Source organism: Hesperophylax consimilis, chromosome 4, assembly GCF_061612785.1.
Source record: "Hesperophylax consimilis isolate HC1 chromosome 4, BYU_Hcon_1.0, whole genome shotgun sequence".
Taxonomy (NCBI): domain Eukaryota; kingdom Metazoa; phylum Arthropoda; class Insecta; order Trichoptera; family Limnephilidae; genus Hesperophylax; species Hesperophylax consimilis.
The window spans coordinates 42,069,428-42,336,613 of record NC_142839.1 but is presented as its reverse complement, the minus strand read 5'-3'; the positions used below and the strand labels follow the sequence as shown (position 1 = coordinate 42,336,613).

The following is a 267,186-nucleotide window of genomic DNA, read 5'->3' as shown; positions in this document are numbered from 1 at the left end:
TCTATACAGCTTCTCGTTCCAGTAGAGGTAATGACACATATTTATCATATGTACAATACAGAACATACTTCAAGTCTTTCGTCCACACTCAAAATAGTCATGTCAATATTTAATTTGGATGAGGGCGTCCATCCGACATAACGAATGTTCCCTAGACGGGAGATTTTACCCCACTTCAAAGTCATGGTCATTCGCTCTATCGTTTGTCACCCTCCGTTCGCTTCAAATATCAAAGAATGGTAGAAATTGATATCCTCGACTTCCGGCGCTAAGGATCAGGGATACTGGAATCATCAGGTCGTGAATCTGAAATCATCCGATCTCCGTCAGCTCAAACGGTTTCAGTCGGAGTCAATTTCCAACCTAATTCTGGATGACTTCTCCTCCTATAGTGGGGTAAGTACTTATTGAATTTGACAGGAAGGACGTCAGAAAGCGCCGAAACAACTTCATATTCGTCACGATCCCTTCGTTCTGTCAGCGAGAAAATCCTCCTCACACGCCAGCCAAGAATAGCATAGCCCTTATCCGCTTTGTTCCTTCGTCTACCAGCTAACTCAAGTAGGAAAGCCCATTAGCAATTTTCGTTCCCTTCGATCTGAACTCAGTGAAAGCGTCCTCTCACCAGCTGAAAATACTCGAAACAGGGGTCTATTCCGGGTGACTATCTAAGGCTGGTCCGCCAACACCTTCGACAGAAACCGGTGTTTTTACGGGAATAACTCAACCACACCAATAGCAGGGGAAAAAGCCGGCGCTGCTATACTAAAATAGACGTTATCTCGGTATCCAGGGTTATCGACTTTGCTAACACAAAAGTCCCTATTAGGCAAGCCAAATTACAAATTTCGTTCCCTTCGCTTTTGTCGCTTTGGTAAGATAGGACAGCCTACGGAAAATTCGTACACTCCGTCCCCGCCAAACTTATGAAAAATGAAAATCTCACTTCATAGAATAGGAATGCCAGACAGATGAATTCTCCCGGCGGCTAGCTGTAACCCGCTGCGTTATCCCGATTCAAAATGAATGAAAAGAGTGATGTTTGAATAAGTTATATTTAATTAAATATATTTTATGAATTCCGTATAACCTAATCGTTAAATATTATTACTGGAGAATTATTAAATCATTTTAAGTTGCAGAAAAAAATTGTCTAGCTCATAAACAATGTCTATTGTTGGATGATCTAAAGCGGTTTCAGGGTAACCGTTCTTCGTCCCTTTTTTAATGGCCAGGTCTCGTAATTTATGGCCTCCTTCGCTAACGGGTACCTATAGTGCTCAAGTTAAATACCCTTACTTCAAAATACAATTGGATTATTTGGTTTACATTAAGGAAATAAGTGTTAATAATTAGATTATAATAGACTTACCGATACATCTTAGTGTCAACAATCCAAATAATTATAAAAAAACAAACACAGTCACATGCAGAAAAACTCATGCTGTTAGAGAACCGCACCTTCTACACTAAATGATTTTAGCCGTGTTCGCGTCCCGACGATTAATTCTTGTTGACGCGCTTCCTAGTTTTTACTAACTCGACTATCTTAAAACGCTGACCGACCCTGATTATTCCTGACCGTCTCCCAGACCTTGAAACTCTCACCCCCCTTGACTGTATTTGATCGTCTCCCAACGTTTTCAAAACCTGACTATCTTGAACCGCTCTTTCTAACCACGACTATCGACTTTCTTCCCCCGTTCTTCAACGCTAACCGTCTTGAACCGCTTTTTCTAACCACCGACTATCGACTTCCTTCTTCCGTTCTTCAACGCTAACTGTCTCGACCGTCTCCCCGCACTTTCAAATCCAGACTCCCAAAAACTGACTACCCGCCCGCGCTCCTTAACCACGACTATCGACTTGCTTCTTCCGACCTTCAACGCTGACTGTCTTGAACCGATTTTTCTAACCACGACTATCGACTTCCTCCTGCCGATCTTCAACGCTAACTCCCTATCCGCCCGCGCTCCCTAATCACGACTCCCTTCTCCCGTTCTTCCACGTTAACTGTCTCGACCGTCTCCCCGCGCTTTCAAATCCAGACTCCCTCTCCCCAAACCAACCCCCCAAATCACCATATGCGATTTCTAATTTATGTTCTTTTGAGTTCTGAATGCTTTTTGTTTTCAAAAGACAGAAATGCACTAAAGGAACACATCAATTATGGCCCTAGAACCTGTCACATTAATTTTAAATCGTTTCAAAACCAATAAATTGTTACTCCTCCAGTAAAATGTCTAACTCTTTGTTCAAAGGATGAAACTTGACTGCCCCCAGTCCAGTGGCGTGTTGGCCCACCAGCATTTTAGCTCGGCTTACTATTATCAACCACCATCACGGAGGTCTCTGCCGATACAGTGCATGTTCCTATTTTTTTTTCTCTACCCTAATAAATCTAAACACTTGTTTTAAAATCAGTTGTCCAACATCTGGTAATCTCCTATGTCGTGAGACCAACTGAAAATTTCTTTCCCACCATAATAAATCAACAATAAAAAAAATTTATCGCAGGGCGAGTCCATCACAGCTCCCTTCTGGAAAAATAATAGTGGGAGTAGATACAGAGATAAGCTATTGTCAGCTATTATTGTTCCATCACCCTTAGCAGCAGAACACGTTTGAACTCGCCAATAATACTTTTTTTTTCCCAAACCTTCCTAGGTTTCACTTGCTCCCCACTGCTCTGTTCTTGTTGTTAAAATTGTTAAAAACTCCTAATCCCTTTTACCTTTTATGTTATTTATTTTTTTTTTTATATATTTTTTTTTTTCTACGAAAGATTTCCCAATCCGCCCCTGTCTCACTTGACGTTATATCTTATCTTTCTCCCTAGGCCGAACGCTATCAGTTAAACCTCTGGTTTGTCCGTTATGGGGCCCTTTTGTTAACTTTTTGTGTGTTCCTGCCGTTGTTAATTGTTTTATGACTGAGCATACAGTAACCGAGATCTTGAGAGTTATTTCGCATTTTTAAGCGTTGGGTAATTTGTTTAGATTTTTTTAATCCATGTGAATAGGACTCCTTCTATATGATCAATCTATTAGTGTACCTATATGTTTTGCGGTAATTCAGTTCCGTCTAATTAGAGTGGATAATCTCTTTACCAATTTAATTGATAAATTATTTCTCGTAAAACCGTGTGCCTTATTTCCTATTCCTCCTTACAGGACGCCTGATAATAATAATAATTATTATTGAATAATTTATATAGCGCCGTTTTCGTGAAAAGCTAACTCAAGGAACCTAATATTGTAGTAGCTACTAATATTTTGATAAGAGTTTTGTTGAACAACTATGTCGTATTATAGGAAAAAGAAGTGTGGAGGGGGAGGGGAAGGAAAAAGGGGTAAACTATACAAATGAAATCTCTTTCAAACTACGCTGTCTTACATTAGCCAAACAATAACGGTGAATGGTGATCAGAACTCAAACATTGACCTCAGCGTGTCTTAGGCTATACTCTAATAGCTGGCGACCCACTTCTTAAAGGTACCGTGACCTACCAGAACCCACCACGCCTGAAGGAAAACGAATTGAGACTTCCCAACACTTCCAGATACTGTTCCAGCGTATTCACTTCTGTGAACCTACTTTACTGTCTCTAAATGGGGAAAATAATTGCATCCCATATCACGATGCTGACGCGAAAATGTGTCATGTAAGTTTCGTCTGATGAAGCCCTCCTTCCACGTGCTGTCAGACCTACACTTCACCTCTTAGAATCTGTTGTAATTAAGCCAAGATTGCGTTGGCTTACATCAGGTTCCAGGTCGACGCCATTGGAGTATTTGATAGAACTTTAACGGGTTTATCCCTACGGAATATCGCGCGAACATCTCTTCCACATAACCTTGCAGGAACCTCGCAGGTTACCTTCAGCTAGACGCCTTCAACAGCGAATTACGCTCTTTTCATCCCATAGTCACTCATGTCTTCTCACCCTGTCTATCATTCCTTTTTACATTGCATAAAACCGCGAAAGGGTGAAGCCTTCAGTATGCCGCGCTGATCCGCTCAGTTCACGTTGGCGTCTCCGTCTACGCGATGGCGCAGGAAAAAAACCCATTTCGGCTTGCTAATATTTGTGTGATATTATTTTGACAGCGAAACTATCTAATTCTCCAATTATGAAGTTTAATCGTCGATCGAATATCGGGACAAAGGAAGGTTTAGTAATGTTGACAACACTACCGAGGTAATTAATGTTGATTCGATGGGGAGTCTGAAAATTATCTTTGAAACCATAGGTATAAATATGTTTATATGTATACATATTTTTTTTTTCACGAACCCTTTATTCATAATACGCAACTTTTATTAGAATGTTAACACTCGTGCTTCTATTACGTTTCAGGAATCCTATTATTATTCAATCGTTTTGAATTGAAGGCCCCTATCGACTCTTGATTTTACATTCGAACTGTGCTTAAGATGAGTTAGATTATTTTTTTTATTATTAAATTATGTTGATCCCTCCGTTTATTATTTATTGTAGTACATATTTTTTGTTTAATTTGAAAAGAATTTAATTGTTTTAATCACAAAACTTAATCACTGATTCACGCCGTAATGTCCTCATCATCACTTTATTCAATTAGCAAGTTAGGTTATATCAAAATTGAATCAATTTATTGTAGATATTCACTGCACAAGGACACGGCCTTCTTCTCACGGAAGAATACCCGTTAGGTAACGAAACATAAATACTCTACCAGTGCCCACTTTTATTGTTCACTGAATCTTTTCTAACATTTCAAGATAATATAAATCTGTTCCGTCGACCCACTTATAAATGGTCAAGTTCATAGTAAGTGACGTAATAAGCTATTATTTGGTTTTGTCCCCGGGAGGGTCCGGTCTAGTAGTACAATACATCTTTGTTCAGATTTTACAACCGTCTTAACTTTCTCACCGTACGTCTATTATTGACTTTAAAATGTTTTGTTTAAATTGCACTCTCCCTTCCGTCTCATTTCAAAGTTGAACTTCAAAAAAACTGTTATCATAAGTGATTTTTTTTTTGTTGTCCCTGGTTTTCTACCCCCAAAGTAACACGGGCATGTGCCTGGCATGGTGGTCGAAAAAAAATCCTAAATGCATGTACTAAATAATTTCAATGAATAAAGAAACATAAAAAAAAGTTTTATCTGTTAATTCAGTCCTTATCGGAGGTTGGACATCAGCCTCTAGAATGAACTGGGTTTGTGTCTACTACTTGAAGAAACTATTTTCTCCCTCCACAATGTAATACCTTTAATAGCTATGTCTTATCGGAGGTTGGATGACAATACAAAATTTTGTTTTACAATTTTATTTAAAATTTAAATAATCTAATTTATTCCCTACTGATAAATTCACGGATATTTTTATTACGGATACAATTTTATTTGAAGTTTAAATAACCTAATTTATTCTCGGCTTATAATTCACGGATATTTTTATTTCGGATATTTAGCATTTAAAGCAAATAAACTAATGCGCTGGTGTTAGGTCTACTACTGAAGGAACTATTTTCTCCCTCCACAATGTAATACCTTTACTCACTATGTCCTATCGGAGGTTGGATAACATCATTAAATTTCGGTCGTATATTTTTATTTGGAATTTAAATAAACTGATTTTTACCCTACTGATAAATTCACGTATAGCTCAACTATTATTGTAGAAATTCACTACTTTTCGCAGTTTTGTATTTAAAATACTGAACTGTTAGCCCTAGCTTTTTATATATTTTTTTCATTGTCTTGAACCAAACAGAATGTAAAACATTTTAAAACCTCACCTCCTGGTCCAACGGCATCACTGTAATGTTTTCCCCGTCTTACCTCAGTTCTTATTAACGGATTCCTTTGTTAACGAATTAATATGTCACGTTGTGTCAATTTTTTGTTTCGACAGGGATTAATTCATTGAAGGATCCTTTTAATTGGTTGTGGTAACTTTGGTTCTTTTTAGATGAGGCGTGTTACACTCTGTATGGTTTGAAAATAAGACAATGACCGACTACCCTGATTTTAACTACCTTTTCCTACCTTGTTTGCTCGCCCAAACGTTTCCGGTTGCTGCAGTTGATAATGTGCTAATATAATGAGATAATTAATTACAAATTAAGTACATGAAATTCACTATAGACAATTCAATTCAAGATGCACAAGATTCTAAGTTAATGATTTGACTATGGATTGTTAGTTTTGTGAGTTATTTCTATGAGTAGGTATTTTCGGGAATAGCTAGAGACAAAACATGTGTTGCTTTCGATTGGTCTCCGTCCAAATCCCATCCATCAACGTGACCAGCTCGAGAGCAGCCAAGTTGATGGTCCAATCCCAACACCTCCAGAAATGAATTGAATATCGCTCAGCGACAGATGAGATAATGACATGTTTTGCCTCCTGCCGGAGGGTGATGAAGGTGGAATGTGGGTCCTTGGTGGTAACTGTTGATGTTGATGTTGATGATGAATGATGAAGATTCATCTTATACCGTTAGGTACAAGGAGCTGCTCTGGTCCGGTGGCATGATAGCCTGGTGTCAGGAACCATTTGGGTCACGTGGGTAGCGCGAGGTTTAGGTCGCGTCAACCTCCCCCAAATCGATGATGAGTTGAGCTTCGCCAGCATGCCGAAAATTAGGAGTCCACTCTACTAACCTCAAACATAAACATATACTGAAGTGGTTTGCATCAGCAACGTCAGGAGTTCGGGAGTCCCGTGAACACCCCTCTGGTTTACGCTCGTAAGGATAATGATGAATTCGGCTTCAGTTTGTTCGACTTCGCCTCTGCAGTCACGCTACTCCAAATAGCTCCTGGCTCCAGTCTATACAGCTTCTCGTTCCAGTAGAGGTAATGACACATATTTATCATATGTACAATACAGAACATACTTCAAGTCTTTCGTCCACACTCAAAATAGTCATGTCAATATTTAATTTGGATGAGGGCGTCCATCCGACATAACGAATGTTCCCTAGACGGGAGATTTTACCCCACTTCAAAGTCATGGTCATTCGCTCTATCGTTTGTCACCCTCCGTTCGCTTCAAATATCAAAGAATGGTAGAAATTGATATCCTCGACTTCCGGCGCTAAGGATCAGGGATACTGGAATCATCAGGTCGTGAATCTGAAATCATCCGATCTCCGTCAGCTCAAACGGTTTCAGTCGGAGTCAATTTCCAACCTAATTCTGGATGACTTCTCCTCCTATAGTGGGGTAAGTACTTATTGAATTTGACAGGAAGGACGTCAGAAAGCGCCGAAACAACTTCATATTCGTCACGATCCCTTCGTTCTGTCAGCGAGAAAATCCTCCTCACACGCCAGCCAAGAATAGCATAGCCCTTATCCGCTTTGTTCCTTCGTCTACCAGCTAACTCAAGTAGGAAAGCCCATTAGCAATTTTCGTTCCCTTCGATCTGAACTCAGTGAAAGCGTCCTCTCACCAGCTGAAAATACTCGAAACAGGGGTCTATTCCGGGTGACTATCTAAGGCTGGTCCGCCAACACCTTCGACAGAAACCGGTGTTTTTACGGGAATAACTCAACCACACCAATAGCAGGGGAAAAAGCCGGCGCTGCTATACTAAAATAGACGTTATCTCGGTATCCAGGGTTATCGACTTTGCTAACACAAAAGTCCCTATTAGGCAAGCCAAATTACAAATTTCGTTCCCTTCGCTTTTGTCGCTTTGGTAAGATAGGACAGCCTACGGAAAATTCGTACACTCCGTCCCCGCCAAACTTATGAAAAATGAAAATCTCACTTCATAGAATAGGAATGCCAGACAGATGAATTCTCCCGGCGGCTAGCTGTAACCCGCTGCGTTATCCCGATTCAAAATGAATGAAAAGAGTGATGTTTGAATAAGTTATATTTAATTAAATATATTTTATGAATTCCGTATAACCTAATCGTTAAATATTATTACTGGAGAATTATTAAATCATTTTAAGTTGCAGAAAAAAATTGTCTAGCTCATAAACAATGTCTATTGTTGGATGATCTAAAGCGGTTTCAGGGTAACCGTTCTTCGTCCCTTTTTTAATGGCCAGGTCTCGTAATTTATGGCCTCCTTCGCTAACGGGTACCTATAGTGCTCAAGTTAAATACCCTTACTTCAAAATACAATTGGATTATTTGGTTTACATTAAGGAAATAAGTGTTAATAATTAGATTATAATAGACTTACCGATACATCTTAGTGTCAACAATCCAAATAATTATAAAAAAACAAACACAGTCACATGCAGAAAAACTCATGCTGTTAGAGAACCGCACCTTCTACACTAAATGATTTTAGCCGTGTTCGCGTCCCGACGATTAATTCTTGTTGACGCGCTTCCTAGTTTTTACTAACTCGACTATCTTAAAACGCTGACCGACCCTGATTATTCCTGACCGTCTCCCAGACCTTGAAACTCTCACCCCCCTTGACTGTATTTGATCGTCTCCCAACGTTTTCAAAACCTGACTATCTTGAACCGCTCTTTCTAACCACGACTATCGACTTTCTTCCCCCGTTCTTCAACGCTAACCGTCTTGAACCGCTTTTTCTAACCACCGACTATCGACTTCCTTCTTCCGTTCTTCAACGCTAACTGTCTCGACCGTCTCCCCGCACTTTCAAATCCAGACTCCCAAAAACTGACTACCCGCCCGCGCTCCTTAACCACGACTATCGACTTGCTTCTTCCGACCTTCAACGCTGACTGTCTTGAACCGATTTTTCTAACCACGACTATCGACTTCCTCCTGCCGATCTTCAACGCTAACTCCCTATCCGCCCGCGCTCCCTAATCACGACTCCCTTCTCCCGTTCTTCCACGTTAACTGTCTCGACCGTCTCCCCGCGCTTTCAAATCCAGACTCCCTCTCCCCAAACCAACCCCCCAAATCACCATATGCGATTTCTAATTTATGTTCTTTTGAGTTCTGAATGCTTTTTGTTTTCAAAAGACAGAAATGCACTAAAGGAACACATCAATTATGGCCCTAGAACCTGTCACATTAATTTTAAATCGTTTCAAAACCAATAAATTGTTACTCCTCCAGTAAAATGTCTAACTCTTTGTTCAAAGGATGAAACTTGACTGCCCCCAGTCCAGTGGCGTGTTGGCCCACCAGCATTTTAGCTCGGCTTACTATTATCAACCACCATCACGGAGGTCTCTGCCGATACAGTGCATGTTCCTATTTTTTTTTCTCTACCCTAATAAATCTAAACACTTGTTTTAAAATCAGTTGTCCAACATCTGGTAATCTCCTATGTCGTGAGACCAACTGAAAATTTCTTTCCCACCATAATAAATCAACAATAAAAAAAATTTATCCCAGGGCGAGTCCATCACAAGGTATTTGCATATTCCTTTTTTGGGCATGATATTATTATTTTTTCGTCTTTTGTTTTTCTCAAACCATTTATTCCAATCTTTATGTTACTTAAATTTATTTCTTTTTTATTATCTTTTCAATTTCTTCTGCTTTAGCATTATTTTTGGTCGACGAAATGATGATTGAGAATCTCTCTTCTTCTCGAGGAGTGACTTTGGTTGTTGATAATACCTGTGCATAGGATGGTGTTGTTGCGCTTTTCATTATTTTTTCAACGTTTCCCACCAGTTGGTCGTTTTTTTCGATAAGTTTGTCTTGTCGCTGAATTATTTGTTGTTGCATTTTTAATATTTCAGATTTCACTTCATTGTCAAGATCAATGATAATTTTTTTGATATTAGTTTTGGTTTTCGAGTCTTTAACGGTTTGTATTTTTTGAACTTCATTTTTTAGCGTACTTAACAACTCTTCTACCGTCATGAAAGTGTTACGTTGCGGTGTAAAAGCCCGAACAAACCGCCGCGATCAAAGCGCGTCCGCGATCCCGTGCACGGTGGCGATCAGATGTTGTATATGAACTTGTAGCAACGTGTTCACATCGAAGTGTTCTCTGATTGGCCACGGCGTCCTGTGCAGCGTCTGGACGCGGCGATCGCTTGCGTCCGCGATCAGTTGCTGCTTGCAGGATCTGCACGCTGCACGCAACGTAATTATCTCTGAGTTTGTGGTATTTCTCATGATGTCGCATACAAATACAGAGAAAATGATCAACGAAATTAGCAAGCATCGTTTACTTTATGACACTACACATCCAGAATATAAAAATAATAGAAAGAAGTATCAAGTTTGGAAAGAAATAGGAGAATTATTGGGATTAAGTGGTAGTTTTAGAAAAATATATTTATTTTTATAGGACATACATTTTTATGAATTAATATTTTCACGAATTAACATCTTCTGTTTTCACCTAGCGGTATTTGTTTATAATTGAGTAAATATCAATATTATAATAACTGGAAGAGGAAGAAGGAATGAAAATGACAAACCATTTCCAAGAAAACATTAAGTTGTTTTGGAAAGAAGTCAAAAGGTCCCGGAGTGGCCCAGAAAACGGAAGCATGAAAGTGATAAAATCAAAAGATGGAAAAATGTTGACGAATGAGGAAAAAATAAAAGAGAGATGGATGAATTATTTCGAGGAAGTCTTCGAAAGCGAAGTGAGTGACAGTGATTCCAGCGGCGAATCAGATATGAATGACGATGGAGTGAATGTTACCGAAATTAGCATGGATGAGATAGAAAGTTCGATTAAATGTATGAAGAATGGTAAGGCTGTTGGGTTTGACAATATTGCTGCTGAATATTTTAAAGGGGGTAGCCGTGTAATTCTCACATGGTTGTGCAATCTTTTTAACCAATGTTTAAAGGAAGGTTACACGCCTTTAGATTGGAGAAGGGCTGTGATCATGCCATTATACAAAGGTAAAGGGTCACGTATGGAATGTGGGAATCATAGGGCTATTAGCCTGCTTAGTTCAGTTGGCAAGCTTTGTGGTAGAATTTTGATTGAAAGAGTAAGAAAGGAAACAAAGGATAAAATATGGGATGTGCAAGGTGCTTTTATGAGTGGAAGGGGGTGCATGGATCAGATCTTCTCATTGCGTATGCTCACTGAGAAGTTTCTGGCAAAAAACCAGAAACTTTTCTGTGCCTTTGTAGATTTACAAAAAGCATACGACCGAGTCGACAGGAAAAAGCTATGGAAGGTGTTGTCCAAGTATGGAGTGAATACGAATCTGACTCAGGCAATTGCGTCTCTGTATGAGGGAAGCGTTGCATGTGTTAGGGTAAACGGTGGTTTTACGGGGTGGTTTGATATCACAAAAGGTGTTAAACAAGGCTGCGTAATGTCACCGTGGTTATTCAATCTATACATGGATAATTGTATGCAAGAATTGAAAGAGGTGGGATTGGGCGCGAATTTGAATAATTTGAAAGTATGTTGCCTGTTGTATGCTGATGATGCGGTGCTGATTGCTAATAGTATAGATGATCTACAGTCTCTCGTGTCTAGGATGAACGAAGTATGCATGAAAAATGAGTTAATGATGAATGTAAGTAAGTCTAAAGTAATGGTGTTTGAAAGAGAGAGTACGAAAACAGTGTGCAATATAATTGTGAATGGGGAATACTTGGAGCAGGTGGGTGAGTTTGTGTATTTAGGAAGTATGTTTACGAGAGATGGGAAGGCTGACAGAGATATCGAAAGAAGGGTAAATGCAGGTAATTCCGTTAATGGAGGACTAAACGCCGTAGGCGCTAACATAAAATTGTCCAAAGAAGCGAAGTTAGCAGTCCACAACGGAGTGCTGGTACCTACCTTGATGTATGGAAGTGAGGCATGGAACTGGCAAAGAAAGGATGAAAGTAGATTAAATGCTGTTGAAATGAGATCCCTGAGGCGTATGTGTGGTAAAACCATGTTTGATCGTGTGAGGAATGTGGAGATCCGCAAAGAGTGCAAGGCTGATGTAAGCGTAATGAGTAAGATTAAGAAAGGTATGCTTAGATGGTTTGGGCATGTAGAGCGAATGAGCGAAGATAGGAGTGTAAGGAGGATATATGATGCAAATGTGAATGGTAGCAGAAGTCGGGGACGCCCGAGGAAGACATGGCACGATCAAGTGAATCAGATACTCGAGTCGGGCCATGTCAAGAGTCAGAATAATAGAAGAGTATGTATGAGACGATGTATAATGTGAATGAGGCAAGTAGTGTGTGCCAAGACCGAGTTGTTTGGCGGTCCGTCCTCTCTGCCTACCCCTGCTGGGAAACGGCGTGATGGTTAGTTAGTTAGTTAGTAACAAAACTACAAAAAACATTAAAAACACGCCTCTTTTAGAAATTATTTTAAAAATTATTAAACAATAGGATGAACGGTATGGCCGCGCATAACATACGAACAAACAAACATTAATTTTTATATATTAGATTTAATTTTCAGTTTTATTATACAAATACAGAAAAAAAACTCTATTTTTTACGAATTAAAGTAATTAACAAAGTGTTCACGTACACTGAATGCATAGTTTGTACTTCTACGATTATTGTTTTCCATGTTGAGAAAACCGTTTGCGCTCTCATCCAACGGTGGTAGTAAATTATCGTAATGCACATTTCTGCTATTCGACCTCAAAAAATTATGTAACACACATGAAGCTTTTACTATCGAAGTAATAGTAGATGGTTTTGCCTCCGAGGGTCTAAAAAAATCGCCATTTTTGAGCCAATATGCCGAAAGCATTTTCCACCACACGCCTTGCTTTACATAATCTATAATTGTGATTAGATAATCTCGGGTTATCTTTTGATTGCCTGTATGGAAATGGACGCATCAGACTTGAGCTTAATCCAAAAACTTCATCTCCAATAAGTACACATGGTATACGTGTGTGATCTCCCGGCAGTGGCCTATTTTCTGGAACATTTATAGTTCCTTCTTCTAAGCGTCGTCCGATAGCAGATTCCTCAAAAATACGACCGTCACTATTTTTACCATATGCTCCAACATCTATAGCAATAAATTTATAATTTGCATCCACAATGGCTAACAAAACGATTGAAAAATATTTCAAATAACAAAAGTAATCTGATCCACTATTTTTAGGGCATTTTATCGTTACGTGTTTTCCATCAATAGCACCCATGCAATTTGGAAAATCCCATTGAGAATTAAAATTATCCACAGATGCTTCCCAGCATTCTTTTGTTGGTTCAGGCATATATTATATGGGTTGAAGTTTTACCCATATCTTGTTACGTAATACAGTCACCGTACATTAAAAAAGGTTGGTCACTCTAACCCCACTCTACTCATGCCAGATGGTCACGGCGTGTTCAGTACACGTGACAGACCACCCACACAGTCACCGCTAGCCCGAGCTCATAACGAACCGTCGCGCGGCAGTCCAAATTCGACCCCGGTTGCATCAACAGTGTCCCTAGCGAGCAAACTGCAACGCTAGCAAAACATGGCGCGCAAATTACGTGATATTAGAAACGATCTCCTTCTTGGATATAACTAAATGTTTCGCGAAGCCAATTCACAAAACATGTTTCGACACGGCAACTCAAACCTTACGCAATGGAGTCTCGCTTCCGGTAAATTCCTCGTGCGTGACGATGCCAAATTAACCGCTGCTTTTGGGAGCGCGGGCTATCTCCAGCTCGACACGTCAGGCCAACCCCTCATCAGAACTCTGGAAACCCGTAAGCTTCTTCGGCATACCCTTTCTTGTGTTCAAATCCATTAACTTCGTGTAAAATCCCCGTTTCACCCGGTCGTCTTAGAGAGAGAAGAGAGTAGAGATTCTATTTCAACCCTGTGTTTCTTTAGATGATTAATACACCATGTCCCCTTTTACTCATGTGTTATTATTTTGTGTTGGCCTTTCCAAACTCCTGACCGATGGACGAAGTAATGAATAAAGAAGTTCCTCACCCCTGATCGTATCCGAGTTTCATCTGCTTACCCTTTTACTGAGCTAGTCAATTTATAACCCTGGTTCGACTCCAGGTGTTGGGTATAACCTTTTATAGCAATCTCTTTGCAAACTTCTTTTATGATTGCACTAACGGTAGAATATCCTACTCTGTTGCTATGCCCAATTGTTTTATAAGTATCTCCTGTAGCTAGATACCTGTAACAAGTTAATATACAGGGTGTCCGGAAACTCGTAGTACAAGCGGGAAACTGGTGAATCTACATCACATTTGGAGTCGATTTTGTAGTATATTTTTTTTTATTTGAGCTTTCGTTATCGAGTAAATCGAGTTTGAAGTTGATTTTTTTTATTTTTTTAATCAAATTCTTATAAATTATTACTGAAGATCAAAGTACCCAACTAATTAAAACTATTTGAAAGTAAAACAAATGAAGAAACTCAGATTTGAAGCATTATTTTGAAATCACCCTTCATTTAACCCGGTGTAATCATAAAATATTTCTGCTCTGCAGGGTTAAAACATCTGTTATTCAACCCTAAACACCAGAAAAAACTTTAACCCTAAAATAGCCGAAAAATATTTTTTTTTGGTTTTTTTTTTTTTTTGAAAATGCTCAAATCAAAAAACTTTATGTTTTTTTGGGTTCCCCATGTGGTGTAGATTCTCCAGTTTCCCGCTTGTACTACGAGTTTCCGGACACCGTGTATATATTAATATACAGCGCCCTTGAAGTGTTTTTGCACAAAAACGGCGCTATACAAGTCATCCAAGTATTATTATTATTATTATATATATATTTTTTGTTTTAGGCGATAATGTAAAAAGTAGGTGGAAGAGTCTCAAAGACTGCTACACTAAACATTAAAGGTCAGAAAAAACACATACAGGACAAAAAGCATCATCTGCAATAGCCGCTAGAAGTAATAATTCTTCTTCAGATTCGTCTCCAAACGTGATTGTGATTATTTAAATGGTTCCCGCTCCAAGCTATACCTACCACATAACCGACACGAACGTACGAGTGCCACGGACGCCAGCTGATCGCTAGTTGATCGCTAGTTTGGTTTGAACGATTCTGCACGCACACAGGACGCTCACCGTGCACGCCATCGCGGACGCAAAATGATCGCGGCGGTTTGGTCTTGCCTTAACGAGAGCGCGAAGACGCGTGGGACGGGCTGCCGTTACGAGCGTAAGGTTATAACCTTCTTTAGCATATATTCAAAATTTGCTGTGAAAGTGAGTTTTGAACCAAGTATTATACCTAGGTACTTAATTTAATTTACTTTTTCAATTTTTTCATCATTAATTGTCAAATTAAGTCTGTGTTATGCGTTTTGTTGCTTATTTCCATATATTTTGTTATGTTTATATTTAATTTTAATTTGTTGATTGCATCTATGTACTCTTCACGTGATATATAGATTAATGTATCGTCTACAAATAATCTCATTTTGCAATGTTTTATGGTTTTAATTATATCATTTATGTAAATAATTAATAAAATTGGACTTAATACCGTTGATCAAATAGCATTTGTCAGAAAAAGACCGATAGCGCTCCATGAGATATAAAAATGATTTATTGACCCATGTTGACTTTGACTGTTCTGGGGATATGTTTTCTTCTAACATTTTAACATTTTTTGATATTTTGAATTTTTCTTGTTTTTCTTGTTTTGTTTTAGATTACAATGAATGCATTTTCATACACTGAAAACATACATTTTAGGTGAAACTGAATACACACAGGAAGCTCTTCAGAAAATAATTTTGCTTATGGCCTATGTCATTATTGAGGATGCAGTGTGGAGGAAATTTTTAAGAATATGGAGGAGACAAAATTATGGGAAGGAAGAAGGTATGAGAGGTGAGTAGGAATCTGAGGGTCAGTGTGTCCAGAAGTGACGGACGTATGAATCTATCCCTTCCATCATGGTGCAAGGTGGTCCAATGATATAAGAGAGCTTGGCTGGAGATCAAAGGGTCTTCCTCAACCGGCCTCCCCTGATCCCAATCCGACACTCATTTGGTTGGCACATCCGCCGTCAAGATCTTTACAAACCTCACCCATGAGCTCGGGCACCCCTGCTAAGTGACCAAACGTAGCTTGGCTCTTGGAGTGACCTATGGCAGGGGTATTGGTTATCCAATGAATGGTACCCATACTTGCTATCCAAAAAAATGCTAAGAACGATTCAGATGGTCCGCCATTTTTGCACTGGAAATTAAATTAGATAAGGCATACTGGCTTATACAGTGTAATACCTTCAAATTGATATTCAGGTAGGAGGTATCCAACTGCTTCTCCCAGATACCAAAAAGTTCTCTTAGTTTATCTAAAATAGAAGGAGAGGCAAAGCTTATATTTATTTATGTATAATTTATTGTTTGAAACATTTACAGAGTGTTAAAAATATTATAATAATGATATTGCCATTGGAATGTGCATAGATATTAACACTCCAATTAAAAATGTACACAACATGGATAAATTTTAAATTATGTTTGCTTTAAAATTTGAGTATTTATTAACGTTCAATAATAACAAGCATCGCAATACGAAGAAGTGAAAAATTCGTCGCTCTGGTAAATAACTTTTCAGAAAGTATCTAACTTGCACGTAAATATGGAATCAGAAATGTAGTTTACAAAGAACAAACCATAGAACGACTTAATGCAGTTTGTTTACAACTTTGAACTGTTGGAATAATAGTATGATAAGGTGAATGATAAAACATGAGCCGGATAAAGTATTTTCATTATTCTCCAAAACACACAGTGGGGCGATACGAAGCCTTAAACTTAACAAGAGGGTGGATTAAGTCTGAGGGAAAGTTTGTTGGCCTATTTGGTGCAGTTGTTTTAAAACTTCTCCCCTTCCTCTGCAGCTAAGCTGAAAGGTAGTTCCCCGTACATGCTCCCGTCAGCCTTGTTTCGTGACCTAAGTAAACTGCCCTTAACAAGAGCTGCAAGTTAATTATTTTGAATGGCTTAATTACTTCCTGGAGAACTATTCACAAGACATCAGAGTTCGCATGAAGAACACAAATTTACAAAAGATCCACGAGTAGGTGGATTTGCATAATTGGCTGTTGCTCGAGTTTACTTTATTCGGATGTACTTACTGCATAAAATAATACTTTCATGTTAGGATTTCCATACTTCCCCGCCGGAATGAAAGCGAGCTACTGATTTATCAGGCGGGTAGTATATTATAAGGCGTTATTTCACCATTAAAATTAAATCGTGTTAGGTTAGCGGGAATTACCATAAGAATGACATAACTCACAGATATAACACATTAATTGATCGCGATACGAATTGCATGACGTAATTATGATTAAAAGTTTGGTGGCGGTGTTAGATTTTCTTATAATTACACTTTTTATCATAATGGCATAACATTTTGGCGTAATGGCACCTGAGTTATGTGTTGACCCCAGAGGCTTGCGGGAATGAGTGGGGTGGTGAGGGGGTTTTAGGAGGTCGTCGATTAAAAATGATTAAGGTAGAAATGGCGTGCCGCCTTCCACTACCGTTTAGGAAATTGTTCCGTGACGGAACAGAAAGTACCTCTTGAACATTGAATACCCCACCCTAATTGTTTTCCTCTAATGAAAAGCCGGCTTAACATTTCCGGGCTTCTTTTTATTGAAAATGATTTCGAATAGGAAATCTTTTTGCAATATTCATTTCTTAGATGACATCGCAAGGTAGAAAATATCTTATTTAAATAAATGTTATAAGTCAAAATGATTGCCTGATCTAAAAAGGTACATACACTCTTCCAACAAAATTAAATTATTTAAATAATAAAAATAACACACACATACTACTCCAAACGTCGAAAAATTGTAGGGAATGCGACGTTTTGATAACACAATCTTTTATTTAGGGAATCTGCAAGATACTTGATAATATAATACTTGAACTTAATATAATAAATTATAATATTCATAAGCAGGTTCAACAGCTCAACAACAGCTCAACAACAATAATAATACAACAGAGTGATATCCTGTTTTGCTCATCTCCCGAAATAATTATAAAAAATATTTGTTAAAAAGTGTTCTGTGAACCCAGAACGGATTAAAGTGGTGACTGTGCTTCATCCTACGTATAATCATCCAGCCGTCCCTACTCAAAAATACACGAATCTGTTCTAAATGATCTATTTAAAAACATCATTCAAACTGTGATAATACAACAAAGTGATATCGTGTTTTGCTCATCTCCCGAAATAATTATAAAAAATATTTGTTAAAAAGTGTTCTGTGAACCCAGAACGGATTAAAGTGGCGACTGTGCTTCATCCTACGTATAATCATCCAGCCGTCCCTAATCAAAAATACACGAATCTGTTCTAAATGATCTATTTAAAAACATCATTCAAACTGTGACATTTGACATTTATTTTATAAAGTGTAACAAAATCAACCCACATAAAAATATTTCCAAATAGATATTTAAATCAAGACAGTGAAAATTAAAATATATAAATAAAATAAATTAAATTGTTATGTCCAGTGCATACCAGATCAGTTAAATAAGTTAAAAAAGCAAATTTCACTATAACCTTTATTTATTTATTTTCGTTTTAATTTAACGCCATCTGTATCTGCGAGCAATAACAAGAACATTATTACAAACATTACAAATCTATTAGCTCGATCACCACACAGAGGCCGCACTAACCACCGAATCCTACTCTATTCCGAATATTTATTTTAAAAAAATTTTAAAAAAGCGAACCAACAATGAATTGCGAAGCCTGCCTAAACCTTATCACCAAAAATGACCATGCGCTCACCAGACGCGGCCCGTGACTGTAATTACCAGCAGTGCATTTCACTTTTAAAATGTACCTAGTCTGTAATTTAGGTGGAGCAAATTAATGAATGGGAACACCTACTGCAATTAATTCTATCTTCTAAGTTATATTTGTAAAATAACTGATTGAACAATACAAAATTATCTCGAAAATAAAGGACACTCAATTCATCGTTGAAAATATAGCGAAACCGTTTGATTTCACCGCGAACGAGTTCAAATGTTAACATTGAACATTAGTATTTCTAAGCGAATCCATTCCAAACGCATTGGATTACACATGTAAAAAGTAATGCAAAATTCACTCGCCGTCAAAGCACTTCGATAATGCACGGAATGGGTTATGTATCTGCACTGCTCTAACACGTAATTTGACGTTCAGAGTGTAATCTGTCTCACTCATGTCACCGTTTCGGCTACTTCGGGCTGTCTCGATACCGCCCGATGCTGTTTTAGTAGTATGGTAAAAGTTGGTTCTGTGCATATCGGGGTATGCACGACCGCTTGTTCTTGCGTGGGATTTTTTTACTAGAAGATAGCTCAAATAGGTAATGACCTGACGGGAATTACGAATTTCTTACATAGATCACTGGGGCAGAGATGTCGTTGTAATTTGTTATGTGGAGATTGAAGACAAGCAGTGCAATGCACAAATGCACGTACCAAGGAACCGCCTCTGGCGCTCACGTGTGCCACTTGCAACATCGGTTTCCATAACAATTGCTTAAATATCACAGACATCAATTTCAAAAAAATGTCATTAAAAAATAAACAAATTTGGAAATGCCCAAAATGCAAAAGCAGACCGAACTCACCTGCTACGTCGGCCGCGACCTTCGGATCAGAAGCCGACTCCTTATATAATCGTCTCACTAAACATTTTGATGACAAAATTTTTGAAATAAAACAAATGTTTAAGGAGGAAATTAATGACCTCAAAAGAAGCAGTGAATTCATCTGTAAACAATATGAAGACCTGCTATTAAACCTCAAACAAGTACAGGACATTCATAAAGAAGCAAAATTCCTACGTGAGGAAAACGAAAAAAAAAACAACAGAATCTCTTCCCTGGAAAGTCGACTCGCGGATTTAGAACAAGTCAAACTCTCCGACAGCGTGGAAATAGCGGGTGTGGACTTACGGACGGGAGAACAACCCGCGGAGGCCGTTCTTCGGGTAGCTGGCTCGCTGAGACTGCCCCTGCAACTACAAGACATCCGCACGGTGACCAGGACCCAAGATCGCAGGCGGAACACCCCGGTCAAACTACACATTGCCTTGTACAGCCAAAAAACAAGGGAATCGTTGCTCTCGCTAAAGAAAGAGGCCAAAACCTTAAACCCAACCTCTCCTATCTTCATCAATGAAGTACTCTCTCCTTACTTCAAGGAACTGATGTGGAAAACGAAGCAAAGGGCCAAAGAAACCCTTTATCAATTTGTATGGTTCAAATCTAATAAATTGCTTGTCCGCAAAGCAACTGGGGAAAAAATAATTGAAATAAAACATGAAAATGATTTGAAAAAAATGGGGATTCAACTGTAGATAACTGATCATTCTATTATAAACTTCCTGTATTGCAATAAATCATAATGGCAGAATTATTTAACAAATTGCAATCATTGCAACTATATTATTCCCCTACAAGTCCCATTTCATTAATTATTTCTACCGATTTTGTTTACAAAAATCTTTCTAATTCTTTTTATTATCCAAATTATTTTAACACCAAATTTTACTGCTCTAAATGTTTTTATTACCAAAACCATTTTAATTATTTTAACATCAAACCTTATCATTCTAAATGTTTTTTTTACCCAAATTATTTAAGTAATCTTATCATAAAATTTGATTGTTTTGAATGTTTTTATTACCCAAATTATTTTAATTATTTTTCCATCAATTATTATTTTTTTGATAAATTAATGTTTTTAAAGACAAGATTTTATTTATGCATAGCACAAAGGATAACAATTATTTTTATAAGCAATAATTGTTCGCCTGAAACACTCATCCACATTGAAAAAATCTCCTGATAAAAAATACATGACGCCAACGGGACTCGAACCCGTGTCCATTCGATTTCCGGTCGAAAGCTCTGACCACTGAGCTATGGGGGCTTATTTCTTACCCGAGAAAATATTCAATATATGCTAGTGTTTCATTCAACAATTACTGCTTTTTACATTTTTTCACCTGAGAACAACCAACTTTATTTTTATATGAGAAAGGCATTGTAAGTGCTAAATCTCTCACTAGATGGCGTTGATACAAATTGTATACATTTTTTAGGTGAAATACTTGGACTTGTCAAATATTAATTATTATTTTTTTGATAAATTAATGTTTTTAAAGACAAGATTTTATTTATGCATAGCACAAAGGATAACAATTATTTTTATAAGCAATAATTGTTCGCCTGAAACACTCATCCACATTGAAAAAATCTCCTGATAAAAAATACATGACGCCAACGGGACTCGAACCCGTGTCCATTCGATTTCCGGTCGAAAGCTCTGACCACTGAGCTATGGGGGCTTATTTCTTACCCGAGAAAATATTCAATATATGCTAGTGTTTCATTCAACAATTACTGCTTTTTACATTTTTTCACCTGAGAACAACCAACTTTATTTTTATATGAGAAAGGCATTGTAAGTGCTAAATCTCTCACTAGATGGCGTTGATACAAATTGTATACATTTTTTAGGTGAAATACTTGGACTTGTCAAATATTAATTATTATTTTTTTGATAAATTAATGTTTTTAAAGACAAGATTTTATTTATGCATAGCACAAAGGATAACAATTATTTTTATAAGCAATAATTGTTCGCCTGAAACACTCATCCACATTGAAAAAATCTCCTGATAAAAAATACATGACGCCAACGGGACTCGAACCCGTGTCCATTCGATTTCCGGTCGAAAGCTCTGACCACTGAGCTATGGGGGCTTATTTCTTACCCGAGAAAATATTCAATATATGCTAGTGTTTCATTCAACAATTACTGCTTTTTACATTTTTTCACCTGAGAACAACCAACTTTATTTTTATATGAGAAAGGCATTGTAAGTGCTAAATCTCTCACTAGATGGCGTTGATACAAATTGTATACATTTTTTAGGTGAAATACTTGGACTTGTCAAATATTAATTATTATTTTTTTTGATAAATTAATGTTTTTAAAGACAAGATTTTATTTATGCATAGCACAAAGGATAACAATTATTTTTATAAGCAATAATTGTTCGCCTGAAACACTCATCCACATTGAAAAAATCTCCTGATAAAAAATACATGACGCCAACGGGACTCGAACCCGTGTCCATTCGATTTCCGGTCGAAAGCTCTGACCACTGAGCTATGGGGGCTTATTTCTTACCCGAGAAAATATTCAATATATGCTAGTGTTTCATTCAACAATTACTGCTTTTTACATTTTTTCACCTGAGAACAACCAACTTTATTTTTATATGAGAAAGGCATTGTAAGTGCTAAATCTCTCACTAGATGGCGTTGATACAAATTGTATACATTTTTTAGGTGAAATACTTGGACTTGTCAAATATTAATTATTTTTTTTGATAAATTAATGTTTTTAAAGACAAGATTTTATTTATGCATAGCACAAAGGATAACAATTATTTTTATAAGCAATAATTGTTCGCCTGAAACACTCATCCACATTGAAAAAATCTCCTGATAAAAAATACATGACGCCAACGGGACTCGAACCCGTGTCCATTCGATTTCCGGTCGAAAGCTCTGACCACTGAGCTATGGGGGCTTATTTCTTACCCGAGAAAATATTCAATATATGCTAGTGTTTCATTCAACAATTACTGCTTTTTACATTTTTTCACCTGAGAACAACCAACTTTATTTTTATATGAGAAAGGCATTGTAAGTGCTAAATCTCTCACTAGATGGCGTTGATACAAATTGTATACATTTTTTAGGTGAAATACTTGGACTTGTCAAATATTAATTATAATTTTTTTGATAAATTAATGTTTTTAAAGACAAGATTTTATTTATGCATAGCACAAAGGATAACAATTATTTTTATAAGCAATAATTGTTCGCCTGAAACACTCATCCACATTGAAAAAATCTCCTGATAAAAAATACATGACGCCAACGGGACTCGAACCCGTGTCCATTCGATTTCCGGTCGAAAGCTCTGACCACTGAGCTATGGGGGCTTATTTCTTACCCGAGAAAATATTCAATATATGCTAGTGTTTCATTCAACAATTACTGCTTTTTACATTTGTAATTGTTGAATGAAACACTAGCATATATTGAATATTTTCTCGGGTAAGAAATAAGCCCCCATAGTTCAGTGGTCAGAGCTTTCGACCGGAAATCGAATGGACACGGGTTCGAGTCCCGTTGGCGTCATGTATTTTTTATCAGGAGATTTTTTCAATGTGGATGAGTGTTTCAGGCGAACAATTATTGCTTATAAAAATAATTGTTATCCTTTGTGCTATGCATAAATAAAATCTTGTCTTTAAAAACATTAATTTATCAAAAAAATAATAATTAATATTTGACAAGTCCAAGTATTTCACCTAAAAAATGTATACAATTTGTATCAACGCCATCTAGTGAGAGATTTAGCACTTATAATGCCTTTCTCATATAAAAATAAAGTTGGTTGTTCTCAGGTGAAAAAATGTAAAAAGCAGTAATTGTTGAATGAAACACTAGCATATATTGAATATTTTCTCGGGTAAGAAATAAGCCCCCATAGCTCAGTGGTCAGAGCTTTCGACCGGAAATCGAATGGACACGGGTTCGAGTCCCGTTGGCGTCATGTATTTTTTATCAGGAGATTTTTTCAATGTGGATGAGTGTTTCAGGCGAACAATTATTGCTTATAAAAATAATTGTTATCCTTTGTGCTATGCATAAATAAAATCTTGTCTTTAAAAACATTAATTTATCAAAAAAATAATAATTAATATTTGACAAGTCCAAGTATTTCACCTAAAAAATGTATACAATTTGTATCAACGCCATCTAGTGAGAGATTTAGCACTTACAATGCCTTTCTCATATAAAAATAAAGTTGGTTGTTCTCAGGTGAAAAAATGTAAAAAGCAGTAATTGTTGAATGAAACACTAGCATATATTGAATATTTTCTCGGGTAAGAAATAAGCCCCCATAGCTCAGTGGTCAGAGCTTTCGACCGGAAATCGAATGGACACGGGTTCGAGTCCCGTTGGCGTCATGTATTTTTTATCAGGAGATTTTTTCAATGTGGATGAGTGTTTCAGGCGAACAATTATTGCTTATAAAAATAATTGTTATCCTTTGTGCTATGCATAAATAAAATCTTGTCTTTAAAAACATTAATTTATCAAAAAAAAATAATTAATATTTGACAAGTCCAAGTATTTCACCTAAAAAATGTATACAATTTGTATCAACGCCATCTAGTGAGAGATTTAGCACTTACAATGCCTTTCTCATATAAAAATAAAGTTGGTTGTTCTCAGGTGAAAAAATGTAAAAAGCAGTAATTGTTGAATGAAACACTAGCATATATTGAATATTTTCTCGGGTAAGAAATAAGCCCCCATAGCTCAGTGGTCAGAGCTTTCGACCGGAAATCGAATGGACACGGGTTCGAGTCCCGTTGGCGTCATGTATTTTTTATCAGGAGATTTTTTCAATGTGGATGAGTGTTTCAGGCGAACAATTATTGCTTATAAAAATAATTGTTATCCTTTGTGCTATGCATAAATAAAATCTTGTCTTTAAAAACATTAATTTATCAAAAAAATAATAATTAATATTTGACAAGTCCAAGTATTTCACCTAAAAAATGTATACAATTTGTATCAACGCCATCTAGTGAGAGATTTAGCACTTACAATGCCTTTCTCATATAAAAATAAAGTTGGTTGTTCTCAGGTGAAAAAATGTAAAAAGCAGTAATTGTTGAATGAAACACTAGCATATATTGAATATTTTCTCGGGTAAGAAATAAGCCCCCATAGCTCAGTGGTCAGAGCTTTCGACCGGAAATCGAATGGACACGGGTTCGAGTCCCGTTGGCGTCATGTATTTTTTATCAGGAGATTTTTTCAATGTGGATGAGTGTTTCAGGCGAACAATTATTGCTTATAAAAATAATTGTTATCCTTTGTGCTATGCATAAATAAAATCTTGTCTTTAAAAACATTAATTTATCAAAAAAATAATAATCAATATTTGACAAGTCCAAGTATTTCACCTAAAAAATGTATACAATTTGTATCAACGCCATCTAGTGAGAGATTTAGCACTTACAATGCCTTTCTCATATAAAAATAAAGTTGGTTGTTCTCAGGTGAAAAAATGTAAAAAGCAGTAATTGTTGAATGAAACACTAGCATATATTGAATATTTTCTCGGGTAAGAAATAAGCCCCCATAGCTCAGTGGTCAGAGCTTTCGACCGGAAATCGAATGGACACGGGTTCGAGTCCCGTTGGCGTCATGTATTTTTTATCAGGAGATTTTTTCAATGTGGATGAGTGTTTCAGGCGAACAATTATTGCTTATAAAAATAATTATTTTTCCATCATTTTTTGTTATAACCCAAATTATTTTAATTATTTTTCCATCATTTTTTGTTATAACCCAAATTATTTTAATTATTTTTCCATCATTTTCTATTATAACCCAAATTATTTTAATTATTTTTCCGTCATTTTCTATTATAACCCTAATTATTTTAATTATTTTTCCATCATTTTCTATTATAACCCAAATTATTTTAATTATTTTACCATCATTTTCTATTATAACCCAAATTATCTTTACATTTTTACCTTCAAATTTTATTGTTTTAAAGGTCTTTCAAAGTATTTTAATTATTTTTACTTCAATTTCTATTTTTCCAATGGTTTTTATTACCCAAAGTATTTTAACTATTTTACCATAAAATTTTATTATTTTAAATGTCTTTACTACCCAAACTATTCTGATTATTTTATCATCAAATTATATTATTCTAAATGTTTTTATTACTCTAATTATGTTAATCACTTTACCATAAAATATTATTGCTCTAAAGGTTTTTATTATCTAAAGTTTTTAAAGTATTTTACCATAAAATTTTATACCTTTAAAGGTTTTTATTATCCAAAGTATTTTAATTATTTTACCAGCAAATTTATACCTTTAAAGGTTTTTATTATCCAAAGTATTTTAAATTATTTTACCATCAAATTTTATGGTTTAAAAGGATTTTATTATCCAAAGTATTCTTATTATTTTAGCATGAAATTTTATGTTTCAAAAGGTTCTTATTATCCAATGTATTGTTATTATTATACCATCAAATGCTATTGTTTTAAATGTTCTAATTATCCAAAGTATTTGAATTATTTTAACATCAATTTTTATTGCTCTAAAAGTTTTTATTACCCAAATTATTCAATTTATTTTTCCATCAAATTATATTGTACCAAAGGTTTTTATTATCCAAAATATTTGAATAATTTTACTGTCAAACTTTATTGTTTTAAAGGTTTTTATTATTCAAAGTACTTAAATTATTTTCCTTAAAAATTTTATGCTTTTCAAGGTTTTTATTATCCAAAGTATTTTCATTATTTTACCATCAAATTTTATGTTTTTAAAGGTTTCTATTATCCAAAGTACTGTTATTATTTTACCATCAAATTTTACTGTTATAAATATTTTTTATTTTACAAAGTTTTTGAATTATTCTACCATCAAACTTTAAGGTTTAAAGGGATTCTATTTTACTATCCACAGTATTCTAATTATTTTACCATGAAATTTTATGTTTTTAAAGGTTTTCATTATCCAATGTTTTTTTATTATTATACCATCAAATGCTATTGCTTAAAATGTTTTAATTATTCTAAGTATTTGAATTATTTTACCATCATTATTACCATATTACTTTATTGTTCTAAAAGTTTTTATTATCCAAATTATTCAACTTATTTTTCCATCAAATTATATTGTACCAAAGGTTTTTATTATCCAAAGTATTTGAATAATTTTACTGTCAAATTTCGTTGTTTTAAAGGTTTTTATTATTCAAAGTACTTAAATTATTTCCCTTTAAAATTTTATGCTTTTCAAGGTTTTTATTATCCAAAGTATTTTCATTATTTTACCATCCAATTTTATGTTTTTAAAGGTTTCTATTATCCAAAATTCTGCTATTATTTTACCATCAAATGTAACTGTTTTAAATATTTTTTATTATCCAAACTCTTTGAATTATTTTACAATCAAATTTTATGGTTTAAAAAGATTTTATTTTATTATCCAAAGTATTCTAATTATTCCACCATGAAATTTTATGTTTTTAAAAGTTTTTATTATCCAAAATATTTGAATAATTTTACTCTGAATTTTTACTCCTATATTACTCATTATTTACCACCACTAGCAAAATGTGTGAACTTTGTATGGATCAACTTATGTATCTTCGCAACCGCAACATGATCACTCAACTTAATATTGATACAGAAACATTTAACAACTCAGAACACACTTTTGAAAAAGCGACAGAATGTAATTCTCTGTTCACAGAAAAACACAACTTAAACATAATTTCCCAAAACATTAGAAGTATTCGAAAGAACTTCGATAATTTCTCGATCCTCTTAAACGAAATAAACATAAGCTTCGACATTATTATCTTGACTGAATGCTGGTTAGATGATTCGTACACAAACCTAAACTTAAAAGACTATACAACTCTCCATACCACTAAACATCTAAATCAAAACGACGGTATAGTAATCTTTGCCAAAGATTCACTAAACCCATCAATAACAGAAATCAACCTAACCGAAGCAAACTGTACCCAAATCTCCCTCGGAACAGACATCTCCATATTTGCCGTCTACAGACCCCCATGCTATAACAATCTCTCACCTTTTTTCAACTCCTTAAATAAACTTCTCGAAAAAAATAAAAAAAACACAACAGTTAATTATTGCAGGGGATATGAATATTAACTTACTAAACGGGCAACCAATAACAACAGAATACTTAAGTCTACTTACTCAATATGGATTAAATTCGACAATCAACTCACCAACAAGAATTACGTCAAACTCTGAATCCTGTATTGACCATATATTTGTTAAAACTAGGAAAAAAACATCTTCATCCATTATTCGATCAACGGTCACAGATCATTTCACTACTACACTAAGCATACATCATAACAAGAAACAAAAAGATGAAAAAAACAACTCCGTACAAGACAAAATTAATTTTAAGTGCCTAATAGAGGACATACATAAGGAATCTTGGTCAAATGTAATAAATGAACCCGATCCAAACAACGCGCTGAACACATTTATGAACACAGTTGGAACCTACATTGCTAAACATACAACAAAAAATACCCCGAAAAACTACTCACATAAAGAAAAAAAAATAACACCCTGGATCACGAAAGGATTAGTAAACAGCATTAATAAAAGAGACACAATGCACATGCAAGTGCGCAAAAACCCATATGATGACAAACTAAAAAATAATTACCTGCTATATAGAAACCTTTGTAATAAATTAATCAAACAAGCCAAATACAAGTACTACAAAAAAGAAATAAAATCCGCCAAAAATGATACCAAAAAAATCTGGAAAATCGTCAAAGATATTACTTTCTCCAATCCGAAAAAAGACTCGAAGATCAAAGTACTGTTAATAAATGGAAACAAAACCCTTACAAAAAATGAACCTGGTAAAATAGCTAATTTTATTAACTCCCAATTTGCAAAAATCGGATCTAACTTGGCTGAAAAAATTCTTCTAAAAAACGGCACAACAGAAGACTCTTTAACCAAACTATCCTCTACCATACAACCAAATCATTCGTTTTATGCTCACAAAATAAGTACAAAGGAAATCTCGGATTTAATTATTTCTCTCAAAACAAATTGCGCTGTGGGCCCAGATAACCTCTCTAATCATATACTGGTTAGTCTCCGAGAACATATACTTATACCACTTCAACATATTTTCAACCAAAGTTTCAGCCTCGGCATTGTCCCCGATCACCTAAAAATAGGTTGTATTACTCCAATACATAAATCGGGAGACAAAACGCTGATCTTAAATTACAGACCAATCACTCTGCTAAATTCGCTATCGAAACTACTAGAAAAAACTATGAAAAAAAGACTGCTCGCATACCTTGATAAACACAAACTGATCTCCACCCGTCAATTCGGGTTTCGAGCGAAAATGGGAACAGAAGACGCCTTATCGGAACTAACCACCTACATAGTGAAAAACCTAGATGGCGGTTCAAAGGTGTTAGGAGTGTTCTTAGACCTAGCAAAAGCTTTCGACACCATCTCACACAAATTACTCCAACAAAAACTCAAAAACATTGCCATAACAGGTCCACCACTAAAATGGTTCATTAGCTACATTGAAAATAGACAACAAATTGTAAAAATAAATAATCAAGAAAGTGACAAAGTAGGCAACAGGTATGGAGTACCCCAAGGCAGCGTCTTGGGTCCCATACTGTTTCTCATCTACATTAACAGTCTAACTGAGATAAGCCTAGGGAACATAGAGTACAAAGTAATCAGTTATGCAGATGACACTGTAATTTTATTCAAAGCCCAATCATGGGAAAACGTCTTCAAACACACGGAAACAGGGATGACTGAAGTAAATAGATGGCTAATAAATAATCTACTGACACTAAATATTTCAAAAACTAAATACTTAACTTTCAGTAAAACATTAGCTGGTCAGCCAGATAGTCGCCCACAACTCCATCTTCACCCCTGCACAGTTACCTCATTAACTAACTCACGCTGTGTTTGTGACAAAATTGATTATGCGCAAAATATTAAATATCTCGGTTTGACTGTTGACAATAACTTAAAATGGGATCTCCAAATCAACCTAATAACAAAAAAATACGGAAACTCTCTTACATCTTCAAAACAATTCGAAACATTATGTCACTACCTCAGCTAAAAAATATATATTTTGCACTCTGTCAAAGTATTCTTATGTATGGTATTTCAGTATGGGGAGCAGCAGCAGAGACTCATCTCAAATCACTTAAAATTAATCATAAAACAATAATCAGAATTATGTTTAGAAAGCCTTATCTACATCCGACAGAACAGCTAATGATCAACAATAACCTATTAGACATAAATAAACTATTCATAAAGAAGATCATCTACAAAAACTGCATAAAAATATCACCACACTTCATAACTCACTCGCAAAACACAAGAGCAAACACACACAATCAATTACAAGTACCATATATCAAATCAAATTTTGCAAAAAAACACGAATCTTACTTGGCACCACATATATTCAATAAGTTTGTAGCCCAAACAAAGACCTACTTCGCATCTAATAATTTGAATTGGGTATTCAAAAGATTTTTAAACTGGTTGAATGTCAAAGAAAGAAGAGAGATAAGTAATATTCTTAATATCTAAAATTATATATTTTCTTTTTTCTACTCTGTTTTTAAATTCTGATTTTCCTCTTATTTTATTATTATTATTTTTACTATAATATATATAAATTTTTTTTTTACCACTTATTTGTTTTTATGTAATTAGAAATTGTTAGTTACCAGCCTCAGAACAGACTTTGTCTAGTGAGGAGGGTAAGGAGAAAAATCATGTTTGTACATAACTAATAATAAATAAACGCCTGGGTTGCCGGCACTGAAAATTGAATTGAAATTGAATTGATCACTGAATATTAATTGAACAACAAAACATGAGATATAGATTTTGTTTTTACGGGAATATAAAAGTTGAGTTCTATAATTTATATTTACTTGCACATGTATAAGGGATTGATATTTTTAAAAAACACCACTTCGTAGAAGTCTTATCAAATCCACGAGGAGACGGACAAATAAAATAAAATAAACTGAAATAACCTCACTTTTTCAAGACGGGAATTTCGCTTGTCAGTCTGCTGAAATGCGACGTTGCAAGTTCTTTCGGAGCCGAGTTAAAGATATTTTTTATCAGTCCCAACTCGAATCTAAAATTTTAGTGTCTTCATTCAATGTGTAACTAAAACACCGTTAAACGGTTGTGTAGTAGTTTTTATTTAGTAAGGATGTAATAATATAGTGGGTAATGGTTCGACGTTCTGAAAACTTTTTCTCTGTATGGAAATTGAATGAAATCGGATTCAATTGACCTAGTTAAGAGTTGATCTTTCAATACATGAATAAGGATGAAATGTAACCCTCTTGTTCTGAATTAACATGTTTCGAAGGGAAATAAAGAAAACGTTAATTTTCATACATTTAAAATTTTTTTTTAGAAATTTTTTAATTCTTGTATTCGTACGTAGGTACCAAATACATATTTTTAAATAAGATTATATCATCTTACATTGGGAAATAATACAATATTCCACAAAATTGTATATTACGAAACTGTTGTTCATGTTATGTAACAAAATTACTATTAATAGAGAAAAAAAATGGCGCAGACTCGATAAAACACGGGATAGTCATGATGGTGTTATTATGTACTAATATATCTAGTCGAAAAGTGTTCCACAGCAGTGCGCGGGGACTGGTTGTTCGTTGTTAAATTGGACTTAAAAAGTGAAATCATTATATTTCTCATCTCAATGGGATAGGCCCTATCCGATAGGGCGAACTCTAAACAAATCAGTTCCAATTTCGGAAACTAAGTGACTTAGGTTTTAGACAAAACTCAAGACATAACACATCTGAAGATGGATAGTGAGATGTGTCTGAAACGTCAGAAGTTAAAAACTCATTTTGAAGACTACGTTACGCGGTTAAACCGTGAAAATTAATCTACATATAAATATAAATGTTTTGTTTGTTTGTTTGTCCCCGATAGACTCGCTTAAAATTTGATGGTTCTTACTATTGCCAGGAGTGTTTAGAAAGTGGTTTGTTTGGTCGAAGAAGTGGTGGACACCCCGAGAAGGCTTTGCACTATCTCTGCACTGAAAAGAGATACGGATTCGAATAAACGTTGATATAATGTAGTATTTTTTAGTATTACCGACGTGGTATACAGTTGTAAATTGTGGAAGTCGGCCACGCCCGAAGAAAACGTGTCACGATCAAGTGAAATAAAAACTTAAAAAATGTTGATTTTTCAATTATTTAGAATAATATTATATCCACATTAAAAATAGAGCCAGTTTTCAGGTACACTAAAATTCACAACCTCAAAAATTTGTCCAAACGGATGCAAAAAAAGCTGGGTACACGTAAGCTTTAATATTTAAAAAAAAACTTTAAAAAAAATATTTAATTTGTAACTATGTTTATTTAATTTTATCTAAAACTGGCTGACATGTACCCGGCGTTGTTCGGAGTTGTGAATGGTTTGGAGAAAGGTTTCTTAGAAAGACTTATTCTACCATTTACTTCCACGTCGTACATTCTCCTTACACTTCTTTCTTCATTCATAACGTACGCCATACTATATCACACATAAGTATTTCATTAATTTCATCAGCCATTTCTTCCTCGGCCATCCCAGACTTTTTATACCATTCCCTTTTTAAATCCACATTGTTTTGCAGTATTTTCAAATCCACATTTTAACTTTTGAAAAATAACATTTCGACTTTAATTCTCTAATAACCTCATTCCAGTTCAGCGATAATACGTTAAGTCTTGCTCTGTCGTCCCCAAAGATATTAGAAGAACGAGATGTGCTATGAGCAGTTCGTACTGAGTGGAATTGTTTTGCCGAGTGTCGCCGGTTTTGTTCACTAATACTACTGCACACCTTCGCTTGCGCTAAGGTATCCGCACTAATACATAGAACAGATTTCTGTGCGTACACGTCCCGATACCGTTCAAAGTACCCTAATTAGGTAGTACTCCGGCTACGGTCCGGCGGCCAACATAGCATATCTCGTTCTTCTAATATCTTTGGTCGTCCCCGACATTTTTTACATTCAAACCACTCTCTAAGCACTAGCACTAATAAGAACAACATTTAAATTTTCAGCTAAATTGCTTCAGTAGTTTCGAGTCTTTAGGGTACAGAGAATGAAAATTTAATTTTAATATAAATATAAATATAGATAATAATTTTACCTATAAGAAAGAAACATTCATTTTAGTATTGATACCTATAGATAATGATTTACCCTTAAATATATTTTTTTTTCATATAAATATAGATAATGATTTCACCTCCAAAAAAGAAACATTATTTTTTTAATACAAATATAGATGATTATTTCAATAACACAAAAAACTAGTTTTGTTTTTTAGGTTAGTTAGTAACTTTGTGGCTAAGTATTGATTTACCCAGAAATAATTTGACTTGACTTACCAGAAAACGCACAAGAGTACAAACTAGTCCCAACCGTTGGGAGACAGTGAGACTATGGCGTCTCCAATTGGGGTATGTGTGAGGCAGAGGGCAATGGAAAGCGAAAGAAGATAGGGAAGAGAATGTTGGGGAAGTACCCGTCTATTCAGATCTGGTAACCAAACACGGCCAAAGCCATTTTAAGCAACGTTTCAATTCTGAATGGTGGTCTTACATCACGGCAATACTGAGATTGTCTTCTACTCTGGAACGTAGCGTAAATATACTATTTGTAAAATTTAATTGACCATGGAGGCTATCGAACGAAACAGAATTAAGCTAACTTACTAACTGGAACCAAATAAATAATCAAAATGATTTATAGTATTGAATTGAAATAAAATCATTTTACGATTGGTTTTAGATAGATCTATTCCGAATCACGACACAAACCTATATTATCTGATTCAATAAACCACGCGTCAAAAATGGAAACAACTCTGGGTGGTTCAATTTTGCCCCAGGACTAGTAGTGACCTACTGGGGGTACATTTCTACACCGCCCTGTTTTATCGTGTGCCAACTTTCACAAAATAAAAATTGAATAACTTCTAACCCATCTCAAGTCGTTATCACAACTGCACGGAGATATCTATGATAGCTTTCTTAATATAAAATGACCTGCTATTGGCACATATTTAATAATATTACAAGTAAACAAAAAAAAAGTATAAATGACCTGCTGTAGGTACACGTTTATATAATATTATACTTAAAATACCCTGCAGTAGGTACATGCTTAGATAATATTATATCTGAAATGATCTGGTGTAGGTACATGTTTAAATAATATTATACCTAAAATGCCCTGCTGTAGGTAAATGTTTAGATAATATTATATCTAAAGTGACCTGCTGTAGGTACATGTTTATGTAATATTATATCTAAAATGACTTTTTGTAGGTACATGTGGAGATAATATTATATCTGAATTGAACTGCTGTCGCTACATGTTAAAATAATATTAAATCTGTGTATAAAATAAAATACGTGCAATTACGATAATGTACAATTACGATAAGAAATTCACTTTTACATATTTTTTTATTTATAAAAAAGATAAAAAATACACTTTAACATTTTTTTAAATATAAAAAAGATAAGAAATTCACTTTTACATATTTTTTATTTACAAAAAAAATATTTTTTAATTTCACGCCAATTAGCTTCTACACTTTTCGTATCATCATCAGATTATCTTTGTGGTATAGAACATATTAATGTCAAGTTTATTAATCGACAATGGCTTTATAGTGATTTATTTTTTGGGAATTATGCCGTGTTGCGCTTTCCCATTCTTTAGCCAATGTTTCGGAAAGCATTTTATTTATTTTTATTTTTTTCTTTATTCATAAAAATATATTTGACAGTTTTTTTACATGCTTTTCAACTACCACACTAGACACATGTCCATATTGTCCATATTATCCATCATCAATAATACCCTAAAAATAAATAACCATACTACTTTTGGTCGTAAACATCCCAAATCTATCTGAAATTTATTCTAATTAGTTCATATTTATTCTAACTAGAAAACAATTTTCTTACAAAACTGAACTTTAAAAATAGTTTACATATATATTTTTTTATTCTTTGTGCCCTAGTGATGAACGCGGATATTGACGTAAATAGTCATAGTATGTAAAGAATAAGTTCGATGACTTAGAGTTATTAATAACATTTTATCTCCATACATCATAATATTGAGAAATAGGAAATTGAACGTTTGAAAACCACGGAAGATTTTACGTTTTAAAAATTATTTTCCAGATCCATATTAGAGTATCCATATTTAAAGTAAATACAATATTTTGACATGGACTTTTATTTGAATAAAGAAAATATTATTATCAAGGAGATGCAATAAATGTGCGCATACAACCATTGCGCGGACGATTTAAAATATATTTTAATATGTTTATATCTTTGGGGCGGTAGGTTTGGGAGATGAAATATTTAAATATAAAAAAAACATCAGTGCTTAAACAATTTTCGAGCAAAATTGTTGTTTTTATACTACTAAAATAATAATAATAATGACAAATAATATATTTTTATAATAAACAATAATACGGTGAGTTTCGCAAATTGCAGAGATTTTCCTAGAATTTATGAGAAAATGTAATAATTGTATAAAATATTTAATTGTTTCTTTGCCTAAACAAAAATTCAACAGTCACGCAATAGGTTCATTGCAAAGATAATATAATACAAGACTATCTTTGATTGATTTGATTTTCCTAAAATTTTTTGGAAAATAAAATAGATTTATTTAAAATTTTACCATACGAAAATTATTGTATTTTAAATATTTTTTACCAGAAAAATATGAATTCGAGCAAAGCCAGGAATTAAATACAAGTACTCGAATGTTATAAAAATAGAGATGTATTTAATGAACCGTTTTGAACAGATAATCAAAATTTGCATTTACAGTACACAGTTGTTGCTTGTGGTAAAATTCGGATACAATTAAATTATTTTCAAATGTATACGTAGGCTCCAATGAACCATTTCATTTACACATGACGCAGTGTTTTTTTATGGTATAAATATTATAATTTCATAATATATTTTATAATTATTTTTTTATTTCTATATTGTCTTTATGTTTTCAAATGAAACTCAGTCAATCTTATACAGATTCCCTAATACGCCGCTGCAGCGTTGGTATAGCTAAACGAGGAAGAGGGCCGTATACTGCTCGAGTTAAAGTAGGTACTGATAATAATATTCATGCCAATTTTTTTTAAACCAGCATCACCTTATTCCAAACCTCAAAAACACGGTCATTTTTGAATTTCACGTTTTGTTGCTAGCTTTGTTATGACATAGAACTGGTCTGTTTTTATTTACATCAAAATCCAGTCAATTCTATTATGCGTTCTGTATTTGCTTCGGTAAATCGATATTTCGATTTAAAATATCCCCGATTGTGCTGCAAATGGGTATTACTGCTTTTTGACATTTTAATAGTGCGACAGATCGATATATGTCATATAACCCTATACTAAGGGGCCAGCCGATGTAAATCTGAGAGTTACTGATAGGGCTGGTTTACGCATTCGCATTGATTACGAGTAACGTTTTCCACGAGTAACGTTTAAACATCCGCAGTGATTAAGAGTAACGTTTTCCACTATCCCGACATAATGTACTATAATATTTAAACCGCAATTATGAGTAAAACGGTAATAGTTGGGTGAGTTAAGTATTGTAATATTCATTTTAAATTCCTACAAGAATCTCATTGGAAAAACCATCTAACAAATATGTATTATAATACTTTCAGTACAGGCTGAACCGTGTTCTTACACACACGTGACTTTATTTAACACATAAATATTTAATTTACTACTCCTATAATCAGGAACAATTTTCTATGGAAACGAATGAATAAATACTACGATACTTCTAGGAAAGTCGACCACTACCCGTCCAAACTATCGACATGTTAAGTTCCGCCAGGTCCATAGCTGTAAAATTTCCAGGAAATTATGCATCGGAAATTGTAGCCCTTAATAATGAAAGGTCCATTAGTTGTTGATTGTAATACAGGGCCTTTGATTGAAAGATTGTAGCATTAATGTATAAATAAGTTAGTTTACTGAGAAAAATACTTCCTTCCATAACAGTGTATTATTTTGTTATATCTTTATTAATTTCGTAATAGTTGACGTATTTTCCAGTAAAAAGATTTCCCCGTATTCGGATCGGTTTCATGATAACTTAACACAATGAAAATTCAACACACCTTTAAAAAGTGACACGAAGTCAATAAAAGCGATGAATAAGTTTGTTTTGTAAAGACTTTAAAAATAATCATTATTCTATTCATTTCTTCAAAATTATTCTTTCAGATGTATTTATTTGCTTGAACGTTGTTACTTTTTACATATACATATATTATCGTATATGTTTCCTATCATTAATATTATTATTTTATAATCAATAATTATTAGCCTGAAACACTCATCCACATTGAAAAATCTCCTGATAAAAGATACATGACGCCAACAGGACTTGAACCCATGTCCTTTCGATTGCCGGTCGACAGCTCTGACCACTGAGCTATGGCGGCTTATCTCTTATCCGCGAAATAATTCAATATATACTAGTGTTTCATTCAACAATTACTGCTTATTACATTTTTTCACCTGAAAACAACGAACTTTATTTTATATGAGAAAGGCATTGTGCAAGTGCTAACTCTCTCACTAGATGGCGTCGAGACAAATTGTCTACATTTTTTGGTGAAAATTACTAGAACTTGTCAAATATTAATTATTATTTTTTTGGTAAACTAATGTTTAAGACAAGATTTTTATGCATAGCACAAAGGGTAACAATTATTTTATAATCTGATATTATTAATACTCTAGCGTCTGGACGGTGTAGGCCCTCTCATTGGTCAAATTTAAATTGTCTGTTTCAGTTAAATTCCGCTAACTTGAAAATTAAGGCACGATTTGAAAATGACACGATGCTCATATAATTTTTGGATAATATCGAAGAAAATATGTTTTAGAAAGTTGACAATCCATTGGATTCATTACATTACAGTAAAAATTATCCACAATTACGTATTAAAATTTGACGTTTATCATTATTCACGCGAAAGACAGATTGTTCAGTGTTGCCAGCGTATATGGAAAAAATGTAAAAAACTTTTATAGCCAGTTAGTGTCAAGCAATGTACAATGTCAGTGTGATTATTTAATGTGAGATATATTATAATTATAAATAATTATAAATAATAAATATAATTTATAATTATAAATCCACCATCATAAATTAAATAAAAAATAACCAGTTCCACTCGATACTTAAATACGTAATTAATTATTTTTTTGATATTACAACACCGACCCCATTCGCTGTCATCAGCTGTCATGTTTAATATGTGATAATTACAGAATTATTATTGACGTGATAACCGTAGATATTTCTTTTAAAAACTATCGCTGTGAATCGCTAAAAAGAAATGTTTGTTTTCAGATTATTATTTCAATTTAATTACTATGGCTAAAAGGTATGTGGGCAATATTTTACCAGAATTGGTCAAATTTCGGAATGTTCGAATGAGAGGGAAATTTACCAAGCGATTGAAGTGCCATATACTACAAATTTTAGCTTATCCTCCAGCACGAATGATTGACAGGAGATTGTAGTCAATCTAAAAACTTTAGGAATTTTGTTTGTCAATACAAATGCTACTTGATGTATACAGTGTTAATAGATTTGCCTCATTTGGAGCGCAAATAGCTAATATCCCAGGTAATGGTCCATATTGTTTTAAAAAAATTGGTTAGGTTTATCATCTGACTTCCAGAAGTATACAAGTTGCAGGTAAAATACCTTCCTATGCTCAGCTTTATCTATATGATCCTGATGAGGCTGTTAGAGTGCGTATGAGTCATCCATGTTATGCCGATTGCTATAAAAATATAATGCAAATAATTGATGATTGAACTAAAAGAAGCTGTCGAGGAAGAAGAAATACGCATTGCGGCTGAGGGTGGGCAGGTGAGAGATATACGTCTATTATTTACACGTTCATCAGAGGTACAATGCTCCAACCAGTTCTCACGATATCGCTATGGTTTACGTAGCAGACAGACGGGAATTTGTCATCGGGTATAGATATCGCTGTTTAACCTAAAAATGTTGAAGGACCTCAAAGGATGGCAACTTTATCAAAGCATTTAGATCCCATGGTTTTCCCACTACTATTTCCATCAGGTAAATGTGGTTGGACTCCAGGCTTTCAGCATCATGCTGATTTCTGTACTGCTCAATGTCATACTGTAACTGCTATGTAGTTTTATGCAAGTAAATTAGCAGTGCGAAGAAACATATTTAATCCAATCCATTATGCGGGTAAACTTTTTCAACAGTATTTAATTCATGCTTACATTATTTACCAATCTGGTCGCCTAGATTACATTAGGAAAAACCAACGACACCTCAGAGTGGAATGCTATCAAGGTTTGCAAAACCATGTAAGAAATTTAGCCACTGATAGAGGAGTATGTGCAGGTAATACAGTCATTCTTCCATCTTCATTTACTGGTGGACCACGCCATGTGAATAAACTTTATCAAGTTTCAATGGCAATGGTACGTAAATTTGGTCGTCCTGTCGTCGTCATAACTTTTACATGCAATCCCAAATGGACAGAAATACCAACCGAATTGGAACATTATCAATCGGCCGCGGACAGGCCTGATATAGTAGCCAAGGTTTTCCATCTAAAAGTCAAGGAATTTATTCATGATATGACTGAGAAACATGTTTTTGGAAAGGTAATTTGTTGGGTGTATACTTCTGTAATTGATCAGCAAAAAAGAGGACTCCCTCATCTACATGGTGTGTTTACACTTTGCAGCCAAGATAAGTTTATTACAGCTTCTGATATTGATAATGCCGTATCTGCAGAACTACCCCATCCGAAGAACGGCTTTGTACCATATTATTTAAAAAAATAACATTCATGGACCATGTGGCGTACTTAATCCAAGGTCAGTCTGCATGGTATACGGTAAGTGCTCTAAAAAATTCCCCAAATCATTTAAAGATGCTACTGATAATAATTCCGCAGGTTACCCAGAGTACAGGATACGTGATAATTTTTCTGAAAATCACGTTGTTCGGGATATACGTATCGACAATCGATTTGTTGTTCCATATAATGCATTCCTTAGCAAAAAATATGATGCTCATATTAATGTTGAAATTTGTTCCTCTTTGGATAGTATTTATTTATTTATACTGGGTTTTTAGAGATTTTCTCACTTATCTATACATGATCAATCTCACTCAATTTTACTTCTGGCTTTACATTTACCCGACAGCCAATCTGTTTATTTTGTAGAGGGGCGGGAGGAACAGGCTCTTAGGGAAGCATCTACAAGGAACACCTCTTTAACAGCGTGGTTACAATTAAATCTTAAAGATATTGAGGGACGCTCTATTCTGTATCAAGATGTACCAAATAACTATGTCTTTTCAGCTGGTAAAAAGTGGACGAGGCGACAGCGGGGAGGCGACAACATCATTGATGACATACGAGAATGGACGCAGTGCATGACGGAGGCTTCATTGTATTTGATGCCTAAAATTCTTAGACATCTATTTGTTTTAATTTTAATACAATGTATCCCTTCGATCTTCGGCTGAAGATTTTTTTCATCGTGGTGTTGCTGAAGAAACAGCTATTAATTAATCTTTGTCTTTTAAACATACAGGATATTCTTATGAAGGAGAATTCATCTTGCAGAATGCAGGGCTTACCTGAACCTGATGAAAGTTGCAGTTTTGGACAAGTATCTGATTTTAATGTAATTTCTGAAAACACTTTAGGTGAATTGATGGCTGCCAAACTCAATGACGTACAACTTCAAGCATATAATTCTATTTTGAATAAGTTTTTTCACATGAAAATGATGACAATGAATGTTTCTTCATTGATGGCCCAGGCGAAACATGGAAAACATACCTTTACTAAACTTTAATTCACACTCTAAGACGAAAAGGTAAAAGAGTTTTATCATACTGCTTTTAATTTACCCATCAATTTACAGGACAATACAACATGTAAGGTCACATCAAAGAATCGGAAAATTATAACGGAAGCAGATATTATAATATGGGATGAAGCACCAGGTGTAGCTTTAGAAGTTATTGAGCGTACTATACGTGATATCATGGGAAGTGATTCTGTCTTTGGTAACAAAGTTATTGTTTTGGGCGGAGACTTTCGTCAGATCCTTCCAGTGTGTCGACGTACTTCACGAGGACAATTAATTGCCGCTTGCATAAAAAGCAGCATACTTTGGTACCATTTGAAAACTTTTCAATTAAAAACAAATGTCAGAGCTTTAGAAAGTGAAAATATATTTTCTAAATGGCTTTTGGACTTGGAAGATGGCAAACTTCCTTCGGTAGAAGGAACATTAGAATCATCTGTGCTTATTCCCAATGTAAATATTTGTCAAGATATTATTCACTATATATACAGTGAGACACATACAACTCCTGATGCCTTAGTGATGAGTCAACGTACCATATTGTGCCCTAAAAATAGTCATGTTTATGCTATCAATGAGGATGTACTTCAACGGAAAGCGCCCCTGAGCTGATATCTCACAAAAGCGGTGCTATAAAAATTTCAGCTGTAACTTAATTCAAGCCAAAATCATTACGGGGAACAGAAAAGGTACAGTACATTTCATTCCTAGAATTTAAAACACTTTGTCGGATGTTACAATTAGTCAAATTAGCTTATGCAATGACCATCAATAAATCTCAAGGACAAACTTTTGAACGGGGTGGACTGTTACTTCCTGAACCAGTATTTTCTCATGGACAGTTTGAGCGCAGTCATCGTTATTTATACAAATTCTGACTGATTGGTATACGGATAATATTGTTTATAAAGAGATTTTTTCCTAATGAAAGTGTATAATATTATGTTGTAGATTGTAAAAAATAAAAGTATAATAAATTGTACTTGCTTAAAAAGTTTTGTTTTTTGACTCAATTTATCCCACCTGTAAGGTTTTCCAGCCTAAGAATTAAGAGAGTTTTGGTGTATTTACTTTGACAATCGTTAGGTAAGAGCGTAATATTATTTCACCCAAATATGTAGATTTTTAGGACTTATCCCAATAAAATAATTCTTCATATATTTAAAAAAAAATGTAATTACTTTGACAGTCTTTTGGTAAGAGTATATTATTTTACCAAAGTTATATGTAATATTGTAATATGTTGATATTTTTTTATTTTAAAATTACATATAAATATTTTGCAATTTAAGTTTCGATTTAAAAATTAAATCATTTCGGTGGTATGGAAGAGGAAACATTTTTCTCATTGACGAGATTTATTTTGGGGTGAGGGGTGTTTAATGGTTCAGAATGTCTTTCTATTATATATCTACCCATTGATCTAATATCTACCTATTAAATGTAACTGTTAGTATCACTCAAACTGGGCGAAGCCCAACGAAGTGCCGCCCGCAGGGCCTAGCAGCAAAAACCCGCGGAGCGGGTTTTTAACTGCTAGTCAATAATTATTAGCCTGAAACACTCATCCACATTGAAAAATCTCCTGATAAAAGATACATGACGCCAACGGGACTTGAACCCGTGTCCTTTCGATTGCCGGTCGACAGTTTATTAATTATTGTTGATAATAATTATTGGTTATAAAATAATGGTTACCCTTTGTGCTATGCCTAAAAAATCTTGTCTTAAACATTAGTTTACCAAAAAAATAATAATTAATATTATTATAATCTTATTACTACTTCCCAACCTTCCTCCTTTTCCTCTCCCTCCCCGTGCCCTACAGCCTCATAGCATACCATGATTACTAGAGGTGCCATAGTATCACTAGCTCCGGTTAGCAGGAAGCAGTTGGGTTTTCAGTTAGAAAATATTGTATATACCTACCCAAACATAACCTTGTTCTTATTTAAAAACATCTCGCTGTTCGCCATTGAAATTCTTGTCCGGGATATAGTGTTTAGGGATCAATCTGCAAGTTTCAAACAGAAGTCTCCAATTGTAACCTGTGGAACAGTTCATTTTTTTAATGAATTACATTCTATATGATTGCCACAAGAAAAAAATGGTAATAGGTAATAGATTCAACAGACTCAACAAAATTATCTTCTAAATAATTAGACTTCGAAGAAATAGAGGAAGTATTGGAAATCAAATACTTAATTATCAACAATTCAAATGTAACTCTAACTTTGATTTATTAGGAAATAAAATCACAAAAAGTTAATTCTTTCAAAAGAATAAGAAAATTAATACTTTAATTAATTAAATTTAATTAATAAGAAAATTAATACTAACAATTTGGTTTATAAAAGTATTGTAGTATCTGATTTAAATAACTCCTCAAGTGTCGTGTTCTTGTGCAACACATATAAATTGCACATAATAGAGCTAGTGAATTGTAGTAGGTATTCTAAGATAATTTAGATGCAGAAACAACTAGGTATGTTAAATGTGAGATATAATATACAATTTAAAATACCTAAATATTTATATTTAAGCTCACAAATAAGATGCGCTCGAAATACACGTTTAAGAATGTAAATTTTAATATATAAATAACCCACGAAACCCACTTCCGAAAACAAATTTGTGCTACAAAGTGCTAAATGCTTTAAATAATAATTTTATGATTTAATGTTAGATTTACCTAAATGGCATAGAAATAAGATGTACATGCAAGTAATTCTAAAGGTTTATACTAGTTGTAAATTTTTTTTAACTAATTAAAAACATACAACAAAAAAGACACGAGGATTGGTCTAAAAATATTACGTTGCTAATCAGACGGAACACCCTCTTCTGCCTAGAGCAAATTAATCAAATATCAAACTTGACCAGATTGTCCGGACCCCAGCAGAAACCTATTCAATATATTGATTAATTTCCAGAGAAATTCCTACTAAACTTCCACTACCAAATTCTCACGAACTGAAAGGGTGCCTGTCAAAAAGGTTAACTCTGGTAGACAGCACTGTCATCCACGTAGTAACGTATTGATACACACTCAAAGATGTTGATGTGCAACAAAAACAACGTGAGCGACGTGTGTCAACACAGATCCTTATGGTAAGCCTGCATTAATACGGCATGGGATGAAGTAGATACGAACAGCCGTCTACCACTGTCTGTATGAATGGATCCATTATACAATTGCTTAAAGGCAAAGGGTTAGATGGATCCCGTATGATAACTTCTTGACAAGCACCCGATGCCAGCTTCTATATTAGCTTACGTTTATATTTGTTTACTTTCCAGACTTTTGATATTTCGATTCCTTTTATAAATATTTATTTTTAATCGATAAATTTCAAAATGTGGGTTGAAGTATAGTCTCTTTTATTTTTTTATTTATTTAAGAATGCACGAGCTCCATAGCAAAATAGTTACTTGAACAGAAAAGCAACCCATAATGTTATGGTCACCGTTTGAAAGTTTTTTGTTAACCTGCAGGACAAATGCAAACTTTCTGGATATGTACGAGTATATATTTTAAGTTGAAGGTTTTACAATTTTTTTATTAAATTACTGTACATTTTTATTTTTTTTAAAGTTACGTAACATAAAAAAAAATATCTGAAGAATATTTTATTATTCCTGCTTGCTAGGATATCCTGTGCTGAGGCGAACTAGGTTTTATTAGTTCTTCTCGCAAGGATATCTTGTGTTGAGGAGAACTAGGTGTTGGGTAGAGGGTTTTCAGCAGCTTCTATGGTTCATCTTCAAGATTTCGGTAGGAAGATTTGAGTAACTCTTATGACGATGTTTTAAAAATGCTAGTCGGTTTTTTGTGATAGTTCCTTAAGCCAAGATTTGGTGGAATAAGAAATAAATGTATCTAATTATTAATTGATTTATTTTGTTTGACACCGGGTTGGAGTTTGTCATTTAATTTTACTGCTTAAAATTCAAAGTTTCTTTGTCCAAAGGTAGTGTTGCACATATGAGCAGTTTATTTATACCGTTTAAAGCGTGAAATTTCCACTCTATTTTGTAGATTGTTTATACCCATAGAAAAAAAAGAAACCAGAAGTGCCTTCCACACAAATTTGAATAGAAATAAAAGTTCCATTTAGCCCAACAGCCCAGCGTTCTGTTTCACATATTACACTCGCCTGACATCGTAGATCTCCATCGCATTTGAGTTTCGTTTTGTATTGGAAATTTAAGGCCCGAATGGACAAATACTTGGTTCACAAAACACGTTCACTTGGCATTTCTTGTGTTCTTCTTTATTTGTACCCATTACCACAAGCTACAAAAGCTCAATTTATGGAATGTCAACTTAGAGTAGTTACATATTATTTATTGACAAGCATTTTATACGTTGAATACGTACAATATTTAACTCAATTAATAGAAACAGATCGGGCACTCATAATATTTTTATCAGTGAGTAATCTTTATGTTATTTATTAATTAAGAAGATAGTTTCATCGTTTTGGAATTTTTACGTTGAATTTCTCTTTAATCGGATTTATTTATTTTATTTAGGAAACAAACAGTCGTTCATTTAAGCATAAATAGTAATTATCCATGTTCATGTTATTCATATATCATGTTATAGACAAATACAGTTCCATTAGGTTTAGTTATTGATTTCGTATTTGTGCCTACACAATATGTTTGTAAATGACAAAGAAATATACAAATAAATATACGTTATAAGGAATTATAAAATGTTATAAAACAAGTAAAGACAGTTGTAGTAATACAGTTTTTGCATGATTATACTAAAAACAATAAAATAAACTTAGTAGATGTTTAACGTTTTCAATTGTTCCGATATTTTCTTAGAGGTTGTTGAAGTATTTTTTCCCTAGATATTTTGAGAAATAGTGATGTAAAAGTTTTTGTTGAGAATATGTGTTTTTGTCGAGTAAGACTTTCACTTAAAAAGCTTTGATTTTGTTTTTCTTTTATAATTTGAATTATTTTGTTTTTTCAGACAACATCATTAAATTTGAACACTTTAAATTATTAAAAAATTAGGTGTGTTAAATAATCTCTTGGTTTTTTAAATACTATTTTTATAATTAGACGTTATACAATTTCAATAGGGAGTAGATTTATTTTGTTTGCAGCTCCCCACTCCCCAGCTGACTACAGCGTATTGGACATTTGATAGTAATACAACAGAAGTGTTTATTATTCGAGTATAATATGACGAAGGAACTTATTCATAGAATTTGACTTGCCTGACTCAAGACCTCCTTAGACCAACAAGGGCCCGTACAAAGTTGATATCACCAAAAAATATATAACCCATTTACATTTTTAATCTTTAATTTAAAAACTCGGACATTCGAACTTGTTTGGTCGAATCCGGATTCAGTTCATGGTTGAGCAGAAGTTCGGAAAATAACGATCTTCGTCTCTGGATTTAAACGGTTTCTTCCTCAAATTTTATCGAAGTTAGAGAAACCTTCACGCAAATAAATTGAAGGAAATACGATGAGTTTTGAAAGAGCTTCTTAGTAAATATTGTTGGCGTTAAAAATACGTAAAAAATAATTAGCGCTAACAATGGAATAAAACAATATTTTTTACTGTAAAACGTGACAAAAATCAATAATAAAATTTATATTTTTACACTAATAAACCCATTTTTACAACATTTAAAAATATATTTTTTTGGTTTGACTGAAGATTGAACCTTCCTCCAAGGGACTGGCTGTAACTGCTGTGAACTTTTAAAACATTAAAAAATGGTTTGACTGAGGATTGAACCTTTCTCTCCATTTATTTCGTATATTGCTGTAATGTCATCCAATTTCTCTCCATTTATTTCGTTTATTGCTGTAATGTCATCCAATTTTTTTCCATTTATTTCGTTTATTGCTGTTATGTCATCCAATTTCTTTCCATGTATTTCGTATATTGCTGTAATGTCATCCAATTTCTCTCCATTTATTTCGTTTATTGCTGAAATGTCATCCAATTTCTCTCCATTTATTTCGTATATTGCTGTAATGTCATCCAATTTCTCTCGATTTATTTCGTATATTGCTGCAATGTCATCAAATTTCAAAGAAATGCGTATACGTCCGCGTGTGTATGCATGATTGTCACAATTGATGTAATGCATTGTTATCGACGCTTATCGGGCTTCAGCTCGATGGGATGTGTGTTAATTTCCACTTTCAAGTTTCCACTACATTCATACATTCATCCAAGAAAAGAAAACTGTAATTCAAAGGTGTAAAATGTTACAAAACATATAACGTTGATGTCCTGTTAAGGATCGTAATCTTTTAGCCGCTTCGATATTAGTCCATCCTAAAAAAACATCAAATTCGGAAATAAAAATAAGTTTTCAGTATCGCGCTGATGAATGACCACCATCCAGAACCGAAACGTTTCTTGACATTTCATTAGCCGGGTTTGTAAACCAGATTTGAATAACCAGGTAATTCCCCACCTTCTTTTTCCTCATTTCTTTCCCATCTCTACTACTTTCAACCTCACAACATATGCTAATTGGGGAAGTCATACTATCACTGACTATGGCCGGGAGCAGTTTGGACTGCGATATTCACTTAAAACGTCTCATAATTTTGCATAAAAAACAATTTTGTGATCACGATTTCCTTATTATGGATGCTATTATTTAGTTCCAAAATACGTATGATAATTCTTAAATATGGTTTACAGTAAATGTAGGAATATATAACTGGGATAATGTTACGTGTGATAGGGGCATGATTTAATTTATGTGAACTGTTTTAGAGCAAATGTTCGTGTTAAAAAGGCGGAGAAACGCGTGTAAATAATAATTTAACATATTTTTTCAGAGAGTGTAAAGATCATGAAAAGAATTTTTATTTTTTTACATACATATATCAAAATTATATCAAATAGAAAAGAGAAAAGGATGTAAAAGAAGGAAAGGGATAAGAATAAGAAATAAGAGAAAAGGATTTCAATATAATAATAATTGAGAGATTAGGTATATTGTATTTTTAAGTATAAACAAAATTTTAATATGCTATTGATATAGTGTTTATTGAGCTTTTGAATTTTTTATAATTCGTTTCCAATCTTAAGTTAAGATGTAATAATTGGTTAAACCATTTGACACCAAAATATTTATAAAATTGTTGGGCTGTGGTGGTGTTACAGCGCGGGATAGTTATAGAGCCAAGAATACTTAGGACGGGTTGTTTCGGAGAATTTGAACAATTCATCAAATTTCAACGTTCATTTTCGGGTTCTGTGAAAGTCCTATTCAAGTTATATTACTATATCATTGTAGGCTAGTTGCTTGACAAAACTGAAATAAAAACAGAACTTGAAAAAATCTTTCACAGAGCTTGAAAATAAACGTTGAAATTTGATGAATTGTTCAAATTCTCCGAAACAACCCGTCCTTAGTCTATTGCTGTTCGAAAAAGTTATTAAGTTGTCATCGTTGAAACAATCTTGATGTATTTGAAAAAGAGTTATTATTAATAAAAAATATGAAGTGAAAAGACTTTCAATTATTGAAATAATCTAATTGTGGGGTAATCATACGGTTTTTTCAAAATTATTTTTATTAATATTCTTTGGATGATTTCTAAAGGTAAGAGTGAAGTTTTGAATTCTCCACCCCAACCAACAATTCCATATTGTAATCAGATTAAATTAGTGAAAAATAGATGGTTCTTAATAATTTAAAATTTATTTTGTTTCGTATTCTAAGAAAAATGTACAATAATTTTCTTAACCTTTCTACTATTGCATTGATTTGTAATTTCCACGGTATGTTACTATCTATAATTACACCTAGATATGTTACATTAGTTTTACCAGTAAGTACAGAGCAGTCAGGTTTACATAAATTTGAAATTCTATTACAATTATGTTAACTCATTGTGTTTTATCACACATTTACTAACTTTCAACATGTATTAATTACCCCAAAAATTAAACAAAATAAACTAAACATAAAATTTTACCGAAGGCTCCGATTTCTATTATCGGTCGCACCCAAATATACCCTATATTTATTTTTCTATATTCTAATTGATTTCGTATGTCTATTAAAAGCTAGTTGAAGCCCACGGCGCGGGCGTTGCCCAGGCATCACACTTGATTAATTTAATTTCTCTCAGGGCTTATTTCATCCTTTGGGAAGCTGTGTGGAGGGTCTTTTTGAGGAGTGGAAGGAGTACACACGGGTCTTGAAGAGTCCTATTTAGTATGAGGAATGAAACACAGGCAAATCGGTCCACAGCCGAGGTGTTGAACTCAAGAACGAGTCGTAGAAGCAACCCGTTCTCTTATGACAAATGTAAACCGTTTACATAAATCCGTTTAAGTTAGGGGAATCTATCAAACGGACGGCCGTTTTTGCACAGAGTCAAAGGTTTTCAGGTATTTTGGAGATCCAGACCAGAGGTTGCTACCTAATTCATCAGTAAAATTACCTAATTCATCAGTAAAATTACCTAATTCATCAGTAAAATTACCTAATTCATCAGTAAAATTACCTAATTCATCAGGGCGTAGTTGCGATTTGTACAGGGTGAGCAGTTGTGTACTATTAAATCATCTACGAACCATGAATACGTCCAGCTTCTGAGAGGCCAAATTGACTCTGGCTTCGATTGAGCCTTCGTACCGGAAAATCAGATGTAGACAGTAATTATTATGAAAGTATTTTCTGCTTTACGGGGTGGGGAAAAAGATGGGGTCGTTTTAATAAATCTTATGTTAGCAATATCCTTTCACTAGTTTTAAAAATTAGGTGTGCAAAGTTTCATTAATCTCAGATCAAAACTGTAGATTTGTATAAAAAACAAAGCAACCCACATACACTCTTCTATAAAGGTAGATATTGTTTCGATTATATATAAAAATAATATTTTAGTTGAAAGGCTTTCACAAACGCCTTAAATATTATATAATGTTATAGTTGATAGGCGTTCCCAATAGCCATACATATTACATAGTAGTTAATAGGCTTTCCCAATAGCCATACATATTAGAGTTGATAGGCGTTCCCAGTAGCCATACAAATTATATAATGTTATAGTCGATAGGCTTTCCCAATAACCAAACATATTACATAATATTAGCGTAAACCTGTGAAAACTCAATCTAACCTCGGTCAATTGCTAGGAAGGCGACTATTCTGAGTATACCACCAACAGTTATTATAAGAACGGTGGCGGCATACATTATTTGTACTGAAAATAAGAATTAGCTATTTTTTAATTTCAGAATGTTACGTAGATAACATCCGAAAAATGTTACATGCACACAAACAAAAATATATTTAGGCAATCAGAAGGCTGCGGGATCAATTCCTAAGGGCATGTATTTTTTCACGAAAGATTTTTTCAATGTATATGGTTGTTTCAGGCTACTAATTATTGCCTTAAAATAATATGTAATCTTTAGTGCTATGAATAAAAAAGCGTATCTCTTACGTTAGATTATCATTTAATATATTGATTAATAATTATTTCTGGGATAGTTCCATCTTCTCGGTAAGAGGTCTTACCTTATTATTTCCTGATAACTGTTTGGTTTCCTCGTTGCACTCTACTCCAGACAAGCCGCTTCCTTGAGTGTTTCCTAGATGGCTGGAATACGCAACACTTCTACACTCCCAGCAGCCGTGGCTAAGTGGGAACGTTTTAAAGTGATTGACGTTTGCAAAAATGTACTGCCCATCCTTCCGTGGCTTCCGAGTTCATCTCCTTCCTGTTTTTCTTTTCCGAGATATATTACCGGAACATCTGAGATTGTTCCATTAGTTTACCTCCAACACGCAAAGCGGGTAAAAGCCACACCGAAAATATACGGGCGCTTGATAAATAAATCTAGAGAGATCATTTTGGGACAGCTAAAATATTTTAAGCTCTCTTTGTGTGATGTTTCCCCTTTCTTGTCCGAACTTCGTATTTAAGTCTTGAGGAAGGCGTTTAAATGCGTATCTATTTTTTATAAATATTGTTTTGCAGCGTTTTCCCACAAACAAAGTATTGAATTCCTTAAGTCTAAATATAAACATATGGGCCTTACTAATTTTCTCAGTTTATTAGTAGTAGAACAAAAGTAGATTAAATGGAGTAGAATTGAGATCCTTGAGGCGGAGGAGCGTTTATACCCTGACTGATTTACGGAAAAAAATAATTAAATAATGTTATATTCGGGAACGAGAGGGTAAGAAAAGAAATGCTTAGGTTGTGTAAACACGAGATGAATGCAAAAATGTAAGATTCGTGAATGAGAGGATAAGAAAAGAAATGCTTAGGTTGTGTAAACACGAGATGAATGCAAAAATGTAAGATTCGTGAATGAGAGGATAAGAAAAGAAATGCTTAGGTTGTGTGGACACGACATGAATGCAACAATGTAAGATTCGTGAATAGGAGAGTAAGAAAAAAAAACTTAAATGGTTTGAATACGAGATGAGTGCAAGAATGTCATATTCGTGATCGGGAGGCTTAGTAGAGAAATGCTTAGGTGGTTTGAATACAAGATTAGTGCAAGAATGTGAGATTCGAGAATGGGAGGGTCAATAAAGAAATGCTTAGGTGGTTTGAACACGAGATGAGTGTAAGCCCGTTGTCCCACGGGTCGGTAAGCAATAGACATAAACCGAATGCTGCAAGATCCTAACTTGTAAGATTCATGTACGGGGGGGTTAGCACACAGATGCTAGGTGGTTTGAACACGAAGAGCGAATGAACATAGAAAGGAGTTAAGTAAAATATTATGTGACGCGCAAGTGAATGGTAGAATATGTCGGGTTCACTCCAGCAAACACGTGTCACCATCAAATGAATCGAATATTTCGGGTCAAAATTTGATAATGTATGAATGTAGTTGAAGCAAAATATATGTGGCCGGTATAGAATTATGTAGAATATGAATTAATGAAAATAATTATGTAGGGTACGTATTAGAATATCGTAATGGCGAGTTGGTTTGCATCAAACAAAATATCAGTGTGTACAATTACTGTAAATGTTAGGGAAACCATAAAAATAATATTATTTGATGGGTCGAAATTATGTAATCTGCCTAGGTATGTTTGGGAGTCTGACACTGTTTTCCACTACCAGATTGTCTGTCTGATTAAAAATTTAAGAAGTGGAATTCCACAAAATGAATTTATCTTTCCTCAAGCTCTGGTTCGTCTTTCAACTCCAAACCTTTTAAGGTTTTGAAATTATGTACGAACTTACTTAGACTAAATTATTTTATGAACCCCTAACATGTTTCACGTGATGTTATACTATATGCATTTATATTTTTTTATGGAACATTTTTGATACAGGTCATTGAAATAGTAACGATTTCACTTTATTGAAAAAAATTTCAAGGAGTAAGAAAAAATCCCACAAAGCCTGTATTGTATATCATGGTAATTATTATCACATTTCTTATTTTCATTATTTTATTTTTAGTTATACTTTATATTCAAAAAATAAAGTTAAGCAACAAATAATAATTGTTAACTGTCTTATTCCAAGCTATCTTCATTTATAAATAATAAAATGGTTTTATTTTGGAATTTACAATAAAATGACTATTTCCTGTTATTGGACATATAATTTATTTATTTTTCTTATTTGCAATTAAATTCAGTCAATTATAATATGAACGATATTTCATTATAATGGTAGGTATATATATTGTATAAATATGCATATAATATTTTATAGTATAAAGAAAGAATGAAGTGTGTACTGTAAATGATTTATATATTGTAGTGATTTTTAACACCTCACTAGAAAAACCTGTGCCGAGGTGTATTTTTGATATGGTTTTGTTGTTAAATGATTAAATTGAAGTTGTAAAATGTCATAAAATATTATAGAAGAATTTTAATAAAAAAATGTCGTTGTGTTGAGTTTGATTTGGCGTTTTTAAGTTATCAAAATATTCATTACCTTTTTAAATACATCCATCTGAATTTCGATTTGTTATCGTGAATGAATGAATGCAAATCTTCGTGGCATTTTGGATTCGGGCCAGTTTTTAGCGCGGTTGACTCCAATACCTGGGGAGGAAGGTACGATCCTCAATCAAAGCATGTTTTAAAAGACATTTTAAATGTTCACAGCAGTTAAAAGTCAGTCCGTAGATAGGAAGGTTCAAACCCCAATCAAACCAAAAAACGTAGTTTTTTCTTTAAAATTGATTATTGGCCCAAGAGCAGATCGAAAATTAAAATAATATGTATGGTAGTAAAAAAACATTGTTTTAGATCATTTTAATGAATATTATTATTTAAAACGTGACTCCGCTTTGTTTAAGTGTGTATTTATGAACAAAGTATACATTTCGGAGACAACATATCAACGTAAAACAAGGGAAACTCAACGCAGTCAACAACGAACGCCGGAACAACGACAACACAAAGTTCACCCTGTTCCAACTAGGTACACTTTACAAATACAACAAGTGACACTGTAACAACGTCAAGCGAGACTCTTCATCAAAGCAAAAGGCCAGACATGCTTGACTGCACATTCTCCACACGATTCTTAATAATATATTAGCTTCTCACAGGTGCTTTATAATTAGTTACTCCATTGGATGATTCAAAATAAAAATATAAAAATCCGCTAAAATGCCAAAGCAGTTTGTCAACAGGACAACAATATTAATTTTAAAACAAAATCACACATATAACGAGAAGCCACAATACAGAAAATAGATACAAAATATAATTAATAAGAAATATCATTTCAAGTGATTACAATACAAAGACATAAAATACATCCACAGATAGACATAACACTCATAGGCATATTTATACACTTACGTGCATGGAATCAATGGATACTAATGTATTTATAAAAAAAATATCATTGTAGAAAATCTTGATCCATTAACCATTTTTCTAGCTTTGTTTAGTTTCAGTTGCGCAGGTTTATTCTCCCTTTACATCCATTGGCATTTCATTAAGAGCACAAGATAAGTAAATGTTCTTTGACGTATTTATTAGTTTTTTAAAATGGACATCTTACCTTTATTTTAACCAAATCTTGTTTTGTAAGTGTTATCTACTTTTTCTTTATATTTGTAATCCGACAATAGGTATTGGCATACAATTTTAAACCAAAATATCCCTCGAACAATATAATAATTTTATGTCTCTTTTTTGTGCATAAAAAAATCGGCTTAGCAAAAACTTAGTCACGGAGTTTTGGAGTGTTTGAATGTAAGCTATATTTGTCTTGCACGAGTTTCCCCAAGAAATTATTCCGTATCTGAAATTAGATATTTTTTAACTTACTTATAGGCATGAAATATTTAATTTTGAAAATTCGCCCCAAAATAGCTCGAAGACGTTTGCAAATATTACGTATGTGAGTATCCCATTCTATGTGCGTGTCTACAGTTATCCCTAAATACATATGCGCTTGAACCAGTTCCACGGTTCTACATTTACAGGGCTGCGTATAATTGTATGCGAATATGTATCAAATGTATGCGAATTTATCATAGGCGTGATGGTATATTTAGCAAGTGGAGATCGCATATACTATTTAATTTTTTGTAATTAATTATAAGGCCCGCACTATGTTACTATTTCTGAAAAGAAAAGAAATCGTGCTGCATTGTATAATAGAATTTTCTTAATTGGCACCACTTTATCAAAGAAGGTGAGTTTATTCTAATGTTATAAGTGCAAGAAGTTCAATTATACAAATGCTACCAAAGGATCTTGATAATTGAATCTTATCTCATATTTAAAGCTTGCTTGAAGGTCAAATTGAAGCTATCAAATAACCAGTTACTTCCTTATCTCGTTCTTTTCCCCAATTCCTCCAGTCTGAAATAATTACCAAACAATTGGGAATTCTATAGATCTACTGGCCCCTGGCATTTACATTTGAGATTTTGGTTTTGTTTTAAAGAAAGACAAACATTCCTGGGCTACAAACAACCTGACGTATTTTAAAAACTCTACTACCATCAAAGTAAGAAGAAAATGGTGTTTATCTCGTGATTGAGGACTTAGCCAGTTGAGAAATTGAACTTGCGGTTGGGTGGAAACCAGACGCTGATCGGTAAATTCTTGATTGATGTTGACATCACACAAAACATGATTGTGTTTGCAGAAGCGAGTCAGTGTTTGATTATTTTTGATTCAGTAATATGGATATTAATAAAAGTAAACGTGAATATTTATAGAAACACTGGATACATTTTTAAAATTGCGGTTAGCTGTGTGGGTAGGAAAAACATCCCTTCTTTTCTGAAGGGTTTTCGGCACTTACTCTAAGTGTGCGATGGCGGAATATTACATGTTTTCCCGGTAACATCGCCTTTTTACATCCGTGAGGAAGCAAACAAAGCAAAGTTAAATAAATAAGTGAGCGGGACAGCGCTTATATAATTCAAGGTATAATTAAATAGGACGCTTATTTATGGTCCTCCTTCGCAAACATTTACATGTGGCGTTTATTTATTCACTCTTGTAATTAACTAGGGACCTTTATTTGAATATAGATTCACATAGTAAAAACAGTCCTTTACTAATTGTAAACATTTATTATTTTTATAGGTAATACCTAATTTTGAAATGCACGAGAAATGAAATACTTCATTGTTTTAAAACTAAGGAAAAGCTGACCTTTATAATAATAGTTTTAGTAATAGACTTTAAGTTCTATATTTTACTAAACGGTATAGATAGTGATACTGAATTGTTTCTCTAAAACGTTAGCAAATCGAAGAATAGACACACAACAACAAAAAACAATGGTGTGTTTATAAAAAAAAATTGAAGTCGTTGAGCATGTTTTAATTGGCTTATGAATTATAGTAGGGTAAAAAAAAATTCCCAAACACAAATGTAATATAATTTAAGTCTTGATTATTTATGCAAAATCCAACAAACTGTTTTTTTGACGGTCTTTGGAATGACCGATAAGCAGCCTCATTCATGAAAACATTTCACAAACCTCTTAACTCTTCAGGCCTCTGACATATTAACCGTTATATTTCTTAAAGAAACTGTCAAGAAGTCGAGGAATTTGTAAGTATTTCATTTATTTTATTTTATTTTTTATTTTTTTTAAAGAAAGACAAACATTCCCGGGTTCCGAATAACCTGACAATATTTGAACAAATTCTACTACCACCACAGAAAGCTGAAAATGTTGCTTGTGTTGTGATGGAGGACTTAGTCAGCCGAGGAATTGAACACACTACGCTTGGGTGGGACCCAAACGCGATGTCAACTAGGCCACCGAGCGGTCTTTATATATTTTCAATAAAATCATAATAGATGTGACATTTCTGAACGTATCCGAAAACCAAAAACTTTTTTTTAAATTTAATAAAATATAATTTCTAATTTGATTATCAGAAATAAATATATATTTTTTATATAATCATTTTTTTTTAAAAAACGACTAGCGTTACGTTTTTTTTGTCTGAACATTGAACTAAAAGTACTGTAAAAAATCACAATTTTTTATGCACAAATAGATTCTAAACATTAAATTCACATTACTTTTTTGTTATTTCATATGAAAATAATTGATTAAGAGTTCACAAAATTTTAATCATTTTTATAAGTTGCGGTCGGAACATTTGGTTTGACAAAAGTGTGAATATTAATTATTATGTGATCAATTGCTGTATTTGGATAACACCGTTTAATTCATATTTCTAACTATGAAAGTAAGAGAGACATAACGGTTTCTATCAGATCATATGAGTTGTTAAAAAAAAGAACAAATTGACTCTATGGGTACTAGCTGTTTGTTCCCAAAACCGAACAAATTAGCCTGAGGAGTTAAGCATCTTTTCACGTGGAGTCAGCAAATAAATCCTTAACGATTAAGTCTTGGTGCATATTTTCCATTTTTATCCGTCCTTTAACGCTATCTATTATCTTTGGTCCTCCGCAGGGAAAGACGGGAGAGCGAGAGAGAGGGCTCTCCCCGCGGCGAGCGGCGTCCCCCTCCCCCGCGTGTTCGGAGGCTGTGATTAAATCGTAGAGCGATCAGTCGACGGCAGATCGTCGGGACGCCCGGTTCAGGGAAGCGTTAGGTTCACAACGACGTCGGCGTCACATTATCAACTTTCCGCAATATTCCCAGCTATCCTTAAGGAGAAAACGATTTCGCGGAGTACATTAAATTTAAGGGCGGAATGAAACTTAATTACATGAAAAGGGTGATTCGGTAGTCGCCATTTATCATATTTATGTGCGTCAAAAAAGGTAGCTAAAAAGATTAACATTTTCAAAGTGATTAATTGTTTGAAGTGTTGAAATTGTTTTTAAAAAAGTGATTTATTTTGTTTTCCTTAGTGTCAATAATATTAATAAATTAATGAGAACATAATTATTTAAGATTTTTAAACAAGTACAGTGATAATGATCAGTGTCGTGAAATAAATTGTTGTGTGGAACCAGGAGTAAAAGCACATGCTTTCCCGGCATGGATGGATATTTTGGAAGTTAACGACTATGATATGCATAATCTGCAAGGTAAGATCATTTATTTAATTAAATACTTAAATTAATACTTACCTTGTTACGCTCAGACCAACTTCTCCGTTCCTGATAAACTCATATAATATCAAAAGTTCTTGAATGTATGAAATTAACTTCTGTTTTCATTGGGAGAAAGCAATGTGGTTTAATACTGCGTTTCAAGTTATATTATAAATAATTCTGTTGTTTGAAACCGCAAATTGTTTCCATTCTCATTATTTTAAAAGTATGTCTTTAAAATCAAAATTGTTTTTAAAAAAAGGAATGGTTTCCTTTTGCGTTTTAATTACGTCTCAACCTTTGTTTAATATTTAATAATAACTAATAACTCACGGTCTAGAGTGATAGTACTAAAAAGATCCTGGAGACAAATTGCTGACGGTGGTAACTTTACGTAGTTATGTTTTGTTACCTAATTTAAATGACGTATAAACTATGTGAAATTCGAGAATGACTTTATACCTTTAAATTATTTATTATGATGGTAAAAATAATTCAATTTGATTAAGTGACATCATTTAAGGGCCAGAAGACCAAAAAATCTTTCGGTAGCTTAAATAAAAATATGCTTAAATCTTTTCTAAGTATTTAAATTTAACCACGAAAAGAAAAAAAATAAAGAAATAGATTGTAATCGCCAGGTTACACCGTGGATTACATAATTTATTACGGTGTGAGGGAGGTTTTCAACACAAGGCATAAGGGTAGAAAAACGCGCCGGATGGATTGCCAGTCGGGCTATTATTCAGGTAGCAGATGGTCATCAAGAGGACAAAACCTTATTGATGGGGTTGACATCATTTCTGAAATAAATTGATAGGTTCGTGAAGTAAGACAAGCAGGGAATCAAATAAAAGAGGGACTTTTTAAGGTCGTTGCGCTATTTTTAATGCTCTAGTCGGTTTTTTTTATTGACTAATAATATTTCCAGTAATGTTAAAAAAACAGCGTTTATTCAACTTTTTATGTGCAACACATCATCATTATCTACCTCTTTTTCTTAGATAAAGCATGTTAGTACTTGCACACATATAGTTGTTTTGTTTGTCATACGAAATATTAAAGAATGTACATAAAAATACATATTTCAGAATAAGCATAGACAACTACTACGCATAGAGAATCTTTCAGTAGATTTTATCCCTCGAGAGCTCGACTTCCACTCCCTTTCCGCACATAGATGAAAAACGCCCAAAAACATATTGGCCCAACGAAAAATACAAGATTTGAAAATCTATTGCCATACACGAGAAAACTAGTTATAATTTATTCTGCCATAAATTCATAAAAAAAGATCTGATTTATTATTTTTTATGCATATTACTGACTTTAAATATCCGTTCTTTGAAGAAAACGACAAGAAAATGTACCTCGGCCGTAAAGTTAAGCATCTCAGATATTATTGAGGAATTTTGAAATAAATGTGTATTTGTTTTGTCTTGCTACTATTATCCTTCTTATACAATTCAGTATCTTAAGTAAAGAAAAATGTTTATTAAAGTATGTTTTACATCCAAATAAATCAAGGTTATTTTTTAAAGAAGAATTGTACAGTTTTTAATGAAAAGGTTATAGTATCAATAAATTCAAAGAAAATTGAAACTCAAATATAATAATCATTGGAAGCAGCTCGCCCACAAAGAAGCATTATTAGGCACGAGGATCGGATTACTTGGAAAAATATAAATAACTCATTTTTAATAATAAAAAACATTTATTTGCCAAAAGATAAATTTTACATAAATTCTATTGACAAAAAGGTCACTGCTCAGCTATGCATTCCGGATCTCTCCAGGAATGCAGCTGGTTTTCAGCTGTGGTTTTCATTACCAGAATTAAAACGTTTCTTTTCAAACATTCAGTATTTTAATATTTTTTGTGCTTCTGAGACAACGGCATATCCGATTGGGGTATATTATAGAGTTGAATTGAGGAAAAGGATATGGGGAAGAGTAAATCGGGGAAGTAACTGGCTCAAGTAATCAGATCTAGACCCCAAACATGACTAAAGCTATTTCAAGCAATGTTTCCATTATGAATGGTGGGCTTACTCAGGGCGATACTGAACGTTATCTAGTATCTGCCGCTCGGGAATGTGCCGCAAATATAGCTATATCATTTTAGGTAACTATTATATTGTAAATGGTGTTCTCTTACCTGGCCGATCGTAATGAGATTTTAATTGACTGGGCGTAGTAAAGTCCCGTTTTAACTCCACCTTTTTACATTTTATCTGTATGTTAATTTGATTGTATGTTCTGTCCCCGTTTCATGAAAATGGTTGATGATCGCCAAATACGGCAAAAGCTATTTCTAGCAGCCAGCGTTTCAATTCCGAATAGTGGTCTTACACCAAGGCAATGCTGAGAGTATCTTCCACCCTGAAAAGTGCCGCAAGTTTACGACATGTTATTTTAAATTAATGAATTGTGAAATAAAATTCAAAAATATAATTTACTTGGACACACTGGGATTTGAACTCGCTTACCCCACGGAAGCCGTCAAGTGTTTATCTCATTTTTTAATATTATGGTTTTTATCAGCGTGAATAAATTATGAAAAAAGTGTTTTCTTTGAGATAGTGACGCTTCTTTGGACAGATTGTTCAATTGCTCATTTGAAATAGAAATATATATATCATATTATAAACTAGTCCAAATATGAGTAGATTTGGCAAAAATCATTACCTTTTATACAATACTTCTAGATCAATCCTTACGGTTTTAAAATGTAAAAACGAACCGATGCAAACATCCTCAGCGTGGCTAGAAGGAAAAAAAGTGGATGTTATTTGTATCGTCAAATACCTGGGACATATAATCACAGGTGACGAGAAATACATCAAGGATATGGAGAGACAAACTAGAGCGATATTCGTTAGAGCAGGTATGCTGTCAAGGCGTTTTCAATTTTGCAGTAAAAACGATACCATTAAATGCATTCTGCACTTCGCTGTACACGTCAGAAATGTGGGTAGATTACACTACATCCTAATGGCATAAACTAAAAGTCATTAACAATAATGTTTATCGCAAACTCTGCCTTCCGAGATACTGCAGCGCTACAGGATTGTTCCTGGAGGGACGACTGCACTCTTTCAGAGCACTTCACGAAACCAAATGGGAAGCTTATGGCGCAGACTACGCCAATCAATAATACAATCATCACTATTATGGTTGCCTGTATGGATTCCTACACGATGGCCTGGAGATGGGAGACTATCCTCCATAAAAGACTGCTTGCATACATTTTTGTGTTTTCCACTTTTTCAGCACTTTTTATTTTTTAATTAATTTATTTTATTTATCTTTGGTTTCCTGTATGTACTGTTATTTTGACTATTTTTTTTTGTGCTATATATTTCATTTTGCTTCAAGATGTCGTAAAAACAAACACCACTTTAAGAAACTAGATAAAATGTCCTTTTAGATATTTGTTCTTGAAATATACTTTGATATTTACAAATTGGAATATTTTAATTTCTAACATTAAAAATTGAAAAAACACACATTCTTACTCAAAACGTTGTAAAATTGCAGAAAAATTGCTTTTATTTAAGAAATCCGCAAGAAAACTGTCAGATATCTTTTTATTTCTTTTAAATAATAAAAATCGTAATTCCCAGATAATATTAACAACAAAAAGTAAAATTTTTAATTCGTTTGATTTGATTCATCAACGTTGATTTCTATGATTTACATTTACCTTGATACATATAAAACATTTATGTTATCAATGTTATAACTTTCATAGAATTCTTTTTACATTCACGCGGAAATTGTCAATTAACCAACCAACTCGAATCCAAATGTTTACAGTCCTTACACATTATGTAACGAAAACACCGATTAAAGGTTATAAAGTGATTATTTTTTTTGTAAGGCCGCAGATATTTTTATTTTGTGTAATAAGTTTGTTCTAGGATTCAAGCCCTCGACCTCTGGGCTAAGGACCAAGAACAACACACTTCCATTGTTTCTATTTGTGATAAAATATAAAATAAAAGGGTATATCATATAAAAGAGTGACAACAAGTGATTAATGTTTTGTAAATATATAAATATCTTTTTTCAAATCTGTATAACAAAATCGTGAGATAGTAAAAAAGAATTTTCTTATACCTTAGAGACGATTTTTAAAAATCTTTCTTAAAGTTAGAGCCACGATAGGTCATCCATCATTTTATTTCATACTACTTTAGAGGAGGATACGACCGGTGGCGCTGTATCGTGGGATACTGCCCACGAAGAAAGGTCAAAAGCTAAGGGAAAGAAATAGGAAAATTTTGCGTGGGTTGTTAAGAGATTTCTTAATCTTTGCAGATATTTAATTTTAGTTATACAGGTGAAGTGACACATAATTGTGTATTTTTGAAAGCGTATTGGTTCAGAAATACTACTTATATTTAATCTTCTCTTTTGGTAATAACTTTGAAGATTTATTGTTGTATTTAAATATACAAATTTTGGTCGTCTGTGACGATGTGCGTGATGTGAATCATTCCTGTAATGTAATTCGTAAAATTATTCAAGCTCAATTAACTTTTAATTTTCAAATTTGGAAATGATGGTATGAACCAAAAGTAGCTATTAAAATTATTTTATTTTAACTACCACGTAAAAATTACAGTGTTAAATAATTAAATCAATGGATTTACTTCAATGGTACGCATTTTACAAGCAGCTTGTAACAAAGTTTGATAAGGGTTTCACTATCATTTAGAGAATTTCTTCCGGAAGGAATACACGGATATTGTATTTATTGAAAGTAGAGAAAAGTCAATCAACGCTAGGTACACGGCAGCTAGTTTATCTGCATATATAAATAAAAATGTAAATGTTCGTTTGTGCGAAATCTTTAATCTCCGAAACTTCTTCACCGATTGCTTTGAAATTTCGACAAAACGTTGCTTTCGAATACGCGTGTGTTTTTATATACCTATATTATATAAATGTCACCTGTGACAGGTAAAACATCATTTTTTATAAAATAGCGCTATCTGTTGAACGAACATGCTTTTTTTGAAATTGCGGCTTCTATTGAGCGTAAAATTGTTTCTTTATATACAAAAAAGCCACAGCTACGCGTAGCGGGTACAGCTAGTAGTCCATAAATAAAAGTCTTTTCTGCATCTGGATAGTTAACATTGACTTTTCTCCACTTTATATAATTATAATATGCATATATTTTATACATAAACCTTCCGGAAGAAATTCTCTAAATGATAGTGAAAACCCTATTAAAATTCGTTGCGTAGATAAACTAAACTAAGTGCACAAACAGAGAGACGCGGATCAATTTGTTTTATATTATTTGGAGATAATTCTTTAATTGAAATTTGTATTTCGTTAACAAATTATTATTAGCAATAATTTGTTATACTTTGTGCTATGCATAAAACCTTGTCTTACAAACATTAGTTTATCATTAAAAGAAGTATATTTCTTTTTTTAAATGTTTGACAGGTGATTAAATTGAAAACATCTGAATCACTAATGATTTTTCAAGTGAACTAATCGTATTCATTAGAGAGCTAAATTTCAGCTATTTCAATTATTTTTTGATGGGAAGAATTAATGATACGTATGCAAGTTTTTTCTAACCTGCAATTATGAAATTCCATGATTTTTTTACGGGTCTTCCCCAATTTTTATAATAATTGTGTAGTTTGACAAAATACGATTGATCATAAGAATCGAAAAGTTGCTTGAAATTGCTTTAGCCGTGTACTAAATAGCCTGATACTTCCTGAATTTCCATTTCTCACTCCTTTGTATATACACCATCGGGGTTGCTATAGAACCGTTGGTTCGGGGCAGTTGGGACTATTGTTTAGTTTGCACGAAAATTATCTGTACAGTTATTCAGTGCCATGTGAGATAATTTACAAAGAAATGTCTATTTATCTTTCTGTACTCATTAAATAGAACATCTCTTTGGTAATTGATCAAATGGTTGAGGATCTAGAGATTCCCGTGAAGGACTGGATACTTTTAATTGGTTTTAAAATTTTGTTTACGAAGATATCAAAATTGTCAATTTATTATAAATAAGAACCTCTCAATCGCCATTTCAGTGAACAGATAATTTAAATATAGTCTATTGTTAAACATTTTGTTTTTGTAGTATTGACAAGAATTCATAATCGCTAAAAGCATTGTTATTTTTCCGTTTGATGTACATTGTTAAATTTGTTTGGACTTTATTTACTAACTAATCTCATTGTTGTAATAGGGAAGTGAAGAGTGTTTATCCTGTCTTATTTTCAGAATATTTGTATTATCACACTTTGACGAAAAATATTATTGGATAAAATATCAATTTTAATGGGTAATAAAAACATATTTTTCACGTTTGGTATATTCTTAAAAAAAATACATGGATAAATTTGCAGATCTGAAAACAACCTTTCTGAAAATCACGCACGTCATACATTCCTCAAATATTATTTTATTTCCGGAACTTCCAAGAAAGATTCGATGGTATGAAGATCAATTTTTAAGCAAATACCTCATGAAGTTACGATACCTTGGAGGAATAATTCATACAAGCAAGATTCAATATTTATTGTAGTCTGATAGACCGGGGATAGTTGATCCACTTTTCGCTTAGTGATTAAAAATTAAGCCTCTTAACCATGGGCAATGCACTGCAATAGGTCACCTCAAGTGGTTCGCTACGTTTCGTGACTTAGCAGGGGGTTCATGGGGTGAGGTTTGTCTAGGTCTTAAAAAGCCATCCTCACAGCATCCCCAAAGATAAAAACCGCCCTGAGGTATTTTTTTCCTTAGGGTATCCTCTGTGATGCTAATGTAACTACATACAAACATTTGATTACGCGATCATACAATGAAAATAAGTTTTTATTGTTTTTGTGTTTAATCGTTGACCTCCATTTAATATATTTTTGAATAGAATTAAAACCAAATATAATAATATAATTATTGAGTTCTGCAAGTATTTTTTGGTTTTTTGTTATTGTTACAGCTGTTTCGGCTTTCAAGGCCATTTTCAAATACAAAAAAAAGAAAAAAAGTTAAAACATCTACCTATGAGGTAGTAATTATGTCTACAGAAAACCCAGGCGTCAACCAGCCTCCCATTTATATCAAAAATATATTAATCGTATTTATATATATAGGTATATAAAAACATACGCGTATTCGAATGCAATGTTGTGTAAAAAATTTCAAAGAAATCGATGGTGAACTTTCGGAGATTTAAGATTATTTTTTTTAAATTTTTTTTATTTAATAAAAGTTTACAAGTTACATTTATAGACATATTTTTAACTACCATACTAGGCTAATGCCTGTGTTGTGGTAGTTATACATGAAATAATAATAACAATGACATAAAAGAACTAAAAAATACTATTTTATAGTAACATAAGTATGTAAGTATAAATCATAATGAAGTATTAATAAAAATAACTTAGAAGAACTAAAAAATACTATTTTATGGAAACATAAGAGAAGTAAAGAAAAAAAAAACAAATTTAATGATTAATAAAAATAAAAACAAATATATATTAAAATTAATAGTAAACTGAAAATAAAGAAAAAGCATATGTATATTTTAAAAGATACAAATAAAAATTAAAAATATTAAACATTAAGTTTAAAATATAAACATAATTAATATAGATTGTTTAATGCATATAATTGTTTGTGTGCAAGTTTATTTATCGTAGGTATTATCTATAAGACAACATGTTTATGTTCAACACTTAATTTTAATTTTCGTGATATGAGACAAGTTGGAAAGAAGTTTTTAATTTATTTTTTTTTGTCTTAGGAACTCATATAATCTTTAAAAAAAGGTCGTCCCCTTTCAAATATCCATTGATGTACACGAGCAGTAAATATGGATATAGAATTACTCGACTTTAAGTCGGTAGTTAATTAATTTTGAATCACAATTTACATTTTTTTTTGGATAATCGATTTACAGCTAAACTCGGGTTCTTGTTTTTATAAGCAGTAAAAGCATCAGCGCGTGGTGTGTTTGAATTTGAAAACTTTGATCACTTTAGAAGAAAACGAACTCTAAGATCACTGTCGTCACCGTATTGTGATACAAGACGCACAAACAAATATCTCTCGGCCCTTTCACGAGGCACAGGCGTAACCCTTAGCTGCCTAGTACCTAATCTCCCAATCTACATCTTGACATAGAAATGCTGTATTCTATCTTTGAGCAAATAAGGCGTGCTTGCGGGTGAGATATGGGGATTCCGATACCTTACTCAGCAAGCCCAAGCGCCGGCAATTACTTCACTCCTGGAAATAGGCATTTCTGATTGTTTTTTGCAAATAAAACTCCAATTATTAACGAACCGCCGAACGCCTAAAATATTTTCCAGACAGTGATTTTATGCAATGAAATTTTTCAACGTGTTTATTTTACATCAAATTGGACATCTTTCATGTTAATTAAGAAGATAAAAGTAAATTATTTCAAAGGACTCAAAATACGATTAACATTAAATATTTATTTAAAAAAAAACGAAACCTATCTGAATTTTGATTAATAGATGTTTTTCTCGTTTCTAGTCTCTCCGAAAACCACGCAAAAAAAAATAATACAAGTATAGAAATAATAAACCATTTCCATCAGAACTCCGCAGGTGAGAATCCGTAATAAATTATATCTCTCTACTTTACAACGCGATGGGAATAATAATATTTTTGTTAGATAAATTTAAAATGAACCTCGTGTAAGAACGGTAAGATTAGGTAGGATCGATTGGTACCTAATGTAAATAAACGACGGCCTTATTCACGGAATCGTGTCCATCTATCATCATCTATACAATCAATCTCTTTTATTTCCTAGTAGAATTTTAGCCTGCCCTAAGAAAAACCCACGTTATGATACTCACTCCAGTGGTATGAAATTATTACTTTGCGATTTTCTGAATCATTCATTTTTAAAATTTTAGCGCAAAATGTTAGTCATTATCATTTAACAAATAATTATAAGCAATAATTAGTCGCCCGAAATATTAATACAAATTGAAAACAAAATATAACGAACACGACATGTAAATATAAATTTTTACTCGGGAGATATTTTCAATTTGTATTAATATTTCGGGGGACTAATTATTGCTTATAATTATCCTTTGTGCTGTGCATAATAAAACCTTGTCTTTTAAACATTAGTTTATCATTAAAAAAAATTATCATTTAACTTGACACAATGAAGGAACTACTGAAAACCACAGAAATATATATTTTTAAATTAACTACAGAATTATACGGTATCTGTATTCGATATTATTTTGATAATTAAATTCTTGATTAAAAAAACTTTCATATTAAAAAAATAAATTCCCGACTTTGGGGAATTTCAGGTCGTCTATATGCGAAGTCATGGAACTTATCCTAGGTTCGTTCACGATAGTTGAGGCAACAAATAAATTTAGCCCAATAAACCAGACACAACGTCAATCTTGCAATACGTAGTTTTAATATAATTCATGATAGCCTAATCTTCTTGAAATTCTATGGCTTATACGTGCCTGAAAACTTCAGCCGTAGTCGTTTAAGTCGTCATCTACTTGTTTAAGGCACCAAACGGTTGAACAGGTATTCTAGCACAACACAGCATGATACGAAGAATAATACTGTTGCATGAAATTTCTGAAACATTGGATGTATTTGAACCGATTTAAGACTTCCCAGATATTAAGAGTGTGAGAATGGGAAATTGTACTGTAATCGGATGAATAATCTTTCGTATAATTATTAAAAGAAATATGTATACGTCATCAAAAGTTAATATTCGTAACTAGCCAATGAGCGCGTGATATTACTGTTAATATTAAAACAAATGACTTAAAGGGCAGTACTGCAGTACTTTGAATTATTCTTATTTGTTTTTCGATATTTGAAGATATCGAAAAACTAATTTTACTGTCGTTATTTACTCCTATGATATCTATATTTAAAAAAAAATAGGAGACATACATTGGCTAAAGAAGGAGTTAGCGCAACACGGCATAACACCCCAAAAACAAACAACAAAAATGCTTTTGGCCGTGAGAATCTAAAAACTTACCTAGGAGACATACAGACTCATTCAGAATTTTTTCTTATAAAAAAAATAATTCCCGACTTTGAAGAATTTGATTGAATTGAGATGAAAATAAATAGACAATAACTAGCTTTTATGATCAAATGCTAATATATACCTCTTTTAATTCTAAGAAAAATAACACAGGTTAGGTATAAGAGATAAGTAATACGCCTACTATAAAACTTTTATAATCTTTTATTAACACTGTGAAAAACATATTTTTCCTAGACTGCCTACAGAATCAAACGAAGAAAAGTATCCAATTTTCGAAGATTAAAAATAGGACGAGAAAAAATAGGGCGTGAAAGGAGATGAGAAAATAAGGGTAGTGAAAAATCACTTCCCGGAAAAGGAGCACCTTTTTATCAGGAGGAACGAGTAGGTACGTAAGTGACCCAGATCACAACCCCCCCCCCCTTATCCCGTGTCATCGCACCCTTAATGTTTATTTGCGTAAACTCCTCCGCACAGGAAACATATTCAATTAAAAAAGTTCAATTTTCCACACTGGTTTGCCGTGCGTCTCCGAGCCAAAATGTTCAGCCGTAAATCTCTCGCGCCGGGGCCGTAAATTGGCCGGCGCCACCTCATCCCGGGCCAGGAGATATTATTATGTTTTCTGGCCAATTATACTTCCGCAGCCCCTGGGATCTATCAACGGGACGCAGACAACACTATACCTAATTTTAATTCGATTTGGTTTGTCGTAAACTAACTTGATTAATCTTAAAAGAATATACTTTGCTAAATAAGGCTCGTTTTGGGGGAAATTTTCAACCCAAGGGTGTAATTCGACTATCCCAACATAAAAAGAGAGTGTAAAAGATTGAAATTTTTTCAATAAACGAAAACGTGTCGATGTTGATCTTTCCCATATGAGACTAGATAATGGCTGTTTTCATGTATTAATTATACTTATATCTAAATGGGAGTCGCAAATAATCTTGGTATTACCTACTTCAATTGCCAAGGGTCAACACATTGTTAGTTCTGCTAAGCAATTAGCATGTTAAATTAAATTTAATTAACCCTTTTGTATGATTGCCGCACAAGAGTCCCAACTGTTACCAAATGTCCTCACTAGGAAAAGCCTCTGTTGAGGTAAATGTTAAGAATAATAGAAAAGTATATATGAGACGATGTGTGAATGTAAATTAGGCAATGAATGTATGCTAAGACCCAGTTTCTTGGCGGTCCGTCCTCTCTGACTGCCTTTGCGAGGAAATATCGTGATGGTTTGTTAGTTACATAGATTAAAAGCATAAATATTCGCTACGGAGTGTTAAGTTCCTGCATTTCAGAAGTACTCGTATGTATGCTTTTCCCGTTTGGTACCATAGAGCCCAAAAAATGGCTTTTAAGGTCCGAACCTAAGTCTTTCATAGTGTCCATAAGAATAATGAATTTTCCAGAAATGCAACTTTTGGCTGGTTTTGTGACTGATTTCTTTTGAGACCATGATTCTTATCACGATTCCGAAAATCCTGTAAAGCCTGAAAAAATGGCTTTTAATGTCGGCACCCAAGTTTTGCAAGAGTTACCATTAGAATGATGAATTTTCCAGAAATGCAACTAATGACAAATATTGTGGCAGATTTCTTTTAAGGCCATGATTCTTATCCATATTCCAAAATTTTAGCCCGTTTGGTACTATAGAGCCTGAAAAATTGACTTCCGATTCCAATTGAAAATATGAATTATGTCAGTTTGATGAATTAATTGTATCCAATAACACTGTCTCACAGGATAATTATGTCAGACCTGGTTGTGTTGCATAGAGTCATTAACAACTTAATTGACAGCCCTTCAATATTTGCCACTATTAAATTCCATGTGCCGACTAGGAACACAAAATGTAACATTTTTTTGCAATACATACACAACCAAATATCAGACACACTCACTAATCAATAGGATGCATGATCTGGTCAACAAGTTCGGGGGTACTATTGATAAATCTATTGACTTCAATTATATAATTATGCGTAATCTATATAAGAACTTTGTTGAATCCTACAAATTATGGTAGCGTTGGTAATGTAGTTTTAGTGATTTGTCTATTCTAGTTTCTATATTATTTTATTTTGTTACATATTTTACTATTATTATTCCTGTTTCTATATTACTTGATTTTGTTACATATTTTACTAATATTGTTTGATCTGGTACGAATCCCTAGATTCATTTTTTGCTTTGAATACGAAGAGGAACAAGCCGTTCAAAATTAAATTGTAGTTGGGATCAAATTGCAAAACACTTTTAGTCGAGTCAAAGGATTCCTTCCCTAAAGTGCGAATTTATCACAGCCAGAGGTTTGAAAGCAAATCTCCAATCTCAGTACAGAAATACCCAACTTCGGGTCAAACAAGGCTTAACCCTGGATTCCGAACCTTATTTTATATGCGCTTACAAATACCGTCGTCGATTTGGCTAGTGATAAAAAAATAGATTTAAGTACAACGGAATAGCTATTGCCAAAAAATATTGTCTTGATGTAATTGCATAAAATTTAATGTACATAAAAATATCACACATGTTCAATGAAACATTTGAACATTGATGGGGTATAATTTTAAAAAATATATAAAAATAAAAGTTCTTCCAATAAAATTTAAATATTCAACTAAACTTTTAGAGAAGGGCAATAGGCGTCCCATGTAAACGAAAATCGAATATGTTTATCCAAGACACTAGGTATATCCTGCCAAAATTATGAAAAAAAATAATTGTTTATATTTTTAGTTATATGAGAAATTTTACCCTTTTTATTTTTATCTGTCTTGTTTTGTTTCATGTTTTATTTGATGTTATTAGTATTATCTTCTAAAGAAACATATTTTTAACAGATACCGAACAAAAAAAATCACACGTTAGCAAAAAGTCGGAAGACAATTATTGGCAACACCTCACCCGATTGAAAATGCGTATGCAAGTAGTAACGTTATTACAAATCGACGTCGATTCGACGGTGCGCGTGTTTTAGCGCTTTGTTATTCTGTTAATTTGATGCACCATAAAGATGCACTAATCTTAAGTACTAGATGCCAAAAGTGATTACAAAGTAAAAAAAAAAAACAACCAAATTAAGATACTCATTGTGATTCGGCGTAGTCGTTTCGACGATGGTTGGAATTCTAGGGTGAAAGACAAAAAACGTTAAATATCAAACTTTGTTATATTGCTTATTATTTTCGGCAGAAATCATTTACTGTGCCTTTTCCATTTTATTGTAGCAATTCCCAGATAAAACTGTTTATTTATCAAAAGCATCCAAGCACAAATATTTGTTTCCTTTTAACATCAAAGTCCACCCTTTTCAATGATTCGATAGTAAATATCGATAACAGATAAAAACTGTGAAAACACAGCCGACAACCAATCAACGGGATTGCATTGTGAGCTGTCAATACGACGAAACTGTTAATGTGTCAGACATAAAGTTGCTTTTATTCCGTGTGGATATTCCAAACTTTTTTCTTCCCTGCCTGCAAATAACCCTCGAGTCAAAACTATGTACTGGGTTTTCACAAAATCCTTTGCGCACTCTTATTAAATGAGTTTTTGTTTTTCTTTATATTATCTCCACACAGGAAATTATTTCCATCAGGGCCTTTGCCATCTTTGGGGATGCTATGTGAAGGGTTTTTTTGAGGAGAGGAAGGAGTTGTACGTGGGAATAAACTAAGATATGGGAATATATACGAAAACATATTTTTGTTTACACTTATATATATATTTTTTAACATTAACTTCACATAGGAGGACCAGAGGAAAATGATTTCCATTAGTGCCTATGCCGTCTCTGTGATAGTGTGTGGATGGTCTTTTTGAGGAGAGGAAGAAGGTTTTGAAGAGACCCATGTTGTAGAAGGGAGGAAACACAGAGGCCTACCAAGATGAAATGTTTTTTTTTTATTATTAGAAATATTTTGGTCATATAAGCAAGTAGAATAAAGTGAAAGTTTATCTTGACAGTCGATTAAAAATTTTCCTTCGGATGGAACGAAAAAAAGATTATTTAAACATGACTTGTTTTAATGTGCATGTCTCATTTATTAAATAGTTTTTGTGCGGGATTAATACTTCTATCTGTGAACACATGGACATTTTTGTTTTTTTGACTAGTAACACACTTTTTACCCCTCTCATATTCTGGATTCCCGTTTCACAATTCTGACTCTGGGTTTAATAGTTTCTTATCGTTTACAAAGATTATGTTTTAGCAGATTACGATGATTTCTTCCAAGTGTGAAAATAATTAAAGTTCTCATTGCCCGACAACAGATACATTTACACGTTCGAAGTAAATTGAAAAGAATCACATATATTTCAGCATTTTCTGAAAACCTTGTTCATGTTTTCACACCGGTTTTCGTCCTGTACACAATACACCCGCCAATCCTCTTGACAGCGCTGACGTATTAGTTTTCGCCGAAATTTTTATCAGAATTTTTTACCCCATTGTATGACTAGTAAAGAGTGTGTTGATTGATGTACCGCCCGCTGTTCAATCGGAACGCTATTTGGGCCGAACAACAAATTGACAAATAACATATTGCGTTCCTGTTTCACGCACGTTTACGCCAATTTCCATTTTTCACAGGAGAGGGTAGTCTGGCCGCACCCTTAGCCCTGGGATGAGCAACGTAGCCTTGTACGTAAAATTTGAGTATGTATGTATTTAAGTAAATTATATTATGTGATAGCTTTCGTTTCCGGCTTTGCGAATTTTGATAAAAGTTATATCGGATCTGCCAACATTTCACCAAGAGGTTGTTTTTGTTGAATTATTTTTATCTGCGCCTGTACTTGTAGGCGTGTTAGCAAAGAATTGATGGGTAAGCATCCTTAATATCTAGTACTACCTACATACCTACTTAATGTAACCATCCTAAAATGTCACTATAACAAGAATAATTGTTGCAAAAATAAGATGTCAAAGGCTACCTTTGAAACTCACAGTTATGCTCAATTTAAATTGATACCTTAGACAGGAAGGATTGATTTGTGATATATTTTGTAGATTTAACATTCATATTATCAGTGAAGCATTTTGAAGCTGGCAGACTTTGTGGACCTATCTGCGTCGGGTGAGTCCTTTTTCTCCTATACCCAATCTGGACTTATTTTATGTTCCAGAAGACCAGATTTAAAATATTGAGGATAACTGTCCATAGAGTTTAGTGGATGCGTAGAAATTAACTGTCCTATATAACATAATAATAGTTTACATAGTTTTAGAACTGGTCCTTCGAGTGTGTTGCAAAGGGTTTATCCCAGCAGCACCTCCCAATACAGTGGAGTGGCAGTTTTGCGACCTTTAAGATATATATATTTTTTTATAACTACACAAAACATCCCAATTTAATGATTAAGGCGACATAAGACTCTAATAACGGGGTTTGCTTGACGCTCACATTTTAATTATTTCTGATGAACGTATTACTAAAATCTCAAATGTTTCTAGAGGGATCTCTACGTATTTAAGCTATTTATATTTATGATCAATAAAAATAAGACCTTATCATAAAACGTTTCGAAAACTTTCTAAAACGTTTTTCAACTAAAAAAAATTCTGTAAGAAGCAGATTTTATTTTACTAGACGATGCATTAGTAACTTCCAGAAGGATTCCTCAAGAAAAAAATGAAATTTTAGTAATAAGTTCATCAGAAATTATCAAAAAAAACACAACGGAAAGATCGATTTTCTAGGCCTGGTATGGCAAATTCGGCCGTATATCAGTCCATTACGATATATTGTTTTCAAACGAATTCATCAAATATAAAGATTCCCATTTTTCTTTAAGATATTTGATAGGGCGAATTCGACCGCAGGTTTGTTCAATACACCAGGGCCGCATCGCATATTTTCGTGCACGGCTGCTTCACTAACGTCATTAAGAATATGGCCGTATTTAAGGGTATTGTCTCGTCTTAAAATCATAATAAATTTGCAAAATTAAGATTTTTGTTGCTGGAGAATGTAGAATCTACCGCACGACGGCTTTGATGGCTTGACGGCCCCCGTGGTCGAAGGGTGATGCTCCCGACTAGTAAGCTGGAGGTTGCTGGTTCAATCCCGGCGCTCATAAAAATTTTATTCGATTATAACACAAATTACTAATCTAAAACTAATACATAGTATGTTTGCGGAGTGGAAGATACTCTTACTATCGCCCTGGTGTAAGACCACCTTTCAGAATTGAAACATTGCTTGACTATTACATTCTTTTAATATAGTAAATATATAATTAAAATAAAATAAATATATAATTATAATTTTAATACAGCGTTGGTAAATTAGTTTTAATGATTTGTCTTATATGTAGTGTTGTTTTAATTTCTTTTTTACTTTATGTTACTCTTACGTTTTACTAATATTGCTTCATATTTTCTCATTATACTTGTAATCACAATTTTACAAGTGTGTATTTTGTACCTTCTTTAAAATGGATTACATCTAATATGATTTAAGATTTTCACGGCCAAAAGTATTTTTGTTTTTTGTTTTTGGGGTGTTATGCCGTGTTGCGCTAACTCCTTCTTTAGCCAACGTTTCGGACAGCATTACAGTGTCCATCATCGGGGCAGATGTGTTATTTGGATTACATCTATTTACTGTCAATATCTCCTGTATAATAAATATTCTCCTATGTACACTGCATCATATATCACTTCTATGTAAAAGCCTTTTTAGGCGTAAATATATATATAAATAAATAAACATAAGATTAGAAAAAAAATCAGATACAATAGCATTTCTCATTTTTCTACTACTAACCATACAAGTTTATCTCTTACTATATTTTTATGAATAAATTATTGCAAACCAATTATTTATTGTAATGGAAACATCTAAGCATTATTATAGTTTTGAATTTGAACTATAATGTAAGCTGATAATATTCTGGATAACTGTGTTGACCAAAATTAGCGACACAGATTTTGCGTGCAAAATTGTTCACTAGAATGATAAATTCATGAGTTGTTAGTGAGACAGACAAAAATACGACTAAATATTATATATATTTTTCCGTTCTGTTTGCATATTAAATGTTGGCATTAATTTTTGACCTCTACGGAGTACGAACGAAGTAGGAACGCCTCACGATGTTCGTATTTCGTAAATACATAAAAATATATCCAATAACAAATGTGAAAGTTAATGTTTATTTTGAAGAACATTATGTATGTATTTTCCATATGTTAAACTCGAGTCCGGTTTATTCTGAATGGAAGAAAATAAATCTTGTTGATTTTAGTTTTTAGATTGAACAGGAAAATGAATCTTTGAATGAAGGAAACCGAAAACAGATTTCTTTAGCAAATTTGCGGAAAAACGTTTACTGGTTTTAAAAAATGTTTATTTTGTTGGTTTTTCCGGGAAAAACTTTAATTGCTCGCTGTCCACTGTAATACTTTTTACACATTTAAGTTTAAACCCAGATTTATTATATGGGATTTGTGTTATTTTTTTTAACATAAAATTGAAAGAAAAGTGATATATATAATATCAACTGAGATAAAACGTGAACTGAGTGAATAATATAATGTTTTAATTAAATTATTTTCAAAGAACCCAACAATGTGTAAAATGCAAAGTGTACATTGAGAAAAGAAGTAAAACTTGGCAGTTACGTGAAAATAATAATATCCGCTGCAAGAATAATGAACAAGATTAAGAAAGGATTTATGTTGTTCTTGAACAATAATAAAATATGCAAAGCGTATGGATGGAGGACGAAGTTTCCGGAGAATACACGACGTGTGATCGACGTAAAAATAAGTCTTAGAAAGACAAAACACTGTCAAGTGCAAGCAGATAAATGTATTTATTTACGAATGTGTTATTTTCTTTAAAAAAATGAGAAAAATTGAACTCAATCCCCAGGGTGAAATGGAGATTTATATTCATTTAAGTTTATTTTACAAAAAATGCAAAAATAAAAACGGTTGGTAAAAGAATTGCATATAAGGTTAATTCTATGTTATAAAAAATAATAAAAAAAGAGAAATGATCTATAAAATCATATTCCGGAAAACCAATAGTGCTCCTGCCTAAGCAAAAGAATTTGTAAGCTAATAAATCACAGGTATTTCAATCCTCCCAGGTATCCCGAAAGAAAGTTAAATCATCGTTTCATGTATAAAATAGTTATTTACAGCCTCTCTTCTCAGGGACGTGCTCAAACATAGGATAATGTTATTTTTCGCGACTGGATCGATTTGACTTCGCGATGATGGTATTTGGAATAGTTGGACACAAACACTGTGAAGTGAACAGACATATTAAACACGGAGAGAGACAACAACAGTCGCAAAAAACAACAAAAACCAACACAACAAAATACAACACAACAATAAAGCAAGTATCTGACACACGACATGAAAGGGGCTGATCGGTGTGTTATCTCCCTCACCCCTAAACACAGGGCAGAATTACATTATCATACTCAAAAATAGGAGCGTTATCTCCTATCATTGATACTCATCACAATAGATATGCCCTTTTCCATACTAGAATTAAATCAGGTACAATCGATTTTTTCCATACAATGGTTAACGCAGGAGAAGAAAATCTAATTAATTTATCATTTTTATCTCAAAAAATATTGTGGTAGTACAGTTAACGCCAAAGGCAATAAATTGAAGATGGTCGATAGCTCTGTGTTTATATTATGTTAATTACGCTTGCAAACACATCTTGCGGTTAATAAGTCGTAACTTTTTTTTAACTTGCTGATTTTATTAAATTGTTTCCTTCTATTTTGTGTAGAATTTTTGCACCAACTTTATTAATAATTTACATCATTTTGTAGATACATTAATATATAAATGGTTTATTTGAAGTTTTTCTTGTAAAATAATCTTTTGGTGAAAATATCTTTAAACCTAAACAATTTTACACTGGTACTAAAATTACGTAAATATTTATATCTACGCACCGTGTTAGTAATAAACAAAATAATCTTTTTGGGAAAGTAAGTAGAAGAGAGAAGTAAAGATTGGTGGACGCGAGCCATAATCTGCTAGGAACAGATAGAAATTAATTTAATATATGATGTATTGTCAAAATTATGGCTAATTTATACACCAAATCCCCGGGCGGTCTTCTATTCTGCATTGCAGTGCAATTGTCAGGTGAGAAATTGTATCTGATTTTCGATCTTACTCGGTTTATTACATCATAATAATATTCTGATAAATAAGAAAAGATTAAATAAAACGGTTATAAGAAATAGCATAAGATATTCATACTTTTTTCCTACAACTTTACAATGAATAATGCTATTGGTAAGATGGGAAAAGCAATAAAACTTTTTTTGATTTCTTGCTGAATCTTCTTTCTGCCCCTTTCTGTGTAAATCTGCAATGTTAACAAAATTACATTGAAGCTGACCTTTTAAATTTCAGTTCGTAATTCGGTTGACCAACGCTACACCAAAATCACGAACTACGACATAAAACATGTAGTTTTCATTGACAGGTATACGCTCCAAGACCAAAGGTTAGCAATTTATACCCCAGATTAAAAAGATGTGGTTCAAACTCTCCCTTGATCTTCGATATGTGAGAATGATCGTGTCCCCGCTTATAAATCAAGTTGACGCTAATTAGCCAAGTGTTGTGAGTTTTGGATCTGATAAAGAATATTCTTTAGAGCGATTTAGCGGAAAGCACGATATATCCCCCGCGGCCTTGAGAAAAGTATTAAGATAGTAAAGATCTTGATCCTCCTGTTCTTAGATATTCTTTCGGGTTATGTACTATGAAACTATATCTTTTAGAATTTAAGATTATTTACGTGTCGTAGATTTCTTTAACGGCCTGCTAAATCACAATTCCAATTATAATTAATATAAAAACATATAATTTTATAAAAAATGTTTTAAAATCAAACAAAAAATCCCTATATTTAACCCTGACTGTTATACGTAAAAAAATCTCATTTTAATAACTGGTTTCGCCTGAATCCAAATAATTTTCACATTGAATAGTTTTAAAATATGCAACTGACGATAAAATGTCATATCTTATTTCAGAACAGGTAAAAGGATATTTCAAAGCATCATAACTCGTAATTAAATTGGCGATGAGAGAATTGGAATTCAGCTGAAAGTAGGCACTTACTATGCCTAAAAAACAAAAATGCAGCGCAATGTTCAAGACGCAGAGTCACTATTAAGGTTTTTTCAGCGGGACACATAGATTGTTAATTTGCTTTAAAATTTCCATTGGTAATAATTTTATGAAAAATAAAATAATTTCAAAGAAAGTTCTCAAAGCGTTCTTCACAAATAAAAGTTTTCAAGCGTTTTATCAGTTTTAAGTATCAATTCTATTGAATTTATTGTTTTCAAAGTGTGAGAAAAGTGCTTTGAGATGTTGTTGCCGACAATAACCACAGGGTATTTGTCATCTAATGCTTGTTACGTAAATGTACTAGGCGTTCGAGCACCTCCTCATATCCTCGGTGGGAGATAAAACATTCCTGCCAGTTACGAGTTAGGGGGGGGAAGAGGGGGCAGGGTCCGGCACAAGGGACATTACAAATATGTCGTATACAAGCTTTTTACAAAAAAATATAATTATAAGTGTTGAAAATTTAATACTAAGCAAATAACATCTTGATATCTAGACTTCACAATGAAAAAATCCCCATCATACTATAATTTATCTGTAATTTGAAAGATGCCAGATTTCCATGGTGGTTTGGTAATAATTGACTTCGTATTGAATGAAGGTTTCAATCGCTATTTATTTACTGTTTTGTCTATTGATTTCGTCCTGGTAAAAGACAATCGTTCAGAATCGAAACGTTGCTTCAGTTGGCTTTATACGTATTAGTGACCAAAGTTAGATACTTCCCAACTTGTATTTTCCCCATTTTCTTCCCTCCCCTCTCCCTTCATTCCCACAGAACACAACATACCCCTAATCAAAACGACATAATCCCCAGTGCTCCGGAAAATTTAAACTCTCTTGCAGTGAAAGAAGTAAAAGAGAAAATTCTGTTGAGTAACACCCTGGTACTGAATCGATACACACACCGGAAATGCCTTCTATGTAGATTTGAATGGAAACCAATGGCTCCATTCACTTAATGCATTTTGGTTCTAGCTCATTTAGCATGCGCTCTGTCTCTCTTACGCTTATTTGATTTTCATTATGATGACATAACACAGTTTTGTATTGTATATTTAAGGCCAGATATGCTGACATCGCATTTATTTTATTCCTCTTTATTTAATTTATTTATTCCATGCCGCCGCTACAAAATGAGATCCTATTGGCTTTTCGTCGTCAGCAATAATAGTGGCCTAAAAATACTTATTTATTAATAGTCCATATAATAAAATGTTTATTTATTTTATAGACTATTCATAAATAAATTCGCTCAGACTATTTTGTTGTCGCTTAGATTTGACCATTGAAAGTTGCTGCCAACGTTTGTAAATGAGAGGTGTTTGATTCGTGGAAAGTTAATCACAATGTACGAGTAATAAATACGATCTCAGCAATAGGTTAGTAGTATTCGTTATTAGTAATCACTTCGGGCCTTATTTGTTTGTTGGAGGTTGTGTGTTATTGTCAGGCCCTGTAGGGAAGTATTGGAGAAGTGAGGGAGAGAAGGGGAGACAAGAGTTTGCGAGAGGTTGTGAGAGCTCACTCGACCATCAACACACAGTTTGTGATGAGTTTGCGGATGTGTTGTAATCAAAACTTAATTATACATGGATATAAACCGCGTGGCCTGGCGTGTCTACGAAATGCTAATCATCATTAATGCTTCCCCTCTCGTCCTCGTCACGGCTGATTTGCGAAATCCACAACTGACATTAAACTGTAATTAGATATAAATGGAGAACTTTCAGATACACTATAACTTGGGAAACACTGGCTGGTTGTAAGTGAGTACCTCCCAATATCCCATCATAATGACATTATCATCTTCACCACTTTGGTTAATTGCATTCAATTTTTTTTTTTCTCAAAGCCTATGTCATCTCTGGGGTTGCTGTGTGGAGGGTTTTTTTCAGGAGAGGATGGAGTGAGCACAGGTCTTGAAGAGACTCATGTTGCAGGAGGTAGAAAACACAGAGGCCGGCAAATCGCTCCACAGCCGAGCTGTTAACTCAAGAACGAGTTATAGAAGCTACCCGTTTTCATGTGACAGATGTCAGCCGTGTACATATGTTGGGCACGCGTTTTGCGTGTTTCATGACTATGCATCGGTGTCAAATCCATAAAACTGACCACCCGTTTCTGCACTAAGTCATGGGTTTTTATTCAATGGTTCAGGTATTTTAGGGCTCCAGAACAGAAGTGGTTGCCAAATTCAACAGTGGGGCGCACGTGGAAGCTATACAGGGTCAGTTATATTATAGTTATATACTATTACATGCTTTAATTGAATTTAAATAGGTCTAGGAAAATAGGTTTCTGGTGTTTCCCAATATCATTATTTTACCAATTTCTTTCCCACATTGTCTTCAGCTTCACAAAATTCCCAAAATTGCAACAACATTCATCTCCCTTCAATATATGTTCCTGAATTCTTTCACTTGTATCAGTTACAACAATAGTTTTTTCAAATATTGATTACGGCCCACAATAAAGTTACAAACTGATCAAGCCACACCAGTTTGGGTTAAAACATATTAACATTATTTATACAGGGGGTCCCGTAAGCTGTGGATTAAATGAAATTAAGTGATAGAGGAATTATTTTTCAATAAAAATAACCCCGTTTGTAGTGGTCCTATTCTCAAATCCATTAAATCAATTGTTGTATTTTTTTAAACCCATTATGTCATCCAAAAAAAAATCATGAAAATAGTACTGCGTTTTTTGGAATTTTTTATGATTATGTTGTCAAATGATGTATCTATATAACGAAAATATTTTAAGGAACTCTGTTCCCATATTATGCTGCATATAAACAGGATAAATTTTACAAAAATACATGACTCAACTCGCGGAAATTTTGTCCTGTTTGTACGCACCCTTAGAATAGTATCTATTTAAAAAAAATAATATTTATTTATTTGAATGGAATTATTTAAAAAAAAAACACAGAAAGTTGAATAACAACTAAATGCATCTAATGCTGACTACAGCAAGTTATAATTAATTAGTCCCTCTCTAATAAATTATTATATTTTTAACACTAGCTTTAAAATTGTTTGAAGTTTAATTTAATTTCACTAGAAATTTTTAAATTTAAAGTTTCTTACACATTGAAGGTGGCCAACATTGTAACAATAAAAATTAAAGGTTATTTGCAAGCGAAATTCTCGTATCTCCGGGTTTTTCTCACGAACTCTTTAAATAAAAACCCTCGGGCCAACAAAACACTTTAACAGAAAACGGCTTGAAATATTATTAGCAGGCGGTACGAATGATTCTGCGCCTCGACTTTAAGGTAGAAATCATATTTATTGAAGTCTCAATCCCTGCATTATCACTTGAACACAAATGACTAAACATATGGTGATACAATTCATAAGCGTTTCAATGTTATACCACATTTTGTATATTTTGTTTACCCAGTATGTCATGTAAAAAAAATCATGTGGAATTTCAGGAGTAATTTTACAAAAAGGGTTATTCGACTTTTCGTAATTAGGTACATGAGAGTTCTTATGAACTAGGAATTACCCAGCTGTGTCTTTCTTATTGCACTGTTAACTGAACTTGTTAGGATAGATAAGAAATAGATATTTTCGTATTTAATTTTAGGCCAAAACTCGCCGGCCTTATATAAAATGCCATTTGCCAGAAACTAAGCTAGGAAAATTGTTGTGAAAATAGGCTTTGAATTGTCGTGAGTATTCAGTGTTCACCCTTGTAGCGGTATTGGAAATCCGAGTGGGAATCTACGATCGGAATCGAAAATATTTGAAGTAATTTTAACAAGAGAGAATTTTACCCCAAATATGTTTTAACCTTTCTAAAGATCAAGGCTCTGTACATATTTTAAAAATAATTTTACATGTAGATGTTACACATTTTTGGGTCCAAATATTCATAAATATTCAAGTCAAAATATGTTTTACAATGACAGGGATCGTTCCGACAACACGAAATTTTAATAAAAAACAGTGACCGTTCCGATAACACGAGATTTTAACAATAACAGTGACCGTTCCGATAACACAAGAATTACACGTTTCAGGTTTATTATTACGTTTGACGGGCTTCATAAAAAAACAGACGGAACCTTCGTAAAGGATTTTCGTGTTAATATGTTGAAAACATGACCTGTATAGTCCCCTTTGTTTACTGACAATAATGACACCCAAAAGAGTTATCAGTACCTAAATACAACTCCGTGCGCAAAAGTATATTGACGAGCATTCCAGTAACCTTTCTGCTTCGCAATTTGAAAGTCCGAGGCTTTCACGTATGAAAAGAGGCAGCCTTAAATGGCCAGCAGGATAATGCATTCCTCGAGGTTTATCTACCGTAGCCTCTAATATAACCAACCTCTAGGAAAGCTCTGTCTCCGCTCGCCCATATTAAATTTGTCCGTAGCAAACTACTCGGATGAAAAGGAACGTATTTATGGCCGCGTTTCCCGGAAGAAAGAGGCATCGTAAAATTCAAGATAATCCATAAGGGTGATGTGAAGTAATAGAACGTCGTCGTACGTTTTCTATGAATTACGTACAGGTCTTTTTCCTATGTTGTATGGTGTAAACGTTAAGTTTAGGTGGAACATGAAACATATTGATTTAAAATATTATTATTAAATCAAATAAAACACTTTGTTTATTAACCACGACTTTTTTATTATTACATCTACCGGTTTCGCTACAGTCGAGCTTCATCAGGATGTGAAATATAAGTTATATTGTAGCGAAACCGGTAGATGTAATAATAAAAAAGTCGTGGTTAATAAACAAAGTGTTTTATTTGATTTAATATATAATGTCTAACCACAAAGTGATTGCTTCCTACGAAAAAAAAATATTATTAATTTATTCATTTTTCAACTTTGGTGAAATTATTCGTTTTCCTGTTAAAAAAGGGACTGTATGTCTATAACGAATGAATTGACAAATTTAATAACAAAATAACTTTACAACACGAATATGTTATGAGGAAGTCGGAACACGTGTAATAATTTTGAATAGTAATAATTTTGCATCACGTCCATTACATTTAGTTGGACAAGGCCACTAATGAATGCAGGAATGACTAATATTTTACTAGGAAATGGCAATGCAAAATCGTTTTTAACAGGATAGTGATAAAAAAGCCGTACTCATTTTTCTGCGTGTAGTCTGTATACGAGTGCCGCGAAGAAAGCCTTTCCGTTGCTGGGAGATATTTAAGCTTCGGTCTTTAATTTAACTAAATATATTCAAGAAAGTTGTTTTGCTGTTGGTTGTACTAAATGAATCAAACGAAATGCTAAGCTAATCAACTAAACATACATAGTAGGCAGAAAGAATCGATCGCCACATAACCCTGTGTTACCATCACTTTTGTGGCATATATTCTCCAGGCCATCCTTTCTGTTTAGTTCATTGAACAAAGATGACATACCAGAAGACTGTCACTTAATAAACAACCACTGCGAGTTTAGCTAAATTTCACAAATAAGTAATTTATTATTGATGCAGCCTTTTAAAGAATCTCACTTTTTTTACGTGAGCTCCAGACAGGAGGCCCAGAGGACCTATGTCATCTTTGGATCAGAGGGGTTTATATAAAGTATATATATCTATTTATATAATTAATTTATTTTTATTTTTTATGTAAATGTATGTTCATTATTTATCTTTCCATTAGTTTGTATTAACGTAAAACAGACATACATTATCATACACCTCATAATGCAGGACGTCATATACTGATGTTACTAAAGGCAGTCTCTGTTTCAAGTTTACAGTCGGCCGTTTCCTCTTGAATAAGATTTTCTGCGATTTTCCTTATTCCACAGTAAAATGCGGAGGAATTCCCCAAAATAAGGCGCAGCAGAATTTTCCAACATATCACAAACAAACACATATGTAGTATATAGCCGCGGTTGGCTGCTGGTGATGCTGAGGATGAAGAATATGATGACAAAAAACATGAAATTTAGTAGGGTTTAGTAGGTTATGCCTGTGCAATGTGTGCAAATAGAGAAAAACAGCGCACGTTGCTTTTAAGTCCAACCTATGGCGCTGTCATTCAAAAATCTTTATCGAACAGATGTAAAAACACACGTATTCGAATTTCACAAGCAATCGGTTAAGAAATTTTGGATATTTAAGATTTTGAACAAACGAAAATTTTTATTTATATAGATGATAATGTCACATCACAAAGTATCTGCTTCACATAACCTTATTAATGTTTTACCCGAAAAACGCTTCGAAGAGCTACCTACCCACATAATAAAATAAAACTTTAGTAAAATTATACTGAACATAAACATACTAAGCGATTCGTTTATGGATAAAACGGGGCGTTATAAAATAAATTAAATTTGCATTTACATATTTATAGATGTCGTGGACTGTCACACTCTGAAAAGGCTCAGATATGTGGGGTAAACTGTCAAGAATGAAAGCATGAATAATATGAATAAGGTCGGAATTTGCTCAATAGCACAATGCGATTTTGGTTATCATAAAATGTATATAACCTGTATTTAGTTGCATTTTTACCTGTAAGAGAACATCTGTAAAAAACCAGTGTAAATAAATAAATATAATATTTTGTTACTACCCACTATTATAGTCACATAACTGTGTATATGGCACACGCTAAATCAACACACTTATGAACGTAATGGGTATTGTTTTATTTAGTTTAACTCTAAACATTAATAAGTATAGGCGAGTGGTGAAGGTTGAACTTGTAGGTGATAGATTTGCAGGGTAAAATTTTAAATGTTAAATTTAAGTAGGTTCGTTTTGATAACACTAAATAATAAAACGAAATTACCGACCTCAGTAGGCACGCACTAGACAATATTCCATACTACAGCTATAGACGTAAACTTGATTTATTGCATCTAAATAAAATTATACAGTTGATACTCTAAACACTAATTAAATTAACATCAACACACCATCAAGAAAATCAACACAAATACAGGATATTTCTCCCCTGTACCGCGAATATTTAGAAATTATATCACTATACAATATACACTGCTCTAATAATTAAATAGAAATTTTTAAAACCAAAAAGCTGATATTGTTAGGAAGCCCTTTATTTAAAGACAGGGTATATTATACCTTCCAAATCAGTATCTCATCAGTACAAAATAATACAGGTGAAAATAATACATTGTTTTTACCATTGACGTGTTATATTTAGATGAGGCATGAAGCAAAAAAACAGGTTCCGCTTTTTTTACCTCCAATTTTCCCAACGCTCTAACTCAAACTACCCAATTCTATCCTAATTAATAGCGGGACAAGTTACGACAAGATAATAAATAAGTACGCATTAGCACCTCTAATTGTGGCTTATCCTTTTATCCATTCTCGTTTTTCAATTACCTGTGCAAATTTTTTTTGTTACAATTTTGATAGTTATTATAAGTTTTGTTTTTACTATGAATTAAAACATTTAAATATTTTATGTACTTTGATAAAATAAAATAAATAATTTATTTTATTTTTTAAATTAGCTAAGTGATTTTTGTATTACAACGTCATAACGTTCCCTTACAAAGATACCGAGTACTTTTTAAAAAGTGTTTTTATTGTTATTTACACAATATTATTCCAAAAGGCGAAAGAATGACATCCCACATTCAGTATGCTATACCTGAAAAATTCCTGTATATTTCCAACGTATTTGTTGAGAATTTTCCATAATTTCATTTCCGTAAGAATTCACGCAAGGCTAAACTTTGATTTGAATATTCCGATCAAAATATTTAATATAAGCAAAAAAGATATTGACGAGGACATGATAGGAACTTCCTAAAAGAATTTATGATGGGTAGTAATGCGAAATTCGTAACAATCCATTCCTCTGATTATTTTTCGCAACGAAGTTTTTTTTTTATTTTTTTTATTTGAGACACAAACAGAAAATTTAAAGTACATTCTTGTATAGTATAAAATAAATTTATATACAAATATAAATGTACCCAGACTAATGTGTCTATAAAAACCAACAATATTTGTTTTTTATTATTTATTTTTTTTGGTAACGAAATCGTGGAGATATCTAATGAAAAAAGTTACATTATTAACGAAAAAACTATGCAATCATGTGTTTTAGCAATATCGTTGTATGCTCGAGACATTCTAGACATAAGATTAAAATAACCAGTGTTATTGGTAAAAATTTTGGTCCAAAATATGTTAAGGTTTCTAGTGAATTTGGACCTGGGGTTAAACTTGATTAGATGGACTATGTTTCTATCTACTTGATTATTCACAATTTTGTAAAGCATTAAGAGGTCATTTATGTTTCGTCTTTAACTCCGCCACCTCAGAACAGGCTCAGCCTAGTGAGGTGGATTATACTAAAAAAAAGTATTTTAATTTATTGGTTAATAAATAATAATAATAAAAAAAACTAGACTCTCTAATTTGAAATATGTAAGTCTTTGTTCGTAACCGTCTAGTAGATGGTAGACACCTGATCGATAAGACAAAATCCGTGTAAATTTTCTTTGGACAGATTCAAGTCTAGATACCTGTGTGATATAATGTGGATTCCAGACTGTTGACCCATACTCAAGAACACTGCGGATTAACAAATTGAATAGAATTATTATGCTATTAGAATTCTTGAACAGTTTAGTTGATCTTACAATAAAACCAAGTAATTTATTAGATTAACTTACAATTTATTCAATGTGTTGTTTAAACGTTAGTTTGTTGTGGAATATAATTCCTGAATCTTTGATGGATTCAACTGTTTCCAGATTGTGACCACATATGCTATATGAATATAGGGTTTTTTTGTGTTCTTAGTGAAATTTATAACTTTGCACTTAGCTATATTCAGTTCCGTTTCGTTGCCAACACACCAAGCAGATACAGTGTTAAGGTCTTGTTGTAAGAGTTGACAATCTTCTATAGATTTAATTGCTTTATATAACTTGAGTTCGTCAGCACATAGAGAAAAGTTACAGCTGAGTTTAAATGTAAGGTCGTTAGTAAAAATTAAGAAAAGCAAAGGTCCAAGGTGTGATCCTTGTGGTACGCCCGATGTAACAAAGATTGGGGAAGAGTTAAAACCGTTAACAGTAACTAATTGACTTATATGTGATAAATATGATTCTAGCCAACGAAGCAGATTTCCGTGTATGCCGATTTTATACAGTTTATTCATTAAGATAGGATGACTAACTTTGTCGAAGGCCTTATTGAAATCGGTGTATACGGCATTTACTTGTGTTTTTTTATCCATCGTTTTACACAGAAAGTCCATATACTCGAGTAAATTAGTGTTAGTGGATCGTTTAGCTACAATGTTGGAGAGTGCTACGTATATGTTTTACATAAATAAATTCAAAACTAACCCCAACATTCATATAATAATACACAACAAAAAATGTAACAAAGATGTTTGTAATAAATCATGTACCATACTAAACCAAACAACTGAAATAAAATACCTCGGTGTAATTGTAGACCAACATATGAAATGGAACAGACACATATGTGAACTTGTTAAACGCATTAGAAAATGTATCTATATATTCATTAGATTAAGAAATGTTCTCAAGCTAAACAACCTGAAAAAAGTCTATTACGCACTAGTCCAATCATTACTTCAGTATGGAATCATTGGGTGGGGAGGTGCATATGAAAATTTTTTAAGCTCTGTTAAAGTGGTACAAAAACTAATTATCAAAGTAATTTTGAAAAAAAAACCAACTTTCTCTTCAGCATCATTGTTCAAAATTTTCGAAGTACCAAAAATTGAAGACCTCTATAAAAAGATGCAATATTACAAATATATAAAGAAACTTTAGTAAAAAAACTTAAATTTAGCTCATCCTTAAGGCATAATTTTAACATCCAAATTCCTCTATTTTCAACACAACAAATGCACAATAACTACATTTACAAAGGCATAAGATATTTTAATAGTCTTCCCGAAGAAGTGAAAAAAATACCAGATTTTATTTTATTCAAAAAGAAGGTCAAATTTATCTTTAAAAAAAATCACCTATCAAATGTTATAACTTCAATTCATGTTACAACCAAAATTAACGTCACAATCCTCTTTTAAGTTTATATTTATTGTACTGTAATTTTGTTAATTACTGATATAAACATGAAATAATTGTCAAATAACTCCTACGCCAAGCTCAAGAGCTAGCACTCTTCATTGGAGTAGAAATTCAATAACTTATGTTTAACACATTACCTATTATTACCTAATTTTATGTACAACGTAACAATGTTTTAAGTTAAACAATAAAAAAAAAAATAAAAAAAAACATGGTTAAATATGGTTTTACATACAATGGACTCAAATATTTTGCCAAAACAAGATAAAAGGCTGATAGGACGGTAATTTGTTACATCATTTTTACTACCAGACTTATGGATCAGAATGACGTGGGCAATCTTCCACAGATCTGGAAATATCCCATCGTTCAGACTTTTGACGAATAATTTGTGTAATGGTGATGCAAGTTGTTCTGCACAATTTCGAATAAATAGTGGAAGCACTCCATCTAGACCGGAACCCTTTTTGATATCGAGAGTGTTCAACTTCATCTTGACTTCCTCTAGAGTTGTTTTGATATGAGACAGTGGATGATTGAGAGTGGGGAATAAAGTTTAGAGTCACTTATAGATTTAGATGGTGAGATAAAGTCACGACTAAGACAGAAGAGAAGTAAGTAGATAAGAGTTCGCATGTTTCTTCGCCATTAGTTGCTGATTTGTCATAGAGATGCATGATTTTGGGGAGAGAATAAGAAACTCTTTTCGAATTAATGAGGGTTGACAGATTTTTGATAGTGTTAAAGAGAGAATTTTCTATTGAATCTATATAGGCTTTAAGGCAGGTACTTATGGATACTTTTACTCTAGCCCTCAAGATGGAAAAACTGTCATAGTCATTAGTTTTTTTTAAATTACTAAGACTGCTTGTATTTAATTAACAAATATATGCTTACCTACATATATATAGGTAGTGTTTAATTCAGCGGAAAATCGAAGATTATATTCTAAAAATTTTCAAAATCAAAGCTAGTGGAAAAAGCATAATATTGAAATTTATTTTTCATGTAGATATATTTTTGAAAATATGACTAATGTACGCAATACCAGGAAAGTAACAGGATTGGTTTGTAATTGCGTTAAAAAAGGACGTGGGTTTCCCATCCAGGCATCGTGGGTTCGGTTCCTCTGCAAGATAAACATTCGGTTTCATTGCTTTACCCAGTGTACAGATCCAACAGACAGCTTTTTTCAAAAAATATTCTGCATTGATAACTTTTCCATACCAGAATCTCAAAGAACGTTAGTCCATACCCTTAGCGTCGTATTTGTCTCTCCAGTCTGTCCCTCTTCATACCTCCGCCAAGAGATGTCGCCAGTATGTGACTCAAGTATGTTGCCCTCCCTTGTTGTGTGAGCATTTCCCCGTTCAAGGCTACTTGAAGTATCTCGTCGACCCTTCACCGGGGAAAAGGTCGTAAACACGATTTTCTTCGTATCATTTTGCAAGCTGTGTTCACTGGCGTATTCTTGATGTAACTTTATAGATCGTCTCAGGTCTTTGATCGGAGGGGATAGCAATATCATATCGATGGCTTAACCAATATTGTTTGTCCATATGACAGCCTGTATTTTTTTTGAAGAAATTTTAAATAAATTATTTTCGATTTATCCCTTAATTGAAGTATTCGGGTATTTGCTGGAATAACGGTGTATTTGGATTACATTTATATACATGTGATGTAAAAGCAATAATTCCTCACAATATTTTATATCACAGATACGATAATGAAAATAAACAAGACCCAATTATAAAACATTTTCTGACATTATTTTTTTTAGATAAAATGTAAAAACTTGGTATGTAACATCTATCATTCCACTGACCAATTTATGAGCGACTTAATTAATTATACCTTTCCTTCTAACACACTCTTCTTAATGGTTCCTCTTAACGTTACGCACATTATTCTTTCAATTTTTTAAATATTGGATATCAGTTTTATCCATTGTTTAGGGCAATTACAGCTAGAGATGACAGTTGGATCATTTGGTGATGGTCCGCCATATTGGGAAATGTAGATCATTATATGCGTAGAAAAATATTTAACAACAGAATTAATCACAACAGTGTTAAAAAAATTTAAATGTACATAATACTATAGTGATTATTTTTGGGGTATTATGGCGTGTTGTGCTACCTCCTTCTTTAACCAACAATTTCGACAGCATTAGAGTATCCATCATGAAGGCAGATGAAAGAAGAGGTAGCGCAACACGGCATAGTACCCCAAAAATAAAATAAATCACTGTAATACTTTTGGCAGTGAAAATCTCAAATCATGTCTACATAATACAATATTTATCCATCAAAAACCCCCTTTGGACTCAATGCAAATATATATCAATGCAAATAATATAAGTTCCTTCTTCCGGGGAAGTATTCGGTTATTGATATGACAAAGTCATGAATAAGTTCAGCATGAGATAAGAAACAATGTTTTTTTATTGTTTGTGAAAATCCATCAAGAATTTCTGAAACTTATGTGTTTAAATCGATATCAAAATAAGACGTTAGTACGTACTTATATAATTGAGTAAGTAAGTTTAATTTAAATAAATATGTTTGAAATTACAAATACATCGGCTTTGTACTCTAATTAACGTTAGATAGGTATTAATGCTCTTTGATTGAACATATTATAACCGAAATCGATATGTTATAATGGATTAGTGTGTCAAATTCAATTGAAATCCTTAATCGGTTTAGATCTTAACCTATAATTTAATTAAACGTTCACATTAAAATTTGAATGATTGAATTTATATTCTTTCCCAAGAAAACCAGGTTTGAGTTTGACATTTTCTTAATTACATTTGATAGAAGTGACAGTGTCCTTTGAAATCAGAATTTAATTGATATGTACGATCTTTTGGTCCTGACACCGCCTTAGGATGGGTTCCCTTGCCTGTGATTTATTCAAATCCATAATGTGAAAATTGTCTGAAACAATTGATTGACGCTTAACTCTTGGTTTGACGTTCCAATTAAATTTGACACTTCTGTCAAATGTAACTAACTTTAAGTAATTACACTACTTTTCCCATAAGCACTCAAAAAAAGCATCATTGATTTTTTAAATTTGAAAATGATCGTAAGATAAGAGATTAATCTTATTATTTCTGAATAAAGTTTAACAGATCTCCAAACACCTGGGAAAAAACTAGATTGTAAATGCCATGTTTTTTTTATAAAATGATCTCTGGAAGTCAATGTTTTCATAAAAAAATATTATTTTCACGTCGTACGAAAAGTAGATACATTTTGATTTATTACGTCGAGAAAGACGACGACTAAGGATATAAACCAAAAGCAAGAAAATAATAGTAATAAAACTTTTATTTTTTCCCATTTTGTAACAAATAGAAATAATGATGTCCTCTCTGGGATCTCCCGTGCTAAGGATTTCGTTTACATTTTCGTTTTTATTAAGGTACAAATTTATTGAGGGCGTATCAATGCTCAAGATTTTCGATTAAAAAAATTAAAACGCAGAAATTCTTTCTTGAGCGGAAAATCTATTTCATTGTCTACTCTTGAGTGTAGATATAAAATAGATTACATTTAATGTTTGAAGTGTAACCGTTGACCGGTCGGTGGCTGAGTTGACATCGCGTTTGGATCCCACCCAGGCGTAGTGTGTTCAATTCCTCGGCTGGCTAAGTCCTCCATCACAACACAAGCAAAATTTTCCGCTTAGTGTGGTGGTAGTAGAAGATTTTAAAATATTGTCAGGTTAACCGTAACCCGGGAATGTGTGTCTTTCTTTAAAAAAAGGTGAGGGGGTGAATCTACATGAGTTTAGAAGTAAAAAAGGTGGTTAAATTTTTTCGAGGTTCCAATGTTTCAAGGTTGTTTTTAAGTTTAAAAATACTTTGACCGATACCTACAGATGTAAGTTATTAATATTTAAGATAAATAAAAACAATACCTCACCATTAAATGTTGTTAATTCACATTTTATTTTAGAGATTTGATATAGCAAATTTAACCGTAGGTCTGTCCAATACATCAAGTTTGCGCGTCGCATATTTTTTTACATGGCTTCTTCACTTACGTCGTTATGATTTCGACTTTATGTTAGGGTATTGTCCCGTCTTAATCTACTTTTAAACATAATTTTCATCTAAATAGTTGTCTCGTACGACCAGTTTCTGTATTCAGGGTCTGCAGCGCGCGAAATGCTCGTTCGTTTTAGATGGTGTCTGTAATGATTTAAAATTACAACTATGATTATGTATATTCGCTTGAAAATTTGGTTGAAATTTTTTCCTGTAATCTGTAAACAGTTTTTAAATATTTTGTGTCGATAGTTAACATTTACCCTGTATATTGTCTTCTCTACTAGCGGTTGCCTAATTATTTGTACTTAGTTCATAGTAAGTTCTTATCTGCAAAGTTTCAATAATCTTCTTGTTGGCAGAGAATTGCTGTGCAGTATGCTATGCTACTCTCTTGTGACCAGCGACATTGTCACGGGTCAGAGATTACAAATTCTGCTCTGCAATTATCTTGTTCATGGGTTACAGAATAATACATTTTGTTGCGATGACACTGGAGGTGATTGCTGTACGGCGTTTGCATAAGTGGTAAAATTAAATAATTAGTTTGTTCATAAGTGGTACAATTAAAAAATATGTTTGTTCATCGTTGTAAATTTACATTTACTGAGTACAAGAAAGAGTTAAGAGAAATCGACCTAAATATAGAATCGGAACTATTTTGATTCAAATATGTAAGAAAAATGTTAAACACTGAAGATATAAACCGGTAGAAAAGCGTTGTAGGCGTATATAATGTGTCTGTGTGTTAAGATCAATTTATACTTACTTTGAGTGAAAATTTTCATTCATCGATCACACTTCTAGGTATTTTGTGTTCAGATTCCATCCTTTTCAATGGTTCGAAAATAGTACGTCGCCAATTATTTTAGCTTGTGAGTGATATTGGGAGGAAAACCTTCCAGAAATAAATATGTCGAACTTTCGGTCGAAAGAATTGTTCGAATAATTTACTGACTCTGATGACACTAAAATAGAATGAAAAATAGAAATAGAATAACATAAAAAGTTGTATGCTTTCCCTTCCAACTCTGACACAAATTAAGTTAGAACTTTGAACACTAAATCTTGAAACCAGAAGAGTTTGAATTTTTGAGAAAAATAAGTGGATATTAGTGATCAATCGTCATCAATCTCTGGATATTAATAAATGGATAATAAATGTGCTGAAGACTCTCTGGGTCTCTGGTACACATTATAGTAGTTCCCACACAATAATTTACGATGAATGTGACGTCTAGTTGTTCTATTACCACGAGCCGTCGCTTGTTCTTTGGGTTATACAAGGAAACCTCATCATAAATATGAATAACAGTGTTAAATGAATTTTAAAGGTCGTTTTGGAAAAAATGAAATTGTTATTGATTTTGTCGACAATGTTGAAACTTTTGTGTATCATTAGCGTTTACTTCCGTGGAATCAATATGCTTATAGTGCTGACTTTAATGACTAAGCAATTTGGTTACAAATAATCAAACCTAATTTTTGGTTCAGCAAAACGATAAATTTATCAAAGCGTTAAGAATAGAAATGTTAAGCGCCCTCGATTTTTACTAAACTATTGCTATTACACGGAGAAAAAAGAGTATCAAATATATTTTATCAAGTTACTATTAAAAAAGCGCATGAGCGATCATTTCCTAATTCATACGTGGTTACGCAGATGGCCTTGTCCGACTTAGTGTAATGGACAAGATGCGAAATTATTATTATTTTAAAGAACACGTGGATAATTTCGTGCTTTACTGATGGTTTTTTATGAAATTTGTCAAACTATTCGTTATAGACATCAAGTGCCTTTTTAAACAGGAAAAAAATAATTTTACTTGATTTTTAATAAATAAACAATATTTCATATCAGTAAGCTTTATCAGTGTAGGAGATTCTACTTGGTTTGAAGGTTGTTGCGATGGTTTAGAAGAAGAATTGCCCCGGTTCTTTTGAAATCCTTTAATTAAGTTAATAAGTAAACTTCTGGCGAAGCTTACCCCAAATGGTTCGCTATATTTGTCCGAGGTGTGGGCAGACGTATCTTGGTACCAGATACGTCTGCCCACCAAATTCCAGGCGGGCTGGATGATGAGAGGCCCTGGTTGAGGGTTGCATTGCACCATGGTGGGAGGAATGGATTAATCAATCAATTAACAGCAGGCCTCGAGGGAAATTATTTTCCTGTCAGCCTCCTGTGTGGAGATATGGCTTTTTCACATAATAATAATAGTAGGTTTTATAAGGGCGAAATCACCAGTTGATATAAAGAAAAGCATGAATGTACAAATATTATTGAAGAGTGTGTTGTATTCCCAACGAATGATTTTGCTACCAAAGTAGAGCACAGGCTTGTACCTTTTATTTCTTCGTATTTTTTCCTTGCTTACTGACACAAAGCTTCCCTGCCCCTTTCATTAAAACCTCGTTACTACATTGGTATAGGATTCCACCACCTGTCTTTCATTTGCATTTTTCCAACATTCTGCTCTCTGTATTAAATTAATACTTTGCTTTCAGTGATGCTTACGAAATATGAAATGGCTATCGGAAAGAATACATTTTCTGTCGATTGCAAAAGCATTATTCATTTTCGCTCGCGTTCGGAAAATGTTCGAATAATGCCAAGTATAATAATTAATCATCCAGTGTTTTCAGTCAGCATCTATATAGAGATTAAGAAGGGAAATGAAATGTTTTCCATTTCAATTCCGAGCACAAGATTTTTTTAATGAATATGTACCGTAAAAAAATGAACGTTGCTACCCATAAAACGTGGAATGTTGTGAGGCGGAAGGAAAAATAAGGGGAGGAGAAGATGGTGTGGCGTGGGTTCGGATCCCACTTCTGAGATAATTTAATATTAAGTTATTTTTTTTGCATTTAAACAAATATTTATTTTAAGTAAGATTTATTAAGAAGGTTTCTTCTGGGTTGGGCGGCGGTCCGTCTTCCAAATTGTAAAGCATGTTTTAGCCAAACATTTAAACAAAAGAAATACGAACAGTTGGACTATTAGATACTTATTAATATTATAAGACACCCTTTCTACCAACATTAGTCCCGATACAGGAGCCGGATAGGAGTGACAATGCAAGGCCTTTTTACGCTCCTTTTGTTATTAGTAAACGATCTAACGATTCCAAATCTCCAGGCGCAGGAAGTTTGTAGAGAACTACGCCGACGAAACTGCAAAGCAAACTCTTCCTGCGGAGTTTGTATAAATGTCGCTTGTTGTTTTTCTATTGGAACGTTGCCGCAAAGAACTCCATCCGTTTCACTTAGTGCCCGCTTTTTGTTTGCCCGAGTTTCCTCCGTCGTTTTTTTCCGTTAGGCCCCGTGTAATCACAGTGCTCAATCACGTGTATAGAGAACAGACAAAGATCTTATGTAAAACTAAACAAATGCCGAGGGACTGTTTTGTGAAGTGAGTTTTAAGGGCTGAAACATGGAAGTAAGAATGGCGCCGTAAAGTGACTTTAGTACGGACCAGTGAACCATCAAAATTAATATAGATCGACTTTGAAACTTGATTTATTCCGAGCTTTGTTATATCGAGTCTTGACTACAAACAATTTAAACTCTGTGTAGGTCGGTTCTTATCAACCATGTAAAATTTATTGGTTTATTTATTAGCTAAAAAAATATATACAAAGAAAGGCAAAATATTCCATACTTCTATCAGTCTCAAAATTCTTTCAGTCAAAATTATATTTCAGCACATAAATAACCCCTTATATATAAACAGGCTAGAACACAATCACAATACTCGATTTAACTTTAATGGAGGACTTATTGTACCTAAGCATACAAATAAATATGGACAAAGAACGTTAAAGTATATGATTCCTAGTTGTTTTAATATGTTACCTGCTGAAATTAAAAACTGTGCCCAAAACAAACAATTGGTGAACTTACTGAAGACTTGGCTTACTAAAAGAATTAATTTGTATTAGCTCACAATGATATATTATTCTAAAGACTTTTAAAATTGTTATTTATGTTTTTCATAATTTTTCTGTAAAATTTTTGATTTTTTGTTTTATACATACATACAATTGTAAAAATGTAACTGTAAACTCACCATAATAAGATTTATAATGAAATAACCCGTTAGACAATCTGCAGAAATGCAGTTTTTACCTTATATTTGTAAAGTGTAAAATGTATAATAAAATATATATATCGATTCACCAATTGGTCGTCACGTATTCGACTTAGTAAACCCAACATGGCGTTCCTATTGCGAGTACGAGTAAAATAAAGACAATAAATGTTCTTTTAAAAATGCTTTTATGAATCTTTGGTTCTAGTTATGCTCAAAAGTATTATATGATGAAGATAAACTACCTTACAAAATGCATCATGAAAAATACAGGTTTTAAAAAATGATGTGCTTAAATAACATCGAACCTGTTTATTTTACTATACCATAAAGCATTTAGAATAAATGTAATAAAGCTTCTTCTATAACTAAAAGGTTTCGATTATTCGTCGCTTTGTATTGCATTTAAACACGCCCGTATTTTCTTTGACATTGCATATTGACAGTATTTATCAAGCGCTTAGTAAGCAGCAAATCGAAGATTCCTTTAGAATGCTTTGTAAATTTTTTTCTATGGAAGCAAAGATTATCAGTTTATTATGTACACATTTAAATGTCCATACATATTTTACTTTCGATGAACAAATTTAGTGATTTAAATTTGATTCTAAAATTTGTTAAGGTGTATGAAACGGTTCCATGATAACTCAACACAGTGACAATTCAACACACTTTTAAAAAGTGATATAAAGTCATTAGAAACGATGAAAAAAAATTGTTTTAACTTAACCTAACCTAACCTACTTAACCCAGTTTATAAATTTTTTGTTTAATCACTTTTCATGACTTTATATAACTTTTTAAAGATGTGATGAATTATCATTGTGATGATTTATCTGGTTACCGAATAAAACATATTAATGTTTCAATGATAATAATAAAGAGATTTAAAATTTTCATTACACTGTTTCTGTGAAAAATCACCTGAGGGGCTCTTCACAAAATTTAATTAGCAGGCTTTATCTTAAAAACAGATACGGAAACATATTTACCTGAAATTACTGAAATTATCACTAATTATGTACTTTATTTTATTTTATATTTCAGAAACGAACAGTATTTTGGGTACAGCGAAAGAACAATTTACATATATTAAAAATTTATAGGTTGGTACCTATAAAACGTTTGCTTGTAATGTATTATATGTGGTATGTATATTTAGTAATTACCGAGCGATAATAATAATATTTGGCTAATTTATATAGCGCCGTTTTCGTAAAAAATCACCTCGAAGAATTGAGGAGTTGGTGTGTGTTTGTGTTTGTGTTTGTGTGTGTGTGTGTGTGTGTGTGTGAGGGTGTGAGGGTGTATGTGTATGTGTATGTGTATGTGTATATATATATATGTATGTGTATGTGTATGTGTATGTGTATGTGTATGTGTGAGTTTGTATGTATATGTTTCCGCATTGAACAGTTTATTTCATTGACATGATGCTCCTTTAAAGTTTGGTCAGTGAATCCGAAAAAACGTCAATGTTAGAGTTTAGTCAAATATTGTTGAATATATGAAGAGCACGGTTAATTGGCGAAATAGACGATAGATTTGTTTTGTAATTAAGCGCGTGGAATAGCGCTGTTGTCGTGTACGTCTCAAAGATATGTTAAAATAATTAGGAATAGAAGCTAGGTAGAGTCGATCAGCTACTGCTCGCCCTTGTTGCAAAGATTGAAATGTACATTCAAAGCAATTGTTGCATTTGAAGGTTTTTGTTTTGAATACGTTGTATGTTATCGATGTACAGTTTATATTGTATTACAGCAGTAGATCGACGCATTTCGCACTATTATTGCATGAAGAAGTAATAAAAGTGGCTTTAGGTATATACTAACCGGCTAGTTTAGTTATGTAAATGAGGTTTGAATATGTACTGCTTATGGATAATCTTTCTCTATGTTATTATTATTCCCCTGGTATCGATGAAATAATTCAATAATTTGGATGACCGCAATCGTCCATGCTGTCGTTCCACAGTGGTTTTCACTGAGTAATTTACGCGGAATGTAAAATAGGATAGGATATATGTATGCGATTTGCGATAGGTATTAATTCGGAATGCGTGTAATTAATGCAATTTTCCCCTGCTAGTAGGATACAATTTGCCGCATCCAAATACTCTCAAACATTTCACAATATATTATTATATGTGAAATGTTTGAGATTTATTCATAAAGTGGAAAATACAATTATTTACTTGCTTAAATTATTAAATTAAATGATTTTAACAGTTAAAAATATGTATAAAAAGATATACTATTATTGTATTAATTTGAAATCTTTGATTCTCAACTAATTGTGCATATAAATATCATTTAATTCTTTGTCAACATTAAAACCATTCAATTTTCAAATGATTGAATTTAAAAGGTACTCGAACACAAATATCGATTAATATTAATGTATTTCTTTGATTAAACAAATGAGAATACTAATATTAATCAAACATGCTTCCAGTAGCAGTTTTCACCATTCAATTCTCACTTTTCAATGAATTCATGTTGAAACTCCTATTTAATAAATTTACACAAAATTTTAAATCGCCGAAGTTCGTCTGTTGGTGGCCCATTGAACAGAAATTCCAAAGAATTACAATTTTTAGCGATTTTGAAGAAAACTGATGCCATCTGACCATCAAGACCGAGATAGGGAAAATAAAATTGTTTATGTCTTACATATCTTGAAAAAATTGACATTTGAAAAAATATGGGAACTGTAGTTTCAGTTAATTCTTTTTTTTGTATGTATATTATTTTGATTAATTTACAATGAATATCTAACTGGACCTACGTCCATTCTACAGAAGGCTTTAAGTTATTCTGCTGAGGAAAATCGTACTGAGATGCTTGATTGTGAATTTACAAGCATTGGCTGTACTCGGTGAAACGCTACAGGAACGAAGACCAAATTAGCTCTAAAGAGCAAAAGTATTTGCTCATAAAAAAAAACATGCCCACAAGACACTTCTTTCGTTTTATATATTCAGTGGTGGTTACTTGTGGAATATTACATCTCAATTCTGAAGGTAAACGGACATTGATTATATCTCCCTTGCCAAAATCTCAAACAAGAGTTGAGCCATTAATCTCCGGAAGTTTAAGGGTGCGTGTAAGAAACTGAGTTGGAGGAATTTAACCCGTCCATATAGGGGTGATAGTCTTTCTTTGCCAGGCTTAGTTCCCATCCTGTCCCGAACAAACCAAACCAGTGTCGGGTCCGTAAGAGCCTTTATAAGCCCTACTAATTGTAATTAACAAACAAGGAGGTGACCCCAGGAGAAGGAGTTCACATTTAACGGTGCTCTAAACAACAGGGCGTGAACAAGTTGTTGGTTAATTTGGGGGCAAATAACTAAATTGTTTGTGAATCAAGCAATATATTAAATTAATAAATTCATCACTGTCAACAAGAACAACAACCCACACAAATAATTCTCTCTGACCGTAACTATGATTGCGAAACGTACAGCATACGATATAATGCCATTAAGCTGTTCACTTCTGGGCAGTTCACTTATGACTCATTTTTTGCCATGGAAAGAAAATATAATAAAAATTTTGCCCTCAAGCGTTTTTACATCAAATTCAAGTTGAATTTACGACATATTTCGATGCTAACATGACGATAAAATTCTTTTCTTCCGGTCACAAATGAAACCCATTAAACATCATGAACTGATTCTGAAACCAAACGATCTCCTTTCAACAGATTGCATTAAAGCAGTGATTCATAAACTTTTAATTTTTACTGCCCAACGACAGAATTTGTTTTACTGTTTTGAATTATAAACATGCTGTTTTGTTTAAATATCTGTTCAAAAGGTGTACTGATTTGAATGTAAATAACGCCCGCGTAACTCATTGAAATACTAACGAAAAATATAACCAATACATTTATATAAACAATCTTAACTAATCCTAAACTGATCTTACTTGTTACTCAAAGGTGCGATAGTGAATAGCTAAGATTTTTTTTTTTTTAAATTATTTTTTAACTAGATAACTTTTTCGAATATTTGAGAAGCACAGCATTAGAGGACTAAACAATCTAAACATTCTCAACATGTACCAAACAACACAATGCAGAGACTATGGAGAGAATGGGGCGATGAAAAAAGCTCTTAGCAATGATAATTTGATTTCTCCAATAAGCCAACTCTAGTGAGCAAGAACGGATAATTGAATTAAATAGACAAAAATGAACACAGCAATTGAATTCTCTAATGCGCCCTGGCTTTTATTGTTTCCATTACCTTGTTGTATTGTACATTGGTTGCCGTACACATAATTTTTATTTTTATAACTAATCGCATATTTTACACGAACGTTTCTTGTATAAAACATGTAAAGAATCTACATTTGTATTTGTGTCATAAGTATAATACATTTATTAAAAAGGCTAATTCTCATAAAAATAATATAAGGACCTTTCGTGGGTTTAACTAGCAAGAAAAAACTGCCACAACGAATTTTATGTGCATAGGTACATTAATACATGTAGGTATACACAAATACCTGAAAATCACATGTAAGGTTTTCAGTTTGTTTATTCTGAATGTCATATACAAAGATCAAAGATATGGGGTATTATGGTTATATTCAAATCAGGCGTATTAAAAAAGATGGTAGGATGGTTGTATCGGTTAAGTTTAGTTTACAAAATTAAACACATAAAAAAATATTATACTTTAAAAAACGCATAATGTCTTCACTACACTTTTTATATCTGATCGGTTGCACCTTGATACGGTCATATTATTTTTTAGGGTTAGAGGTAAAAAAGCATATCTTTCATATTGTTAACATGGTGAATTTTGTGCAATATTTAAAACTTATTTCAACCCTAATCTTCAACTCTTGATTTTTTGTAAGCATATCTGATCACTGTATTTATTAAATTTTTGTTTCTTGAGTTTTTATGTCATGTATTATTTCTTTATAATAATCTAAATTATTCATCTTGTCAAAATTATACAACATATGCCTATGTAAAATGTATAAAATAAAAATATTCCGCAATTGATTCTATTTCTAGCTGTTGGAGTAGATAATGAAAATCACTTAACGTGTGACTTTTTGACAGGCGAGCTGCATGAAAAATGGTGTGAACGAACCTGTGATTTTATGTGATAACACCGCAGACCCGTGAAAAATCTCGGGGTAATCTGAATTTTTGACAAATCAGTTACAATTTTGAAAATGACAAAATAATTTTCTTTTAATATTAAATTATAGATAGGTACTTTATCGCTTGTCTGAATTCTTAACACAATCAGTTCCAATTTTGAAATTCACAGCACATTTTTGTTTATTGAACCAGAGTTACGCAGGATGGATAACAACGATGGCTGATATTCGAATATTTTAATGAGGATGATTATTTGTTCTTGTGACTTTTATTTTCTAATATTCAGTTGAGTTTTATGTTGGAGATTTCTACCTTAATTGCTACGTTTAATGATTGATTGATTTCAACAGATTTCAAAATATGCTGAATATCTTTATATTATAATTAAGCACAAAAGAAAAACAACCGTATTAAATAATATTCACTTCATTAAATTATCAGTAAAAAAATAAAACACATGACTGAACATTTTATTTCATCGAAAACGTCTACAAAAGACAATGTATTTTTGTTATTAGATGTGGCATTTATCTGAACAAAGCAGTCTCAATAAGTATCTGTTTTATTCATATGACTATCAAGCCGCGACTTGCTATGCAATTTGTATAATGTCCGTACAGCCAATAGTCGTCATGAAATGAAGCAATTTAAATGCATTCGATTGCTCGCCTACAAAACTACATCCTGGAAAATTCATCGAACTTCCAATTGAAAAGTTTCAAAATGGCGCAGATATGTAAAGATTTTGTACAAATGAGACACATCTATATTCCTATCTAGAACAAGACGTTAGGATGCCTTTGTGAAAAATAATTTAATGGTAAACAAACCACGTTTGTTAAAAAAGAAAGAAAAATAACTAAATGAAAGCCCATTTATGGTAATGAAATAAAGGAATCTTGTTTCTTAACTTTATTAACTTAAGATCTTTAATTGCAAATATTTTAATTTCGTAAATTGTTTCCGGACCACCTAAGTCTGTTAAAATGTTTTTTTCCGAAAAAACTACTAATTCTAAAATTCGCCTGAGATTCCAAATCTGTTAATTATTTTATTTTTATGATTTTGCTCATTAAGTAATTGATAAATATGATACAAATAACGTTGAATATTGTGTTATTTTTGTCCGTCAAATTAAGTTAAAAATTCTGTATCTATAGCTTCATGTCACAAAAACTCACAGTCCCAAACATGTGATGCTTCTGACAATCAATGTTTTGCTTCAAGATAAATAATACTTTCAATTAACTTCTAGTCTAATAAAAATGTATAATCACATAGAAAATGATCGCAAGCCATTTCACATATTAACAATTTATGTTTAATGTTGCTTCTAACAAAGGAAATTGTGTATTTTGAAAGTTTAATATCCACGAAATAATAAGAATATATGATAAAAGCGTAACGCCAAACATCTAAAGATATCATTTCAATTTGTACAAACATTTCAGAATATGTAGGTAATCAACAAAACGAAATTCATTGAAGTACACGTGGTAAAATTTTCAACATTTCTTCCGCCTGTATGCGGTAAAAAAATCACCTTTGCCAAATTAACCCGCAATTTTCCAAATTTGAAAAAGAGTTCATTATGAATTCAGGATTCGTGAAGTTATGGAGATTCCAGAAAGGCGTAGAACTTTTCAGATGAAATTATAATCAAACCTCAAGTTGCTTCGTGGAACTAAAATTAGGGTTTCACAACAAACTCACCTAGGGTACGTTGAAACCTCATTAAAAAAGATTTTCAAAACCGCACTGTTTCTGGTTAAAAGGATAGACGGGAAAAAGATATCCGTTATTATTAAAGTTAAAAATATATGTTTATTAAGGTAGGTTATAATTAGCAGCACAAAGGAAGTCGAAGTTTTACTCTGATGGAATTTCAATATTCTTCAACTTTTAAAATTTTGCTTTATAGATGGCGGCATTTTGCTACATAACTTTTGTACCCGACTAAATGTCGTGTGCATACAGACTGAAAAAATAGGGGTTAGTTACACGACTCAAACGACTTTGTAAATGCCAATCAATTGACTTTCGTCCTGAAAAGGACGTTTCTGGAATATACACGACTTTGTGCAAAATGCAAATCAATTGAACCTCGTCCTGAAAAGGACGTTTCTGGTATATAGACGACTTTGTGCAAATGCAAATAAATGAAAGATTGCCTTTAAAAAGGCAGTTAAGTATGTCAGCTTCTTAAGCCTCGTGGTTCCCGCCGGAATCTAGTGGATGCAGGATTCTTCAGTTGAAGGAGAAAGGCCAATAAAATTCTCAGAACTCGGCAGAAAGGGGCAGCGGCAGGTAGCTCGTAGATGCGAAGGTCCGAGGCGAGGGTGATCCAATGGAGAAAGAGAATTTAAAATTTAAAATTGGTGCTTTTTGTCAAAGTTCCGACTCGACAACGGCACATAAAAAAAAGGTCGGCCACGGTTCGGCGGCCCGTTTATGGCTTCTCATTGGTCGGATTTCTAAAGCCGTTGGAGCGTACCAGCCAGCCTTGGACCCCACACTTTCTAATTTGCTACCCGCCGGCCAATTGTTTATTGTTTATTTTTTACAAGTTACATTTTTTACATTTCCAGGAATTTGACAATCTTAAAGCTAGGTACACAATGCAGAGTTCCGTGAATGTGGACAATTTCAAAATAGTTTATTAATGTCACATCCACGGATTAACATTATACGCAAACAATATTTATTTATTTCTTATCGTAGTAAATAGTAGCGAAAGATGTAAACAAAAACAATATAAAGTCATTCTTAAATTATAATGAACAAGCGTCCGATATACTCCCCCCGGTGCAGCCCTCTGCGCCAAGCTATTTGGGAGGACGTGAAGTGTTTCGACGATCTGGACGCCCGGTACCCCTGGTTCGCAGTTGGACGGGCTGTGTTGTAGATTGTTCTGGAGTGGTGGATTTTGGGGCTGGCAGCAGTACGGCGATCTTAACGGCTGGCCGCACATATATCCCGGAAGCTGTTTGAATGCGGGCGGTCCTCACTTGACCATCAGCGGCGGGTTTTGCATCGATGACTCGGCCGCGCGGCCAACTATTCCGGGGTAGCGCAGGATCCATGATCACCACAAGGTCATCCTTTTTGATGGGCTCGGCTGGGTGGTGCCACTTCTGTCGGGCGCCCATAGTGGGGATGTACTCTCGGAGCCAGCGCCTCCAAAACATATCTGCAAGTTGTTGCCCGATACGCCATTGGCGGCGGAGACATACCTCTTCTTCTTTTTTGTCATACAGGGACAAATGGGGGCGCTTTCCGGCTGACCCCAGAAGGAAGTGGTTTGGTGTCAAGGGCTCTTCATCTCGTGGGTCAACAGAGACGTGAGTCAGTGGTCGGTTGTTGACAACAAACTCAGCTTCTGCCAGTGCTGTGCGCAGGGTCTCTTCCCTCGGCGCCCTTTCCTTTAAGGTAGCTTTCAAGGCCCGTTTCACCGACCGTACTAGTCTTTCCCAGGCTCCCCCCATGTGGGGACTGAGTGGCGGTATGAAACGCCACTCAATGCCTTTGGTAGCCATGGCGTCCATAATTCTAGAATCTTGTTTCAGTGAATCCAAGGCTTCCCTGATCTCAGCGTCTGCTCCATGGAAATTCGTTCCGTTGTCCGAGTACAGAACTTCGGGCTGACCTCTTCGGGCGGTCATTCTTTGCAAGGCCATAATGGCAGAGTCGGCAGTCAACGTAACAGCAAGTTCCAGGTGAATAGCGCGGGTGGAAAGGCAGGTAAAAATTGCGCCATAGCGCTTCTCCCGGTGTCTGCCAACTGTGACCTCCATTGGCCCGAAGTAGTCCAGCCCACAGTGAGTAAAGGGACGCACATGATGTAACAGGCGGTAAGATGGTAGCGTCCCCATTAATGGTGGAGAGGGCTTGCTTCTTCGTATGCGGCAAGTGGGGCAGTCGTGTGTTATTTTCCGGCTGATAGTGCGGAGCCGTAGAATGAAAAAACTGCAGCGCATCTCCGCCACTGTCTTCTCGGTGCTAGGGTGGTCTCCCTTCTCATGGTAGTGGCGTACCAGCAGCCGAGCGTACGGGTCGTTGCCATCCAATATGATGGGGGTCTTGGCCACGCTCGTGGTCTTTGTCAGGGCTCGTAATCGGGAACTCATCCGCAAGACATCATCTGGGCCGAAGAAGGGGGTCAAGGAATTAAGACGACTGCCAGCAGGTAGCGCCTTTCCATGTCGTATGGTATGCAGATCAGCTGCGAAGGCGTCTTCCTGGGATTTCCTGACCCATCTGATCTCTGCTTCTTTCAGTTCCTCTGCTCGTAATGTGCCCTCGGCGGGTTTATGAGACCCCAATCGGCACCGCCTGACAAAACGGAGTATCCATGCTGTAGATCGAATTAGCCGGTTCCAAGATGAGAACCGTTCGATTAAGGGGAACGCCTCTCCTTTAGTGGTTATTAGGCCTACATAATGGGGCCTGACCTCCAATACGTCGTTGTCGGGTTTCTTGGTGGGAGATCGCTCCTTTGGCCACTCGCTTTCAGGTGCAGTAAGAAATGCAGGGCCGCAAAACCATCTTCCTTTTGGTGATAGATCAGGCACTTCAGAGTCACGTGTTCCGATGTCGGCGGGGTTCAACTTCGTCGGCACCCACCTCCAGTTAGGTATGCTGGTCATCTCATCTATTTCACCCAATCTGTTTGCCACGAATGCAGAGTAGGCGCGTGGATCAGTACGTAACCAGCACAGAACGGTTGAAGAGTCTGTCCAAAAGATAGTCCGGTTTATTAAAGCCTGGCTTTCTTTTAAGATGGTCTTGGCTAATCTAGCCGCCATGAGTGCGGCTTGCAACTCAAGACGGGGAATGGAGAGGGGTTTGAGTGGAGCCACTTTACACTTGCTGGCTAGGAATGTCGCGTGTAAAACTCCCTGCACGTCTTCTGTGTAGTATGCGACGGTGCAGCAAGCTTGTTCGGACGCATCGCAGAATAGGTGTAAGGTGACGCTGCTCTGCTTGTGCCGGAGGGAGCGCCTCGGCACCGAAACGTTGCTCTCGTGAAGCAAGCTTAGCCAATCTCTCCATCTCTCGGCGTGCTCAAGGGTGATCAAGTCGTCCCATCCAACACTCGACCGCCACACAGCTTGTAGCAAGATCTTTGACCGTATTGTGAGGCACGCGACGAATCCAACCGGGTCGAAGATCTTCATTACGATGGAGAGAAGCTGCCTCTTGGTGGGCCGTACAGCTTCTTCGGGGCTGACTGCATTTTGAAAAGAGTAAAGGAAGCAGTCAGTGGATGGGTCCCACACTAGCCCTAGTACTCGCTCCATCTCTTTGTCCCCGCTGCTGATGTGAACTGTGGAGCTCGCCCGGTCTCCGGAAGGAATGTCAACTATGGCTTCCGGACTGTTAGAGGCCCAGTTCGTCAAGTGGAACCCTCCCTTTGCAAGAAGGGCACTCACGCTTTGTACTAGTGCGGCAGCCTCACTAGCAGTATTTACCGCATCCAAATAGTCGTCCATATAAAATTTGGAACGAACGGCTGCCGCGGCGGCCGGGTACTCGTGTTCGTATTCCCCGGCAACCCTGTCTCGTACGTACTGGGCGCTACTCGGCGAGCATGTGGCCCCGAACATCATTGATGTCAACTGGTATGTGTCAGGTTCGCGACATGTTGGTGACTTCCACAGGTACAGTTGCGACTGCAGATCATCCCTCCTTATCTTGATGCGCAAGAACATCTCCTGAATATCGGCTGCTATGGCAATAGTCCCTTCTCTAAAGCGAAGGATGTTCCCAAGAAGAGAAGACAGCAGGTCAGGACCGGTGAGCAGCTGGTCATTTAGCGAAGTCCCTCGGCATCGACTGGCAGCATCAAAGACTATTCTAATCTTTCCGGGTTTGTTTGGATTGAGCACCGCAAAATGTGGGAGATACCACTTCCGAGGGGCAGGTGTTGATATCTCGCGATCAGACAGTTTCCTGGCGTAACCTTTAGCTACCAGCTGACCCATTTTGTCAGTATACGCCGCTGCTAGGCTTGCATCTGCTGCCAGCTTTCTCTCGAGGGACTGTAAACGTTTCAGGGCACAGTGGTAATTGTCGGGCAACGTGACTTCCGGGTTTCGCCATAATAGCCCGGTTTCCCACCTGCCGTTTGGTAGAGGACGGGTGGTCTTTTCCATCAGGGCTGTGGCTTTGAGTTCACTTGCATTGACTCTGGCCGCAGATGTTACGCCGAGAGAGTCGACGGCAAAGTTGGATTTCACCAACTCTCTCAGGCGGATGTCTGCGGCTGTCTCCATCTGCAGGGCCAGGGTGGTTGCTGGGCCGTCGCTGCCAGGATCGGTACCACCGTGGGCAATCCACCCTAGTGCGGTCCACGACACTATTCGCGTGGTGCCGAAATCTTCCCGCACGTCTCTTGATACTATCAAATGAGCATTGTCTTGCCCGATCAGTATCCGAGGGGTGACGCGTCTTCCTGGGACACGCTGCTCCGGTAGACTGAGGTCAGTCACTGTGTGAGCCGTAATATGATACTCATCACTGCTACCTGCATCTCTTATGGTTATTTTCACCCGGCGGGAGTGCAAGTCAGATGTGCACATTCCCTTTGCTCCATGAATTTTTAGCCCCTGGACTGGGCCGCTCGCGCCAATTTTTGCCGCAGTGTCAGCATCAATGAGGGTTACCGTGGAGCCTTCGTCAAGAAGCGCGAATACTGAAGCTTCATTTTCATACGAAGTGCTCAGTACTACTGGCACGATCTTCAGTAGTACACGGCAATCCGTACTCTGGCGTCATAGATTGACGGCACCACTCACGACGGTATTCACTGGCGCGGAAGCGGGCGCGGGGTTGTGTAGCAGCCTGTGGTGGGGGGCGCGGCAGCCTCCTACTCCACACCACACTTTAGAGGTGCACTCGCGGGTATAGTGTTTTTCTAGGCACTTGCGACACAAAGAACTCGCGCGCACTGTTTCCCAGCGGAGATCAACTGATTTTGCAAAGAATGCCGGGCACTCACGAGTTTTATGGTTCCCGCCACACTGCGCACAATTAATGTTTTCACTATTGTTTTTGTTTTTATTGTTCACTCTTGAGTTAGCGGGCACATTTGCATGAACTTGTTCGCGGCGCGGGGCACGTGCAGACCGTGCGGGGTCAACCATTCCGCTTAAGGGGATCGCGTTTGCAAAACTTTTCAAAAATGCCGCGAACTGAGTTATGGTGGCGGGAACTGTTTGTCCGCGCACTTCCGCCAACCAGGCTAGTCGCAACGTGCACGGCATTTTAGATGTGACGTCAGACAGCAAGGCAGGATTAGTGAGGTACCCGTCGGTCCGCAAGATTCGCAACGACGCCACGAGGTTCTGGATTGTTCCAGAAAAATCTGCCAGGTCCTCAAGTGATGCTTCGGCGGTGAGATGCGGCAGTTTTTTCACCTTCTCCAGCATCAAGGCAGCAATTGAACCCGAGCCGCCGTATCGCTGCTCAAGGACGGCAATTATCTCGGGGACTTGCGTTGGATCCATCAGCAGGGGGCCGACGGCCTCTCGGGCTTTGCCTTTCAGTGCACGCTGCAACCGAATGAGATTCTCGCTCGAAGTCATCTTGCAGGTGGCCGTGGATTGTGAATATTGGGCCATCCACGTAGGCCACTCGAGCGGGTCCCCCGAGAAGGAAGGTAGGTCCTTGGCGGTAGATTGCCTGGCTATTAGGGCAGCCATTCTTATGTCATCCTCTACGGAGGGACGGGGGCTATCCTCGGATCGCGAGGCGCGAATTGCATTTGTAATTGCAGAAGCAAGTTGCGCCACGGAGTCCGCGCCTTGGTGTGCCCACTCACTTGTGTGTCGAGAAGTCTCATCGGCAGTAGGTGGTGGTGGAAATATTGGTGAGAACTCCTGGCTGGAGGAGGTTTGATGCTGGTAACCAGGATGGAGCTGCCGATTGAGGTGCACATTGTACCCTGGCTGAGTAGGTATATCCGCATGGGGCAGACTGGCGGGCTGCCCATTCTGCAGGTTGACAGACCGCGGCTCATTGTACGATGCGGCAAGGTGTGTTTGTAGATCAGGGCCCGGCGCATATAGTGGAGACGCTTGCTGTGGGTGACCGATGTTAGATACAGGTCGTTCAACTATGGCAGGCTGCAATACCGTGTGGCCGACTTCAGGTGCCGGCTGCATGCCGTCGGTATAGCCGTAGACGGGCGTAATGATTGGGGCCGAGTTGTAGGCTGGCATTGTACCCCCGTGAGACACGGGTCGCTCGACTACGGTAGGCTTCGATACCGTGTGGCCGACACAAGCTACCGGCTGCATTCCGACGAATGATGGGGTAGGGGCCGGGATGTTCACCGGCGTAGTTATTTCATGAGACGCCGCAGCCGGGACGATCACCGGCGTGTTTACTCCGTAGGACACCGTGGCCGGGACGATCACCGGCGCGGTGGTTGGTTGCACAGGCCTCAGGGCCGCCAGCAGGTCTGCGATCTACTGGGCGTGCTGTTGTTGCATAGCACGCATTTCTCGACGTAACTTCTGGACGGTGTCATCGGTTGACGTAAGCCCAGGCGAAGCGACATCATCGGAGCAGATAGATGCGTGGCTCGGGGCCAGGGGGGCCGGGATAGCGGGGCCCGTGGCAAGGGGGGCCGGGACAGTGGGGCCCGTGGCAAGAAGGGCCGGGACCGCGGGCGCGGCAACATCGAGACCTCGGTTGGAGACAGCGTGCTCAGAAGAGCCCGAGGTAAGTGGGCCCAAGTCTAAAGGTGGCGAAGGCCCATCTGGAGCAGCGGGGACAGCGGGGGCGGGCTGGGATGTCTCTGAGGAGCTCGAAACGCCGCGCCCGCTGCGTAGAGTAGGTGACATCCTTCAAGAAGGCGTGAAGGCGTGATGACCTGAAGGCGTGTAGGCGTGTGGACCTGATGACCTGAAGGCGTGTAGGCGTGTGGACCTGACGACCTGAAGGCGTGTAGGCGTGTTGACCTGATGACCTGAAGGCGTGTAGGCGTGTGGACCTGAAGGCCTGAAGGCGTGTAGGCGTGTAGGCGTGTGGACCTGATGACCTGAAGGCGTGTAGGCGTGTTGACCTGAAGGCCTGAAGGCGTGTAGGCGTGTGGACCTGATGACCTGAAGGCGTGTGGACCTGAAGGCGTGTTGAATCCGGTTACCAGAAGGCGTGAAAGCGTGTTGAATCCGGTAACCAGAAGGCGTGAAGGCGTGTTGAATCCGGTTACCAGAAGGCGTGAAGGCGTGTGAACCCGGTTACGAAGGACCAATTATGTACCCGACTAAATGTCGTGTGCATACAGACTGAAAAAATAGGGGTTAGTTACACGACTCAAACGACTTTGTAAATGCCAATCAATTGACTTTCGTCCTGAAAAGGACGTTTCTGGAATATACACGACTTTGTGCAAAATGCAAATCAATTGAACCTCGTCCTGAAAAGGACGTTTCTGGTATATAGACGACTTTGTGCAAATGCAAATAAATGAAAGATTGCCTTTAAAAAGGCAGTTAAGTATGTCAGCTTCTTAAGCCTCGTGGTTCCCGCCGGAATCTAGTGGATGCAGGATTCTTCAGTTGAAGGAGAAAGGCCAATAAAATTCTCAGAACTCGGCAGAAAGGGGCAGCGGCAGGTAGCTCGTAGATGCGAAGGTCCGAGGCGAGGGTGATCCAATGGAGAAAGAGAATTTAAAATTTAAAATTGGTGCTTTTTGTCAAAGTTCCGACTCGACAACGGCACATAAAAAAAAGGTCGGCCACGGTTCGGCGGCCCGTTTATGGCTTCTCATTGGTCGGATTTCTAAAGCCGTTGGAGCGTACCAGCCAGCCTTGGACCCCACACTTTCTAATTTGCTACCCGCCGGCCAATTGTTTATTGTTTATTTTTTACAAGTTACATTTTTTACATTTCCAGGAATTTGACAATCTTAAAGCTAGGTACACAATGCAGAGTTCCGTGAATGTGGACAATTTCAAAATAGTTTATTAATGTCACATCCACGGATTAACATTATACGCAAACAATATTTATTTATTTCTTATCGTAGTAAATAGTAGCGAAAGATGTAAACAAAAACAATATAAAGTCATTCTTAAATTATAATGAACAAGCGTCCGATATAACTTTCTTCGTATGATAATATATTCCTCCCTGCCTGGAAGACAAAAGGGCTTCTAATATAAAATTAAGATTATAAAATCGTACCTACGAAGCGAAGCGTCGTGCTCTGTCAAGCTATCGTTAATAATAGTAAACAACTTTATAATAAATCCGACGGAAGATAAAACGTAATCGTCGTTAAAAACAACGAAAGTTTAACACGTGGTAGTGTTCTCCAGTGACTTTTTAACATTTTACCATTGTTTTTTTAATAATATAAACTATAAAATTCACTGCATCCCAAACCAAAGTGTTGTGTACAACGGATAAAGTGCGCGGATTGGCCGCTTTAATTATGAGCTCACCTTTCAGGGCTCCTATTGGTTGCGTTTGTGTTGTGAATTTGTCATACCCCTTGTTTACAATCGAAACTATCTAAATTCTGTGTATTAAATCCTTTTAAAGTGACAATTGTGCGTCGAAAGAGATTACTCTCATCTCGCAAAATACTTTTTAGTATACATTTGTGTATTTTTTCTTCTAAATAAAATTATCCAGAACCTACAAAAAAACATATCCGATAATTTCGTGAATAAAACAGAAACTTTTCGGTAAAACCGATAGTGGATTTCGTAGATACATTCATAGTGATAAACTGTTTAAAGTTATTTGTGCTCAATTAGTGCAAATATAAAAAAAAATCGTGATATAAAAACTCGATACGGCGACTTTTGTTTTGATTTACATAGAGCTAGACCGATTGCCCACCTACGAATTTTCAGGCGCAAAGCTGAACAGAACTAATACTCTGTTTCAAACATTGTTTTTTTTTTATGTGTTCTTATAAAGTAGTGTTTAATAATGAATCGTCCTAAAAAACGACACATAAGCACCATGATGTCTCCTAGTCCAGAGGATATAGGAGGAAAGTGCGTCACGATTGAGGATGCGGATGAAAACAGCTCGGTTACGTCATCCAAAGGCTCGGACGTCACCGAAGTGGAATATCCTTGCGCTTCAGGAGTAGATGTGCTCAATGAAACCCAAGCACATTTGACAGCTCTTCAACTTGTGTTAGCAGAGAAGCAATCTAAGGTCTCAAAAGACCAGCAGCTGAGGATCGCTAGAAACGTATCGGAAGTTTTCAGATCCGTATCTCAGCTGTTGTTGGAGCGAGAGACGATGCGTGCGGATTTAGCTACAGTTACAGCACAACTTAGAATGGCAGAAATAAAAATACGCCACGAGAAGAGGGAAAAAAGGCACCTTGAGCAAAAAATCATACAATTAGAGTCTGATCTCGGGCCTGTAATGCGGAGAGTGGCAGTGGCAACGGAGGCTACCCTCTCTTTTGCTGACATCGCCCGAAAACAGCCATATGATGCTCACCAACCCCCACCAATCACTCAACAAGGACATCGCGTCGGACCACCAAGACCTGCCGTTTGCATCTTCCCAACGGATGCGGACGCCACAAAGGACAGTGACGGTACGAAAAAAATGATTGAAGATACAATTCGGCCATCTGAACTAGGCGTTCGGGTCACGGGAATAAAAAAAATAAGAAATAAAGGCATCCTGATCAATACGGCAACCACGGGCGAACAACAAAAGCTATTAAATGCACCTTGCTTCGACAACTCGAGCAAACTGAAGGCCCGACTACCGTCAAAGCGTCTACCGAGACTGATATTCTTTAATGTTCCCCGGGACCTGACCGACGAAGATTTTTTAAGGATGGCTCTCACTGGTATTCCCAACGTTGAAGACATTGAAGAAACTATTGCAGGCTGTAAACTAAGTCACCTGGCTGGTGCTCGCACAGGTAACGCTTGTCGCCGTATCTACGCAGTACCCGCTACCGTACGTAAATTTCTAGTCGAGCAAGAGAAAGTATTTATAAGCTGGACTATTTGCCGCGTCCGAGATTTTATTGGCCTTACTGTCTGCACCAAATGCTACATGATTGGTCACTCATACAAGTATTGCAGAGATACCAAACCCACATGTGGACATTGTGCTCAACAGAATCATACTGGTGAGTCCTGCCCAAATTCCACCATCAAACCAGTTTGCGCGACATGCACCAGATTTGGTAAGCCTGCTGATCACTCAACTGGAGATAGGGACAACTGCCCGGCCTACATCGCTGCACTCAAGAACGACCTTGCAACTATAGATTATGGAGTGTAACATACATGAGCATAAGTGCCTCACCATCGAGAATTATAATCCCGTGACGAACTGTCTACGAATAATGTATATGAACGCGAGAAGCATCCGTAATAAGTTTGATGAGATCGAAGAAAAAGTAAGAAGTTCGCGGTACATTGTACACGTGCTCGTCATTACGGAAACGTGGCTTAAGATTGGAGAGGAAAAGTTTTACTCCCTGAATGGTTACAAAAGTGTTTTTCTTCTCGCCCCAACGAAGGAGGAGGCGGCGTAGCAATATATGTGATTGATACTATGAAGTGTGCAATTATTGAAAATTTCTCAAATGAAAATTCCTTTTTAGGTATAACGCTTAGTAGCAGTGATAGGAAACCAGTTAACATCTATGCTATCTATCGAAAACCCAACACAAATATGCAGGATTTTCTAATACATCTAGAAAAAATACTGAACGAAAGTAGACAAGATACATTAATATTCGGAGACTTTAACATTGACATATCCATATCCACACATTCTTCATTAAATTTTTGCAACATCTTACAATCTTACAATTTTTCAATACATAACAAAACATTTCCCACGAGAGTCACTGATACAAGCTGCACCTTAATAGATCACATCTTATCAAATAGGCAAAACATTCAGACTACTATATCGAATATTGATGATCCACTTAGTGACCATAATATACTTATTGTTGATTATAAGAACAACTTAAAAAAATGTTTTAATAATAGAACCAAATCCCGGATTACGAGACCTATCATCAACAGTATGTCAGTAAAATCCTATCTTCTTGATAACAATTTCACGATCAACTTAAGCAACTCAGAAGACCCTTTAAAAGTTTCAATTATCACATTAAAAAGGCAATAGAATCAGGTACAACTACACCAAAAACAGGATTAAGAAGTCGGGTACAACTGAATACTCCGTGGTTTGATTCCAAATTAAATACATTAATCAAAGAAAGAAACCAGATTCACAAGCAGTGGAAACAAGACCCTGGTAATCTTACTCTTGTAACACTTAAAAAGAGATTGAGAAATACCATTACTAATTATAGGCGAAATCTAAAACACAAATATTATGCGAACAGCTTTCAACAAAACCAAAATAACCCCACTAAAACCTGGAAAATCATAAACTCTATTCTATCAAACCGAACACATAAACCAACTAACGAAATAGAATCCCTCGTGGTAAATGACTGCGTAATTAAGGATCCGAGCCAAATAGCATCCGCATTTAATGAGTTTTTTCTCTCAATAGGAAAAAAGCTAGCAGCTACCATTCCGTCATTCCCGGATGACTGTAATACCGTTTTTGTGGAACCGAAGGCTTGCCAATCCTTGTACATGGCTAGGACAAACAAAGATGAGGTACTGAGGATCATCTCTAAAACTAAGCTGAAAGCAGCACCGGGACTCGATGGAGTAACACCATCAGTTCATAAGACTTGTAAAGAAGAATTAGCGGGTCACCTTACAGAACTTTTTAATTGGTCACTGTCCTCGGGAAAGTTTCCAAATGAATTAAAGTTAGCGAAGATAATACCTATACACAAAGGAGACTGTAAAACATGTATCTCTAACTACCGTCCTATATCACTTCTATCGGTTTTTTCAAAAGTATTTGAGACCATAATCAAAGATAGACTCCTAAAATACATATCTGCGAATAATATCCTTACACCACAACAATATGGCTTTCGGAAAAATTCTAGTACTCAATGTGCCGCCTTTGATTTTATCTCCAACCTTCAACAGTATATAGACCAGGGTGAATATGTGGCAGCCATATTTATAGATCTCAAAAAAGCCTTTGATACGGTCGATCATGAAATACTCTTAAAGAAATTGGAATATTTGGGAATTGTTGGGAAGCCCCTAAATCTCCTCCGAAGCTACTTAGATGATAGATTTTGTCTTGTTGAAGTCAAAGGTGTCTCGAGTGGCTTAGGTAAAATCACATGTGGAGTGCCACAGGGATCAATTCTTGGGCCTCTGCTTTTCTTGCTATATGTCAATGACATAACTAAATGTGGTATCTCTGGAAACCTCCAACTTTATGCGGATGACACTGTAATCTATTATCACAGTACAAGCCTGAGTGACCTGGAGTCTCAAATGAATGTAGATGTCTCAATTCTAGCTAATTGGCTGCGTATTAATAAATTGAGCCTCAATATAAAAAAAAACGCACTACCTAACTTTCGGTAATAAGGATTATGTGCCAATGAATATCACACTTGGAACTGAGAAGCTCCAAAATATAGAAGTCACGAAATATTTAGGGCTATTAATAGACTCTAAACTTTCGTGGAATTCCCATGTTGAGCATGTGAAATCTAAAATATCCCCAATAACCGGCGTACTGTACCGACTCCAAGGTCTTCTCTCTACATCTCTACTAAGGGCCACATACTATGCAATGATTCACTCCCATCTGAGTTATTTAGTTAGTATCTGGGGCACTATTACTAAAAAACAAATATCAGAAATACAAGTGATTCAAAATCGAGCAATAAGGAATATCTACCGTCTACCGTGGGATATACATATCAAAGATATATATTTAAAGACAAACATACTTCCTTTTACGGTTCTACCTAAATACAATATCACTTGTACAATATTACAAATCATACATAGATCCTCACACACTAACATCAAACCAGCATTTAATTCAGACATACACCAGCACAAAACACGGTCCCAAAATCTAATACACCTAGCATCGTCTACCCACACAACAAAATTTGGTATTAACTCATTACAATATATTGCATATAGACAATACAATGCATTACCTAATGAAATAAAGCAATCAGTAACTAACAAAAAAATATTAGTTAAAACGCTTAAAGATTATTTCCTGAAAATGTTTTTAAACCAGTGAATTTTCGCTCGCTTTCATATGTTGGTTTACTATGTTTCATGTGTATAGATGTCTCTCAGTATTTCTAAAATCTCTATTCTTAACAATGTATTTTTCCTTTTTTATTTATTTTTCTTTTCCTTTTCAATATGTTGTATTTTTTTAAAAGTGTAATATCCTTGTAAAATGTATTTTATGTGTCTGTACTTCCCGTAATGAGTTTTATCTCAACTCATTGGGAATAATGTGTTACTTACCATGTTTTTTGTAATACATTATAAATAAATAACTAAAAAATAAATAAATAAATATATACTTTATCTTTCATAAAAAACGTAACAGTAATGACTATAAAAACTACACTCTTTTATAAAAATCGCTGACATTGTGTTTTTGAATGAAAATAAAAAATAAACTTTACAAAGGTTATAGAGATCAATCTAAAAAAAATCTTTAATGGAAGATTAATCTCTAATGGTATTTTTGATTTAAGAGAAGCACTTAATTTAAGCATTAACGAGAAGAGTAAAATATATAAGGACGATATTGTCCACTATGTGTACAGCGATATCATCGGCAGATGAGAGTTTCCTGGAATCCCTAAAGGAATTATTATTGAATTCCCTTTTTTCTGCGAACCTTTTAAGAAATATTTAGCAATAAAATCGCACAAAAAATACGTTTTCAAAGGAGAATAAATTTCAAAAGTTTGCTTTTGGCTTCGTGAAAATATACTCTATTTGTAAAGAGAGTAAAAAGTTGCTAATTTGATCAAAATGACACCACAATAGTGCCTAATAATACAAATGATTGAAAGATTAATACTAAAATCGTTTACCATAAAAGAAAGTAAGTCTGTCAGAACAACTAAAAAAAGTTGTGGTCCCGGACTGGGTATTGATTCTCCAATCCAGGCTACTTGCAATCGCTGTCGAAAGTACATATCGTCGGTGCATACATAATATGAACAATGTAAGCTTTAGTACATTCTGAGATAATCGATAAAAACTGTTTAAAAAAATAACGAAACGGAAAACGAAAGTTCTATTTATGAACAAAGTAGGAAATATACATTTTATTCAGTAAAATAAAATGTTATTTGCAAATATTAATTATTTTGTATCAGAAAATCACATTTTAATGCGATTTTGCTCACATGGTTCATATTCTGTGCACGGTTTTCGTCACATTGTTCATTTTCAATAGCAGCTGTCAAAATATTTCATTCAAGTCTTGTGTTTAAAGTAGAGATTTAAAATGGGAGACTATTATCACAAAATATATTATGTGAATGTAGTGGTGTGCAAAGGATATGACATTTTGTTTTATTATTTATATCAATTTTTGTATAATATTTTGGAAAAGTATAAATTATGTGAATGAAACTTTTTATTTTAAGATTCCCAAGTTTTAACGACACACATCTTTGTCATCACAACACCCATATTTACACAGAAGAAAATCCATCTCTAAAATATCTTAAAGATAACTAACTAACTAACCATCACGCCGTTTCTCCGCAGGGGTAGGCAGAGAGGACGGACCGCCAAACAACTCGGTCTTGGCACACATTCCTTGTCTCGTTCACATTAATACAACGTCTCATACATGCTCTTCTATTATTCTGACTCTTGACATGGTCCGACTCAAGTATCTGATTCACTTGGTCGTGCCATGTCTTTCTTGGGCGTCCTCGCCTTCTTCTACCATTCACATTCTTAGAGCTCTGCTAATTAAAACTAGTAACCTCCTGACAAGTTCAGTGAGTGGACCATTGCTCTCATTTTTCACACTAGTTTTAGTAAGTTTATTCTTTAAGAATAAATTTAATAACTCGATAATATTAATAGCATAAAATCATACTTCAATGAAATACATAATAGTAAAATAAACACAATATTATATTTTTTAATGATGTTTTTATTGGAATATAATTACTAAAAAAGAGGAAACATAATTCACACTTAAATTATTTGTTTTTTCTCCCACAATTCTACACATAAGTTAGAGAATCATAAAATGGGTGATGATCCTTATCTATTACCAGTTTTAACTCTTGCAAATGCCTGAATTTAGAATCTGATAAAGCAAGGGGTTTGGTGTATAGAGGCAATGGGGGAACATAGCCAGTCTTGCGGCGTTGGAGCAATTCCAGCCAATCCTTCGACTGGTCTAATTTATAGAGGATATCCCCCGACGATAAGTATTTAAGAGCCCTCAAATCTGTGACAACGGGATCCCCTACTTTCTTTCCCGGTCTCAAAGATGTTAGGTTTGTATTCAATGATTCGTAATTTAAAAAAAAGTCGAAGTGGACATTTTTTATATTGTATGGCTGTTTGGGTCGAGCCATTTGCATGCGAGATAAATAATCACTTGGAGAATATATTGGTGGCTTGAAGTAATGCTCCAGCACCGAATGGACATTGTCGGCTTCCATCATAGTATGGCCCTTCTCCAGAAAAATTTGATCTATTGTGACTGACGACCTTTTAGAGTAATCACTCAATGCACTTGCCAGTATTCTGTTCCGATTTTGGTAATTGCAACCATCGGAAATAAGGATGACATTCTTATACTGTAGGGGTAAGCTCTCCAGGTAGTTGATTATACAACTTGTGAATTCATTCGCGGTCACACCTCCATCTGCTTCATGCCACGTGTAGAGAGTGACATCTGCATTGTTTAGGACGTATAATGTGAAGTTGTGGAGTTGAAGTTTCTGCTTGTAGTATACAGCAGACGCTAGTAATTTGGGACATAACAGTACACTCTGCAAGTCCATAGTGACAACTAATGTAGTCTCACTGGCAGATTCTTTTGCTGCATTCTTAGCAATTTTCGCTTGATCCTTGCGTATAATATGCTGCTCATAAACTTCTCCTCCAATAGTACCGCATTTAAAACCCACACAAATATCACATTGATCTTTGCGTGGGTGGTGAATGGAAACCTTTTCAGCTTTTAAAACGTCACTGAATAAGTTTCTGTTGACTTTTGGCACATTATTTTCAGTGCACCAAATACTGAAGACTGAAAGCATGTGTTGCTTCGATAAAAAGAACGATTCCACATATCGTCTATTTGTTTGTGATCTGCAGTAGTGACTCGGAACAACTGGCAGAAGATTAAGCTATTTTTTAATACTATCCACTGCTTTAGTATGCTTGGCAACTTTTTTACTTACAGTGTTAGGGGATACGTTATCCTCGTCATTGACAACTTGATTATGATAGCTCCACCTCCTGAAAGTGCTTTTTGTAATGCTCAACGTATTCATAAACATTTTGTGACACACCTTATATTTATCCCCGTCCTTGGTAAACAGATATACATCACGTCCTTGTGTCTTTTTCGTGCAATCTGCGCTTTCACGACGACGCTGTCTTATAGCACGTACTGCTACAAAGCCCAGGAAATAAGCTCTCTTCTCCGACCAAGTTTTCAATTTCCAAAAACTGTTGAATGTGTGCAGGCGATCCTCTTCCGTTATTTTATGACAATAAAAAGAATTTTTAAGTGCAAATTTGGGTTGTTCGTGTTCACATCTTATTCCCATAGACTTTGCTGACTTCAATTGGCTTTGCTCATATTTCCCGCAATGCTTTTTATATCCGACATACTCTTTGCCCAAGACTCTACATCTCTTATTTTTTTTAATCTTCTGAACAAGTGAATCAGAATCTAATGGTAAAGAAACATTTGTATTATCATTTTCTGGGATCCACTCTCCAGTTAATTCACACAGACTTTTGTCTCCAGAGATAACATCGTTCCGTGTGGAGCCAATGTTATTCGACAGGTTTGGAATAAATTCTCCAGTCACAGGACATAACATCATGTTGTCATACATTTGATTGACTGGTTCAAGATCTTCAACATCCATTTGATTGACTGGTTCAAGATCTCCAACATCTATAACCTCTGATACAGAACTACGTATCGTACTTAAACGTACAATCTCCCTCGTGCGGTTTCGGTACATTCTGGAACAAAATCAAAATTAAATACATAATTCAACATCTTTCCTGCTACAGTACTAGTACAGTAATAAAAATATGAACTCACATAAAAATTTTTGAACTTGTCAGCAAACAACAGTGATTTCTCTACACGTTTCTCTTATTATAGTCAAAGATATATTTATCTGTAAAAGAAGATACACAGATTGAAATATACATTACATAGTACGCACAAATATGACAACAATATAGTAAAATATAGTTAAAAGACAGACAAATACTTACAGATGCCAGTCAGATGATAATGACATGTAATGCTTAGAATAATCATGTATTTCTCTTATTTTTGAGTTAAATTTTAGTATTAAACTTTCCCTGAAACATAAAAACAAAATAACTTTAATATTTTTCCACATTGTGTCAAAATTCGAAGTTTATCACAACACTGGACTCAAATTATTGACGCTTCAAAGGGCAGCCATTTTTCATAAATCCTCGGATGACATTTTGTTACTGTTTTTAGGAAAATACGTGAAATTTATAAAATAAAACATAATAACTTACCGCTACTTTATAAACCAAATGGCCACGAACCGTCAAACAATAATATTATGTCGGATTTATTTATTTATTCACTTCAAAAACAGCTAGAGCGTGTACAAGGTAGAAAATATGCGGGAACAACTTGACAACTGTCAGTGTAATCATAGATGTAGAATATGAACAATGTGACCATAGATGCGGAAAAAAGCGCACATTTAATATGAACCATGTAAAATAAGTTCACATGGTTCTTATTGAGATGCAAAATTTTGACTGCCTGCACATGATTCGTTTTCTATCTCCATAAATATTGGTTATTAGGACATGGTTCATATTGTAGAAGGTGGAGAAAAAAAAACTAAAAAAAACTGTATATTTAGTTCATTTTCGTCAAAAACGTTACATTGTTCATATTATGTATGCACCGACGATATATTTGTCGACGTTCTTATTCTTGAGTCTCGTCCAAGGTACACGCTTAATACGCCAAACGTCAAAAATCATTCCACTTATTCCACATATTATATTTTTATTATAAATTCCACACGTAGAGAGGAATGATTTCTCCGAGAATCAATGCCTAGGACATTACGCTCGACTCGAGGACAACAGGTGAACGACAAGAAAACTAGATGGAGACCGAGAACAGGTCGCAGAGATCCTGCATAACAAAAACCCGGTCGGTCTGACAACATCAGTTAAGCGAACTAGACTGCCGCTGAAAGGATGACGAACTAGAGAAAACTGTGTCCATTACTAGATCTATTATAGCGGCTGTCGGCGATTATAATAATTGTTATTTGTTATTAACTTCTTCTCAAGTTCCATTAAAATCAGGTTTGTAACCACTTTACTAGAAAAGCCTATTTCGGATGGCATGAAAGTTTACAATAGTATTTATCGGGTAACTAATAGTTATGAATTCATTGTTTTTAATTGCCTCCCGAATTTGATATACAACCCTATATATTAATCGGTTCCATGATAACTCGACACAGTGACAATTCAATACACTTTTAAAAAGGAATTAAAGTCATTGGAAACGATGAAAAAAAAAATTAACCTAACCTAACCTAACCTACTTAACCCAGTTAATAAAGTTTTTGTTTCATCACTTTCCATGACTTTATATAACTTTTAAAGATGTGCTGAATTATCATTGTGATGATTTTTCCGGTCACCATATTAAGCAGCCTTATGGTAAGACCCCTGAATTTTCTCTTGTAGAATCATCTTGATTTTTACGTTACTATTTTATAGCCCACCCTAAGACCTTGTCAGTACCTAAATTTTAATTGTTCATTTCAAAGAAAAATGATGTTTTATTCCAAAAAAAATATTTTTTTATGTAACAACGTGCGAGGTTCCCAATGGCAAGTAGGACCTTGGCATCTTTAATTAAGTTTATATTATGAGGCTGAGCGTGTGAAAGGAATGGATAATTTAATTGGCATATTAAACAATGTCTGTAATAAGTTTCGAATCGAAAAGCTAACATAAGAATTGAATTATTTTTTCACTGGAAATTTAAAATGTTGATCTCAGAACCAATGAATCTATTCACTTTTTTAAGTTTGACAGTATTAAAAAGCATCAGATAAAAAGTTGAATTTGCTTCAAAGAATAAAAATTATCATTTGACTAAACAGCTGAACTTTTCTTTGAATTTAAAAACGTGTTAAAATGTCTATATTTTGTTGTTGCGTGAGAATATACTGCCCCAAGGATGTTTATATTTATGCTGATCAGTGGGCTACAGATGTAAAAAGGATATCATAAGGTCAATAAAACAGATATAATTAGGTCAATAAAAAAGAGCGATTGCTATTAACGATTATTTGAGTTCAATAGTGAAGTTATTACTCGCCGTTCATTTTGAAAATAAAATTTGGGGATGAAAAGTTAATGGTTCGCGTTATTTTGTACACTCACATCTTCAGCAATTTTTAATTTTACTACAACCGTTTCGAGTTTATCATGCTGACGGAAGGGTGAAGTTTAAGTGCCAATAAAATTATTTACAGTTTTCGTGATACGATTTCAAAATAATTGCTCTTAAGCCGACAATATGAAGGAAAACCAATAGACTGAGTTTTCGTTTTTCTGTTGTGGTCCAAATAATTACACGTCTTATAGTTTTCTGTAAATGATTGTTCTCTGATTGGTAATCCGGAACAAAAGAACATTTTTCTTACTAAGAATTTTCAAAAAATGAATAAATTGAACAACAAAGGTAAGAAAATGCATCCCTGATGTACCCCTTTCTTCACATTAAATGTTTCAGATGTTTGTGTGTCGATCATGATACAAGCGGATCTTTCAGTGTACGGATTTATAGCGATAGGAATGTTTGTGTGGTGTTTAAGAACTCCCAGTACCACAGAATGCAGCCAAATTCTCTGGAGTAGTCAAAGAAGCAGACCACATTGGGCATTTTGAACATACGTTATCGTTGTTATGTTGTCGGATATTGAGTAATAGGTAACTCCCAAGTCGCTTGTTAAGGGATCATCCCAATTGAGACGGCTGAAAATTTTGGATTTTTTAAAATTGTTTTGTATGGTTCCCATAAAAGTTATTGGTGTAAATCTTTTCGGGCTTCATAAAAAAAACTCTTGAAATAAATAATTTATTTTATTTTATTAGTTTTACATAATTTATATATCCCTGGTAGCAGCATCCGCATGCCGCTCGAAAAAAAGCTGTGTTAGCTTCGTTGATATTATTTCTCAGTAGATTTACCTGAAACACAAAAACCTATTTGATTTCAGAACTGGCTACAGTTCAGTTGTGGATACTATCTGAACAAGAATTGTATTTTTTTATATAAAAACAAAAAAATGGCAGCTGTTGATCAAAATCTCCAGAATGAGCCTATTTTGATACTTCTAGTTCCAGCAGTAGCCATATATGTGGAAAATGTGTAGCTAAAATTTTATAATGTTCCGGAGAAAAAATCAGCGAAGTAAGAAAAAGGTTTCGAGAAAAAGCGTTTTAATTTTACCACAACCGTTTTTCTTACTGAAATATCAATCAGCTAATTAGCGATGCCATCACCACACGGATGCCTTCCGCTTGTTCAAACAGTTAATTTTCTTCAAATCTGGCATCTCTTCTTGTCATTCTGTCTGCTTGTGTATATAAAGCCGAAAGTAAGAAAGTGTTATGCCGTGTTGCAGGCTCGTAGTGGATTGAAGCTGGCTGCACGGTATCGCTTCCAAGTAAATAAGCACAAACTCGACAGAGGATTACGAAAGAATCCATAAAATCAAAAAAAAAAAAAAAAACCAACAATTACAATTTTTCCTCATAAAACTTATTAATGTAATATAAAATCAGTCAAGTAAATACAACCATCAGATGGTAATAGTAATAAGGCCAAATGAGCCGCAGTACTAGTCAGCTAGAAACATGAAGGGTATTGTTATAAGCCCTAGCTAGTTAGAGGATTACGAAAGAATCCATAAAATCAAAAAAAAAAACCAACAATTACACATCTTCGGATCTACCGGATCTGCCCTGATGATGGACACTGCAACGCTGTTCGAAACGTCGGCTAAAGAAGGAGTTAGCTCAACACGGCATAACACCCCAAAAACAAACAACACAAATGCTTTTGGCCGTGAAAATCTAAAAACTTACCTGAAAGTAAGAAAGGCTAACTTATACCTGATTACTCAAATAAACCCGAAAAAATAATACTTGTTTGGATGCTTTGATCTTTATAAAATTTACTTACAATATTTAAGAAGTACTCTGTTTTTGAAATCCATATTTTTTTTCATAAGTTCATAAAGTTGGATGATCACTTAATAATGTATAGTTTTACCTTAATATGTAAAAATGTGATTGATGGGTTATGCGTTAAAGTATTTTTTGGCGAAAAATATCGCTTCGTTTCGGCGAGTTTTTTACAAAAACAGCACAATACAAATTATCTAAATATTATTACTATCACAGGCGTGTGAGGCGAAGAAAAATTGTCTCGTAATTTCCACATTTATTCGTTGACCCCTTTTTGTGTAATGGTATAAAAACCTATTCAACCAGTATTTTGACCATTTTACACGATTCCGTATTAGTTACAAACTGAATTATTTTGGTGATTCTTTTATCACCCGTTAGTTTGAAAGACTCAGCTACGATCCCATCACTTCCTGTTGATTTATTGTTTCTAATTTTTTGTATGGCTGCTTCACTTTGAAGGATGTTGGGATAAAAATAGAAATCATTCTAATCGATAGATTGGTCAGGGTCAGTTTCATCTTCCCTTTGGAGTGTTTTTGGGGTGTTGTTATGAGGAGCAATGCGATAATTTATTAATAATTGTAAAAACATATCTCCTAGCTACCCGGAGTGGCAATGATTGTCAGTTGTTTAGATCATTGGGAACATAGTATGGTACCAGAGACGTTTATGTTGATGATACCATGCGTAAGTTGCTAAATATGTAAATACTCGTATATTTGACGTTAAGATAGTAGTTATAGGCCTTAGTCGTCTACTAGATATAAGTCTTAGAGATAAGTCAGTAGTTCTAGTATTAACTATTTAAGAAATAAATTTTTACAGCGCCCTTGAGGTGATTTCTCACGAAAACGGCGCTATATAAATTAGCCAAATATTATTATTATTATTATTACTTATGTTCTGCACGCAAACCTGTCTGATGTTAAGAACCTTCAGCCTAGCGTTAGGACTTAGAGGTACTGCTGCTCTCTACCAGGAATATTTTTCAACTTTAAAGTCTATGTTTTGCGTAAACAGGGGCACCTCGTATAGGAAGTGGCTCTTCAACATGCATGACGGTTTGGATAAGAAAAGGACTAGATATGACTACTCACTTATCGTGTGCGTGACAGCGACCATTGTTAGATCATCCCCAGACAAAGGTCTGGAGATCCCTTACCCCACCCTTACCATAACATAAACAAATATATTGTAATAATATAGGTATTGTCTACCTATTCAGCGTTCTGTTATCCTGGTATATTGTACACTAATTTCTACCAGGCAAATTGAATCTATTGTGAAAATTCACTTTGTGGCGTCATTATAAATAAAATAAATATTATTATTTTTTAATGATAAACTAATGTTTCTAAGACAAGGTTTTATGTATAGCTTAAATGATAACAAAGACTTATTAGCAACAATTGGTCGCCCAAAATACTAATACAAATTGAAAATATCGCCAACTAGTACATATTGAATCATTTGGCGGGTTGGAAATAATTTTTTTTTTTTTTTAAAAAGAAAGACAAACATTCCCGGGTTACGAATAACCTGACAATATTTGAAAATCTCCTACTACCACCACAGTAAGCTGAAAATGTTGCTTGTGTTGTGATGGAGGACTTAGCCAGCCGAGGAATTGAACACACTACGCCTGGGTGGGACCCAAACGCGATGTCAACTCGGCCACCGACCGGTCATAAGCCGACATAAGCCGACAGTGGTTACAGAGCTCCTGACCGGACATCAGAAGGCACGGGTTCAATTCCCGTTGGCGGCATTTATTTTTACTCGGGAGATATTTTCAATTAGTATTAGTCGACCATTAGGCGACCAATTGTTGCTTATAATTATTTTAAATAAAAATAACGAAGTTTTTTAAACCACTTTTTTGGACATATTTACTATTATCAACATGTTCTATGAAGTGTACTTTGTATTCAGATAAATAAACCTTTGGTTTTGAAAATTAAACAAAGTTTCTTATATTAATTTATGTTTATACTATTTACAACTTCACTATTACGCGCCACAAGTACAAACAATGAAAGTAAAACAAAAAATTATTGCTATTAAATTAAAATTATTACTCAATATTTTTCTTAATGATCAAGGTTCAAAGGTTAAAAGGTTAAAAAGCACAAAGCTTAAAGTTTCAAAACTTTGACGGGCATTTTTGGCGCCTGTCCAGTATAGATTCCACAATCATTCACTTCCAACATGAAAGCATTTTTCGTAAATTCCATTGTCGAAGTGCAAATTGAACGCCTGTCGATGCGTTTCTGCAATGTATAGGTATATCTACAGAGTTGTGAGGATTGCAATATAGGTTGTCCTAATGAATGGAGTTATAATTTTTTTCCGTACAACATTCGTGACATTACGATCTACGAATTGGGTTTGTCGCCTTTGGGTAACTGCGTTTTTCTACATATTTATTTTTTTCTATTTAAGTAAATGTTTCTATGGGCGTCCCACAGAACTCTCAACTGCTCGCTGCTAAAGGGAACCAGTGAGACTATATCATCCACAAATAGGGTATGTTTTGATGCTGAAGGGTACGATGGGTAAGGGAAGGAGTTGGGAAAAAGAAGGTGGGATTGATCCAGATCTCCAACCACGGCTAAAGTTATTTTAAATAACGTTCCAATTCTGAATTGTTGTCTTTAACCAGGGTGATACTAATAGTACGTATCTACCTCACTGCAACGTGCCACAATAATACTAATTATTATTTTGTGTGATTTAAATGTGAAATAACACCGACTTACGGACTCCGTGGTTGAGAGGTAAGACTTTCGACTAGCAAGCCGGAGGTCGTAGGTTCAAATCCCGGCGTGCACAAGTAAATTTTATTTAAATATTGAAGACAATATTAGTGATTTTTAAACGAAAATCTGAAACAGAAAAATCAGAAAAGGAAACGGTCACATCTGGGACTCGAACCCAAGACCCTTGTCTTTCCTTTTAGCGCAGTTGGTAGAGCATTGTCCCGGAAAGACAAGGGTCTTGGGTTCGAGTCCCAGATGTGACCGTTTCCTTTTCTGATTTTTCTGTTTCAGATTTTCGTTTAAAAATCACTAATATTGTCTTCAATATTTAAATATTACAATTTGAGGTTTTACTCAATAAAGTTATTCCGAAAAATTAAAATTTTATTTAATTTGTGTTGTTTCAGAATTCACAATTTAAAATAATATATAGTATATTTGCAGCACGTTCCAGTGTGAAAGATACTCTCGGTATTGCCTTGGTGTAAGACCACCATTCAGAATTGAAAGGTTCCTTGAAACGGCTGTAGCCGTGTTTTTTGTAACCAGATCTGAATCGCCAGGTACCATCCCACCTTCATCTTCCCCATTTCCTTCCCCTCCCTATTACCTTCAGCCTCATAACATAGCCCAATTCGGGCTGCCAAAACCACAATGGCTCCAGACGTTTCGAAGCAGTTGAAACTTTTGTGTGCGGTATTGACAATTAAAAAAGGTTTTTAAAGACTATTAAAAAATCTATGCATGTGTAATTGAACTACAACACTTTTTTTAAATTAAATCAATATGCATAAATTGTCTGACTTAAATATTATATAAGATTCTAAATGATGCATTTGATAGAATAAGCGTTTTCTGATCTATATTATAATTATATATAGATCAGCGAGTATTTTTAAATCCATTATATTTTTCACTGGAGTTCCTTATTTTAGAGTTACGTAAATAAAATGTTGGTACTAACGAAAATTTAAAAATTATTTAGTTGGGTACGACGCCTTCTTTTTATTTGAATATTTTTCTATATATAAAAAAGTTACGCGTTGAGTTTTGTTTGAAATGTCTTCATCTGCGCGGAAACGATGTGATGTTAGAAGATACATCAATTATTGAATTCATCTCAAAACTTGAAAAAAATATCCAAAAATACTCCAGGAGCCAACAATTTCCAGGGAAATAGGTCTAATATAAAATTTTTAATGAGAGTTTGAGGAAACGATAAAAATTTCCTTTTCATAAAAAAATAAGTGCTTCCTTATAATATAAATTTTTATATTTCCAAAAAGCAATTTCACAAATTGTTGGTTTAACAGGCGTTTTTACCGACTCTGTCTTGTCATGTGAAATAACATGAACGTTAAATCGCATGTCATTAAAAGAGTTTTATTTTTTATTTAAAAAAAACTAAATGTAAATAAGGAACACTTTACCCGTTGACAGGCTTCTCTTTATGGCTCCATTACATTTTCTAGTTTGTCGGCAAGGAAATAGCTCATGGCGTGTAGGAAGTTTTTATATAGGCACGTTTTCTCAAAGTTTTACCTGCGTTTTATGAGTATTTTGACATTAAAACGCTTTAGGTTCAACATTCATTTTACCCTCATCGCATACAAGTAAGACTAGTCAGTATCGTAATATATGAAAGAGACTCGCCGAGTCTGGAAAATAGATGAAATACGACACATTTAGTCTTAGAATACAAAATTCGCAATCTAATCGATTGCCCAGTACGTAATTCGCGCCTGCAAACTAAAGGCACAGTAGAAACCGCAACTTATTCACTGTGCAATACAATATCAATACCACACGTTAGAATTAATGTTTTGGAATTGCATCCATTACAGAACGGTTATTTCTGTCGAATTCAGTCCATGAACAATATGTGCTTATTATTTCTCTTTATTGTTGAGAGAAAAACACTTCACGTGATGAACCCGGGCATCCCTGCTAAGTCTTCAAACGTAGCGAACCACTTGGGATGACCTAGGGCAGAGGTGTTAGCCATCCAATAAAATTTATCTCGGGGCAGCGGTGCCCAAACCCCCCTCCCAAATTGGAATATATCATTGAAGAAGAAGATGATAATGATGCTCTATTTCTTCAATGCTATTATGTAATTAGATTAGTCCTCTTACAGTAGGCAAACACCGATTCGTTTTTTAAAAAAATTACAATGCAATAGTAAAATCATATTGAATACACCCCCGTATTTATCAAATAAATTATAATAAATGTCACCTGTTTGAAAATTCATACAACGAGATTTGATGGAAGCTAAGAAATGAATTTATCAAATGACAATTGCAAGAGAAAATACTTAATTCAGAGGGACTTTATTTACAAACTCGACTCTCAAATGATGGACTCTAGAACTGAAGTGGAAGGTCGAAGTGAAGAGCAAAAGGCAAACTTCTCTTGTCAATCTTCAAATGTCAATAGGTCATGGCTTTAATGAATAATAATTCGCTACAATAGACTTCATTCTGCATAATTTATTTTAGAATATAAAATTGATCTTTCTTTTTAACTGCGTAGCACATATTTTTCAGTGAACGCAGCTTTATAAATTATTTTGAGAGTAACTAAAAATAATTAATGTTTATTAAGTTCTACGCATATTTAGATTGAATGTAGATATATTTTTCTTATTATAAGTGCGATGATAATATTGTTACTCGTCTATTTTAATTAATTGAGAAATAATAAATAATATACAGAAGATCTCTTTTTAAGCAATGTTATTAAAGCAATCTTAAATGAAGCTTTTTGTATTTATTTTGCAGAGCTGCTATATAACACATTTCTAAAAAACAATATGGCTTTGCTGCCACAATATCATATTTTTAAATACATCGATTTGAATTTACTTTTTATTTCGGTAATGAATGAATGCAAATCTTCGAAGCGAAAATTAACTCATTTCGCGACACTTGACTTGTTGTCGAAGACAATGCATTCTACCTTTTGGTGGCTGTCAAGTACGTACGCGAACATGTCTGAAATTGACATTATGACATTACTGCAGTTCACATACGAAATAAATGTCGATCCTACCTACGCCATTTGACGAGGTAGGGAGAGTTGTCGACTTCAGTTCCTGGGTAGGAAATTTCAATCATCAGTCAAACCAATTTTTTCAAACGTCTCTGTCAAAGACGTTTTACAACAGATGTAAATATATTTTTAAACAAAGATAATTTAATTCAATAATGTAATTCAATATAATTATTATTATCCTATTATCTATAATAATTATTATATTAATAATTACATATATAATAATTATTCTATTATCTTTGAGTTGAAATAATGATTTAAAAATCACTGCTTTTGCTTTTAATCGACCTTGATTGATATATTTTGATGACCCGTGAAAAATCTTGGGATATTTTAAATGTTGGATTGTGAAACTGAAAGAATTATTAAAAATATTTGCTTTTAGAAATCAAATTTTGTTATTTTTATTTATAGTACATGTCGTAATGATATTTTCAACGATATGTCAACAAATAACCCACTAAACGGAAACAGTAAAATTGAAAAATCATAAGTCAAAAATACCTATAAACAAAAGAAATACACATTCAATTATGGAATTAATAGTTAATTTTGTACGTACTTTACCGCTTGTGTGAATATTGTTCCCATAATCATTTCGAATTTGGAAAATTAAATGTTCATGGAACGTGTTTAATTTCACGCAGGGATATTTCACATCACTTCACGCATGCACTAACAGCCAGGATGTAATACGGTAAGTTTCATGTTTGGTAAATATACCAAGGAACATTTTGTAGTCTGACGCAAGCACAATATTCAATCTAGTGAAAATCAATTAGGAATTTGAGATCTCAGTGCAAATGTTTGCAAGTTTAGTAAACAAAACTGTTCACAAAAGCACAAGCAAGGCTGTATTTAAGCATCTTGTTAAATCGACTCTTGTATTGCTTTGTTAAACAAGACCCGAGTAATTTTCCCGTTCCATGAAATATTCAATGCAAACGATAAAACGTAAACAGCATTTGAATCGTTTTCATATCGATCCTAGGAACTTGCATAAAATTTACTTAGAGCCTAGCTAGGGTGGGTTCATTTGTCAGTCAGCCTGAATGAGTTTGGTATTTATATGCGCTGTGTCTTATTTTTAACATTAAAAATCCATAGCTCACAATAAAAATGGTAGCACTGACGAAAAACAAAAGGAACAATTTTTTAAATACGCAACTTTCACGAGTTTTAAGTTAGATATGAACAGGATTTTCACCACAAATTGAAGATTAATGAAATCATGGGAAAATTGATAAAAGTATTTCAAAAAAGTTGAAAATAAAAATAGAAATAAAATATTAAAATTGACAAGTTTCGAACCTCGACAAACCGATCGGAAGGCAACTACGCTGATAATTACAGCACCGACTATTTACTGTAAGAACGACAGCATAAACGCATAACATCTGCTATTAGAAATAACCACGGGATGGCACATAACAATGTTGAACTCAGTTTCGATGTTCTCAGGGATGTAACTATTTAGACAGATATTGTCGAATTGAAATTTTTTGTGGACATGTCTTCCGTTAAGTTTTCGGGTAGGTACAAGAAGGGAACAATAATCTCTGTTAGAAATTCAGGTCACTTCAGTGAAGAAAAACACTCTCCTGTTTTCGACAATTGAAAAATTTACATGACGACTTTGCGCATTTTTATAGTATCCCCATATAAAGGACGGCTCGGTCCCCTACTAGTTCTGAAGAAGAACTAATTTGTTCCGCATAAAATAAAATAAAAGGTTTTTAGTCAAAAGGTATCTCTCAACCAGTCTCCCCTGATCCGGAAGCTAACTATATGTATAAAAAAACACAATGACAGAGGAATTGGCACCATTCCGTGTTTACAGATAACTACAGAAGTAGCGTCCTACCTTACCAATAGAGAAACTACCTTATCATATAATCAGTGAAACACAAGTAAGTCGGCACGGTTCAGTCAAGCTTCAAAAGTTTTATGAATTGCAATATACAGGGCGAAAATAATTTTTCAAAATATTTTTTTTTAACAATCCCTAACATCTAATGATAATATAAGAATTATGTATATCAGAATTTTATGTTCATCACATCCGATTTTATGTTGTTTATTTTTTTTTTAAATACACTAACCCCAATAGTTTCCCTCAGGGCCTCTGTTTCTCTGTTTATCTTTTGGGATGCTGTGTGGAGGGTATTTTTTAAGGAAATGAAGGAGAGGAAGTCAAAAGGCTTAAGGGCTGGGTAGGAATCTAGGTGTGTGTCTAGGAGTGACGGTCATATGAACGTATCCCTACCACTGCGGCGCAAGGCGATAGGTCGAGAGACTGGACGGGAGATGAAAGGATCTCCCCAAACCAGCCTCTCTCGATCTGGTACGCCAGGCAGCCCGGCGAACCCGGAATTTCTGCTAAATCTTCAAACGTAACGAACTATTGGGGTAACCTATGGCAGCGGTGTTACTTATTGATCCCGGGCGGCGGTACCCAAACCCGCCTCCCAAATTGATAAAAATGCATGTGATAGTATTATTATGCCAACGTCTGGAGGGTTTCGGCCCTCTGATTGGTCAAATTAAAATATTATGTTTCGGTTAAATTCCGCATTGCCTTCACGCAAAATAAATAAATCGTGGGTCCGCCCCTCAATTTTAACCGACCGTAAGGTTTTTTCTGTTTGCAGGCAACCGGATCCAAAAAATTAAGACCCGATTTCATACTGAAATACCGTTACAAAATTTACTTGCGACTTCACGGCGATAAAAACTGGAGCCATTACTAACCGAAGAAATTCCACCGTAGTTATATTTCCAAGAGGCAGGTTCGACAGTAAAAAAGTAAGTTTTAAAAAGGAAACTTTCGTGCCAAAAAATATTAAATTGTTTAGAAAATGTACCAATTTTTGGATAGCCTCACGTAATACTAGGTTTCTTCAAAAAATCGTTTCTGGTCATATAATTTTTGAATAATATCGAAGAAAATATGTTTTGTAATGTTAATGATCCATTGGATTAATTACATTACAATAAAAATTATCCACAATTACGTGTTGAATATTTTAGGTTTGATAAGAATCACGCATTCTAAAGTTCCTGGAAAAAGTCAATCCCTCCTTTACCGGCCGCTGCACTGGAGTAGTTTCCTTATTGGCCGATAGAGCGCACCTCTGGCTCTTTACCTTTCTGTACAATTCTTTACCTACAACTACCATTTTGATACGCATACAAAAAACAAACATCTGATTCAACTTAATGACAATAAACAACAAGTATTTTAGATTTGCATTTAAGATTTAAAAAATATTGATATTTAATATTATTTAGATATGAAGTTTGCACATAATACGCGTTTGTTTGTAGGTAGTGTAGGTACTGCCAACAAAAAAAAAAAAAAAACATGAAACACATTCGGAAGCGAGAAACGCTTCGTTGATTGTAAAATTAGCCAACAAATCTCTAATCTGACATGTACTTATATGTATGATAAAACAATAATTTAGCCAGGTATATGTATATATATATATATTAATTTACATTTACCCATTTAGGCAATTATTAGGGATCTTAATACGTTTTTTTAATAAAGCGTTTTTATTTAAGGTTAGGTTAGGTTTTGTTATGACAGGTTAGGTTAGGTTAAGTTAGGATAGGCTTTGTTAGGTTATGTCGGGTTTCTTTACAAACAAAAATATTTAAAAATACTTGCCTAAATACCCCCATTTTAATAAATAACGGAGTTTTTAAAACATTATTTATGTAATAAAATACCGTTTTACACATAATTACACATTATCACATTATTGCATATTTTTAAATATATATATATATATTTTTTTTTAATGTATATTTTATTTAGTTATAAGAGTTTACATCTTATACCTAATATATTATTTTCTATGACTACTACAATATTATTTACTTCTTACATACTAAAATTTAGATTTAACAACATTGAGACATAATCCACGAAAAACTGCAAGACTTTTAGCTTCCTTAACAATTACCGGGAGTTCATTGAACATTTTAAAACCTTTATAATAAATATTGTTTTGTGTTTCTGATAAGTGTGTTTTAGGAAGCCTAAAATCGTTGCAGTTTCTCGTAGGATATAGATGAACTGCACTATTAATTCTAACATTCTTTGACATATAGTCAGGTAACATTTTATTTTTTAGCTTATAAATAAACACTAAGGTATTATAAACTAATCGTTGCCACACACTTAAAATATTGAGTTGACGTTGCATGGTTTTTATTCTGGTGTACCTGCTACAACACAGTATTGACCTCATGCCTCTGTTCTGGATTACTTCCATTCTCTTAATTTGGGTTTTGTTACTTAGAAATATTACACTTGTACAATAATTTAGATGGGATGCTACAGTGGTATTGTAGACCAATATCCTTGTTTTAATGTCCAATTTTCCTTTTATCCTACTTAAGAAATTAACCTTTTTCGCCATTTTTTATTTAAAATTTCAAAGTTTGTGTTAAATTTTAACTTGTTATCTATTATGATTCCCAGGTATTTAATTTCTTTTACTTCTTCCATATTTTGATTGTCTATATTTAGGACAGTATGTACGTTTAGTTTTTTCCCTAATACCATAAATTTACTTTTAGTTACATTTAATTTCAATTTATTTATGTTTAACCACTTAGATAATTCATTAAGTTCATTTTGTATTTTTGACAACGCATCTTCAATATTATTTGCTATAATATATAAAAGTGTGTCATCTGCAAAAAGTTTGATGGAACAGTACTTTAAGCACTTCACTATATCATTAATATATAAAATAAATAGGAGCGGTCCCAAAACAGATCCTTGAGGAACTCCAATGTTGATTTCTTGTTCTTCAGAGATAGTATCTCCAATTTTGGTTTTTTGTTTTCTATTTTTTAAGTAATCAATAAACCACTGCAATTCATTAGCACGGATTCCTATGTCCTTCAATTTCATTATTAGTCTTTCTCTGTCTATCGTTTCAAAAGCACGTCTGAAATCCAAGAACACTGCTATTGTGATTTTCTTCTGATCCATAGCTGTTTTCCATTCATTTATCACATAATTTATTGCTGTTTCACAGGAATATTTATTTCTAAACCCAGATTGTTCTTTTACTAGGATGTTATTTTTTTCTATAAATTTACTCATCTGTTCTTTCACAATGCATTCTAGTAATTGTTCATATTTAGGCAATCCATTTATTGGTCTGAAGTCTTCGAAATTTTTAGCATTTATTATTTTGGGCACTGGTGTTATTATGGAGGTTTTCCATGACTGCGGAAAAATTCCCTTAGTCAGAGATTCATTTATTAGTGCAACTAATCTGTCTCCTATAGCTGGCAGTGCATCTTTGATTATGCTTATAGTAATTCCATCCGGCGATGATTTTGGTTTCATTGTTTTAATGATTTTCATTAAATACTCATTGTCAATTTTATTAAACCTGAAAATATTTTTATTCTCTCTTTTTTCCGATGATTGAGAAGAGGTATCTGCGACTAATGGAATACTCTTATTTATGTTTTCGACACTAAGTACAAAATTTGTGTTAAATTTTTGGGCTATTTTAAGTGTATCATCTTCAACTCCATCTGGAAACCGAACTTCCTTAATGTTTTCCCTCTGTTTGCCGCTTATAATTTCTTTAAGTGTAGTCCACATTTTTCTTGAGTCACTTTGAGAGGTAATTATTTTTTGCCTGATATACGAATTTTTGGTATGTTTTATTTCTGTACTGTACATGTTTCTAAGTTTTTTATAAGTTTCCCACCTTTCTTCAGTGAATTGTATTTTACAGGCTTTGTAGGCTGTATCCCTTTGTTTTTGTAGAATATGTAAGGATTTCGTATACCATTTATTTGTATCTTTTAATATAATATTAGTTAAAGGCATTAGCTCATTTACTACTGTTTTCAGATGTCCTACTAGTTCATCGGCTTTTCCGTCTAAATTTCCTTGGGTATCGCAGATCCATTTTTTGTTTTGTAATGCTGTACACAATGTATCCTTATTATAGTTATTTTTTTTCTATACGTTATATTTCGTATTCCCTGTGGCTTCGGACTTGTGGTCGTTTCAAATATTGTTAATATATTTTCGTGGTCAGATATTTTTGGAGTATCCATAACATTAACATTCAAGTAAAAATGATTTGTTATGACTAAATCAATAATGCTTGATGATGTATTTGAGATTCTAGTTGGTTTGGTCACAAGTTGTTTCATTCCTAGATAATTCACTAAACTCTGAAGTCTATTACTGTAGGTATTCTTGACTTTCATGTCAATGTTAAAGTCACCGGTTACATAAAACATATCTTGATTTTTCATGTTTTTACTACACCAACTTTCGAAAAAATCTAAAAATTTTGAATGGCTTTGGTTTGGTGAGTGGTATAATACAGCGTATGTTCCTTTAATAAAGTTTTTTCTTATTTGTACTGCCAGTATCCATGTATTTTTTTCATCAAACACTTCATTTGATATTATTTTAAAAGATATACCATTTTTAATAATCATTAGAACTCCTCCCGTATGCCGACTAAATGAATTGCATCTTACAGTTGAATACCCAATAAATGATACTTCAGAATCGTAAATATCACTGGTTATACATGTTTCACTTAACATTAAAATTTCTGGTTTCATTTCTTGTAATAAAACTTCAATTTCATTTACGTGGGCCAAAAGACTTGAAATATTTAAATAGTATACGTTTGTCTTTTTTTTTATCCTAAAAAATCAATTTTTCTCTTCTCCGATTCTATGTTTCTTTTGTAAATAGGACACTCTTTGCTCCATGCATGGTGATTATCATTCAAATTTAATGAAAGTTTTTCATTTGTCAGTTTGCAATTTACACATTTGATTTTTTCACTATTTTCCTGACAGTCTGACGTATCATGTTCATTTGAGCATCTTCCGCATGATTTTTTATTTTTACAAACGCCTGCTTTATGTCTGTATCCGTTGCAATTGAAACATCTCAAAACTGAGAGATGATCGAAGACAGCACATCTATTCCATCCAATATTTATCTTTGCTTCCTCTAACATTTTTGAGTGTGTTTTTCCATCTACTTCTATGAATACAGTAAAGTTATTGTTTTCACTACTTTTTTTATTTTCTTTTATAAATTTTACCGATATTTTTGAGTTTTCCTTGTCTATATAATCATTTTGCATCCTTATTTTATTTTCTATTTCTTCGGCGGTATATTTATCCGTCATTCCTATCACTTTTACTGTTGGATTCTTGGGTTTAGGAATATCAACATCATACCTATCCCTAAGCTTAGTGATAACTTCTTTTCGGATCTTTTTTGTTGCCTCTGTGTTTTTTAATTCCACTATAACTGATCCTTTTTTGAAATTCTTGATTCCGGCCACGCCCACATCAACTGGATCTATGTTGTTCTTTATGTCCTCTTGTGTTTTTGTGTTTTTTTGTTCATGATTTTTAGGTTTAATTATAACAATTGGTTCATGTTTCCTTAATTTTTCTTTGAAATGTTGTTTATCATCGAATTCAAGAGATTTGCTTGCTTCATCAATTTTTTCTGTCATGTTTATGAGATATTGACGGCTGAGGTCAACACTTTTTTTCATATCTGATATATCAAATTCAAAATTTTTTTTTATGTTCAGTGTCAATTTAGATTTTTGCGTTTCTAGCTTCCGATTGTGTTTCATGTTTTTTTACTGTTAGGTTGGCAGTATTGGGCCTATGTAAATCATTATTTACGTAAATAATATCAAATATCAATATTTCTATATTATATATTTTAATATGCGTATAGTAGTGGTAGATAAAGTTTTACCCAAGCAACTGTCATTCTTATTATGCCTAAATTGAACATGTTATTATTCATTAATTAATTAATCATTCCTGTTCCGTGTTGAAACAATATATACTCACCTTCTTTCTGTGAATGACCTAATATCTACTTATTAAATGTAATTGTGCCGCCCGCAGACCCTAGCACCGAAAAACCCGCGGAGTGAGTTTTTAACTGCTAGTCTATACATAATACAAGGCTAGGTATCGTTTATGATTTCAACAAAAGTATATGGTTATATTATTCTATATAGTGGTACTAGACAAAACAACCAATGATTTAATAATATTTGGATAGTCTGCCGGTTTCACTTAAACTCAAACGTGCCACGGCCAGTTTTTCATTATATTGCCGTTTACCAAATCTGAGAAACAAAAGCGTAGGCTGAGGTCTACAGAATACCTTTTAGGCGTTGACATATCCGAGGCCTTAGACACATAATGAAAATACCGAGCACTGTAGATGAAAGCAAATAGTCTTAGTAAATAATATGCGAAGGAAACGGTGTAGGTATCTATTAATACTTGCTTAGTCACTTGGTGGTCGTGCGAAATAATAAAAAAAACATTTTTTGGGTTATCGAAAATTCCTTATACATATTTTAGCGTTGAATGCTGTTATGAGGAATTTGGTCAATTTTTAAAATTTCTTCGTATGAGAAATATACCACCTTAGCATAAAAAAATAATCCTACCTTGTTAAATGTAAGGCTGGGGAAACCTTGTAATATTTTACTTTAACACTAAAAGAAAAAAAAATCACTAAACGCGGGTAATGCTATTTCAAGCAATGTTTCGAGCTTTTTGGTCTTTCACCGTTCGGGAATATTAACACCAAATGGTTTTTTTGGTGACTTAGCAGAGGTGTCCGAGTTCACGAGGTGAGGCTTACCCAGGACTTTGGGGCGAATGTGATCGATTCATCCGTATGTTACTCCTAAATGTTCTGACCACCAATACCCACCCCTCTTACCCTTTTCCTTCCTAAAAATTTATCTCTTTCCTTTCCTTAAAAAGAACCTCCACACAGCATTCCCAAAGATGACAAAGACCCCGAGGGAAATTATTTTCCTAGGGGCTTCCTTTGTCGATATAATGTAAAAAGGGTTGCATAGAGAATACACTGATATATTGCATTATTATAAGTTACTAGGATATTTTCCATTTTCTTGTTCGCACCAAAAGCTACAGACAATAGTCCAGATATTCCGGGCTAAATCCGGACATATGATAATCCCTGCCATATTTGACCTCTTTGAGCTTCAAAGGGTTGTGACATAGCAGAAGAAAGACCTGCATGGATTAAATACATGTTACAACACTACCACAACGCATGAATATATAATATAAGGCATATTATGAAGAACTGCTAAGCTCAATGGTATGTGATTCGAGGAAAGCAAGAAAAAGCCCGTAAAGGCTGCATTCGATTCAAAAAAAGCCAGGGTTTTATTTTGAAAAAAAGAACCTATATCGAGAAACAATATCGTCAGTATTAAAAAAAATATATTTTTATGCTTTTAACTATCATATTAATTACATTTTTCATCCCCCATTCTCAGTAGGTCAAGAATATTTTCACTTTTTTATTATTATTGAAGTGAAACTTCTTTACGCGCGTCATGCAATTTCGAGGAGTAAAACCAACTCATGACCGAAACGAAAATGCGGGACCGATTAAAGTTCATTTGATGTAGTAAAAGTTTTGAAGTAAAATATAAATGCTTCTTAGCTCATCTCGACAACTGGCGTTGGTGGTGTAATGGTCAGCATAGTTGCTTTCGAAGCAGTTGATCCGAGTTCGATTCTCGGCCATGGAATATTATTTTTTTGTTTTTAAGGAATTTTTTTTTTTTAATGGTTGACCATAATATCAATCCACTAAGTAATATTTTAGGCCTGTAGCATAATTGAAAAGTTAAAGAATGATATAAAATTTTTTATGATGTTAACGATAAAAAAATGAAAAAAAACATAAAATTAAAATAAAAAATGGGCCAACGGCACGCGGTGTTCCCAAGCGGTCACCCATCCAAGTACTGACCGCGCCCAATGTTGCTTAACTTCGGTGATCGGACGAGAACCGGTGTGTTCAAAATGGTATGGTCGTTGGCAAAAGTTAAACAATATTAATTTCTATTCTACCTGCCAATAAATATATGAAAATTAGTATAAAAAAGCCCTAATAATATTGAAAAAATTAGCAAGGTGTGTGCGAGGTTGATAAAAATAATCATTACATACGCGCTTGAAAAAGATCGTAATTACATTAATAAGTTTGTAGGAATTTTTTTTTTCAATGGTTGACCATAATATCAATCCACTAAGTAATATTTTAGGCCTGTAGCATACTTGAAAAGTTAAAGAATTTTATGATATTATTAATTATAGTAATGATAAAAAAATAAAAAAAACATGAAATTAAAATAAAAAATAGGCCAACGGCACGCGGTGTTCCCAAGCGGTCACCCATCCAAGTACTGACCGCGCCCAATGTTGCTTAACTTCGGTGATCGGACGAGAACCGGTGTGTTCAACATGGTATGGTCGTTGGCAAACGCTAAACAATATTAATTTCTACTCTACCTGCCAATAAATATATGAAAATTAGTATAAAAAAGCCCTAATAATACTGAAAACATTAGCAAGGTGTAAATATTATATACCTAGTTTAACTCACTCTCCTAACTCATCTTCGCTGTCTACAGGCAGAGCGCACGACTGTGGTCGTGAAGAACCGAGGTTCGATCCCCGCTTTAACTAATTTTTTTTTTCTTTTTTTATAACTTTTAATTTTTTTTATCACATGCTACTTATAAATATGTCAATAGACAGAAAAAAAGAGAGAATGAAATGAAAAGAGAGAGAGAGAAGAATACTAGAAGTTTCACTTCTGTCTTGCGTAGGCTTGACACACCCATTTTTTTTTTATTTGCATGGGAACATAGCACCCTGTGGTACTTTCAGGCTTAAATAAATAAAGTCATATTACACAATTGTCAGCAAACGAAGAGAAAAACCATAGGGAGGGTCATAATGTAGGAGGCGGGGGTTAATGACCTCGTTAAACATTCTGTGTTGATAACCGAATTCCCCGAGGAAGCTCATGAGCACTTGAAATCTCTAGGTTTATAATATGTTAAAAAGACATCATTTTATTTTACCTTAAAAATGTAAAAAGATAATTAAACAAAATCGTGTCAAGGTAGTCCCTTTTAACTCTGGTTGGAAATAAGATAAAAACCTGTGCTTATCTATTGAAGTCCTAGTAAACACTTTCCATTTTATTACATTGTTGATTGCAAATAATAATCTAGGGCAGGAATACTGGAAACATGATAAAGGAAGAAGCTACTATCCCAACAAGAGACCAGTGCTTTACGGGTAGACATCGCGTGAAATTAAATTTAACTAAATTACCAACAAAATGATGCTAATTAAATTCAAAGTTTTATAACCTGCAGACAAACTGCCTTGTGTCAGCTTTGTCTATTATTAGTTAAATTTTACTAATATCAATGTTTTATATTAATATTAACAAATGGGTGTGTCAAGCCTACGCAAGACAGAAGTGAAACTTCTAATATTCTTCTCTCTCTCTCTTTTCATTTCATTCTCTCTTTTTTTCTGTCTATTGACATATTTATAAGTAGCATGTGATAAAAAAAATTAAAAGTTATAAAAAAAGAAAAAAAAAATTAGTTAAAGCGGGGATCGAACCTCGGTTCTTCACGACCACAGTCGTGCGCTCTGCCTCTAGACCGCGAAACTGAGTTCGGAGAGTGACCTAAACTAGGTATATAATATTAGCTAGGCTCCTATAGCGAAATGATCCCGTTTTTTCGTCACGGTCATGAGTCGGTTTTACTCCGGTCCTCGAAATTGCATGACGCGCGTAAAGAAGTTTCACTTCAAAAAATTCCTGCAAAGTTATGGATGTAATTACGATCTTTTTCAAGCGCGTATGTAATGATTATTTTTATCAACGTCGCATACACCTTGCTAATGTTTTCAGTATTATTAGGGCTTTTTTATACTAATTTTCATATATTTATTGGCAGGTAGAGTAGAAATTAATATTGTTTAGCGTTTGCCAACGACCATACCATGTTGAACACACCGGTTCTCGTCCGATCACCGAAGTTAAGCAACATTGGGCGCGGTCAGTACTTGGATGGGTGACCGCTTGGGAACACCGCGTGCCGTTGGCCCATTTTTTATGGTAATTTCATGTTTTTTTTTATTTTTTTATCTTTACTATCATTAATAATATCATAAAATTCTTTAACTTTTCAAGTATGCTACAGGCCTAAAATATTACTTAGTGGATTGATATTATGGTCAACCATTGAAAAAAAAAATTCCTTCAAAATTATGGATGTAATTACGATCTTTTTCAAGCGCGTATGTAATGATTATTTTTATCAACGTCGCACACACCTTGCTAATGTTTTCAGTATTATTAGGGCTTTTTTATACTAATTTTCATATATTTATTGGCAGGTAGAATAGAAATTAATATTGTTTAGCGTTTGCCAACGACCATACCATGTTGAACACATCGGTTCTCGTCCGATCACCAAAGTTAAGCAACATTGGGCGCGGTCAGTACTTGGATGGGTGACCGCTTGGGAACACCGCGTGCCGTTGGCCCATTTTTTATGGTAATTTTATGTTTTTTTTATTTTTTTATCGTTAACATCATAAACAATCTTATATCATTCTTTAACTTTTCAAGTATGCTACAGGCCTAAAATATTACTTAGTGGATTGATATTATGGTCAACCATTGAAAAAAAAAAAGGCGTTAAAAACAAAAAACATTAAAAGATTCTGCCGATAGATGTCACCCCCGTAATCAATATAATTAAATAGATTAAAAAATATATATTTATATTCTGCCGATAGATGTCACCCCCATAAACTATATAATTTAAAATTAAAAAATATTCTGCCGATAGATGTCACCCCAGTACAAAATATAATTTAAATGACGAAAAAAATAATATGAAAAATAAATAATGTTTAAAATTACAATGGATTAAAAATTTAAAAATTTCAAAGAACAATGACTACAAACAATGAGTTATAAAATTAACATTCAACCAAAAAAAAAAATTAATATGCGATGGCCGAGAATCGAACTCGGATCAACTGCTTGGAATGCAACTACGCTGACCATTACACCACCAACGCCAGTTGTCGAGATTACCTAAAAAACATTTATATCTTACTTCAAAACTTTCACTAGATCAAATGAACTTTAATCGGTCCCGCATTTTCGTTTCGGTCATGAGTTGGTTTTACTCCGGTTCTCGAAATTGCATGACGCGGCTAAAGAAGTTTCACTTCAAAAAGGTTTTTTATTTATCAACATCAGCGCCGCCAGGTCCAAAACTATCCTATATTTCATGCTGGAATACACATTCAAAAAATTTCATTGAAATCGGATGGTGTCGGAGATTGGCGTGTACGAACACAGTGACGGTGATTTTTAAATATTAAGAAAGATAATAATATAATAGTAGGTACCTATAGAATTACGTGTGTAGGTATTGTACTCGTATGTACAGTATGTACACCGAGGAAAGTTGTCGGTGACAGAACTTTGTGGCAGTTCGTCAGTTTGGTCAATTATATTGTTTTTAAACTCATCATCACATAAAAGTAATTAAACTTTAATTATATCGTTATTCCATCGAAGCTTTGTTCAGAAAGCGTATTTAATTTAAATTAAAATTCATTTTTAAAGCACAACGATTTTTTTGGTTTAACAGAAGACGAGAAAAATGAGAAAAAACTGACAGCCCCCAAAAGCAATTAGTTTCAGTAGCTAGGTGGAATTTTAAACATAAAATTGACTGTTAACCTTGATTTAGTTGACACAAGGGACAAAGGAATCTCAGTTTTAATACACATTTGATGACCCTGGGAAGTCTATCGACGAGCGAGCGGTCACGAGGCGTAGAGCAACTAAATTTGTATTAGGGCTATATTTTAACAGTCTACGATACATTGTGTGTACTTGGGTGTTTTAAAATAACATTCAAGAAAACCCTACCAATGTCGTGGAAATAGCAACGATTTGTTTTAACGACTTTAGGTTAAGGGTTTATTATAAGTACTGGTTTTAAAATAACACACAGAGACCGTAAAAAAACGTTGTTACCGCATAATGTTACGAATCCTACATTTAAAGTGAAACATAGAATTGTTGGTTTCCTTTCTTAGTTTCCAGGATTTCTTCCTTGTCCAATCAAGTGCGTTGGATTATGGGGAGAGTTAAACAACAGAAAAGTATACGTATAAGGCTAGGTATCGTTTATGATTTCAACAAAAGTATATGGTTATATTATTCTATATAGTGGTACTAGACAAAACAACCAATGATTTAATAATATTTGGATAGTCTGCCGGTTTCACTTAAACTCAAACGTGCCACGGCCAGTTTTTCATTATATTGCCGTTTACCAAATCTGAGAAACAAAAGCGTAGGCTGAGGTCTACAGAATACCTTTTAGGCGTTGACATATCCGAGGCCTTAGACACATAATGAAAATACCGAGCACTGTAGATGAAAGCAAATAGTCTTAGTAAATAATATGCGAAGGAAACGGTGTAGGTATCTATTAATACTTGCTTAGTCACTTGGTGGTCGTGCGAAATAATAAAAAAAACATTTTTTGGGTTATCGAAAATTCCTTATACATATTTTAGCGTTGAATGCTGTTATGAGGAATTTGGTCAATTTTTAAAATTTCTTCGTATGAGAAATATACCACCTTAGCATAAAAAAATAATCCTACCTTGTTAAATGTAAGGCTGGGGAAACCTTGTAATATTTTACTTAGGGCTATATTTTAACAGTCTACGATACATTGTGTGTACTTGGGTGTTTTAAAATAACATTCAAGAAAACCCTACCAATGTCGTGGAAATAGCAACGATTTGTTTTAACGACTTTAGGTTAAGGGTTTATTATAAGTACTGGTTTTAAAATAACACACAGAGACCGTAAAAAAACGTTGTTACCGCATAATGTTACGAATCCTACATTTAAAGTGAAACATAGAATTGTTGGTTTCCTTTCTTAGTTTCCAGGATTTCTTCCTTGTCCAATCAAGTGCGTTGGATTATGGGGAGAGTTAAACAACAGAAAAGTATACGTATGCATATTGATGAAACGAGGAGAGTATGTCAAGAGAACGTTGTGGTATTCCATCATCTCTGTATACTCTTGCAGTGTAATAGCGGGTTTTGTGGTAGTGAGGTAAAAAATATAATATTCAATTTTTCCGTAGCAAAATATTATATCCGCCTGTTGTGAGAAAAAACATTCATTACGAAATGAAAATGAAAAAAAGTCATGTAAATGTTAATGTGTTTTCGCAGTTTTTGTACGAAAAAAAGAACCACGCCTTGTTTGCTCTTTGTGTCAAATTATTAATGAGATAATCTACGGTTTTCCCCAGCAGCTTTCATATATTAATTTGGCATTTTTCATTACGTTTATGGGTCCCAGCAGTATCTGGGTTTTGTGATGTTGAGTGCCAAGTTTGATAAACCTTACGACCTTTAAGTGATGTTACGAAAATTGATAGATATGTTTGTATCTTCAGGAAAAACATAAAGTGTTTATTCGTTCGTTGAAAGTACAGATGTTCTGCCAGAAATAGTGATCAATCGTATTCTGTCAAAGCATTTTTCATACATTATTATGTATGAGGAACAGCATATTATTTGTGGACTAATTTTTTAAGAAGGAGCTTTTTAATTTTTTTGAATATGGCAGTATAAAAATAAAGATTTGAGCTGGTGAGACTATGGCAATACCATTAACCATTTGGTGTAAAACTTTGAAAGGTATTTTTTAATGAAAAACTAATGTTTATAAGACAAGGTTTTTGATGCGTATCACAAAGAATAACAAATTATTATAAGCAATAATTTATTGCCTAAAATATCCATACAAATTGAAAATATCTCCCGGGCTACTTGTATTTTTACTAGGGAGATATTTTCAAATTGTATGGATATTTGAGTCGACTAATTATTGCTTATAATAATTTGTTATAATTTGAAAGGTGACTACTGTCGCCCTCTGTGATGTAAATCTTATGTTATTAGGTTTGGAACTTGACTGCTGTACAGAATGAGGCTGAAGTAATGACCTAGTTTTGAGGAGGTATAAAAAAACTAATCAACTTAGAGTCTTTTTTATTATGATCTGTATATAATCCTATTTTTTCATTAAGTTTTGAATACCAATTCAGAAAGATGGCGGTCTTCGCCAGCAATACACTGATGTATTCTAATGAGTCTTTATCTGAGATTTTGGGATGCTTTTCTGCACATTTCAAGGGGTATGGGATGTTTCTTCTATAATTCGGGTCTTCAGCTCTTCTAAAGTGTGGGGCGGTGTTTGAAAGCTTTCACCTTAAAATAACAATAAATAACGCTACAGAAAAAAGTCCCATTTGCTTTAATCTAAAAGTCTTAAATATCAAAATAATAAAGTCGAGCAGTGAACATTTGACTCAATTCGACAATATAAATCCGAGCTGTGTGTGTTGTAGCCCCATCTTGTTGGAACCACAGATCTCCCAGATTAGTTTCGCCATTCAATTGTTGCTGTAAGAGCTTTTTCACACCTCCAACCGGGCCTTTACTTCTGCTCATCTCTATTTTTCATTGGTTATTGATAGAGCAGTTTGTTTATGATAAGGAAGGGTACTTCAGGGAATGACTGTAAATTATTGTAACTGTATTGGTTTGATCTGATTGGCTTTTTTATAAATACGGTGAGCTCTCTTAAACTCCCCTCTTCTAGTTTGTATGCGAAACAAAGCAGTTCTTTCAAAGGGGGGGCCGAACCGTCCTTGATGGATCTGGTTAGAGATTAAAAAGTGCAATTCGTCATGTAATTTGTTCCATTGTAAATAAACGCAGGCGAATATTTTTAAACTAGAGTGTGTTTTTAACTGACCTGAAATCTTAACAGCTAATCTTTTTTGCAGTTAAAATAAAACGAGGGAAATTTTTGTAATAATAAATTGTAATTCAACATATTCTATGCAAAATGCCTGGTTTGAATTTAGCCCGATGATTTTTTATGTAGTTTCATAGGTGATTAATGAGCTAAAATCAAGTTTTACGTTTGGAAATGACAGTATAAGTGCAATGGTCTACAAACCAAATGCTTCTGAACAAGTTTTACCTATTCCGCACACTGTAAATGTCAGCTTTGAGATTGGCTTGTTTCCTAATCACTGCAAAAATGTCAAAGTAATAAATTTATTTAAAGGAGGGTATAGTCTAAATGGTAAAATATATCGACTTATCTCCTTGCTTAACAACTCACAAAAAATAAATAAAAATTAGGTTGATATTACATATAATTCCGAAAGAACATGAGAATCAACGATGCAGCATTAAAATGATCGCCAAAGTAGTACAAGTTCTAGCTGTTGGCAATAATGCAATGGCTGTCTTTATAGTCTTATCTAAGACATTTGATACAGTATCCTATGGTTTACTCTTAAACAACTCAGGTTAGTGGGTGTTTTTAATAAAGCTTAAGATTGTTTCAGAACTTATCTTGGAAATAGAATACATAGATAAATGATTAATGATCACACTAGTTCAAATAAATCAATTGTGTATGTTGTTCCTCAGGTTTCTTCATTTTAGTTCCAATTTTATTTTTATTAATATTACCGTTTGTAAACTGCCATTTTCTGGTATTTCAATTGTATTTTCAGATGACACTGTTTCGGTGTTTGATGATGATATAAGATGGTTTGGTTGAAATTCATGCTAAGTGCGAGGCAAGATAAAGGACAGTCAAACATTGACTTGATCAAAACCTGTCAACGTTAAACTTGGACAAAAGTAAATATATTGCTATAAGCATTTTCTCGAAATCAACCATCAACCATCTTTGGACCGTTCCTTAAAAATATATAGTTGTGCGCAAAAGTGTAATTTTCAACATTTGGAAAGAGTATTTCGACAATTTTAAATATCTTTGCTGAATTAGTATCACATTACTATATTAATAAATAAAATAAGAAAGCTAGCCTACATCTTCAAGACTGTAAGAATAATATCGAGCGAAGTTATACTAAAAACTGTAAATTATGTTGTGGTTCAAAATGAGTTCATATAATGTTGTCTGTTGGGATTCTTCAGAAGAAGACTTCGCTTAGGCCTTTAAATATTGCACAAAAACTAATTTAAAAAATGAACTATATAAAAGTTCTTTTCATTCATCAAAGTTATAAAATAATAAAATTAGAATGTTTACAGTAAGGTACATAAACAATCTTTTCAACAAGCCTTCCATTGATATGTTTGGTGTAACCAGTGACCAGCTCAGACACATAGTCTCCATCGAAGCCAGAGTAAAATTTGCCTTACAAAAGCTAGGTGTACTGTACAGGGCCCGCAGAAACTTTAATAGTACATAACTGCTGACCCGTACACGTCCTAAGTGTGCCCCAATGTTGAATTTGGCAGTCATGAGCCCAAAAATACCGGAAAAAAACTTGATTCTGTGCAGAAACGGGCAGTCCGTTTGATAGATTCCGCAATATTAACAAGCGGATTGCATTCTTTAGAGCACGGGCATTAGGTACGTATGCTGTCCTTGTTTTACCGGTATTACAATGGAAGATGCTCTGAAAAACTAGCGTCATTGATCCCTTCAGCACCAGTGCATAATCTGAAAATACGCCAAATATGTGAACATGGTTAACATTTGTCACATGAGAGCGGGTCACTTCTACGATTCGTTCTTCATTTCAACAGTTCGGCTGTGAAACGATTTTCCGGCCTCCGTGTTTCCTCCCTCCTACAATATGGTTCTCTTTAAGACCCATGTTCACTCCTTCCACTCCTCAAAAAGACCCTCCATACAGGATCTCCAGAGATGACATAGGCCCTGAGTGAAATCATTTTCCTCATGGCTTCCTTTGTGGAGTTAATGTAAATAAATAAAAAAAAGTTGTGATTTTGGATTATTTGTCGCTGTTGCCGCTCGCGTCATAAATTAGTTGGGAAACCGTATATTCGTTTTTATCCATAATTTATCATCGAATGCTTTAATAAATTTGTATTACTATTAACTTATTTCCATTCGCTATATATTACCATTCGGCCTCCGTGGTCGAGGGTTAAGGCTCTCGACTAGCAATCCGGAGATCGCGGGTTCAAATCAACGTTTTGTGACCAGATCTGAGTTGCCAGGTATTTCCGCGCCTTGTTTTCCCTCGTCTCTTTCCCCTCCCCACAGAGGCTGATTGGTGAGACCTTTTGACCACTCCAACTGGTCTCTCTACCCATCGCCTTACGCCACATTTTACTATTTCTTAAACCAATAAACGAATTAGTAAATAAATGTAGGACCTGACTAATAAGATCTGGCTACTGAAAACCTACAACCAATTTAAGCAACCTTTTCGCTAGTTATAGTAATACTGAAGGTGTCTTCTACTACTTCTACTGTAACGAGAGATAGATTGTAGTATGAATTTATTAATCTTTAATCATTGTATTAGAAAAAAACAAATAGTAAATGCGGAGATCGAACCCGAGATCTTAGTGAAGGAATACACGATAACTCAACACATTGACAATTCAACACGTGATGAGATACGAGTATAAAGTCATTAAAGGTGAAAAAAACTAATATGAAAACCTAACCTAAACTAGTTTTTGTTTTATCACTTTCGTGACTTTATATCACTTTTCAAATGTAATTGAAATTGATTTTTTATGAGTTATCCCGTCACTTTATTGAAGTATTATTGCTCTGAGAAAGAAGTCCGTCGTGTACTCCGTTTGAAAGCTTTTGCTTCGTTATAAAAACGTAAACTCCCTCATCAGGATGTTTTTATTAATAAACGGGTCGTTTGACATAAACACCCTTCAATACATGGTGGATGTAAGTCCCATATAATTGGCGTATTCTGGCATAATGAATAAACATGAAAAGTCCTTTTCACGTCCTGGCGAGAGTGCTCATTATCCTTAACGCGTAGTCATGTAGGTATGTGGTAAGTGGTTAACGAGGGAACGGAATGGAAGAGAAAGATGCTTCAACAGAAGTATTGTAGGTACAAGTGTATTTTGTTGGTAGTTAAAGTTACCACAGTTCTTCTGACGGATCTAGCTTATCTGTACTATAATTCTATCTTGTATTTTTGTTTGCCTCACCAAAAACACACGTCGACTTTTTCAATTTACGATGACGTTTCTTCTAAGAGCTCTCATTCAAAGTTTCCTTTTAAAACGACAACTCCATATTACACGGTAATTAAACAATGGTTTTAATTTTCACTGTTACAAGGTTATTAAACAATTGTTTTATTTTTAACCATTACAAAGTAATTTAACGATTGTTTTATTTTTAACTGTTACAAGGTAATTATAAAATTATTTAATTTTTAATTGTTACAATGTAATTAAACAATTGTTTTATTTTAACTATTACAAGGTTATCAAACAATTATTTTATTTTTAACTGTTCCAAGGTAATTAAACAATTGTTTTATTTTTAATTGATTAATAATTTTAATAGTTTTAAAGACATGCAAGTCGGTATATCCATTACTTATTGAAAATTTTATAAAAATAAATGTTTAATTACGTCGTATAATGATAGATAACTCTTGAAAGAAATGACGAATTGAAAAAAGTTGAATCACGTTAAAATAATGTGTTTGGTTGCTTGTGTAGGCAAATGCTTACGTTACGAGTAGAATGATGTGTTTGTTTGCTTGTGTAGGCAAATGCTTACGTTACGAGTAAAATAATGTGTTTGTTTGCTTGTGTAGGCAAATGCTTACGTTACGAGTAAAATAATGTGTTTGTTTGCTTGTGTAGGCAAATGCTTACGTTACGAGTAAAATAATGTGTTTGTTTGCTTGTGTAGGCAAATGCTTACGTTACGAGTAAAATATCGATGAAAAAGGCGTCATTGTGACGGAAAATGTTTTTTTCAAGATCAATATTAATTCGTGATGTCACGAGAGAATCATCAAAAATGCTGGCAGACGAAAATAATTCAACAAAAAAACTTTTCCAAGGGTTGAGCAATACGTTTGCTTGTTTTGAAACACGTGCAATGCCGGGAACAGGAGTGAGTGTCTTAATAGACGCATCATCTCACTAACAATCGCCTAGCGTTTCATGTTTTTGCTTATGTGCCGGGGTCGCGGGAAGGTTAACGACGAACAATACTTAAAGTAAACGTAAGAGATACATCTTATCTCCGTTTATCCGGTTATCCGGTTATCCGGGTCACGGTTTAACAAACTACTTCAGTTTTAGATTAAAGCTGTTACCCGAGCCATTAACGCCCCTTAATTTGAAAATCAATCTAAATTGTCAGATTCTATCGTTTCCGAGTAAATTTATAAGGTACTTTATGGTAATGTTATGGTCGATTTTAAAGCCGCACTTTCTCGCTATTTCTAACTTATTTTATCTCCACTGGGGGATTTAATTTTATTTTGCCCTTATGTGTTATTATTTATGATGGTAGCTATAAAATTAAATGCTACTTTTCAAATGTAAAATCTGTTATATATTTGTTCCTTAACTCTTGATATTACGATGCTTCTACGTGAAAACAGAAGACTTATATGGCATTAAAATTAAATATTACATTTCTCTCTTCTGGTTCTCGCTAGAGATGGTCGTTACTCCTGTTCCTTTACTATCACTAGAACCGTGGATATTATTTATTTTCATTTCAGATATCAACAAGAACAGTCGCTTATCTTGTACTTTCTATATTTAATAAGATGACATTATGTAAAAAAGCGATTCAACTTGCAACACTGAAATAAAAAAAAACTACGTTTTTTTTAAATTTTAAAATGAAGGTGTTTTTATATTGAAATTTTTTATAGTATCCATTGATTGTATGCATGTAATTGTATAAATATGCCTATGAGTGTGTTTTAGTATGTTGTGTGCCTTTGAGTGTATGTGTGCTACATCAAATGACCCCCGATGCCATCGGCTAACTGAACAACCTCAGTATCCCACTATGACCACCACCAGCTCTTCATTTCTATAGAAACAGAAGGTAGTAAGTGCGAAAAGGCAAAAAGGTTATTCAGGTTTCTTTTTGTTCTTTTTTCTTGTTATATTTCATTTGTATAAACATCTGCGTGCTTTACAGTTTCCCAGAACTTCCAAAAAATGTTCTGGTAAAATAGTGCTATTATTCTAACCCTAATTTTAAGGAAGAAATCAATTAGTCCATTAAACCAAACAAACGATCTGTTTTACTGGTATCCATTTTCCTGTATAACACGCGACATTAGACTGCGGTGAAGTTGAAGCCGACATTTGGTCCATATTCCTCGGGCGGCTTCCGCCGGCTACGCGCAATACAGGACTAAAAGCTCGTGTCTCGTGTCCCGCCCTATCGGGCCCATCGCCGCCCATCGCCGCCCCCCGCCCCCATCGGCCGCCCATTAAGGCAGAATTGCAGGCTCTTAGAGTAAATCCGTGTTGAGCTAGAGACTGTCTCAGAGGTTACTTTCGAGGAGGATTCTCGAGGCGATTTATCCCAGCTACTTGATGCCAAGCGGCGGTTGTTCTCGGGTGGGGATACCACCCGAGCTTTAAAGGCCGGTTACCTGACCCCACAACACATTCCTAACATCTAGGTTTATACATATAGCATAAAGTTAGAACCCTTTGAGGACATTTTAAATTAATCTGATGATCGAAAACCGTCGAGAGCCCCGTATGAGCACGTAACGTGAAGCGTTTTCTGTGGAAATCGCTGCGAAACGATTTTTGTGTATACTGTAAATAAATTGTTAGCGGATAAGGCAATCATGTGAACCATATTGAATTTTTACATAATTGGTACAGGAAAATGGTAAGGCCCGTGTAATACACTCCAAAATTATTCTTATCATATTTGACAGGGTTAAAAAAGTATAAAAATATAAAAATTCGATGCGTGAAAATTATTTTTAACACGCACAGAAGGCATAACGGAAATTTCATAGGTTTTTTATCCATTTTATCGTTCCTACATTTAAGCGGCTCACAATCGCCTACCATTTTAAAAAAGGTTTTACAAATTATGTACGGAACGGTGGAAGGACTGGGCCTGCTTAAAGCAATCTATAATAAAAGGAAAGGGAATTTGTATAATGAACCATAAAATCTAATGTAGATCATTATTTCTAATGATTAAAGGAGACTTTGAGCGGAATTGAATCAAACAATGGAGGAAAATTAATCACATATTATGAAATTTATCCGATCCCCATCATCGTTAATAATGGTCGCACATTAATAATGCCACCCCGACCACTGCTTTCGTCCCTTATTTGTTAGTGAACTTTTCCAAGTATGTCACTTAATATCAAACTAAAACTTGTTTAATCGCCAACTTATATGTGAGGGCACGCGGCTATCCGCATCGCCCATCCCACCTCCTTCAGCGGCCACAGCCTTCTGGAGCTCCGAGCCCGCTTAAGAAATATTCCCTTTTTATGTTACTTTTATCTCTTATTTCGGCTTATCTCGAATAGGTACAACTTACTTTGGAGAAATCATAAATACGTTTTACCCGGTTAGTTTACGAGAAGAAAGAAATACGCAGAAATACGGAGAGACATATTTTTTAGTCTTTTTTTTAGACACCACTTTTGTACCGAGAAATAAGTGACACTTTGTGTTGAAATGGGAAAGAGGGACATTAACTGATTAGGTATACAATTAACATTAACAGGCTGACGGCAGTAAAAACCAAAAGAAATAGCGTGAAATGTTTCCGATGACCTCCCATTTTAATATTATATAATATATTGCTCTGAAACAGTTATTTTGTAATTATTATTTTTTGGTAAACTAATGTTTAAAACAAGATTTTTTATGCAAAGCACAAAGGGTAACAATCATTTTACAAGCAATAATTATTCGCCTGAAACACTCATTCTTATTGAAAAATTTCCTGATAAAAGATACATGACGCCAACGGGACTCGAACCCGTGTCCCTTATATAAAATAAAGTTGGTTGTTTTCAGGTGAAAAAAATGTAAAAAGCAGTAAGTGTTGAATGAAACACTAGTATATTTTGAATTATTTCGCGGATAAGAGATAAGCCGCCATAGCTCAGTGGTCAGAGCTATCGACCGGAAATCGAAGGGACACGGGTTCGAGTCCCGTTGGCGTCATGTATCTTTTATCAGGAAATTTTTCAATGTGGATGAGTGGTTCGGGCGGATAATTATTGCTTGTAAAATAATTGTTATTTTTTAATTTAAAATTTGTTTTTGAACTAAAAATGACTGATTTGTCAGTTTTCGCTGTCATGAAAATGCAAGCAGTTAGCTAGCAACTTATTCAGGAAATTAAAATTATCGCTCTTGTTGTAAAATAAATATTTTTACAGGACTTATTTGTCTGTATAAATAAAACTGTAAATAATAAGCACCGGCACACATCAGCACTTGACCTGTGAAATGATTTAAGTAAAACACCGTGAGATGTTATGTCCACATCAACATAAAATTAAAGACGATTCAAATCAAAAATCACATTTTAATTACATGTATTGTACTGGTACCTATACATAAGTAGTGTGCCAACTGCCACACGCAACGGTTGTGTCCGCCGCGCTGTTCGCAATGCCACCGGCACTTTATTGTTACCGTGCGTGTAAGTAGTGCAGTGAGTGAAGCTGATACCAAATTAAGTGGGCCTCCAACTACAAAACTATGCCTTTATTTAAGGGGCCGAAGACCGATAAGTCTCCCGGCCAAGGGGAATCGATAAATATCGGGGAGAAATTAAAAATATTGTCCCTGAATATTGAGGGAATTTTTCGATCAAAAAAAAAACTGGGATACATAACATATAAAGGCGTGTAGCTTATAGGTACTTCCTATTTCTGACAGCCAACCCAATTCACAAGAAGTAGTATCTGTATTTCAATACTACTGTCTTTTAATACACAAATAGAAACGGAGGCAATCGGAATGCTTTCAGTGATGATTTCAAATTGGAGCACGTGGTGCATCTGTTAATTGGATCAGCGCGCCATACGATACAGCAGATGGCCAGTAGTAAGTGGCCAGCAGCGATGGCCAGCAGTCGGTAGCCAGTACTGATTGCCCAGCCTTCGGTGGCCGTCAGTCGGTAGCTAGCAGGAATTGGCCAGCTTTAGGTGGCCATCAGTCGGTAGCCATCAGGAATTGGCCAGCCTTAGGTGGCCAGCATCAGTGGCCAGTTCAGTCGGTGGCCAGCAGTCGGTAGCCAGCAGGACGTCCGTCTGGCATGACTGTTGGATTGACGGCAGTAAGTAGCTCGTCGCACGTAGTAAAGCAGCGGACGGTCTGATTTAGTTGTGAATGTGGCCGTTTGAAGAAAATGCAGCTTTCAGTTGAGAATCAGGAACGATAAGCGAAGTTTTAAAAAAGATCGCGTTTGGAGGTATTAGTAAATATTGAATAGTGTAAATATTTTTTTAGTTATTTATTTTATAGTGCTTCTGCAGGATCGTTACTTCGTGTTCGCGTGAGGTCATCGTCATCTCGCAAAAAAATGTTGCTTACAGTTTTCACCGCAGGTGTTCATTTAGTAAATAAACCACTCACTAGATCGAGATCTTTGGGTTTTTGTATGAAAAAAATTGGTCCTAAAAAAACATTGATATGCAAATATAAAGACGGTAAAATTCTCATTCGGAGCCTATTTATTATAATATACACCATTGAAAAACTCTGAAAGTTTATTCCATAGACTTTCAGAGTTTTTCATTAGTGGATATAGTTAGGCAATGTAACATATCGTTGAAACATCCTCCGCAACTAGCTCAGAATAATACTGAAATACATTGTTGCATACTTACCTTCTCAGTCGCATGTTCTGCCTTCTCACCAATTTCGGTCTCTTTTTTTTTTTTTTTTTTTTTTTTTTTTTATATTTACTCCACACAGGAGGCCCTGAAGAAAATAATTTCTCTCGGGGCCTATGTAATCTTTGGGGATGCTGTGTGGAGGGTCTTTTTTTGGAGAGGAAGGAGTGAACATGGATCTTGAAGAGTCCCATGTTGTAGGAGGGAGGAAACACAGAGGCACGCAGTTCGTTCCACAGCCGAGCTGTTGAACTTAAGAACGAATCGTAGAAGCGACCCGTTCTCATGTGAAAAGTGTCAACTGTGTACAAATGTTGAGCGCGCAATTGGCGTGTATCCCGACTACGCACCGGTGCCAAAGGGATCAATGACGCTAGTTCCTCAGAGCATCTTCCATTGTAATACCGATAGAACAAGGACAGCATACCTACCTGACGCCTGTGCTCTAAAGATTGCAGTCCGTTTGTTAAGATTGGGGAATCTATCAAACGGACCGCCCGTTTCTGCACAGAGTCAAGGGTTTTTTCAGGTATTTTGGGGCTCCAGACCAGAGATGGCTGCCAAATTCGACAGTAGGGCGCACTTGCGATTTGTACAGGGTGAGCAGTTGTGTACTATTAAAGTATCTGCGGGCCCTGTACAGTACGCCCAGCTTCTGAGAGGCCAACTTTACTCTGGCTTCGATGGAGCCCCCGTACCTGAGTTGGTCACTTATAGTTACACCAAGCATATCAATGGAAGGCCTGTTCGGAAGATTGCTTCCGTTGAAGGAGACTAGATTATCATTTGGATCCCTTTTAGACGTAATCAGACAGGATTGGGTCTTTGAAACATTCAATTCGACGAGATTATTTTTACCCCAGGAGGAAATACTCTCGAGATAACCGTCCATTCTCTGCTTCAAAGCCCTCCGAGCCGTTGGAGTTTGTGTGCCTTTTGGGGGCTTGTCAAACAAAAAGCTATCATAAACTGTACTGTCATCCGCGTAACAATGAATCGGTGCACATGTCAAAAGGTCATTGATGTGCAAAAAAACAAAGTCGGAGACAGAACCGATCCCTGTGGGACGCCAGCATTTATGAAGTGCGAGGAAGAGGTGAAACCGTCAGCAACCGCCTGAATCGACCTATCCCTTAAAAAGTCAGCAATCCACGTACACAGGGATGCGGGAAGTCCGTAAGAATGCAATTTGTTGACAAGTCCTCGGTGCCAGACCCGGTCAAAGGCCTTGGATATGTCTAGTGCGACCGTTTGGGTCTCACCGTGACGTTCCAGGCACCGCCCCCAAACATGCGTCACAAACGCGAGAAGATCACCGCACGAGCGGTTCCGCCGGAATCCGTATTGACGGTCGTTGATAATTTTGTTCTTCTCGAGGTATGTGAGCAGTTTGTCGTTGATCACACGTTCCATCACTTTGGACAGAACTGATGTGATCGCTATGGGGCGGTAGTTGGCCGGGTTGGAGCGGTCACCTTTTTTGGGAATAGGGTGAATTACCGCTTTTTTCCAACCAGAAGGCACAGTGCCATACTTCAGGGACATTTTGAAGAGCTTTGTCAAAACTGGAACTATTTCCGCAGCACACCTCTGCAATACCAGGGCAGGTATTCCATCAAGTCCACTAGCTTTGTTAACATCGAGCCCCCGTATGACGTGGAGTACATCCCGATGCCGGATCCTCAGCTTTTTCATATAGAAGCCGCAGTGAGGAACCGACGGCGGAACAGCACCCCCGTCGTCGAGGGTCGAGTTTTCCGCAAACATTTTCCCTAATAAGTTAGCCTTTTCGGTGGCGGTGTTTGCTAGTGAGCCGTCAGGTCTGGTAAGAGGTGGCAAACTGGGTTTGCAAAAATTTCGACCTATTGAGCCCGCAAGCGACCAGAATGCTCTGCTGCCATGCGGGCAGGCAGCCAGCTTTTTGCTGATCTGCAGGTCGTGTTCGAATTTTGACCTATTGATGATTCTCCTGCATTCCTTTGCCGATTTGTTGTATGCTGATCTGCTTTCGGGCGTTCGAGATGTGTTGTAGGCTCGGTAAGCCGCGTTTTTTCGTCGGACTGCTTCGGAGCATTGTCGACTGAACCACGGCTTTGAGCCCACACCAGTTTCTTTAGTAGTTGATTGTATGAAGCCATCCATCGCCGATTTGATGACTTCACCAATCTCCTGGGCACATCTTGAAGGGTCCGAAGTCCAAAAACAAACAGCTGACCACGGAAAAGCGTTGAAATGGGCCCGCATACCGAACCAATCTGCTGACCTATAGTGCCACACTTTTCTCCTCAGCCTCTCATTGGTTGGTCTGAGGCTAACGGGGATTGATGTCGTCACTAGGCAGTGGTCAGATGATCCCAGAGGCGCTGTGACGTCAATCTTACAACCGTGTGGCACAGTAGTTAAGAATAGGTCTAACAGATTGGAGCGGTGAGTCTGGACATCAGGAACCCTTGTAGGCTCCTGAACCAATTGCTCTAATCCGTAGCAAATGGCAAAGGATTCCGCCTGTCGGCCAGCCGAGTCCGTTGGGCCTGAGAACTTCAACCATGGTTCGTTATGAACGTTGAAGTCCCCCAGAACAACAAACTCGGCCGAAGGGTAGCGGGGCAAGAGATCATCAATAGTATCGCTCAAATGTTTGAAGAGCTCGGAAGTGTCTGATTCGCTATGGTTCGGTGAACGGTATAGACATGCGTAGAATCTTGCCGTACTGGCAAAATTGACGCGCACCCACATTACGTCGAATCTGGAGTTTTCCAGACTCAATAGTCGCACACAGTTGACGTCAGCTCGACTATAGAGGCAGACTCCTCCTTTCAGTCGGAATTTGCTTGCGAGGGTAAAGCCCGGGCAGTCCAGATAGGAGGAGTCTTGCGGCTCGGCTATCTGAGTTTCGGATAGGAAAAGAAGGTTGGGACGTTGGGACAAAAGATGGTGATGGACGGAATTTAAATTTGTGTGCAGGCCGCGAATTTTGGCAAAATTTACCAACAGTTTTGGCCCGCATCGGGGACGCCTGCTACTCGCCGCTGTAACGATGTTAAAATTGTTGTGTTGTATGTTCATGAATTTTATTTTTATTTTTATAAGGGTAGGAGGTGAAAGGAAAGGTCTGGAAAGGAAAGGTATGAGGGGTGGGTAGGAATCTGGGGTTCGGGCTGTCCAGGAGTGATGAGCGTTTGGTCCCACCCCACCCACTGCGGTGCTAGGCGATAGGCTAGGAAAATCCGGCTGGAGAGGGCATCCAATGCGCCCCAAACGCTGCTGCTGGGTCCCCTCCGGTCACGAACCGGCACAACAGCAGTGGCGGGGTTTTTTCACTCGCTGATGGGGCAGCCCACCCTTAGTCGTGAGCCTGAGGGTCGGGCCCCTGTACTATCGAGCGGCCCGGACAGCGGTAACCGGTTGTAAAGGGTCTCCCTCAACCAGCATCTCCCAACCGGCCCGCCACGCAGAAGGTGGGCCGACGCACCCGCCACCAAGGCCTGGGCAAACCTTAACCCATGAACCCAGGCACCCCTGCTAAATCACCAAACGTAGCGAACCACTTGGGGTGACCTGTGGCAGAGGTGTTGGTAATCCAATAAATGGTTCCCAGGGCGGCGGTACCCATTCCCGCCTACCACATTGAAATAACCAATTCTTACCTACCAATTCTTTGTGCCTAGGGACGTGAATTTAATTAATAACATCTATTAATTATGAGTATCGATTTTAATTGGGTTTCTCCTTTTTTAATACTAAGTTTAAATTATAATTAGATCTATTTACTTCTATAACTTAACTAGTTGTCATATGGTTCGGGTTGCTTTGCCACTATTCACATCGTCATTGTTCACTGTAACTACACTATTGTCACTCAGTTGGTTCGGCGCGTTGGCCTTAGTAAGGCCGAAGTCCAGCTTCTTCTGAATGGCAGCTTCTGCAGTTCTGCATCTCAGGCCCTCCCAGCTGCGTCTTGTCACCGCACTTTCTTGGTCTCACGCCCATCATTACGTCGCCGGGCGGAGAATAACATATCTTGCCAATCAATTTCTCCAACTCGTCTGTAACTTCTCCATCCACCGCCCAGCATCACACCGCTGGGTGGGGAACTCGTACTTCACCACCACCACCACTCCTGTCTCGGTCTCCTCTCTCTTCTGCATCGGTCTTGACTGTGTTCCTTAATGAGCTCGTAGGACCTGTCGCTCTACCCTGCACTTCTCATTTCTATCCTTACAACCCACGTCTGTCAAAACTTTCTTTGTCTTTGTGCGCATACTGCGGGAACACACTCAGTTTATAATTCAAATTAATTTGTGAAGAAATTTGATTTTTGTTGTTTGTTTTTGGGGTGTTATGCCGTGTTGCGCTAACTCCTTCTTTAGCCGACGTTTTGGACAGCGTTGGAGTGTGGATGATGGACACAGCAACGCTGTCCGAAACGTCGGCTAAAGAAGGAGTTAGCGCAACACGGCATAACACCCCAAAAACAAACAACAAAAATGCTTTTGGCCGTGAGAATCTAAAAACTTACCAGAAATTTGATTCATCACAGCAATCATATGACGTCACAATATTTCGGTTCTAATTTTCGATTGGAGTTATCCCTTGAATGAGACTGACCACGATCAAATCACTAATAAGTCACTGCTACTATTGCATAGACAAAAATACCTACAGGGAACAGATACTAAATTTTGGTCAGTTTTCATGTAGCAAAACTTCACAGACTGACTTGGTCAATATGCAACTTTCCATTTTGTGGGGTATTTTGGGACTTGATCAATTTTTCCAGTAGAATATAAGGAACTATAACTTAGTAAATAAATCTCAAAATTATAAAAATTAAAATAACTACATTTCCTTTTATGATCACGATATAAAGGCATGTCGATAGTTTGTTTCGTTAACCTTTCAGGCCAATGGTATATTGCCCGTGGTATTAATTAAAAGTGCTGTCAAAAAGTTGGAGATTTTGTGTGTATTCCACTCCTCAATAAAATCAAAATAATGGGATTATGCAGATCCGAAAAATAAAAACTGTTTTGAAAGGTGATGAAATACGCAAATAGTATTATAAGAAATAAACGTATTATTATTAAAATATCATATTTTATAAATAAAACTTCAAAAAATAAAAAGAAAACAAACGTTTTTTTTCATATAAAAATTGAACTATAGTGAAAAAAACCCATATTTTATTTGAAAAAATCATCTAAAATATTACTGCTAACTCTGTTTGTTGTTTTATATAACTAATAAAAAAAATAGTTACTAAAAAGTTTCATAAATTTTTTTCAAATTGAGGTCAGAACCTTTGTTATTTTAATTATTCCGTGGTTAATTTTCATGTTCGTATATAAAGTTCAGTGTTTTGTTTCTTTCTAATACCGTTTAGTTCATATTTCTAACTATGACGGTAAGGGAGACGTAACGATTTCCGTGAGCTGTTCCGAAGAGCGAACAAGTTGACTCTATGGGTTTTAAACCGAGTTTAAGTTGGCCTGAAAAGTTAAGGGTTAAGTTAAAATTTTCTTTTAAAAAATTTTTAGAAGGTTTCTATGTTAAAACATTAATTTCACGTCGTCATCATTCTGCTTTCAAGCAATAATATATAAATCTATAATATGTTTTTACTAAATTCTTAGGAAATATGTGGGTACCTACCTTCCCAGTGAAAAATATCGAGTCTCATTTTGAAATTTGTAAAAAAAATAGATGTGAAAATAAATCACAATTATGATATTTAAATGTAGATTCAAGTTACGTGCGGCTTTAGAAATGGTAATGAATAAATGAATATCTTTCGCAATCACAATTATAAAATGTTTTTCAGAGGTTTCTTTGTTCTTTTCCAATGAAAAATAATGAAACCGGTAGAATAATAATTATATTTTTTTACAGAAATTGCCATTCAAATATTTCACGACCCCGAGGTAGGGTATTCCAATGAATATATTTCTACGCAAACCAAATTAATTTTATTAATTGTTTATTATTTCACCATTAGGTAGGAATTGGAGTGGTCTGAACGTTTTTAAGATATAGAGGTATGAAGTTAATAATATCAACTCGGAAAGATCTTGTTTTATTCACTAAAAATCTTAAACCATTTAAGATTTTATATAGCGTGGGGAGGATGTTGTCTCTGTTGTCCAGGGCTGTCGGCAGGCGGCCATGAGGCTAGCCGCTACAAGGAGAAAATTTACTGATATTAAATATTGCAAATTTATTAAGAATCTTATCAAATTGTTCATCATACGGTTAAAAACGATATTATATGCATTTAAGGAATGTATCGAACGCATTACGCAATGCTAGCCAAAGGCCGCAAAGCAGTTTTCTGACCTGGGAAGGATAAGAAAGCTAGTATTTACATCGTATTCCCTCCCCAGCCGGCGAGAACTGAGCACAACGCGTGCTCGGACACAGTATTTACATCGTATCCCCTCCCCGGATCAGAGAGCTTGAGAGCACTGGGCACAATGCAGGCCGCGGAAACAGTATTTACTTTGCATCCCCTCTCCTTTGCCCAGGAAAAGCCAGGCCAAACACTGAACGGCGACCGTCAGCCAATCACCGCAATGCTTTGCGGTGATTGTTAAAGCTAGAAATATTTCTCTGTTCATATATAATTGGGCAAATTAATGTTAGATTTGCGTGAATCTCTCCACAGTAATGCTAAATAAAAATATACAGGTTGAAAGGCTGGACTCGCGTCTATGGTGTAAAGTAATATTGAAATATGTAAACATTAATATTAAGTAATTATAAGGATTTCCTCACACCAATGTTAGGCTGAGGACCCACTGATTCATATTGTACTATTTATTATAAAAACATTAAAGATGCTAGGGAAAAAAGTTTTCATGAGATGAAGCGGCGTACAGAGTACTATTGAATAAATAATTTTAATATTGACTATTAAAGTCATGTGAAAACACACGAAGCTGCATAAAAATGCATCTCGTTTACGTGGGGCGGTTCTGACGCGCGCACACCGATGTGTGCACGCTCCCGCTATTCCGATATATATACCGCGCGTAAAACAATCTCAAGTCTCTCTCTTGCGACCTCTACTCTGACCGATTAATTCTGGACTGCTTCTCCCGCTGGAACCACTACAACCGCCTTTGACTTTTGACCTTGCACTTCCCTGGACTACCGACTGCTTTCTCCTTGGATATACGACATCAACTGGAACAGGCCCTGAACATAAAGCAGCTCACCGACTAGAAGACTCAGCACCCCCCTATTTACAGTCAATGTAAAGGACTTGCGTCTGATACAAGGAATAAATTCATAGGTTTCCTAATAAACTTTAACTTTCACTTAAAAACGATTTTTTCTTTTAGTTTTTTTTTAAATAAGAAATATAAACATTTCTAGTTTATGAATAACCTGACAATATTTGAAAATCTTCTACTACCACCGCAATATGCGGAAAATGTTGCTTGTATCGTGACGGAGGACTTAGACAGCCGAGGAATTCAATGTACGACGCCTGGGTCGGACCCAAACGCGATGCTAACTCAGCCACTGACCGGTCGTAAAAATAATAGTATTTTGGCATTTCGTTATTATATATTATCAGGACAAATGCAGGTGCATGAACACGTGTTTCGATGCATTAGGAATGTAGTAAAAATAGGAAACGGCCTGCAATCACAGTTTTAATAGGATTTTAATAAATTAGCAATACTAATTTTTCTCCGTGTAGTGCTTCAAAAGATGATACAGTAGTGTGACTAGCGAATGGAGTATTTATTAACAGTAGGTACGCGCTACTCTAGTATTATTAAAAGTAGGTACGCGCTACTGTGGTATTTAAAAAATCATTTCGGGTAAGTGGAAAATTTCATTGTTCCACATGTTTCCATGTAAACGAAATGCTTATGAAAATGTAAAACAAAAACCAAAGTAATTGCACCTAATTCACGTAAATGTATACACAATATGGAAACCGTAACAAAAACTTCGAGCGTATAATATCGCGTTCGTAATCAGACTTAAAATATCAACGAAAATATTTTGAACTTGAAAACAAAACAAGCTTTGAAATATAATATGGAGGGGGGGTGCTTCCATTGGTACTTTTCGCTTAGTTTACTATGACAATACCGCTGGAATGGAGAAATAAAGCATTCAGTGACAAAGTGCTTGCAATGTTTCTCACAAAAGGTGTAGCGTACAAGAACACAAGAAATGAGAGGAACAACTTCTTGTAAGGTGATTCTCAATGGATGACAATTATTATTCCAAACTTTAAACTTTTGGACAAGTTTTGAATCATAATAATAATAATTTATGCTCCCGACTTATTTTAAAATTACTCTTAACTATGCTGATGTTTATATTATTGTTCTGTTCAAATATATGCGTTAAAAGCAAACAATTTATTTGGTCTAAAATATAATCGTACCTAGGCGTTGCAGTAAAAAAAAATACAAAAAATGTTTACCAGAGTGAACACAATATATACTTTATATTTATTTAAATAACACATTGCACCCCCGAGGTGATTTATCATAATACGGCGCTCTAAAGATGATAATTTATAGTTTATTTATATATTATTTGTTGACGCTCTATTGGACTTTTACAAAGAAATTGACTACTTTATTACAGTATGTAAGTACAACATGATATATTGATATATATTGTGTAGTTCATAATTGTAAATTTTTAATTATTTTTAAGTAAAACCGCACAAGAGTCCCAACTGCTCCCAACCGTCTGGAGCCAGTGAGACTATGACATCCCGAATTGTGGTATGTTGTGAACCGAAGATTCATTCATATTGGAGTAATTTACCCAACGCCGGTACTCGCAATGTACAGTACCCAGAAACAGCTTACGACTAACAAACATTTGAATATCACTTCTCTAGCTGCATTCCGTTGAAATGGTCTCCTGCTTAGAAAGTTTGTACATTCCTTGGTTTAATTTAGAATGATAAATTACTGTAGCCCAGGGATTCTGAGCATTCTCCTTTTGTTTCTGATCTGCAGAGATAAAGCGAGTCAAAATTACATTGGGCCTTTTTCGATTTGTGTCTGATTTGATTTGAAAGGGTAGTGCTTTGACCCAAAACATGTTTAGTAATATTTTTATGTTTCTTTGTTTCAGATGGGCAGGTGAGGGGAGGTCAGGAGGCGTGAGGATGGCGGCATGGCGGGCGCACTGTGCAGGCTGCTGTGGCCGCTGCTGCTGGTGCTGGTGCTTCCCGCCGCTGCAGGGCCCCGCTACAGCTCGCGCATTGTCGACACGCAGTCAGGTCAGTCAGTCAGTCAGACAGTCAGTCATTCAATTAGATAGTGGGCGGGTGAGGGGAGGTCAGAGTCGTTAGGATGGCGGCATGGCGGGCGCGCTGTGGCCGCTACTGCTGGTGATGGTATTCCCGCCGCGGCAGGGCCCCGCTACAGCTCGCGCATCGTGGACACGCAGTCAGGTCAGTCAGTCAATCAGACAGTCAGTCAGTTAGTCAGTCAATCAGACAGTCAGTCAGTCAGTCAACGGGAATGGCATGGCGGTATCATTTTGCCATTTTTCGGCATATGACACTAGCATAACTTTCTTCCGGACAAATGTGGGGTTCTTCCTCAACAAAATAAATTACAAATTTAATAGTCACAAATCCTTAGTTTGTTTTAACGTGAAAAACATAACTTTATCTACTTTATTACATATATAAATATTTATATTGAAATATTGGAAATTTCATTTAATGTGTTTTTAATAGAATGCTAATTATTAACTGGAATTGTGTTTAACACGCGGTGACATCCCGCGTGTCGCCGGTCACCGGTCACCTGTCCAATTGATCCACTCGATATTTAAACAACTCCTGTGACACAGTAAACAGTGCACGAGCCAAACTGACCATTGCGCACACCTCATCGTCAAATATTGGTTTTTCTGATAATGCATCGGCTAATTACATATTTGAAACGCAAGCGGTGGATAGTAGAGATGATTGCACAAAAGGTTCAGGTAATTTTTTTAAGCTTGTAGCTCGTTTTCAAGTGCAGTTGTTTTCTGTCACGTTTTAAAAACATCTCCAAAAATTGGAAAGGTTCCCAACACTCTCCCTTGTCTTTAATCCATTTTCACCACCAGCAAAGTCGTCCCACTTTTATAAATCTTCACAAGTAAGAATAAAAAAAGTGCTTTAATCGACACTGATATTTTCAGATTCTATAATATTATGAAGCTTGTTATTATTATGGTTTCAAAAATAAGTAATCTTCTCCTCCTTTTGTGAACGAAGTCGCTTTGAAATATTAATACCCTTGGAATTTTAAAAAGCAGAAAATGTTTTTTCAGGCTGCCGTCACAATCTGCACTCTCCTGAAATTTTTCATTTATTATATCACCCAAGGCGGGACCTCTGCGTCTGACATTATATTTGTGGTAAAACCGTAATTTACATTGCCCAACTTAGGAAGTGTAATTAATGTTTTCAAGTTATTTTGCAAACAAGACCTCATTATTACAAATGTTAGGAGTTGGAAGGCATGTAGAATCCTGACATCAACGATGAAATTTAAGTTACAGATGGTTTCAAATCTAACCTAAGATGACAAAAAGGATGATATCTACGGTTTTCATAAACATTAATATACCATATATACCACAGTTCCAATGACTCTCTGGGCAGTCGGGACAGAAGCACTTTATCTTCTGGAGAGGATAAAATTAAATCTGGCACCTACACTTTGCCACGCGAAAATCTGGTGATAGTTGCTAGAATTGTCCCTCCGCAGTAAATAAAAACACAGTGACTTCTTTAGAAGTCTTAAAAAAGACACTATGTTTTTAGTTACAGCGGCAGTGTACCAGAAATGCTTGAATAAACTTAAAACACCTTATCAAGTATTGGAATGGCAAATACATTACATGATTTATCATTTTAAACAAGTAAAAAAAACGTTATATCGAAGACCAAAAAACTTTTTCTTAGTATTGAAACAAATTTAAAAGTTTATAATATAATATATTGATCTACAATCACAATGGAAATAAGTAGTTTTTGGTATCCAAAGAAAAAGCGAATAAATTAACATTAACGCCTACAACTTTTCGTGTGGCATTCAAAGACAAAGACTGATTTTGACAGAAATGATAAAATAATAAAATACGATAAGGGAAACCTATGCCAAATTGCAGGGAGAAATTTTGCGGATATAAAAGGAAATTTCGTTAAGGGGTGAGATGAGGGTGCGAGGCATGGGGTGTGGGTGTGGAGAACGTCATATTTCATGTCCCCTCCCTACAGCCAAAGCGGCGGGAGTTGAGTTTATCCAAGCTAGATGTGCTAAAGAACATAAATCTCTTCATTATTTGAAAGGATATCGTATAATATATCAAACCCCTCTTTTCGACCATCATCCTTTAGTTTGTAAAGGACGTGGTCACATTAAAATTGGTAATGTTTAAAGAGAGGACGATAAAATTAAAACACGCCTCTACTTAACATAACTACATAACATTTAATTTTTTTGTGATTCCGTACAGATTTCCGGAGCCTCTGGAACTACGGCCTGTTCTGTGTGAGAAATGTTGTGAGGCTGAATTTAGTGGGTACCGACTTGTTAGAAGTGGCAAAAGAAATGTTTGTGTTCAAGCTATGGCAGTTATTGAGAAAAAAGGTTTTTTCACTGAACGCTATTCCAAAAAGGTAGGTATTAATTACGGGTACAATTTCTGAAAGAATATCCAACCTCGATTTGTAGAGTAAATTGGCACTAATAGAAAATATATGATACATATTTCAAACACTACGTTCAAACTTTATAAGCAAATATAACTCTTTAGAATTACCTACCCATCTCTTGACTGTTACTTACAGATAACCACCTAATTTTATTATGGGAAATCGAATTGAAGGGAGTGACTAAATTATTAATATATGATTTCTATTGTTTCAGGAGCTATCCGCGGCATAATCCTGGAGCCCCACTCTCGGCACCTGGAGCCTGTGGAAGCCTTCCTGGGAGTGCCATACGGTGCCGCCGGCCGCCTGCAGCCTCCGCACGCCCCGCCGCCCTGGCACGGCACCCGCCTAGCTGACTCCTTCGGCCCCGTCTGCCCGCAGCGGTACCCCGATGTCTCCAACAGGTGAAACTAACTTCCTCATTAACTAGTGTTGGCTATGCCTGTTTATTGCCGGGCGTCCATTTTTTCCTCACAGCTATAGTTGTAGGTTTCTAATATAATACAATATTTTGTAATACTTATCGACTCCGAGGCCCCTGGCTAGCCAATGTACCTGTCCAAGAAAGATTTTTTACTGTGTGAAAGTGTTTCAAGTCTGAACAGAAGTAAAAAAATATAGCTTTCTTGGAGCACACGAACACGCCCACGACACACTTCTACTTAGGATATTAATAGAGCATACTTGGAGCACACGAATACGCCCACGACACACTACTACATAGAATATTAATTTTAGACTTAAAAATTCCTTTAGGATCTTTAGATTGTGCTTTTTTATTATTTACGTTATAAGAAAATGTTTGTACGAAATTGTAAATTATCAGTTGGATTGCCTTGCTATATTAATGTTAAAACACTTTCAAGTTACCACCATTAGATCAAGTTTCCTTACTATATCTTATTGTGACAACTGAACTACGGTTTCAGGCTACAATTATGTCATAAATAGATTACACACAATTGGTGATTCTTGTGCTATGTTAGCTGATGTTTTTAATATGCCTCTATTGAAAAATAAAGCTGTACTTATTAAACATTTCTTACTATGACTATCAATAACTAACATCTATGTACATAAATGGCACTTTTGTCGTTAATTCCAAACAAATAAATAATCAATTGTAAGCCCTGAGTTTTTAACACAAAATCAATACAGAACAGATGGCAACAAAATTATTGTTAAAGGCTAGCTTAAAAATTATGATTTATTTTTATCTTTAATACTTGAACCACATTGTAACCAGGTTGTGGTCACGTCGCTCAAAGGACCCTCATTCCAAGCAGCTGTGTTAAGCCTCCCACACGAGAATTTAGCGTCGTCGCGTCGCACAGTGGACGGAATGAAGAAAAAACACGAATTAATTGTTTGCTGGCTAAATATTAGTGCAATATTTTTTTTTAATCTTTTTAATGAATTATAACTATTTTTAAGTAAAAATATTAAAATACTATATGTAGAAATTTCTTCATTAATTGTAGTGAAAAAATCTTAATGTTTTTGTAAAATGTAGGGCTCAAAATGTTAGAACCTGCCGCTATGTGGTATTTTTGTGTTACGTAATTAATTAAAAACTCTTTTGATTTCCCAGAAGTGGCATTTAATATACCCCGTTGTTTTAATGCTTCGAATAATTCTCTCCGGGGAATGCATATAGGCCTTCCTGAAAATAACAAAATTGTTCAAGGAAGGACAAAAGATGACCACAATTTATATATGACATTAAAGGTGAGACTTCAGTCTACAATACTTATATATTCATAAATGGTAAAAAACGATGATTTGTTTCTAAATTCTAATTGAAATATGCATTTTAACAGCAAAAAAATTCAAAAATTGTGTAAAATTAGATGTTAGTTCAAATCTCACACACATGATATATTGATATATAGTTTAGTAAATTAAATTAAAAATACTTTGAGGAATGTCAGCCATAACAAACTTTTGTAAATATATCCAATCGTCATTAATTACACAACCGTCTCTGCTCACGCGTAGGAGTGAACTGAAAAACGCGATGCAGAACCTTCAACTTACGACACACTTTGCAGCGTTGCCAAACTTCCATCAAGCCTTATTGACATATTTGAATTAACACATAAAATGCAGAAACTATTGTACTACACTAAAAAAAATATAAATATTAAAAAAATTAACATTTGCAAAAACCACTTAATTCGCGTTTTTTTTCCATTCCGTCCAAAGTGCGTCGGTGGGTTTTCGTTGTTCAGCTTTTCAAATGGACCAAAGAGTACTGATACCACCTGAGATCTCCTTTATACACCTGATCAGAATTTTTGCTACTAATTTTTTGAATGTCATAAAATTTAGTTGAAATCACGTATTAATAATATGATGTAATTAACTACGTTGCAGATTCATCTGTCCGATTTTCATTAAATAATTTTCTACAATATACTTACAGTATATTTGCACCTCGTTCCAGATTCTTTGATACTTCTGGAAGTGCTATGGTGAGAATGCACATTTTAGAATTTACAAAATGACATTAGCTATGTTTAGCGACAAATATTACATTTAGACAAATAAACTTCAAATACGTTGCGACTAAAATACAAAATAACTTATCTGACAATACAAGACAAACAAATACAAGTATAAAATCCAAAAAAATTACATCAATATTTTTATTACGCTATTTCAAATTATCGACATGTTTCAAAACCAATGGTTTCTTTATCGGGAAACAAAGTGCACTAAAAATGAATACGTATTAGAATAGACAAAAAGGTACAGACAAATAAGTATCTATTTACAAAAATATAACAGAAAAATAATGATAATATAAAATCATTACTTTATAATAAACTTTGACGGCCGGCATAGTCCAGTGGTAACGCATTGGACTGCCATTCCGAAGGTCGCGGGTTCGAACCCGGCGTGCGCAAATAAATTTTATTTGATTAATTTGTGTTATTTCACAATTAATTAATTAAAATATTATATAGTATATTTGCGGCACGTTCAGAGTGGAAGAGACTACCAGTATAGCCCTGGTGTAAGACCACCATTCAGAATTGAAACGTTGCTCCAAATGGCTTTAGCCGTGTTTAGTGACTAGATCTGAATAGCCAGGTACTTCCCCACCTTCCTCTTTCCCTTCCCCACTTACCTTCAGCCTCACAACATCCCCCAATTGGGGATGCCATAGTCTCACTGGCTCCAGACGGGAGCAGTTGGGACTCTTGTGAGGTATTCAATATAAAAAATAAAATAAAAGTGTACCCGGCGTTGTTCGGGTTATGAATGGTTTATACTTAAAAAAACTAGCTGGCGTGTACCCGGCGTTGTTCGGGTTATGAATGGTTTATAGTAAAATAAACAAGCTGGCGTATACCCGGCGTTGTTCGGGTTATGAATGATTTATAATAAAATAAACAAGCTGGCGTGTACCCGGCGTTGTTCGGGTTATGAATGGTTTATACTAAAAAAACTAGCTGGCGTGTACCCGGCGTTGTTCGGGTTATGAATGGTTTATAGTAAAATAAACAAGCTGGCGTATACCCGGCGTTGTTCGGGTTATGAATGATTTATAATAAAATAAACAAGCTGGCGTGTACCCGGCGTTGTTCGGGTTATGAATGGTTTATACTAAAAAAACTAGCTGGCGTGTACCCGGCGTTGTTCGGGTTATGAATGGTTTATAGTAAAATAAACTAGCTGGCGTATACCCGGCGTTGTTCGGGTTATGAATGATTTATAATAAAATAAACAAGCTGGCGTGTACCCGGCGTTGTTCGGGTTATGAATGGTTTATACTAAAAAAACTAGCTGGCGTGTACCCGGCGTTGTTCGGGTTATGAATGGTTTATACTAAAAAAAACTAGCTGGCGTGTACCCGGCGTTGTTTGGGTTATGAATGGTTTATAGTAAAATAAACTAGCTGGAGTGTACCCGGCGTTGTTCGGGTTATGAATGGTTTATAGTAAAATTTGGAGGTTTTTAACCTTTTAAATTAGAAACAATAGCATTATCCGTTACGTTACGTTGTACTCAACCCAGCGCAGAGATAAAGCGTTATTTAAAGTTTTTCTTCCATCACTACTATGTACCACATTGTTACATTACAAAACATTAACTTTAATTCGACTATGTATCTCATTCCAGTGCAGGGATAGTGCGTTCTACCTCGGGCGTACTTCAGAAAATTTCAGAGAAATCGATGTAGTAGTTTTTTAGTATATGGGGGACCAACAAAGAGACCTTCATTTTTGTATATGTAGGATAATCAAAAAGGTTGTGCAATATAATAAGTCAACTCACACAAGTCTGAAATATTTTTTTTCTCATTCTATTGGTTTGATTCTGTCAATTATTTTTGCTTGCAATTTATCTGCAAATGCACCTATTTTAAAAATAAAACACTGTAAACTGGCCTGTCTATACAAAACATATCCCTGGTGAGACAGGCACAGTAAAAAAAGTACGTGCGATCCTTACTTACTCATATCTGATAAAGTGTATCAAAAAATAAATTAATTAAATATTTGTATTATGTGCAAATACTAACTTTCACTAAGCTACCGCTATCCTTACCCTATTTACTTCAGCGTTTCATAATTTGTCAATTAAAGGATTACATTGTTTCTCTCTCCATTAAATCAAGACTCGGATGGTAGCACATAAAAAATGTGAAAATACCTACATCAAGTTGCAAAATATGAACATGTTAACTGATCTTGTATTTAGTCCAACTTTTTTATGAATTCATTAATTCGCTTATGTAGGCACTTATCAATGCTATTAATTAATAGAATTCAATTTACTACTTAATACTATTAATTAATAGAATTAAATTTACGAAATTTGTCGCGAGTTAATCGATTATGGATTCGTCAAATATATTTTTATCCTACAGAGATTAAATTTATGATCAAAGCCACTTTTGCGTACAACGGGAGCTAGTTAACTACCGAAACGTAATACTTGAGGGTATAGGGGAAAATTCAAAGTTAGATCTCTGAAATTTCCCAGTATATGGCTGCTATTCCTACAACGTCAAGGAAGGGTCGGGCCGAGGGGGTGCGGATCCTACTGCCTGTCCTACCTACCCCGATTTTCTGTTGGGTTAATTGCTAATTTCATTTACGGGTTATTAGTTTTCCTTTTAATTGTTTGGGAAATTGGGGTTTTGATTGCAAAACGTGAAGGACATTTGGAAAACATGTTTGAATTACCAACAAGGAAGATCGTATCGTTGGTATGTTTGTAAGACTATACGAAATATCCGGATATGTAAAAAGAGCACAAAAGGCGTCCATTTTATTTCAAAGCATGCTTCCTGTAACATCATTGTTTTAATCAATTTGAATCAGTGAAGGCAGTATCTACACAAAATATACATATAATTCTAGTCAACAAAATTTTAAAAAACACAGTGGAGTTGGCTAAGTTAATTTAGTGATCGTTTGATTATTTTAATAGAATACTTTAGATCTCACGTAAGTGGTTTTCTTAATCTAAGTTCCATTGATCGGAAGCAATCCATCCGACGAGCTTTCTATTGGCATAAAACCCTAAGTGACCAGCTCAAGCTCGGGGGCTTAATTAAATCTAGAGTTGGGTTAACCTCTCAGAAGCTGAGCGCAGTGTACAGAGCCCGCAGATACTGTAAGCACAATTATTGTTCACTATGTCAACAGTTAAATTGCAGTGCGCCTTTCTGTTGAATTTGGTATCCCTTATTGATGTGGACTGAAACCTTTAGGTAAAACCCTTGACGATGTGCAAATCTGACTATCTCTCTGATAATATGCTGAATTCCCCTGAATTGTTGGATGCATTATAATCTTAGGAATAAAAATGACAGATAGGATTGCTATGCGTTGATTATGTCGGTATTTTAATAATAATAATAAATAAATCATCGAAGAAGAAGATGTTTACTAATAAATCGAAATGAAACAGAACAAGATATAGAAAAATGAAAAAAAATGCAGTGCATACGTTTCGGTTTCAGACTGATTTTGTTGTTAGCATATTTTATATTTCTGATCTCTCTATATTGTTGTGATTTTTCAATGCGAATGAGATTTCGTTGAAGAGTATAGGAAGCTTTTTGACCAAAATGTTATATTTGTAGTTGATGTTGGATATGTTTTTGACCTTGAGTTATAGTGTTTCTTATCTACGTATTTTTTGGTATTTCTTGTGTTTTATACATATGAATTTTTAGGAGTACGATTTAAGAAAAGAGTTGTTTAACTGGCATGAAGTTAAGATTTTTGAAGATTTTGTCAGTGCTAGTTTTTGGAAATGGTTTGACCTGACATCGCTGGTGCATAGTTGGGTGAGGAAGGTTTAGGAAGGAGTGGTTATGAAGCTGGTTCATATGTTCAACCATTAAATTGGTCATAGGTCTCTACTTCCCCTCATTTTCACATTAAAAACCTTCTATACAAAATGACGTGAACATCCATTATAGAAAAGCATTCGGGCCTCCTGAAAGTAGTTATATTTTTATATTTTAATTTAATTATTTACCAAATTTTTAATTTTTTGAGACTACATCTATCCCAATTGGAGTATGTTGTCCGGCTGAAGGCAGTGGGGAGGGAAAGAATTGGGGAAGTGGAAGGTGGTAAAGTATTTGACTATTTAATCTGTTTGCCTGGTGGGGAAATCTGGTCTGATGGGGGAATACACGGCTATTCAGATCTAGTCACAAAACACAGCTAAAATCATTTGAAGCAACATTTAAATTCAGTCTTACGCCGGGGCGATACTGAGAGGATCTTCTACTTTGAAAAGTAAAGCAAATATACTTTTTATTATTTTTATTGGATCAACATGTAACAACACAAATTAATGGAATAAAATTACTTTGAACCCGTGACCTCCGGATCGATGGTCTCGAGCTTTACCCTTCGACCATGGAGGACGACTGCTTGCGATGTATAGTAATGTGTTTATGGTTGATTGAATAGATGTGTTATTTGTGTTTTGGTATGTGATCGCGAATTGTGAGCGAAATTTATAACCGCTTTATAATTGGACCACGTTTTGCAGAAACCATCCAGGTAACAATAAAAAAAATACTTTTTGATGAATCCTACTTCATATTGATATTTTCATGTGCTAAAGACATCTATTTAAAGGTTCAACATTAAAAAAATCCAAGTGGGTTGACGATTTTCAACAAATAATTTTTTTTTTTTTAATCCAAGCTAAAAAAACACATTTTTTAAATTGGCTGAAAGTATCTAATCTAAAATACACGTTGAAAAAATTTTTACCATGACCTAATTTTTTAATAGTGCTTCTTTATTGGCGTTGCTTCAAGTAGTGGAAAAGGGTGTGGGTTAGTTTTAAGAAATTTCATGTAGACCGTGTCCCTTTTCTTGCTTTGAAGGTCAAATGTGCAAAATCAAATTCGTAATAAAACTGTAGATTTGTATAAAAAATCAAATACACGCCGCCCGCCACACACACTCTTCTTTCAAAATCAAGTGATTGATAATTTGATCGCATGGAAATATTTTAGATTATTTAATTAGATACAGCGAGTAGAACATATGAAATAAACGAGCATATTTTTTAATCTTTTTAGAAACCCACAAAAAATAAAGTATTAGCCGAAGTCTCACTTTCCTACTTACTAAAGCATTTTTGTTTATAGTTTTATTGTGTTATGTGGCAAATCAAGTTTTTTCGAAAATATTAGTAAAACTTTTAAATATTTGTGCCTAAACTTTACAAAATATAATAAAATACAATTTGGCGATGTTTTCTTCACGCATAAATAAAAACAGAGAATTTATGATAAGCGGAAATTTAAACCTTATCACTATCTACACAAGGAGTGTTATTGTAAGCGAGTACTGTTTTTATTTTATTTCTCCATATATTTAAATGCGAGTAACTCTGCTTGGCAAGTTTTGGGTTGAAAGGTTTATGCATAACAAGGTCCAATTAGTTTGCCTTGAATGCTGTAAAATCTATAATATGGCAACCGAGGCGTCGTATTTTGAGAACATGTTCGTCTGAATGAATATAATATGATGTCTTTGAGATGAATGTCACGTGGCATGATACATTTTCCGTCATGCTCTATTTCGTATGACCTGTATTTCCGATATTTGTTTGTTTGAAATAAAGCCCAAGACATAATATAATAAATAACTAAGATGAGACTGGATCAAAGCGAAGCAGATGAAGCATGTAACTGTGAGGACCTTAAAGGAAGTTTTCGAACCCAAACAGTTCACTCGTTATGCCAGAATTATTTGATTTTACTATATGGGAGTTTCACGAGATCTTTGATCATATTATCTGTGGTTCTAGAAAATAATCGATCAAATATTATTATTTTTAATGACAAACTAGTTTAAAAGACACGGTTATTTATGCAAAGCATAAAGGATAACATATCATTTTTAAGTAATAATTATTGGCCTGAAACAACAATATAAATTGAAAAAATCTTTCGAGGAAAAATACGTGCCGCCGACGGGAATTAAACCCGCAGCCTTCTGTTTGTAATAAAAAATAAAACATATATTTAGCACTTGTATTACGGTGGTTTGTGGGAAATTCTCCTTCTATTGTGTAGGGGCGCGCCCTGCCACTGGGCGACGGCCTTGACAAGAATAGCTTCCGATTTCCGGTAGCGTTGACTCGTCCCGGCTACTCAAGGCAGCAAAACCATGCTCCCTTCTCTCTGCAAACATCTGTGAGGCGCTGCATCGCCAAGGGAGGCTAAACAGCGTCCTATATGCGTGGGCATACTGTACTCTGAGTGTGTTCATGATGCCTGGTGTATACCTTGTCCGTAGTTCGTTAGTGTGAAAGCTTATGCAGTATGTTTGAAATAGTTGCTTCTTCAGCGGAGGACTGCACTTGTTGTATGAATAGTATATTATCATCAAAATTTCTTAAACTCACGTTTGCGGAGCGTAATGTTAATGTTAGTTAGTTAGTTAAAGGAGAGGTGGTTGACGCGTCTTTTTGCATCCATTGCTTTTTAAGGGGAGATCTAGCCACTCATTTCAGAGTGGCAGATTCTCTTAGTATCGCCCTAGTGAAAGACCACTATTAAGAATCGAAAAATGCTTTTTAAGATTAACTCCTCACAATAGGTCAAGAGGAAAATAATTTCCACCAGGGCCTATGTCATCTTTGGGGATGTTGTGTGGAGGGTATTTGAATGGTGCTGGCCTTGTTTGGTAATCAGATTATTATATATTACTCAATTTTCCTCTTCCCGATCTCTTCGGCTCCACAATATATCCCGTAAATTGGAGATGCCCGACGCCCGTGTCCCACATGCTCAGAACAGGTGGTACCGTTGGGCGGTATTCACGTAAAAAGATGCAGCCACCGTAATGATATCGGTTTGTTGGTTGGGATTCATATACCGCTTTAGAAACTGACCCCAGAAGTATGTTTTTTTTAATACTTTGACCAATAATTAGAAATGTTTCATAATACTATTTAGTTTCAATGATTGTCTCTATTATCAGTACGAATGAAATAATTAGAGAATGTGAACAATAGGTTAATGTAAAATAGAAATTACGTATTATTATAGTTACCTTCATTTACCTTTATTATTTTATAGCTCTGAAATAACATCCAAAGGTACGATCTTATCAAACCACATAATTTATTACCGAAGAATATCAAATTATTCGTTCTCATACGATAGGCATGCGATAACAAACTCAATTCAATAACATTGTCTGAGAAAATAGCAATTATGAATATTCCTATTACCATTGCTTACAGCGTAAACACACTGTGACATAATATATTTATGTACGCAGGAAGGGATACATAAGAAAATTCAGATGTTTTGATAAGAATCACAATTATAATGATGCATCCCTTCTGCACGACTGATTAAAAAAAATTGGAACATTAAAAATGTTTAGCAAATAGCTTATTTTTCGACGAATGTGTTTGTAAAAATATCCATCTCAAATACAGCTCGTAATTTTTCCAAATTTGACGAAAAACCATATTATGGCTCGATAATAAGAAAGAATATTTTTTCCCGTGATTTAAACAAACTGTTATTACATATTTTATTAAAATAATTGCATTACTAATTGGAATATAAAATGGTTGTAAGTAGTAACAGTTGACCTAACGCTCTCTGTCAAGCGTCTATTTTGTGCACAAGAAAGGTTTGAGAATGCTTTGAATAATCTAGGACATCAGTCGTACATTGACCGCCGAAGAGCGCAAATTGAAATAATAGGACCCTGCGAAAAAAAGTAAAGTTCGCTAAAGTAAGGCAAAGTCTTGTAGCGGAGGCCACAGTGGGACTTTTCTGCTCAGAATCTGAATGTTTGTTTTTAAACTAACTGCTTGGCGTAGCAACGCTAACTATAAGTAAAGTGGGTAACTTAAGGCCCTGTAATAATCGTTCAAAGATAGTTTGAAAGTAAGAAATGTAAATAGGAATGTTAGAGGGAGCGCGCTAATATTAAAAAAAGATAATAATTAAGCGAAAATGCTGAACATTTTTTAATAAAACACGACTCTTTTGAAAAAGAGCAAAAATCTGCTTTAGTTGCATTTAAAAAAAAGATGTGAAATATTCATGCCCATAACATATTAAATAACAGAAAAAACGTGTTTTTAATAATTTTCGGAGCTTATTTTGCGATTTTTTCTATCGAGAGAATTACATATAATTAACGTTTTGGTATAACAAATTGTTAACGCCGAAGTTAACATTTGGCGTGAATTTATCTTGAGCGCCACCTGTTTTTTTGTTTGAATAAGGGAAACAGGAAACCATTGATGGAATTTCAGGGTTTAAGTGGACAACGAGTGCTGGCATTCATAGGTTAGGTTATTGTAATAAGAAGATAAATTAATGAGTGTAAATTAGATAGATATAATTTAAAGATATGAGTCGCACAAAGTACAGAGAAGTGTTATACATCCTAATCTAGCTTTGGGCAAGAAGTTAATACGTTACTCGGGCATTTCAAGTCTTGAAATTATTGCGAACTGCGCCTTCCAGGTACGATGTCATCTTGTCAAAATAATTATACCGCTCGGGCGAGCGATGGCTTCAAATGGATTCTCCTTGTGAATCCATTTCATCGGTAAGCAGGTAGCAATCATGAATATTATCTGAGGTTCCAGAATTAGCGGAGGGTAGGCAAATTTACATCTTACTTGAGGATTTGAAGTGTGGCTTTGTATTGCCAATCCATTGGTCTTATTAGAGTTATCCTCGCCGGGATATTTAGATTGCCATTTTAATCCATCTGCCTTTTGTAAGTTGAAAATGGCGATCAGGCTGTGATCCGTCGTTTTTATGATTCCACGGTGCTCCAAGCCGTTGAACCAAAAAATAAAGAATGACCGCTTCCTTCCTTCCGATTCCAATCTTGCCACCTTGAAGAAAAGTGTTGCCAGGCGCATCCCACACAGTTCCTTTTATGTGGGGAAGGAGAAGTTCTTACTTTGTTACGATTATATACGTAACAAAATGTATAGATATTATCTTAAAAAATAACACATGTATTTATTAAAACTTAAAAACTTAAAGAGTTAACGAGAAACTTGTTATAAATCAGTAGAAATTGTGTTTGCGAGCCTTAAGAAAAGATTTTAAAAAGTGTCAAATTAAATAGTGTCACAAACAGTTTTCGAAACAAGCATAATCTTTTGTTCACCCGATTTGGAATTTGTAATTAAGCTTTTCACGCAGCCCGCAATTTGCGCACCATTGAAAAAACATTTTCGTAAATTTTATTTTAGAGGGTTGAATGGTTATATTACAATGCGAGTTGACGGTTCAGTCGCCAGGTTCATTTATTTACAAATTACAGAAAGGAAGTCGTAACGCACGCCACCTCCACGCACCTTAGTTGGTTATCATTTCCCTGATTGGTTGGTCATCATCGATGAGCGCGTCCCAATCAAAACACAATCAAAACCAAAAGATCTCTGCAAAAGTTATTCGTCGAAAAACGGCGCAATAGAAATAATCAGAATATTTTTATTATTATTAAGGTAGAACCAACACGGCCACCATCTTGAACCGGAACCGGAACGTAACAGACAAATTTACGGAAATATGAAGTGCCAAATGGTTAAGTGAAAACTGAGAACTTGCTACCTCAGTCAATAACATATAAAAACCTTTTTGACATTCTACAGCTGTCAGCATTCTCCAAAATTTTTACTATGTTTTACTCTAATCAATGGGTGGCTGCTTTGAGTGCCGAATAATTAAACCACTTACCCCTTACTAATAAACGTGTTTTAAATTTAACACAACTTATAAACATCCATTTACCCTAGTTATTGTTTAATGTGCCGGAAAGCACTAATGAAAGGTGAGGAAATGCAATATAATTTTAGTACCTGGTTGACAATTATTGCTAATCGAGACCCTAATGAAACGTGGGGAAATGACCCTCCAGCGTGTAAATACTGCGAATGATTTCAGATAAAATAGTAATTAAAACGTTATGGCAACTTCTCGATTAATATTATAAATAAAACGTTGAAAATACAACCATTAGGATGTTTCACATTTTCCATTCGGGTACTTAGGTACTCTTATTTTTTCATCTTCCTTCAACCACTGAAGAGATAAAGCGATAAAAGTTCATTATATGCATGTTGGGCGTCTAAATTCTGTTAAAACCCGCCGACCAATTTTGCAGTTTAATCTGAAATTCTTGATTATTTTCGATAGTTTTTAGATCTAATGTGAGGTTGTTGAAGTAAGTGATACCTAGATAGAGATAGTTGTTTTGAATATGTTTGGTATTAAATATTGGGATATATTTGCTTTATGATCAAATGATAATTTAAATAATAAATAAATTAAATAATAACTTCAGTTTATTTTCATTAACATGTAACAGCATCATCATGGAGCATCTGTAACGGTAACGGAGTTCTACGCAACGAACGTGGTCTGATAAAAATTCCATCTCCACGCAGACTGATCCTCTACCAACAAGCTTCTTGTAAGTCTGGAAACCTTCTCGAAATTCGATACAAACTTCGGAATAGCCTCTTTATATCCCCTTTGTGTCGTGAATAAACAATAGTATCCCACTATTATTATTTGCTCGGCGACTTCCGATACAATCTGCAGGCTTGGGGCTTTTGTTCGAAGTGAATGGTGACCGCAGCTCCTGTCCTGTTATTGTATTCAATCTTCTTCTGTAAGTCAGGCAATCTTGGTAGCTGTTAGTTTGTTCAATGAGAACATTCTTTTGTGAATGAGAATTACAAAATTTTATTAATTTTAATCGTCATCCATTCCGGAAATGTTTAGATTTCTCCGTAATAGGGGAATAATTTTTGCAGAGATCTTTTGGTTTTGATTGTGTTTTAATTGGGACGCGCTCATTTGATGATAGACCAACCAATCAGGAAAAGGATAACAAAATAAGGTGCGTGGAGGTGGCGTGCGTAACGAATTCTTTTTCTGTAATTTGTAAATAAATGAACCTGACGACTGAACCGGCAACTCACATTGTAATATAACCATTCAACCTTCTAAAATAAAATTTACGAAAATGTTTTTTCAATGGTGCGCAAATTGCGGGCTGCGTGAAAAGCTTAATTACGAATTCCAAATCGGGTGAACAAAAGATCAGGCTTGTTTCGAAAACTGTTTGTGACACTATTTAATTTGACACTTTTAAAAATCTTTTTTTAAGGCCCGCATACACAATTTCTACTGATTTATAACAAGTTTCTCTTTTACTCTTTAAGTTTTTTAGTTTTAATAAATACACATGTTATTTTTGAAGATAATATCTATACATTTGTTATACCAAAACGTTAATTATATGTTATTCTCTCGATAAAAAAAATCGCAAAATAAGCTTTTAAAATTATTAAAAACACGTTTTGTTCTGTTATTTAATATGTTATAAGTCGTTAGATAGACATAAAGCTGGGTCCGATTTCAAAAAAATATATTTTGCAAAGTGAATGAAAAGATTACCGTGTGAATGAATCCATTTTTTATAGAAAGTATGTTAGATGAATTTGGTACCCGTAGTTTGGTACCCGTTATTATTTACAGATTCTTGAAAATGAAAAAAATAATGCATTTTTTATTGAAACATTGAAAAAAAAGTGGTCTAAGTTGGTGCACGGTACTGCGATTAAGCGCAGCGGTTTTGGAATAGCTGAAAACGCCAAACGACTGGCGTTTTTACTTAATTCTATTTCATGGTATTCCTGACCGTTTTGGCGTTTTCAGCTATTTCAAAACCGCTGCGTCTAATCGCAGTGCATCCACTTAGGTCTTAAAAATATACAGATACAACTCGTTTTGCCACAGTTTGAATCTCCAAGACCTAAAAATGAAAAAAACAATTCTCGTTCTCTCTCAGTTGTCCTTAAAGAGTGTTGCTACCATCGCTATTGCTGCAAACGAAATAAGTAGGTACCCACTATAAAGATACCAAGAAAAATATATACGGAATTTTCCCGTGACCAAGCCTCGGTAAAATTTTGAAGAAAAAGGTGAGCGACAGAGTTCACGAAAGCCCACGATATTTGACTGACATTTTCTTGTGCGAGTAATGAAATCAGTGTTTTAGAGCCCACTTCAGACGAGGGGTCTAGAGAGCTAGAGTGCTCGGCTGGTCGGCCTTTGCATGTACAGAGCCATGAAGCCAGTACATGTCAAACTTAATCTCGAGCCGTGCTGAAAGTCGTTTGGAGGGAACTTTCCAACCCAATTCTTTGCCGGAAGTAGTCCGCGCCGCAGGCTAACCGGCTGAAATGTTTTATATGCTTACCAAGAATGTGTTTCCCGTCTTCTTAGGGATCATTTGACTGCGGTGATAAAACAGGGCTGGCTCGGGCGGAGTTCAGATTATTGCTTCCTTGCTATTTGTAAGCAAAATACCCGATGGTATTTACTCGAATGAAAATAATGAAATTCACCCTTTTCCAAAGAATGCAAAGATGGGTTTTTGTCTAGAGTTATTCACTCTGTGTAGTTATTACATTGTTGATTTTCATGTAGGTACCTTTTTTAAAATAATATGTATATTTTATTCAATACAATACACTTCATTTTAAATTAAATGTAAAAACCAACTTTGTTTACACCCCTATTCAAATATATTGGAAACAGAGTATAATAAATAAAAAAATATATGTATAGTTTCGATCCCGATACAGAAACCTTTGGTTTTGAAACATGTTGTGTACGCGTTGCTGTGGAGCTATATTGTGTCTGTGCAGATAGAGAAATAATATAACATGTTGCTTTTACGTCCAATAGATGGCGCTGCATTAAAAAAAAAAAATTGTGTTTTCAACAAAAAGTACGTTTTTACCTTTGTAACAATCGTGTATTCGAATGAAACGTTATTTCAACATTTCAAAGCTATCATTGAAGAACTTTTGGAGATTTACGATTTTGAAAAAACGAATATTTACATTTGTATTTATATAGAAGATAATGGTGTGAACAAAGCTGGTTGTTTTAATTTTAAATGTTATAATATTTAATTTAAATGATGCCACAGAGTGAATTTACAATTATTATTGAAGAAGTTATATCATTTATCAATGATGTAATGATATTCGAAAGGCAACGGTGCGTTACAGTAGTAAGCATTAGGATTTAGAAAAAGCGATGGAAATTAGAGAGATTAATAAATTAATTACTAATCTTTCGAGATCAGATGATTTTTGCGATCTACCAAACCGCATTATGTGAATGAATAATCCTACCGAGAAATAGGGTTAGTATTGAGTGACCTCCTTAAAATTAATTATTTTAATGTTAGTTTATTTAAATTTAAATTTGTAAAGTTTCTCCTTACTGAAAAATGTAAATTTATCCTACGCATAGACTTGAAAAAATACAGGACTATTCTTGGAAATTGTTATTTTGTTTCTAGTGTTCATCTATACCGCAATACCGCAAAATATTAATATTTTTAGTACTTACCTGATCACCTACTTTGAACAGTTGCAAACTTTGAAAAACAATTCTGCAAAATCATCGACGGAAGTCTATTAAAATGTTTTTACAATATTCATACATTTCTTGGTAGTGGCAAAGTCCCAGAGGATGAAATAAGCAAATAAATAACGTTTTTTCCAATTTGGGATTTTTTTCAAAACGGTTTAGTACGTACCTACATAATTTTTGATAAGAAATGTATTGAAAACATCCCCTTTTGTGCTTTTCATTCAAAATGTATAATAATTCTACTTTCATGTTGGGTGGGCAGAGGTTTAAAAAAAAAGTAAACATTTAAAAAAATATATATATTTCGCATTAAAATCATTCATTTTGGACTCACTCTTGGGCGGTATAATTCAGATGGATGAATTTTTTTACACGGCATATTTTTTTTGGGAGATCACTGCACAAAAACACCTTAGAGAAAACCGCCACTTCTGAGGAGATAAAATAAATGCATGATTTAATAATAATCGACGTATAAATAGTCAACTGATATAGGATTATTAAAGGAAAATAAATGCGAGAGTGTATGTTATACACGAAGAATTGTAAAGGGTAAGACCAAAGAACCAACCTCCACCATAAGCATGAAATGATAACTCACTATTTTTTGTCTTCTTGATCTCGATCTTTTAGTTTTTTTACGATTTTTTATTGCAAGCGGCGCAAACAGCAAACAGCCAATTGCAAACCACGAATAGCGAATAGTGCAATTCATCCATTTCCGGTGGTGATTATTGTGCTTTTCATTGTGGGTCAGAAAAACTCCACAGGTCCCACCCATTCAGATTCTTTATCTATACAAATATGTGAGTGCAGGTAGCAGTATAATTCGGATACTTGATGACATCTGGTGATGTTTCCAGAAGCTTCACAAATCCATATTCAGATATTGGTTTGTGTCCGAGACACAACAAAATAAACTTCTGCACAAACAACATATGTGTCAGTAAAATACCAATATAACATAATACATATTACACCACATGTATTACACGAACCAACAAAGAAATGTTTCACTACGTAAGGGGCAACAAATTGAAAAAATTACTTCTACTTGTTCTGAAATCCAGTTCCAGAGTTTTCTTTCTGTGCCACCCACTTTTTTCAGCGCACGAATGTATTAGATTTCCCATGGATTACCATGTAAATGTGATTTAAGACCCTCTTTCTTTTTGTAGCATGAAATATCTGTTCATATTAATGCTATTCTGTCAAGATATTATGTACATTTTTATAATAATATCATCCTTCCCGGAAAGAATTTATTCCATCGGGGGAACGTAGTATTATGTTCCGTAATAAAAACAATTAAAAAATACTTATTTGCAAATGGTGCAGATAATTTGTGATATGACATTATAATTTAAAGTAAAACAATAGCTTTTAGTTTTATTGGAAAAAACATAAAAAAAATTGAACACTGAAAAACATATTTTTTCAAATAATGTCCTTTGAATGAAAGTCCATTGTCAAAGCACTAATATCTCCTTTCGTACCTCTAATGGGCTATATTGGCACGGCCATCTTTACAAAATGTAAGAATAAAAATCAGCGCTCGCCTTAATGGCCGACAAACGTGCGTACAAAAGGAACACGAAGCGAATATTTGATGTCAGGATTTAAATTAAAATGTGACAATTCTCCTCTCCCGTTTGCTATATTATTTCTAGAAAAGTGTCTGCTCAGAGCATGATTTTTATTACATTTTTAACCAGTGTTATAGTCTGAGTACAAAAATGTAAAATTTCATTAAAATAAGATGCTGTGCAGATAATATGTGTCGGAATATGAATATGAAGTTAACGTTTCTGAAACATTGAGTAAGGCATTAACATTTCGCATCTGTTTTTTATCTTTCTTATTCGTTCTAATTAATAAATCCCTTACTGCAGTTCTTATACTAAACCTTCTTAAAACGCTACCTTATATATTTCCTCTGTCTTTAAAATATGCAGGTAGGGGCGTTGAGGTGCATAAAACTCAAGATTTATAAAGCAAAATTTTGCATTATTTTTTACCATAATTTTGATTCACACTGTAGGTACATACTATATCACAATGAATTTAAAAAATAGAGTGTGTGGCGGGCCTACGCACGACGGAAGTGAAACTTTTAGTATTCTTCTCTCTCTCTTTTCATTTCATTCTCTCTTTTTTTCTGTCTATTGACCTATTTATAAGTAGCATGTGATAAAAAAAATTAAAAGTTATAAAAATATGGGATTCGAACCCGGGTCCTGCATAACGAGTGTCGAACGCTCTGCCTCTAGACCGCGAGGAGAGGTATCTCGCGGGACGAGAACCACGTATACAACGTGTACTCCGCAATTGACTTGTCCCGCGCAAATTTTCGTTTTCAAACACGGCAAATGAATAATATCACATAACGTCTCGTTAACGCTTTATATAGGGTCGATTTTGAAAAACTCACTTACGGATGTGTTTTTTACTAAGAAAACTTGTCACGCACGTCTGCGAGGGTAATTAGTCGCGTTATCGGCCTTGATTAGTAATTTTAATGATTCAAAATAAAAATAATATATCAAAATACCGAGCGACTCTACCGGCTTGATTTGTAAGCTATATTTCGACCAAAATATCATATAGTCAAAATATCTAAAAGTCGCAGCACGAGAGCATTTTATCACTTTTCCTCGTATTAAAAAAATCACAAAAAGAATTTTTTTTTAAAGTTAAAGCGGGGATCGAACCTCGGTTCTTCACGACGACAGTCGGGCGCTCTGCCTCTAGACCGCGAAGCTGAGTTTGGAGAGTGACCTAAACTAGGTATATAATATTAGCTAGGCTCCTATAGCGAAATGATCACGGTTTTTCGTGACGGTCATGAGTCGGTTTTACTCCGGTCCTCGAAATTGTATGACGCGCGTAAAGAAGTTTCACTTCAGTAATGTCAATGAGTGTGTTTAGGTCATTATTTTTAATGTGTTGCCTACTATGAAAATTTAAATAGGATTAGCTTGCATTTATGTTAAGACATGAATGACTGAAGTGAGTGTAAAAATAAATCTGATCGTTGTTATTAAATGAACATGGTTATTTCTTCCATTTTTCGAAAATCTATATTAAAGCATTGTTTTTGTTGCAGAACAATCGCACTCACCATGATGCCGAAAGCGCAATACGAGCAAGTAAAGAAGATGGTGCCATTCCTGACCAACCAGAGCGAGGATTGCTTGAACCTTAACATATATGTTCCTGGAAGCGGTAAGTCATCACACAGTGCTACGGACGGTGCGCAATCATGATTTGAATCCTATATTACGTAGTTTAATTTGTCTATTTAACACCAGGCTGGTTCTAAAAAAATAAGTATTATTGATAATTTGATGTAGAAGTTGATATTCAATCAACGAAAGTTGGATCAAAATGATGTTTGCGCACTTGATTTTAACTTAAAGATGGATAATAATATAATAAAACTAAATAAAAAATAAATATGAAAATGCTCTTTAATGCATTATCGGTATCGGTGGTCGCTAAACATATATCAGAATGGCTAATATACACAGGACTATAAGCTTAGAAGACAATATTCAGACCTCCTGAAAAAAGTAATGTGTTATAAGTAAATAAATATAATATTTCATAATTAATAATATGTATAATGTAGTTTATTTATACATCGTTTGAAGGCCTCGGTACTTATTTATAGCTACGTATCCAACATTCATTTGAATTACAAATGTTATTTTGCCAATATCACCGTAAGATGGTGTGGCGTAGAAAGTTTCCTACGCTAAAATATTAATATTTTTTTTAAATGTGAATACCTTACTAGCAGTGGCAGTTAGCGGGGTTGAAAAGTGGGGAGGTACAAACATAAATGTGAATACCGTACTAGCAGTGGCAGTTAGCGGGGTTAAAAAGTGGGGAGGTACAAACATAAATGTGAATACCGTACTAGCAGTGGCAGTTAGCGGGGTTGAAAAGTGGGGAGGTACAAACATAAATGTGAATACCGTACTAGCAGTGGCAGTTAGCGGGGTTAAAAAGTGGGGAGGTACAAACATAAATGTGAATACCGTACTAGCAGTGGCAGTTAGCGGGGTTGAAAAGTGGGGAGGTACAAATATAAATGTGAATACCGTACTAGCAGTGGCAGTTAGCGGGGTTAAAAAGTGGGGAGGTACAAACATAAATGTGAATACCGTACTAGCAGTGGCAGTTAGCGGGGTTGAAAAGTGGGGAGGTACAAACATAAATGTGAATACCGTACTAGCAGTGGCAGTTAGCGGGGTTAAAAAGTGGGGAGGTACAAACATAAATGTGAATACCGTACTAGCAGTGGCAGTTAGCGGGGTTGAAAAGTGGGGAGGTACAAACATAAATGTGAATACCGTACTAGCAGTGGCAGTTAGCGGGGTTGAAAAGTGAGGTGGCACAAATATATTTAAAAAAATTAGTTTTACGTTTATCCACACCTGTACCCAAAAAACAATGGAACTATTATCTACATATGTCAAACTATAAACAAATATTAATGTGCAATTACCAATTTGATTACCAGACACACAAATATAAAAATGGCTGCTAGCTGCAAATTCGCCTTACTTTACTAATACAAATAGCCTTACTAGATAGGTACTCCCGTTTTATCACAAATGATCACAAAACCAAAAAAAAACTTGATCACAAGAGCGCTAGAGCTAACATACATGATCGGTTCTACTTCGGAAGTGTTTTTTGAGGCGCGCCTCAAACTAAACAACGCGCGACGATGTCGGCTACCGTTCATTTTGATTCTGCGTGACTTACTAACTTACACGAAACTCCCTCTACCTACACGAAATCAGCATCTCTTGGAGACATGTCACATCTTTGCCTTACTAGCGTATTAATGTACTGCATTGTAGAAGCTCGGCACGATAAGTTGAAATCCACATGTAGCCGGCTGTTACATAATTACATAATATAGACAACCAGTCATAACAGAACATGAAAATATTAATGCCTAATCTTTTATTTTGGAATGCGCAAGTCTCTATGTTCTTGATGAATATCTTAGATCAAATATTATCTTTCTACCTGTAAGACCAACCTGCCAATAGTTCTCCCAGCGAGGAAGTATATTGTAATAGAACCAAATCTCTTCCTATATCGATATATTTTGAGTCAGCGAGGAGAGATTCAAAAGGGAAATCCAATTGATTCTCTTCTCATTGACGAGATCTTAACCACTGCATAAAATTTTATTTAAATTATTTTTGTTCAAGTACAGTATATATATATATACCTACATATTATTGCAAATATTTTATTATGTTATTTCTTAAATAACGTATGATACTATACACAAAATATGTATATTACTATGTATAGTATTATGTATAGTGCGAGTACTTAATAATTAAAAAAATACATATTATTATTCCCGATCGGGGTACAATGTTGAGAGGCTTGCAGGGAGATGGAGAAGGGAAGATAAAAGTGGGGAAGTACCTGGCTATTCAGATGGGACCATCTAATAAGGCTAAAGCTATTTCTTTCCCTTTCCGGTCTCTCTCCTGGGCAATACTGAAGGTATCTAACACTCTGATATGTGCCTCAAATACACTATACATATTCTTTTAAATAGGTAAATTTTGAAATACATGTTTTCAGATTCGTATTTTAGTGCCTTAACTCCTCGACCATGGATGCCGTTCCTAGAATTACATTTTAAATATTCACGTGTGACATAAGTTAAACCTACAGGGTATTGTTTTAATTATTTCCCCTTTTCCCATATGTTTTACCGATTTAATTATTATCACGATGCCCTTTGCATTACAAATCGCGGGATTTGCGCCTCCCCAACGACAGTTGTTTAAACCGATACCCGAGCAAAGGGGGATGACTTGATAATGTTATACAATACCGATCCAAGATACCCCCGATAGCTGATTACGTATGCAATGGAGACATTCGTTAGGAGCCTAAGGCACTCGTGCAGACATAAATTCTCATACTTGTGGTCAAACGCCCGACCATTCATGCCCTTGGGACAACGAGGTTCTATCTGATATTTTGGCCATTTTTTTCCGATAATTATGCAACATGGTTTTATTTAAAAAAACCATATTCATTGTTTTTATGCAGCAACGAGATTCCATTTGCTCTAGTAAAACCGTAACTCTAATTTGGATTTCTGTACATGTTGGTATTGTAGGTATTCCTTGGCCAAACAAGGAGCATCCAACCCTATTGTTACCCTCGTAAATAATATTCACCAATCTGACATTTTTTCCATTCTTAAGCCTAGATTCATAACTATTCGTCCCACAGACCGCGCAAAACGTAAATTTGTTTCTAGTGTCTCGAGTGAAAGAGATAGAATAATGACCTCTCAAGTACCTTCCTAGATCGCTTGTTCATTAGAAACGCGGTGCGTTTGCCTCGCAGTGAAGTCTTGTGGACAAGTTATAGACCTTTGAACGTCTGAGAGACGAATGTTTATGAATAGTGTAACTTTTGACAAGACTGCAAGTTATTTTGAAAACATTGTTTTTGATGAGTTCTGGTTATACAGAGTAAAAGTAAGTATATGATATTATTTTATATGAGTTATTATTTATAGTTACATCTTATTTTATCGTTCAAAATGTATTATTGTGTGTATTTTACGTCAAATCTTTTTATTTTATTTTAGAATGGATGATCGGCAAATTGATGACTATTTGAATCGTTTATCTGATTCTGATAATGATGATTTTACCAGTCAGCAAAAGGATGTAGAAATCAGTGATGTCGAAGATCATGTGGAATTAGATAAAATGGTCCCGACAGATTCCGACAGTGATAACGACATGGTTACGTAAAAGAAACGAAATGCCAACTTTGAAGAGATGCCTAAAAAGGAAAATCGCCGAAGTTTTAGATGAAATGCCTACCATTGCCACAGATGGTCTAAGTGGTACTCAAAAAAAGGTTTGTGGTTATTGTGATTATAAAAAACGGCACATGACAAGGTTCCAATAAAAGCAATGCAAAAAGTATATGTGCATGGACCATCGCGGCCTCATGTGTGTGGAATGTAGCGATGAAATTTAATTTTAACTCGTTTATTATTTTTTTTTGTTACCTAATTAAACATATTCAAGAGTGCAATACTTAATTTATTTATTTTATTTACAAGTACCCCAAAACTCGTCACTTAAATTTAGTCGTCTGTGAGACGAATGTTTTTCAATTTCAGTGCCGGCAACCCGGGCGTTTATTTATTATTAGTTATGTACATACATGATTTTTCTCCTTACCCTCCTCACTAGACAAAGTCTGTTCTGAGGCTGGTAACTAACAATTTCTAATTACATAAAAACAAATAAGTGGTAAAGAAAAAAAAAAAAAAAGAAATATGTATATTATAGTAAAAATAATAATAATAAAATAAGAGGAAAATCAGAATTTAAAAACAGAGTACAAAAAAGAAAATATGTAATTTTAGATATTAAGAATATTACTTATCTCTCTTCTTTCTTTGACATTCAACCAGTTTAAAAATCTTTTGAATACCCAATTCAAATTATTAGATGCGACGTAGGTCTTTGTTTGGGCTACAAACTTATTGAATATATGTGGTGCCAAGTAAGATTCATGTTTTTTTGCAAAATTCGATTTGATATATGGTACTTGTAGTTGATTGTGTAGGTTTGCTCTTGTGTTTTGCGAGTGAGTTATGAAGTGTGGTGATATTTTTATGCAGTTTTTGTAGATGATCTTCTTTATGAATAGTTTATTTATGTCTAATAGGTTATTGTTGATCATTAGCTGTTCTGTCGGATGTAGATAAGGTTTTCTATTAAGTTTATGAATAATGTTCCTCTTAGATAAGGTTATGAATCTAGGGTTAAAGAAAGATCCCACAATCTTTGGGCAGAGTATTGGAATATTGCCAGTCAATCCTAGGGAGTCTATTATACCTCAATAAAATGACTATCCCGTCATAACTGTTGTTTTAAAAATCCCACCATTTTCCAAAAAAATTAATTTGTCACTTATTCGAATGAGAATAAGACATTGATCCTTTCCTTCTCACATTTTTAAAATTTACGAACTTGGATCTCCAGATCGTACATTATATAGTCTAGAAGTGGGAACTTTAGGTCACATATTTTTTGGTTGTACAAAAATCGTCTTTTTTATAAATTTGAAATGGTGGCCTAGAACACCCTCGATTAGTGAAAGCAAGAAATATTTGTGAAAAAGGGTTTAATTTTAAACTTTATTGCAACTATTTTATTTAAAAAACGTAAGGTAAAAATAATATTCCATTTCATTCTATAAATATAATATTTTTGAAGCAATACGGTTTCATTTCTGTTGTACATACTTCAAGCTCATTCGTTTGTGTTTTGCATTTAGACCCAGTTGTTTTGCAAAAATTCATATGTAACATTGTCATCATGTAGCCATTCAGTGGCATTTTATTTTTCGTAAAATAAAAGGTCCCCGCTAATAGCCGCTTATAGATGCATTTTAGCTGACTATCAAACTGTATAAGCTGACAAGCTTAACGAAATTATAGTTAACCTGTTCTGCTGAGCATTTTTGTTTGCTTTTTCAATTTTGTTCAAAATTTATTCAAAAGCTATAAATAACGCGTATCGATATTCAACGGGAATCTTTCAACTTTCAACTTCAAAACAAAATGGCGCTAAATGGTCATTTGATGACAATGTTACATTTGAATTTTTGCAAAACAACTTGGCCTAAGTGCATTATTCGGGATTAAAATTTTGATAGCAATATTACAAAATCTCTATTTCATACGAATGGCAGATATAACCTTGGTGTTCCGAGGGAAAACATTCTCTACGATGGATATTTTCTTATTTTATATTGTTCCTAGTCTTACCGTCTCTTATATTCTTTGCTCCTTTTTTGTTTGAGTATATTCCTTCGCTTTGACCATTATATTCCCAGCCATACTTAGCGAGGACGTTCACATAATACTATTGTGCTATAAGCTTTATTTAGTTTCGTCATAATTTTCCGAGAATGGCATTTTTTCGCGAGTTGTTTCCGAAATGCTCACAAAGAAAGTTGCTCGACGAATCCTTGGAATTACGAAGTATGCGAATTAATCAACAGAGACCTGTCAAATAGTTTTGATTCGGTTACATATATACCATTTTGTTATTACAGAAAGACTTTTATATAAGTTTTTTTTAATACATTAACGATGAATTACGTAATTAGTAAAACATGAATTAAAAGCAATATAAGAACTTTTCTTCATAGGAACAATGATAAAATTAAAAGTATGTGTAACGAAGAAATAAATATAGTGTAAAAATAAGTAGCCATTTTTCTCAACGTTGTAAAATTATTTTCGAAGTTGTGATACATACTCCAAATAGATTATAATAGTTTGTGAAAATTGAAGTAATTAACACTACTGAACTAGACTTTACAAACAAGTACGCCTGGTCCGTAACATTAATTTCTAAGTTTGTCGTAGCGGCGTTACAATATTGTACACGTATTATAAATAAGTTTACGTTATAACTGTACAAACGTTTTACTTTACGTAGAAACCACGAATGATTTAAATGTCTCAATTTATTAAATGTGAAATATATGCGTTGTGCCCACATCCCTGTAATCCATATAAAAATAATTTAATGGTATGTTTGTGCTTATTTTGTCTTATACATGGTGTCCGGTGGTACAAGCGGGATACTGATGAATCTTCATCACATTTGGATTTGATTTTGTGGCATAACATTGATCTCTCCTTTCGTTTTCAAGCAATTCGTGTCCAATGTTGGTATTTTTTAGGTAAAGGGTTTAGGTATTAGCTGTTTATTGTCTTTTAGAATGCGGAAAGTGTATTTATACTTTTTTTAAATAAGCTTCAACGATTTTTTTGCTGAAAATTAAAAAAAAAATGCCCAGATCAAAAAAAACTTATTTTGGATCCTCAGTGTGGTGTGGATTCACAGTTTTGTCGCTTGTGCACTGGTTTCTGGACACAGTGTGAAACCTTAAGAGAGCTTAACGACAATTTTTGATTAAAGCACAACTCGGAACATCTTTTATCTAAATGAAAGCTTCTTTGTTTGTCCCTTATAGACTCAAAACTACTGGAGCGATTTCGCTGAATATTTCAAAGTTTGTTCTTATTAGTGTCAAGAGTGTTTACATGGTGGTTTGAATGATAGGAGAAGTCGGAGACACCAGGGGAAGACTTAACGCATTATCTCTGCATTGGAATGAGATATGGAGTCGAATTAAAGATTATATATTATGAAGTTTTTTAACAGTAACTATATCGATTATAGTAGCGAATGGTAGAAAAAATTGGGGACGCCCGATGAAGACGTGCATCAAATAATTATTTGTGATAAAATGAGGCGTAAGGTAAATCAGAAAGAGTAGTAAGGAGAATGTATGACTTGGAAGTGAATGGTTAAAGAAGTCAAGGACGCCCCGAGGAAGACATTATCAAGTGAAATAAATACAATACAAAAATATCATGTCCACCTTAAAAATGCACCCAGTTGTCATGTACTCTAGAATACACAAACTCAAAACTTTACCCAAACCATTAGCCTCTGAGCAACGTTGGGTATACGTGAGCTGGTTAGATATAAAACAAACCTCCAGATTATAACAAATGGCTACTATGTTATCTAGCAAACGACAAATCATAATTATTGCTAGTATTCGTTCCGATCGGTGGCAGAGTTGACGCATTTTGATCCCCACCCAGACGTAGTGTGTTCTATTTTTCTGCTGGCTAAGTCTTCCATCCCAACACGAACAACATTTTTCGTTTACTGTGGTGTTAGTAGGAAATTTTCAAATATTCAGTCAGGTTATTCATAACCCGGGAATGTTTACCTTTAAAAAAAAGTACTTTAAACTAGAGGCATTAGTTGGCAAGTGTTATGTAAATTAACGTGGGTACCAGTAGAGTAATTAAGCCACAAAATTGAGCGAAAATTGAACTACTTTGATATGTTAATATAATTGAATGTCAATTATGTTGAAATTAAATATAATCCACTCCATTTAACATATAAACCAAGTTCATACAAGGAGAGTCTCAATTCGCAGACTTCACGTAAATATTTTACTGGAACGTTCTGCCGGGAGCTCGCAGCATATGACTCGGTATTTAATACCGCCGTTTAACGAATTGCAAATTATAGTCTGAGAAAACAATTTAAGTTCTCAACACTTTGAGCTTGGGAATTGTCGAGGAATGTTTGAGTCATGAAGTGTGAAAAGATGGTGAAAGTTCGCGGGAATCTATGAGAAGCTCTTCTCAGTCGTATGTAGAAATGCTCCGGCGGGTGTGTATTTAACTTAAGTAAAGTTTCCCCTTTAAGTAAGTACGTAATAGGATGCCATAAGTTGGTACTATAAAAGTTAAGCGGGAAATTTCGAACTTCATACTTTATACATGGCAATATCCATTAAGTTACTAATAAAACACTACTTCTGTCTGAGTAGGGCCGTTGGATAAAAAAGTTTGAAAGAAAATATAGGAGCGAAGAATGTGCGGCAAGTTATGAAAGAAGATAAACGCACAAGATTATGTCTACTTTATAAATCTGCTAAAACAGAATCTTTGCACATGACTAGTTTTATTCAAAAGTTGTTATAAAATAGTTTTATTTATTGACTCTCATTTGTATTTTATACAATTTACATTTTAATATAATCTAGAACCTATAACACTAGTTAGAATGTGTGCTACATTTTTTTGTATTACTTAAAACTTAACAGTTTATAGTTTTGTTTTAAAAGCTAATATAGATTGTTTTAATTATACTTATATCATTTAGATATCACAAGTTGTCTCACTTCGATCAGTCTGTGTTTATTTGCAATAGATATTCTATCGATTTCTTGTCTGCCTATATCCCAGATCCATTGTTTTATAAATGTTTTGAATATATTCACACCTGTAAAGTTTTTGTAAGAGAGTGGTAATCTGTTGTAAAGTTTTATGCAAATAAATGTAAATTTCATGTCGAAATGTTGTTTTTTTATGTATGTTCGTTAGTAGATCAAATGGATTATTTTTATAGTTTAAATAAGAATGGTTTGTTCCGCGCGTTCTTTGAAATTCGCCATATTTGGGAAAATCTTTTGAATACAATGCCTACAATTCCCTATATACGCTGAGAGTGAGAAGAAAGCTCCCAGCAGGACATGTTTGAGTTTGCAAAGAAGGTTTGGAGCCAAATTACTGAAATTCCGAACAAGAGTCATATATAAATATTATTTGAGTGGGTATGTGATTTTTTTACAATAACCCCGCACAGGAGGTCCTGAGGCCCCTTTTACATGATGATGTAAAAAAAAATTTGGGTGTCGCAAAACTCTCGTTTTGCGGAAGTGTATTACCCCCCCCCCCCGAAGCGGGAGAGTTTGTGTGGATTTGTGCACACCGATAGTGGTTCAAATTGATTTGATAGGATCTCCTCTTACCCCACAGTAGTCCTACGACACAACACACCACTACAAAAAGACATATTTTTTTTACATTACCTCTACACAGTTGGCCCTGAAAAAAAAAAAGGCCTATGTCATCTTTGAGGATGAGGGGTGGGTAGGAATCTAAGGATAAGTGTGTCCAAGAGTGACGGTCGTATGAATCTATCTCTCCCGCTGCGGTACAAGGGATGGGTCAAGAGAGGCCAGTTAGAGAGATCAAAGGGTCTCCCCAAACCATCCTCTCCCAATCTGGCACGCCACGCTGCTGGTGGGCGGGCTCATTCTGAACACACCTCATCCGTGAACCTGGGCAAGTCACCAAACGTATAGTGACCTATGGTAGAGGTGTTGGTTATTCAATACATGGTTTCCGGGGCGGTGGTACCCAAAACCGCCTCCCACTACTTTAACGTCATTGTAATGGTAATATTGAAATAATTTGTCAATAAAACATATCAACACGTTTCAAAAATAAATATTTCTTCGTCAGGATTGAAAGTATAATGAAAATAAAGACACAGTTACAAAAATAGAAAATTAGTATTCAGAGAAAAACATTACAATTAGCGGTGGAGGTAGTTAATTAATTAATTAGTTATGATTGTAAAAAAAGTTAAAATTATTAATAATTATTATACTTTCTTGTTCGGGAGTTTGATTCAACTAACAGAGATAGTTGCTTCAGATGCCAATGAAAGGAAGATGGCGCGAATAACAAACTCTTAAGTTCTGAAACTCTAAGTTTCAACTTAAAAGTTAAACTCTCTATAAAATACCAACTGTCAATTCTGAATACATCATGTTTGTGTATCTACACTTATTCGGGTATTATTTATATCATTTAGTTATCAGGTAAATACCAACTCGCACGTTAACATCCTAAATTAAGGCGATGCACTACGTCGTGTAATATTTTAAATTGAGCCGCTATCAATAACAACCCTTACGTAGATGGCGATAAGGTTTAAATTCCCGCTTAACACCATCCGCCTGTTTTGATTTATGCAAGAAAAAAACATGGCCAAAAAGTGCCTTTTATTTTATTTTGTGAATGTTCAGGCATAAATATTGAAATTTTTTTCGATCATTTTATAAATAACTTAATTTTCCACATTATACAATAAAATCATAACCGAAAATGGGTTCGTAAGTAGGAGATTTTGATCGTATGGCATCGCCTTAATAGATTTATGGATTCTAAAATTGTGTCTTTATTTTCTCTAAACACGACAGAGAGAGGTTGTTTACACTTTTACAATAAATAATAATATACTTTAGTGAATATAATATAGCTCGATTTCAAATTCTTCATACAAATGTTATTCGTCTTAAATTTTTCTTAAACTCTTTGGTCTACCGGTTATAATCGAGATTCTACATTAAAATGACTTAAAAAAGAAAAAAAAATGGGCTTTTTGTGAGTCTCTTCATTTCAAAAGCCTGAAGATGTCGATAACCGTTTCAAAAAGAATTAGATTTATTTGTTTGTGGAGTTTAAAAGTAATCATAAAAATATAAATAAGTAGTAATACGTCCATAAACAAATACATTTGTCTCTTGGGAACAAGTATAATAAGTATCATTGAATAAAGGAATTTTGAAAATGAAAATAATCGGTGTACCAAATAATTGTTGAAATGCAGAAACAAGTAAATTAAACTTAATCATTTAATCAATAAAAAATATTGAGAAGCGTGTTATATTCTGATAAAGGTGAATATATACCTACCGACGCAGAGCAGATTTGTCACCCGAATGCGTTCGGTAATGTTCGGTTCCGAGTCCGACAAAGCCATCGCGGCGCACACGAACGATGAATTTTGGCCCTCATATGCCAACTAGCACCGTTCGGATGGAAAATTAAATGATTACAAATCAAGAATAAAAATCTTGCTAAAAGAGAAACTCTTAAAAAACATTAAATCCACAAAAGAAAAATAATATAACAAATAAATAACTTCAGTCCACCTCATCACAGGTCACCCTAGTAGGAGGACTAAGAAATACAATTTACTATACACATATTCCTTTGCAATTATGTTTAAATAGTCGCTGTAATAAAAAAAAACATATGACTTGTAATAAATAAATACATCAACAATCTATACTTTTAAATCAACATTTTATATAATAAATATTGCTTATAATTCTTGCTTCCTACATGGAGTCATGGTAATACAAATATTTATTTTTTAAATTAAATACGCCCATGAAACTGAACAACTAAATATAGTTTATTAAAAATATTTTACAAGTTTTTCGGAACCAAATTTATTGTATTTCGGAAAAGCTTAATCTTTCGTTTTTATCGAATGTTGAAATTATTACTGAGGTTTTCAGGTAGAGTCCAGCTTGTAATGGCAGAAGGAGCTTTGTAGGACCAGTAGGAAGATCATAAAATAAGGAAGTCAATAAAACAACGTATTAATTTTCCCGAGTACGGTCAGATGGGGAATGACTGCTTGTACCAGTTATTTCTCTATTTATTGGGCAATTGTGCATTTCTCACTGGGATAATTATTTTAATAGGGGTGATCATATTTATCTTCTTACAGAACTGCGTGAACTAGTAGATTACAATTAATTGCATCGGTCTCAGCTTGAGGAAACGTGATATTGGTGTAATAGTGTGTAGAATACCATATTAGGCCCTACTCACGTTCCGATTTTTTAGAACAACCATCGATCTATCAATCGAATAATTCTTATTCCGACCATTCTACAAAGAGAATAATAAGTGTTTTTACCTACGCACCATCCAATTTGCAAAAACCCAACATGCTGTCCTGAAAGTTGTTTTGCGAATCGGAATATGATTAAGTTTTTATCAAAGATGATCCGTTCAAAAAAATAGAAAACTTTTTATCTTAATAATGTTTTTGTAATTTTTTATAACTGGTGCATCGCATTATCATCTGGTCGTAAAGACTTTTTTCAAATTTTTTGATAGTGTTATTTTACCTTCTTCATCATCTGACATCATCAAACTGCTTGATCTTTTTGCTAAGAGTAACAAAACTCAAAATCGATAAAAGATTGAACGAATAATTGTGATTTTCCAGCCGTAGGTACTTGCGCACCTCCGGAATTTTTGGAATCGCTAAAAAAGGCCCACAATTTTCTGTTCCACAATATCCTTATTATTGTAAACATCGGTATCATCTTTTCTCTGCTCTATTTCTAAAGATTCGTTGCATTTTTATCTTGTTGTGTCAGTGTTCTGTTACTAAGTAGGTACATAAGAGCCAATTAATTGTATTCAAAAGAAAACTCCTTTACGTTGTAATAATACAACATTTTCTTTTGATAAATGACTTGATATTACTACTTGATGTGTTTTCACGGGGTTTGTCCTGTATACCGAGAATTTTTCGCTTTGAGAATTGGATATTCAATAAACACAAACGAGAGACGAACGACATGCTAGTTAATAATAAAACTAATTTAATTATCTTCAGATTTCTTTCGCATTTACTTATGCCATACTGTTTCAATTTATATTTCAAGGAGACTAGATGGTTTTCAAAAGAATAGCGGATAGAAGAAAAAGTAAAACGAGAAAACTTTCATTTATTTATTATTTGTATCTTGCTACATAGTACTCCCGATGAGTTGTTAATACATGATGCCAAAGATATATCAAATAGAGTATGCATTAAGTGAATAGATCCGCCGCAAGTCCTTGTTTATTACTAACTTCATGTAATCTAAGTACAAGCGAGTATTTGAAATGCTCAGTCGTGGTATTTTACATTTAATGATTTTGGAACGAGTAGCTCTCGTAGGATTAAATTCTTCGATTTGAGAAAAATTTAATTCTTTCATTAAATAATTATAGTGGGTGCTTTAAATATAAATACCGTAAATTTAAATACATTGAAAAATGATAATAATAGTTTAGAATAATTTTTATAGTGGAATAAAACCTCAAATTGTCATATTTAATCATTCTGATGTGAAACATGTAAAAGTTGTGAAACAGAAAAGCCAAAAATAAAATCTATAATAAAAACACATAAATTTGTTTTTGACCACGATAGTTACTATCGTGGTCAAAAACAAATTTATGTGTTTTTATTATAAATTATGATGAGCCACAAAGTGAATGCTTTTTACAATTACGAAAAATAAAATCATTCGCATCTAGGAATTGAACCAAGGGCCTCTTCCTTTTGGTGGGACTGAATCTTTTCTGCCTTTTCCGTTTCTCATTTTACGTTTGGGAGTCTTTAATATTGTATTCAGTGATAAATATTTTTTTTATAGATGCAAGTCAATGCGTGATATGTTAAAGATAGCTATTAAACTAAGTACCTAGTGCTCTAGTTGCCTTATTGAAATAAATATTATAATTTTTAAAGTTTTCAAACATTAAAATTTGGGGAAGTTACATGAAATTTGCTAAAAAGTTGCTTTTTCGGCTCACTTGAAAATTCCGTGTTTTGAACTTTCATCCGAATGTTTCTGGGTTATGATGTAAGAACTTAGTAAAAATTCAAAAGATGGCAGCCAAAACAAAAAAAATAAATAAAAATAATTGAGGTTGATGGCAGTTAAATGAACAAATTTAATAATGTCTGAACAGCTCAAATAATATTGTTGGTTCCAGTAAAACAGTAAGACCTGGGTTCAAATCCCAAAACTACCCGTTATCTTTTTATTTACGGTGTCTTGTTCAATTTCTATTAATAGTATCATTATTTTCAATGTCTGTTTTTTTCTTGGACTTTCTAAAGCGAGACTTTTGCTGACCCATTTAAATTCTACAGGTCTTACTAATAAACGTGTTTTAAATTTTACCCAACTGATAAAAAAACATTTATAGCGGTAGCTACTAGAATGATTCACGGTGCATCGAAAGCTCGAGATTATTCCGAGCGGCGTACAGTATATATAGTACCTCCCCGCGATAGCCGGTTTGTTCCCAAACATGTGTAACCTATATAAAGCGGCTAGGTCGAGGTACCTAAGGCAGTCAGTAATTAGCGGCTACAGAGTCTTACAAGTCAGTACCATACGAACGGCCAGCGTCAAGTGTGAGGAGCGGTCGACGGTCCCCCGCGCCCATACCTTTATATGGGCCACGATTCTACTATGCCCGGCGTTCGCAACCTTAAGGGGGATGTTAAAACTTATCATCGACTCCGCGGGATAACAACCGCGCCTTGGCCTTGACATCTTCCCTGGCCTGCGTGTCCCGCGCATCTGCCGACCAGGTCCGGAGTTATCTCTCGTAACTACGCTGTGACCACACGACCTCTTTCATTGTCTCCTTACCATGTCTCTAAACATTAATGTATATTAAATGGCTGTTATCAGATGAGTAAAATTAAAAATACATTTATTAGTTAGGGGTTTACCCCATTGATTCAATTCAAATGTTTTACCCACGTTAATTTTATAAAACTTACTAATATTGTCTGCAGGTAATCGCGGTGTGGAAGCACCGTACGCAGTACTGGTGTGGGTCCACGGAGACTCCTTCGAATGGGGCTCGGGGAACCCTTACGATGGCTCAGTGCTGGCCTCGCACGGACATGTCATCGTCATCACGCTCAACTTCAGGCTGGGGATCCTAGGTAAGACCGATACTATTTGTTAGAATATAAGAAGTATAAACAAATTCCTTGGACTAAAATTTTCCAAAAAAATAATAACATTAGTAGGTAGATATATATACAATTTACATATTATCAAAAATTGGGTAGGTGGAGGTCGGGAGGTGTTTGGGTAACCACAGATAATTGGTGAATGAAAAAAGGCTTGGAATTCCTAGAAAAACCAATACCAAACTGAAACTACAAAGAAGTTAGGTCAAAAATAAGGACAAGATAAGATTATGGATGTTTGATCATAAATGAAATAATTAGGCTGTTCTAGGAAGCAGTTAAATTACTCTCATCTATATTTGTTACAAATAACGAATGAATGTTTCACTTAAATGCATACATTTACTCCTCGTTCTATATTGTGTTCCCAAGAGCTGCGTATATGAGAAATCACCATTCAAAATCGAACTGTGGCTTGATTTAGTGTTAACTTAGCTTTTGTTCAAAATATTATTTTGCTCTTTCACATTTCACAAAATCCCCCTTTCGTGATTGCCGAAGCCTCACTGGCTCTGAGCAGTTAGAATTCTTGAGTTGCTTCATCTATAAATATAATTTGATAGTTTATATACGAAGGGGTAATAGCCAGACTTGTATTGTTCATAAAAGAAAAACTATCTTGTCGTCAAATATGATTTTCAAAATTTTATTTTGCATAACGACTGATCGATCTCAGAAGCACCTATTTGATGCGAAAATCAATTCAACCATCGCGCACCGGCTGCAAACATTATTTGACTGTTGGTTTTATTAAAAAATATATTCACTTGATTTTCAGTCGCTCAAATCGAAAGAAAACATTTAAATGAAGACGGAAAATTTGGAGGGAGGAAAGGAACAATTATTTAGCATAATCTTTCTAACCACTGGAGCGTTTCAGAAATGGATTTTCTCACTCAGAACTGCTGAAAAAGACAGGGAAACAATGCTTTAGATGAGCAAACAAACATTCTGATTATATTCATCCCCTAATTAAAGTATTCCCCCCACTGCATCGAATATCACATTTTATACACATATTATGACATATAATTGTAAGCGTTGTTATATAAAATAATTGGTTTCATTACAAACCGTACCAACAGTAACAAATGTACCGAAGTATTTTCGAAGAATGTTACGAATACAAAGTGGGTGTGCCTTGATTGATTTTTTTTTTCGTTTGTTTTGTTTCTAATTTTTTGTTATTTACGAATTTGAAGAAGCGGAAGAGGCAAAGTTAGCAGTCCACAATGAAGTAATAATACCAATCCTGACGAATATCAGTGAGGCATGGATCTGGCAAAGGAAGGATGAATGTAGACTGAATAGTATAGAAATTAGATTCCTGAGAAGTATGAGTAGTACGACCGTGTGAAAAACGTTATGCTCCCCAAAAATGCAAAGGACTAAGTAAGGGATGCTTAGATATATGATATCTAAGAGATAAGATATCTATCCATATAGATATATGTAGGATATCTAGGATAGTGGTAGAGAAAGTTAGGGACGCCCAAAGAAAGTCTAGTTTCTATAAGTTAATACTTGAGTTAGGTCATGTCAAAAGCCAGAATAACAGATAGGTATGTATGAGACGATGTATGATTGTGAGTAGTGATTTGTTTGGCGGTCCATCCTCTCTGCCTACCCCTGCAGCGATATGGTTGGTTAGTTAATTATTATTTGAAAAACGCCGTAGAACATTGGTAATATCTTTTATTATATAATATATTTTAAAATGATAATTTTTTTTTGAGATTTGCGTGCTTTTTTGGAGTTATATAAAAAAAAAACTAAATCAAACTTTTACAATGAGTGTTCAATAATAAATTGGTATGGTATTATTTCTGTTTTCCTAAGTAAGAATATTTTTATATTATCTGTAAAAGGCACATACATTTAATTCTGTAAAAATTGATCAATATCAATAACATGAAGTAAAAATATTTTCACAATTCATTTTATTAATTTATGATGAACCGATATTGTAGGGTGGGTCATAGAATTTGAACAATTCATCAAATTTAAAATTTTCGAGGTCTGTGAAAGTTCTATTCAAGTTCTTTATTTCAGTTCCGTAAAGCAACTGGCCCATAATGATTTACTAACAGAACTTGAATAGGACTTTCGCAGAACTAGAACATTTACTTTGAAATTTGATGATTTGTTCAAATTCCGTGAACCAACCCATCCTAGTTTTTTTCTCCATACATTCATGATTCTATTTACACATTTTGTATTTGTAGATTGTTAGTATTTTCCTTACGCAGTATTTTTCTATTACTATTTATCAAATTTTCGTCCCAATCTCACTGTAGCTTACGTCTCTTCTTCTATAAAAAGTTCATAAGTCTTACAGAAATTAAATAGAATTAATTTTTAATAAGTACCAAATTTTTAATTTTACGGTTGCTTAAGAATTCCCCAAATACGAAATAACGACCATCATGACGTGGATAAAACTGGAGGACGTATAAAGAATATCTCTTCGTGTTTATCTTTTAGTAACTGTGAACAAAAATAACAGTGGTTCTATTCCCGAGCTTTTAATCAAAGTGTGTTAAGAAGAGAAAGCTGGAAAATCTACGTATGAATATTTAAATACCAGAAATTACCCTAATTATTATTCAGTAAGGTATACAGAGTTCCGGTTATGATTCTGTAATGGATAAAGCAGTATATAGCGTATTATAATATGCAGGAATTTGTTTATGTACGCCATTCGAGAATTCATGAAATTTGCATCGCTTGATAACATGTTTTGAGAACATAAATTACATTTAGATTATCTAAGAAATGTATTATTTTTAATGGGGAACACATTCCTACGCACGAGTAGGAATAAATCTTTTGTGAATATTTCATTCTGGATTTTGGTATTAAACGAAATTCATTTCTATATTTTATCAGGTTGCGTGCTTTTTTAATTACGTTTTGATTTTGCAACATAAGTTACTTTTTATAAAAAATCGTATTTGCATTAGGATGGGCTATTTTACTGAATTTTTAACAATTCATTAAATTTCGAAGTTAATTTTCACGTTCTTTGGAAGTTTTATTCAAAGTTCTGTTTCTTTTCAGTTTTGTGAAAAATTAATTTTTGTGAAAAATTAATTTTTGTGAAAAATTAATTTTTGTGAAAAATTAATTTTGTGATATGAAAACAAATCTTCAATAGAACTTTCACAGAACTTGAAAATAAACTTTGAAATTTGATGTTCTGTGAAAATGGTCGTTAGGGAATTAAAACGTTAAGTCCGGTGGGCAACAACATAACGTCGGTACAGATAAACCCACTTAAAAATCTAATTCAACTTCCTAAATCGCGTTTTAGTGCATTTTTAAACACGTATAACTCACTGAAACGTCATCGGTTTATATTTATCTTTACATCAGATTATGGTAAAATATTTGATAAACGATTAGACGAAAGGAAAATTAGCTCCAAGGAAATATCTAAGGCTGGGTCATTTAATTTATGACCCACCACCGGGAGTGTAGTATTAATGAACATTTAACATGCTTACAACAATCCGGGTATTAAATGTTGAGAAGCCACCGAATATAAGATTTCAAACCACCGACTGACGTGAATCACGTGAGCTGAAAATAGCCATGGAAACTAAGAAATTCCAGGTATAAATCAATGCCTTTTATAAGACAAGGGTTAGAAGTAGTACAAACTGATTTTCGATTTACAGTTAAGATAAACTATTTATTGCATTTAAAATATATTTTTCATTCCAACGTAAATAGAAAACATTAAAAAACACACCAACACGACCTACAAGATTAAAAAATATTAGAGTGGAACAATTTTTAAACATTAAAATTTCCATTATATACGCAAGTACCTACTTAGCTCGTAGATAAATAATAATAAAGATAGGTGGGAAATTGTGTTTTTCCTCCGTAATTTTCAAAGAAGATAAAGTTCATTTCAAAATAAAAATGTTTATTCAAAACACACGGAAACATTCATTGATACATTTTCGTAGGTGTAGGAATGTCAATACTGATGTTATCTTCTAATTAGGCAAATATCAAGATATTTTTATAAAATAGTACCTGTGTAAGATGTTTGTGTTCATTTCATGAAAGCTTTATGAAAATACCAAATGCCATAACGAAAGTTTTTACTGGGCGTATTATACTTCCGCATCAAAATTATACAGAATTTTCATTGCCGTGTTTTCGCGATATCTACATTGTGAATTTAAGTACAAAATGGTCCCATTTTATAAAAGCGCCTGGTCCATGATATTTTAAGATGAAACTTTCTTAGAACCTTTCTCCTGCAACGATTTTAAGCATTGAACATTGCAAATGTAAGGCTATCAGAATTAGTCAGAAGTTACATATCCAATGTGTTTGGAGTAGCAGACTCCAGATACAAATTACAGAATTTTTCTACTTGGTTGTCTAAGCATTTAAGGGTTACTTGTCTGGTCGGTATCGGAGTAAAGGAAGTTTCCCTGCTCATAATATTTCAGAAATAAACTCGCACGTCAATCATACGAATGCCAAATACTTTATCATCGCGTTTCTCTCCAGGAAATTATTTTCCGCAGGAGAACTTCAGATCTTTCTTACAAAATACCGCTTCAGGAAAGGAATACCCCCTTCAAGGTAAGAAAAACAGTCTTCTGTATTTCAAACAAAAATAAAACTTTATTATGGCTGAATATAAATTTTTAAAGCATTTTCAACTAGACAGTGTTTGAGTTAGTTATTATTCTGTAATATTCTGAACAATTTTCCTCAAATACAACACTGGGTCTCAGGATCACAATTGAAATCGTATTTCTTCGTAAATTTATTAAAACTCAATCCATATGCAGTTGATATTTTATCCAATTTGGGAGATATGTACGGGTACCGACGCCCCAAAAACATTAGTTGGATAATCAACCATTTATTGGTGCTATATGTCACACCCCAAGTGGTTCCCTACGTTTGTAGACTTAGCAGGGGTACTCTGGTTTATGGAGAGTATCTAGGTCTATTGTCAAGGTCTTTCATCTACTGCCGGATAGAGAGACACTGGTTGGGAGAGACCCTCTGACCTCTCCAACAGGACTCTATGGACCTATCACATTGCATCGCAGTTAGAGAAATTAATTAATACGTCCGTCACTCCCGGACATACTGACCCCAGAATCCTACCCATCCGCCATCCCTCCTGTCTCAACCCAAAATACTTAATTTCCTTAAAAATACCCTTTACAAAGCATCCCCAAAGATGAATTAAATTAATTTAAGTTAAATTAAAATATAATAAGCAGTAATTGTGGATTGAAGTTCTAGATTGAATTATTCGGCGGGTTGGGAATAAGCCGATGTAGCTCAGTGGTCCAGAGCACCTGACCGGACATCAAAAGGTGCGGATTCAATTCCTATCAGCGGCATTTATTTTTCAAGGGTAGATATTTTCAATTTGTGTGGATATTTCAGGCGACTAATTATGTCTTATAATAATTTGTATTTGAAAAATCAGTTTAAAAAAACAGTTTAAACAACTTCGGGTCATACGTTTTTTTCCTTACAACTTATAACAAAATTTTTAAATACAAAATATTTAATGTTTTTTTATTCTTCGCTGATTAAATACATTGTTCCGCTTCATATTAAACTGATATCAAAAATTACTGTTTAACATGGTTACGTAAAAAAACGGTGCTTGGGTTTACATGGATTTTTTCATCAAATTTCGCTGAAAAAGGAGCTCAAACATAATCCATTATTTCCTAAGTAACTTCCTTAGTAGCAAGCTTAGAACCCGAAAAATCCCAACTAACTGCTCAGGCTAAAGATATATTATTTGCATTTATGAATAGCCAATTCTCTGAGAAAAAATGGAGAAACAAAGGCTTCATTTAAATATCGTACAAATGAACCAAAATAACAACGGGTTAGAAAGAAGCCCCTTATATTGTGAAGCAATTTTGTTCCACCATTACTTTATATGGAGTGCTTAAACTGGAGAGCATTGCTCAATTTTATTTCGAAATGGAAGCGATATATTATCTTTGCTCTCAAAATTACTCACGTGTCATATTCCGTTCGAAGAAGTTATAGGTTTCACAATATATTTTGTTAAATGTACTCAAATAACAATATATTACCCTCTGTAAACACTTGTTGTTTCAAATTTATATTAATATAATTTATATTAATCACAATATACTGTATATATTAAGGTGATGTAAACAAAGTTATTTTTGTTTTAATATAACAATAGTGTGCATTGGGAAATTTTTTTTTGCATCCATTGATACATCTTGTCGATGTCTGATGAGGTGAACTTTGTTCATGGAACATGTAGGTATATATATATACACATTAAAATGATGTAAACAAAGTTATTTATGTTTTAATTTAATAAATAATGACGTCACAAAGTGATGAAGAAATTTTCTTCGAAAAAATAATATTTGCACACTATTGATTTATTTTTTTATATATTATAGAATCAAACAGAACCTTGATGACATTGATAAAACAATCTATGTGGAATGTAGGTTTATTAATTACCGGGCGACATGTACTGCAAAGTTGACTGCAATTTTCGATCAACGCAAATGAATCTGTAAAAATTATCTACGCTGGTCCTTAGCTAGTTATTTTCGAATCGAATGAATCGAAGAAAAAAAATTAAAAAAACATTAAATGAAAATTAATGTTTAACTTGAGTTTCTTTTACTTCTAGCTGAAGGCCCGGCGTTTCCTGAGCTTGTAATGATCCGCCCTTTCTACTTCAAACTTTTCCTTCTCTTCTTTCTACGATAAATTTCTTTAAAGTCCCATAGGTAACTTTTCCATAAGGCTTTGCATATGTGTTTGCAGGGATGGAAAATTCCTCCCCTGCCGTCTCTACAAGCCTTTGCTCCTCTCTTTATTACACACCCCTTCAAGTGTGTACATCCTAGTTTGTCCACGTGACGTACGACCTTGAACGTACTCATTTCACGTGACGGTTCAGTATAAAAAGGCTTCACCGAACGTTGTGTTGGTTTTTTGTTTCTCGGTTTAGAAACCTAGTTATCTATGTATGTGTGGTATCCCTTGATTTTTTTGAGATAGAGTGAGTTGAATCCATTATCGCTGTGTTTTAAAACCATTTCATAAACCTTATTTTTCTGAAGTCGCCTGCTCTTCAAACTAGCTACGTGATTCTACCTGTCATAGGGTAATGTGAGTATAATAAAGTGTTAGATTTTATATATGTGATATACATACGATAAATTTATGGTGTTAGTTGTCGGCGCCATCCATGTATATATTTTAGGAGGGGAGGGAGAGGAAAGGAAATGAATTTTTTTTCAAGCTAAGATTGACTCCTCCTCTTACCAAACAAAACTGATGGATGATAATTTGAGCAAGGCGATCGATATCTGCGTGTCTGGATATCACAACCGGCCGGGTCTCCCCTTGTTCCAAATCGGCAACCGTCACGCCAGAATAAAGAAAACCAGGTCTCATCACCAATTTCAGAATTGCCCCAATCTCATACACCTCCAGGAAAATCTACTTTACTGAGTGTAGAAGGAGAAAACCATGACATCCCTTGTCACGAATCTAGTCGCGAAAATGTGACACGCAAGGTCCTAAGTTACGTGCCACCTCTAGAAAACGTTGTAACTCCCTCGCCGTCGGGGATTTACATCCCTTTCTAGGTCAATACATAGATAACACACGACGATCTTGTCGACATTTAGCCTGCTTTTTAACGATAGGTTGTGTGCCTACCCATTCAGCCAATTATCATGTGAGATATATGTAAGGTCTACTCGAAATGCCAAATTTAGGATGAGGACTGTCTGTATTTTAATATTCGGTTCTAGTAATTATTTTATGAGGTTACTAGCATCCTCGTGTATTAGGTATGGGTAACTCCTACTGAATACCTATCCTCTCAGGTAGGTATAAACGGATAATTGGTTTGATTTTTGCATTTAATTTAAAGAGGCTGCCTACCTCTCGAAAGGTACCTGTTGAGAAAAGTTGTTCGGTTGGTAGTTTTATTTCGGAGATTACCATCTCCCTCTTCCGACTTTAGATTTGTTTTTGTGCATCCCAATTCGTAACTTAGAAAGTCAAACAATAGATGAAAAGTATTAAATTAGAAAAGTCAAATAACAGACGAAAGATATTCATTTTGTTCTATCTGGTTGCATCCGATCGCTTTCTATTTGGGCGGTCATACGCTAGCAAAACTCCCCCTTTGACTGACTGTACACCGCGCCTCGGCCTATATATGAAAAGGTCATCGGCCCGTCTCCCTTTTTCAGCTGGTAGATAGTCTGATTGACACATTCCCTTTCGAAACATTATTTGGACGACAGGGGTTGTAAACTTGGATGCTGTATCCGTCCTTTAAAAGGGACTTCTGTTGTTTAATAAATAATATAAAAAAACTCACCCTGTTAGTCACCTCCAAATCCTAGTGTGAAGCTTACCTGGTTACACACTATATAGCTAAATCAGTTTAATTTTTCGGTCTACCCCCTACCGGCATTCCTTCTTCCTTTTAGTGAAATCCTGGCAATTTGTTCACTTTTGGTCCCCTCCCTAAGACTTTAAAAGGGTAATTAAATATTCCTGTAAATAAAATTGTACCTCCCTGATCTGTTAGGATTCGAACCCACAGTTAATGATATATTTGTTTCTCTGGTTTTCGGTCTCCGTGGATAAATGCCATCTCGCCAAATCAATAACCTAGCCCGATTAAACACTTCCCGCCTTTAAGTACATTCACTCTGTTTTAAAAACGCAATCATTATTTTTATTATTTTCATGTTTTTAAGACAAGCAATCTAGTTCGAACTGTATACGAAATCACGTTTAAATCAACACAACCTTATAACACAATCGCGATTGCACAACACCTGGCGCCCCTGAGGTGGGTTTTTACAAAACGGCGCTCTACAAATTATCCAATTATTATTATTGTCATTATTATTAATTGTTTTCTCACTGAGTCCAACCACTTTCACTTCACACAAAAACCGGTTCAATAATATTTCACTTTAATTCAGAAACCAACAAAGCTTTCTAACATCATCTGAATTCACTAATTAATTGTATCTCACACATCACTTCTGGTTTGTATTCATTTCTCGGGGCTGTCAACGTATCCGAATTCAAGACTCGACTGCCTGTACCTGCGCCCTGTCCCGTGTGAATGTGTTTACTCCAGGCCTGTCTGTCAATAAATCTTCCGTCGTTGTCTAAACAAAAATTTTTTTTTTTTGAGCACGTTCGTTTATTATTTATCGTTTATTTATGTGGATGTTCAAAACATCACAAGCTTTGCGCAGAGTTTGTAGAAATCAGATGTAGAAAGTGATCTTGCTTTTGATTTGAAGTTCAAAGGTGTAAAATTTCATCAATCTCGCAATGAAACTGTATAAAAATTAAATCGGCGCCGCTCATAACCGACAATCTTCTTTATATTATAAAAAAAAGATTTGTATCCTAACAGTTTCGCTTTTACCAAACTTCAACATAAAAATAAAAATATAACGAAAGTTACGCGAAAAAAATGGTGAAATAATAAATAATTGTTTACCTTGTCTTACTATATAAAACCACAAAGAGTTGTTACCTGGTAAATAATGTACGAGATAATAATAATAACTAGAATTTCTTTTTACCCATTCAATTAATTTTATTATTTTTCTTACATTTCCTTCCTTATTTACCGCCTCCTTTATTGTTCTGACTCCCTCTTGTTAATGATATTTCCGTGAACTTCCAATTCTGACATAAGTTTGTGAGCTCAGTTCCTGGAACTACAATAATTGCTGGTCTAGAATTGTGCAAGTTTTGATTGAAAATTGACAAACCATGATATTATATTGATAAATAGTAGATATTTATGTACGCGTATAGGCAGGAAATTAATAGATTAATATTTATTTATTTGCTATGTAGTTGTTTATTGATATATTACATTATTTATCTTCACTAAAAAGTGCTAATCACAAAGCTCAAATAATACCCATTTTATTTTTTATCATATCATGAGCAGTTCGATAAATTTAAAGATGACATTTCTTAGATGTTACTGAATCAATATATGTATATAAATATGTTTTTAATTATTTTTATGATTCGCTAGAGCAATACAAATAAATGACAAAACTCTTCGTAGGACCAGGGAATTTACAATACATAGGTGGAAGTTAAAAGATACACACACAAGATTCACATCGGTATTTTCATATAAATAAATTATAAGTTTCCCATACAAAACAGTACAAAAATAGAAAAGAGAGGTTATGTAGAACAATTCAGAAAAAAAAACATAAAAGGAAATAAAAAGGGATAACACATAAGCACAAAGCCTAGGTAGGAGCATACAAAAAGGTAGTTACCCACTAATACATTGGTAAAAATAGATTATGCTCGATTAAAAATACAGGAAAAGATACAAAAGAAACAAGACAAAACACAATACGACAAGAATTACTTAAATACTTAAAAAATATCTTTTAAAGCATTACTTCGATTTTTTATATGCTGGCTGTTTGTATACATATCTGGAAGTGTTAATATTATGTAAACAAAAAATTTAGTACCCCACAGAATAGGTAATCATAAACATTTCAATTGAAATAGAATCATATAAATACATCGTCTCACATGTACTAACCACAGCTTCAAAATGGCCTTAAACGCCGAAACAGATATCACAAGAGAAAACTAAAATACTTGCAGAATTCAAAAATCACATTATTCAAATGTATTTGATTTAAATAAAATAAATGGAGTTCTACGAACTAAACACAAAAAAAAACAATCAATATTCATATGTATATATCACAAAACGTTATCATTTCAATTTTGAAAGAGACTACATAATTTTATATAGGTAGGTACTTTAAAGTTGTGTCGTTTTATTGTAATCAGTTACAATTTGGAAAATGGCACTTAAATTCGAAGCAAATTCTAGAAATAGAGTTCATTGACCGGTGCTACGCAGAGCAGACACTCAACCGTAATTAGTATTTTTGATGATCGACAACATTCATTTGTACAGCGCCCTTTAAGTGATTTTGCACACAAACTTATTATTAGCCATATTTTTTCCTCATTATATTACACAAAAGTAGCACTTCACTTTTAATTTATCCGATTCCAGTGCCCTTAAGTACAATTTAAAAAAATAATATATTACAAAAAGTACCAATTAACTTGTAAATTATTCGATTTCAGTGCCCTTAAGTATAATTTAAAAAAATATTATATTTGAAAAAGTTCCAATTACCTGTAATTTATTCGATTTCAGTGCCCTTGAATACAATTTTTTAAATATTATATTACACGAAAGTAGCCCTTCACTTGAAATTTATTTAAAATCATTGCTATTTTATTGTTTTATTTAATCTATCTTGAAATAATCTTTATTCGGATACTATTTATTCTAAGTCGGATTAAATTTAGGTAGGTACTCTTCAACGCAATGTCAATAATAATTGACATAAGTATTTTATAAAGACTTTAGAGATGATTTTGAGTAAAAAAACTCAGTTAATGACAATGTTTTTGAAATAATTCCCTAATGGCACGTTAACATAATGTTTAAGGCCGGGTAAGTACTAGGTACCTAATCTATGCCAACATAAACAAAATTTGGCGAATTTTAATATTCTTTTCGGAGAATTAATTCCCATCAGCAGTATTCAAATTTATTGTATTTGGTAATAAAATATTTTTTAGGTGGAATTTTATTGTTTGACTATTCCATTTGGGAAACTTTTCATTTCAGATTGTACCAACCGTAAAAATATTGAAAAAAATGAGAGTAAGTAATTATTTCCATTCAAGAAATTACCTGAATATTTTGTTTCATTTAATATAAAAAGATCTCGTCTTGGGGTTTCAAACTGCCTCATCTTTATGAGCGTCAAATCGATGTCATTTTTTTAAAAATTTTTATTTGATTTTTTTTTTAAAGAAAGACTAACATTCTTGGGTTACGAATAACCTGACAATATTTTAAAATCTCCTACTTCCACCACAGTAAGCTGAAAATGTTGCTTGTGTTGTGATGGAGGACTTAGCCAGCCGAGGAATTGAACACACTACGCCTGAGTGGGACCCAAGCGCGATGTCAACTCGGCCACCGACCGGTCAATTTTGGACATTTGACGGTTTCCGTTTAAAGTCCATTCTCGGCCCGTTTCATCCATTGATAAAATTATTAACAACAGCAAATTAACCGGTTATGCTCGACAACTGATTAAATGAAGACCATTCAAATGTGATGAGTTTGAAACACTTCCAACAATGGACCCCCAGAAACAATGCTTTACAACAATAAAATAATCTCGTTCATTTTCAATGCCAAGAATGATTTCCATTCTAAAATTTGTCATACAATTCCACATCTAAGCAAACGCATCCATTGGCTTCGATGACCTGAAAAAAGGGAGTTATTAGATTCGCCTAATGGCGTTCTTAGCTCTGCAGGGGATGGCATCAGTATATTTGGATTATAGATATATTGGCACTCTCTATCTGAGAAGAATAAAATAAGATTGATACTGCTAATCGAGTGGTCGAACTGCCTCAGTCAAATAGAGTTCACTTCTTTAAAGAACTAAAAGTAAATCAAATCATTTTAAGTACGCAATCAAAAATTCCTATGCACCAGATTCGGAATCTCCATAAACTGATTTTATATGTATAAACATTTATTTTTTAACTGAATATTTTATCTCCTATTCTTAGCAGCTAAAAAATGTGAGATTTCCAATAGTTCAAACTGATAAAAGTTTGATAATGCCTTCAAAAGGCTAAAAGCTGTGACGCGCAATAATAATTACATCGAATGCATAAATAACATTGATGTATTATACTAGATTAGCCCTGTCTAGTTAAATTCATTTAAAAAATAACGCCACGTAGCGTAGTACGTCACAAATATGGAGATGAACTTAACAACCCAACTCTGTTTAAACTCCTTGTACAAGCGTTCAAACTCGTAAGCGAAACCACGGAGAATTTGTTGTCAGAGGTGTTTTAATATGGACATAATTCAAATTTGAAAATTTGGAACCGGGTTATTTTTGTGATTGAAAAAACGAACTTGCCCAGTATAGCTGAGAAGCAAAATAGCTTACTCTAGACCAACAAAAGGTAAAACGCAATGCACAATGCCCATTTCGCATTGCAACACAATGCCTTTTCATAAATGTGCACGTGAACCAAACCAAAATTGTGTTGGGGTTATTTTTAAATGAATATGCCGTGTCTAGTCTAATTTAGTCTATGATAAATAATCATGAATTTCCTCAGAATTAACAAAACAAAATTGTATACAACCAAAAAAACAGTAATATAATATAATTAAAAGACAGTGGATACCCATATAAAAAAATTAAATTCATAACATGTCAGAAAAAACATAAAATCATTTTTTTAAGTATATATTCTGGTCACAATTGAAAATGTCCACTTTTGATAGCATACATACACCACAATTTAGGGAAAGCAAATAATTAACAACAATGTTGAAAATAAATAATTATTATTTTGTGGTAATAATTATAATTTTCCATACCAACATCCAATTTCTCCAAATCTTTGTCGTATCTGAGTGACGACGTTGTCTAAAATAGCCTCAATTACGAATATAGTAAGGAAGCAAGTTCCCAGTATTAATAACTGGCTGAGGTGTACCCGGCGATGCTAGGAGTTATCCTCAGCAGATAGACATAAACCGTCGAAAATTTTTTTGTAGTTCTTTTTAAGATATATAATTTCATAGTACATTATTTTAATGCAACTCGTAAGGTTAAGCCAGCGTTAGCAAAGTAAGCGCCCGAAAGTTTTTTTGACGACTTGATTACAAAACATCGAGTTTTCTCTACTTTCTATAAATATAATATGCATATATTATATGTATAAACCTTCCGAAAGAGTTTCCAAATGATAGTGGAAACCCTATTAAAAACCGTTGCATAGTTTGGAAGAACTAAGGACACAAACAGACAGACTCGTAAAGCGACTTTATTTTATACTATTTAGAGATGGAACATTTCTAGAAACTAAAAAATAGCTTCAATTCTGAATTATTTTTTATGTCTGAACTTCGTTGTAATAACAATAATAGTTCTCCGATTCTTGGCAACTAAATAAATAGCCTCAATTCGCACCATTTGTCCTAGAGTACTAGGACATAGTAACATTATAGTTGTTAGCATTAGGACGTATAGCCCGTTGACAGTGGGGCCGTCTGGCCGGTCAAGCCAGGAGATCAAACGATGTTTCAACGGCCACTATCGAGATCCTCACCTGGGGCCATCCTGAGTTATTCGTTAAAGGACCTATGAACCTCTCCCAGGGGCGGCAGATTGGATCAACTACAGGGCGTACCCTGCATTGGGAATAGCGCTTATGTTGGTCCTTTTGGTTTTTTGTTCAAATATTTATTAACCAGGGCGGACCCAGACCGCAGATCGGATTTAATAATAATTATAATAATAAATTGAAAAAAATATTATACAGCTTACCCAATTTCCATGAAGTAGAATAGGTATTATAATATTACAGTGTTTTAATATAAAAACGGAAATATAGGTATTTAATTCATGTACAGTATTCGTTTAAGGTGTAGTGACATTTGTTTAGTAGGAATGTTTTTAAATAATAATAATAATAATACTTCGATGACTTGTATAGCGCCGTTTTTGTGCAAAAACACCTCAAGGGCGCTGAATGTAAATATGTACAATCAACCATGATCAAGTAAGGCAAGTCTATTATATTAATCCCTGTCCACTGTAAATAAACCCACAACTCCAGAGTATAATGCATGGACCATTACGCTGGAATACCAAGAAGTGGTATTAGTATTCACAGATTTGTAATGTTCGTGAATAATTATTGTCATTTTTATACTATCAAATTTGATTGAACCCTAGTGGGGTATTTTTACAAACTATGAATACCGTTAAAATGTGCGAAATATTTAAAGTTTATTTTTCTTATTATGATTTTCGTACTAAAAACATGTAATTTAAATATTTTCATTCATACTTATTGATTTCAAAAATCGCACATTCCGTCGACGGCTACCACCAACGTCGTCCGGCGTGTGGTTAATGATGCCAAATTCACGAATTAAAACAAACATGTCGTTTTGGCGGCAAATCGAAAATGGCACACAATAGTTATAGAAAATTATTATTCGTCAACATAAAAATAATTTCAGGATGGTAATTTTTTTCATGAATAAAAAAAAAGTTAAAATACCTTCTTGACCGAATTATTATTATTTAATATAATGGAATATTTAGTGTTGTTTTGTCGCTCCCTGTACCTATTGTGTGTAGGTATTATAATTTTATGTTGGGTGGCAACGTATTATTATACAGAATAGCAAGTTGCAGCCGCCCAGAGGGTAAAGGGCGGGGGCGGGGGCGGGGGCGGCAGTCTGCGGAGGCCCAAGGCGGACTGACAAGGAGATTTATGCAGATCGATAATTTAGGTATTTACTCAAAGTGGGCGAAGGACGTTGTGCAAATTGTTTCATTAATCACTGGAAAAAATGTTTTAAAAAATATTATTGCATTTTCGGGTAGTAAAAACATTTCAAAGGAATTATTGAAGCTGTGCAAGCAAACTAACTTTTCCAACCAAAACCATTTTATCAAAACCTGCTAATTATAAATTGCAGTTGCTGTTAATCATTGAAATCTCTAATGCCACCGAACCTGATAAAAATTGAAGGAGAATCCAAAACATTAGGCACAACATTATTAATTGATGTACTTAGCCATAATGATTTTCCAGACAGTGGGGAATAACAGTTTAATAATGAGGTTATTTTTTTATATCAGTTATTTAAATAAAGCGCGTATCTTAAAAAATATATCAAGTGATTTAAAAAAATACTTTTTTTGTAAAATAAGTACACCAAACCAAAACAACCTGATTTCGCACGCCTTCAAACTCGCCTAGATACAGCAGCATAGTTGCGCGCCCGAACATCTCAGTTCTGTACGTAATTACCGAGTAAGTAAGCTTCGGATGTTATTTTCAATGGTTTTTTAATGTTAGTGATTAATTGAGAACACATTGGTAAAAAAAAAATTCATTTCGGGAACATGCCGATCTGGGGTCAATGCACACAAATAAGCGACGCACGGGTCTCGTGTATTGGACAGATTTAAGGTTAAATTTGCCATAGCAAATATCTAAAATATATTAAGAATATTAAAAACATAAGTGATGAAGCTGTAGAAAGGTTTATTGTCATCATAGATGTTGAAATATAACCTCGTGATTTACAGAACTTCCAAGTTTGTAAATCGTGTTCAGTTGTTGTTGCGGAGATGCTGATTGAAACTCTCGAATTTATTATCGATAAATTTATTGGGAGTATAATTTTTAACATAGGATTCACACGGAACTCGCGGTGTAACGACGGTGGAGATTAGTCAATCGCGGGGTTAGGACGCTAGATACACAATGAATTATGCCACTGTTAGCAGTTACTGCTCTGGCAGTTAAACCAGTGGTATAAAATATTGTCAAGGAAAAATTTTTGTACTGAAAATAAAAGCAGTACAAAGTCTTGTAAAAAATATTCGATAGTTGATGGACCTACGGTCGAATTTTCCCTAGCAAGCATAGAAAATTGACATTTCCGTAAGGTATTTATTTATTTTAATTGTTTTTGATTAACGTTTTACTGAAATCTCAGATGTTTTTGTAGGAACCACTCAAAACGTTACTAATTGAAGAAAAAAAAATTTCTCGCCTTTCTGCTGTTTTTCTCTAAATTGAGTTAAATGATAACATTGCCAATGAACAATGCGAAATATTTACTAAAATGTGATTAACGTATCTCAGCATTGTGCAAATAAATGCTCGCGGTAAGTAAATTTGTGGTAAGGGCTGTCACATCTATAAAGTCAAATGTATCAAAAATAAATATATGGAAATGCATTTATTGTCTAAATTATACCTTTGAGTATAGTAACAATGAAATTTATAATACATTATTCCCACTGATTCTAATAAAACTCATTTGAGGAAAGACTACTAGCTCAACCCCCTTACGCGTTTCTGTGTCTGTCTGTGTGTCCAACAGATGGCACTGTTTTTCAAAAAAGGAAGGTTTGTCCAACAGGTTAAATAGTTTTCCAAAAAAGGAAGGTTTGTCCAAGAGGTTAAATAGTTTTTCAAAAAAAGCATGTTTTTACCTCTCACGGATGACATCTACAAAATATATTAAAACACACGCGTATTTGAATGCAACTTTGTGTCGAAATTTCAAAGCAATCGGTGAAGAACTTTTGTAGATTTAATATTTTGAACAAACGAATATTCACATTTTTATTTATATAGGATAAGAATACGAATTTTAAATGGAGTTTAATGAAGAACAAGCTTAGATTTTAAAACTGACTTGACAGATTTAACACAGTTAATTTAAAAATGTTCGATAAAAATACATTATGAAAGGTATACAGAAGTTAGAGAGTTCCAAAGAAAGATTATGATTATGATAAAAAGCTGCTGACGGAATATCTTTTAAGAGCTTTTGCCAATATTTTTGCTGAAAATTTTAGGGTACTAGTTAATGCGTTGTATTGCGTATATAGATCGTGTTATGTGATGGTGTTTGTCGGAATTAAAGGCTGGTTTGGTGTTTGTGTGTGAGTAGTGTTGAATTGTTTGTAGAATGGCAAATGTGATGTTATATTTTGGCGGAATCGTAAGAGAAGTATTTGTGTCTGTGAGTATATAATATCTATGACGTGTAATCCCTTACACCGGTTATCAAGTTACCGGTTATAGGGGAAATTTCGGATTTAACATACTCAACATGAGAGTTCCACGATAGATTAGAGTTTATGAATAATCCCAACTATTTCGTTACTTGTACGTTCCAACACAAACCACTTAAAGTTAAGTTGACAGTAATATAAATCCTGAATGGTTGAAGAACTTTCTTACAACTCCTAACATGATTACCAACTTTGCTTCGGAAAAAACTGTAAACGCTCGTAACCAGCGATCAAATATTTAAAAGTATTTCCAAATCTCAATCGGAGATCTAAGCTGTAAACCCTACTACTATTTAAAAACAAAAAAAAATTCCATCAATTTGATTTACTTTTACATTGGCCTACACAGGAGACCCTGGGGATTTTTTTTCTTCAAAGTATATATAATTTTTGGGGATGCTGTTGAGGGTCTTTTTAGAGAAAGTTATGGAAAGGAATTAAGTGTGTCGTGGGTCTGGGAATCTGGGAGTCAATGTGTCCAGAAGTGACAGACGAATGAATCCATCCCTCACCCTGAGATGCAAGGCGATGGGTCGAGAGGTCCGGCTGGAGAGGTTAAAAGGTCTCTCTCAACTAGTCTCTCCCGTTCCGACCCAAACGCATCAGCCGTCAAGACCACACCCTGTGAACCCAGGCACCAAACGTAGCGAACCACTCGGGGTGACCTTTGGAAGGGGTACTGATTATCCAATAAATATACCGGTAAGGCGGTACACATTCGCGCCTCCCAAATAAATATTGTTTTTGTTGTTTTTTTTTTTTAATTTATTCTTAAATAAATTAGTATTACAAAGGTATAGTATATTGTCCTCCACGCTAGGAGTTCGCCTGGGTTGTGGAGGACTTTTTCAATTGTAAAGTAATATAATAGTAAAAAATACAGTGGAGATTAGTTACAGAAAGAAACAATAAAAATTAAAATGTAATATTGATTTTTACATAGTTTTCATTCCTAAGTTTTATTGACTAAACAACTAGAACTAATGATTATAATGATAGGGTTGTTTTAATGTCGTCATTTTTGTAAAAATCACCTCGAGGGCGCTTCATATAATAATGTACGTCGTAGTATTTATAAATAAATGAATCAATGTAATTTTGTTTGAACCACTGTCTTTTTTATATATGCTGACCGGTTTCGGGACAATATATTACTGAGTGTTAAAGTGGAGGTGGAGACGTGACTAGAGATTTGAGAAGAGTGGAGGGAGGAGATAGAACGGACGGTAACAGGGAAAAGGACGGTCGGCGTATATACAAAATATAGTGGTTCCAACCAAGTAAAATAGTTTCATTTATTTATAACGGATTACCACAAAGTTATCACTACGAGTATATTTCGAAGCCAATTGAATTACTTGAACTGCATTGTTACGGCGTCTATATAATATTATTTTATAAACAAATATTAGAAAAAAATAATTGATTGGTAAACAGTTTACAAGGTTTAAGAAATAATTATAAGAATCGGTATATACATGTATGAAATTTCTGGTGAGTAATTACTTATATATAATCATATAATTATATACATTTTACCAGGCGGGGTCACTTTTATTTTGATATTATTTAGCTGCTATTGACGTATACAATAACACTTTATTTGAAGCTGAGCTCAGGTTGTTCTGGTATGGTGTTCACAAAACATTACTACGTAACCATTAACATACAGTTACTGATTATTTTACACTCCCGCGGTTTATATAAGGAACATTTTAGATATTACTTACACTTTTTATCTATTTATCTGAAAACAGGGTGTCCGGGGGTAAAGCCGCTAACTTCGGTGAATGATTCTTCATGACAGTTCAAGTCAAAATGATTTTTTTTTTTTTTTTTTTTAAACATACAACAAACGATGTTGTATTCCCATGAGTTATTAAACTCACTAAGGGATCGCCAATTGGTAGTTTTCAAATAGAAGAGTAAAAAAATTAAAAAAGAGTTTTGTACAGAAAAATTAGATTAAAAATAAAAAATAACCAACCCAACCCAATGTGCAGACACAATGTATGAAGAAAAAATTTCACAGAAGCAACATACAGACACAACATATGAAGAATCACTTTACAGATATGTTACAAAAAAAATTGTCTTATAAGATTTTATGAATTATTATAATCACTCATTTGATTTATGTACTGTTGGTGTCAAAAAGTTGAAAAAGTATCCTCAATGATGGACTATATAAATGCATAAAAACAAAATCAGGAAAATACATTAAAAAGTACGGGGTCAAAAATAAACAGACCTAATACAAGATGTTTTACATTCAAAATACATGAGAAGATTAAAAAAGCTCATCATCTCTGGATGTACAAAGTTTGGTATTTGGAGATAATTAGGACGGCTATCAGAACAGAGTTTGTACCAACTTATGACTCGTTTTCCAAATAACATTTGAAAAAATAGGATTTCAATATATCGTTTCGAGATTTGTTAGAGGCATATACCTGTCTTAATTCTTCAGGCAATTTGTTATAGTTAGTGTAGGCAATATATTCTAATGATTTCAGTCCGAACTTTGTTGAGTGTATTTTTGATATATGTAGTTTGTTGTGTTGTCGTGTATTATATTGGTGAACATCGTTGTTATAGTTCAGTTTTATATTTGTGTGGGTGTTACACTGAATAATATTTAAAATGGTGTTTGTTATCTCAAAGCTAGGAACCATCTTAAATGGCAAAACAAGTGCGTGACGGTAAATATCTTTAACAGGTATATCCCAAGGCAAGCCAAAAATGTTACGCATGGCTCTATTTTGGATTATTTGCACCTCCGATATCATTTTTTTGGTAGCAAAGCCCCAGATACTCAAAAGATATGCCAAGTGGGAGTGAATCATAACATAGTACAATGATCGCAGTATGGCTGTGGGAAGCAATCTACGTAGTCTGTACATTACACCGGTCACCGGAGCAATCTTTGATTTAACATGGTCAAAATGGTTTTTCCATGTAAGCCGTGAGTCAATTAAAAGTCCTAGATACTTCGCGACATCTGTTTGTTCCAGTTTGTTTATTCCCAAGGAAATATTTAGGCGTTGTCCTTTCCTATTCCCGAATAGCACATAGTGAGTCTTTTTAATGTTAAGGCTAAGTTTATTGATTCTCAACCACTCGGCTCGATGACCCAAATCCCTTTCCATGTCTTTTTCCATTTCGTTTAAATTAGTATTATGATAGAATAATATTGTGTCATCAGCATAAAGTTGAAGGGTACCTTTCAACCCCCATTTTGCAATATCATTTATATAAATCAAGAATAATAAAGGCCCGAGAATCGAGCCCTGTGGTACACCACATGTTATATTTCTATGATCACTTGATTCTTTTCCAATAACAACCAAAGAGCACCTACCCGTAAGATAACTAGATAAAAGTTTTAGATTTTTGCCCACGATGCCCAGATATTCAAGCTTTTCTAACAGAATCTTATGATCAACCGTATCGAACGCTTTTTTGAGGTCTATGAAAATGCCCGCTGCATATTTTCCTTGATCTAAGTGTTTTTGAAGAGTTAGTATAAAATCAAAGGCAGCACATTTCGTGTTGGAGAATTTTCTGAACCCATATTGTTGAGGCGTGAGAATATTATTAGTTGTGAGATATTTTGTTAGTCTATTTTTGATTACATGTTCAAATACTTTGGAAAAGACTGGGAGTATTGATATTGGACGATAATTAGATGGATTTTTTTTGCAGTCTTCTTTGTGAATTGGAACGATTTTTGCTAGTTTTAATTGATCCGGAAACAGTCCACTCGCTAATGATTGATTAATGAGAATAACAAGATAATCCGCTAATTTTTCTTTACAGAATCCAAGTAAGTTAGTTGTCATACCATCGACCCCTGGAGATGCATTAGTTTTTAGTTTTGATATAATTTTTAAAACTTCTAGTTTGTTTGTATTGGCCATGTAGAGGAACTGTAATGGCTTTGGTTCCATGTTTATTGTATTTACGTCATCTGAATGAGATGGGATGCTTGCAGCTAGATTTTCACCAACCGATGTAAAGAAGTCATTAAACGCTGTACATATCTGCTTCGGGTCATTTATGTCTATATTATTGATGGTAAGAGTTTCAATTTTATTTGTCAAGTTCTTTGGACTATTAGTTATGATTGAATTTATTGTTTTCCAAGTTTGTCTTGGATTATGTATGTTTTCTTTAAAAAATATCTGTGTAATATTTTGTTTTGGCGAAACGTCTGTAATTAGTTACCGAATTTCTTGACTTATTTTTAAGTGATATAAGAAGACTGTTTAGCGGATCTTTTTTCCACTGTTTGTAATAAGTATTTCTTTCTCTAATAAGAAGATCTAATTTTTTGTCAAACCATGGTGTATTACCTTGCTTAGGGTTTCCTATTCGTAACCTTGGCTTAAATTTGCAAGTGTCAATCGCTGTTTTGATATATTTAAAAAATTGATTAAAATTTTCGGTTATATTGGTAGTGTTGTGAGAAAACGGTTGGGTTTCAAAATATGTTCTCAGAGCCCTCTTATTGATACTGATGTTTATGTTTGGTGGTATTCTGTTGTTAGAGTGGTGTTTCAAAGAGTTTTGGTAGTCTAACATCATTATACTGTGATCACTTATCTGGTTATCAATATTGGAGGTCGTTGAAGATATGTTTTCTCTATTTGATATAATATGGTCTAAAAGAGAACTGCTGGTTTCCGTAACTCTCGTGGGATGTGTATTATTACATATGAAATAATTATATGAAAATAAAGTGTTGATATATTTTTTTGTTGTGTCATTTTTTTTAAGAACATTAATGTTGAAATCCCCGAAGATGAGTGTATCTAGGCTACTTTTTTGTAATATAGATTCAAGAGATACTAGAAAATCATTTATATTATTGTTAGGTTTCCTGTATATACCATATATATTTAATGGTTTAAAATGTTTATATTGAACCCTAACTCCTAAAAAAGAGTTTTCATTTGACCACTTTTCAATAACTTCACAGTTTTGTGAGTATATATCGCCACTCCTCCTCCTCTTCCAGTAGTCCGGGAAGCAAAAGTACCCTGGTAGCCATCGATGTTGAACAATAATCCTTCTACATCTCCCAGCCATGTTTCGGTGACAACTAAGACGTGCACAGTATCCGGTATCCTTTTGAGCGTTTCTTCTATTTCGTCTACTTTGTTTCTGGCATTAATGTACAGGACTCTCAAGCTATTTTTTATAGGTATATAGTCATCCACCGATTGGTACTTCCTTTGTATGATTGATTGGTCAGCAGCTTTTTTCAACAAATTCCGGCGTAGTCTACTTTTTCCCTAACACGTTTATCCATCATCTTCCAGATTGGACATTCTGAGCTGGTGGCTCTGTGATCGTTATGACTTACATTATTACAGTTGGTACATGTAGGCTGCTCTTTTTTGTTAGGGCAGGCCTCGAATTTGTGGTTGCCCCCGCAGTGAACACAGGCCGTTTCTTCCTTGCAGAACAATTGGGTGTGTCCGAAATTCATAACTTTTTTTGAAATTCCGACGTTTTAATATAGATTTTGGGCAAGAAAGTTGAATTGTGTGGAAAAATAAATATTCTTTTGTGGAAAATTGTTTTTTAAGGAAAAATTAACATTTGAATTTCGAAATTAGTTATAAATATTTTTTTACTTCTACCATAATGTAGAATCACCTCCCGTAGTTAGCTCAGTTTATACCCGGACACCCTGTATGTGCGAGTAAAAAAATAAATAAACTAAGACTCTCATTTTTGGTATTACACTTAAGGCCAGTTTTTTCACAGAATTTGAATAATTCATCAAATTTTAAAGCTAATTTTCAAGTTCTGTAAGATTTCTATTTATCTTGTGTTTTTAATTATTTCATTATTGGCCACTTATTTCACATAACTGAAATGATAACAGAACTTGAATAGAATTTTCACAGTACTTGAAAATTTATTTTGGAAATTTGATGAATTGTTCGAATTCTGTGAACAGACTCTAAGTTGTTTGCTGGAATCAAATGATTTGATAATAATCTAACCAGAATTTGGCAGCTAGTGAGGTCTACAATAATGAACATAACTATTGCCCATATGTGTATATACATACATAAAGATATATAACAGTGAACATTTGTTTGTTTGTCTGCTGACGACTCAAAAAACTACTGGACCGATTTCACTGAAAATTTCAGAGTTTGTTCTTATTATTGCCAGGAGTGTTTAGAGAAGGTTTGAATGATAAAAAAGTCACAGACGTTCGAGAAAGACTTCGCATTATCTTTGTGGAAGTCTGGCACGCCCGAGGAAGACGTGGTATGATCAAGTGAAACAAAAAAATAAACTTTTCAGTTTTTTAGAATAATATTATTTTCACCTTAAAAATATTAAATATGAATGATTTCAGGCACACTAGAATTAACAACCTTAAAACTATTCGTAACCCCGAACAACGCCGGGTACACGTCAGATAGTATTTTATAATAATAAAACCGTCATCAGTTGAAAAGGTTTGCGCACCGCTGATACATCCATTGTTTGCGTTTGCCTTTAGTTAGGTAACAATTGGCAATAACTGTTTACAAGTAGGTACCTATCCAACAAATTGTGTTTATTCATTATTAGCTCCGGCAAATGTAAGACAAACAACGTCGTGATGTATGTAGGAACAGGATACAGAATCAGATACAACTAACGGGAGCTATTAGTTTTGGCGAACAAACAGAACTCGATCAAATATCTAGCGAAATTCAATAGCAGTACATACGGCTTCTTTTCGCAATCTACCTACGCATGATTTCAATCAATTTCTCGGAGTGTGGAGACAGTAGATGTTATATTTAAAGTATTTTTTTTAAGTAGTTTATCGAATTTGTAATCTAATATCATTGTTATTATGTACCTATTACAGAAGTGTAATGCTAGGTATGCATTTGGGAACCGATAAATATAATATCCCATCATATGCGGCAGTTCGACTCACATATATATGCGTAGCGCTAGACAGTCACAGGACGTAATGAAATTATTTTTTTCCAAATAAAACAATAACATAATCCACTAGCGGTTCTTTTTTAAAAAATATCGTCATCTCAAATTTGAAATCGGTTTTATAATATTAAAATAAATTGGATAATATACCAGTATTGCAAAGTTTAAGTGAAAAAATTACCTCAATAATATTTTAAATGTGGTGTTTCCGACTATTGTACTTTATTCATTACTAAAATGTGTATTTAAAAACTTTATCTATAACCCAGATACCCACACCAAAAGTGTATACCTAGAAACGTACTTACTGAAAATCAGAAAACCATGCGAAAATAACATAGGCCTATTAATCCACAAAATCCAAAACAGATTTATTCACACAAACACAACATTTGTGAAAAACATCACAAGTACACAAACACTACACAAGACAACATAATAAACTTTACACAAATTCATTAAAGATTGAAAGTGGTAAAAGAAACATAGGCCATTAGGGTGTGTACACTTACACTCTCCTACCCGCTAGCTTAAAACAGTAAATAGAAATTATATATTTAATAAAAAACTGTTTGCTCTTAAGACCAGTGAGCAAAATTTTTTTTATTATTTTTTTTTATTAAGTAAATAAAAAAAATGGTGCAAATTTAGGGTAGTCCCATAAAGCTCATTATATGGAAGTTTGTCTGTGGGTTCTACCAATTAAACATTCTTAATATGATGTATTTGAAAATATTTATATTAAAACGTACTTATGTAAAGTTGGTAGAAAACAATAATTAGATTTTTATCAACTTATACTTTTGAGTTAAGAAAGTGAAATACATATATTTATTCTAACTTAATAATCTATCTATAAATAAAAATATTATTCTCACAAAAAATATTCAACAAGATATCGGGAAATCTTTTTGCATAAGGCAACAAAATCTCTTGATCGGTGTCATAAGGTTTGCTGAGTGATTTTTTGGTCATGACCTTTAAGGGGAACCAACTTATTGTCAACTCAAAACGGAGTTTTATTTTGGAGCTTTGATCAATTTATCATTCATAAATGAGCCATGACGTGAAATTATATGGTTAATTCAAATGAAATTATATCTCAATTCAGAAAGAGTTTTATAAGTCAGACAAAGCCTGTTAGTAACTTTGGTTATATTATGTTTACAGGTAGAACAGAGATTATGTATTCAATATTTGAATTTGGATAATTTTCGAACCATCATTAATATTTGTGCTTGACAACAAAGGCAAAATAAACCGTTTTTACCGTGATGTGGCTGAACATTAGGTCAGTAAATAATAAAACAAAAACATTTAATACGCAGTGAAACAATAACTTAACCTCGTTATATTTCAAATTCAATACGTGTACTAACTACGAGATATGTAAAATACACAATTAAAATCAAATTATTGTTGAGTTTTGATCAAATAAATCATAACCATTATCTTCTTAAAAACATCTATTTGAATATGAATTTTGTTTTCGCGAATGAAATAATGAATGCAAATCTAGGAATTAGAACCTAACCCACTTCCCTCTAGGAATTAGGACCTAACCCACTTCCCTCTAGACTCGTTGTAGATGAGTATTATATCAACAGCAGTACATTACACCACTTAATATACGAAATAAATTTCAGTGAGATTATCGACTCCAGTTCCTTGGTGAGAAGGTTCAACCCTTCGTTAAAACAAGTTTTTTTTTAGTTTGAAAACAAAATGCCTTATTTAAAAAAAATAAATGTTCATATAAATTTTTTTATTATTTTTGTCAATAAAGTTAAAATTTAACACTTGAAAGGTTAGGGTAGGATATGTTAGGTTAGGTTAAGTTAAGTTAGGTTAGGTTAGGTTAAGTTGGGTTAGGTGGGTTAGGTTAAGTTAGGTTAGGTTAGGTTAGGTAAAGTTGGGTTAGGTAGGTTAGGTTAAGTTAGGTTAGGTTAGGTTAGGTTAGCAAAATTTAAAATCAGAGAATACTTTTAAACCTGATGGATTTTTTCATCAATGTTTTTACGAGTATGTACGAAAATAATTTTAATGTGAAAAACGCTGAAATTTTCCAAGCCACATGGATGCTTAGAACAAAATATTTTCACTAATTTGTCGATTATGGGTTAGAAAAAAAAAATCATAAAAATACTATGTTGGATGTAGCAAATGAATATAAATCTTGAAGAATTTTAGAAGAAGAAGTTTAATAAAAAAGTAATATTTTGCAAAATGTGAGTTGAATGGTTTCTGCATAACCTAGTCCAAATTGGGACCAATTAATATACTTTTTTATGTGTGTTGAAAAAAAACATTTTTAAATTTGGGTGCCGCCGAAATAATATTTTTACCGTAAATATATTATAATCAATTATTATTAATCTTCTGGACTCCAATAAGAAATAACATGATGGAGAAAGATAACAGTTTTTCATAACCTTTATATTTCAAAAATATTATACAGGATTTTCCAATAAGAGATGTTATTTTGATATTCAATCGTAAAAGATCAATGGTTTCGTTGCTTGTTTGGCGCGTAGCGCCGTCTTGTTGAAAGTAAACGTTGTCCAGATCAATACCATCCAATTCCGGTCATAAAAAATCATTAATCATCTCTCGATAGCGATCCATTCACCGTAACTGTTGCTCCAGCTTCATTTTCGAAAAAGTAAGGTCCATTTACTCCGCCGGACCATAAACCGCACCAAAAAGTCACACGTTGGGCTTTCCGAGCCCCAGATGCGACAATTTTGCTTGTTGACGAAGCCACCGAGGTGGAAATGGGCCTCATCACTCAAGATGATTTGCATTTGATTCACTCAAGTGAATTTTAATAATTTCAATGCGTTGTTGAAGCGTGTATCGTTTCATTTTTATTAATGGCGTAGTTTCTACCTGTCAAATGTAAACAAATGTCAGCTTCAAAAGTAACATCTACCGAAATATCGGGCTATTCAAAATAACACCTCTTATTGGAAAACCCTGTATTATGTATATTTCTTGATAAATTAACTTGATTACTTTATTTTACAAATGCATGAATGTTCGTATTTGCACACTTGCCCCTTTATATTAAACAGTAAAGTTAAATTAGAGAGAGTAAGTTTATCATATTTATCATTATTACGCTTTTCATTCATATTTGTCGTATAATAATTATCATTGAAACTAAAATATTTAAAAAAAATTTTTATACATTAACTCTACGAATTCCCTAGGGGCCTATGTTATATTTATGGATGCTGTGGGTGGGTCTTTTTAATGAAAGGAAAAATGTAAAAGGGGTGGGTAAGAATCTGGTGGTCAATGTATCCAGGAGTGACGAACTTATGAATCCATCCCTTCCACTGCGGTACAAGGCGATGGGTCGAGAGAGAGTCCGGCGCGAGAGGTCAAAAGGTCTCCCTCAACCTGTCTATCATGATCTGAACGGCCACGCCATAGATGGACACATGCATCCACCGCCAAGATCTATAAAAACCTCAACCCCACATACCCGAGCACCCCTGCTAAGTCACAAAACGTAGCGAACAACTTGGAGTCACCATTGGCAAAAATGTTGGTTACCAAATAAGTGGTTCCATATACCCGCCTCCCAAATTGAAATATAATTATATCATTACTTTAAATAAATAAAATCAACGTCTTGAACAATGAGATACCTTTATTTCTGTTCTGAAGATCTTCGATGAGTTACCTTAGCACGAGCTCTCTTTACAACGTTAATAATTGTAGTTTGAAGGCCTCAGAGAAACTTAAATAAATATTTGTTTCCATATTATTTCACTGCCTTAGTTAATGGTACTCGAGCGTACGTGTGAGCGAATAGATAGTTCCTACTGATAATGGCTCTATGATACGTGACCTTTGCGCCGAAGAACGAAAACATATCGGAAAGGTTACCTGTGTGTCGTAATGTTATGTTAAAGATAAATTATTTTAACGATAATATTAACCCAATTCTGACACCAATTTGCAATAACACCTTCTCAAATTAGGGTACATTTTTTTATCCATGTAATAGGCATTTATTTTACTTGGTAGTAAAAACTAACAGCCTTACTAAAAACGCGGTGTAAATATTACGCGGCGCGGAAGTCAGAACTGTGAAAAAATTAACTTCTTTACATGGCGCGCCAACGCAGCTTATTGGCAGACTAATCCTGAACACACCTCACGCGATAAACCCGGGCATCCCTGCTAAATCATTAAACGTAATGAATCACTTGAGGTGACCTACAGCAGATATTTTGGTTTTCCAATATATAGTTCCCGGGCGGTTGTACCCAAAACTGCCTTCCAAATAAGTTGGGACTCTTGAGTGATATTCACCTAGAAAAAACTTTGCATCTTTATTTTACCCCTTATCTCTATCCTCTTCCTTGTGTTTAGTATGTTTGCAATAGTCTTAATAAATGCGGATTCTACTGTTATGGAAAGCTGCAATGCTATTTGTTCACCTAAAAAATCAGAAATATTAAAATTTTCTTGTCTTTTGTCCTTCAGGTTTCCTGAAAACCCGTCCATCGAACCGGCCCGGTATTACTGGAGGAAACCTCGCCTTGAGAGACCTTTGCGCCGCCCTGCGCTGGGTCAAGCATAACATTCAGAGCTTCGGTGGGGACCCAGCACGCCTCACCCTGCTGGGGCACGCGCAGGGGGCAGCCCTGGCGCACATGCTGCTGCTCACCACGGAGGCTAGAGGTACTATTAACTCCTTTAAAAATAAAAATGACAGAAAATAAAGTTATTACTTCAATAATTAACTAAAACACTCTCTTCTATATTGTCAGATAGAAGGATTTTAACTGATTTAGAATTTCTAAATAAAGTTTCAAATCATGCATTTGGGAGTCCGGAGTTGTTTGCATTGATAAATTTTCGGATTTGACTACTTAAAACTAGAAGTCGGGATTTATTTCATTCCAGAAATTCTGGACTAACTACCATATGTATTTCTCATTGTCCAGATTACTTATGGAAGGAAATAATTATACTGAGTCAGTGGACATCTTTAACCAGTCACTTAACAAACTGGGGCAACTTAGTTATGAACCGTATTTATATATAATTTATCCTATGTAAAAGCTGCTAAAAATAAAGTAATAAATAAATAAATAAAAAACAAAAATATAAATAATATTCGATTGACACTGATTACACCAATATTCTATTTAGATTTACACTGATCAAAAACTATTTGGTGGGCCTTTGCCCGCCGCTCAAAACATAGGTATAATCTATGTGTAACTAAAATACATTTCACCAATATCATTTTAGCGTAAAAAATAAGAAAATATTTTTCAATTCTAATCTCGGGCTTACCCGGGTAGTAAAGGCTTTGTTATGCAAATCGTCTGCTGATCCGAATTCAAAACTCAAAATTTTGTTGAAGCGGATTAAATATTTGTTCATCCTATTGTTTATGCTGTCACATCGTAAACTTACAAAATATTCTTGCCAGAGTTTTAACTTGTTTTAAAATGGTAAAAATTTTTGATCAAGCGAGAGTTTTCCTTAGAAAATTAGGAATGTTAAACGAAACAAAAATTTAAGCCAACTCTTAAATATTTTTTATTAAATACACAATCAAATAAAATTAATTAAAACAATTATAAATATTAACTGCAAAGAAATGTTCTATTAAATACCGAGCATCAGTTATAATATAAAGGTACTTTTAGGTTGAAGAAATGCGATGTTCAAACAAAAAAATATTTTTTCTTAAGTCTGATTGAAAAGAGAAAATAAATTAATGACTGACTTCAATTTTTTAATGATCAAAGTATTTTTGATTAAAAATGTACTTCCAATAACAGCTTATAACTTGATTTACTTACCTTTTGAGTTGTTGAAACATTTTTTTAATAAACGCATATATTTTTTAGTTGTTTTTTTTTATTTGCACCGAAACAGACATCTTGGAGAGATTAATTAATCTTGCCCAATTTATTTGTTTCCGATGTTAAAAATAAATATTTAATATTTTTCCATCCACTTATGATGTTAGAGAGGTTTTTTAAATACTTAGCGATTTTGCAAAATTGTTGAAAATAAATCGGTATTTTTATTTTTAATTTTATTTAGATGGATGAAAGGAGGCAATAATAATAATTCTTGAAGTTAATGACAATTTTTATTAATTGCATGTTTTATTTTGCAGGTCTCTTTCATCGACTGATATTATTTAGTGGAAGCGCTTTAAGTCCCTGGGCATTAGTTCGTAATCCTGACTTGTTACGCAATACCGTCGCGGAGCAGCTCGGCTGCCTCTTCGACAGTGAGCCAAAAAATATCAAAGATGACGAAGATATAGAGCCTTGTTTACGAACAAAACCACTCGAAGCCTTGCTTGAGGTGAAAATCGAAGGGGAAAAGTTTATGTCGCGTTGGGGCCCGCACAACCCCATTGAACCAGGTGTATCGGATATGCTTCACTCGATGGAAGCCAGTGAGTCTTTTGTGAAATGTGATTTAATGCTCGGGGTGTCTTCGACCGAGAGTTTTTACGACTTTAGTGCTACGGACATTCAGTACGGTTTTGAGGAAGACTACAGAAATAGAGTGTTGAGAACTTTTGTGCGTAACGCGTACGTTTACCACTTGAATGAGATCTACGCGGCTGTGAGGAATGAGTACACTGACTGGGAGAAGCCAATTCAGCACCCCATCAACATCCGGGACTCCACCATGGAAGCGTTGAGCGATGGTCACACGGCTGCCCCTCTGCTGAGGGTGGCGGAACTCCACGCTCGGAGAGGTGCAACTACCTTTCTCATGCACTTCGCCTACCAAACCAAAGAGGGAGACTATCCCCAGGTAAGAAAACCATCCTAAATTAAATATTGTGGTCCTACCGCTGAGAGTTTCGTTGTTAAATTTTCTGCTACAGGCGTCATTTATGAAAAAGAGATGAGTTTACAAAAGAACTCTCAACTGTACAGCCATAACTGATATGTTTCATATATTGGCCAAATAGGTCGATTTTGTAATCACCTTTGAAAGTCTTAATTTATATTTTTACAAACTCAATACAAAATAAAAGCAAACTCAATGGAACAAACGAAAAAAAAGTAACGAAATGCTGAATTTACATAATATTTCAATTTTTACTAACATGCAAAAACAAGCCGAAGGGTAGAGCTACTTTCTGAGGGTTCTATTTGATTTCGTAAATAGCATTCCATCACTTTGATTTGAGGCTTCAAAATGCCTAGAACTCAATAAATTAATGGCTGTGGCGTTTGCATTAGTATTAATCAAACTGAACTCGGAACTTCTGACTTCTAGCATTAAATTGGTTATCATACAAATGGGAAATAGAGTATTCAGTGAGAAAAGTCCGTAAATACGAATATACTTTTAAATGAAATAAAAAAATCTAGTTCTGTAATACGAATGTGTGCTGAATACGAATACGTTACATCATAATTATATTTGGTGGTCTCGTTTTCAAGTCACGGATATATACAAAATCATAAATAAACATTTTCTTCTACCACGATGAAACACCTCCCGAGTGAGCACTTAGGAGTGACACTAACCCTTCTTCTATGAGCTGCGAAGATGGAGCTCTTTACGAGGCTTTGGTCCGTTCATCACCTTTTCTTTTAACGGTATCTTGACATTTTCCCAAAGGCAAACTTAAAAAAAGGATAAAATCTGAAAAAAAGACCTCTCCACTACTCCAAATTTTTTTTAATAGAATATTGTTTTACGAATTTGGGGACATTGTTTTCATAGAGTCAGGTTCTTTTGACGGTTGGTCATTCGAGAAGTAGGGTTGTTGGTCATTCGAGATGATGATGATGATGGTCTTTTGGGATGATAGTCATTCGAGATGATATTATTTCAGGGTGGAAGCAATTCGCGATGATAGTCATTCGGGATGAAAGTCATTTGTGATGATAGTCATTTGGGATGTTATTCATTCGTGATGATAGTCATTCCGATGTTAGTAATCAAGATTCCGGATGATAGTCAATCGAATTCGATAGTTATTCGGTATTTTGGGCCCTAATCGAGTGAACATTTTAGCGCCTCGGTAGCGTGCGCGGCGAACCCATCCCTTACTCGCTGGGACTGCCTCTGGTGAGCGGGCTGCCCTTCTTCCCCGCCAACTACAGCCGACAGGACGGGGCCGTATCCGAGGCGCTGGTCTCGCTGCTGGTCACCTTTGCCAAGACGGGTGACCCCAACATGAAGCCCGGGGACACGGCGCCGCCGCAGTACGCGGACTACGGGCGCGAGCGGACCCGCTACAAGGACATCGCTTGGGCGCCCTATGACCTCGCCACGCAACAATATTTATGGCTCGGTGAGAATAAAAACAATTTTACTGTTGTTATTCATATTTATTAGTACATTTAAATAAGGTGTAACGGTTGGTGGAATTCATTCCACGGAAGTTAATGGTCGCTTTGACTAATCAAACGCACAATCTCTGTGTCACCTACGCGGTTGAGCATAATTTCAAGTTAACCATATTACATGTCCTGTGAGTTGTTTGTAAATATGCCATAAACTTATAAAGATTGTTGGTTTGAAATATCAATAAATATTTTATTTTTATTTAAATAAGTAGGTACGTGAGTATTTTCGTAAGTATGTCCATTGGCACTGAGTGCACGGTAAAAAGTTGAGATTACATTCCATAAATTATAAATTAACAGTTTGCTCATTTGCCTTGAAAAATCGGTTAGTAGTTCATGCTAATTACAAAATTAAAAACGTTTTGTTAGAACAAATCACCAAGCTTAAAGTTTTTCTTATATACTTATATTCAATACTATTACTATGCAATTTACAAATAAAATAAAGTAGGTACTTATAAAAAAGTTATGGTGTATACTTTGTCACGTGTAATTATGGTGTGTAAGATGTCGAGCATGATAATCTTGTACAAAGGGATTGAGGGATGTGAATTCATGAATAAAAAAGTCACTTCTTCTCAAAAAATACAATATGCAAATTTAATTTGATTGGAGTACAGGAATGCATCTAAAATATTTGGGATGATAAAGGTAAGAGAGAGAGTGTAACTCATTACAAATGAATTTATGGAGGTCGCACTGTGATGGTAGACTTATAGCATTCTGTTGGCTTCAGGTTGTCTCCAAAATTAATCGTCAGGTTCATCTTGAGTGGGTTTAAATGAATCGGTTCTTGTAATTATGGAATCCATCCACAACTTGTGAACGCCAGGTGTGTGTGAGATCAAATTCCTCGTGCCTCAAAATAATGTAATGAGAGTTAAATTCAGACGAAGAGGGTATTTTGTTTCATGTTGTCCCAGTATAACGTCCAGTCTTCAGTCCGTGAACCGCTTCCTTCTACAAATCCACTTTCAATGGCGGCCGGACTTGTGGCCCGACCCAAGTACCTTCTAGAATGAAGCTGATGTTCAGGGGCTTTCGGCTAAAGTGTGGGTTGGTTAAGATCAGTTGGGATGTGCAGTTGTGTGACGATTGGGTAGTAATATAATGACTAGCAGTTAAAAACTGCTTTTTCTGCTAGGCCCTGCGGGCGGCACTTAATTGGGCTTCGCCCAGTTTAAGTGATACTAACAACAGTTACATTTAATAGGTAGATATAAGGTCATTCACAGAGAGAGGGTGAGTGTATATTGTAAATAGATTATTACAATATAGCGCTCCTGAGGTGATATCTCACAAAAGCGGCGCCATACAAATTATCCAATAAATAAATAAATATAATGTTTACATTTTATTGAGTACATATGCCGGATATATACAACGGAAATAGATAAAATAATGTAGTCTCATAAACTTTATTTCATTAAAACACAAATAACTTTGTTTACATCACTTTATTATATACAACCACTACATTTTTCATGAACGAAGTTCACCTCATCAGAAGTAAGTATACTCCGAAGTCAAAAATTAAATATAGATTGCAATTTGAATGAAGAAATTGTAGAAGGGGGGGGGGGTAGAGGGGGCAGGGTATATGAGAATTAGGAATTACAATATCGTTAGACGGGAAAGACCAGTTTAGTGGGAAAATATTGAAAAGAGAGTTTATAATTTTTTTTACTCACAGCAGTGAGATCGCTAGTGATATCATCATGATTTGGAAACGAGATGAAACAAGAAGGGGTTCTTTCCAGTTCTAAAGCAGATAATATACCCGTGTAAATAAATAAACTTTTTCCGCTTTTCCCCTAAAGAATAACACATTATTCAGCATAAAACACCTACACGTACACACTCGCGGATAAATCAAAAATAGATAATTTATTACAAGACACAAATCTCCCGAGAGCAAATTGGCTACCTCCTTTTTTGATTATCTTTTTAGTGAATCTTCCGCCGGCTTGTTACAAAAACAAGGATTTCCTCTTTTGCTGGTACTTATGAATTTACAGCGCAAATCTGGACGTGTCTTTAGTTTCCTTATTCAATTACCGGACAGGCTGAAAAAACGTGGTAAATCTTTTCGTCGAAGTAACAAAAGTTTTCCCCTTATATTGTAAACGCAGCTTTTACACAGCCCATAAATCTCTTCACCTGTCGATGTTCCAGGCCTATCCTGATTCATGAATCCGCCTCTCTCAGCCCGAAGCGTATTGATTTCAGCAAAGACCGGCCGCATTTATTTTTCATTGTATTTTTAATATTGAAACATTGTATCCATTTCTCTTTCATGAATGTTTGTTCACACGCTAAGCTATATTCCTTAAACTGTAGCTAAGGCTTACTTTTCAAGAGAAAGTTTTATCTTTTACTCAATATTTTATAAAAATATTTTTGAATTTATATTCCTCTGCCACCACTAGCGCAAGTTAAAAGTACACATTAAATTCGGATTACAAATATGATAAAAGCCCACGTTTTCTGCTATAATTTATCTGAGATCTAGCGTTGACACGGAGCTGGCGAACGTTATTGACTGAACTCGACCGTCTCCCATTGTCATCTCTCTGTAAATTTGTTTGTACGTTCCGTTTCCATTCCAGGATTCTAGATATTTCAAGGGTTCATTAAAGTTTTTTTTTTAAGTGAAGTCGTCGTGTTTTTTTGGGATGATCATTGAGATAGTGACGTTTCTTTGGAAATTCATTATTTCAAATAAAAAGTTACATAAAATTAATGGTTACAATTAAGTAGGTAGGTGGTTATGTACCCAGGAACTTGTAAATTTTGGTTTTGATTTAAAATATACAATTAGAAACATACTTTTTTAAAAGCGAAGTCTACGGTTCACGGAACTAATAGTTAGTAGTTTCAGTAAAAATAATTATTTATTTATACTTGTTTAAAATTTTAGTGTCCATATATAAAATTAAATATCATATTAAAGTTTTTTCGTCTTGTCTTATTGTCGAGGATAGATTTTACAATCTACACAACATAAATTTACTACTTAGTAATTTTGTGACCTTGAAAATTATTGACAGGCCACAGAAATTTTCCTGTGTTTTGGTTATCTTCATTTCCAGCATATAATTAAACTTATTTATATCTACCAAGCAGTCAAAAAAAAAATTCGAAAAAACCTTTGTTTTTGTTTCTGGTACAAAATGATGAAATTACAAAACAATATTTGATAAGATACGTGTTTGACAGGTGCCAAACCCAAGATGAAGAGTCACTACCGCGGGCACAAGATGGCCCTATGGCTCAACCTCATCCCGCAACTGCACCAACCCGGGGCCGCTGACGTCTCCATGAGGCATCACCACTTCAGGGAGAGGGATCCTCACTTCTACACAGGTAAACATTAACCCCTAGGGACGGAACCCTGCATTTGCAGTGTTGAAGAATCGTGCCCACGAACGGTATGAAGCACTAAAATTGCAGTGACGACTTCATTTTGCATTTGGATATTACATATAGAAGGTTAGTTAAAGATATACATGTCACCTTATCAAGTATACTATCATCTACGTGTTGGCTTAAATAATTTTTTAAATTTTATACCTTAAATATATATTTTTTAATTTTTGAAGTGCACTTTGCGATTTTTTTTATAGAAGGGATTTCATATAATTACCTTTTCAACTCGGTATTTGAATAAATATTATCTTCCAAAGATGCGTATATTTTTTCAAGAGCTTGAAGTGATCAAGAGAAGTATGTTCCTATAATTGTGGGGTCTTAATTTAGGTATTTTTGGCAGGTCCCGTGCGTCCGGAGTCATACACCCTAATGTTTGCCAGAGCCGAACTCGGCTACACAGGTGAGCGGCCTGACATCACGGAGTGTGAACCTTCAGTGGAAGAGTTAGAGGACTTAGGAGAAAACCTGGATATGGAAGAGACTCCAATCCCTCCGGAACAGGAGAGGGATATACTGCAAAGGCTGGCGAACAAACACTTCTACAGGTAATTTCTATGGTTTTATTTATATTATCAATAAGGCATCGCAAGTGTATGAAAGAACTTCTTCACTACCTTCAGCTTCATAACATACCAAAATCGGGGATGCCAGTCTCACTGGTTCTAGACGATTGGGAGCAGTTGAGACTCTTGTGCGGTTTCACATAAATCGATAACTTTACAAATCGGATCGATCGGCGTAACTACCGATTATTTTATACCGATTTTCCGAGCACGGTCGTGATTATAAATATTCATATCGTTGTTGGTAAAGCAATAAATCAGAATCGATATAAACTGGCAACACTGGCGCATTTCTCTATGGATTGATATTCCAGAACTTCAGATGGCTACTAAAAATACTAATAAATTAAGAATATTGAATGGAAATATTGACTTAAATTTACATTGGCAGTTCGCATTTACTTTTTGACACTAATTTGAAAAATTAAAAAAAGAAGTCTAGCTCAACATACATTCAACAAAGTAACTGTTTGGTTTTGAAATGAGAGTATAACCTATCCTAACCATCAACTTGCTGGAAAACTATTTGATATTTGGAACACTGGCAAGAACATGGTGCAAATTCGAGAGTATTTGTTTTAAAAAGAGAAGAAATATTGGGACTACCTTGAAAGAAAGTTGTAGGTGTTTTTTTTGTGTAAATAATCTAGTTGAAAAGTAAAATAGGAACTTAAATGAACTTTTAATACTGTCTTAAATAACTCATTTGTTTTGTTGTGGCGATAATTACCTCGATGTATCCGCTGTGGAACTCACTTTATTGTGATCGTATTATATGCTTCTTCGCAGAAAGACAGTGATAAGTGACTGGTCATCCCCATAAATCAATTCATTACACATACTAACACCCAATTACAGCAAACACCGATTCATTTCGTCTCGTTTAAAATATTTACAGTCCTTATCTAACACTCAAAACATTGATACTGAAACTCGAATTTGACTAATCACTTGAACTCTCCAAGCGTAATTGTTTTGACTGAAACCCAAATGAAAGATGTTATTCCATATAACTTATCAGAATATACCACAATTTCCTCTGCCTGTAAGCATACTGGTCATGATGGAGTCACTGTCTTCTTTCATAATACTCTGAAAAATGTCGCCACTGAATTTATTGAATTTAAGTCAGCCAATGCAATAAAATTAACCTTTTTTCAAAACAACTATAAATATCATGTACTAGCCATTTACAGATTCCCATCATTAAATGATTTTTTATTTGTAAAATATCTAATATAATATAAAAATCTTGACAGAAACAATTTTACTTTTTCCATTTTGACAGGTGACATGAATATAAATATTAATGATAACAATATAAATGTAAATTGTCAAAATGAGTATCTAAATTGTTTATCAAGCTCTGGATATATGTCATATATTAGCTCACCAACAAGAATAACCTTAAGTAACTCTGCATGTTTAGACCACATATTTGTCAAGTCGCACAAGGCGGCCAATATTATCTCTTCAATTCTCGAAACTAATATCACAGATCATTACCCGACCTTTTATGGACACCATTTCAAAAATACACCTTTAAACCGAAATTCTGTAACTCTAGAAAAAGTAGACATTGATTATAAAACTCTAAACTCTTTACTTCAGTCAGAAAACTGGGAAAATATAATATCAATAGAAAATCCACATTTAGCATTAGAGAATTTCTATAATACTCTTAGAGATTATATTCTAAAAAGTAAAAGTAAAATAGTTGTCACTAACAGAAAATATAAAAAAAATAAACCTTGGATTACAGTTGGATTAATTATATCAATTAAACAAAGGGATAAATTGTATAGAGAAATGTTAATATCAAAAGGATTGCCAAAATAATAATCTCAGAACAATTCCTTATCTGAAAACAAAATATCTAATGTACCGAAACTTACTAAATAGACTGATACGAAATTGCAAAAAGAAATACTATTGTGAACAAATTGAAAATGCTAAAAATAATACTAAAAAAACTTGGAATATTATAAATGAAATTGCCAACAAAAAAATTATGTCTTCAAATATTGTAAATGAGGTTAAAATAAATAATGAAATAATAACTAACAAATCGACCACTGCCGAATGTTTTAATAACTTCCTTACAAATATAGTAGACGAGGTATTTGAATCTTCCGGCATTAATGTTGATCATGATTATATGGAGACATCTCCTCAATTAGATTCTAATAACGATTCAATTAACTCTATAGAATATTTTTCTCCTATTAAATTTAATGAAATTGAAAAATACATTGATAGCCTAAAACCATCCAACTCTAAGGGAAATGATGGACTATCATGTGATACATTAAAAAAAGAAAACAACATGTCTTAACTCCATTACAACATATTTTTAATATATGCCTCAAAGATGGTCATTTTCCAGAACAATTTAAAATCTCCACTATAATACCTATTCATAAATCTGGGGATACGCATAAATTAGACAATTACAGACCAATATCCCTTGTTTCAAACCTATCAAAAATATTCGAAAAATGCATCAAATTTAGAGTCATCGAACACTTAGAAAAATATAAAATTCTATCGAAAAACCAATACGGCTTTCGTAAAGATATAAGCACTGAGGATGCCATATATGAATTGACAGAAAATATTTACACATCTATCGATAAAAAAAGAAATGTCTTGCCATATTCCTAGATTTAAGAAAAGCTTTCGACACCGTTAATCATAATTTACTCATTAAAAAAATAACTCGACTGGGCTTCAAAAAAGATACACCAAAACTACTATCAAACTATTTTAAAGACAGAACAGAAAAAACAAAAATTGGGAATAATTATAGTTCAGAGACACAGATAAAAAACGGAGTTCCGCAGGGAACTGTTCTTGGCCCGATTTTATTCTTAATTTATATTAATGATTTATGTAATTTTGTAATCCCTGGTAAAATTGTTTCTTACGCTGATGACACGGCAATAATAGTGGATGGTAATAATTGGACAGAAACTTTTTCGAAAGCAACTGTATGTATTTTACTTGTTTCAAAATGGTTAAAATACAACAAACTTGTCTCAAACTACAGCAAAACATTTTACTTACCTTTTTATAAAAACATGAAAAACAAACCAAAAGACAACCTTAAAATTAGAATCCATAATACAACTTGCAATCAAGAATTGTGCTTCCTGCGCAACGAACTCGCTAATGTCAAACATATAAAATATTTAGGAGTATCAATAGATATTAATCTTAATTGGAAATCACATATTAATCAAACCACTTCTAAACTAAGATATCTTACCTACATATTTTATAGACTCAAGGAAATTTTAAACGCTGAAAAATTGAAAATGATCTACTTCTCTCTGGTGCAATCTGCAATCACTTATGGCATAATAGGATGGGGCGGTGCACCTGATAAATTTATTAAGCCTCTACAAATAATTCAAAAACACATAATTAAAGTCATATATAACAAAAATAAAACATTCTCGACCGACATATTATACAAGGAATGTAAATTATTTAACATTAGTAAATTATTTATATTACAAACTATGAAATATTTATTTAAAAACAAAAATAATTTCAAAATAAATGAAAACAGAATGAGCAAAAGAACAAATAATATATTTTACACCCCCCAAACCAATACTGTATTAATGCAGACACATAGCAGTTTCATTGGTCCTCGTACATTTAACCTTCTACCACTACAAACTCAAATGATAAATAAAACAATACAATATGTTAAGGAGGTAAAATTATGGCTGAATGACGCAGATATTGAAACGCTTTTTATATAAATTTATTGATCCTTTCTACAACTCACTTGCTGAAACTTTATAAACTATTGTACATAATGTTTTCTCTTTACATTTATAATAACTATAAATAAATAAAAAAACTTTTTCTACTTATATATATTATACTTAGGTACTTGAAATATAGTAATGGTTTTATATAACCCACACTCAGGCAGTGCCTTAGTGGGTTTTCATTTCCTGTGTATGCAATTTGGTAATATATATTATGTTATTATTTACTGTCTATTAATATGTATAATATATGTAAAGAAATGAAAATATATAAAGTAAAAAAAAAACTAGAGTTGAATATTGCCATCATATTGAAATGAAAATATATAAAGTAAAAAAAAAACTAGAGTTGAATATTGCCATTTTCTGTTATTTTTTTTCACAAAAATAGAAAATTAAACTATTTGTTTGACGTTTATTACTAATGGTTATAAAGAAACCGCATTATTAAATTAGGTATACCATAAAAATCGTTAAACTAACTAATTTATCATCACACCGTTTCCCAAGCAGAGAGGATAACTTATGTCTCAGCACCCAAAGTGATAAAAAAGAGGTTACATTAACAACTTCTGACTTTATAACAATTCGATAATATGTTTCGATTCGTAAAATTTTTAAATGGAACCCTCTACCATTCTAACCACCAGGCAGGATATTCGTGGAATTAAAATTTACGCACTACTACAAAATCGGTCCGAAAAATGCACCAAAAAGTAGAATATTCCGACCAATTATAACAATTAACAACAGCGAGGTTCAATAAATCACCAATCCAGATCATGAGTTGTATGGAATTCGAGAGCGGTAAACGTTCTACTAAATAACACTATTAATTTGATTTTTGGCGTTTCAAATTTGAAATTTCGATATTACTTTATAGTCCATGAAACCAATATCTTGTAAGATCTGAAATCCAATATCATTCTTTTCACACCCTTTCGCGTTGGGTAACTCATAGATAATAAATAGCTAGCATTGAAAAATAGCGAATTCAAAAAATATTTTGGAAATCGTGATGAATAATTGTTCATTCCGTTTACCTAACTAAACATATCAGCATGTCTTCTTCAACACAGCAAACTTATTTGGTGGTACAATTTCAATTAAAAATAATATTCACTTAGTTTTAACAACTTTAATTGTTTAGATACAACTCACATGTTTCGTGATTAATGCTTACCTCATCAGACTTTACTTAAAACAAAATTAAAAATATAGGCTGAAAGATGTAGTGGGAGAAAAAATGTGTTGAGAAACAGAGGTGGGGAAGGAAATTTGCAATGGGAATAAATTTTAAATTTTTTGATTTCTTTCGCTCTTACGCAAAAAAACTGATTTTTTTGAAGAGAGATATTTCATTTATTAGCAGAATTTGGGTAATTTTTAAGCTCTTTCTACTTACATGTTATTCCTCCATGAGCAGAACACAACCTCAGATTCCAAAAAAATTCCTAAATAAAATTAGTTTAAAATAAAATGGAATGAAAATTGCATTGCTTGTTAGTAAATTGAAAGAACTATTATTAGACCCATCTATCTAATACCAGTCTAACTAATACAAAAAATCACTTCACAACCGTTAAACGTTCTCTTTTTGTTACATATTGAACAAAAAATGTGGCGGTTGAGTCAAATCTCGCTACTCCTACATAAACAGTGTTTGTACAGCAACCACTACAGTACAGTAATCACTACCAACCTCAGTCAATAAATGAACGAGTACCTAAACAGATGTGTTATTAATATTACTCCCCATTGTGTTTCGACTCCCACACACTTTAAATTAATGCATACCAAAGTATAAAAAAAACTGTTCAAATTCTATTTCGAATTAATACTAATAAAAAATGTGTCTCACCGCGTTTCGATGAACTGACGACATCGGATTTTGACAGACTTATGCGCATGCGCTACTTTTACGCATGCGCTACGCATGAGCTACGCATGCGCTACGCATGCGCTACGCATGCGCTACGCATGCGCTACGCATGCGCTACGCATGCGCTACGCATTGAGTTTCCCCTCGAATGACAGTTTTGATTTGATATTTCTGATGTGTGATCGAAATCATGTTTTTGTGCATAATTTCTTTTCTAATGACCAATTTCACTATTATACAGGGTGTCCGGGGATGAAGTGCGCTAACTTCGGGGTGTGATTCTACATGATTTATAAGTAAAAAAGGTGAATTATAAAATTACTACCTTTTAAGGTAGTTTTTAGGTTAAAAGTTTAATTGTTTGTATTGGAAAATACATATTCTTCTATGGAAAAATATTTTTTTATGTGAAAATAAGCGTTGTAATTTAAAAAAAATAAGTTATTTATCTCTTTTACTTCTACCATCATATAGAATCACCTCCCAAAGATAGCGTTCTTTACCCCCAGACACCCTGTATTAGTAAAATTCAATATATTTACTATTATTTGTGTTATTTTTCATAAGTATCATTTAATTTATAATTTCATATTGTTAATATAGTTTTATGTTACGGAAAAGCGAGGTTATTTCTTACACATTATTTTTTAAATAACATTTTTCGGGATAAAAAGTCAAGTAACAATTTTCTTTTATTGAATATCATATATACAAAATTAAACAATCCTATGAGCTAAACCACTGTAATAATAATTTTACTACTTTCATACGTACAATAAAGAATTTTTATTTAAATTTGGGAAATATATTTAATAGAGATTAAAAGGCTGATTAAGATATTGAAAGGAGTGTAAATACAGATAACTCCATTAACGGAGGACTGAAGGCGGTTGGGGCTAATAAAAAAAAAATGTCCAAAAAAACGAAGCTAGCAATCCACAGTGGAGTGCTGATACGTAACCTGATTTATAGCAGTGGGGAAGGTAACTAGCACAGGAAGGATGAAAGTAGACCAAATACTATAGAAATGAGATCCCTGAGGTATAAGTGTGGTAAAACCATTTATGATCGTGTGAGAAATGTGGAGATCCCCAAAAAATATAAGCCTGTAAACGTAATGAGTAAAATATTACGAAAGGAACTCTCAGATAGTTGAGGCATGAAGAGCGAATGAAAAAAGAAAGGAGTGTAAGGATAATATATGACGCATATGTGAATGATAGAATAACTCGGGACACCCAAGGAACACATTGCAGGATAACGTGGACAAAATACTTGAACTGGGTCATGTACTTACTTCTACTTTCAAAACACTGTATTTCTCATACGTTCGTAGTATCCTTGAATACGCATCACAAGTGTGGAACCCAGGCTATGCAATACATAAAAATAGAATTGAAGGTACCTTAATTTCCGCTCTTTTCGATCTCATATTAGTAATGAAGACTCTGCAAAGTTTTACAATATACAGACGTTAACTTTCGTATTCTTTAACAGTGATTGGCAGAGAGCCATGTAAATTTTGAATAAGTCTTTTTTAATGAGCACATTCCTGATAGTTTTGAAAAAATAACTTTTTAATTTTATTATAAATAAATCATAAAAAACTACAAGTGCGTTGTGGGCGTGTTTCGTGATCCAAATATTTGCCCAACCGGTGCTTTAATTTCCAATACAAAGTTGACGAATTTCAAATGGGTTGGAGATCTACAATGCAAGGCGAGCATAAGTGAGACAGAACGCCAGGCTATTGGGTTAAATGGAATATTTGTTTGCATTCAAATTTGTATAGAAGGCAATTCTAGTTTTCTTCTTTATCATATGTGATAAATACTGTTACTGTACAACAATTTTTAGCTCATGAATTTTCCTTGAAACTAAATCAATATTATAATTTATGCGCCTGTCGTATTTGTCTCGTCCGTGTTCTGTATGAGTGTGTGTGGGGAAAAATAAAGAATAGGCAACTTATTTCCTTACGTTGTGATTTGTATTCAGCCGGGATTGCGGTTAGGAGATATACAGTACTGCCACTGAAACTGCGTTATAACCTCTTTTTCCGTCACATGCTATGTTTATGAGAAAGAGGGAGATGCTACAACAGAGCTATCGGCGGTAGGCCTATATGATGTATTCGCATTTACCTCACACTGGCGTGTTTGCACGACATTGAAGCCGTATTCTTCCTTTATGCGAGGAGGTTTTATGGACGCACATAAAAAAAACATTTTGTATTATAATAAATCTCACGGCAATTTATTACTTTATCACAATAGCAAAGGTGTAATGATATCCCATACAATTTTCTGATTTATATTGATTTACCCGATGGATATTTTCTTTACCGAGTAAATTTTTTTATCAGTAGGTACGCAAAATGAAGAGAAAGAGGTTAATTTTGTGGAAAACTTATTTTTACATTTTTTTTACTTGTAGCAAATACTTCGTAGATATATATAAATAGATTAAAATAACTTGTTTGTTTTTAATACCACTTTATTGTATGTATTTTCAATATATATAACAAACTTTACAGTACATTAAATCAATACCAGAGTCACATTATGTTTATAGGTAAGATAGAAGATGAATAGAGAACATCAACTTTAGGGGGTGAGGGGGTTGTAGGGGTGAAAGCAGGTGGTGGGGAGGGTAATATGTTTAAAATTGGGCTATTTGACAAGTCTTATTGTTTTTATTTGTTTTTAGGGATTTTTTTGTTGTTTTCAAAACGTCTAGATCAGTGGACGGCAAATTGTTTGGCCAAAGAGCCAAATATGTACATTACAACCATTAAAAAAAAATCTGACAGCCAAATCTGTTTTTTAATTTAGTAAACCTTTGTTATAATTTTAGATCCTCAATAAATTACGGGTACACCGAATAAAACTTGATTTTACACTTAATAAAGATTTATTCGTTGATAAACAATCATATGAAAGTAAGAAATATAAAGGATTAGGAAATGTATTTATATATTTATAAGACTTAGAAATATTCTTAGACTAGAAAACCTAAAAAGAGTGTACTATGCGATTGTTCAATCTATATTACAATATGGTATTATTGGTTGGGGAGGAACATATAATAAAATTTTGAACCCACTTAAAGTAGTTCAAAGATCGGTAATCAAAGTATTTTTGAAAAAACCGTAAAAATTTTCTACTGAGATCCTTTTTTCAATTTTAAAAGTACCTACAGTAGACGAATGTATCAAAAATACCCAATACTTCAAATTTACAAAGAAATACAGTCAAATACTCATAACTTGCAATTCAATACATCAGCAAGATACCAGAAAACTATTAAAATCCCAAAATTTAACACTACGCTCATTCAAAATACCTATCTTTATCTAGGCATAATTTATTTTAATAACCTTCCATTAAATTTAAAAAATATCGAAAATATTCAATTTCACCTTATATTAAAAAATTACCTTAAACTATAAGTCCAAAATACGTTCACTACTTCCATCTAAAAGTAATATTGTTTAAATCTTGTGTTGTTTCTGAATAATTTATTTACCTTAATACTAACATATATATAATTGAACTAGAATTCCCTCACCAAACACAAGAGCATTGTCTCTTTGTGGTGAGGAAAGCCTACTTTAATTTCTATTGTTTTATATTCTGATTATATCCTGTATACTTATCTATGTAAAAAAATATTTTTTTCAAATATTAAATTAAAAAAATAAATAAAAATAAAGTATATATATAGTAAGTATCTATGAATTTAAATCATGACAATGACTGACAAACACTTAATGCGAACAATGTCCTTGCAGCTCCTTGGAAAAATTCAAATTTTATTTTTTATTTAATTAAATTTAAATTTTAGGAATGATTCCAGATTCTTATCAATAGAACGACTTCTCAGTTTACTCTTTATAAAGTTCATGCTTTAAAAAGATTGTTCGAATGAATATGTAGAACTAAAAAGGGAAAGAACAGCAAACGCAAGTTTTTTCAGCTGATCGTAAGAGTCAGAAATACTATTTCAGACATTAAAAATGATTATGTCTTCCTTCTCCAGGTCTTGACCACTTGTGTTGTAAACTAAGATCTCATTTGTTCTTCTCTAATATTTCCAAATAAATACAAAGACGTTGAAATTTAGAGCTCAATGTCCACTCCATTCAACTAAGTTATCGTAGTATTAAGAGGATTTTGACGAATGCTAAGGTCGCTCTGCTGTTTTTAAACTCCTGAAACCTGCTTCCCGTGGATATTTGTGCCAGAGCCGCACTTAAAGAGCCAAAGAGCCCCATGAGCCGCAATTTGCCGACCACTGGTCTAGATTGTTCAAACGTAAACCTATTCTCATTTCTGTGCAGCATATTTTTACCTGAAGATTTATTAAAAGAGTGATCTAAATATCTAGACACCTCAAGTGTACAATCACCCTCGTTTGAAAACAAAGTTATTTTATTCTAATTATTATAAATAATTAACATTTTTAGGAATGCAGTTTTAGGAATGTTGTAGTCAGAGAGAGAGGTCGTACGCCGTCATCTTGTATGAAAAAAAAGATAAGACAATAAAGATTTCGCAAGCAGTAGGCTGTCTGTCTTATCATATATTCGTATAACATAGCGAATTATAAAATTTGTACAATATATTCGTTCAAGAAGAAATAATTAGTCCGGCGGGCCGTATTGTTTAACCACTCGAACGATCGCGCGCAAAGATCTAATATCTTTGATCGCGCGTCAAAAAACTTTTTTCTCCGATAGCTTGCGGTTTTTTGGCGACGATTTTGAATATTTTCCGCCAACATTAAAAAAATCAAACCTCCGAATTTTAATACGAAGACATAAAACTGATTGTAGTGCTATACAGCCAATAAATTCACCTATATTTTAATAATCATTCTATATTTTTATAATTGATAGATAAATTATTAAAAAATCTTAAACTTTATAAATGCGCGAAATTTGCGTTTTTGTGATTTGAAATTGCCGCCAGTGGCAGTTTTAAATATCTTTATAGAATATTTTCTACGTTTTTATGTTCTCTATGGCCTGTTTGATAACCACAGATGCAAGAATAGATATAATAGAAAAATAATTTTTTGTATGTTATGATCTCTTAAAAAGTTTGGTCAGAAAATGATTTTGTAAAATTTGAGTGCGTGACGTGTCAAAATTGAAATCACTGTATTATACTATATAATAAATTTACCACAAAAACTGGTATAACGTTAGGAAGATACATTAACTGTCTACAGTTATTAATAAGCATAGTCACCGTGTTGGCTTTATTTTATTCATTTGATGAATTATACAGAGAGCCTATTTCATGATGTCAAAATCATGGTGCTACTTTTTAAATAATTGTAAGTTAGAACTGGAGATTTGTAACCATGTTTTTATATAACGTGCAAAACGAGGAAATAATGCTTAAAATGAAATATATATCATAGATATAAACATTGCCAATATTTCAGGGGAATACTTTGAAAGTTGATGAAATTCACCAATATTTGACGAAAAATCACTTCTGACAGCTACCTTAAGGTGAAGCTACATAGGGTAAATTGGAATATGTAAAATGATGATAAATTTGTATATATATATCAAACCTTTGTATGACCGTAGAATGGCAAATAAAATCATAGTGATAATTTTATATCTAAACGCAAAGGTATCGAAAAAAAATGGGGGAGGGGAAAATAATTGATGGAACCAATAATTGATTTATTTATTAAGCCCTAATATCCTTTGAAATCAATATTACAGTTGTATGGTTACAATGAAAGAGCAGTATATTGATTTAAACATTGTTTACACACTTTGTCATAATAAAAATGTATTCAATTTATTGGTTTATTCATAATTTAAGAAAATCAATACATAATATTATCATTGTGCCTCGCTATAGAGTGAGATTCTGAGTATCGCTCTGGTGAAGGACCACCATTCAGAATTGAACATTGCTTGAATTGGCTTAGTTATGTTTAGTGACTATATCTGGAAAAGCCTCTTTACAGAAAAATTGACAAAATATAATTAAGACATAAAAATAAAACGAGTTATTTAATGTGTACAATAAACAGGGAAAAATGAGAATACCTGTGCATTTGTTAACATGCATATTTCAATGATCAGAATTGAATTATACATATTAAATGTCCACCGAACCTTATCATATAGAACCTTTGAGGACAACATAACATGAGACATGTCTCCCTTATCCCAGTAAAACGTAAGATATCATTAGACCAATCGAAAGAGTAACCTTCAGGCGGCAGAATCGAACGCATTGCCTCACTATCTACCTTGTCTTGTCTACTAAAGTCTATGGCCATAGCGGAGTTAGGTGAAACGTTGATAATATTATGATAAGGTATTGGTGGCATGTATCCTCATCGCTCTCTTCGTGGTCGACGTCGCTCGCTTCGTCATCCTCGTCGCTCGATCTGTCCATATCCATTTCTGAAACAACAGAAAACCCAAATTAATTTAATGTGTCTATATTACGATAACCCACTGCCTCTGGTACGGCTTATGACTCGCAATACGATGGTCGCGGGATCAAATCAAATAAATTATGTTTGAATAATTAGTGTTATTTTCACACAAAATTCATTTAAAATAATATATATATTATATTTGCGGCACGTTCCAGAGTGGAAGATACCCATAGTATCGCCCTGGTGTAAGACCCCATTCAGAATTGAAACGTTGCTTGAAATGGATTTAGCCGTGTTTGGTGACCAGTTCTGAATAGCCAGGTACTTTTCCACCTCCCTCTTCCACACCTCCTTCCCCTCCCCGCTACCTTCAGCCTCACAACATACCCTGATTGAGGATGCCATAGTCTCACTGGCTCCAGCTGAGGCTCTTGTGAGGTATTCATATAAAAAAATTAACAAAAAATTAATCAAATACTTGAGGCGGGCAATGTCAGGAGTCAGAATAGCACAGTCAGGTAGGTATGGAATGAAGAAAAGAGTGTGTGTGCCAAGATCGAGTTGCATGGTGGTTCATCCTCTCTGCCTATCCCTGCAGGGAAATGGCGTGAAGGTAAGTTAGTCAGTTTTATAACTCACGGTTTCCAAGTTCAGACTCTTCTAGTACAGGTGCCTCGTCCACGTTACTGTTTCTGCCCATGTCTGACTCTGAAATAAAAGAAAACACAAATTTACAGTAGAATTTGGATAAAATGACTTTGCATTTAACGGTCTACTGTTTTATGTGACGATAATGTAAACTCTAGTAAGGTTTCATAGCTTTTAGTAGGAAAACGTATCCGTTTAAAGTGACCAACTACGTAAAGCGACCTATTTTAATGATAATTTGTCCGGTTACAAAACCCACCTACCAATACAGCCTCGCTTTTGACTAGGAAGCTCGACACAATGAGTCCCGTGAAGCGAAAGTGTTTTTTCAATTTAAGAAAAAAGTGCTGTATTACACCGTTTAGAAGCCGGTGAATCAAATGTAATCCCCGCAAAGAAGTTCAGCATGTCTCATTTCTCACTCTGCAATACCCGTTACAGAAAAAAAAGATGTGTAATGATGCATCCACATCATAACAACAATACATTTAGTATGTTTGTTATGTGGAATTTTTAAGTACTATGCTTATTTCCTGCCAATATACCAACAGTGAAACTGTGCTAGGGATATCAATATAAAATATAGATAATTGATTTTATATTGAGCCTCTGGTATGAAATTTCAAAAAATAAACTCACCGTTCCCAAATGCCGACAATTCTTCGTAGAATGGCACGTCCACCCACAGCTCGCTGTGGTAGCCGGCCTCCGGAGAGAAGAGTTCCCCACACTGGAGTTCCCCACTCCGCGATGTCCCAGGTAACGGCTCCGGAGATGCTGCACGGATTGGCATAATTGGTGAATTGGGAGCCGTTGATTGGGTCTGTGCGGGAGTGGACATCCACGGTGGTGGAACGGGCCGTGGCAACGGTGAAGGTGTCCCTTGTGAAAAGGGACACGTTGTTCTCTCCGGAGATGGAATTCTGAAAACATTTACATAAATCATATAAATTGTTCTTATTCACGTGTGAAACAGTAAGTACAGTATGTAAATAAACAATAAAATTAGAACTCTGTAAAATATGCACTGAATGTGCCAAATGCACAGAGCGCTGATCTTACCAACTCTCACTGTAAGAGTGGAACGCTGTCGGGAAAAAAACAATAATATTGTATCAAGCATCTAAATACGATTACTTACTTTTGTTTAGTTTTTCTTGGAGGTGCGGTAGGGAGCAAAATGCGCGCCGCCTGCTTCTTGAATTTTCGGCTTTCCAGCTCTAGCCGGAAGGAAGCAGGCAGGGCCTTAACAGCCTTTAGGGCCTTGACGCGATCCTCTCGCACCAGTAGCAAAGCAGGGTCGCTGTTTAAATAAATACAAATATATGATGAGTTCAACGGCCACAGCAAAGTACTTTAATAAAAAAACATTAAAAAATACTAACACTCCAAACGAGGCTGCAATTGCAGCTCTGCGTTGACGTCCACGTGCAGGTAGTCCGGCACCAGCTCGTACCCCACCTCTCCCCCTTCCTCTGCCTCCTCTTGCAGTCAGCACCACTCTATATATTTTAAATTGAAAACACTTAATGTAAGTACTTAAATGTTTAAATATTGCACTAATATAAAATTTGAAAATAATTATTTAAACCTGGGTCGTGGAGTGCTCCTTTTCCCTGGACGACAGCTGTTTCTGCACAAATTTGGTAAAAGTAAACAAATTAATTAATTATACAACAAAATAACTAAATTTTTATTGTGTGACGAAGGTTTTACACCATTTGACATCTAAAAAAGAGTCGATTTTTTGACATATGACTTAAAATAATTGGTTAACAAATATCTGTATTAATAATGAACCAATTCAAATAAAACTTATATATATATCTCTTTGTTTTGAATCACTCTGATGGAATATCTATATTTCAAATGCGCGAGTGCAGTATTTATGAAATTATTTTAAATCATAAACAGATGACATCTTCAGTCAACGAATTTTTACACAAAAACTTACACCAAAACAATATATTAGAAACAAACGAATTAAAAACGCATTTCAAAGATAGATAAGTCAATCATGATTACACAGATATATAATTATGCGTTAAAAACCCGATAAATTAATTACTTACGGCATTTTAGGAAGAGACCAAAATTTCGTGAATGTTGAAAAGTTATTATTTTGTTTTCTGACAGGACGCCATAAAAAACCGCGAAAACTCGTTAAATAACACTTCAAAGACAACGGATAAGTTCATAAACAAAGAGAATATATTATCAGCTATTCGATAAAACAAGTAGCTGGCCATGGAAACGTTTTAAAAAATTACAATAAATATTTTACGAATGGTAGAAAAATCGGTCCATTTTTGGACCGATATCAATCGCAGAAAAATAAAAGTGGTCGATTTTTCGACCGAAATCGTTCCAGTGGTTAAAGTCTTAAATATATTTGTATTAATTAAATTGAAAAGACTGGTCAGTGGCTGAATGGGCATCGCCTTTGGGTCCCACCCAGGCATCATGTATTTAATTCTTCGGCTGTCTAAGTCCTCCATCACAACACAAGGAACATTTTCCACTTACTGTGGTGGTAGGATTTTTTCAAATATCGTCTAGTTATTCGTGTCTTGGATGTTTGTTTTTATTTAAAAAAATGAGTTAATATTTAAAATGTTGCTTTCCTCGTCGATACATTAATGTATTTGTAACTTAAGGTAGATTTAAAAAATGTCAATTTTAACACGTTATTGTTAAGTTCTACAAGTAATTTAGATTTTATTTTATTATTGTACTGTTTTGACATTTAAGGCCATTTTCAAACCCAAGGTTAGGCCACTTTTGGACGACCTATTTAAAAGATTATATTGTCTTCCGCCCAATATCAATGATATCTAAAATGTTTTATTACGGGTTAAAACGATTAAAGAAAGTAATAACGAATTTGAGATCTTTTAAACCGAAAAAAAATAACATTGAAACATGACATTTTCAACATTCAAACTTAAATACTGGTAATTAAAAAAAAAAGTTATTTTATGGTTGGCTTAATTCTCTAAGTTAGAATATTTCTAAGCCCGCCAAAACGATCACAATCCGAGCTGTAAGAAGCGGGGGGTGGATAACTTCATCCGTACGCTGAACGTCCTGTGTTAAGTCCATTTGGTATGGATAGTTAAGTTTTTTTTTATTCTTTAGCAAGGAGTTCCAGTCAATTTTTTTAATCAATGTTTACCGTCTAACTAACTTAAGGGTATTTGTTTTATATTCTTTAAGTGAAGCATACTGGGAAATGGGGAATTATTATTTTTCCTTACTTTGAGGTAGAAGTCACCTTAAAAGGTAGATAATCTTGTAAGGTAGATGTCACCTTAAAAAAGTTAACTGTTTTAAATATTTGTATGGACTATTTTTTTGTCTAATTAATTCATATTTACCAACACAACGATTTAGAAAAAATCCATTTCTTGACATTTTGTAAGAATGCTTATATTTTTATGAACATATTTATTTCAGGAATGCTTTTAATAAGATGCTGCGTGACCTGCAAAACCAGCTTTTAATGGAAAGCATGCTGTAATATGATTGTTAACATATAACAGGATGCTAAGATAAGTGTTTACGCACGAACTCAGTTTGCAGAATTCCTACATATTATTTACGTCCTCCAAAGTCTAATTCATTAAATATTTTCTTGTTTAGTTATACGGCTGCCCTGGGCGTGACAGTCGGAGTTGGTTGCTTTCTGCTCATCCTCAACATGCTCATCTTCTTCGTCATCTACTACCAGAGAGTAAGAGGGAAGAAGAGAAAGGCGAGGAGCAGAAACGGTTCAACCCAGTCTATTTCCGATGGTAAGTACACAGAAAAAACAATGCAATAATTGATGCTGCTTTTTTAATATTCTTCTAAACCTAAAACTTTCGCAATTTAAAATTCAACTTTCTCCGATAAAGACGTTTACGGAAATCTAAAAAATATTATCCTTTGCTATTTTCGCAAGGGGTTGGGCAAAAATAACCCAAAAGTGAATACTCTCCGCGTAGAAAATTCAAAAGCCCCCCGTGTTTTTCCCTTTGAATGATCTTTAGGTTCAAAAAACTGAAAGATATACTCAAATAATACAAACACGATATAAATATCTAATGACTTGTAAGGGTGCGTTGCCATTTTACGAGGAGGAAATATAAAGTTGTTTGGCGATGTTTACTCAATATTACTGGATGTTTTATCTAGGGGATGAATTTCATTTAGTGGCTAATTTGTCCAGAGGTTTCATACTGAAAAGCTATTTTATTTTTTTTAACGGATATTTAAATAACATGTTTTTTTTAATGAAGGCCTAGAAAAAGGACAGCAGTCCGAGGATGAGAGTGAAGAGCTTCAATGTTCTGCCCAAATGCCTCCTCCTTCGTATCGTCAAAAAGGATCTAAAACTCAGGTAAGTCGACATTATTTTTTTCCTACTCAGTGATAAAAAATTGAAAACCTTCCGATTAAAAATAATTCCATTCATTCTAGGTGTTTTTTTTAGCAATTTTTGAAATCATTACTGGGTAATTTAATAATAAAATCGTGGGAATAACTAGAATCTCAACCGCTAAAGGGCGGAAAGCTATATCATTTGTACCGAGTTTTTATGCAAAACTTGGGTCAAAATACGCGAGAAGTTGAAGGACTATTCATAGCAAACATATTTTTTGTGATATAAGGTATTTTTTCTATGATACTACAAATAAATTTTTTCACCATATTTCAACTAAAATATTGGTAAGGATGTTATCGGTCTTAAAAAAATAATGATTTGAAAACATTTTCATAATAATTTTCTGTGTAGATTTTAAAACATCAATCGTAACGTTTTTGGTTTCTAAAAGAACATCAATGACTTTCAAAATAATTTGTGCAAATTACATAAAAGCGAACATGAAAATATGAAGCTTAGGCACTTGAAAAGTCGGCCTCTCTTTGAGTCGAGTGTCGTTGTTCCCGGGGGCCTATATTCATGTTTTTTGGTTATTAAGAATTTCACATTATGAACGTTTTAATAAAGTTCATCGAGAACTTTGCCAGGAATTCCGGGAATCGACAAGTATTTCGAGTGTGGACGCGTTTGAAGTTTCTGGAATATCGTGTGATTTGCATTTAGATAACATCGGAGAACGATCTGCTGTTCAGTTATTGTTTCTATACTTCTACTTTTTATTATAAAACTGTAGAACAACTCAATAGTTCCAAGTTTTAACGCTTTTCCAAGTAGGTATATACATAAAGTTTTTGTGTTTGTAAAAAATAGTTGACGAATTTATTTTTAGCTGCGGCAATTGAGTAAGATATTTTTCCTCATAATTTTTTGTTAGGTATTATAGATTAAGTAATTTTATATAAAAAGCTTTAGACCAGCAAGTAAAAATGTGTCAATCAAATATATCTCTAGAGTTTCTTGTTTAGTCATTTGAGAATTAAAATAATTATTTAAAATTGACATAGCTCTGGTTTTCACGATTTGATTTTCATAAATTACGACGGGGGTTTGAAGATATTATTTTCTACACTGTATTAAGCAAAAATAACAGTATTGTATCCAGAAATTAGAACATGAAAATATTTTCGTTTTCGCAGTTTACTTTCAAAACATTTAAAACAATTGCGCGGAGTTTTGTTTGTATTCACAATTGTTTGTCATTCCGAAAACATAATTTTCGCTTCTCGGATTTAATGTTATTTCTGTAGCGTTCATTTTCCGCATTTTTCTTGGTCCGAGTTTCTGAAACTTCGAATCATAATTTGTTTTGTAATTTCTCCAAAGTCTTTTTTGTTTCTTTTCTGGGAACATCAAAACCACTTCTGAACGAGTCACCCCTGTTTGTTTCTACTTTATGACGAATTTGAGGCCTTTTTTTGTCACCTAAATTTCTATTCAGCGCAGCCTTTATTCTAGCCGCTCAGACTACGTGACTGTAGGCGTGACGCATTTCAATGTAGTAATAAAATTGGCGAACGTTTGAGTAATAAGGACTCCCTAATTTTGTTCAATTTTTTTTCCATTAATGACATGACACTTTTAGTATGTATTTTACTGAAGAAATGGCTTGCGTCTCTTGACTGTGCCTGATAAACAGGAGTGATTTGCTTAAAGAACTGAGATTTAAAAAAAATATATTGAGCACGTAAAAGACTACCTAAATTATTTTTTATCGATTTCATAAGTTATTATTTTTGGTGAAATATAAACGAAAAGGTGTCTGATTATTTAATACTTCGGGGTATTCAGACATTTTATTACTGTAACACAAGTAAGGGAAATTTATTTTTTCAATTTTTTATTCGGTACTGAATGTTTCAGTTGTCAAATTGCTTCAAAACTTCTGAGTGTCTGATCGTTTTTATGTAGTAAAAAGTCACTTACTCAATGTCACCCACAATATTGGCATGTTTTTTTGCTAATTTATTTTGCTTAAGTATTATTTCATTGATAATAGTTAAAGTTTCCTCGGTTTTATGCAGTATTTTTAAAATTAGATGTACTCAATAATTTTCCTCTTATTTTGAACGTCAAGGGTGCAAAATTTTATCAATAAGTATCTGAATTCTGATGGGGTTGGTTTTTAGAATACTCATAGTATTTATCAGTATCAGATGTAGACAGGAACCTTTCTATTGTTTTGAAGGTTAAGTGTGCAAAATTTTATTCATCTTGAAATATAACTGTAAATTCATTCATAAAGCAAAGCCACGCTGCCTGCCACGGATACTCTTTATATTAATATTTCTATTTTTGAGACCGATAATTCGTGGTGGAATTCCATTATAATATATTATAATAAAACAAATAAAAAACTTTATTCCACTTAATTTTATTTTGACCGTAACCGGTTTCAGCTCGTCAAAGCCATCTTCAGACTGGTACATAAAATTCTTAGTCTACGGTTTATATACACAACATATGGGAGAGGGGGGAGAGGGGTAGTTTATAGGGTTTTAATCAATTTTATTTGTTACTAAGTCGTTTAAGATTGTGGAATTTCTAAATATTTGGTAATTCCAGTAAGCTAATTACCTTGGGTTTGTAGCTCATTTCAATATTTATTAGGGAAAAAAAACCCTCACAGGTAATATGCATTATTAATGACCTAATTTTATTGTCAAATCATTATTTATGATGGGATATAATTGTAACTCTTTTCACGGATGGATTTGATTTTAAAATTTAATAATCAGCGTATCGTTATATATTTGACTTTTTTAAACATAAATAAAAGTATCGAAAAAACCCGTGACCTCTTTGCGCAATGTAAATCCCCTGCAGTTTTCCAAGTAATTTGTCCACTTAACTGTAAAATGAAAGTTTTGTTTTATTAGGAAACCTTGTATTTATTCGCAATCACAGGATCTGATTTAATATGAGATATCAACCAAGAAATGGAAAAGTAATCTAATCGGAACAAACAGGAGAACGCATTTCTTAGAAAAAAGAGTGTAACCAGAATAAATCCACGACTCGGCTCTCAGGAACAGCTCATTTTTCACTCTGGAGATTTTTCAATGTAGATTTCTCGAATCTGATTTGCCAAGGGAGAAAAAGTTTTGTTTACTAGGAAGTACGAAACAACTGCTATTTGTCACATCGGAATAAAGCCTGACTCAATTTTATCTTGTAGATCCCCATGAGCGGCGGAGAAGAGGTGTGCGGCGGGGCGGGGGCGGGGGCGGCAGCGGGGGCGGGGAGTTGCGGCAGCCTCTTGCGACCAACCAAGAAGCGCGTGCAGATTCAAGAGATCTCCGTTTAGAACCTTTCTCCACTTCGCATCATACTATTACATATTTCGATTTCAAGAATACAAAGTGAACGTAGGATAATATGTTTTATATAAAAGTGTGTTTATATAATATGTCAAGCGGATCGTTGATGTTTATCTAAGTAAATAAAATTTTCACTGTACGATTTTTCGTTGTCCTTTAAAAAATGTATAAAGTCTATATAAGTCAATAAAACGTATCCGTATTTTACTTCGTAAAGTGTAAAAAATATATCTTCTTAAGAAATATACACATACCTTAAACATAAATCTTGTTTTAATCGTTTTTGTAGGCTTCATTGTTTTTCAAGGCGAGCAAGGCCATTCAGACTTCCCGGAGGCTGTGGTGCGGCGGAAGTTCAACGAATCCGCCCTTCAATAACTTTCATGTTGGTACATTTCGACTCTGAGATTCAACCAACTTCCGATTCTATTGAGAGTATCCGGATGGAGAGACGTATTCATTATTTAGTTATTTATTAAAAGCGGCAAATACACTGAGAAAAATGAATATTTATCATTTATTAAGGATCTCTTCAAATTATTGGTAATACGGTTAAACATGGGATATATTGGTTTTCACCCTTAAAAAATAAATTAATAGGTTTCCAGATAAACTTTTAGAAAATACGAATATAGTATCACTATGTCATAGCACGTGTTCATAAAAGTTATAATATTTTCGCATTTCGTCATTAAATATTATCAAGGCAAACAGAAAATTTACTAAAAGTTTACTAGGAAACGGTCTGCAATCCCACTTTTAACCGGATTTCCAATAATTTGAAGAGATTGCTAAATTAATAATACTCACTTTTCTCCGTGTTATCGCAGTATTTCAAATTCGAATATGAAGAAAATACAGTAAAAATTGTTGAGAATTTTTTATTTGCGTATTTACATACACCATCAAATACTTGCTTCAAATCATTCATTGAAGAGCCACCGCTTACTCTAATAAAAGAGAAATGCACGCCACTGGTAGAATCATGCAGGTATGGACTATTACCAGAAATCGGATCCGAAATCTCACTATGGAAAGAGAAAAAAATGTAAGTAGTTATATTTATGAATTTTGTATTATAACATAGATGAACCTCTAGCGTAGAGGACAACACAGTGTCTTCATTTTTTACACCTCACGACAGCGCCTCTATCTGCGCAGTGGAAAGACAGAGTAACTATATCACCACCCGGTTGGGCAGCATTAATAGGTAGGTTAAGGTAGGGGCTGTAGGAATGGATTTATTAATGCGGGTCTTTAAGAGGCCCGGTTCATATGAAGGAGGAAAAACAGATGCCAGTTGAGAGCCGAAATCAAAAAAACGGGTAGAAGAAACGACCCGTTCTCATGAAACCAACATCAACTGTGAGTTTTGCGTACCGTTTTCGGTGCGCAGAGAATTAATGCTGCTAGCTCCTCAGAGCAGGATCTATTGAAATACCCGTAGAACAGACCCAGAATGCTTATAGCTTATATTGCGTCGTGAATTAGAGAGGGCAATCTGTCTGTTAAGGTTCGTCAATCTGACAGACCGCTCTCCTTTGCACAAGATCAAGTAAGTTTATTATTTAGTATTTTGTAAAGGTGTTATATCAAGTGTATGGAATAATAAACATTTGTAGTTAAACCTCATTAATAACATTACAATAATACAATTTTTAACCTTTAATCTCATGAACCTGGGCTTCCCTGCTAACTCCTTGTATGTAGATAATCACTGTGCTGTGTGGTGTGTGGTGATAAGGCAGAGGTATTGGTTATCTAATACGGTTCCCGTCATGGTCAAATTTGGACCAAATGATGAAACCTCCGATAGGTAAGGTCAATGAAGAAAGAGAATGCACAATTAACTTTACTATTTAAACAGTTAAGCTATAAATACAGTTGAAGGGTAAAATATTACAGTAAAAAATGGACATAAAAAACATGGCTTCTTAAAAGTCTTCCGAAAGCTTTCCATAATGAATGTCCGCAAAGCGACCCTTTTTATCTTTTGACTTGCAAAAAAGATTTTACTAAGTGAAAACAAGCAAATTTTAATTACATGAGGAAACTGAAAACATTCTTCCTAAATTGAACTTTCATTCTCAAGTGACAACAATATACATACCTAGGGGCCGTCTGTTTCAACAGAATGCTAAATCGTGAGCTATGTTAAAAATTTAACTGTCAGTTAAAGTAACAAGGATGTTAAATCGGACCGCGCGCTGTTTCAAGTGCCTTTATGCAAAAGTAACAGTTACTAGTGTGGCCAGTCTAAAAAGCAGAATATTCCTCGAAATTACGTGGAAAAACGCACGGCATTATTTTTTGGTACGGCAACACCGAAGATTAAATATGATCTCTGGTTAAGTGACTGTCAAAATACTCAAAATACAGAAGCAAGAAGTTTGTTGTGCGTCATTATAACCTCTTTTGACTTCTTGTTTGTTATTGTGTTCGAATTTTTTATTTCATAATTTAATTTTTACTTACATGATGAAGATCGATTTATAGTTTTAGGAATAATTTCTTGAGAGTATTGGAGGGACTAGTTTCCTTTGATTAATAATTCCAACCAAACTTTGTAAAAAAAGTTATATATTTATTACATAGTTTCTTTTCAATTATAATATGTATATTGAAACATTATTTAATACGATAATAAGCTTTATACCAAAGTTTATGAAAAAAGATATACTTTTATTACATTGTTTTGTTCCTAGAAAAATATTTCTGTGGGTATTTAAAAATAAATGACGACCTGTTATAATATATACGATATAACACGGAAAAATATAATTTACTTTCCAGTAGTCTAATAATAATATCAGTAATATCTCCCTCAATTTGATCCGTCACAAATTTTGCAAGCTCTTTCGACATGCGATACCGTGCCAAAAATTTGGAATCATCCCAAATGACCATATTATTAACACGGGGTCGAAATGTTTTTGGCTTTCGCTGTAAAACATATTGCATGACGAATTCATCTTCACTACTGTCATCTTCGATAATATTAATCATGATTAATAATCGTTTCGTAACAACACTCAACAGAAGAACCTTACGTATAGAACTGTCAAATATGTCAAAATGGCGGATTAACTCGAGAATCGCGAATAACTTGCGAGTAACTCTCGGATTTCGGGAAGTTAAAACAAAAGTTAAAAGTGACGTAAAACCAGGAGTTAAATTGATTGAAAAACGCATTTTGGTGAAATTTAACTTTAGCATTTACTTTTATTCTTACTTTTACTATAGCTAGCGTTGAAACAGACGGCCCTAGGTAATTCCCTTTTATTCAATGCTCTAAAAAAATATTGTTACGTTTTACATGAAATTACGAAAAACAAACTTAGGTAGTACCTTTTTATCTGTTAGTATTGAATTTTAAAACTGAAAATCTATTATTTAACAAAATATTTTAAAATCATTTTGTTAACTGTCAGTTAGTTATATACAATATAGACAAGTTCAACGCACAGCTAACATTATTGTGTTATAATTTTGGTTAACAGCAAACTACTCGTAATAACGAAGATTGGTTGATATACTATACTGTTGTTTATCAATCCTTGATTCTTTAATAAACCTTTTTGTACATTTATTTCTGAAACAATACGCATGTTTTTTTTACTATTTGTGTTGATACAACATTTTGTGCAAATAAAAAAGAAATGTGTTTGTCTTTGTATATTAAAAAAGCTTCGCAATATTAAGCCAAATAACATTATTTCACGGAACTAAAATAATAAAATCATTGTAGCGTGCACATTGAAAATAAATAACAAGAATGTTTCGATTCATTTGTATAAACGTTGGTACCTACCTTATACTCCGAGTGCTTGTTTCAAATCAACGGATGGAATAAAACGGTCCATTTGCTTTACTCTTTTTAGGGTTTAAAAGGCACAAACAACATTGTTGAGATATTTTCTTTGTTTGAGATTTTAAATGAAATGCCTTTTTAGATTCACGACGTTTTGACAGAAATGTACTTACTTCAGTAATTTCGGCTTAGTTATTTACATTGGTAGGACTTATTGATTCTATTGGTGTTTACCAAATAACTATGTCTTAAATTTATCTCTAAGATATATCAGGCATTTGAAATAAAGAGTGAAAGGTTTAAAATTATGATTTAGTTTTCTTCTTAATTTATATTATTATTTTCTCTTCCGATTTTATGTCCGGGTAAAATCTTTCCCATAGGAAAAACTAAACCCTTCCACACACTTTTCACAAATGATCATCTAGTCAATCAACATTATGCAAGTGCATTATATAAGCAAAATATACAAAAAATTCAAGAACAACACGTCAACTCACCAGAGATCAAATTGGAAAATAATTCACCGACTCCAGATATTTTCACATCAGAGGGTTCGGATCGGTAGAACTTCTAACAGGGCCTATAAATCCTACTGATCCTACGCTGATAATACGCCTAAATTTTAATGAGAGAACAAGGTATAATGCCAGTAGCCGAAATAACGAATAATTAATTATTAAATTTTTATTTCAGGTTTTATAACTATTATGTGCTTTCTTTTTAAGACATATATTTTCAACCAACGGCATGCCGTAATTATTTTCCTTGTGAATTTTTCAAAACACGTTATTAATTTATATAATAGCTGTACCCCGCCAAGCGTTGCTGTGGCTTAGTCTGTCTGTGCAGATATATAAACAATAGCGCGTGTTGATTTTTGCGACCAACCGATGGCGCTATTTTAAAAAGAAAACATGTTTTACCCGTCACAGGTGACATCTATATAATATCTTAAAATATAAAAAAGTCACTGTGTTCGTACACGCTAATCTCCGAATCTACCCAACCGATGTAATTTTTTTTTTTTATTTGTACGGTTGGTTCCAACTTGAAGCAAATAATAGTTTTGGACCCCGTAAGTGGCACTGTTGTCGATATCTAAATATTTTTTTAAATATTTTGTTTTTTTTTTGTCTTAGCTATATATACAAACAACCACAAATTAAAATTCTCTACACCCCCCTCCTCAATACTTTTCAATGCGATTTGAAGGATTTTTTTGCCAGAAAAGGTTCGTAAATCATTTTTATGATGAGTAAGCTTTATGTTTTCATATTGGCCAAAGAAAAGTTTAAACAAAAAATATTGTTCACCAAATCACAGTACATTAAATTAAAACTCATTACTATAAATAAAAACAACAATATTGTTTAGACATAATCAATCTACATTTACCTCATTTATAACATTTAATTTTTATTCATTATAAATAAAGAATTTTATTTTATTGATTATATACTTGTAGAATATGAGATGAATAAAAAATATTTTTCGAAAGTGTTTTCTATGGATCGTACTCGTGGGGCAATCTGTAAAACTGTGAAAGACATACTTCAAGGCAGTTTGAACAGTGTAGAACGGTACCGTTCGCATTTTTACTTATTCTCTATCGTACTGAACAATAATCACAATCTGTTGAAATTATCGATATGAACCATTCTGTGCAGTTGAACGAATCTACAATTATGGTAATTATTACTCGTTGCTGAAAATTTAATTTCTTCTCATTATATAGTCAGATATTCATTTCACTGGATCAATTTCAATTTGGAAAATGTCTGAAAGTGGTTAGTGGCTGTTACATAATTACAAAATCTTATTTTGAAATTAAAATAAATTGAAACTTTTTACAGTAAAAAAAATCAAAACTATCATACTATTAGAATTCCAATCACAGAAAAAGTCACGGTTCTCTCCAGATACAACCAACAATATTTGATTTAGGGATGTTCAATCTTAACTAAAATCGGCCACGTTTATTTTATTCAACTAGTTTCGAATTATTTCACTTTAGTCTGTCCATTTCAACTGTTTGTGAATTTGTTTGAACGTTCAGTTTCCCGTTCCAAGATGGTGGCCGTTTTAACAGTTCTGTTAAGACTATTGTATTATGTGTGAAATCGTCGTATTTATTTGAACTATCCCAATATTATATTCTTATAGACACCCTTACGCTGAACCGATAAGTGGCCTAATAGTCTGGAATATTGGTGACCACAGTATGTGGCCCCAATATTCACCCCTGGCGGTCACCACGAGAAGTGCACCGTCTTGGTTCATCGAAGCAATTAATTGGCTAAGACGTATCGATTCTCGGCATATATGAACTGAAGGAGGAAAGTAAAAACTACATAGCTCTGCTGTCACCAAAAGATACGTCCTTATCTTTTTTTATCACGTTCAGACAATCATGATGTAAAAACATTTAGAAAGAGAGAATATAAAGCTTTATCTTTGCATTTAAAAGTTTACTATAGACTGTGATGTTTTGAATATCCACATAAATAAACGATAAATAATAAACAAACGTGCTCTAAATTTTTTTTGTCTAGACTAGCAACATGGGATAGATTACAGGCCTTAAATAAACACATTCCCACAGGAAGGGATAAAATACGGGCAGTCAGTTCTTGAACGTGGATACGTTGACAGCTCCGAGAAATCAATACAAATAAGAAGTGTTGTGTGAGATTACAGTTAATTAGTGAATTCAGATGGTGTTAGAAAGCTTTGTTGGTTTTTGAATTAAAGTGAAATATTATTGAACCGGTGTTTGTGTGAAGTGAAAGTGGTTCGATTCAGTGAGAATACAATTAATAATAATGACAATAATAATAATTGGATAATTTGTAGAGCGCCGTTTTGTGAAAAATCACCCCAGGGGCGCTAAGGGTTGGGCGATCGCGATCATAATATAAAATGTGTTAAATTAAACGTGATTTCGTAAATGTGTAGTTCAAACTAAATTATTTGTCTTAAAAACATGAAAATAATAATAATAATGATTGCGTTTTAAAACAGAGTGAACGTATATAAAGGCAGCAAGTTTTAATCGGTCTAGGGAGGAATTGATTTGGCGAGATCTATCCACGGAGACCGAAAACCAGAGGATCAAACAAATTATAAACTCGGGTTCGAATCCCAACAGAGATTAGGGAGGTACAATTGTATTTACAGAATTATTTAATTACACTTTTATAGGCGTAGGGAGGGGACCAAAATTGAACAAGTTGCAAGGATTTCGCTGAAATGAGGAAAGAAGCCGATAGGGAGGAGATCGAAAATTAAAGTGATTTAGCTATATAGTGTAACCAGGTAAGCTTCACGCTGAGAATGAGAGATGACTAACTGGGTGAGTTTTTATATTATTTATTAAATTCTAGAGGACCCGTTTAAAAGACGGATACAACCGAGGTACAGGAACTAAGTTTACGACACCTGCCGCCCAAATAATGTTATCATTAAAAGGGATGTGCTAGGCGAACCATCTATCAGCTGAAAAAGGGAGACGAGCCAATGACCTTTTCATATATAGGACGAGACGCAGGTACAGTCAGTCAAAGGGGATGTTTTGCTAGCGTATGACCGCCCGAATAGAAAGCGATCGGATGCAACCAGACAACAAAAATGAATACTTTTCTTCTGTTATTTGACTTTCTAATTTAATACTTTTCATCTATTGTTTGACTTTCTAAGTTACGAATTGGGATGCACAAAAACAAATCTAGAGTCAAAAGAGGGAGGTGGTAATCTCCGAAATAAAACTACCAACCGAACAACTTTTCTCAACAGGTACCTTTCGAGAGGTAGGCAGCCTCTTTAAATTAAATGCAAAAATCAAACCAATTATCCGTTTATACCTACTTGAGAGGATAGGTATTCAGTAGAAGTTACCCATACTTAATACACGAGGATGCTAGTAACCTCATAAAATAATTACTAGAACCGAATATTAAAATACAGACAGTCCTCATCCTAAATTTGGCATTTCGAGTAGACCTTACATATATCTCACATGATAATTGGCTGAATGGGTAGGCACACAACCTATCGCTAAAAAGCAGGCTAAATGTCGACAAGATCGTCGTGTGTTATCTATGTATTGACCTAGAAAGGGATGTAAATCCCCGACGGCGAGGGAGTTACAACGTTTTCTAGAGGTGGCACGTAACTTAGGACCTTGCGTGTCACATTTTCGCGACTAGATTCGTGACAAGGGATGTCATGGTTTTCTCCTTCTACACTCAGTAAAGTAGATTTTCCTGGAGGTGTATGAGATTGGGGCAATTCTGAAATTGGTGATGAGACCTGGTTTTCTTTATTCTGGCGTGACGGTTGCCGATTTGGAACAAGGGGAGACCCGGCCGGTTGTGATATCCAGACACGCAGATATCGATCGCCTTGCTCAAATTATCATCCATCAGTTTTGTTTGGTAAGAGGAGGAGTCAATCTTAGCTTGAAAAAAAATTCATTTCCT

At 34.4% G+C, this 267,186-nt stretch overlaps 2 protein-coding genes, 1 long non-coding RNA gene and 4 other non-coding genes across 7 annotated transcripts; 3 read left to right on the top strand and 4 right to left on the bottom strand.

Annotated features, from left to right (window-relative positions):
• Positions 1–56,617: 56,617 nt before the first annotated feature.
• Positions 56,618–259,043, top strand: LOC149424733 (neuroligin-1-like). Its single transcript, XM_089630973.1, has 13 exons — positions 56,618–57,091; positions 164,706–164,853; positions 167,507–167,696; positions 186,351–186,469; positions 201,121–201,273; positions 230,556–230,753; positions 232,213–232,868; positions 234,087–234,366; positions 237,641–237,787; positions 238,194–238,398; positions 254,794–254,945; positions 255,432–255,532; positions 258,753–259,043. The coding sequence occupies exons 2-13, from the start codon at positions 164,748–164,750 to the stop codon at positions 258,879–258,881; spliced, it is 2,436 nt and encodes an 811-aa protein (XP_089487099.1). The 5' UTR covers positions 56,618–57,091; positions 164,706–164,747; the 3' UTR covers positions 258,882–259,043.
• On the bottom strand, positions 103,496–107,251 carry LOC149424739 (uncharacterized). Its single transcript, XM_089631101.1, has one exon. The coding sequence runs from the start codon at positions 107,249–107,251 to the stop codon at positions 103,496–103,498; it is 3,756 nt and encodes a 1,251-aa protein (XP_089487227.1).
• On the bottom strand, positions 119,739–120,742 carry LOC149424738 (uncharacterized). Its single transcript, XR_016302125.1, has 3 exons — positions 120,065–120,742; positions 119,886–119,964; positions 119,739–119,803 (listed from the first exon to the last, which is right to left on the bottom strand). It is a non-coding gene; the product is annotated as an uncharacterized LOC149424738 (long non-coding RNA).
• On the bottom strand, positions 139,693–139,811 carry LOC149424737 (5S ribosomal RNA). The gene has a single exon (XR_016302146.1). It is a non-coding gene; the product is annotated as a 5S ribosomal RNA (ribosomal RNA).
• LOC149424736 (5S ribosomal RNA) lies at positions 140,134–140,252 on the bottom strand. Its single transcript, XR_016302199.1, has one exon. It is a non-coding gene; the product is annotated as a 5S ribosomal RNA (ribosomal RNA).
• LOC149424735 (5S ribosomal RNA) lies at positions 141,790–141,908 on the top strand. Its single transcript, XR_016302198.1, has one exon. It is a non-coding gene; the product is annotated as a 5S ribosomal RNA (ribosomal RNA).
• Positions 142,232–142,350, top strand: LOC149424734 (5S ribosomal RNA). The gene has a single exon (XR_016302150.1). It is a non-coding gene; the product is annotated as a 5S ribosomal RNA (ribosomal RNA).
• Positions 259,044–267,186: the final 8,143 nt, after the last annotated feature.

Coding starts and splice junctions, on each gene's coding strand:
- LOC149424733 (XM_089630973.1), top strand. CDS start 164,748: ATGGCGGGCGCACTGTGCAGGCTGCTGTGGCCGCTGCTGCTGGTGCTG. Junction 232,869..234,086: donor AAGAGGGAGACTATCCCCAG/GTAAGAAAACCA, acceptor TGAACATTTTAG/CGCCTCGGTAGCGTGCGCGG. Junction 237,788..238,193: donor GGATCCTCACTTCTACACAG/GTAAACATTAAC, acceptor TATTTTTGGCAG/GTCCCGTGCGTCCGGAGTCA.
- LOC149424739 (XM_089631101.1), bottom strand. CDS start 107,251: ATGTGCACATCTGACTTGCACTCCCGCCGGGTGAAAATAACCATAAGA.